The sequence below is a fragment of the Dromaius novaehollandiae genome, chromosome 7 (assembly GCF_036370855.1).
Source record: "Dromaius novaehollandiae isolate bDroNov1 chromosome 7, bDroNov1.hap1, whole genome shotgun sequence".
Taxonomy (NCBI): Eukaryota; Metazoa; Chordata; class Aves; order Casuariiformes; family Dromaiidae; genus Dromaius; species Dromaius novaehollandiae.
This window is the reverse complement of record NC_088104.1, coordinates 16,723,642-16,972,079: the sequence shown is the minus strand read 5'-3', so window position 1 is coordinate 16,972,079 and position 248,438 is coordinate 16,723,642. Positions and strand designations below refer to the sequence as shown.

The window sequence follows — 248,438 nt, the reverse complement described above, 5'->3', positions numbered from 1 at the left end:
ATGAGCAGTGCTTGAAGGTAAAACTCAGAAACCCAAAGGCTGCAAGAGACTATTGGAGAATCAGTTTGTAATCCCAGCCCTTTAAGAAACTAAATTGTCTTGTTCAAACACAAAACTCAGCACTGAATTTTGTTATGTGGATATTTGTGTTTGAAGCAGTACAGTACATAGCAAATGTAATATTTCACAGTGACCTGACGGTGCATAGCAGCTCTAATGGTCCGGTAGCCAGAATCCAAAGAATCTGGGCCCCAGCTCTCCTGGTGTGCAGTTGGTTTCTCACATGCTCTATCAGACACTCTTGCTGGCCAGTGCTTCTATTCTGTGAATTGATAACAAGATTACTTGCTACATAAACTGTAGTAACATGGTGAGGGCTGCATACTTGCCTGAAAAATGGAGCACACAGTGCAAATCTTCCTGTTTTCTGCCATTGTACTGCTGTGTACATAACTTTCTGAAATGCTGCACTGATTCCTCTGGGAGTGCTCTGGCACAACACTGGATGTTCACCAGCAGCAGCAGGAGTGTGTAATGCAGTTTATAGGTCTGGATGGCCTGCAAGTGAACAGTGATGGCTAGATGATTACCCAGAAGGGATTTGTGCTAAGACTCTAACTAAACTTGGGGACAAAATAAAATGGATTGGTATGGTAAAATTGTGTTTCAGACTGTGAAGGGACCACAGGGGCAAGTGAACTTTGGGGTAAGTACATCATTCCTTGAAAGTCTGTGGACAGAGGGGAATTGCAGATTTCTTGGATGTCATTCAGGTTTCCCAGCTGAAATAAAAGCTTTTACTCTCCTCTCTTGCCATTTCCCTAGTTAGGCTGAATCCCATACTGGGGAAACTTAATCTTGTTTCCTGAGGAATTCTCTTTTTTTTAATAGTTCCTTTTTCTGTTTCTGACAGGCTGCAACATTGAAAAGTGTATTTTTGTGTTCTTCATATGGCAAAACAGCACGTGTCTGTCTGTGATGGGATTAATGTTGAAGGATATTGTTGTTTTTCATTAAAATGGCCTTCAAGACTGAAAGGGAACAGTGACTTTGGCATGGCCATTTCCAGCAGCCTTACAGCTCTGTAAAGCACTAAACTACATGCATTTTCTGTTTCTCCATGTCTTCCTATGCCCTCATGGCTGTCACAGGTTTTTTTTAGTAGTGCCCTGCTTTGTTCCAGAGTGTTTAAAAACTTGGGACTTCAAGGTAACTAGTTCTCAGGATAACTTAATGTGGTACATGATAAGAAGCGTAGAAAGGATAAGGATCTAAAACTGCTACAAAACCCACAAGTAGCGCTCAATTCTCTATTTGTTGCAGCTGATGAATGTGGGTTAAGTACTAAATAGCAAGTCATGCAGAGTGCTATCAGTACCCTAGATTGGCTAGCTTGCTTTAATTTAAATACCTTCTTTTTGTACAATATTTGATTAGGGGTTTAATGCTTGTCATATGGTAGATGAAACCAAAGACTGAGAAAAGCCGTTTTAGTTCATGATTCTTTTAAACTAAAGTTGCTTTGATAGTAAGCTATCTGTAAGCTCTATTCTCACCTCATGCTCTACTAAAATTTGCCTCTCTTGCAACAAAAAGCATGGGAATTTGGAAACCATTCAGAATTCCACACAAGTGACTATGCAGCTTGAAAAGATCCTTCAGAAGATGGATTTGAGGACAATCAGGAAAGGCAAAAATCATGGCTAACCACATGGCTTTTTCAGTGAAGAGGTGTTTCAAATCAAATGGTGAATTTTTGCTGAATTTCTGCTATTCAACTGCTGTTTTCCAGCTGGTAAGATGATAATGTAACCACTGACTCTGAATAGCTCTGTTATTTAGGACACAAAGAAAGCTTCAACTGAACTTTGTCAGAGTTCATGCAAAGAGGAGGGCAAGTTTAAATTGGATTTAGAAATAACATACTGAAAGTAACAGTACAATTAATATGACCCCATTATCTAGACTGAGAGAACAGTATGACTGTGGATTTGAAGACAAATGATCATCCAAAAATAATATATAATCTAAACTCTCAATGGTCAAGTTAGCTTATACTACGATCTGGTTACATATCAAAAGTTAAATAAAATTGAACCATTTCTATGAAAAGGCAAGTGGTCCAACTTGTTTGAAATAACAAAAGTTCAAACTGACTAGTTACATAAAACAATTTTTCAAACTCAGCAGATTAACAGGCTAGGACAAATATCATTGTTTAAATTTAAAGAATTGTGATTGTGTTTTCAAGGCACCATTATGACTTCTGATTAATTCAAGTGCTGAAAGATTTTGCAAATAGGAGATGTTTATATGTCGTTACACACGTGTTTTGGTTGGCTAGTGCTGATGACATAAAGTTGCCCTTTATTATTTGGTGGGCTTACATGGACTGGAAGGAGCAGGTTTTAATGCCATGGTTGCTACACTCACCATTATTTCTGGGAACTCCAGAGCTCTCTGATACTTCTGGACTTCTGTCATTTGGTTCTGAAACAAATCCCTTCTCAGATCTGGAAGGAAAATGGGACCAGACAACACTGATCCATCCACCAGGTTAGGTTTTACCCTAAACCACAAAAAAGATGTGAAACCCTCGGCATTCCTCTCATATGTACATTGTTATCTTTCTTTTGCTCTTCCTTCTAGTCTCCTTTAGAAAAGTGATATTTCAGCTTCATCTATTTCTCATAGCATAAATTTTTGGTTTTACTAATAATGTGGATTATTTTACGTATTTAAATTTAACATGCTGCAGTTTGCAAGTTTGACCTCCATCTCAGATTCTGTAGTAGAAACTATTAGAGTAAGGATCCTAAGTGTGGCAATAAAGCAGCAATCTTAGTGGCGCATACCTTAGTAACTCTTGTAAATCAAGCAGAACCACACAGTTATGATCTGGCAAGGAAAAGAAGCAAATAGTTTAATTATACAGTCCATGTTGTGGTAGCCCACATGTATACATTCATATTCATACATACTCTTTTTTTATATTTGACTAACCACTACACAATTTGACTACTGTAGTTTGGATTGTTCTTTTTCCAGTTTACCTGAAAAAAAAAACAAAAAACCCTGCACTCATCTGTGATGGATTACCACAGCATTATTATAATAGTGTAGGTAAGCCTGTATCTTTTAGCCATCTCTGCATTTTTATTCCTTCATCTAACTAACCTCCTAGAAATATCTGTTGATTATAAATACGTTTGGAACACCGTATTGTGATAGGGTTAAACTATTCTGTGATGTTACAGTCATCTGTTACTCACAGCAAACTATATGGTATGGAGGCCTTTCAGGCACACTTGTGCTAAGCCTTCCCTAATATTTGTCATCAAACCTACTCGTTCAGCACCTGCATTACATAAAATGTATGTTCCTACGGATGTCAATCCCTTCATATCTCCTTTTGTGCAAGGAAGGTGGTCTTTATGCAGATTTGCAGAACTGCATCCTTATTCTTTTTCAAATCCCTCCTAACAACTCTTTTATGTTATATTTAAAAAGCTTGATTTTGCTACACTGCTACTTTGTGCTCTCTTCATTTATTTTTATTATACTCAGCTGTTGCCTCTTTAACCTACTTTGGAAACTCTTCAGGATGGAATTTTATTTTTTGGTAAGATCACTGATAGTACTTTCTAAGAAACAGAATACAAGATTCTAAGTAATTATGAAGGTGTTTTATAGGAGCTCCCTGATTAGGGTGCTTCTTTCCAATGGCACATAGATTCCTCTGTTTTTTTAAAAGCAGATCACCAGTAGGTATATATTTTTATTCAAGGTTATGTCATTTGATTTTTTTTCTGTAAGCTTTGTTTTTTATCTTCTGACAGTAATAAATCTTTGCATCTGAATAATAGGTGAAGCTTTTTCTTAGATTTTCCCACTGTTGAGTGCTATTAAAAAAAAAAAAAGTCTATTCAGATAGCAGAGAGACTTGAGTTCCCCAGCAGACTTAACAGTACAATGGATAGTTAAGAATTTTTTCAACATTGGCTTTATTGTGGTTGAATAAACTGTGAGTGTAAAGTTGTTAGCTGGCAATCATAGAATGTTTGAATAATATGAAAGGTTTACTGAGGACTGCCAGTAACGAGATCTAAAGGTCTGCCCGCTGCACCCACATAAGTGAGCTAATAAATAAGGATAATAGTTATATATGAATGTCTACAGGTAGCCCATACATCAGAGGACACATTACTGATAACTATCTAAGGATAAGAAGAACTTGGCAAGGTAGAAATTATATCATGAATAAACTTCCAGAAATGCTCTAAACCTGAAGGAGTACGGCTGCTTTGACTGCAGTGAAGGACTAGATGGCTCTGCTTTGTAATATTAAAATCACAATAAAGCACACACTGTGCCTTGTATTATTGCCTTGTACACTGTACGTAAGTTCTATGAATTAGTCTCCTTTCAAATGAATGGAATATTGATGACTAGTGCTGACTTCAGCTCCTTGTTTTACTCGCATTTTATTTTCTCTGAGTGTTTACATATCCATTTTAAATGGTATCTGTGTTTCTGATCATTTTAGTGCAAACAAGAAAAAAATTAACATGAGCTAAGCTGCCTGGAAGTCAAAGCAGAAGTGTGGACTTAACGCAGTTCCTATGCTGGGACTGCTGCCACCTCCTGAAATTCCTCAGAGGGACAACAGGTACTGTTCTCGTGAAGTTGTTGAAAGACAAAACGTTCAGGCCTGAAACATTTTTTCCAAATACTCGTCTAGAAACCCTCTTTCCTAGAATGATTTTGATGAAAAAGAGGTAATTCACTGTGAGCGAGTGGAGGGCAGGGGAAGTGATCATCCTTATATGGAATTTAGTGCAAAAGCTAGAAGAAGGAAAGTTGGTGCCACTAGCAAAACTGTAGCTTTACCATATAAAATGTCTCACTAGCATATCAATGAGAGCAGATGCATTCACCATATTCTGCTTCACACTATCTTAATGATATATGGGTCTAAAAACTACCATACTGATAAGCTGCGAGCAGCAGTTTTTAGGAAGGGTGCATTTATTTCCTCTCTCAATATAGAAATTATAATATGAAAACCACTTTTAAAACTGGGGGAGAACTACAGCGTAAATTTGAAAACAAATGACAGTTTGATCTGTGGCGCAGTAGTTTTAAATTTTTGTGGTAACTGTTCTTAGAATATACCAAATGTAAATTAGATATAGAAAGTCTTTGTTTGATGTAGGATTTGTCTCCATCTTTCCTACCTAATAAATAAATGTTGACATGGAATTGGCCTCTCATTTACTTACAAGGATATACTTGCACTGAATTTCACATTCATCAGCTGTTTTTAATTTCTTTCCAGAAATATTTATTTTGTTTATGAATAATTGTCTGTGAAGCATCTTGAGATAAATATTAAAGAAATAATGTAGCTACACCATGCAGAAATGTAGGAGGAAAGGGAAACTCCAGAAGTAATCTAGACTGTATTATACCCAAACCTTGCTTGACAGATATTTATCAAACCTGTTCTTAGAAGGTTTCAGTGACAGCAATTGCATAATCTCTTGAGATAGCTCGTTCTGATTATAGGCTATGTGAATATCTAACCAAGATCTCTCGTACCTGCAAACTTAAGCCTATTTTTTTTGTCTTCTCTCTCTAACCCACATCCTTTTTTTTTTTTTTTTTTTTTTTTTTACAAAATGTATACACTTGAAGGCTGTCATCACGACCCAACCAGTCTTCCTTCCTAGATGAAATAAATTCTCTCAATCTCCTCCACACATCATTTTTTAAAAACTTTTCATTTTTCTTGTTGATGCTCTCTGTACCCTTTCAGGTATGATGAAGCTTATTTTAAAGACATTGTTTTAGCTTAAACCAGTCAGTACTTTGTAGATACTAAAACTGATTTATTGTGTGTCTTTTATGACTGTAATATTTACTGCTGTATCTACAAAGACTGATGCATGTGCCTAGCTTTATTATTACAGGTAAATTTATTTCAGCTGAGTTATTCCCAGTGATCAAATTAAGCATGTGCACAAATCTTCATTGGATTTTGGCCCAAGAAAATATAAATGTAGAAAAATAAACAAAGGAGAAGGAAAAGAAAGACAAATAACTTTGCAGCTCACTAGATTGCTGGAAAAGTAAGTTCCGGAAATGTGGCTCCTGCTTGAGACTTCCCTCTGTCCTGAAGTTTTACATAAGCTTTTGATTCAGTTATAACTGAGGTGGTATCTGGCACGTAACTTCTGAAACTAATCAAGATTTTACGGATTATCACTAATACCTTCAGAAGTATCCAGAAATAAGTATGAAGACAGCAGGAAGGCTTTTAAAATATTGTACAGAGCAAACTGATAGGTAGATCGGAACTCAAATTCTCTGTGTATGATTATACATCTGTGCAGCCAAATTGAGAAAACCGGTGTGGTGGAACAATGTATGCAGCTAAGAGGCATTGCTTATTTTCTACAGAAGTTGCAATCTACTTAAGCATAGCATATCTAAAAGGTGAAACATTCTGCAGTACAAAGAACATCCCTGGATACTGTATTTTACAGTAACTGTTTTGTAATGTTACCCTGGAAAACCATTGCTATTTGTGTATGGATGCAAAAATGTTTTCCATGTATGTTACTGGATGATGAATGGTACTAAGAAAACTTCACACAGACGACATAATATTTTCTAACATATGGGAATGAATTAATGCTACAGAAAAAAAATAGCCCTAAACCCACCTTTTTAATGAAGGAGGAAGGATAATCCGTATGGGAGATTTTTGCCAAACCAATGGGGGAAAGGGGAGAACTAAACTTCGGCTGTATGCTTAATGGGTAAATTTATCTGATTTGAATTATACAAAATAATAGGTTCATTCTATTCAAGTCTCATCCCAGACCCACCCCCCTTTTCCAGCCCTAGGGGAGGGAGCGTTAAATAATGGTCTGTGTAAACTGATGCTCATGCAGCGAGAGTTTGGAGAAGTGCTGCTTGTACAAGTTAAAGCAGGCAGCGAAGAAAGAGCAACCAAATAAAAAGCAGCTGCAGGGACAAAGTGGACCTTTCTGAAATTAAAAAAACATGTCTTTCTTCACGAGGGTTTTGAGAATGAAATGCAAGCGGACACTTGAATCTGAGAGCAGGACTTACTTTCACCACGCGATTTTTGTCAGCAGGTTTCACCAGCTGCCCAAGCTTTCCGGCAGCCCGTCTCTGGAGGTGCAGAACAGCCCGCCAGGGAACAAAGAGGAGGTGATGGCAGACTCGGAGGGCGCAGGAGAGCTGCTGAACCCCCCCGCCCCCAGCCAGCTCCGCCGGGTGAAGAGCCTGCACGAAATGCCGGGACCCAACACGCTCTACAATCTGTACGAGTTCTTCTGGAAGGACGGCTTCGGCCGCATTCATGAGATCCAGGTACGGCTTAGCTGGCTGTTTAATAAGTTATTCACGCCACGATTAGTTAAGCCTTTCCTTTTCCCCCCCTCATAAAACGTTGCTTAATCACCGAGTGAGCAGCACCGCGGCGAGTCACCGCAGCGCCGTGTTCCTGCTGTTACGAAAGAGCGGGGATTAAGAGGATCCCCATTCAATCTCCACGTCCCTTAGCGCCGGGAGGGTTAGCATTTTTGTGTTTCGGGGAAGAGCCTACGAGTAAGTTGCTCCCGAGCCGTGCAGACACCCTCTTCCTAAAATGCGTCCTAACGGGAGCCACTTCCCTTGTTGGTGGGGTGACCGTCTCGCTGGCACCCCCTGGGCTGTCCCCCTTCTTTCCATGTTTATGCGCGTTTTGAACTTTTGGGTAGGTGCCTTATACTTGGAAAAGGGAGAAAATATCCCATCTTCTTGAACTTGTTTCACAAGGTTCCAAGGGACTTATTTTTGGCGGGTGAAGCTGGGAAATGCAGGCTCTCCTCCAATCTCGGAGCGAAACGCCCAGGCTCCCGCAGCCACCCTCAAGGTGAGGCCGTGCCGGCACCCAGCGCCGTGTTTACACGGAGGACGGCCTCGGTCGTGCCGCGGCTTGCGGCTGAGGCTCCGCTCGGAGGGGGATGTGCAGGCGTCGGCGGGGAGCGCTCCCCCACGCACCGCGCGGGGGGCAGCGGGGCTCCCTCCGCTTTCCTCCTTTCAGCTCGGCCCGAGCTGCTAGGGCCAGAGACCATTTTGTCTCTCCAGCGTGGACCCTCTCCCCTTTCAGTAAGTATCCTTCGCATATATATGTCCCCTGAGGGGGCGGTAGATGCGCCTGGCCCCGCTGCCGTCAGCGCCGGCCGGCCCGCGGCGGCGGCGGAGCTGTTTGCACGACCCTCCCCTCAGCGGGAGGCGGGCGGTTTGAACCCGTCCCGGGCGGGGGGGGGGGGGCGCGCGGAGCGAGGGGCGCGCGCCCGGACGGGGCCAACGGTCGCGGCTCGCGCTGCCACCCCCACGCTGCAGGCGAGGCGGGGGAGCCCCCTGGCCGCCGGCCTCCCGCCCCCTCCCCTGGCGCCCCCATTGGCTCGCGCGGAGGCGGCGCGGCGCGGGGGGAGGGGAGGCGGGAAGCGGGGCCTGGCGGCGGCGGGAGGCCCCGTGCGGGAGGCGAGGAGCCCCCCGGCTGCCCCTGGCGGCCTGGCCCCCAGATGCTGCATGAGCGGCTCGGCCGGGCCCCGCCAGGCCGCATCACCTGGGGTGTGACAGCTCTTCCTCTGCAGTACTCGATGCGGCGGGGCAGTGAAATAAATCTGGACCAGGGTGGGGCGCGCGGGGTTGAGGGCTGCCCTCTTCGCTTTTGGCATCTCAGCTTCTGTGGTGGTTGGTACGCCGCTGCGTGTCTCCTTGCTTAGTCGCAGCAGAAGGAGATGGGCGAAGCGCCGTTTTCCAGGCTTGCCATTGAAGAAGGAGTTGGGTGAACGGGGATCCTTATTTTGTACAGTGTTTCTTAGATAACTGGCATAGGCAACTCTTATCGTAAGGCTGCCTTATTCTGAAGAAGTTGGTTTTGGTTGCTTGGCCAAACACGTGGGTTTCATTCCTGTAGGGTCACATCGCATCTCCTGAGGTCCTTTGCCCATGCAGTCCAAGTGACCATAAAGTGAGCATTCGCACTTCCAGAGAGTAAAGCAATGGTTTTCACCCTTTTTTGGTTGTGGGTCCATGAGTTTTCAGCTGGAGGTGCAGATCTATTTGGAAATTACACGTGTGGCATTTATTAATTTTGTTTGTCTTAGTCACCTTTTTCAGACCGCTTAGACTCACAGACTGCCTCAAGAGGTCCATTGGCAGAAAACCACTGAAATAAACTGGAAGGAGGGATGAGAAGTAAAAAAAGGAAAGGAAAGGGAAAGGAAAGGAAGGGAAAGGGAAGGGAGACCAGACAGGACAGGACAGGACAGCTATAAAAAGCTTGATGATCAAAACTGAAAATTAGGGTTTTTATAGGGGATTAAAAACACTAGAAGGAGGCAGGAAACCGGGGGAACAAAAAATGGCTGGCTTTGTTGTAATTTTCATTTAGATTGCTACAAAGAAGTTAGGCTCTTCAGTCTGTGCTGAGTTTGATGACAGCCAAGCTAGATTTGTTATGGTGAACTGCTTAATTGCTTGCTAACCAAGACACATGCAGATGAAACTTTTGTTTATGTTAGCTAAAGCTTCTTGTAACATTATATTTCTTATTTTCTCTGTGTCTGTGGTGCGGGACAGAATTGGAGAGGTGCTCACAATATTGTCATCACACTAATAATATACATAGAATTCAAGTTTTCACTGGTCTAAGTATGAAATGAAGCTTTGAAAATTATTCAAAATATTAAAATGTGTTAGAAAAGATCCAAGTTGTACATCCTTTTCACAACCACTAGCTGATACAGACTTTTTCCTTTTTATTGAATGTTATTTATAGAAAGGAAAGCAGGAGGAAGGATAAGGAGGAGTTGAAATACGACACTATTTTTTTTCTGTTCAGAGTCTCAAAAAAACACAAATCATAGATGGCCTCTGCATATATGCTGGATGCAAACAGGCATTAAATGGATTAATAACAGTCTGTTAAATTTAACAATACAGTGAACATCAGGAATGAATTATTCTGAAACCATTTGGTAACCAGCACAGCTACTTAAATGATGTCCTCTGACACGCACGAATATTCATAGACTATATGCAGAAGGGGTGGAGAAGCTGAGCATTTTTTCACAAAGGAGGTTCTGTTCTCAGTAACATGATTCCAGTTAGTCCTGGCCAAAGCAGTAATGCCTACAGCCATTATGACAAAGGGAAAGTATTTTTAATTTGATGAAGTTAGATCTCTTGTGTTTCATCAGTACTATACAAGTATAAAAAAGAAGAGATGAAGAAGAAGGGCTTGGATGCTAACAGTCTGAATTTATGACATGTGAAGGAATGCATGGTGTGCGAGTGGTATGTGAGACAGTAAAGTGTAATATTTTTAAGGTCTGGAACAAGGGATAGAAAACCTGTGTTGTGACAGAAAACATCTCACAGAAATAATGGGCATTTCTTCAAACATGAGATTGATACACAGAACACCATTCTGCTGAAAGCAAAAGAAGTCAAAATACCTTGTCCTTGTCTGTTTCTGTTTTAAAATTAGTATTTCATTTATTTGATTGAATGGCTACATGTTTGATTTATTTTTTTGTTAAGTTACTTCTACCATGTAAACCTCATGATAACTGAAAAAAGCAAGCTGTTCCATGAATAGCAAAATTAGTTGAATCTGTTTTTCTATGATTTGTGACCTGGATCCCCTTCACCCCACTGCCTTTTCCTTACAGCATTTGTCTCCCAGCTCTTGCCTTCCTTAAAAGACTCTCATGCTCTCCCTCTTTTCCCTGTCCAGTTTCATATTGCCTAAGATATGTCTGGGGCAAGACATTTTTCAGGCTCTGGAAGTACTCATTCATTGATTGGTTTGCATATGGTAGTTGGTTAGCAGGGGACCAAACAGAAATGGTAACTGTTGAGTTCCTACTGTATCGTTTCCCTCACCAGAATGACAAATACACATCTCTCATTTGAATCCAGATGCTGATTTTTGAAAATAATGAGACTATAATTGTAGCAGGCCTTTATGTCTGTGTTAAGTTTGACTGAAAGTGGCCTCTGTATTCCAAAAGTAATTATGAGGAGACTGTCAGCACAATTGTACAACTCTGTTTTATTTGGAAATGAGGCAAAAACAGTTACTTGTCTGTAAGTGTTTGGTACCATATGCTGAACAATGGTCCATGTGTCTCAAATATACTGTTGACAATTAAACCTTACATCTCTGTAACCAAGACTAATTAAAACATCTCTCATAAATTAAACTTGGGTCAACACTAGACTTTTACTAGCGTAGTTATATCAGATGTTTGATTTATAATCAATGTGCTTCTGAAAGCAGATGTCTCTAGATCAAATGCAAGTAAAGTATCAAAGTTAAACTTGCCAGTTTAACTTATTTTGCTACTTTAAACTGAAACCCTTTCAAATTTAAAACTGACCTAAAACCACAGTCCTAACAATGTATTTTAAAAAACTCTTATGTCTGAACTATAGATTTTCTTCCTGCAATGTCGCTACTGTTAATTTTTTTTATTAATTAAGCCTCATTTTTTCCTGAAATGATTTTGTGGCTTTATTCCAAGTGAATTCCTGAAAGCCAAGTGTTTCATTTAATCACCAGCTCAGAATGAAATTTGTTTAAAATAATCAGTAAGATTTTATGGGACAACGATACAATTTTGTGAGAAAACTTTTTTGTTTCTTTTTTTACATCATTTAATGTTTTCCAGTCCTCTTTCTTAATTGCCTGTTGTTTGCCTCCAGCTCGAATCATACAACTTACAGATCAGCCACTAAATAAACCTCATTGCAGGAGTAAGACTTTAGTTTTTCCTTTTTTTTTCAGAATTAATGTATGTCTTTCTAAAATTCCATCCTGATGAATCCACCCCAAAACGTAGAGTTTATCACTAGACTGTTACGCTGTCATAGTCCTGGGTTAAGTTTAAGACTGTAAGTATTTTTTTTTTGTAAAGAATAAACTGATAGACTAAATGGTTTGTTTACAAAAGACCTTAAAAGTAAATTACTGTATCTCTGTATTACACTTTTGATTTCATCTTATTTACCTCCATGGTTTTCATTTTTTCAGGCATTCTTTCTCACTTACTTGATCTGGAGATACGTATTTTTCAGTTCTCCAGGTCCTTTCATCTTCTCAGTATTTGGTTTCACTAACCCTTCACGCCTTAGTTGTTTGGGTCTTTTCAGTCAGAGGTCCTGAACGGTGTGACCTCTCTGGTTTTCCAGTGACACTTCAAACCATTCCTTGATTGGAGAGGTGGGGATCAAGTTCGAAATGCAATATGTTGATTTACTGCATGACAAATTGTCAGTTTCCTTTTCTGTTAATCTTCTTTAATAATATTTTACTTCTGTTTCTCTTTGTTGGTGATACTGCAGCAAAAGCACACTCAGGAATATGGGAAGATCTTCAAGTCTCACTTTGGTCCCCAGTTCGTTGTATCCATTGCAGATCGAGATATGGTTGCTCAAGTCCTCCGGGCAGAAGGTAGAGCACCGCAAAGAGCTAACATGGAATCATGGCAGGAATACAGAGACTTAAGAGGAAGAGCTACCGGACTTATTTCTGCGTAAGTTGTTACTCCTTCATTTTCTAAGATTTGTTATAAAAGTATATTAATTTTCTGAAGGACTATACAGATCATCTGGGAGTTCAGTCTTGTCTGTGTGGGGAAATTTGTATGTTTAGCAAGGAGGAAGGAGGTTATGAATTTATGGTGAGTTGTTTACTCTGCTATAAATTTTCAAAGGGACCCTAATGATGCATAGTTTGAATGTGGAGTAAGCTACCTCATGCAAAAACATTCCTGGAAAATGTGTCTATCAGGTAGAGATGTCTGAGCTGCCTCAATTATCTGGAAGCAGTATCGCAGAGTAGAACTTAATAGCTTTGGCATAGCACTGCGCAAACATGGTTTTACTGCTTCAGATCTAAGCTGATAGGTCTGCTTGGCAGTGTGTTGTGTGGACTTACCAGCTCAAGCTGAGATTAGCTCTGTTGTTTGCCGAAGTGCCCACTCAGTAGAGTAATGCAGAGAAGTCACTGCATGGTAAATTCACACTGTAGTGCATTCCCATGCAGATATGTCTTTGTATGTGACCAATTCTAGAAGAGCTGTCTGTCTTTTAAAGCTTGCATAAACTCTCTGTGCGTGTGGGTGTGGTTAATTGCCGGTGGGAACTACTCACAGTGACCACTGACATAAGATGTTTTTTAGAGGGAAACTAATTTTCTGAGTCATGGCCAGTCTCTTTCTTTCACAGTGGCAAAAGGCTTTATGTATTAGACGTCAAACTGGAATCTTAAACTGCAGCCCAGACTAACAGTTCTTTGATATTTTGTGAAAGAAAGTCTTAGATCAAGAGATGCTCAGAAAATGTCTGTTAAGGGAATTGAATTCTGCTGTTGACCAGTAAGTTTCTAGACCTTGCAGCATCGTTATTTCAGCTGAAAGAATTTCACTGGAAATGAATTGCTTACATAGCAATTTAAAATAGCAACTGAAAGATATTCCTGTCAATCACTGTTCCGGACTACTCTGCTTATATGAGGCATGCACAGGCTACAACTCAGAATTTTAGCCTTTGACACAAAGATTTCAATACATAGCTCAGCAAAAGGAGAATCTAGCTGTAAATAGTTTCTCTATAGATACCAAGTTTGTTTGTTTTTGTGTCTGAATCTGAAAAACACTTCAACAAGCTCATTGCAGCTGGAAGTAGTAATATGCATAATGTAATACTGTGAATACAGTTGAAGTGTGTCTTTTTAGCTCCACAACTTGTCACTTCCACATTGTTTATGTAATTTTTAGTATATTGTCATCTGTATTGAAAACTGACTCTAGCCTCTCAGGAGTTGGAGTAAATGCCATTTGTCACAAAAAGTATATTATTTCATAGATTTAGCAATAGCATGCCTCAAAGTGATATATCAGTAACTTAGTTTACGGTACTAGCTCGAATCATTGATTTGTCAGATCTGGATGAGTGCCTTTGGCAATTATGCACCAATTCTAGTTAAAAACAAATTTGCAGAATAATCATTCAAATATTTAAATTAATTTTAATTAAAAAAATTGCAAATCCAAAGTTCTTGTGTCGGTACTGCTAGAGCACTCATATGGAGACACTTGTCAGATTCAGAATACTGAGTGGACAAGTTCGGTCACTGAAATCAGAGATTAGTTTATAGATGTACAGTTGTGACATTGTGAAATTAGTAAATTATGGAATAAAAACAGGCATGTAAAACCGAATACATGTTATCATTCCCCCCATTATTCTTATTTCACCACTTGATTTTTCGTCTCCTAATAAAAATGTAAACAGCTTTCATTGTGGAGCTCCTACCCAGCTAGTGATTGTGAAGGAGAATTGTGAATAGAGATTATTAATAATTTCTTCTAGGGAGGGGGAACAGTGGCTAAAAATGAGAAGCGTTCTGAGGCAAAAAATTCTGAAACCCAAAGATGTGGCTGTTTACTCTGGAGGAGTCAATGAAGTTATTATAGATTTAATTAAAAGAATCCACACCCTCAGAAGTCAAGAGGACGACAGGGAAACAGTGACCAATGTTAACAACCTTTTCTTCAAATATTCAATGGAAGGTGAGCCCAGACTGTATAATATCCGTATAGAAATTGGATGTAAAGCTGTGTGCTTATGGTTAGGCATTTTTATCATAAACAACTACTGCCTTATTGTGATTAATTTGAAGAGGGAAGCTTGATATTCTGCATTCAGGGATCTTCTTACCTAAGCAATGGATATCAGTAGAAATCCTTCATAGAGTCCAAGCAGGTGATACCTTTCAGTAAGGGATAATTCCTGCGGAAATGCTGATACAAATGCAAAATATAGAATCAGGGCCCTAACCAGTTTCAGTACTCTGTGTTTCTATATTAATTTCTCAAGAATAAGGGTGTTAACCTAGGAGTCTAACTTATCAGACATGTTAATACAACAGTCTGCTAACCAAATTGCAGGTCAGGGTGTCAGTATGGTGTGCCTAAATTCTGTTCATAGTTTCATATGGGAAAAGATACTGGTTTCAACTACCTACATATGTGCTTACTGTGGGATTGCTGTGCTTTCCTTTAAATTATCTGGCTGTCGCTACCATTAATGAGAGAATACTGTGCTAGATGGAACCTCAGTCTGAGCTAGTATGGCATTTCCTGTATTCTTATAGAAATTTAATGGTGATTCGCATTTCACGCATTCCTTTGACTTCATACAGCCTGTTCTTGTTGTATGTGTGTGCCTTTTAAAAACATTGACACTCTTTGATGAGAGACAGCTGAATAATTTGCAATTTGCAAACACTTCAGAATTGCTGACCTATACTGTATCAAATGGCTGTCTGTCTGGTAAACTAATCTGAGTCTGTTCTACATGAATAGTGTCTGAAAGTGGCACTCAGCTAAGAGTTACCAATTTTAAGGAATTTTAAACTCTGAGCTTACGGATTCAGTTTAACTGATGGGTTAGTTTAAATTCTTCACATTCTTTCAGCATTTATAACTTGTGCCTGGCACACACCTATTTCATGTATGAAATCCACTTTCAGTTAACTTTTCCTGTCAACTGCTCAGCAACCCCATGTGTAAGATGTCTTGAAAAGACTATCTAAAAGGTTTAAAAAAAAAAGGCATGAGAGCTGGCAGTTGTTTAAGGGGCACAACAGAAATTAAAGGTACAGAAAAATATTTCCACAAGGAGGAAAATTATGGAAGGCAGAGTGAATTGAAAATAGCTAGATTTTAACAACTCTTTGTAAGTAAAGAAGAAACATGCAGGCTTGAACAAGGAAAAAAAATTTAAAAAGTTAAATTAAAATTTAAAAAAATATTCTAGAGAATTTATGGAAAGTTTGAGGGAAGACTGGACAAGATCAAGGTTAAACATCATATCTATTGTACCTGTTTTTAATAGAAAAAGCAGAGAAAGAAAAAGAGAAAAAAGAGGCTAGAGAGTTAATAGACCAGTTATCCTAACTACAGTTTCTGAAAAGGTATGAACGAACTATTGATACAGACAAACCAGTAAACTTAAAAGCACAAAATTTATTTTAAAACATGCAATTTTATGGAAAGGTCTTGGAGAAATTATCTAACTGCCTCTTTAGATTGCCTGATTGCCCCACCCAATAAAAAGAATTACTAAATAAGATTATTTGGATTATAATAATGCTTTTTATGCTGCACAGCGTGGTATTTTCATTTAAAAATGGGAAATATGGTCTAGATTGTACAGTTAAAAGTTGGGAGCAAACGTGTCTAAAAATCTGTGCTCAGAAAGCAATTAAAAATGTTTTTTTGTCATACTGAGAGGGCACTTTGACTAAATCCAGTAGGTCAGTTTATGGTCCAGGTCTGTCTAGTATTTTCGTTAATAATTTGGGTACATTTATGAAACTGAACAGAAAGACTTCAGGCACACTAGAGGACAGGATTTCAGTTCAGAATTAACTTGATAATTTAAAGAAATGGTCCAGAGCTGGGAAGAAAAATTTATTAAAAATATATACAAAGTACAGTTTTTTGGAAAGAAAGGGATTCACAGTGGGGAACACTGCAGTGCTGCAGAAAATCATCTGAGGAAATCATAATAAGTCACAAAGAAGAGAAGAGTCAATTGTGGCATTTGCAACGGTGTCACACTTAGGTCCTTTTGCAAGGCCACGTGGACTTTATCATGTTCTGTGTGTCTAGAGCATGATGCATACTCATTATCCATTTACTGCTGGCTTACCCTGACATTGAAGGGTATAGCCACTGCTAGGAACTCCTGCATTATCACCAGCTGTCAGAAATACCTTTGGCCTTAAACTCTCTGTCCGCTGTCTCAAAGGCTACTATAAGAGGTTCAGGATTCGTAGTGCAATGCACGACATAGTAAACATGTTGGAGGGTTTCTGTACTTCTTTCGGAATTCCTGGGTATCGTCTCAAGCTGAATGTTACTGACATAGTACCCACTGCCTCTCTAAAATGTTTGGCTGGGATTTAAGTATGTGTTTTAAACTTCTATTTTATCTCCCCCAGTTACAATTATAATAACTAAACGTTTTTGAAAGGAGTTCTATAGCTTTATTATTTTAATTCCTTAAAGGACTAGTATATATATCTGTATGTGTACAGCAAATTCTTTGATCTCTCATGTGCAGGTGTGGCAACCATTCTTTATGAATGCCGGCTGGGCTGCCTGGAAAACAACGTCCCACAGCAGACTGTTGAATATATTGAGGCTCTAGAGTTGATGTTTAGTATGTTTAAGACCACTATGTATGCAGGTGCTATTCCCAGATGGCTTCGTCCACTTATTCCAAAACCCTGGAGAGAGTTCTGCAGATCCTGGGATGGACTCTTCAAATTTAGTAAGTTTTAGTAGTAGAAAAATTCAGCTGTTTTTCTGCAGATTGTGTGTGTGTGTTTGAACAGGACTTCCTGCGTTTCTCTTCTAGAATTATAAGAAGACATTGTGGCAGAAGAGGTGTCACAATAGTAGGATAAAATATTATGTGAAACATTAATTATTTAGAGTAATAAATCAGGAGAAGTTAGATGAGCATGTAGGCTATATATCAAAGTATGTCTTTTTTTTCCATTGGATCTGTGATAGAATGCAATAATAAAATTGTACTGACCAAGGGAACAGTTTTAAAAAATACTTTATTTTTAAACAGTTTTGCCAGCACAGTTTAAATATTCCCTTATTTTATACTCCTATTTCATTATTTGTCTTTCACTGCCTAGTGGTCCCTTGAAGTTCAGGTTCTATGCCAGGGCTTTATCTTCAGCCACTCAAATTTTAATGAGGGTGGTTTTGTTGACCTCGATGAGTTTTCAGTCAGGCACTGTGATAATCTCCCCTGCAGCTGACTAGGAAGTTAAAAAATGAGCTCTAGCATTTAATTAATAGAGCTCTTAGTGGAGTTTATATATACATACAAGCATATAAGTTGACAAAGAAATACACTGCTACACTGCAATATGTTTTTTTAAACAAAACATTCCAGGCTATTTTATGAATCAGTTTTCAGTCATCCAAGTAAAGAGGAGAAGTCTTGTTTGTAAGATTTTTATTTAAGATTCTGGACTGTATAAAAGAAAACTGAACTCTCCCTCTGTGATGTTAGGAAGCTGCATGCATCTCTGCATTTATTTTCTCTTGTCATCCTTGAATAGAGTCTTTAGTTTTATAATTTTTATCTGCCTCAGTATACTGAACTGTACCAACAGTAGACATTAGGGAATCTACTTAATGGTGGTAGTGGAGTGGTTTCTTTGTGACACGTTGTATTCTTTTTACATTGCCACTTTTAAATGATTTCCCATGATAAAGTGTTATTGTTCCCTTTTGTGGGTTAAAAACAATAGACCTCAGATTTATTTGAACAACAGCTGAAAAATGTTTTTTGAGGAATTTCTCCCTTTTGAAACTTTTTTTGTCACACTATTTCTTTGTTTAATCTCTTTGTGAAAAAAGGAATTAAATAGATTAAAATTACATGTTTTGACCAGGCCATCGCTGTGTATGGTGTGTGTGTCTGCGTGGACTTCATAAAGGAATATGTTGATTCTAGTTCTTTTTAAGTTCATTGTGTAAGGCACTAACCTTCAGAGAAGTTCTCATCTTTAAAGCACTTGTTTCACTGAAGATGCTGTTTGTAGTAACTAAAGGATGAAAGGGACCTGTGGGTGGAGTGATTCAAAAGAAGTATTATTTGCTGCAGCTTTCCAATTACTGTTATTACTTAATGCTCCTCATCTTTGTCTTCAACGTGATTCAGTTCAGTGGCATCCACCTCCCAGTTGCTGCCACCATCTTGTAGCAGCTGCTGCATGCTGACTTGCAGCATGCTCTGCAGAGTTCACCCCTTTTTGCAGAGTCATCAGAAAAAATAGCCAGCTGGGTGTAAAACTTGACCATGAGCTTCCTTCAGTCCCCATCGGAAACTACAGCACCTACTGTCCTCTCCCGAACCTCTGCTCTTTCATGCTGTGAGTGTCCCAAGGCTCTCGTCAGCTCAGTCCTTCCTTATCATGAATACCCAAGGACCTCCACCACCACTCTTTTACTTTTTTCCTGATAAAATTGTGTAGAATACCTTATTTTTTTTTATGGCTGTGTAGTGTTTCCTAAGGGAGAAGTGTCATTACGGAATGGAACCACCAGAGAAATAAAAATGGAGGCTTAAGCAATTGTTTTTAAATCCCAAAGGTCAAATCCATGTTGACAACAAATTAAAGGCTATTCAGTCTCAACTGGACCAGGGAAAAGAAGTGAATGGTGGGCTACTCACATACCTCCTAGTGAGTAAAGAACTTACTTTGGAAGAGATCTATGCCAATGTGACGGAAATGCTCCTGGCAGGAGTGGACACAGTAAGCTTATTACTGTCGTTTTTCTTGTGAACAGTTGTCTTTGTAATGCAGTACCATTTGCAACTATCTCCAGGGGAGTTTAAGTTGTTTTTAAGGACACAATTTCTGACACATTTGAATCATGGAATCTTTACAATAATCAAAAATACTTATCACACCGGGTAATCTCTCTACTGGAATGAAGTCAGTGGTGTTCTGTTCTAGCTGTGGTTTATGTATGAACTGCCTAAGGAGCAGCAGGAACCCATCACTTGGGAGTCTGTTCCACAGTTCATTAAATGAATGAAATAGCAATTGTCTTTACGTTCATCTTCAATTTTCATACGTTTTCTTCCTCCAGTTCGAATATCAGGTCAGTATTCATTGCTTTTTAGAAAGCACTGCTGAAAATTAATGTGAAAAAATTGATCAATAATCTCATATGCAGAATTTGGTAAATGATTTTAACTTATGGATTATTAATCAACTGATACACACATTATGGATCAGATGTTTGGTTTCTGCTGAAATCTATTAGAAGGGGGATGCTAGGTCAGCACTGACATGATGTAGGTAAGGCATGAGTTCACTTTACACCTCATGCTGGCAGCATGGAGTCCCATCTGAGGCAGAGAGCTTTCATCATGGAGCGCAGTGAGAATGAGGCTAGAATATGAGGCATGTAACACCTACAGAATCATTTTAAGGGGGCCAAGTTAGACCAACTAATGGACTGGTCATCCCTAGTGTTCGAAACAACATTAGGGTCATGTATATCTTTCCCTCCTCTCACTCCTTCTGTGTGAAATCAGTGTAGCTTAGTGTGATCTGTAGCATGACAATCAGAAGCATAAGAAAAGATAAAAATGAGTTGTTTTACTACATGTACAGTGTATACTGAGCTACTTAGAATGTCAATGAATGCTATTATTGTAAATGACTGTAATTGAACATTATTTTTGTGAAAAAGCTATGTAACTTAGATAAAGATAGCCAGTGCTATGTAAGATTGTGTTTACTAGCCTTAAAGTAAAAAAGATAAAAAGGTAAAAATGTAAAGTAGCCTTATAGTAAAAATGCTCTCCTGATAATTGAGTTTAGATTTTTTTGCTCTAAGAGAATTTTTGATCTAAGAGAAGCAATACTTTTTGACTTCCAGAATAAGGAGCATATGTTTATTTATATGCTGAAAGTTACTCCATTGGTTAAATATGCCAAAGGTTTATGAGTCTGGAGAGGTTTTTTTTGATGTTTTGGTCCTAAGTAAAGCACAATCATTCATCCCATTCATTTGCTAGTCTTTCGGACCCTTAATTTTCCATTTTTAGTGTGTAAGAGAGTTTTCATTGAACTACAAGGACAGTGTTCAAGTTCATGCCAATGGGAGTCTGTTTTTCCATTTGACTCAGCATCCTCAGCTGGTAACATTTTGTGAGAGGACTGTACTTGTGATTTCCTCATTCCCAAGTACAAGACAGAAACTGAGGGAGCCTTTTTTCCCTACTGCTGTCATTTCAGATCTCATTTCATCATAGAAACTGAAGGAGGTTTACAGGATTATAAAAGCTTTCAACAAAATTGTAAGGCTGTTTTGGGCTACAGAGCATTTTGGCTGTCCCTGGAACAGTGCTAATTTTTAAGAGGTTATGAAGGAGCTGGGAACCTGAGAAGAAACGGTGTTTATATCGCAGGAAGTTCTGTATGCAGTTGGCAGAATTGCCAGCTGCTCTGAGGAATAGTGCAGGGTTGTATTTTAGCAAGGGACAGCCACTCAGCATTATGAGAACAAGAAAAGAAGGCTTCTGAGAACGATACTTGTAGCATTGTACCTCAGTTTGAAGACAAGACATAAAAGGTCACTGTCATGTCAAATTTACTTTCTAATTTAATCTTAAATGTAAGCCCCAAATAAAACATTTCCAGAAGTTGTTGGGTGTTTTACCCATACATTGCTTGTGACCTTAAGCTTTTTTGTACCAATGAGTGAGAAGCTGAAAATGAAACTCTTTAGTGCTTAAAAAATGAGACTGGTAATCTATCTTCATTATACAGGTTAAAAAAATGCAATTAAAATTAATTAAATAAAGTTAGGTTAGAGATTACAATTTCATTCTCTTAAATGCTCTGAGATATTAAAAACAATATAGATAAGGAACAATATGTTTACAGTGTCATTTTCTCTGCCATACTTACTCAGGAACACTGAAAATACATTATTTATTATAAGCTTTCTGTCTTCAGTGATGATTGTGAGGGAAGCAGGCTCAGATAAGGCCCTTTGCTTGACCTTCATATCTGAATGCACCTGATAGTAGAAGCAGAAAGTTCTGAGTCCAGTATTTGGATGGAACAGTCCCTGAAATCCAGGTAGTATATACACAAGGAGTCATGATTGAATGAACAGTAAATATTGGATCACAAAAACTTAATGAGTTGAAAAATTCCATTTGGTTGCATGTTAGTGCAGATGGAGGGAATCCGTGCTCTCACAGTGTATTCTAGACCACAAATATGCATGGAAGTGCAGTTTTTCCAGCTGATGTGGAAAAGGATTAGATAGTGGGTTCCTTTAAATCATCTTGTGTTCAAAGTTGAACTGTCTTCTGCCTTGTATCCTACTTCTTCCTTTGTACAAAATTTTTAAAAAATTATTTTCCACAGAGTAACTCTTTTCTGCAGTCTTGATGATCATTAGAATCATGAATTATTTGAGAGGGGAGAGGGGATTATTTTACCTACTACCATTAGAATGCTACATTAGAAAAATTATGTATATGTGGTCATTTTAAATATATAAACTCATCTTTAAATTTTCTTAAGAAAACTTAAAGTCAAATGGCTTAATGGTGCCATTTCACTCAAGTGGGAATTTTAAGAGATAAAAGGTGCCTACTGTGATGTAGCATCACTTACCAAAGGATGAAATATAATCTTAGCAGTATTAATATCAATTCTGTTGTTGTGCGGATGCTGTGAAGAGACTGACATATACTTAAAATGGATTGGTAATGTTCTGAGTACCATTCTCTTATTTTTTTTCCTGTTAAATGTTTCTGTTGGGAGGAAAGATAAAGAATGTACTCAAAACTAATAGTTAATGTAATCCATTACTGTTTATGTTTCAGTATTACTTATGCAATTTTGTTTGCGTCTGTCCTTTCTGTTGCTTTTTGATATTTCACTGGGAAAATACCAACATGGATTGTTTTTGTATGGAGGAGATTTTTAGGTGGAAAAGGGCTGAAGTAGGGGATGGTGAAATCTGACAATATCCTGTTGACTCCAGATGTTAATCATTGCCAGTCTGTTTTATAACAGCACACACGTGAAACAGTTGAAAACTGATTGTTTTTCTCGGCTTGAAATTATTTTTAATCTACTTTTGTTGGACTTGATGATGATGGTAGTTGTTTCTTCCTTAGACTTCTTTTACTTTGTCCTGGGCAACATATTTGTTGGCAAAGCACCCTGAGGCTCAGCAATGTGTTTATGAGGAAATAGTCAATAAGCTGGGGAGGGACCAAGTTCCTGTTGCTGATGATGTCCCCAAGATGCCTTTGATTAGAGCTGTGCTCAAAGAAACCCTGAGGTAAGTAGCAGACAACTGCAAATCATTAGTTAAAATATTTAATTCCGTGTGTTTGTAATGACTTTTGAGTCAGAGCTAACATTTGTATGTAATTGTTGTTATTTGTTGCTTCTTCTTTTATTTATTGTAGCAATAATGTGTACAGGGATTCTCAAGCAATTAAATATGATAGTTTATATAATGTTTAATGTTTTTTAAGTATGGTAGAAATAATATCACATATTTATGACATGCCTAGTAAGGTAGGTAACTGAAAGCTTATTTTTGCCATTAAAGCATTAGTTTATGTGATGGACTGTAAACTCCCAGCGCCTTGCCAGTAGATCTGGAGTGCCAGAGTGCCAGCAAGAGTGGGGCTTGCTCCGGGAGGGAGATGAGATGGGAGCCAAGAGTGACCACAGCACAGGCAGGGCAGTGACCTCACCCACTGGCGTGCCCATCCCACAGGATCTAGGCACAGCTTGGCTGGTGGTCACTGCCTCTGTCTTCTGGAATGCAGTAGTCAAGGGTAGTCCTTGTGCTTGTGATGTTACTCTAGACACAGTTGTGATTGCTCTCTCAGGCAGGCATATTGTGTATGGTGGTCAGCAGCAGGCTCATATTCTTACTGTTTTTCCACAGATAAAGAGACTGAGTCAGATATAGACTAGTTAATCTGCTTGAGGCCATGTAAGAGATCCTTGTCAGAGCCTGAACTGAATCTTTTTCAAATGGTTTGTATGTCTGCATAGTAATACTGTGCATATGTGCAGTCACTCAAGCTGTAAACTTTTTAGTTCAAGAAGTTTTGATAAAATAATCTCAGATTTTTCTGTCCACATTTCTCTCACTGCTCTGCTTGCGCAAGTTGTGTCTAGTATAGGTAGGTGAAATGATCCATCACTCTCATTTTCCTTCAGCTCAGGGCTGGACCACAGTTTCTTTCTGTTTTGATGAGATCTTTCAATTGTGTCACCCTAGCTTTAACATGTCTTCCTAAGTTTCTCTTGGCTTTTTCCCTTGTCCTTTACTTGGAGAAGCAATTTTTATTTACTTCAGTGACTTTTGTGACAAATGTGTCTGGACTTAAGCCTTGTTTAACTTGTAAAAACTAAGTCTTTTTCTCTGGTGGATACGTTTATTGTCTTGGTTTAGCCAAGGACCACAATCTGTCTAAGCTTTGACCTCAGGGCAAGTAAAGCAGGTCAGAAGAAACTTAAAGCCACCTCCTTGGCAAATCTTTCTTCTGTCTCAAATCTTATTGTAGAGACTCCCCATCTGAATGTGCCTACCAAAGTGATGGTCTTGTGTCTTGCTGTAGATCCCCTCTCTTTACTGCTCATGCTTCCATTTTCTAAGACAGTGGAGACTGTGATAGACAGCAGTTCTGTGCCTTGCTAAGAATCTAACATAAGCTTCATACCCCTCCTGTACAACCAAAGAAATAGAGTTGTCTTTTACATCTGGGTACAGTGTCAAAAATCTTGGTGCCTGATTTTTTTTAAAGATCAGACATTAGAGTTCTTGTTCTCCAGCTGAGATCTCCAGCCTCCTCCTTTTCACAGATGATGATATCTCAGTCATGAAGTCTTTGACCGAAAAAGGGTCAGCAAAGGGGCAGTCAGAAAAGGGAAGAGACATTCTTATCTCCATAACCTTATCCCAGGGGAGGGAGCTCTGAGCCCCTTACTTTTCAGATGATCCTATAGGACCAGACCACCTGCAGTATGTTAGCTGTGTAACATTGACTCCGGGCTGTTTCATATGCTGTGGGGCTGTTCTGGACACTGCTGTACCTTACAACTTCAATGAAGAAAATGTGAAACCTTGCTCTGATGCCATCTTTTTAAACATCTACTTGTGTTTCAAATAATCAGTCTCCTTCCATCTTATCTCTACAGAATAATTTTCTTTACATCTGCCTCAGTGCTTTCTGGGAAGTCAACTTTCTTTTGTTCCTAAAGTATGTCCCATTGAGTACAGATTCCAGGTCAAGTTTCTCAGGAAGAAGTTTTAAGTCTAACCTGCTCAAGCCTGGATTGCTATCAGTGATGTTATTTGTTACAAGCTAGTATGCAGGCCCTTGCATCACATGCAGCTACCGCTCAGCATTACTGTCTGTCTTCTAGCAGGTGATTCAGAATTCTTTCTCCAACTTGTGCTGACCTCTTTGACTGCAAAAGCAATTGCTGAGCATAATTAAAAAAAAAAAAAAAAAGCATTCATTTCTCCCTGGCAAGGATTCCAGGCATAATGCACTAATGCCCCAAAAGTGTATTTCTCATATGAACCCTCAAAGTACATACGAATCACCAGACTTTACTACCCTGTTATTTTTATGTCATACTCTAGTTTCTAAGAAATTTCCTTTTTTTCCAGTAGAACAGGACTTCACAACTCTAATAACAGAAGATGTAAAATAATAACACTTCCTGTTGTTTTTCATATTCCTTTCTAACTTACTACTGTAAGCTGCTCTGAGTGCAGGAAACAAAACAGCAAGAACTGTTGTTTTGTCAGCTTTTTGTGTAAGAATCTCTGCATTTTCTTGAGAGGCAGATTGCTGCTGAAGAACTTATATTTGAGGGCAAAGATATCTTTCAGTTCCAAACTCATTAAATCAGAAGTTACACTGAAGTTCCTCAGAATTTGTGCTGTAATTCCAAGAAGATACTTTTCCATTTGGACTTCTCCCTATCTTCAAAATCCTTGGGTTCCACAAAGCTGAATAACTTCTCTGTGTTTATTCCCCTCAAGATCCCAAGAAAAGAAGCATCTTTGACTTTGTCTGTATTGCAGTCTCACTTGTCCAGATAACATAGCTGAACATTCTCCAAGAAACATGAATCTATAGTAGCACTACAGATCCCTCCCCCCACCATGTTTTTTTTGAGACAAGTTGTCCAGTTCCATTGGAAACTGCATTGCCCCAGAGTGGTGAGTGGTATATACTACCTTCAAACCTTACATCATTCAGTTTACTTCTTTGTAGTCCCTATCTTGCCCTCCTCCTTTTTTTTTTCCCAAGGTGACAAAGGCTTTCTTGGCAAAGAGTTACTCTTTTAGTCAAACAGTCATAGAGTAAGTACCTTTTCGCCCCAGAAGAAAGGGTTTTACAGAGCTATGTCTCAATGCCAAAGAAGAATGAAAGATGGCGGACAATCTTCCATTATTTGGAGATTGAAATGCATATTGGTGACATTAATTCTATTGCTTTTATGAGAAGATTATTGATGGTTATTGTTGTACATATATTTCCATGCATGTTTTTACAGCTCAAGTCTGCCATCTCTTCTAATGTATATTTGCTCTTTGCAGAGCAGTATAAGGCTAAAGTCCTACCCTTTATACTCTCTAGGGTCCCAGAGGCGTCATAAAATTCCTGGCAATGGTAGCAGAGTATTCTATCTTCATTCTTTCATCAGTGACTGGACATTCAGGGGAAGATGTCCAAATAAGTTTCAGGTTCTCAAAAGGAATGAAATAATCTAAAGATCCTTGCAGCTGACAGTGAATATACAAATTTAGTTTAACTCCTGTTCAAACGTAGACATTTATAGGAATTATCGTAGACTTGCTTAGTGGAAGGGCCTTTCACTATCCACAGGCTGGAAGCTTGCTCAACCACTGTTGTGAAGTCCTGGCTGGTGACTGTTTATATAAAACTCTTTATGCCAGATTTTGCATATAGGCTTGGCCTCGGACTCTCTTTTGTTAGATTCCTCAGTACAGTGATCGGTTTTAGATTCTCTTCAATGGTGGAAAGTTTATTTCCATGCATGACCTTTTATTTTCTGTCCCTGTTCAGGTCAGTGGTAACAGATGCTTAGCTAAGGAGCTTCCTCAAACAATCTCCATAAAATGATCCTTATAGAAAAATAATTATACATCAACATGCTGAAGCTGTTGGAAATGCAATCAAAGCATTCCTCCATCACCTTGGTAAAATTGACCCCTCTTGGAGATACTATTTTGTGTAGAAACATAGAGAAGATTTAAGCTGTAATGTGTCATCAGCCTCTTTCAGTCTTCTGGGACACAGTCAGTCTCCAAACCCATCCAGGGTTCTTCCCACTTGGCCTTGTTTTTGCTAGTTTTTTTCAAAAAAATATTGTGCTTCTTTTAGATTATGGGAGCTCACAGGCATTATGTTTCATTTAGACCAGACAGAACTTTTTCAGAAGGATGCTTCAGTTCTCTGTCTCTGAGGCAGCTAAATCTGTTTATGCAGTTACATTTATTTGAGTGCTATCAGGTTGTTTCACTGTGTTTTTCATCAGTTTGCTGTCATTTCTGATACGGGCACATCCAGCGTACAAGCAACCAGATAGCATCTCTAAAGAACAATCTTATCTCAGGATGTGCAGAATTCTATCCCCATCTTGGCCAACTTTTGTGCCAGTGTGGGCCCTACACCATGAAGCTGATGGCAGAGTGGTTCATCTAAGGACTCTAAGGTTAAGGGCATATTTCTGCAAGTTGGCCACATTGTAAATATGCATATAAGGAATCAATCTGAAGAAAGGTTATTTAGCTTTAATTGGAGGCTTTTCAAGATGTTTTGTGCACATGCTTATTCAAAATCTCTTTGCCCCTCTTTTACTTTGCAGTGCCGCTACGATCATTGTAAGCTTCTTGACTTACAAAAACTGAAGGCATGTGACATGCTTTTTTTTATATGTTTATGTCAAGTATTCGTGGTAAGGTAAGAGGATTTAAGAGAAGGCATCAGCAAGCCTTCTTCAGCTTCCTGTACTGCTAAAGAGCCTCCAGCTTGAGTGATTGATTGCACATTTGTATATGTATAAAGCAAATACATAAACAGACCAAATAGCTCAATCTCCAATTACTGGTAAATAATTTTTCTCAGATGTTAATCATATTCTCACAGATGCTTCATGGTCTTTTAATTTCCAAGATGATCTGTATTTCTAAAATCCTTTTTGCTGTGAATGTATATTAGAATGGAATCTAAACTTTTAAAGTTGTATTCGTTGTTACTGTTTAACTTCTCATAAATATTTGTCTCTAGATTATATCCGGTATTGCCAGGAAATGGAAGAGTGACCCAAAAAGACTTGATTGTTGGAGGATACTTGATACCTAAAGGGGTAGGTTCTATTGCAGTCCTCTAAAGAGAACAAAATTTAAATTTTTTTGTGTATGAGGTGTGATCTGTTACAACATACATACACTTGATTGATTTCAAAAAATGTCACCAAGCTAGAGCACTAAGAAGAAAGCATTATAATACCCATTTATATGACAAAAAAAGAATTTTATAATTAACTTCTTGCTGTTTTTTTTAATGTTATGTCTTGACAAAAATGCAAGACCTTCCTGCTTAATAGAAGCAGTATTTCTCACCCGCTAATCAAATTTACAGTCTTGGCTTGTTCTTAATATTCTTGATGTAGCACTCAGTTGATAATATCTCTGTGCAGTATTACTATTTGATTAAAAAAAGAAAAAGCATGATTCTTGTTATTTTTGTCAGTTTTCTAATTCTTGGCTGTTAATCTTTGTAGAAAGAGTTTAATTTCCTTTTTAAATTATGGATCTTTCCTTTATATTATTCAAAGATTACACACAGATCAGGACAGAGCTGTACAGCTCTATTTAAATTGACAGGTTCCCTTTTACTTTTGTCTTAGGGCAATGTAGCTTTAAAACAGTCAGGATTCTTAAATTCTTAATATGCATGTATATTTATTTGGAAGCATCATAATATCTATTATTGCTGCTTTTTTCCTGAGGTTTTTTTTACCTTCTCATCCTTCATTTTTTCACTTTTCCCTTGTTTTGTATATCTCTTCTCTCTTTCTCTCATAATACCTTTTTGAGACCATTCCCAATTCTTATGACTTTTGTTTCCATCTCCTTCCCCATTGCATCTTCTCTAATATGTCCAACAACATTTGAAGATTATTTCACTTGACCAGCTGAGAAAGTGATCTGTTTTTTTAGCTATAATTTTTTCTTCTAGAATTCATGAAAGATACTTATATTTTACAGGCTGTTTTATCACCTCATAGTATAGTAATTACAAATACTTTTTTTTTTAAACCTGTATTGGATTTAACTATATATAAATGTCATTTATTTCCTCAGACGCAGCTGGCACTCTGTCATTATACTACTTCATACAGTGAAGAAAATTTCCCAATGGCAGATGAGTTCCGACCTGAGCGCTGGCTGAGGAAAGATACTTTGGACAGAGTAGACAATTTTGGTTCAATCCCATTTGGTTATGGCATTCGAAGTTGTATAGGAAAAAGAATTGCAGAGCTGGAAATTCATCTTGCACTGATTCAGGTTAGAAATCTGTGACAGCATTACAAGAAGAAAAGTATATTGGTATGATTCTTTTCTCTGCATACCATTTCTGGATATCATATTGTGCACAAAATCTTTTTTTTTTTGGTGGGGGGGGAGTGTTGTCTAGCACACTCATCCTGGAAAGGCTTAAAAAATGAAAATAATCACGTTGAAATGTAGCATATTAGTTAAACTGCACTGCAGAAGAAAAGTCCTTTACAGTATGAGTGAAGTAAAACCAAAAATAAGATTGTTAAGAAAGTATTTAGACATTTAGTACAGAAGGTTTTTGTAAGCAAATTGCAAGTCTTCCTTAATATATATTAGCGTGGTTGCCTGCTCACTTAAGGATTCTTAGTTACAAACAATTCAGTACTTACAAAGAGGTAAAATTAGTTTTCATATCATTGTACTGACTGATAGTGTGATAAGCAGTTTTCGTATCCTCTTATCGACAACTGTATTAGGACAAGTATTAAAATGAAATGCTTGATTTTTAAATGTTCTTTGGTTATTCTGTCACTTATTATTCTTTCTTCTCTCTTTAACTATATTGTCATTTTATAAATACATAATGTATAGATATAAATAATTAGTATTTGTAGTACATATTAACACATACTGTTTTGCACTGCTTCATTAAGTAAGGAAGGCTCTCTCAACAGCTGTTACATTTTGTATTACTCCCTCTAGCTCAAACATTCAGATCAGATTGTGCCATCAAACCTCAAGATTTGGAAACTTTTTATAGTTAACTATAAAAATATTTAGACACATTATGCATATTCAGAGCAAAGCTTGATTAAATTTGCCCTAGAGTACTTACGGAATAAACAAATTACCACACAATCCATTTATAAACACCTAGATGATATTTAAGTGATTTAAAAATAGAAACCCATGAAACATGGAGTTGATCAATGCAAAGTTCTGTCAAACCTGCCTGATTTCCTTCTCTAACTTGATTACTGATCTAATGTGGTAGAAACAGAAGAAATCAACTCTTTTGTCTTTGAGAGGTATTTTCATGTGTTTCATGTGAACATGTTGTTCTCCTGATTAAATTAATAAAATCTATTTCAGATGGAAATACCTATAAAATGTGTAGTTGAAAAAGAAATATCCAGAGGCAGTAGCTATCAAATACTTGCTGTTGAACTGGGAAAGCATTTAAGTAAAATTCTACAGGAGTCTGTCCTGGGTTTGGTTTCAGTCGGAATTTTGATTAACAGTATTAATCAAAATGTTAACAACAGATTAGAGAACACTTTAGGGTTTGCACAGGATACCCAACTGACATGAACTAGCTTAAAATGTGAAAAAAGTATTATGAAAAAATGGAGAAATGGTCCAGAATCAACAGGAATTTGTTCACTAAGGACAGGTGCAAATTACTGCTGTTAAGAATAAATCAAATGCATAAATACAAGTTGCTAAAGAACTAGCTAGGTGACAGGACTGTAGAAATAGATCGGGGGATGTAGTAAAAATCAGTCAACAATATGATGATAATTCTGAAAAGGCACTGTCATTCTTAGCAAGTTCTTGGTATTAACAGGCAGGTCATATGTCAGAAAGAGAAGGTAATTTCTCTGTTTTAGCAAATAATGGTGAAGCCTCAGCTAGTCAATGGTGTACAACTGACTGCATTTTAAGGACGGTACAGTCAAATTGGAGGAAATTCAGGAGGAGATAACGAGAATTAGAGGTGTGGAAAAGAGAATGAGATGAAAATTTGATCAATCTTCTAATACTTAAAAGGTGCTTAGGTAGAGAAAAACAATGAATTATTCACCGTGCTCATTAGGAGAAGGCTAAGAGAAGATGGTCTAATTTATAGGAAGAAAAAGGTTTGAGACTAGATATTAAGAAAAGCTTTCTATTATAAATATGGGCAATTATCGGGGCTGAGGAGGTGCTGATATTTCCTTCTTGACAGTTTGAGAAGAGATGGCTGTGTTCAGTCTCAAAACAAAAGGGTGTGCTAAATCTCTTGGGTTTTGCTTTAGCCCATGACTTCTGTCTTATGTTTGCAACTGGTCTTCTCAGTTTTGCTAAAGTGTAAGTGTATGGAAATAGAAGTTTAATGTATGAAGAATTTGTGTGACTGAATTATAGTGATTTTGTTCTGGATAGCTTCTTATATTTGACTCCTCAAAGTATTATGATTGTTTCACTACAGCATTGGACAGTTGCTCTATCATGTTTGTTTTATTTTCCCCTGCCCAGGAAGAGAAATGTGCAATGGAATTTGGGCTTTTATTGCTTTGTTTTATTAAAGCACACATTGATTAATTATAAAGAAAATGAAGTCAAAGACATGCAGAGAAAAAACTCATGAGGTTTGAAAGAGAATTTCTTTGATAGTTCAGACCATTTAGGCTAGTCTTGGGGAAATTTGTCAGAAACAACAAGCTCCTTTTTTTAAAAAAAAAAATCCCCTTCAATCAAAGGGAGAAGATTTTTAACAATAATCTTCACCTTTCAGTAACTTTTTTTTTATGTGGGAATCACAGCAGTCAGACTCAGTGGAATTAACAACAGAATTGATGTTTGTGACAAACAGAGGCTGTTCTATTTTTTCATCAAACGTCTACTCTTCATCTGTAATTGTGCAAATTTTCTAATATTTGTCATATTTGTCTTTGCAGTTGCTACAGAATTTTGAGATCAAAATTTCTCCCAAAACTGAACCAGTTCGTGCCAAAACTCATGGACTTTTGACTCCTGGAAACTCCATCAATGTGAGATTTTCTGACAGAAAGTGAGACTCAAATGTTTTGGAAATACTTGTATAATTTTCATGGAAACAGACACATCTCATGGATGTTTGATCATATTTGTTCTCTGGTTTGTGGTTATATGGCAAAATGATCAAGTCTTACATTCTAGCAGTACAATAGAGAAGTTACCACTCTCATAAAAGATAATTACACATTTGGAACTATATCCTGAAGCAATTCCTTTTTGCACTGGGAATCTCCCTTTCTCTGGAAAGATTTCTAGCAGTAACAGCACATGCACTGAAAAGAGCAAGTGAAATTCAGAATTTTTGTATCATCCAGTGGTTTTGTTACACTGCTTAGCCATAAAAGTCAATTATTCATGTGAGTCTATTTGAGAATATGTAGAATTATTATATAATATATGCAAATTAGCTGCATGTATGAGTTGGTGTTTTCCTGTTTCTTGTCCTCCAGTGTGTTTTTTTAAAGTTTACACCTAACAGTGAAATTATGAGATCATTCTTCTCTTGTCTGTAAAAGCATTTACGCTACATGTTAAAAAAAAAGAATGCAGTAGTATGAAATGTAAAGATACAAAAAATACAAATTATATCTATTTGTTTAGACTCAAAATTAAGGACAATTAAAAAATATCCAAGCATAAGCCCCATAAAATGTTTCTATATCATTAGAAAATTTTAAAAAATTTAAATCTTAAAAATAAAAATTTAAACCTCACATTGCAGAATTACGAATCCCAGACAGTGTCCTCATTACCAAAGCATAAGCTGAGTGGAATAGCACAAGCCACTGTCATCGTTCTAACTAATGTGCCAAAACCAAGCATCAAGGTAAACAATAAAAATGAAGTAGCTGTTATATTTTGTCATTTACTTTAATTAAAATACTACTGCTACAACAATAATAAAATTATCTTTACAGTTCTTTAACAGTAAGAACTGGAAACTTCCAATCGTAATGTGCTGAACCATAGACAGGTGCATAGCTGCCTTCTGTAAGATGGAAATGTGACTACTAAGTGTTTTGAGATTTTTTTAGATCTAGTGGCTAACACAGAGTGTACACTTGAAAGTTTTTTTGTTGTTGTTTTCTTTTTCCTAGAACAACTAACAAGTAAGTCTCTCCTGCATGAGACTTTGATAACTTAATTTCACTGAGCGCTAACCTTACCTTCTCATTCTTGAGAGAAACCTTACAGCTTGGGACCATGTTATCCCTTGAGCAAAGAGCTCAAGTCTGTATATCCTAATACGAAATTAACTATGTAATAATGTATAGTTAACTGCAGAAGTGTCAAGTTTTGATTGCTGTTTGTGACGTAGTTTACGTACTGATAATCATAAACTTTCAGACATATGCACAGTTAGAAAAAAGTTGTGCAACTCAGTTTTTAAAATCACATTAATCTGCTTTGCTCATCTAGCTCTGAAAAGTCAAAGGTAGGTTATGAATTAAATAATATACTTCAGTTTTAATGATGAACAGGAAATTCTGCATAGCTGAGTTTTACAGACACATAGTATTTTGATTACTTTTTGTATAGTGCCTTTTGAAGGTCTCGACAAGAGAAAAAATGTTCCACTTTTCCTATGGATCTCCTATGTAAAATAATAACACTAAATAAAATGGATCTGATCTGTGAGAAGATTAAATGTTTACATATTGACTTTAAAATGTTAATCCTGTATTGAGCATATATATATACTATAAGAACTGAGGGTAGTCTGTGGAAGGATTTTTTTTTCTTGAATGAGCTTTCCTTCTTATATTGTTTTCTAAGATTTCACTTCATTCTCTTTTATTTTCTTTCCCATTGTTATTTCTAACGGTCCCATCTTAAGTAGACTGAACAGAGTTTTATTCACTAGAGCCAGCTGACGTCTTGAAGGAGATGTTTTGCAAAGGTCTATTTAAAAATCTGTGGATTGAGTGTTTGACTCCATAACTCTGTCGGTTTATGTGGACCTGGGGACCAAAGGGCAAACCCCTGAATCCAATTTGGATTCTTCATGGGGCCTCCTTTGGCATTGTCATAGCATCATTAGAAACACCAGCCATTGTTATGTTCAGTACCTTTGTTATGTTGTACCAATTCCAAACTAATACATCACTCTACAAGAATGAAGAGGCATTCTAAAAATGCTGTTTAAAGCATTTGAATCTTTTCATGAAAACAGGAAATCTGTGATTTTTTTTTAATAGAGCATCTATACATGTAATTTTTGTTTTATACATAATAAAGTATTTATACAGAATTTACAAGTCCTGTTTCTCATTGTAATTGTTATTTATAATTGCATTTTTCTTTAGTGTTTTAAAGTTTTTCACTTGTTGGATAGGACTGGAAGATTCACTACTACATGAGAAATTACTAGTTCAGCTAGAAAAGATGGGGATTAATACAAGAATGTAAGGTGCGTAATGACCTTCCTGAAGGAGAGATAATAATGTGTTATATTAAAAGAGAACTGTCTTTCTGGAGGAAAGTTACTAGCAAAGTTATTCAAGAAATAGCCTGGGACTGATTTTAATGTAATATTTTGATTAATGATAATTGCTTAGTATGTAAAAGAGTATTAATGATACTAAAATTGAAGGTATAGAATATAGAAACAACAGATCCAGAATGTGAGTGGTAGAGATGGGATGGAATTTAATAGCAGAAGACATGTATGTAGGGAATAAAAAGAATTTGTTTGAGGAGCTCACCAGCTGAAAATGACATGTGAGGAGGAAGACCTAGATAATCACAGATGACTATAAACTGCAACCTTGCAGTAATAATGAAAAATAATACAGTTGTGAACCTAGAATGTATCAGATGAAGCATTTCTGGTAGAGATCGGGAGAAAAATAGGTGAGACTGCATCTGAAGTACAGTTTGGTTATGTGTTCAAGAAAGACGGAGTCCAATTTGAACAGGTAAGGGGACTATTAAGATTATCAGGTTAAAAAAGAATGTTTCTGTGAGTAGAGACAGGGTTGTATCTACAGTGCTTTCTACTCTGCCTCCAAGTGGTGGAGACCACAAGCTTGCAGATCAAGATCTGGTGCCTCCGGAAGCTGTGTAGCCATGGGATTAGTAGAACTTGCTTCTTTGGATGCAAAAGCATGCTAGCCTGACTATGCACTTTCCAGATGGATTAGATAGCAGGTAGAGCAGACATGGATGTCTGCAAGAGACTAAACGTATCCTCAAAAATACTCATGTGGTTAGTCTAGAAAAGTGAATATTGAGAGAGGCAATAGTTGCTGTCTTTAAATACCTTCAAGTTAAGGTATTTATTCCTTAAGATAAAGGACAAAGCTTTGTCCAAAACAAATATCACTAGCTAGCCATGGATAAATTTAGGCAAGCGTAGAAAGTATCTAGCCAACAGGAGAGTGAGAATCTAGAATAAATTTCCAGTGATGAATGGATAGGACAAAAAAAAACCCTGCCCAGACATCAAAAAATAGTTAGAGTATGGTCAGTTACAAGAAGAATTATATAAACTTGTTGTTCAGACCTTTTGCTTGAATGATAATTGCAGTTGTTTGAGTTTTTTGAAATCAATGCAAGCAAGTATGACTAGTTTACAAAGCAGTAGCGACTACAGGTATTTCAAAGAACATAGCCTGCCTGAGGCTGCAGCATCTACCAACAGTCACAGAATTTGGAAACAAATCACCCCAAAGCATCCAGATTCAGAAATTGGTAGATTACCTTGCATTTGCTCAATGTTTACTATGGAATGTAAGAAGGAAAATACAGGCCTATTTAGCAAATGAGGAAGAGAAGTTTAAGGGGGAAGTTCATGAAAGCATTGCAATTGGATGTTTAGGAACATAGAATTACTCTTAGGTTTTATTTTTTCATGATAATTCATACATTCAAAACTAGAATCACTGTATTCAGTCAGTCTATTCTCTTTTTTTTCTTACTCTGTTGTAGGTATATAGGGCTGGAGGCCTGTGAGGCCAGTGTTGAAGTAATCACAACTCCAGGAAAATTGTTTGCCAGTGGTGAATAAAACTTATGAGCTCTGTAAGTACCCCTGTGATGATGGACTGTGAAGATACAGCATGCCTGACAGCTGTGAACATAAGAGAAGACGACACTGGGGGTGGGTAGATGAGTTGTGCTCTCATGTTTAGGATTGAGGATGACAAGTAGGAGAGCTACACAGGATGGAGGGAGTTAGGCTTTGGTGCTATACCAAATAGATAGTCTGTGGAAGTGTACGTGAGTTCTACATTAAGAAACTGGAGAGGTGAGCTGTTGGATGTGGGTGAGATGGAGGAGAAAGCAAGAAATGGGATGAGGTTAGAGAGCGGTTCAGGCATACTGGTGTGTGTGCTATTTGCACCATATGTCAAAAAAAATGGCACTACTGTACTTGATTATTGAGTTTGTTCCTTCCTGTGTCACGTTGTCACATCACATAAACCTAAAAAAGCTGTTACGTAACTATTAAAGGTTCACGTTCTAGGTAATGCCAACCTTATCCAGTGCATGGCCAGAGAAAGACTCCTAATGGATATAACAAACCATTAACTCCCAGGGTTTCAGAGCAACTTTGGTTTGCACTGGCAGGCTCCCATGGAGGCTGATAGGTTGCAGGGTTTTTCACTGCCTGAAGTGTCAATAGAGGATTTTCAGCGTCCTGTGAAAAGCAGATGCTAAGATGATGTAAAATGCTACCAAGTTATAGTCATAGTACTGTACAGCTGCTCAGAACAGATAAGCCAAATCAATCACTGTGGAAAGACAGTCCACCTGCTGTTAGATACGGGACCCTTCTGATTCCTGCAAATAAAAAGAAGGTATTTAAACGAGGAGGGAAGGAAGAAAGAAAGGAAGGAAGAAAAAAAATAGATTTTCTACCCACTGTGGTTAACATATCAATAAATTCTTGCATCTTTTTCCCTTTCAGGATGTATTCACTAAAAAAAACAAAAAAAGTAATATGTATGCCTAGAGATTGCAAGTGTATGATTGTTTCCCATGGTTTGTGCATTTTCATTCTGACTTAAAAATGAATAAATGTAGATGTCATGTGGGTATTTTAAAAAGAATTTCATCTGCAAATTTCCCTTATGGTCTCCAAAGTGTAATTTTCTTCACAGAAACCAAACCGACATTTTGGGTTTTTTTGTAAATCACTGAAAAATACTACTGTGGTTTTAGTACCACTAGATGGTGCTGCCTTGTAGTATTCCTTAGTACAAGTCAGATTATGTATCTAAGGAAAAAAAATGAAACAAATAGCTAAAAGCAATGTATTTACTAAAACTTCCTAAAGACATAGGAATGTTGTTATACTTGGTTGATGAAGACTCTCAGCCCCTGTATATTCGTGTGTGTGTGTCAGTGTGCTCAATTTGTATCTGTTTTTTGCATATGTTTACTTAAAGTAGGAATTTGCATGTAACAAATAGTATGATATGACCAAAGTTTCATGTAGGCCTGCTTAGACAAAATTCTGCCTTTGCAGTCCCGTATGCCTTCTGCTGAGGTATATCTTTAACAGAATCTGTTAATCATTAAGGTTCAACAGTGTACCTACTATCATGCAGAATTCAAAATAAAGACAATTCCTATCTGTAAAGATTACAGTCTAGTTGAGATAAGAGCAAAGACCAGAGGAAATAGTTTAGAGGGATATTTTGTTTGTTTCAGGCTCCATTGTTAATTATGATTCTGCATTGCAGTAAACAGCGGCTCTTCTGACACCAATTGAAAGGGTATTGTACTAGTCTTGGCAGTGTTTGTCTGAAATACGCTGCTTGCTGCCAAGTGATTATCTAGTTGGGAAACAGTGAAATGGGAGTGTTAACTCACTGAAGCAGACTGCTCTACTCAGATAAAAGGAAGGCTGCAGTCAGTGATTTTGGAAGAAAGTATCTAAGGCATAAGCAATTCCAAGAGAATACTGGGCATTGTTAAGTTTCAGGATAAGATCTACTTTTACCATTTTAATACTTAAAATCAGTGAATTACAGAACTGGGGTTTAAACCAGAAGCTGAAACGGGTAAACACCTTGTTCAGATTGTGTTATTTCTATACTTTTGAGGGAAAAGATGTAAAAAATTGAAAATATGAATGAAATGTTTTTCTTAAAGGCAAAAAAATTATTTGTGCTTTCCTGTGTAGAGAACATGAGCTATGAAACTGCCCGGCTTTGCTCAAATTTATCCTTATTTTTCCAAAAGCAAGTTGCTCAGTCCATGCTCTTGAAGAACCAGTAAGCAATAGTAGTTGTTTGGGATACATTTAATGTAGGATAAATTCCTTCATCCGCAAAATGCAGCTAAGGGTTTGCATTTAAGTTGCCACTTGTGAGCTGAACTGCAGAAACTTTATGATGGCTCTTAGCCCTTCCCAAATACAAAATAATGGAAGTGACCTGCAATAACGAATGTTTAAGCAAAATTGCATTGCTGTGAGCCAGGAGCATGCACATAGGCAGTTATCAAGCTGACCTGACTTGCCTTAACTTAATCATTAGTCTGAATATTAGTAGTTATAGGAGATTCGTACAGTTTAAAGTGTATGCTGGAACACAAATATATCAATGAAAAAGTATAACAATACAAGGAAAAAGTGATGCTCATTTCATATTCAGGACATGAAAACAAAACATACAAAAGCAAGTAACTATTACAATTGGTCTGAAAAATAGCATTATGTAGTATCTTTCGCAATAGCACAGGCTGGTGTTCTACTCCTTAAAATTAGAAAACATGCCAAAATATGACAGTCATTTTTTCATTTTTAAAAGTGTTTATGGGAAATATCACAGAGCTGTAGACAAAGAACATGCCCAACATGCTAAAGGAATTATTGACTGAGAAATGTGTAATACATCAACATTGGCACATCCACAACTGTGGCAATCTAGTCTTAAACAGAAAATTGGTTTGCTTTGGATGAAGAACTTGCAACATGGAAAACCTAGGATGCAATTAAGTATAACACCTACAATGTATGTTAGAGATGCTAATTTATGCTAGGAGAGAAATCTTTTGCCCAAGTTTAAGGAGAGCCAATAAGAAGGGATGTGTAAGTACTTTCCTCAACTGTGTTCTTAAGTAAAATCACAAGATTTCAGCCATGTTTACACTGGCAGCTAGATTCCTTTTCACAATTGTCATCAGCTGTTTTTCTAATTGAATTAGTGCTTACCTTGGTTTACAGCTGCAGGTGTAGACAAAGAGAAGACTGAAAACCATCATTTAAACAAGTCTCTTTTTCTTTCCTTAGCTCAACTTGTGACTGTCTTCCTGTCTCCTTTATGCAGACAGGAGTATTCACTTGAATTTGCATGAAGATTCCCAAATACTGCAAAAATAGTCTGGTCCCAGACTGAAAAAGGAAGCAATAATTCTCAATGGTTAGAGAACTAAAGAGGTATGTGGGGAATTATTTACACACATCTAGAAGGGCTTGGTTAAAATTACTCATATTGGATACCACTGAAAAGGCAATCAATATTTTACTATCACATTTACAGAGAGTTCTTTTATGTTATTGTCACAAATTCATAGCCACTAAAATACATGGTAATCATGGTAACACTATAAAACACCAGTTATTTTCAGATGAAGTGGTTTGAAATAACACCTTTTCTCATAGAATGTCAGCACCAAATTTGTCCAAAAAATAATCATTTACTAGTTGCTAGTCAGCTTAGTTTTGTGATATATATATATAGGTATCAGAGCGAGAAACTGTGGGCAGCCATTTGTCTAACTTCTACCCCACCCTGTGTTTTAAATATGATTACAAAAATCACAAAGGGTGCAGATTGCTGAGACACTAATCTCAGCTGGCACAGCTTTCTTATTCATATCATAATGCAGTCGATCATCAACTTCTCATCAGCTAAGACTGCGTGGAATGTCTGTTTGTCCATCCATTGGCTATGTGAGATTGATTTGAAACAGGAAAGATGTAATTCAGCCATGCTACTCCAAGAAAGCAAATGTCTCTAATTATGTTTGCAAGATTGTGGGATTTAGGCCTACAGTGAACAATTTCAGTATTTTGAATTCCACTTTCTGCATCTTTTGATGTTGTCTAATTTGGTATTACATACATTTATAATCATTTTCACATGTGGTTAACTCACATGGTGTTGGCATGTCACCACTGAAATTTATGCAGTTATTTGGCTAGGAAAAAATAAAAATAGCACACTATGCTCATTCTAGTGGCACAGAAAATAGTCATCTATTACTAAGTTTCTGCCAGAGAAGTGATAAAATGTCTGTTGCCAGAGTCAGGTAAAATAATACTGAATTGAAGTACAGAAAAATACATGGAAGGAATAATCTTATGGTGTTTCCCAGGTGACGGGTTAGATCAGGGTCTTAAGGCTTTTCCGCTGTATGGGCTACATCTCAATGGAAAAACTCTTCCCTAGGCCACTTCATCTCACTTTTATGACTAATATTTGCAACTGCATAGTGTTAGAAAAAAGTTAGAAGAAAAGGGTTAATTAATTTTTAGCTGTCTTTAAGATAATGCAAGAAGTGGAGTCATCATCCAGATCTCTACAGATTATTACCATGTGCTTTGCATCTAGAGTTATGAAGGCTAACATTGGACAAGTTGACTGAAAACTGCTTTTCCAGTCAAAGGACCAGAGAACATTAGAGAGTCCATTATTTATTTCTAAGTGGTCTGTGAAGGATAAAGACAAGGAAGCCTATTGTCTCATGCATTCATTTTGTTATGTAGTATTTTTTTAAGGTGGAGTCTCAGTAGTGACTGAGAGAAACAATATCTACCTGCGCTACCAGAGGTCTGGTTCAAAAGGTCTTGACTTTGGAAGGAGAAAAAAGGCTGGAAAAATAAGACTTTTATTCCCTGGAGAGGATCTTAGCATGATTGTAACCACTTGGCATACTCTGATTCTTGATCAGAGATGACTTCCTGTCTCCAGTTGTCCATTGCCATGTCTACTGCAGATGCAACACAGGTCCTTGTACAGCAGCTGCTGGCTATTGCAAATGGAAGTCTGGTGTGTTAAAGAAAAATAAAAATGGTTACAATTTACCTCAGCATACCAGGCTGCAAATTGCAATGGTTCTGTCATGATCAGCTGGGCATTCCTGCAGAAGGAGTAGGAATCCCCAGGACAACTGGGGACTGGTATTTGTTTTGTCCAAAGAACTCTGTCTATCCTTCCACATCAATGAACAGGAGCCTTTAAAACATTAAATGAGCATAGCTGTTCCAATTTAGCTTTATCAAAACATGTTTAGGGCAGTCCCATCCCATATGGTATATAGACAAAAATCATGTGTGTTTATTTATCTTTTTTATATTTATATAAGAAAACGAAGACTTGTTTGCTGTGAGTTTTGTGGAAAGGATAATTATCTCCTAGAAATTGCTGCATTAATGGCAAGGTCAAACCTTCCTGTTTTCCCCTATAAAAAGGCTTCCTATATAGGATAAGAGTATGTAATTTCAGTAGGAAAGAACTGTGTGACTTCTAGAATTATCACATCCCTATGAGGCTATGAATAGAGGAAGTATTGGTAGGATTTGCAGCTGACTCCTACCCATTTGTAGCTCTATCTAGGGAACGTAGGATTGGTTGCCTTGCTAAATGTTCAGCATGTAAGACTTGATAAATCTGGAGCGTATTGGCATGCTAGGAAGGGATGCCCAATTTGTATCTATGATCTCCAAAGACCTGTTAGCATATATGCGTCCAGAGGATAATGCTGTGCGAGATTATTCTTGTCCAGACAGTTTGCTTTTTCTTCCTGTGATGGAGCTCATGTAGGCCAAATATACCATTCTCTTATTATAGCTGCCTTTTGAATTTCTGTTTTGCTACCAATTTCTGGAAGTTGAATATAAGCAGCTACAGTATGCAGTGGCTTTTTTTTCCTCATATTTATTTGTGGGTATGAAGTCTACTGCTGCTAACAGTAAAGCAATGATATTGGAGGTAGAAACAAACGATCTACTGCTTCCCGTGAGGTAGATGTCATGTTTGCTACTGACTTCAGTGAAGCAGGAGCAGATGAGGAACATTCTCTTCCAAATCCCCAGAGCTGGAATATAGAAGAAATAAATCCTTTGGGTATGAAAAGAACATAACTGCGACTTTAGTTCCATTTTTTTGGAATAAAATTTTTGGAGCATAGTAACCCATGAAACTTTCTTCCTGTGTAGAGACTGGTCTTTGAGAAGCTCTGCAAACTTCCAACGGGTCAAACTTTCTCCTTTTGGCTAAAGCGTTGCAGGCTTTTGGCATAGATGCTTCCAGTTCAGAACATATATTCAGCCTATGGCTATGCAGAGGACAGTTTGATCTGTTTTATCAGAATCAGCCAGTAAAATCATTTTACCGTTAGTTTGGCAGCATGCACGTGTCTTGCACCACACAACCTCATTTCTGTGGAATATCTGCATAGGTGTGAAGACACAAGATGTCTCCTCGATTTTTGCTGCTCCTTTGTGGCGTTCCCATCACTGTGCCGTTTTGTGGCTAGTTTTTGCCAGAGATCAAGCAAGGTGATGCTGATTGTGACTGCACCCCCCTGTCACTCATAAGCAGGAAAGTTATAGTGATTCCCCTTTCCTTTTAAGGTGTCAAGGCTGTACCTGCTAGAGCTATAAGCAGCCTCTGTGAAGGGATATAAATGGGGGAGGGGGGGCAAAGCATTTCAGAATTTCATTTGGTGAAGGGACCAGTGGTTGACATGTGCAAGTGAGGGGAGAAGGTTACTGCTCCTGTTCAACATAGTGGGAGTGGTGAGGTGGTGGGAGGTTTTCTTGTTGTTTTCCAAGTCGTCCATTTTTGCAATGTAGAAACTAAATTTCTCTTTCTCTCCATAACCAAGAAAAAAAAACAGTCTCATGTCTTCCCTTAGCTTATGACTCAATGTCAGTATCACCGAAGTAACCAGGGACAGAACAAGCATGGGTGCCTTAAAATACAAATGGAAACATTCAAGTGATGGCTTGAGTTTCTGTCCTGCCCTCCACCCCGCCCCCTTTCTTTTTGAGTTCTAGGATTCAGACATCAAAGTTTTTCTTCCAGGCCAGAAAAATATTAATGAGATCCTGAAAGGTGGGGTTTTGAGAGAACGTCCTGTATTGCAAAACTCCTACTAAGGCTGTTCAGCTACCACAACATTTCCAGACTCAACCTTTGGCTTTCAGAGTAGAGAAGAAGAAATAGCATGCGCTCCTGTCACTTGTACAGTGACCTGTTAAAAAAAGCTTTAAAAAAAATAAAGACATTTAGTTGATTTATCTGATAGAGTTGCTTTGCTTCAGTTAAATAGAGTTTGGAACAGAAATTTAGCTTGACATTTATGTTTATTCCTTCTAGCATGCTGATGACCCTGATATCTGTATACACAAGCCTATGACTCATGAAACCATCAAGGATGCTTACTTAAGACTCACTAAATATTTTCTGTTAAATTTGGCAGGGACACTTCAAGATGTCAGAGCATTTAATGACATGTAGAAATTGTCAGATTATCTGTTTGTGAAGAGAATTATGTTGATCCTAACTAGGTGAATCTTAATTCTAAGTGTGCTTTGTGATTGCGTAAATATCTGTAGTACTCCTTTGTCAGTCATGGATCAAATATTTTTCTATGAGTAAAAGAAAACTGATAATTTACCAAAGTTGGAAACAGCTAAGTATCTGCAGCAATCAAGAACAGTAGTTAGAATTTAGGTTAGAACCACATTGGAACAACAAAGAGAAGTTCACATTGGAAACCATCTTGATGGAATCATGTTCTCTTTTCTTTCAGAATGGCCTCGACTTCACTTTTGTTTTTCTAAGCATGTAGTATCACAATGCACCAAAAGACTTGCATTATTTTTAAGATGGAATATTTAGGTGATGCAGCTTGTATCCTGATAATGTAAGTGATTCCAGTGCATATAGGCTTACATACAGTATCCATCTATTTCAGTTCTCTTGGGCTTGTCCTTTTCTTTCCACTACAAGTTAACCTTTAGGTTTGCACTGGTAACAATACAAAGAATGAAGGCACATGCACAGGTTGAAAAATTATTTGAAATCCCTATATTATCTAACAGCATTGGGTTTTTTCTATCAAATTGCTTTTGATTATAAAAATAAAGATTTGTATTGATTTGCCTTTAATAAAAAAAAGACTGAGCAGTGCTTGCTGTAAAATCGGACAATAAACTTTGAAATTACTTACTGTGGATCTTTGATTCTTTGGAGGTCTTCAGTGTATTTCCCTGAATCTTTATGAAAGTCTTTGACAGAGTTGGTAAAAGCCATCTGGTGGAAATGGCTGAGTTGTTACAGGTAAGAATCATTTCTTGCATCTGTCTGTCCTGTATTTTCTGCAGTTTGGTCCTGGTCCAGGACTATGGAAACACTATGGTAAGTTTCAGTAATTATTAATTAGAATAGAGTGTATAGTAATGAGGCATATTGAATATGTGTAGAAAACTGCATATGCCAAAATAGAAAGTTATCATACTCACTTTCTGAAAAATCAAATCACAAACACTAGAAGTAAAGAGTTGGGTAATTTTGAAAAAGGAACAAATCTGAAGTGACAGTGAGTTTACAGTGAATGAAGGTGAGATAGCTCTCATAAATAATTCGTAGTGAATGAGTCACTCGGTTTTGTTACCAAGGAAAAGAAATGCGGCTATCAGTAAAGAGAAGCAAGGAGGAAGAAATTGCAACTGGGCCAGCTGTTATCATTACATAACTCTACCTGGCATGGTCATCACCAGTGTGAAACCTTGCAGAGGTATGTTTTGTATAAAATATTTTCTGGATTTCACTGACATATTGTGCTGGCATTATGTTTGAAAAAACCCAAAAGGTTATTTGAGTCCTAATGTCAAGTCTGTCATCTTTAGATATTGATCTGGCTTCTGATCTCCTTTGTGTGATTCTGGTCTGGCTTCCACAAGCCCATGTATTCTCCCATAGCTAAAGACTGGGCCCCACTCATCAGAATGTATAATTAATTTCAATTTTTAAAATATTTTAATAAATAGTAGAAGGCTTCCAGAATTCTCACAGTAATTTCCAAAGCAAGTACAGGATTTGCTTACTTGCCCTCTTGTTGATGGATCATAATGAAAAACTAACAAAATTTATTTCATCTGTCCCAAAACCATTCTTTTGCTGCAAGATAGAGCACAGGGATTTTTTGTTAAGATTTTTAGAAGTATATTTGTGCAAAGCTTATGAATCATTCCTACTGTTCCAAAGATTCACCACTTTGTTAGTGAAGCATTCTAATCTGTCACAAATTCAGGCCTAAGCTGACTTTGTGGGGGCAAGTCCTCACAGACAGAAATTAGAAAATAGCTATGTGCAGCTGAATGAAGTATCCAAAATGGCAAACAGATGGAAGAGACATTTGGTCTGAATTTTGAAATTCAGTGAAAAATCTTTCAAATGTTTGAGGTCCCAGCAAGATATATCACGAACACCACATAATTCCCAAGAATTCAAGCAAGCTTGCCACCAAGGGATGGCCTTCAGTGAGATAGAGACAAAGCTTTACTGCTGTTTTTCTTTCTACTTCTCCCTCTTTCTGAGAGGAGAAGTCTTTCTGAGCTCAACTGGCAAAGCTGAGTAGAATTGAAGCCTTCCCCATGCTGTAGTAGTAGGTACTTAGTAGATACTTGTTTGTGTCTGGGAGGCAAAAAGAGTTACTCTTACATATCTTCTGTTTCTCATAAAACAGTGAAGAGATTCAACAGAAGTTGTAACTTGGAGAGATGTGAGAGAGAACAGCTTCTGGATGCTGTTTTTCAATTAAATTTGTTTCATCTCCTTTTTGTTTTAAAGGACAGAACACACAATCAGTGAGCTCTTATCTATTATTATTATGGCAGAAACTTCCCAATCCTTCCCAACACCCTTCTATGAGAGAACAAAGGGAGAATATAGTCAGTCAGAAAGGAATGTGAAAACAAACTAGATAATGGTGACAGATGTCTGACTTACCCTTAAAAATAATCTTGTCAAGTTAAATGGAAAGATAGAAGTCACCTTAGGCTCTTTCCAAATATTGTCCCAGAAGAATGCATGATCTGAAATTGAAAGAAAAAAGCAAACAGGCTGTTCAAGCAAGGTTGAGTCAGAGCTTCATTAGATTTTGGTACATAATACATTTTGTGTAATTTGTTGTTTTCAAGGTGTTAGACTTACTGTCTTAAACTGGCGTTTCTCAGGTGAGAGTACTAAAGGGAGTGATGCTGGCAATGAGTTAGGCCCACTGACTTTTAGTGTTATGGCTAAAGTTAGAGCAGAAACAAGACTGTGGCCCAAACAACCAAAGGCTTTAGGATTCTTTAAAATCTGAGCCTCAGCTTTGAATACAAACAAGAAACCATGATTCATCAGACTCATCTTCTGTTATATTAGTACTTGGGTAAGGGGGCTTCAGTGTTGTCTGAATAATTCATTGCAAATATCTATATGGCACTATCCATTATGAATATTTTAAGAATTCAATAATGATATGTTTACCATAAACATCTCCTTTATTTAACCCAGCTCTGCTGTTTTAAAAAGACAGTAATTATAAACTTAAAAACCAGAATTTTTTAATGAAAAGAAAAATTGGTGCTACTAGGTTTTAATCTTCCCTGTAACTGGAACAGAGAATATATACTTCCAGTTGCATGAATGTTAAAAACCACAGCCATTGTCATTTTAAAATTCTTCTATTTAAATGAAATGGAGTACACATTAAAGCTTTTGCCACCAGCAGGAGGGAAACAGTTATATTTTGATTATCACAGCATGTAGTTCTAAATGCACAAGCTACAATCGAAAGGTTCAAGTCAGAAAAGATAAAGATGTATTAATGGGCACATTGCTGAAATCACACTTTCAAAAATAAAGTTTTGTACCAATTTAAATTGGGAGTCATGAAAACAACATCCTGCTCACAGATGGACTAACTTGGCAAAAACAAGGGAGGGGGGAGATGTAGCAACAATTTGTGCAATGAAGGGAATAAATTGTATCTAAACTGCAAAATAATAGACTCCAACCCAGCAAAGCACTTAAGCGTATGCTTCACTGTAAACATGTGAGCAGTTTATCTGTCTTTAATGAGATGACTGAGAAGTAAAATGCTTTTATGGGGTTGAGACCTAAAGGAAGCATCATTGACTAGAATATTAATCAATTAAGAAAACAATAAAAAAGCAATGTTAGGTATGCAAATAAGTGCATTTGTGTTACGCTATTTCTTGTATTTGTTTCTTCCCTATGAACTTTGTAAATGAGTCAAACAGTCACCAGTGAGATTGACTACAGGTGGGTTTCATAACCCACCTGGGTTTCTTAACTTCAGCTATCTAAGCTATTCACCTAATCTCTCTTTGTAGCTAAGGAGGAGGGGAGATGTTTCCAGAAGCTGTTCTGTCTCTTGACTGATCCTTTGGAGGGACTGATTTCCTTCTTGACCATAGAAGGAGCCTAGGTGACCTCAATTTAGATTAGACTAGACACATTTAGCTGGTTACAGTTAGGAGAAATGAAGAGTGTCCTAGGATCCATTGTTAGAATAAATTTGACAAATATTCATATATTAAACCTAATGAATCTTATTCCAAGAATTGGATGTAAGTATCAAATTCTCTTCATTTTGATTCCATTTGTGCATAATCTGTCACTAAGGGTTTCTAAAAGGTTAAATAGCCCAGCCTTATACAAGGCATATATGAATATAAGGCATCCTTCACTTGCTAGCCTGTATGTTTATCTCTATTACTATGTGCAGTCCTGCTGACATGTGAAATGATTTACACCTGTGAAATTGTAAAAACAGAAGTAAATAAGATTAAGGTTAGAATGGTGATGGATAGGCCTGAACTGAAGCCTCTTCTGTTCACGTAGCAGGAGTCTTCAGCATATGTCAGCTGGCTAAAATGGCTTAAGTGAAGTTAATTCAAAAAAGTAGTATGTCATTGTATGTGATGTTCACTGGGTCTCATGCTAGGGTAAGAATACCTTTTGCTGCCACACCTGGAAGTCTGCAAGTGCTTTGTAGTTTTGATGCAGATCCAGTCAAGCACAGAAGTAACTGGGAAATGACTCATGCTGAGATGTGGATGGTTTTTGTTAATCCTAGCTTTTCAAGTGTACACAGTTTGTCATCATTTTTCATTGTGGTGAATGTTTGTGTCTGGCCATCTTTGTTTCACAACTGTCTGATGTTTGCCATGGACTCTCTTTTCAGCTCATGTGCTGCAGTCTCATTCTCTTTCCACTTCAAAGGACATAATCAGACAAAAATCTTTTCAAAACCAGTTTCACTGAAGAAGGCCCTAGGCAGGAGGAACAAGTATGTGAGGTAGGATGCAGGGGAATGTGTTCAGCCGCTGAAATGTCTGCTGTTTTATACTTGACATTGCAAATGTTTAATCACATGTGCATCTTTCACTCTTCAAAGCTCAGCTAAGAAGGAGATGGGGAGTAAGAAACAAAAAAAATGGCATGATAATTATGTTCACAGATGATACTAAATAGTGAGATGCTGCAAAATTATAGATGATACTGGACAAAGAGAAGTAATGGAAATACCTAATACAGTTCAAATCGTCGGTAAAATAAGATGAATTTAGGACAAATGCAGTTGCATAGCTACAGAAAAATATACTGAAATATGGATGCTAAATGCAAAGCCAAAAAGGAATTGAGTAAAATTGCATCTTAGTTTGCAATGCAGTGTTGCATCACAGGTATGCACATAAGCTTGAGTCTGAATATGTCTGATATCCCTGCATCATTGTTATATACATGGAAGAACATACCTAAGTATTTTATCAAACATGAATGATATGTCTACTAACATAATGCAAGTGTAGCTGGCTTTAAGCATGTTTCTGAATCAGGGCTTTTGTCATTTAAAAAGAAAGTCATTGTCATTATAGGAAACAAATGGAGAGGCACCCTCTCCTGAAGCCTCACAAGGAGGCGTTGACAGGTTCTCTGCTCACAGTTTCTAAGGGCTCTGTCAAAAGAACTTTTTTTATTTCAAGTTCTGAATGAAAGAAATAGTACTGAAGCAGAAAAATGAAACAATATATGAAATATAGGAGGAAAAATCTGGACTAGCTTTCCCAAGTAATCTCCTTCAACATTTTTCTGTTGCTTTAGATCGCAATAGTGGATGCTATGCTGTTCCCTATGTGTACGCAACTCCAGAGGTAATGGTGTTCATCTAGCAAAATAAAGGCTCTGGGGACACAGGTAGGTTTTGCTACCACCTTTCAATTAAAGTAGGTGTAAGAGATGCAAGTCTCCATCCTAAACAAAGGCAAATGCAAGTTTCTTAAGTGTGTAAATTCTCTGTGCACCATGGCTTTGGTTGATACTTTCCTGGGTAATGTGTGTGCACAGAGCAGATGCCAACTCAGACAAAGAAGTAGTCAGATAAACATGCAGAAGCAGAGAAGAAAGGAAGCTCCCCACCACCTGACTAAGCCCTCGTGTGTGGAACTGAACGAAGTTTTGGGGCTGAGCACTGGGTTTGAATGTCAGTGCTGAAGGGACTTCCTACATTCCAGGAAGAAAAACTTTGTCCCTTCTTGTAAAGGAACAGAATTTCATGAAAGGTGTGCTTGCTCTGTGGGTATGGCAGAGTGAGATGAAGCCCTGTGGGGATGAACGCTATGGCATAGGTGTAGTTTATGCAGTCAGCGGTCCACAGGCTCACTGAAGAGGGACAAGGACAGGCTACCGGCAGGATGCAACCTGCAGCATTGCAACCATATTGAAAAGCAGTTCAGTCGCCACCGAAGAGTAATTCCATGCAGGCTCAGGTACCGAGGAAGCAGGGTAAGTCAGGCCTATCCAGGATTCTGTGCTGTCATGGCTGGTTTTCTTCTGGTACTTGATGCAATTTTCGTGACATTTAAACGTCACTCAGTGCCCCTTTGCTACAATGTCTTCTGCAGTGGAGGCAGGCAAAGCACCTCACAGCACCCTCAGCGTTATGCTCCAACTGGAACAACCTTCAGCTGCAGCCATGCTGAATCCACAGGCAAACCCCAAAATGGGTAAAAAGCTGCTAGCATAACACATGCAGGGTTCGGTGCAAACAGTAACTAATCAGCCATGCTAATGCTCCTGTGAGGCAAGCTACTCATTTGATTATTGCCAATTTTCAGAGACAATACTGAGGTGAAGGCGCTTATCCGGGGTCCCGTAGTAAGTTGATACACGAGCCAGAATTAAAGGATGAAATCTTCTGAACTTCCAGCTCACTTCTAAAAACAGGCTGTTGATTCACTTATATTCTTGTGGGATTTTTTTGGTTTTATAAACTCTCAGTTTGTTAAAGGTCCAGAAATAATTTGAAAAGTATTTTTGCGGTATTTTTTATGAGTATTGACAACCAGTGATAGCAATTGGCAGTGCAAATCTCTTCAAACAAGTAAGTGGCATTTTGTTGCAACAGCAAAATCGTGTCAGCTACCTAATATTAATCATTTGCTACCATTTAGCATTCTAATTGCAGTGAGGACTAATATAGCCATCAGTCAGCATCTTCAAGTAAAATTCCTCATTTAGCCATTTTAAAATATTGGTGGCTCATGGGTCTGGTGTGGGAAGCACATCTCCTTTTCTGTGGGTGGCGGCAGCCGTAGCCGCCTTACTCCGGCAGACTTTAGACCATTTTGATAAGCAGGCAAGATACGCAACGAGGAGAGAAAGCTGCGGTTCGTCCTAGAATAAAACCTGCGGCTGACCCCTTTTTTTTTTTGTTCCCCCTCCCCAGCCCCCGGCCCTCCTCCTGCTCATCGGGGTGCAGCTATACCAGGGCAGGACTTTGCCGTGGCCGCTGCTCCTTAGCGCTGCCCGGGGCACCACGCGCGGCCCCAGCGCCCCCTCCGTCCGCCGCGGCCGCGGGGCCGTGCTGCTGCTGCCCCCTCCCGGGGCGGCGCGCGGCCCCTTTAAGGCGGCGCGGCGGCCGCGGCGCGCTGTCCCTTTAAAAGGCGGCGCCGGAGCGGCTCGCCGCGGGAGGCCGCGGCCATTGTGTGCCGGGTTTTGCCCCCCTTCCCGCCGGCCCGGCGCTCGCAGCCGCGCCGTTAAAAGAGCAGGCAAGATGGCTGAGCTGGGCGGCAAGGGGGTCACCGCGGGCAAGATCGCCAGCAACGTCCAGAAGAAGCTCACGCGGGCGCAGGAGAAGGTAGAGGCGGCGGCGGCTCCGCCGCGACCTGCGGGCAGCCCTGGGGCCGCCCGGCCTCCGCTCTCGGCTGCGGGGCGGCGTTGCCCGGGCCGGGGCGCCTGTGCGTGCGGGATCCCCGCAGCGCCCGGGGCGTTTGCCGGGGAGAGCCTGGGAACGCGAAACGCTGTGAGCGCCGCGGATTTACCGCCCGTCTGCGCGCTCTGGGGGAGGAGGATGAGCAGAAACAGCTTCAGATTCAGCCTGGAAGAGGGGAGGAGGACCGAGAACTGCCTATTGGCTTTAAATTTGTAGATATAGGTTGTTTTAGCAGAAGAGACCTTTTTATAATGCTTACGTTGCATTTCGTACAGCGATTTCAAGAGCTGCACTGCATATGTAGCTGTGCTGCATAGGTAACCTTAAAGACAGCGAGGAAAGAGAGATGGGCACCCCCTTCCTTGCTTATCTTGTAAAAACGTAGGATGGTGTTTGCAGCTTGTGTTACTGCCCTTGAGCTCCAGATTTCGAGCTGGCTGTAAGGCAGAAACCATAGCCTCCCTGAACGCTGCGCTGTTGCCTGGCGGGGGGAGGGATGGATTTTGAATCCTGGGGCCCCTCTCCCCGCTCTGCACCCTGTGCTGGAGAAAGGTGCCAGGAATAGGCAATGGATAGTTTTCACGTTCATCTCTCTGGCATGCTGCTTCTGGCGCCAGATGCCTGCCCTGTGTAGGGATTATTAGACGTTTTACGCAGGGACATTGATCAGCTGCTTTTATCTCCAGCACGCACATCTTGGTTTTCAGTGATTTGCTGTGGGATGACATTGACTCAATAAGGACTGGTGTAGCTTGGAGGGAGGGAGGGTGGAACAGATCGGCCCTATTGCTGCTGCTGTTTCCTGGGAGTTATCTTTAGCAGATTTAATCTGCAAGGTTTGGGACTGGATGCAGTGCTAGCCTGAGCCTTGTACCGATCATTGACACTGTTTGAAAATGCTGCTGGGTCAGAATGGGAATGCAAACCTATGGGGCCTAATTCTGTCCATACTGCTTCCACCAGCTTAAAGCTGGAGTGGGCTTTGAACTTGCTTTACTGGTCTGGAAGAAAACAAGTGAAGAGCAGATCCAGTGTAGAACTGGCTGCAGCAACAAATTCTTGGCCTCCCTTCTTACACTGCCCACTAACACCTGGTCTTTTATTTTAGAGGACCCTTTTCTGTGGTTGAACATGGCTAAATCTGTGCCTTTTTCCCTTATTGGAATCGCAGGTGACAGGACAGGAAATCTGTCTCCTGATATTGGATGCACCTTGAAGTCATCACAGATGCTAAATTGATTCTGCATTAGCCACCAGATGGCAATCATATTTTTAGCTAATATTAAGGTAGATGATAAGGGCTGAGTTGCTGGCCTACTGATGAAATTACTACATTTACTGGTGCAGCTTAGAGCCCAATGTAGCCTGCCAGGCCCTTCCCCTGCTTCTTATCTGAGCACCTGCATGTTCTTTTCCTAGGGAGAGATTTTCCCATAAAGTCATCATAACTAGATATCCTGTTCAGTTACTTATTCCCTGATGGTGACTGAGGATATGGTGATGTCTGGGGACAGGGATATAGGAGGAACAAGAATAATAATAATGGAGTGCTTAGCTGTGTATTTCAAGGAGTATATGTGATCTGAGATCCTTGTTTGTGTCTTTACATAGAAAAAGCGCAGCTAGTTTCCCTATAAGGAAGAAAAAAGCTCAAAGCACTTGCTCCTAAGTTAACACAAATCCTGGGCCCTTCAGCTGTTATAATTCTGATATAAACAAAACAACTCTGCTTTCTGGGCTTTAAAAAAGAAAAAAAAAAAAGCTTTGTGTGCTTTATTATCTGACTGGCTTCTACATACTATTTTAGCTTCCTCTTTACTGGTACCTCTGTTGTGGAGCGTTAGGGACTTAACCCTTGTCTCTGAAGGACGGGCTATTCACTGAGGCAGGCTTGTGTATGTGAACTTCCAGCTAGTGAGGAATAATACAGCTGAATATGTTGTGGACAGATGGCATCAGTGATTATGGTACTGTGCTGGTGTTAATCATGCTGTATATTCTTTCAAACTGTAGATATGTGTTAATGTGTGTTTAGCAGGAAGGATAAGCTACCAGTGTGTATGCTTGGAGATGAGAACCAGGTGTTTTTTTTTAAAAAAAAAAAAAAAAAAAAAAAGTAGTTAAGCAAAGGTGTGCAGAGGTAAATCTGAGTGCACAACAGCCCAAGTGCTTAAATGTATTAGAAGAATATCTGAAGGGATAGTGAATGGGGTTTAACTTTCCTTTTTGAGGCAAATGTATTTTGAGGCTTAAACAAGCTGACAGTGTTCCATTTACGTATCCTCTTTCAATTTGAATTTAGGATAAAAATTCTTCCCTTCAGTGTGATTCTCCTCCCTTCCCCCCCCCCCCAGCTTGAGCCCTGAGACTTTGACCTCAGCAATTCCCCTCATGGTGAATTTAAGCTTTGTGTTGAGCAAAGAATGATGTCTTGTTGTTCAGTGCAGAATTTGCACTGAAACACTGTACACATCCTTTTCTCCCTTCTGAGATGGCTATTATGTAAAATATGTAAGATATTCCTTCAGAAGTACTGTTTGTTTTGAGCCTTTCAGCAAAACTGTTGGCTATTTTTGGAAGATACTTTCTCAATTCAAGAGGAAATATAGGGCAGAATAGTTGACTATGCCTTTTGCAAATGGGCTATGCACCCTTTTAACCTCTCTCTCAATTAAAATGTAGCCTCAAGTACGATACTTTGCAATAATTTGCTCATTGTCCAGAGATCTGTGTTAAGTAAGTTCTTGCCTCTGTCAAGAGGAACCTACCTAGCAAAAAGGAACCATGCAACCAGTGCTAACTCATCATCCTTTGCAACTAGCGATTAGGAGATTCAGGCTGGAAGTCATGTGAATTAGTTATTTCTCCTTAATGCTGAGCTGTACCAGCAAGAGAGTTGTTCACTGTGATTGTTCATCCTGTAGAGAGCTGCAGGATTTTCAGGCTGAAACTTTAAGGTCTGAACCTTTCACAGGTTCTAAATTACTTCAAAGGGAGGGAAAGTTTGATGCCTCAAATGTATCTTGGAGAGAACATAGAGTCTGCATGCTCTTTAAGCTTCCTCAATGAACACTTGACAGGGTTGGGAGGCTTTTTCTTTGTATCTAATAAACCAGCCTCTGAACGAAAATATGCAACTATGTGGGCTATTTTTATGTTAAATTTTGGAAATTTTTCAAAAATATCCCAAACTTATGTGTTTGAAGAGTGTCCTTTTCCTGCTTCTACAAACCTTCCTATTTTGAACAAATTAAAATAGATTCTCAGTGACACGATGTAAACCTGGTGTCATGGTAACTACTCTGTGAGGTTCCAGGAGGGGCTGAATTCATGGAGCAATTAAAGTGTGGGTTTTTTTGGTGCTCAGATGGCAGTGAGAGGCCATCTCACAGGATCAACCTGTTTGCTTTCCTCCAGCATCCCCTTAGGGTTAGGAAGAGATTCAGAATGGAGAGAGAGAATTGGGTGTGAGCACGCTGATTGAGGATTTATGTTGTCTGGAGATTAAGAGACAGAGCTGGGGAGACAAATAGTGAGGTTGATATAGGAAGGAGAGATTTTTTTCCTCTGGAGCTTTTTTCTTGTGTTGAGAGGAGTAGAAATGAATGAACTTCTCTTTATGGACATAGTCTGAGCATGGGAAGTTCCTATCCTGATAGGAGCCAGAGGTCTCTTGCTCTGTTTTCGCTATTACAAAGCTGGGTCAAATTAGAAGTCTGAAACCTGGTCTCTGTGGGGCATGTTCTTCTGTGACATTAATAGACTATTGTTCTCTTTCATTCTTTAAATCTGACATACCAACAGACCTTTACCAATAAATCATGCCCTTTTCTCTTTCTCCCCTCCCTAGCCACAGGGGAAGGATTCATTCTAGGACCCAGGGAAGTTCAGTTTGGACAGCCCTTGTATTAGAGAGTGTGACTTAAGTTGTAGACTCTGCTACTGACTTGTTGTGTTGCTGTGAGATGTCATTTCTGCTTTCTGTGCTTGAGGTACTTCATTTATCCCACCAATATTTACCCATCTCCATCTTTGCAAGGTTTCCCTTATTAAACCTTCTGTTGGAGAAAAGTTCTGGTCACCTCTGGTTAAGCACTCCAAGGAGGTTGGGCCGCATTCCCCATCTCACAGGGCTCGTCTGACCTTAGCTGCTTGTAGCCAGGCTTGCTGACGGTTATTCCCCATCCACTGCAGTGCGAAAGGATTTGTATGCCAGTAAACCAAAGGCTTTTCTGAAGAATTTTCAACTCAGCCATGCAGAATAACCAAGGACATTGGCCTTGAGAAGGAGGGCAGAGGACTGCTCTTGGCAGGCCACTGTGGCCTGATGTCCCAATTCTTTTTCCAATTAACTTGTCTCATGTAACAATTGTAGTAGCATGAACCCTGTCAAGAAAGGATCTTTTCCATTTCCCAGAATCTTAGGTTTTGTTTCTTTCCCTTCCTTATCCCTTGCTGAACATGAGAAGGTTGTGATTTGTGTGGAGCAGGGTTTGCAAAAGGCACGGCCTGCATTTTGAAGTTGACCTGATAAGACTACTTTTTTTGTGTGTGTGTGTGTGTGTGTGTGTGCGTGCACACGCGTGTGTCTTTTAAACCACCTGTAGGTGGAACATGGCAGCTGAGAAACCTGGAATGCAGTCTCAGCCCCTGTTGAAGCAGGTGGGAGTCTATACCAAGGAAAAGCACCCAAAAAGCTTAAACCAAAATTAAATGCAGCCTTCTTCAGGATTCAGCTGTCAGAAGCTGCCTGATATGTAGAACCTCAGCAGATAGGGAAGGAGGCTTTAAATGAAACATAATAGATCCAAAGAGCTCTCTTGTTGAGAAGGAAACATCACATATATCTATGTGAGAGGAGGGAAATTCCATATTGATTTTGCTTCAGGATCCTTCTGTCTCTTCAAAGCCTGTATGTTTTTTGTTTGGCTTTGCATAGGGTAGGATGGTGTGGAGAGTAGTATGCCTTGTTCTGTCAGGGAGGCAGAAAAAATTGATAGAGCCGGAAGAGTTGTTCTCTTGCCAATCCAGCAAGAAACTGATTCTTTTTTTTTTTCCTGGAAAACTTCCCAGAAGATAAGGAAAGGGCTTCTTTATTTCTATTAGCTTGGTTTCTCAAGAAGGCAAGGCTTATTAGGTGACAGGAATAGAATCTCAAAGATACTATGGGTCTAAAGAGTGCTTGAAAGCAAGCACTGGGTAGAGGAGAGTAATCTGAATTAATGCTCCTAATGTACAGATGATCCCAATATGAGCTCAGACTATATTACTGGGTATCGGATAATCTGCACGGGAAGGGTAAGCAGGTGGGGGTGGGGGAATGAAATAGGAAACCAGGCTGTACGTGTTCCCCTCCCTGCCCATGGAACAGTTTGATTTGCAGGGCATTTATGGTGTCCTGGTGAAGGCACCTCTTCCTGTGGGGTTGGCAATGGACTTCTGAGAAGCAGAATCTCAGTAGAAAAGGCCCAGAGCTATTCCTGGTCACCCTTACCTGCGAGTTCTTGTCCTACAGCAAACTCTCTTCAGTGCTGTTCATGTGAGATCATGGACTTGCAGTGGTTCATTAAAGCAGCTGTCATTTAATAATGAAGAGTTTTAGTGAGACTCTAGGAAGGATGGGATTAGTGTTACAAAACTCATCAGTTGGAAGGTGACATCAAAACAGTCTGTCCTGTCCCCCCATTGTGCATGCTGATTGTTAAGCAAGGTTTTGTTTTTCTTGCCACAAATGTTATTTATTTCAGCATCACAAACGCTCCTGGCACATAGCTAGCAAATGACAGGACTAGCCAAACTGTCCAGGAAAGCAGTGTTGCAGCCTGAGGTGTTCAGCATCTTACAGGATTGGGCTCTTTGGGAAGAAGATAGTAATAACAAAAATGGAAGTTTTCTCTCCTTCCTGCCTCTTTGTACAGAGAAGCAAGATCCTCTTGCTTGTCTTAAATGTCTTAAACCTCTGGTTGTAGAAACTTTTTGAGTGATGAGATGGTAGCTTAGATTGACAGGTGTTAGAGTGCCTATTTTCACTGTCATGGTGACAGGATGTGTGAGCTGCAAATGGTGAGACTTTCTGACAGACTTTCTGACTGTCTACCTATAGATGCAGAGATCAAACCTTCTTCCCCCAAAGTGCTGTATGGGCAACCTGACGTTCCCATGACGATGCACCTGATTTTCCCAAGTAGAACAGACTTGCAGCCCTGTCTTCTTGTGGCCACAGCTGAGGGCTCAGCACGCAGGGCTCCCTAAGTGGGCTGGCAAAACCAGGGTGTGCAGACCAGCTGCTTCTGCTTTGGGATAAGACTGGATTACTGTGTGCTGGTTTTCACAAAAAAAACCTGTGCGTTCCCCACTCCAGACCAATGGGATGGGATCAAATAGTAAAATAAGAATAAGGCTTCCTAGGAGAGCTGCTGACATCTGTTGAATACCATTGAGGTCCCTTGTGACATTGTCAGCCTCTATTTTAGCCTATTCTTGAGGGACTAGATATTTGCTTTTCTCTAACACCTGTAATATTGAATGCATGAGTGCTGGCAAACCTGTATTGTTCTGGCATTTGTACTGCTAAGCCAAAAGGGAGCCTCTCTCAGGGAAAGGGATTGGAGGGAGGAGGAAGTCATCTACTGTGACCTGCAGGTTTAAATCTATTTTCCCTATGATATTAATTCACTATTTAATACTGTCAGGACATGAGTGGGGACCTCTTCGGAAACACGTGAACTTCTGGCATCAGGGCAAGGGATAAATAAATCTTGGCAGGTGTTTTTTCAGTAAGTGAATGTGAGTGACTGGATCTCAAAAGGTTCAGGTATCCCTTGGAATATCTCCTAACCTTGCTGTCCTCTGAAATTGCTTGATCTTTACATAACTGATAAGTATTGCAGGATGGGTCCAGCCCCTTGTTCCTAGAGAAAAACTGGAAGTATTATTATTAGCAGAAAATAGGATTTATGGGGTTTTTTTTGTTTTCATTTAGGTTACAGTTTTATTTTGCTGACTGGCTTGCTTAGTTTTGGTTCTTAGCTAGTACCCTGAAAGCACCTCTCTCTTGTTTGGTCCTTCTGTGGTCTGAAGGAACGGCCCTGGGAAATGGGACTAGAAATGGCGCACCCTGATAGGTGTATGTACAGGTTATATGCATATATCTTCATATACCGGTACAGGTTATATGGATATATATTCACTTGGTGAAGATCTAGTTGTTGACATGTTGATTGGTGTAAGTGTGGGTGTTATCACCTGCAGTCAGTTTAGAAACTAAGTTTTTTATATGGTGTTTAACTCTTTTTTTTCCTAAAGTTTCTGCTAAATTTATTGTGTTGGGAGCTTGTGTTCAGGAAAGGTTTGGTTGCTACGTACATGTTTGAGGAAAGACTTGGAAGCCAGAGTTCAGTGTGTTACACAGACCTCCGTGGAGAGAGAGGCCTTGCGGAATCAGTATGAAGCAGCTGTGGAAAGTCTTGATGAACTGAGGAAAATATAACGTGTTTGCACACACCTCTGCAAGTACACAGGTGTAACACGGATATTTCCACTACTTAAACTGTCTTGGGGTAAACTTTGGTTAGATCTGTGACTGGCAGATTAAAGTATTGGAGTAATTAAGCTCAGTAAGCATTTCCAGAGAGGCGCAGGAATTGAGAAACAGTTAGGAGAGACTGGGCATAAAAGCCAGACAGTGCTGACTTTCTTTTTGTCTCCTTCCTTAGAAGAAAGGAGAAGTCTGGGTGTCAGTATGTTCTTAATATAGGCTGCCAGGCAGGATGGAGAGTGCAAACTCTATCTGTTTTGGAGGAAAGCGGTACTTAAAAGCAACTAATCACTCTGTGAAAACCATTGGCCATTGTTAATCTCTTAACGATACACAGGTATCAAAGTCTGAAATACTGCCCTTTGCAAAGATTTGACATTAAGGTTCAGAAAGCTGGAAGCCTGTTTTGAAATGATTTATTTCTTGGTAATTCTTCATTGATCACAGTGTTTATTTTGTGTATTTTAAGTAGGTTTATGACTTCTTGTTAAAATTGCGTAAGAACCATGCTAGTTTCTCCGTTCGCTTGAAAGTTATCTTTCTAGCAGGGTGATTACAGATTGGACTAGCTAAATTACAAATGTTTTTCTCTGGGTGCTTGCTAACACTCCTGTTTGAATTAAACAGAACTGCAATGCTTGCTTGTTAGTAGGGATGGAAAGGGAACTTCAATGTTACAGAGACTGCAGTGTTTGAAAACAGCTAAAAGGTGTCTCCCCCCCCTTTTTTTCCTTTTTTTTACTTCATGCTGCTTGACTTGACTGAATGTTTTATGAGGCCAAAGACAATCATGTGTGATTTAACCAATCCAGAGATGAATTTGAAAGTATTTGCAAAATGAATAAGTGATTATATCCCATTGGACTTATCTGGAAAGGTGCCAGTGACAGTTGTGATTATATACAGAATTAGATATAAAGACTGAGACTTGAAGAAATGTAGATCTCTGCATGTTTTTCTGTATCAATGGTCCTGTAGCTCTCTAATATCCTTCTAGGTAATGTTGTGGCTTACTGTAAGTTACAGTAAGCCTTGTGATAGTATCAGCTCCAGGAGTCTGAGTGGAAGGACCAACCTTATCTCCTATCCTCCTCCTTTGGCCCTTACAGGGGAAAAAAGTGGAGCAAAAACTTGGAAAAGGAATAAAAACCTAGTATATTTGGGAGGAAAAAAAAAAAAAAAGGAATTATTTTCCTGTGACTTGAATGGAAAAGGGCCAAGCCTAGCTGTGCATGGATAAACTTGAGCCATTCAAATAATGCATTGACTCTGATAATGCTTCCTTCATCATGATATGTGGGCAGTATGATTATTTGTTAGTGACAGCAGTGTATTCATATTATGTACTGCTGAAAAAGGCCATTTCCTATCCTGAAGCAATTCCAATGTAAATGTTGGACAGTCTCAATTAAGCTACTACTGTTTTACTTAAGTAAAGTTCCATGTGCCAGAGTTTTTTGGATGGTTTTACAGAGGCTGAGGGAGGATGGTTTTATAGACAAAGGTGTGAGGCTGTTTTTGAATAGAGAAAAATTTCATAAGAATATGTAAGTTTAAGAAATTGGAAAAGAGACTAGCTTTCTTTGGAGACAAAGTGCAGCTCTGTGTGCAGGGTCTGCAGGGTGAGAGTTAGCAGACTGACCATGATGTGGTAGGAAGGGGGGAGGTCAGGGAAAGTCAAAGGAGTGACGTGATCTGTTGATCATAGAGTCCTGTACTGGTATGCTACATCTGGATTGCTCATAATCTAGTACTTGTCTGTAAATAGGTGATCAGAGTCGGTTGCTAGGCTAGAACTTTTTGCCAAGCTGGAGACCTGTGCTCTTTTTTTTCCTGTGACCCTTGGTGAACGTAAATAGTGTAGTGGGGAAGAGAAGTGTGCGTATCAAGGCTGGATGTCACTATGATATGGCTGTGGATATAGTGGGTGAAAAGAGCTATGCTGCTGTGCTGGTGATCATCTTAGGTCTGGAGTGGATTTAACTGGGTGTCTTCTCAGCTCTCAGTTCCAAATCTGCAGCTCAGATGTGAATTTTTGAGGAGGCTATTTGGGGACAGCATAGTGGTGCTTTCCCTATCCAAAGACAATATGGCCCAGACTCTTGGCAAGTAAATTGGCAAAAAGGCCAGTAGGTTTACTACCATTCATAGCAGGAGAACTTGGCCCAGCAAACAGTTCTCAAATTTGCTGTTACTTGTCTGTTAGCTCCTGCAGAGTCAGAGGTGGTCTTTTCCGGTGGAAAGAAAGGTCTGTTCAAAAGCTGCTTTCTTCTGACTTTGTTAATTTTTTTAAAGTCAGATCAACTGATTTAAGACTTTCACTAGAAGAACACAGTAGAGGAGAATCTTTAACTTGTTTGGGAAGACCCGACAAGAGCTGATCATCTGTGTTGCTCTGTATGTTCCCACTTCACTGGGACAAGCAACGCTCTGTAACCCAACTTGGCTGTAGAGAGCAGCGTTCCTAAATCTTCCCCCATCTCTGATCCCTTGCTTCTATCTACCTCTGGCTCTGGGAGTCTCAGCAGCTTAATCAAAGTCCATTGTGTTTCTACCCTTCACCCTCTCCTGTGCGTTACCTGTTCCAGATCTGTCCTGTATTTGAGAAACTCCCATCCTTGTTCAGCAAGGCAGTCGGGAACCCTTACAGGAGCTCTTCTAGCCTCTTAAGGGCTCTGCATCCAGTCTGTCGCTTCTGGAATCTCTTTCTCTCATGGTTCTGCCTCACAGGAGCTCCTCTGTCCCCTCCTTCCCAAAACACACCTGCTCCTTTATCTCTTTCTCCAGCTCAGGCATGGCCCCAAATGCCTTTTACGTTTTGTCCTGATTTGGTAGCTTCGTTTTGCATTGGTGTCTGCATAGAAATAAAAATACTTCTTGCAAATGTATCAGCATTTAAAATGAGTGTTGCAGGGGAGGAGGAGATGAGAAGGGGGATTTGTGCAAACAGCACTATTTATGCTATCTGTTCCTCTTACTAGTGTTACCATTAGCTATAGATAGGGTTTAATTAGGCTATGTTAAATGCCTACCCAAGTAACAGACATTGATGTTGTGAAGTCCTGTTGCCTGGAATGTCACATTGATGCCAGCTGAATTAAGTGATGCCATTTGGCCTTACTACAGTTACTGCATAGCTAATACCCAGCTCCATAGCTGTGTCCAATTTTTGTTGGTCTCTGATTTGATGGCTACTTAAGGCTGAGGCAGACAGAAGGTAGGGTGGAAACTTACCTGCTTTCCTGGAGACTTGCCTGCTTTTTTTATATTCAGAGTAATGATAGATAAATATTCTCTCCAATCTGTGGTGTGCTGAAAAGCTGGGATTCTGGGGAATTCAGTGTTTTACCTGCCTGGTTTGAGTAAGAACAAGCCAAACAGGAAAAAAAGAAATTGCCCAGAGAACTATGAGTTAGGTATACAACTGGATACGGCCAAGGTGGCTTTGTTGTGCAAGCGCATCTAACAGCTGTGCGTTCAGTGGTCAGTTTCTTGTTCAGTCTTCTGGCATGCCCCACATGCAACTTGTGCGTCCCACAGTCGATAACACAAAGCTGAATGCTTACGGTGATGTAGTAGAGCTTGTGTGTCTTCTGGTGAAATTTTGTGGTTTTTGCACTTCTGGAATCAGTTGCCTGCTTAGGCATCAAGGTCAATGCAGAGTTTGAAAATGCTGAAAGCTCTTTAAGTTCTTTATCTCACGCAGTTTTTGAATCAGGTGCCCCTTTCTATGTGCAGATTTGTTCTGACAGAAGAAGTTGCTGCCTTCAAATGGTTATCACTGTGTACATTTGCTGCTCGTGTACCTGCTTCTGGAGCACATCATGCAAGCCTTCATCAGCTCTCTCTCACCAGCAATTTGAACCAACCCAGCTAATCTAGCTGGGGCTGCCATTCCTCAGTACTCTTAAACCACATCCACCACTAAGATGAGTCATCCTTAGCTGCTGCTTTTCCCCTCCTTTCTCTGTGCTACTGCCCAAATACTGCCCCTTCAGTTGTGCTGCTTTACCTGTTTTTCTTTCAAGCTGGCCTCACAAATAAGTGCATTGGATAGTAAGTTGTGAGTGGGGAACTAGAGAGGCAGCAACAAACACAAGGGACAGAGGAAAGACTAGCGGTCCAGGGTGCTGAAGAAGAGATCTGCTGAGGTAAGGGTAAAGTGGAAGTAAGCCTTAGCTTAGCCTGATACAAGTGTGGCTGAATGAGCAGGGTTGTGGAAGCAGGACTACAGAGCACTGGATGCATGGGGTGATGAAAGGTAGGAGAGAGAGATGTTTGCTTTTCTTTCTAACTACTGAAATCTGTAAAACAGAAGAAAAAATAAAACAAAATGAAGCAATATGTTTTCCCAATAAATCTTCATAAGGCAAACTTGTGCATTTATAGAGGGGAAAAATCTGCTAATAAGAGTGAAAACTGTAGGGAAGATGATATATCAGTCATCTGTTTGGGAGGGGGTGTGTGTGTGTGAAGAGGTGGAGCTATAGGTATGGCTGATGGAGAAAGAGGCAAGAAATAATGCTTGTTTCAGTTTTTTGTACTGTTGGTCCTAGCCAAGGACAGTCCTTCATTCTTGAATTTATGCTAAGGTACAAGCTTAGGATAAGTGTTGTAGCTATTGTTCAGGGTAGGCATAATATAAAAGGCCCTAAGGAGATTAGAGAGAGATGCACAGAGGTAACATAACGAGACCAAAGCTGGGTTAATGCAACAAGAGCCCTTGCAGGAACCTGGAGTCGAAGGTGACTGAATGGCCTAGAAATAGACAGAGACAGATTTGCATGCAGGTACAGGAGTGCAGCACAACATGACTGCAAGGACCAAGCTAACATGTAATGCCAGGTAGAAGAGAAATGGCTTTTCCTATCTATCTGTCACAGCACCACTCCTGCTGTATTGTGACTTAATTTAGACTTGGATGATGCTAGAAGCAAATCTGCAAAACTACATGTGGTAGGGGTGGAGAAACAATGCTGGAAAAAAAGCTGAGGGGGCTAAAAGCATTATGTAAACATTTATTGGAACTGCAGGATTTGGATCTGGAGCACAGTGTGCTCCAGAAGCAGGTACATGGAACAGTGCTGTATGTGCACCAGGGACCCCAGTCAGTCCATCAGCTCAACACTTGTCTTTCTTCTGAAGTCTGTCTGGGAGGAGGAGATGGCTGATGTGAACCTGTGGTTGTGTGTGTAAGAGCATGTCTGCTTACCCAGTTGGTCTTGTGCAGAGGTAGTGAGAACTAATGCTTGTAAAACATCCTGAGAACTGATGATTTATTTGTGTGTGGTTTTTTTTGTAAACGTGCTTGGTGTAGAACTGCCTTGAGGAAAACAGCTCTTGCATCCTGGGGATGTGCTGTGTATTTTCCTAAACTGCCAGCATGGCTGTTTCCTTGTGGAAAACAAGAGTCCCTCTAAAGGCTGATATTAAAAGAGAAAAGGTGCATTAATTTTCTCTTGCAACAGCAAATACAGATTTTTAAATTAGTCTTTGGTTCTACTCATACTGCGGGCTTTTGACGACTAATACTGTCGTATCTATAGCTGGGTTTTTGTTGTTCTGCTTTCTGGCAAGGTCTTCTTCCACTTGCACTTGTATATTCTTGTGAGAGCAGTTTCAAAGAAGTTCTTGCGACATCATGGTCATTTCTGAAAGTCCCTTGTGGGATTTTATCATCTACAGTTAAACATATCCTTGATGTTAGTACTATGACTTTGTAGGTAAGACTCTCCCATCACGCCCATTTTTAGAGCAAATGTCAGCAAAAATCAGTTGTTACTGTCAGGTGACAAAATTTTGTTTTTTATTCTTGGCTGCCATATTCCTGGCTCAATTCGTAGTGAAGCTCAGGCTGGCAGAAATGGATGAAAAAGCTTCCCTCCACCCCCGTGCCCATTCATCACTGTAAGCTGACTGTGATTTACTGCACATAACAGGCTGTGTCTGCATAGATTTATGAAATCTAACTGATTCTTATTCTGGGACAAGAGAAAGAAAAATCATGTTGTAATTCCTTGCCACCTTAATTTCATGATATTTGATGTGTGCTAACAGCATATTTCCTTTTCTTCTGGTTCATGCCGTACCAATGCATTTTCTCCTGCAATGGGTACCAGAGACTGTCTCTAAGGCCTCTTCTTCAGTTCTCGTTAAAATGTGAGCGTTATCAGGGAGTGTTTAATGTTTGGACATGCAGCTGTTGTATGTGAATGTTAATGTAGTGCTGGTAAAGGGTCTTAACATCCTCCGAGTGGCTTCTGCTTCACTCTCCAGAAGTACTGATTTTTGACAACTACAGTACAGTTTGGATGCTGATGATATAAACATCTTACCAATGGGGGTGGGGGAGGAGGAATGATGCTACTAGCACTTCTCAAGATTTTTCCTTGCAGGGAGAGATGATCCATCCAAAGTCACTCTCAAATTAGGTGAGATGATGTACAGAGAGGATGGGGAGGGGAGGGAACACAATGCAGGACTGCAATAAGTTGTTATCCAGCCAGGTATCACTGAGTGTGCCAGGAACCTCTCTTAAAGCAGAAGTGTTCTTTCTGCTGTGCTCCTGTCCTGTCGTGGGAAGCTGATTCCATAAATGGACTACTTGGAGCGTAGTTTTTCCCGATTACATTACCTGCAGGGTCACCATGCCCTCTAACACAGCTTGCAGACAGAAAGTGGCTTTGCCCTGTTATAACTAAATGCTTAAAGAGCATTACTCTGATTATCCAGAAGGGTGGATTAATGGCAGCTGATGGATAGTTGGGGGAAGGAGGAGGTGCTTGTGAGGTGAATTTGAGTTGGCAGACTTGTTATGCAGGACAGTGCCGTCTGCTTATTAGAAAGTAAATCAAAGAGATGGGACAAGTAGGTATATCCTGCCTTGAAGAGCTTGAGGAGGCAGATGGCAAGGTGCATGGCAAGTTGGGTCATTAAAATTTTTCTGAGGGAGCGATGGTGCTGTTTGAGGTACTATGGGAAACTCTTCTGGAATAAAATGTGGATAAAATATAAGATTCTTCCATCCCTCTAGATCTTGGCAGCTAAATATGAGCTGCTCAAAAAGACCTACATTTCCTAGCTCCAGCCCTCTCCTGTCTTTTATGAGTAGAGGAGTCATGCAAAATGTGACACTGTGGAATCACAAATTGGCTAAGAAGTTGTACAGAAGTTTGATCTCTATACAAACTGCATGTGGGTAGGACTGATGAGGGAACTGCCAGTCTCCGTTATGGGCAGATGAAACTATGAGTGAAGGGGAATGAGGGAATGACCTAGCCGTAAGAAACATTTTGATATCCCAGAGGGAGAGAACAGCAACGTGCTGGGAGTTGTGCAGACTATCTGCTGAGGAACAAAATGGAAATGTTCTACCAGTTGCAGGAGAATATCTGATCATATTAAAGGATCAGACATGGTGTTTTACAGAGCTGGATGGAATCCAACTGTATTAAAGGTAATGAAGAAAGGGAGAGAGAGAGAGTTAGAATGGGGCTTCCAGAGGGGAAAAAGTGACACTGTCTAGAGTGGAAATGACGCTAGTACTAAGTAGTACTAAGTACTAGTGCTTACTGAAAGAGCTGCTTTAGAAGGACAAGAAAGAAAGGTGTTGCCAAAGTGATGATCTATCTTGTCTTTCTGTGGCATGAATTTGTGGGGACTGAGTGCAACCCTTGAAATGGCTCTTACACCACTGCTGACATTGGCAGGAGCTGTAAATGCAGTGCTAACTGTGTATGTCCTCAGAGCCCTCTGCAAGCACAAATACATGTGCCTCCTGGCCCAGCAAAGTAACAGTAACACAAGTTTATTTCCTGGGTGAATTGAAGTTCATCATCATGAATGGGCTGTGAATGACAACTAGGATGGGGCTATGGAGGGGGGCTGGACAGTGGCAGGCCCTGGAAGTAAAGTGTTTCTTTAGAGCCTTTAGTACCTGCCTGCCAACCTTTGCTGATGGACAGCGCAAGGCAAAGGGACAGCTGATGGCTATGTTGGGAGAGACACCTTGCAGCACATTCTTCAAGCCGGGGGGAGTGGCTGAGGTCCAGGGCCAATCATACTGCAGGCATGGAAGGATGTCAAAAGCCGTGACAGATATTTTTAGACAGAGTGAATAGGGACAAGGGATAAAGAAGCCTGAAAAAAACCTAGGGCTTCTTGTGTTTTCAGTCTCATGATTCAGGGAATGAGAGGTGGTCTTCAAAGAATGACTAATTCCTTGTTCCATGGAGTGTTAAGCAGATAGTAAAATGTTTTTTCCTCCTCATCAGATGAAACAAGTGCTTTTTGGAGATAAATCTGTCATCCTCATTATCTGCTGTCATCACAACTTCCTTCTCTGTTGCCCCATGAGCTGGCTCTGGATCTGTGGCATTGAGAAGGTCTTTTTAACCTAAACCTCAGACAGCTCCTTGGCACACTGTAAAAATCAAGGGCTTAACTCCAAATGTATCTTGCCCCTTAAAAAACAAAACAAGACAAAAAAGTTGGGGTGGGGGAGCCCTGTTCAGGAAGAGTGTATTGTTTAATTGCCCTGATTTGTTATTGTAGTATTGTAGAGTTGCTTATCAGAGCTGGGCTGTGAGTACTTTTTTGAGCCCTTCCTGTACATCTGTTCCCCTAGCTACCTCCCCCAAGCTATTTTCTGTGGTGAAGCAAAAATTCAAAAAATGAGAAGCTTGGACAAACTCATGTATGTTTACCTGGGCTAATGTATTTTGGGACTAAAACCTATGCATCCTGCATGCTTCAGTCCCGTGTCTCATAAGTAAAGTCTTACTTTGTCTGAGAGTTACTGTGTGGGGATGCTCTTTTGAACTCCTTGCACTGGCTTTCACTGTGCGGTTGGTGTTCTGGCTTTTTGGAAGGAAAAGACCCTATGCAAATGAGATTCAGCCTGTAAAAGAGTGACTGAAAGTTGGAAAAGTAAACTGTTTCTCATCCTGCCTTTTCCATCATGTGGCTCTTGGAAACTGAAAGAGCCAGGAGCATTACCAACATCTTCAACTGCTCCAGCAATAGTTGGGCCTGCCTCTGTGTCAGAAGTGTGTCTTATCTTGCAAGTGTGTACTGATAACATGATGGTCTTTGAAAGGTATGGAACATTGTTCAGGAGCTGTGAGCTCACGCACTTAATTTCTATCGCACCTCTTCAGGGGCTATGTGAAAATAATAGCCCCACTGTGATAGAAAGGAAAACGAATGCTATGGAGAGGCACCGTGATGCCCAAACTGCATATGTGACAAGGACAGTTTTCTAGCGCAGCTTTTCTCAGTTCTGAAGGGAACTGTGACAGATTCTCCATGCCTTCTGTAAGGAGGAAAGGGTTATGGTTAATGTTTAATACTGACCTACATATAATTTGGAGTTGCTTCTTGCCACTGTTGCAGACTCCCTGTATCACCATGGGCAAGTTACGTGTTCTCAAGATGTCTCATTCTAACACCTGCAAAAGAGAGGAAGTGATTTGGTGTTGAGGTGGAAGAATCTTTGAATATATGCATGCTGTCTAATGCAACAAGCCATCATGCATTGCTGTACTCCTCACATCACTATTTTAATGCAGATAGGACTGCCCTGCTCTCTGTAGTAGAAATTTATTAGGCCTGTGTTGTGATGGTGAAGACTGGATGAAAGACTGCCTGCCCTCAGCTAGCATCCCTGGTTTACTTGTTTCCCATCTCTGGAGTAAGGGATGAGAAAAAAGGTATTTTGTTCTGACGGTGCATGGTGGGGGTAATGCCAGTGCTGTTATGGGATGCGTTTGTTTCTTGTGATGTACGGAAGGAAATTCTGTGTCCTTTTTCGGAGAAGGATGTCCCTGTACCTCATGAACAGTGGCCGATGCGTGTGTGTGCAGCTGGATACTTGTGCTCCAAAAGATCTTGATGATCAGCTCTGATTCTCCTTACATTGCTCTCCCTTCATCTGCTTAGCTAACGCTGAAGCTTTTCTTGATAACATTAGCTGCTTTTAGGTAGCACATCATTAAAGTTCCTCCTTTCAATTTCCTCTTCCCTTCCATCTCCACACTGTAATCTTCAGTCATCACAGCACTTGGCAGGAAGCCAAGTGCTTAAAGGCCTGGATGTTCTCATCAGGCAACCACAAAGGAGGGCTTCCCCTCCCGGAGATATCCAGGGGAAGCCCTAGGAGCCTGTTATTGTTGCTGTGCACCTAACTCCTTTTTACTGTAGGAGAAAGTGTCCTTGCTTTGACCATTTTCTCCTGCTCTTAGAAAAAAAAAAAAAAAACTTCAGCTGTCACATCCAACATCTCACTCTTTGGGTTTTCTTTCCTCTGATTCTGGTCCTGACAAAACAAAGACAACCCTTCCTCTTCCAAGGTAATACTTCTTTCTCAGCATCCCTGTTGTTCCACAATAATGTTTATGTAGTCTTTGTTCTAGATTCTTCTTGCAGTAATTTTTCTTTCTCTTCCCTTTGTCTTCAACCTTTGCCTACAGCAGCTGTGCAACCAGACCAGAATCTAAATGAAGCTGCCTCTTTGATCCTAGCCTACATTTAGTAATAGGGCTCTGGTTATTACTGAGGAAATAACACACAGAAGTGCACTGGCTCTTCGCTCATCTAAAAGTTTAATCAAGGATCTGGGCAATATACAATAATCTCTGTGCACTGGAGTGGTTGTATGGAGTTAGGGATCTTGAATCCTCAGGTGTCTCAGCTGTTAAAATTCTTAGCACAGTGGGGCCAGACTGTCCTGGGAATTGATTTGAGTTGTTCCCCCTTGCCCTGTTCCTGCTCATTTGCCTGCTTCCATGTGGCTGTTCACTGGTAAAGCCAACAGAGAGCAAATGTCAAAATGTTCCTTGGTTCAGTGTCTGTATAGAAGGGGTTGGTATCTTTATAATACCTCAGTGGCCTAAATAAAATCTAGGAAGAAAATGCAGCAGTGGCAGCATGAATAAGTGTTTTGCATGTTTAAGATGGGTGGTGCAGTCCCATGTAATGGGATGGATCCTCTGCCCCTCTTGGTCTGTCCAAGAGCCATTGACTCTGTTGCAGGTTCCTGGACAGTCTTCCGTGGGCAAGATCCAGTTGTCATGTTGCCCTGGTTGTCAGGGTCTTTAGACGAGGCCTGTTCTTGTTAGGGCAGGGTCAGTGGAGGGTTTTAATTTTGAAGGATAAAATATGCTGAGTTCAAGTCTGGACTTGTGGTGCTGTCTATATACATGGACACATGTACTGATTTGGTGATTGGCTTGTTGGAAGTATTTTTTATGCATTTATAGCATTAGAAAATACCGATTCTCTTATAATGACAGTGAGTTGGAAGTCAAGACTTAGTATGAATACACTGAATCTTTCCATTGCAGTAAGATACAGATAGCAGCATTTTGTAAAGTCAGCTGAAGTGGAGGATAGTAACCCTTGTATGTCCTTCCTAGGGCCCATTTACCTGTTCTTCATGTTAGTCTTTGACTGGTCACCTTAACAAGAAGGACTTCAATTTCGATGCATGTAACCTATTTAGTCTCTGTTGTGGCTTATACTGTTTGTCCTGTTAACTCTTTTGTTGGTTTGCTTAAAAGTGAAGAGTCCTCATCTCCAACAGTAAGTGTTGTCCCCTACATTAGGTGACAGACATCTCTATAAGTTACGTGGGGTCTAATCCCTGAGGTGAGCTGAGGATTGGTAGGCTTGTCCCATGCTGTCTTCTCTTGCTGCCGAACTTGGTTAAGGAGTGCACTTCCTTTCCAGTAGTATTTGTTATTGCTGGTGCTTACTATGCCTAAATGAAAGGCATATGCTAGATATGGCACTGAATTCATAATGCCTGTAAACCTGAGTTTTGGCTACCCACAAATATCTTTTCCCTGGCAGCCTTTGATGCTTTTGGTAGACAACTTGCTCAGTTTTGTTTGCCCCTGAGTTGCATAGTGTTGCTGCAGAATGGACAGATGGAAGCTATGCACACAGGTCCAAGAAAGAAATGCTCTGGAGGATTGCCATTAAGGGTTTATCTCCATAATTTTGGGCCATACTGTAGGTGGCTTAGCACAGGAGTTTTCCACTTCTTTTTCTGCTTAAATCTTGCTGAAGCCTTGAAGCACTATAGAAAGGGTGAAGAAACTGAGGTTTGGAAAAGATCCTTGGTGAGTGAAGCTGAAGTTTTGAGTAATTAAGCTTTGGATTTGGGTGAATTTAGCTGAAACTGTTGCTGACTAATTTCTGTGTTTCACCTCAATAACTAAGAATTAAAAACAAAAACAAAAAAACAAACAAACAAAAAAACCCCCCAAAAAACTGAAAGACCAGGACTGGAATTTGCCAGCTCATCTTTGAATAGAAAAAGATTTGGCTGTGATTCTCCTTCTTTAGAAATGGGAGTGAATTTTTAGTTCTGATGAAATACACATTTGGCAACTCTAAATCTTGATGTTTTCCAGGGACTTCATGAACAGAGACAGGACGTGTTCTGTTCAAACTGTCCGGCCACTGAATCTAATCTTTTAGCCAAAGATCTGCCCTCATAGGCAGTGTGACTTAGTGAAAACAATGATCTAACACTTTGTAAGAAGGTGTAAGTAGATGCTGCTGCTGAGAAAATCTGTCCCAGCCCTTCTGAGCCAGGTTGGGAAATCAGAAACCATTGTTTACTTTTAACCCAGATCTACATTGCTACTTTAACTGAGTTTGTTTCCTCAATCCTGTTCACCACATGGCTGCTCAAATGCTTGGCTTAGCACAAGGGGCAGACAGTGATGCAGAGGCAGGAAGGAGAGTGGAAACAAGACTTTCTTTCAGCAGCCATGTGGGATGTGGAAGCTTTAAGTATTCATGAAACTGTGGCCTCTGCAGAAGCTCGCCTGTGCTTTGGACACTTCTCCAATCCAGGGCAAAATTTCCTTTGATCCCCTCAACAGAATAGTCCTGTTCTGGAAATGGATGTGAAGAAGAAGCTGTATCTATCTATGCTGGAGAAGGTACTTCAAGGGAAGGTCCTGTTGTTTCTTACAGGAGGTGAATTTAGAGCAGAGCTTTCAACTTGGAAACTGAGGCCAATCAGATTATTTCCGTAAGAGTGATTAGGTGGCAGTAGACTTGAATGCTTCCTGTAAATGAATGGTCTACAGAGAATGGTTTCCATATCTCCTTCCTAGTGTGTGTAGGATGCTACCCTTCTCAAGAGCTTGAGTCCCTTTGACATGCAGCCTCTGTCAATGCAAGCCAGAGGTGCACAGAAGTTAGAAGCAGCCCAGCTTATTCCCCCCTCCTGTCATCCTGTTTCCTAGTACTGCTGGAATCGATCCCTGTTGATTCTGGCGTGGCTGTGCTGAAAGGCACCCAAGGACAAAGGCTCCTTTTGTTGCGAGCTGCAGTCAGGCGCATGGACGTGCTTCTTGGCACTTGTCTCTTCCCAGGGTAGTGTGCTGTGATGGTACTGCCTCTTGGGATGCGTGTCCCTCAATTTAACATTGCTGCATTAGTCAGGGAGCATTTGATTGTCATATCCTGTGAGAGGGGGGAGAGGAAAGACTTCAATAAAGTGGCATTGGATGGTTGCAAGAGAGGAAGCTAAGTACTGGGTGGACGTGCCCCTCTGTAGCCAGATGCCAATAACAAACTTCACACAGTGAATCAACAGAGACTAACAGATCTTGCCCTCTTTCTCTTCTTTCTTCACTGTTAAAAATACTTTGTATTTCTACAGCTAAATCTCAGTATTGCTTGAATAAAGACAGGTTTAAACAAAAATGCTAACATTTAATACAGCTTTTAAAATTTTCCAAGTTCTGCAGGCTGCGCAACACTAATACTGAAGTGCAGCTGTTGCTGGAGTGGAGAGTTTGAGGAGGGAGTTGGGAGCAGAGGCACAAGCTGGGGAACACCCACCTGATGCAAGTTCTCCTCCCTTCTCAGTTTTCTGTTCCCCTCAGAGGGAGCACTCTAGTTCCTGTCCTTGCTTGGCAGTGGTGGTATGGCTGTTTAAGTAGGGAGAAGTGAAACCTGTGGTAGGATAGGGTGCAGGAGGAAGGTTGCCTTATGTGACCATGGCTGGTGGAGAAGGAGAGGTGGCAGAGCATGCCTTTTGCCAATGAGATCTCAAAAGCTTATGTTTAATCTGCAAACAACTAATGCCAAGCAGATCTCTGCAGCATCATTCAGTGTGGCTGAGGAACGAGGCAGCTGCTGTGTCAGCTATTGACGATAGCCTTGATGCCTACATCTTTTTCTCACAGGTGAAAGTAGAAGTATCTAGCTAATGGCATTTACCTCATAGGGAGGAAGGCATGGAGCAGCGTGCAGATGCCTTGTTTGTTTTCCTGAGCTATTAGTGTGGATAGCGGCAGCCATGGAACACTTGCCGGTTGCTGTCATGATTCATTTTTATTAAAATCATGCCAAGCCAAAATTAGTATGTGGAAGCTGCCCAGGAGGCTGATGTGACGGTACTGGAAAAGACAGCTGCGTGGGTTAGCATGCATCATGCTGACGCCCTCTGTACCGAGGAGGGAGCTGCGTCTTTGCCTGCTCACAGTGGTTTGCTGCAGCCACGTGTGCGTTGCTGAATGTGAAGGTTACTGGCCGGGTTAAGAGCATTACTGGATGTGTAACCTGGGATGTGCCGTGTCTGGACAGCCTTACTAGCAGCCCTAGAATGGCTCTGTTCTGGGGATGAAGAAGGGGATGTTGCTCAATTCCCCACCCCGTTCTGCCCAGGAACTGTAAGCAAATAGAACTTTACCAGGCTTTGGAAGGGAAACTTCTTACCACTTTTGGTTCTTTTACTTTCTCCCTCCCACTCTCTCCAGGTTGAAGTCACAATCTTTATTCATAATTTGAGTAGATTGTCTTCTGTTAGACTAATGCGGTGCTTGTTCTTTTGTCGGAAGTATCAGCTGCTGGCTGCTGTTGAAAGGGTTAGACCTGAGGGACTGAGTTGGATCTAGGGTGAAGTTTTTTCTCATCCCCTTAACTAGGTGTCCTGTAAATGTGTTGGTGGGATTGTAGGAGGCGCCCTTAAAACCCTGGTGAGGAATATGCCTCATGAAAAAGTGTCATCCCTGCTCTTAAGAGATGGACTAGAATGGGGTTTCAAACTTTTTATTGATTCATGGGTCTTAATTTCTTTTTCCAGAGGTTTGGCCCTCTCTGTAAAAGTCAGTCATACAGATTGCTTTCTATAGCTCTTTTTCATGGACCTTGAAGTCTGTAGACCACATGCTGAAAATCACACAATGTTCTCATACGTTTATTGCCAGATCTGTAATTTCAACCCACTATCTTCTTTCTGGCCTTCATTTCTGGGTAACTGCCTATGTTCTTTACACTTTGCGATTTTGAGCAAATAATTACATGTGGGCAGGCACCTATAGACCTTCCACATGAGTTGTCCTCGGTCTGTTTCTGTGAGGGGAAATTTTTCAACTTTCCTTTTCTAGAAGGGAATTTAATTTAAAAGCCCAAGTCTGTGCATTGGGCTCTGATTCTGTGCATCTTCATTTAAGTTCAATTCCCCCTAGTCCAGTCCTGGAACCCGTGATCAGCCCTTAAACACAGGCTGGCTGGTGAATACAAGCTTATCCTTCCCTTCACCCTGCTGCCACTCCTGCCTCTGTTTGAGGTAGTCCGTTACCTTGCGATTAGGGGCAGTAACCTACCTCCCTTCAGTTGCTGTTAGGGATAATTCTTTGAACATTACCAGACTGGGAGCTGTGGCTCTTGGTGGCTTCTGTAGCATGTATAGTACTGGTTACTCTGTATTATGCAAGGGGATCTGAAGGCCAGGTATCCTTCCCTTTAACTGCTGCTTCCACAACCTCCCTCCCCGTGATGTGCTTCTCCACTCCCTCCCCTTGGATTCCTTTCTTCTGGTTCAGCTAAAAGGAAGAATGGAGCAGTGAAAGTGTCGGATCCACTGTTCCCTTGTTATCAGGAAGTTTTGGGATGTAGAGCTGGTCATGGATTGGACTGTCAGCAAAAATAGCTCTGTGGAATAGCCTGCTCTCTGCACAAAGCCCTCTCTGGATTGGAGAAAGGAGCTGACAGGGCTTCTTTGGCTTGCAGTGTTATGTTGTCCTGATGGAGCCGCTGGTGCTGAGCTGGCCAGTGATCAGGGTGAAGGCAGGTATGGAGCAGGATGCGAAGACAGCATGTGCCTGTCCTGAGGATGGTGCATGGGGCTCTGCTTTTGGTCTCCTTCTCAAACTGCCTTTTACAATGGCCTGCTCGGTCCAAGGATTAAGCTTGTGGTGGTGTGTGTGCCCTACTGAAAGCAGGAATCAAAATGCTGTGTGGAGTTGTGTAAAGAGCAATTAGGATAGAGGTATAAGATATTTTCCTACTTATCTTTATTATTTCTCTTTGTTTTTGCTATAATGCTGTGGTCCAGAAGGGTTGCTGCTGAAGTATAGGATTTGGCTAATGCTATCCGTAGCTTGAGCTTTGTGCCATGAGATGTGCAGGGTGAGAAGCAGCCCTGTGTGGGGGGTGAGGCAGGATCAGTTGTGAAGTGATGACAGAATCTCTCTCTTGGAGGTTCTTGGGAGATCCCTGTTCAAGAAACACAAAATAAAACTGTGATTTCAGGAGAATCTGTCTGTCTTCTGTTCCCTACTCTCAGCTCTGCTCTTCACTGGTTTCTGAGGGGAAAGGATGGCCTGTTATTCCCCAGGCAGTTTAGTAATTCTTTGCCCAGTGTTGATGGGGTGAATGCTAAAGAAGTCCTCATGTTTTGAAAGTCTTTCCCTGTTGTGCTGGAGGAGTGTTCTCCTAGATTCCTCTATTTCTTCTATCCTGTCTTGGTACCGTAATGCTAATTCAGTGTCTGTGTGTTTTCCTCCCTTCTTCCTCTTACCCCCACGCAAAGCCATATGGAAAGGGAGTCCTGGTTTCCCAGACATGTGAAGAATGCAAACTAAGGCACTTGTGTTTGAGGGAATTATCCCTATGCATCAACTTAGTTCAGCCCTTACCTGCTAACTTTCTGGCATCATAGCAGACAAACCAAGGGATGGAAAGACTGCAGTTTGCAGTGGTCCTTGGTGTATAATAGATTATTTTTTTTAAAGGGTTTGTGAAATATCACTTGAGAACTTGTTTTTCTTTGCCAGACAAATACCTATTTATTGGAAACTTCTGGAGGATCTGTGCCTCCATGGGAAAATGTTTTTAGGGGGTTGCGGATTGAAAAACAGCTGAACCTCCACCCCAAACTTAGCACGACTCTGTTGCTGAGTGAGCCTGGGCCCTTATTTGGTTCTTCTCTAACACCCTCCATCTCCTGCAGCTGTTATCCTCTTGTCCCGGTGCTGAACCGCTGGAAGCACAGTATGTTGGTGAGGGTTTGTCACTATGCACATTCAAACCTGGGTGAAGCTGAACTGCCTGCTCAAATCTGGGTGCCAGTGTTGTGAATTGGAGGTTGGTTAGCTGATGCCTGTGGATTTCCTGGCTGTCTTAGCTCATCTTACCTCCTGATTGGTAACTACTTTCAGGGATAATCGGAGAAGCAGTAACTAATTTTTGCAGCAGCTCCCATGTGTCAGCTGTGACAACTTTCTGCTTCCTCCAATGCCAGATCATCTGTCACTGTTTATGCCTTATTTGATCTGCGTAGGTCTGAGCTCTGCTCTGTGTGATTCCTTCCCAGAAAACTAAATTACCAGAGAAGGTGAACAAAACCTTAAGTCACTCCAGTCATTGAAATCTTAGTTCCCTTCTTTCGCTGGTTCTGCCTCTTTCCTGACTTCAGCAGCAGCAAGAATAGGAACCGCATTGGGAACCACCAGGATAAGGCTGACTGTCAAAATAAAATGGAAAAGAGACCTCAAATTAACAATGGAGGAAATGCCTGCAAGGAACTCTGCAAGAGGAAAAGGCCACTGTTGAATTTATTTTGTGGGACAGAACAGGACAAACACTTGCATGTAATAACGTGGAATAATAAATGCTTAAAATGTTGACATTCTGTTGTAAAGATTCAAATATGATTCTCCCCATTGCAAAGGCAGAAGCTCTTCAAAAAGCTGTATAGGAGACTGATTATTACCCAAAGTTGTCCGTAACTGTCTGCAGGCAGTTAATGTTTAAATGAGGTTTGTTGTTAAAATTAACTGGGCAAGTTATCTATTTTAAAAAAGTGTTTAAATGCATCCTGCTGGATAGCACAAAAGCTTGTCTGTTCCTTTCTTGCCTTTTGGATTTCACATGAAGCTTTGTGCTGATCATGGCGCATGCCTCCCAAAGATACAATAGAGCTGTCTGAATGGGGTACTGGCATTTTAAACACTCCACCACTGAGTCTACCTCAAGGCCACAACTCTCTTTCTGGTGCTTTTGTCACTGCGGTGGTGAAGTGGCTTTTCTTTTGCAGTACAGAAGATGAGCTGGTCTGAGGGCACAGCCTGACTGGTTAGCTGATACTGTTGTAATATCACATCAAATACAAGATAAAAAGCATATTGCTCTCAATGTGCTCTTGTTCCGGTGTGCATAGTCATGTCCTTGTGTTTTCCATATGCTGAACAAAAAAGGAGTCTGGCTAACTTCCTAGGAGGGCTAGCTTGCTGCAGGGCATTGTGGGTGGCTGAAGCATTAGTGTCCATATTGCTGCGGAGTGATGTGTTAGCAGGTTCCTAGGTCTGACTTCTTAAGTAGATTTCATACTCAAATCCTTCTTGGTCATCCAGTCTAGTGCAAGGAGTCTGTCTTGTGTCACATTTAACATGTTTGATTTGAAGGAAATGTAAGAGCCTCTGAATGCTATGGAGTGGGCTTCTCTGGTTCGAGTGCCATTTTTGTGCTTGAGAGTTTTGGGTGATGTTTTATGGGGTCAGCTCCTGGAATCTGTGTTCTAGGCAGGATGCCTTCTCAAACCCTAGCTCTGGACTAGCCCGACAAGTTGGTTCATCTGCACTGGGTCAGCTTTGGAGCAGTCAATGGGACAGATGAAGTTGTACAGTGACCTGTTCGGCATGGCAAACTCTGAAGGTCTGTAGTCGTGAAAACATCCCGTCCTCTGCTAGTGCACAGCAAATGGGTTTTACAGCCTATATAGCCTGAGATAGTTGGGTGGAGGCACTCAGATCCACCTTGGGTCTCTTGTTTTGTTCTGGTATGCACATGTACAACTGAATCATGTGATTTAAGCTATGTGAGGTGGAATTTTGAGGCACTAGTTCTTGGTACTGCAAGGGAATCTTTTCTTTAAAAAAAAAAAAAAAAAAAAAGTGAAATGCTGAGACCTTGACATGGAAGACAGATTTAGCTACTGCAGACAGATATTCTGGTGGTGCTCTCACAGCCCATGTGTGGACTCAGTGCTTACAGGGACCTCCACACAGTTTTACAGATGGTGGTGGTATGACTGAGTGGGGAAAATAGCAAATGGATGTGACTTCGGTTAAGAGCCAATGGGGTGGTTAAAATGCCTTGTTGTAGTCTGGAGAGATGAGCTTGAGTTTTACTTGGACTCACTCTTGAGGCTGACTTCTGGTAACCTCCTGCAAACATGCCTTTAGGCAAGGGGGGGATAAAAGTAGCTAGATACAATTCCAGCCTTTGCTTTCCCGTAAGTGCTGCTGGCTATAGAAGCAAGCATGCTTTAATCACAGAAGGTCAGCAAGGCCTCTAGGCTCTGGATGGACTTTTTTTTTTTTTTTTTATTGTTAGCCTGTATAACTTAGCACCAAATGACTCACAGAACAAGACAGGTGTTCTTTAATCTTGTGTTAACTGGGTTTGTATGAAAACATTTTCATTAGCATGACAGAATGTGGCTGAAAACTTTGACAAAATCAGGTCTTCAGTGACATAAAAAAGTGTTTTCTGTAGGAACGCTCAACTTTAATTAAAACTGAACACTGAAAAGCTTAATCTTTCTTTTTTTTTTTTTTTAAAGAGATGAAAATTCTCATACAGAACCCATGAAAAAGATTTTGTTATTCAAATTTTTGGTTGGAGAGAAAGTGAGGCTTTCTGTTCAGCTCTGCAATGAATGCAGAGGTGGTTTGGTGATGCACTGTGGCCTGAGCCTCTGATACAAGGGGGCAGTGGATATTACAGTTGAAAGTCCAAGTTCTACCATGTTTTCTTCTGGAATTAGAGTTTCTTTTTGACTCCTTGGCTTCTTTCACTTGTGAGTGCTTGTAGGTTGCAAGCTGCTCAGGCTTGCTTCAGCATGAGGACTTAATGTTCACAGTATTAGTAAGTAGATGAATTCCTGTGATAAATGAAATCTGTGGTAAAAATGTATATATTGCAACACAGACATTCCCTCTTACCTTAATTGCCTGTGATGTGGGCTGGACTTTATGGCATAAGTGTGGGGTGCACAGCAGAGATTGTTCCCATTGTAGGAGTAGGCTAGGGTTAAGACTAGAATACTTTTATTTTGTCACTGCTTCAAGTTTCCTATAAATAATGCAACTGGCACATTCAAAGAAATAAAATCAGAGCCACCCTGGAAATATCAGTGCCTATGTCAGCTTGAAAATGTTCTGGAGTTTTCCCTATGTTGATGTGAAGCTAATCCCATTTTTGTTATTTAATGGGAAACAATCATCTGTGTGAATACCTTGAGTCACTCTGGCTTATCAAGTATCGTGATGAAATAGGAAAAGTGATTGTGTTTTAAAAGTGACGATTCTGGCTTTTTAATGAGAATGAGAGTGGGAGTTAATAATTTCTGGCAAGGTAACAGCTTTCTTGTAATTTTTATTTCTCCTCTGTTTAATATCTGGCCACAAGAAATTTATGGTTCTGCTTCATAACAGCTCAAGAGGCTTAAAAAGGACTTTGACTTGAACATCTAACTGCTGCAGGAGAGAACAAAGAAGCCCAAACTCTGATCCCTTGAACTTCCAAAAGGCCCTTTAAAACACTTCTGAAAACATGCTAAGAGCTGCTAGGACCAGTCAGCTGCATGGGAGAACCATGTGGTGAGAACTGTGTGCTTGACTCCTTTTGCAGGAGCTAGGACCACTTACAACCTGGCACTGTAGCTTTTTTTTTTTCCTCTGCCCCCATGCACCAGGTGTGTGTGTGTGTGTGTGTGTGTACATGTGGGTGTTGAATAGAGAGGTCTCAGAGGCAGGCTGAGAGAGGGTGTTGCACCTGGGTGGTGTCACTTGGAGCAAGTGGCTGTCTTGATCTATGTGATTCTGGCTGATATTTGTCTTGCTTGATGACAGAAGGATTAGAGGAATGACTGTGCTGATGACATGAGGGTGCTTTTCAGTGAATGATCTTCAAATACTGGAAAAACAAGATTATTAATAGGATGGGCAAGGAATGCTCAGGCACTGATGAGCTGCTGTAGTTTCAGTGATGCAAATATTTGGAGGCCAGGGTGTGGGATATGCCTCTTCTCAGCTGCTTTACAACTTTAGTCCATGGAGAAAGCCAAAATCAGAAAGTCTGGTTCTTGGTTACCCTGTTTTTTTCCCCTAGGCACCCTTTTTGCTTTACCATAGAAGGTCTGTATAGGAAATTTGAAGTCCACAATGTAAAACAAGACCTCCACTTTCCTGTACCCTTCTATCCCTGAAATGCAGACGAAGTGAGTAAGCCAGGCTTTGTCCCTAAGCACTGTCATAAACCTGGAATCATCCAGCCAAAGGCAATGGAGTTTATTTCCAAGTTGCTGAGAATCCATATGTTTCCCAAAGAATCATTTAGTCTCTGGGAGAGAGAATCTTGCAAGGTTACAGACTGCAGGTGCGAGGCTTCCTCTCTTCCACTTTGTAATAGGATGCAGTTGGGGTGGGGGCTTAAAAACAAACGTTAGTTCTTTGTGGCACACATCTGCGTGGGTGATGCAAGTGAGCTGAATTCAGGCTCAGTTCAGTCCCCTCTTGTGTAGTACTCTGCAGACCAAAGGCAGGTGCACTGACTCCCATATAAAATGTTTTCATTTTGCACAAGTGATGCAGGTCTGCTTTAAAATTAAAAGTCTTTCCAAGGGAGGCTGTAGCGTGAAGTGGTGGTGTGTGGAACAGGGTCTGGGGGAGCTGCAGGTTGCTGACAGTTCCTCTGGTTATTGATGGCCATAGCAGAGGCTCGCAGGTTCTGAGAATAGACTCTGCATTTGCTTTAAAGGAGACAGCTGACAATGGTGTTTGATATAGCAGTATGTCTCTGCCTGTCTTTTGATTGACAGTGACACAAACTCACTCTCCTCCCAGCCATGGCTTAAACCCAGTGACATTTACAGCAGACCTAACTTCTCCGGTCTAAGTTTAGATGATGATTTTTGTGTGCGTCTAAGATTAAAAAGCAGGAGAAGACATCTGCAAGTAAAAATGGAACAGGAATTCCAAACTGTGATCAGAATCTGAAAGAGGGAGGCATGCAAGGGTTTACATGCTCTGGTTGCTGTAGATCCTTGTTTAAGATATCCAGATGGTGAAGAATTATTACTCTTTTGATGCTTTTGTTTTCCTCTCTGGAAATATGGGGTAAATATCCATAACTTCAGGGCTGTCTGTTTGGGTTGTCTTTGAAAGCTGCACTTGGAGCTGGCTGGGAGCCTTAGCCCCACCTTTGCACAGCTGATGACACATTTGTGGGTGTATGTCCATAAGCCATCTGGAAATAGCATGTGATCTTAGCTGACTGCTGAGATTTCAGTTTCCATGCGTCCATGTTACTCTTTAAAAGGCTTATCCAGTTGGTGAAATCCCCCAGAGAGAGAACCCCCTCCCTCCCTCCCTCCTCTCCCACAGCAGCCAAGCCCAGCAGAACAGTGCTGGCGGTGCGATTCTCAGCCCTGCCTTAAAGAGTCAGCGCTGTTGGCCAGGTCAGCCCCATTTGGTCCCAAGCGTGTAGTACCAAAGCACTGTGTGAGTGAGAAAGCGGGTCCTTGCCCAGTGATGGCTGAGCAAGAGGTGTCCTGAGCCTTTGCATAGCTTTAGGCATTTGAATGGTGGTTGGGTGGAAATGGCTTTCAGTCACTATCACTTTGAAGCCTGTTTCAGATGAGCAACCTAAAAGGGAATGGTTTATTTTGTCTCCTGCTACGTTGTCGGGTCTGTAGAAGCATGACTTTCTTCTGATGCTGTCTTCGCCAGCACCTGATCTGGCAACTGGTCATATAACCCAGATAGAAATAACTGCTTTTTAGCCTTATCCCTCAGGGTTAGACACTCTATATCCTCTACTAGATGCATGAGGGATTTGCACCTGTGCTCTCCTGGCATAGTGATGAAAAATGGACCCTGAAAGCTGGCAGAGTTCAATCCCCCATGACCATCATGAGCGTATTAGCCCCATGTTTCAGGAGAGCTCACCTGTGACTTCAGACAGCACTCAGAGTTACTTAGGCAGAGAGATTTTATGGCATTTGATGCCATCAAATGGGATTTGATATCTGGAGAGGCCCTCTGCACAAGCCAGATAAACCTATTTCAGAATAGCTCTAGCGTTTAGAAAAGTGGTTTCAGCCATCCCTTGTAGGGAAGGAAGCTCCAGGTTTTGGCTCCTTTCACTTCCAAAATGAAGGGGCAAATGTATCGCCAGAGCGGAGGGACTTGATTGCGTCAGCTTCTTCAGGACCCTCTATTGTGTCAGCAGTCCATGTGTCCGTGTATCTACCTTAGCTCACTTCTGAGTTCCATGTCAGGAACAACTGAATACCTGCAGTGGGTGGGAAAAGATTGGCTGGAAAGCATTTTCTTTTTCCATTTTTTTTCCCTCTGTTTCTACTTCCCTCCTTCCCTTCAAGCTTGCAAAGCTACACTTACATAAGCAGTGGTAGGAATGTTTTAAACTGTCACTTGATATCTGTCAAGTGAGCTGCATCTTTTGTCTCCAGGAGACCTGGGGATTTTCGGTTCTGTGCGCTTTGCAACCCTTCTGCCCTTTGCTAAGCCAGACACATGGTCCAGATTCATTCTTGTTAGTATGATTATGTACTGCAGCAGTTCCTAAAGGCAAAACCCCAAAGTGAAGATCCCACTGTAATCAAGTGACTCTGGAACAAAAAAGACCTCTTGCCTTGAGGTTGCACGCAGTGAGCTGTGATGCAAGCAGGCTGGGCATGCAGCTGCAGTGATGCTGTAATCATGACTCCTGGCTGCCTGGAGTCTGGAGGCTGCTGGATTTGGGACTTTCTGGGCTGTGGTATACAGGTGTCCCATCTGATTGATGAGATTTTTCTGAGCCACGTCATAATGTGCCTCCCTATTGCTCTCCATGCAATATTCTACGGCACTGTTTTAAATGATTACCTCTATACTCTTTCCTAACCCTGTTTTTAATGCTGATGTATGGTGCATAGCAGGAGTAAAAGCAGGACTGAAGGTCTTTTAAGAGACCCCCTATTGAGTTACAGTGACAAAGTTTCCTCAGTATGCCTCTCCCTCTCCTTTAGGAATGACAGCTCATGTCCACTTGTCTGTAATATATTCAGCATCTGTCGCCACCCTTCCAGCCAGGAGCTGAGCAGAGAGCCTTCCTGTCCAAGCCTGGTAACTGAGCTCTGAGACTGCTGTCAAAAATAAAAGCTGCTGAGCTTGAATCAGATCTGGTTATCTGAGAACTGGGAACTGTGTGAAGGGCAGAAGCAACTGAGTTGATAAGTAGGAGCACTTAATGTTTTGCCTTGGTTGGGAGATCTTCATGTGAAGGTTTGGGAGGGGAGGACGACCATGAAAAACTACTGTCCTTGAATTGCTGTGGCTTGTACCTTGCTTCCCTGGGGTTGCTGAGAGATCCTATCATTAATGAGAAGTATTTTGGAAGGGTGTTCTAGGTTTGAGGACAGAGCAAACTTCATGCTGCGGCTCTAATGCGAAGAACCCTGTCTCCTGCTCCCTGTTCTGGAAAGAAGAAGGAGAGAGGGGAAAAAAAAAAAAAAAAGACAATTCTTCTTTCATTTGAAGCTTCTCTTTCATTCTCTGGTGTCGTGTGCTGGATTTGCAGCTACAAATGCTCAGCAAACTCTGCTGTCTGGTATAGGTATGAGAGTGCTTTGGCACAGCACTCTCTCTGCCCTGTAGTGATGATGTCAGCTGAGGGACCCCCCTGCCAAATAAGCTTTCCAAATTATCAATTTTAACACTGCTTGCAAGGATATTTTAGATTTTTCTTTTCCTAGGACAGCTAATAAAAAAAAATACTGGCCATCCTACTGTTTGGGGAGCAATTCTATCTGTGATTTTGTTCCACTTAAAATTAATTAAAAAAAAAAAAAAAAAAGTAATGTGTTTGTGGTTTAGTTCTTAAATATATCCCAGGGATATTTGGAAGGTCTGAGATATTTATTTTTTGATTTAAAACTTAAATGGATCCATTTAAAAGTGCTATGAACAACTTTTTTCCTTAAAGCACTCTCAGGCATAAAAGTGAGGGAGCGCATATAGAACATGCCAGTTTCCCCAAAGAGTTTGTTGTTCATGGGCTTTTTGCCAAAGCAGATGCCACGCAAAATTGGCTGAGCCTCTGGGTTTTACTTCCATTTGAATGTCATCTTTATCTCCTCCTTTAATGAGACTGTATGAGGCTGGAATTAGTGCAGATTAGCTGCACAGTACTTCCTGTGCCTTTTGGTTTCAGAACTCCGATATCATGCCTCGGAAAAAGGATGGTTCTCAGCTTTCCACAAAACGGCAACGTGAATCCATCAACCTTGCCGAGATGCAGTTGTTGTGGCCTAGTTTCATGAGAATTAGAGCACTGAGCCTTAGGAATGAAGTGAGTGACTATGAACTGTTTTTAAAGCATCTCTGTACTGGCTGGGTATCTGTACAATGCTCATGAAACTGTCTGGATGTCAGCATGCTGTGAGTCCTATGTAAGAGGCGGAATAAATCATTTGTTAATTCTGGTTCCTGATGATATCCTCTGGGAGCTTGGAGAAAGTACCAAAAAGAAGAGGTCTAAATCAGTAAATGACCTTTCCTCTTCAAGGCAAAAAATGGCAAACTCTCTACAGTCCTTTTGGATCGTATTTGCCGTAGTAAAGGCAAATTTCGGAAACCTCTGTGCATTCATTCACACTTCCACTGATCAGATGCTTCTCATGTAGAATGCAAAACTGTTCACAGAGTAGCTGTAGGAAGCTGCAGAAGTGTTAAAGGGAGTGTTTGGTGGAGGCAGGACAGGTAGCTGATAGGTTTAACCTTGGCTTCCTCCAATAGGTTTAACCTTGTCTCCCTCCCTATTCAAGTGGTGCTTGCCAAACAGCATTGAATATATGGGGCACTTACATGGTCAAAGGTGGGAGGATAAAAGGACTCTCTCATAGTAGCTTGAGAGATATTGCTTCTGTAACTGTAAGCATAAAGTTCAGAGAAAGAAGAGATGGAAGATGTTGGCTTATTATTCTCAGAGTGCTCCAGACAATATGGTAGATTGAAGAAACAAAGGAGTATTCAATGCCTAGGAGAGAAGAGGATGGACCATGGAAATCAGTGAGCAGACAGACACTTTGGAACCACCCTGCTTCTTGACCAAAAACCCAGTTCCCTAGTGGGTCCTAGATAAAATGCAAGTTGCAACCATATATTGTTTTATATTAATTAGATGTGCCAACTGACAGTGGAATCCTAGTGCTTAGACCTCTAGGCAAGTGTGCTTCCAGGCTTCCCATAGAAAGTATGCCCATAGTTAGATGCAAAGAGAGGAAAGCAACTTATTACTACCTTAGAGACTTGAGATTTTGGTCTTCTCAGTGGGTTTTTAGCTTACTGTTTTCAAGATGTGATTGCTTATTTCTAGATTATAAGGATTTGCCAAGTTCTGTGTCCTTTTGGAGGATTTGCCTTTCTGAAACCTGTGGACTGGCTGGCTAAAATAAATAAGTAAAAATATTTTCGCTGTTAAGTTGACATTATTTTGTATAACATTTCAGAATATTATAGCTTTAACTTCCATAACAGTTTGTATAATCTTTCATGGGTTGATCAGAGTGTTAAAATGCTGACAAGCCTTCTTCAATGTAGCAGGTATACTCTGGGAGCTTACTATATTCATGCGATAGTATCTGCATGAGCATGAGTGAGTTATAGTGGGTCTCTGAACTGTTTCTCCTTCAGGATCTTCTGTAAGCAGCCACCTGCAGTGGTTCAGATTGGTTAGGGCCCTAAAGTAGGGCCGAGAAGTATACATGTGTGCATATATTGAAAATGTGAGCAACATGAGCATCTTCACAATGACTGACTCTTGTAGCATAAAATTTTTCCTTTAAGACAGAGGTGGAGAGTATCTTCATCCAGGACCTTAGCTCTCACAATTGATGTTTGGAGCAGTCATGCTTTACCACCTGAGCAATGTGACTTGAGCCTGCAAAAAGGTGCTGCCTGTTCTATAGGTAACTTGTGTGTGAAAGGCTTTTCTTTTGGTGGTGGTGGAGAAATCTCCAACCTGGAAGGTATCCAAAACCAGGGTTTCTGGAACTACTGTCCTAGTTTTGAGGGGAGCATAGCAGCAATCGGAATGAAGCTAGCAAAATTACTTTCTCTACTCTCTAAGGTCCCCATACTTAACCTCTTTGAGCATGGAAATTTCAGCTTTGTTGGAAAACAAAGATGGAGATGGTGGAATTAAACAGGGCGTGTGTTCACCTTCATGCTTGGTCCTAAATGGACAGAAGCTTGTGCCAGCCAGATATGAAGCCCTTAGCCTATCCTGTTGTGCTGCCTCTTTTCCTTCCTTCCTACTCTTTCTTTAATTTATTTGTTGACAATACACTATAGTTAGACAGTGTTAGCAGATACTGGTAACCCAGGCTTCCCAGAGAGAGTGGTATTAAGGCAGGGAAATGTCATAGCCCAATTTAGAAAAGTGATTTGATCGCAGAGTGGAAATTGAAAGCAAAGCACTGAGCACCTCCCTCAAACACTGGAGTATTGTAATCAGGAAAGGAGTGGGACGGGGGGAACCTACAGCAGGAAAACCAGAAACAAAGGGGTCCTGTTTGTGCTGGTCTGCAGAGATGTCATGCTGAGATGAGGAATGGACTCAGCAGATGTTATTGCAGTTGCTGAGGGAGTAGTAGAGATGGAGGAAGAGGTAATCTTGGTGATGAAAATCATTCTGGCTCTTGTCCTAGTGCAGAAGATTGACTAGGGATTCTGATCCTGTGTACACAGTTCCAAGAGGGCTCTTTAGGTTGGGCATAGAGCTCTGCTCGCTGGCATAGAAATTTCAGCTCACAAAGCAGGACAACAATTCTCCTGGCATAGCATGTAAGCTAACCTCTTGGGGTCCAGGTGCAGGTATAGTCTGAGATCTGCTAGACTCTCAGAGTAGCTGTTGAGGGGAAGGAGAGTCTCTGGCTGGACCTTGTACATGCTTGGTAATTTTGCTACCCCTGTGTTGTGCCACAGCACCATCCTTTATCATTAGGCTGTGGGGTGGGCATGGGAGACCGATGTGGGGAGCTAAAGTGCCCAGATCTTCCTCCCTCCCCTTATTTGCTGTCTGGTACTTGGGCTGAACATGTCTGAGAGTAGGCCTGATTCTGTGGTCTTAGGATGCTGAATAATGATGTGAACAGCCCGTGCTATGAGTGATGTAAATCCCTTGGTCAACAGCCTGTAGCTTGAGAAAAGAGTCCCCAGAGTGATCCAAGCACTGGAAGAAGCCCCTTAAGAGTGAGAGATTTAAAGAATTTGCTTGAATTAGTTGTCTTCATAATGAAGATCGTGAAGTAATTTTAAGTACCTTCACAGAGTACAGATGAAAGTATGAAAGAACTTTTGTAATGCTGTTATTGTAAGAAAGCAGAATGATATCCTCCCTGCAGTGTTATTGATTTACATGTTTCTGACCTTAGTTTTGAGCATTTTGAGGTGTTTTAGTGTAGCAGCTAGCTCAGTCTTCACATCCATTTATAGTGGGTACTAGCTGCCTTGTCCCATAGGTAGAAACTGAGCATGGTAACTTTGATTTGCTTGAGGTCTTGAGTGAAGCACATGGTGTGGTTAGGAGTAGCTCATCCTCAGAGGACCCTGACTACATGCTTGTGCCTTGCAGTTGCTGAAGGAAAAGTCTCTGAGTTTGGACAGAGGATGGCGAATGCTGTACAGAAAGAATCTGCTGTAGCCAAATAATCTGCTTGTTATGCTTGAAAGTAAAAGGTCAATCTTTGTCAGTGCATACAAAGGAAAATACTCAAAGCAGGGCTTCTTAGACTAGCATAGTGCAATGTGCTACAAAAGTAGGACAAATCCTTTGGAGACCCCCTTCTGGGGTTATTACTCGCTTTTGACTTAACCTTGAGGACTGGCTGACCATCATTCCAAAGTTACCAGACTTGAAAGAAGTCCTGTACCTTCTGTGCTTATTTCTACATCTTTCTTGTTTTCCACCTGATGTGCAGAGATCAGAAAGAGGTATATTCATAAGAGATTAGCTTTCGCCTGGTGAAGCTTGTCACCTTGAAGTCCTTTTGAGGCTGTTATGGAGAAGGTTTCTCCACAGAATGATTCAGAACAGCAAAGTGGGGCTCCTGCTTTTTCCTACTGGCTACAAAGTGAGTGAGGAGGATGAATCTTGTAAAGTCAGCCAATATGACCATCCTTAGTCATATTAAACTCAAGAAGTGTGTCCTAAAGGTGCAGTTCATGGTGAGGCTGCTCTTTTGTAGCTGTCAGAGACAGTCATTTGAGATGAGCTTTCAAGCAATACACTATTACTCTTGCTGCTATAGATATTTTGCAGTATAGTGCCACTTAGGAAAGGTAGCAGTGACATGTATTTCTTTGATAAGCTGTACTTGCCATGATTACGTAGTCACACTTGGACATATGTTGTGCCAGTTTGATGGTGATGTGGAGGAAAGAATGAGGTCTTTTGGGGGAGGTTATTTGTTCAGGGGCCAGGAGATTGAGCTTCTGTTGCTGTCACCTTCAGGATATGGGAACACCAGCTTTAGAAGGGCCTTACAAAGATCAGTCCCATGTGAAGAGTGGAATCGGTCTTGCTTACATCACTCCTGAGATGCTTGTATAAATTCTGTCTGAAGTCGTTCAGTAGTGAAGGGTCTCTATGTAATCTATTCTAATGCTTTAAATTCTTCACTGTTACCATGTCTGTAGTTTTGTGGTATTGAAATCTCAGAACATCCAGTGTGGCCACAAATTTTTTTTTTTTTTTTTTTAGGTGTCGGGTTTCGTTTCTTAGTTAGATTTGGTTTTAGGATATGACCAAGCAGGCAAACTCTCATAGACTTTTCTCGGAGAAATACCTTTGAAAATCAGAAACAAGGTACCTTGAGCTGAGCACTGAAAAGAGAACAACGTGGTCATCTCATTTCTTAGTACCTCTGTTTCCCATTTGCCAGCTGGGAATGCCAGGGATAAATCTGTTCACTCTGACATGCTGAATCATAGCTGAATTGATATAACACTTGGACACAGATTCTCCAGGTCACACAGGAAGTCTCCAGCAAAACCCCGATTTCCCAACTCTTGGCCCGATGACTGAGGCAACGTCCTCTCTTTGCCGGCTTCATTGAACCTTGTTCAACAGATAAGTGAACAAGAAGTGCTCTGTCTACACTAGTGTGGAGCTGCCCTTTCCCCCTCTCTCAGTGATCCAAGGGTCTTGCTGATTGCTCAGCCCCAGAAATAATTTTCTCAATTTAAAATGCAGTGTTAAGACATTTGGAGTTTCTTCCTCTCTGCCCCCATCTGTCTTTGTCCACTTATTTCAAAGAAAGACTTAATTGTGCCACGCTTAGATGAGGAAAACCAGGCTGTCTTCCAAATGGACCTAGAGGCAGGAAAAAGGGCAGCAGAACATGCCCTATTCCTGGGGAGAGTTAAAGGGGAAGTAAGCCTGCCACTTTCATTCTTGTTTCTCTCCCTGAGTCTGAGTGGAAAAAACAAATTGTTTCATGAGCACAAATCTACTTCATTGAGCAAGTCACATTTCATTTGGGCAGAGAAGAAACCAGGCTTAAACAGCTTATGAAATTTCCTTTGTTTTTATTTTTTAAGTTGTGTTGCTTTGTGCTTTCCTTTTGACTTAGGTACTGTTCTCTTCTCCCCCTCTTCCCCGTGTAATGTTCTCCATGGAAGAATAAGTTGCAGTATGAGATCAAAGACTTGTTTGTTCTGTTCAGCTTGCTAGTTGACCCATTGGCATATGCCACTCTGGCAATTCAGAATTAGTCACAGCATTTACTGCCTCTTTGCCTAGTCAGTAGTTGGAGGCTTTGGAGAGAGCTGAAGATACTGCACTGGGGCTAGCAGATACAGCAGGAGTCAGAGGCATTTGTGAAAGGAGGAGAGGTGAGGAGGTGGAGAGATTTGGGAATATAGGGCCTATATCCATAGGGTGTGACTGCAGCTCCTCTAATGCAGTGGAGGAGAGTAAGCTGTGCACCCTCAGGGCTCGTTCTTTCTGACTGTAGGCTTAACAACTCCCAGTTCCTCAGGACTGGACCACCCTAAATTCAGGTGTTTTGGATCCAAATTTAGCTCCATTTGGGATCTGAAAGTCAGATTTCACTTCTTGCTCATCACTAGCATTTTCTAAATTGACCTATGGTGTGGATGACCTTCATGCCATGAAAACTGGAGTTTTATTAGGTTACTGGTTCATGTAACATGCCTGCGTGGGGCATACTGAGAATATTTGGGTTTTCAGGACTCTTATTGTGGGTTGCGTTAAGCAGTTGGAGTATAATTTTCTGTTAGAAAGCAATAAATATGAATCCCTTAAAGTTGCTTTTTAGAACAGAGCAGAACAGAATTTTAGTTTGTCTGATACTGCTGCTTGGCACTAGCTGTTAGTACGTTGTCAGAAAGTGTGTTCTTAATGGTGGTGGCTGTTGTGCGTCAGAGAGGTTGGTGGTCACAGAACTAATAACCTGTCAGTGAGCGTCAGGTGCACAAAACAGCACAGGAAACTGCACTATGCTAAGCAGTGCATGGGTTTGCCTCTTGGGAATGCTTTCTACTACGAGGAAAAAAGAGGTTAAACTGCAGACAGAGGAGATCATGCCCTTTGAATCCTCCTACAAAATCATGTTTTTCAGGTAACACCCAGTCATCTTGTGAATTGTAGCCTCTTGATTCTGGGGATTACCTGTAGCTCAGATTTCCTTAGGCAAATTTTCTGTGTTGCTGAGAAAACTTGTAGTTTTCAAAAGCTATTGCATGCCTTTACTTCTAGCAGAGTGCCAGACTTCTGTTAAAGAAGAATTTCCAGATTCCTCTGTCATTTTATCTGTGGTATCTCACTTCCCTGAACATATCAGTTCAAAGCTTATTGTAATTAGTCCTGCCTGCAACAACAGGATTACAAATACATTCCTCATGTGAAGGGAGTGTGGGTCCTTCTGGAGGTTGGTTTGTTTGTTTTGTTTTAATTATGTTTTGCCTGCTAGGATCTTCAAGCGCTTTTAACATTTCTGTCAAACTCTAAATCTCCTTGTTGCTTTTATTTAAACAAAGGGAAAACTGAATGGAGTTTTGGCTGTGTTTGGAGACGCTGGAGTGCTTGGTCATGTGCCTGTGGTCCTAGTTTGTCAGAAACACAGAGTACCTGTAGATCTGGCTGATAGTCAGGACAGACCTGGGTTCTGAGCAACACTGGAAACCAGTGCTTAAGTGCCTAAATATATGGTAGGTCCCTGAAGCCAGAAATGTTGGCCGGGGTGACATCCCCATCATGTCATAGTGAATCTTTGGGTGAGCCAAGATTAGAACCCACAGCAATGCTGGAGCCTCAAGCTGAAATCCATCCCGTAATGTGTTTTGTTAAACTGCCTCACTGGTACAAAGTATTCCTTCCTTCATCCTAGCTTGCACCTTCTGCTTTCTTGAAATGGTCATTTTATTTATGCAGGGCTAGGACTTCTCAGGTCAAGGGCAGACCAAAGAGCCTAGCCATGGCTGCTGCTTAATCCTCTAAATGCCAGATTCATACCCACTGCCTGGTGTGGTTTGCCTCCAGACAGCAGCTGACAGATCACACCCTCTCCAATCTGCTCTGAGATCTGGGAGCCATGGTGGGGTCCTGACTCCTACCCTGATAAATCTGCTCCATTAATAGCTATCAAAGAGCCTGAAGTTTCCATCTGAACTTTATCTGGCTTTGCAATGAGCTGGAGGATTAAAGACTGTCGCAGGGGGAAGGGAGGGAGCAGCCGTGGCTCACCCGGAATAGCCTGACCTATGACGGCACTTGCCCAGCCTGGGGAGAGGAGTTGTCCTGTGAGCTCACGGGTTATTAGCAGAGTGAAGGACATGCCTGCAGTCAACAGCACACCCAGGGCTATTTGCTCCATCCCTGTGTAGTTTTGGGGGTCTGGAGGGACCTGTTAGTACAACTTGCCTGTATGGGAGCAGGTTTGAGGACCAGCCTTGTGGAGCTGCGACTTTAAACTGCTCAAATGACTTTTGGATTAGACCTATGGGTTGGTCCCATGGGGCAGATCTGTGTTTTAGGGAGAGCAGTATGTGAAGGTAACCCTTGTCAAGCTGCAGTGCAGAGCTGTGGTCTCTCCACTGTGTCTCGGGAAGGAATGAGGGGGATCAGAGTGGGCTGTATGGCTGGGACTCGCATATAGGGCCTGCAGGGGGTGGGGAGGCGCAAGCTCTCTCATAGGAAATGAAGAAAAAAGGGGGAAGTCGGAGCATTTCTCATGGTCTTGCTCTCTTGTTATGTATTTGGTTTTCCTTGCTTTGTTTCTCTGCTAGCATCCCCTGGCTCTTCTGTTTTTCCTGCCCCATCTCTCTGCTGTGGGAAATGTGCAAGTTTTTCTTTATCAGTTCCTTCCCACCTCATTGAGCTCCTCAGCTGAGTAGGTGTTCCCGCAGAAGCTTTTTCCCTAGAGCTGGGCACTGAATTCCCCAAGCTCTTGGGAATGCCAGGTGTTTTGCAGGACTTGTGCAGAGCCCCTCAGGATAGTGGAGCAAGATCTTTCCAGCTGGCTGGATGATCCCAGACTTTGTCTGTTTGTCCCCATTAGAAGCTGTGGAACTGCAAATCAGCTTCCTGGCCACATGGGAAACAGGAGTGTGGGCCATCCCAGTGAGCAGAGTGTGGGTACTGATTACAGTGTGTTATACTCAGAAGCCCTGAGTCTGTTTGAAACCTTTGACCCCTAGCAACATACTCCAGATTCCTTTTGAGTTAAATGGTCTCCTTTCCTTCCCTCCAGGCCTCAAAGCATCATGTTGTCTCCTGATTAGCCAGACAGATGTATGACCCCATAAAAGCTCCTTTTTATCTGCAGCAATTCCATTGATCTTCATATTGAGAACTTCATTCCTCCCTGGAATTTGCAGCTTGCATACTTGCTGAGTATTGCTGATGGGCACTTCTGTTGTGTTGGTTGTCATCTTGTGCCTGACTTGTAGAGAAGCCATCCAGTAGGCGGGAAATCCTTGCTCTATAGGTCTGGTAGCCTTGGGGAGTACAGCTGAACATCTGACTTTCGAGCAACATCCTTTCTGGAAGTGGTTCACCATGCCACCTGAGAAGGACAAAGTTGGGCTGAATTCTTTTCACCTGAAACGTGTAGCCTCAGCAGCAAACAGACCTGTGGCAGGCACTTTGCTTCACTAGAGCAGAGGCACCACTGGCTGTTGTACAGGGCTTTGCCTGTCCAACCAATGTTGCTTTTCTTCTGCTCTCCAACAAGCTCCTGTGTGCCAGGAGTCGAAGAGAAAGAAGCAAATGTTCGTGCTGTATACATCCTGCTGGGTAGCCTGCCAACCAAGCACATGAGGGACTTGTAGCTACAGTGTTTATTGCTATCACTTGCACTGTAGAGAGCTGTGCTTCTAACTTTGGAGGTTTTTGGATCAGTCCTTGATTACGAGCAGGGCAGCATTCATCTGTGTGTGTCAGTTTTTTGCTCTCCCTTTTGCTGATCTTGAAAACCTCAAAGATTCCCAGAAGTGAAGGGGGGATGTTGAACAGAGGGAGAATGAAAATGAGTCATTCCATCCTAGATGCCTGATCCTAGCCTAAATCGTAAATGAGGGGATTCATGAGCCAGGTGCTAAACGTCTGCACTGATTTATCGTGCCTAGCTCTAGAGTAAGTTACTGCAGCCAGGAATGAGCTGGGGAACATGTTTGCTTATATGGGGGAGAGGAGAATTCAGTTTGGCCCCATAGGCATAGCACAAATATCCTTAGCCCTGATCATGTAGTAACATGAGAGTGGGGCAATAGATGAATGACATTGTGTTGCATGGACCTTCTCAATGCCCTTCTGGGAGCCAAAAACTGCGAAAACTGATTCTCACCCTGCAGGGGGAAGATCCTCCTTACATCTTCTGAAGAGAATGGGAGCAATGGGAGTTGGCAGAAGCTGCTTTGGGTGGCTGTTGTGGCTGCCTGGTAGTCCCTTGGAGTGGCTGCTCTGGGGACAGTTACTAGTGGCCTTCTTGTAGACCTGATGGTGATAACCTACACCAGCTTCTCCACCTTGGTAGTCTTCTCACTAAGCCCTCACTGAGCATGATGGTTGAGACATCCGTGGATAAAGGCCTGCTGCTGAAAACAACTTTTGTTTTGCAGTGCTATCTACCCCTCTGGCAGCTATGTGCTTCCTTTTCAAGGTCTTCCCTCAGCACCCTTTTTAGCCCCCTCTAGCTCTCCAGAATCTCTTGCAAGTGAGGACTGAGTGGGTTTTTCTATATTTTTACTGGCCCTGAGAGACGAGGCTTTATTTCGAGCATGGTCAGCTTTTATTTTTGCTTAACAAAGTTGTTGTTCATCAAGCATGAGCAGCTACAGTTTGCATCCTTGCGTCCCTGCTGCTAGAGTTGCTTGGGGCACAGCAAATAACTGCCATCCTCCTCTGCAGCTGTACTTTGCCACACTTTGTTATGATGGACCTGCCTTCCTGCCCAGAAAATGAAGGGCTTTGTTCAAAGTGCTCGAGCTGCCCACTTAGCTGTACAGAGAGATTATTAAAAGAGAGCTGTGATTAGGGAAGTAGCCTGATAAGGATTTTATGCAGGCTGTGGGGAACTGTGCTGTGCAGAGAGGCTGTGAGAGGAACAGGGCTGGCTGCTGTGACACTCTTAGATGTGACACTCAGAGTGGGGATAGACTCATGGTGTAAGATCTCAGTTTGCTTTCAACAGCCAGCTTGTACTAAGCCTGTGAATAATAGGAAAAGGAAGAAAGAAGGTGGAACTTTCCCTGCTTCAGCCACCTTCTCATTCTTAAGAAATCACTGTATGGCTTTCCATGTTTGAGGCTGCACAGCTGAGGTGTTCCAAGACCGGGGGCGGGGGGAACAATACTGTCTGGACCAGAGTCTAGTATTAAACCAGGAGGAGTGTAACCACACAACAAAAGGCATTAAGTATGTGGTTTCTTTCTTGTTAGTCTAGGAGATAAATGACTGGGTCACTATTGCCTTGCTTGCAGAAAGTGTTAGACCAATGAAGGGCAAATATAGGTCATGTTCTTCTGTACAGTGAAATATAACAGGTCTGAGTTCATCCTGACTCATCTTTGAGCCCTCTTTTCAAACTGTGACTGGGTGGAGAAATATTCCAGAAATTCTGAATAAAAGAATAAGGGAAACTTCTTAACCTTCCTTCTTTCTGCCTCATGAGCAAAAAGTTGCAACTTTTCATAATTTCATTTCTGCTTTGTAATATCTGTTTTTGAAGTCTCCTGTCTTTTTCCTCTCTTTCTGCAGGTCCTTCAGAAGCTTGGGAAAGCAGATGAAACAAAAGATGAACAGTTTGAACAGTGTGTGCAGAACTTCAACAAACAGTTGGTAAGATAATTGGAGATATGTAATTACACACTGTTTCAATATTAGTTCTCAGTTATTGGCTGTAATATGCAATTAAAACTCATTAAATTAAATGAGGCCATAGTCATATCGAAGCGACCTACTACCCTTAACTCACTTATGTTCACTTATAAGAGATCACACTGATGTCTCTTTCAGTGTCCCTCTCACAGAGTGAGTGGGAGTGTATGTTAGAAAATAACACTTGTTCTAGACCCAAGTTTAGGAAAAGAGGTATTTCAGCCAGAACACTTTCTTTGGTTAACAGCTGCTTTGTAGTGTGAATTCTTCCTGCTGGGCTGGAAGTGAAGACGGAAGAACAACATTGTGTCTCTGAAAGATGGATAGGAGAGGAAACTGAATAGAAATGGAAAATAAAATGGAGCAGGGCAGATTCACTTTCCTCAACACATTAAAATACAAAAGAGAAACAAACAAAGCAAATGATGAAAAGGGAGCATACTTCCAGGGCTGATCAAGCTCTAAAACTAACTTCCTCTTCCATCCTTGCATGACCACAGTGTCAAGTCTGAGTCATTATTCTTTTGCATGTGTGCTTCATCCCTGTATTTTGGCACACAGAAGTATTTTTACAGTGTAGACTGTATTTTTTTTTCCTCCCTTGCTTAGACAGGGGTAGGATTATGTCTTGAACTGGGTGTGTTCTGCACCTGGAACTTTCAGCCACTGATATGGGGGGAAAACATTACTTACTCCAGGGGATTTTCAGGGCTGGATGTGACTGCAGTGGTGCTTGATGTTAGGGGAAGTGTTGCTTGTCTGTTTCCTGGCAGGGAGTGCAGGCCACACCGAAACTCAGGTGGTGCTGGGAGTAGGAAAGGCAGGGAAAAGAAATCCTTCAGACCCTTTGTACCTTGACATATTTTGGGCCTTTTTTTGGAGCTGTTCATGGCAGCTGCTTCTCATCTGCTAAGACTCAGCAGATGTGGTTCTGCTGTGTCCCCAAACCAGCTGAGATTTACCACAGCTGAATGCAATGAAAACCTTTCAATCTAACTTTGAGATATGACTAACCAGAGCTAACTAGATTCTTGGAGACTAATGCTCATTCTTTTGGCAGCAGTAGTAGTAGCTGTTGTTTCAGGAGTGCATGCAACATCTCTACAGCATGTCTACCAATGATGTCCCCTTGTACATGGAGGAGTATGGTTTGGCTTCTTTCTGGAGACGTGACATTACCAGGCGTGTCTTTTCCATATCATTTTGCAGACTAAGTATCAGCAATCAGGAAATAGGCAGCCATTTTAAGAACAAAAACTGAAAAAACTCAAATCCAAACCTCTTGACCTGGCGGTCAGTGATTTTTTTTTTTTCCTTTCTTTCTTTCTTTTTTTTTTCCCCCCCACAATTTCAAAAGCCAGAAGTTCCACGGTGCACTGAGAAGCCTAGTAAAGAAGCACTGTCTCTGTACCACCCCCTACAGCTGAATTTCCATTCTTATCTTGCAGGGTAGTCCATGAAATAAAATCTGCAAATGGCTTATCAAAGGAACCAGAAGCTGCTATGCAATTGCTGCATGTGGTCTGTTGGTTTTGCTTTGGCCCTCAGTTTTCCCTATTACTAACATAAATTTAAACAATATCTATTACACAGGGAATGTCATAAGTGCGAGTTGGTTGGATTATTGAAATGTACAGGGCTGAGGAGTTGTTGTGTACGTGCTCTTTTATATATATTAAAAAATGTGTGTATGGTATATATGAGTTTTCTCTGGCCTTTCAATACCGAGTGTGCCCTGGTTGGAAACATAAGTCTGAAGGAAAGTTGATCTTTTGCTGTAGACTTAGAGTAATTGTTCTCTGGATTTGGCTGGGATGTGACCAGAGGGTTATTACAACAGAAGGAGAGCTTTGGAAAGTATCCCAGTGGCACTGGTCTTGTTTGCTCAGTCAATTAGGGTCTCCTCTGACTCTAATGACTGTGTTGGGCCACTTTGACAAATGTTCATGTGTGGGCTGCTGGCGAATGGAGGGCAGGCCTAAAAATGATTCATTCATCTTCAACCAAGGCATCTTGTGGTTCTCCCAAATGGTAGCTGAGTGGACATGAGGGAAGGCATTGCACTTTCCACATCTTCATTCATTCCGGTGGGTATGAGAGCACTAGTCTGAGGTTTCTGAATAGTAGGAGCATTTTAGCTCAGACAGATGGACTTACTACATGACACGTGAGCTCTGTAGCCATGCTTCTGCAGGGTTACAGGGCTCCCCCACATCTCCTGAAAGCTTGACAAGCAGCACAACTGGGGCCCATGTGCCCCTCCCTCATGACAAGCTATCTTTGGCTGTTAACCACCAAACAAGCTCTTTGGAAGGCTCCCCCTCTCCTTCCCTACCTGCTGTGTCACTTGCCTTCAGGCACCAGCGCAAGGGTCTGTCCTGGAAACCCTCCTTGCAGAACTGGAGGCAAGAGGCCTGCTGCAAAGGTGCGGGGTAGCCCCTGCCCAAGATGCACCAGGCTGCAGCTTCTTTTCCCTGGCATTTGAAATATACTTCACTTGGGAGAGAGTAGGAGGCTGGTGGCAGCCCTTACACCTGGCACCACTTTGTGTTTCTGCCTGACAGAGCTGCTGAGTTTTGATATGCTCAGGAGCTGTCACTCATGGAAGTCTGGGTTGGTTTATGTGGTTTCACACCAAGCATGTGAGAGACAAGCTGCTGCTGGCGCAGGCTGCATCCTCTGCGTATCTACCACACTGGTTGGCACAGCCTTGGCCTGCAGGGTAGGCAGCATAGCTCTGAATGCTCCTCCTGGGTTGTGGGTTTAATCTTTGTTCTTGGAGTGTATATTCGGACTGTTAAACTCAAAAGCTTGTTTATGGGCAAAGAGGAAACATGGATTATATGTAAATACGCCAAAAGTTTATTGTCAGTATAATGAAAATCTTAAGAGCCAAACCCCTGTTTGTCCAGATCTCGTTGTTACAGGGGAAAAAAAGGAATCACAATGCAGTTGAAATTCTTACACACCCACATTTCTTGGTTTCTTCCCTTTTTACTGGTGTTACACTCACCCTTCCACTGCTCCTCTGAGTTCCAGCTTTGGAGATTTCATTGTGCCTGGTGGGAGCGTTGCAGTGAGTTGTCAGCATCTGAAGTCCTCTGCTGGGAGGAATGTGATGTTCATGTTGGTGGTTTCTTCTTCTTTGCTCTTGCATCCACTGGGGGTCATTTTTACATGTTTGCTAGCACACTTTTACACCTTTTTTCATTGGTCTACAGTGCCACAAAACATCCAAATTTCCTATATATGGTGCCCTTTATGTATGTTACATATTGTTTCCTGTACTCTTTGCTGCCCCTAAAACCAGTTTTGTCTAGCTCCAGGACATTTTTAACTGACCACTAGTGAGTTGTTTGTAGCCATGGTGTTTCCAGCATCAAGTCCGTGCCCCATCTCTTAATCATCCCCCCTGTGTGCTGTGTCCTGTGTCTCCACTTCTCAAGGCCTCTTCTATCATACCAGGCTTGTATTTCTCTACGCTATGTCATTGCGTTAGTCATAAATATCTCATTCCACATAGAATAACTGTTTGTTACTGCTATCTGTATAAAACTATGGTTGTACCACACAGAGATTAACAAAAGTAAAACAAATTAGCCCTAGATGCCTAGTCAATTAGAGAAATTGCTATCACAGCTGAGGCAAGTAAAACAAAGCTACAGCTCAAGAAAAGTTCAGGCAGAGCAAACCTGACATGTGTCAGTCCTGAGGCCTTGCAAATTCAGTACAAAGTTTATTGTGCATTATTGGGAATAGCAATAGCATATGACAGGGCTAGAGGACCTACCCGATTACAGAATCTTCTGTGCAATGCCCAAAACTGCTAGTTTTGTGAAGAGAGGGGTCAAGACCAGGTTCTCTTGAGTATGGAAAGCTGTGACACTCGCATTTTGCCCTGTGGTAACAGGCCTTGTCAGTCTGTGGGGCCCTCTGCTCACCACCTAGTTCAAGAGAGTGAGTGGTGAAAAGTGCTATCTGCTGTTCTAAAAATACTTGGCTCTAAATCTGTGGATCTGACTTGCAGGTCTCTATTCTACCTCTCACTTAAGGGACTATGACCAGGAAGGCCTGGACTTTGGGGGTTCACTCAGAGCAGTTTTGTGTTTTTAAGAGTCCTCAGAAACAGCCCCTTAGTGGAGAGAGAATTTCTGTGCAGGCAAGACCCCTGCTCACCCAGCAGTTTCCAATCCAACCCTGGGAAGCAAAACAAATTTAACAGCCTGCCTAGTACCATGGGATGGGTGCTTCTCATCAGTAGTTCAGGCTTTGTGTCTTAACAGCTCTTGTTTGCTGGGTGGGGGCTAACCTGGAGCTGTTTCACTCCTTCCCCCCCCCCCCCCCAAAAGCCCACACCCTGCTCTTTCATCCCAACATTTGTCTAATCTGGAACAAGATATTCCCTGCATCTTTTAGGTGTGGAACATCCCTGCCGATTAAAAATACCTCTCATCCTAACTGCAGAACCAGCGAGGACATGTAAGGAAGGGGCTACAGTCTAATATTAGGGTGAAAGCAGATGAAAACCTTTCTTTTAAAGAAGGGTGGGGGAAGGTTATAGGAAACCTGTTGGCTACCAAGAAACCACTCTTTACTGGGAAGCACATGTTTACCTAGTGTTCAGTGTATTTACAGTACAAGGTATTGTAAATAATAGTACAAGGTATTGTAAATAATAGTACAAGGTATTGTAAATAATAGTACAAGGTATTGTAAATAATAATAGAAAAAATCAAAACAAGAAAATAAACAAATGAACCTCACATCTTTCTTTCCCAGCACTGTAAATAGTAGGTGATTCATTAGGACTTTGCAGAGAGAACTCTTCCAGCCTCCCAAGCATAGCACTTCTATTTTTAAATATGCATCTTCCTGCACGTACTGTCCTTCACATTATACCTGGTTGTGTTATAGGTTCACAGAGTCGGATTACACTGCAACTGCGAACAGGGCAATATCTGCTTAAACAGGATGACACTTGTATGTTGAAGCCTGTTGCACTTGCTGCAATGTAAACTTTTGTGATGATTACTCTCTGAGTAGAACAACTTATTGTGGTTGCTCCTACATCAAGAGACAATGTCATTGTCTCTGTGCTGAGGTTTTAAGTTAGTTCCTCAGATGGTGCAGGGGTGAGAAATGAATGAGGGATTCAGAATCAGCCCTGGGTCTCCTATTTTACTTTCCTTTTGTGGAGTTACGTTATTCTGGTATACACACCCGTTGTTTCTTTCTGTCTCTTTGTTTACATGTTTACAATTTAATAATTACTGTGCTGTGAGAGTTTCTTTCCAAACATCTTTAGGTTCAACCATACCTCTTTGATTCTTCTCTGCACTCCCTCAAACCTCCTGCTCTCTGATAACTAGGAAGAAGATTCATTTCCCAGATTTCAGTTTCACTATCTTCCCTTTCTTTTCATCTCTGAGTTTAGGAAGCATCTTCTAAATGTGTGCTCGAGTTGTGAGAGTTTCTGTTCTGTGTAGCACTTGACTGTGTCTGTCTCCTTCTTGAGAGGTGTTTGTGTAAAATCAAGGGTATACTTGACGGCTCCCTATAGACTGTAGAGAGTAAGTGCTACATGCGCAGAGAGAAAGCACGTCCCGAAGTTTTTTGGGAAAGCATTAATGCTGAAAATAATACCTTGCAGTAAGTGAAAAGGCTGCTCCACTGGTAGACAAGGAATAAAACAAAGGAAATGCTAAAGAGGGATGTGAACACCAGATACACACCACCCAGGTGCCTAGGAGAGCTGGGGGAACAGGGTTCATGGCCAAACTGAAAAGTGTGCCTCTCTTTGGAAATCTTTCTGCCTGCAGACCTCACAGGCTGCAAAGTCTGTTCAGCCTCCTAGGCAGGCCAGGTACTTTTAAAAGACTCGTGTAACCCTGTATGAGGTAACCAGTGTACGAGGGCACTTGGGGGTGGGGGGGTGCACTTCTAGCCTGCATGCTGTAGATAATATGCTGTTGGAAGTAAGGCCCATTGGACTATACATCTTTTGCAAGCGTAATTTTTGTTCAGCTTCTTCCAGTTCGGTTTAATAAGAACAAACTTCTTGTGTCCCTGTAATGACTTCTTGGTCAGTGCATTGTTTGGGCAGTTTGGAGGGGGATGAAGAAGTTTTTCTTTATTTAGAAATGCTTGACTCCTCCTTCTTATCCCCTCTTTGTATGGGCGAATAACTGATAGTTTTCTCCTTATCTTCACAGTCAGAAGGCACAAGGCTGCAGAAGGACCTCCGAACTTACTTGGCTTCCGTAAAAGGTAAGGTCTGTCTAAACAGAGCATTTTTCCCTCTAGTGCTTACACATGCAGTGAGGTTTGCTGTAAAACATGCGCTTCCTGGTGTTCCTGTCTCAGGGATGAGTTTTAGGAATGATCAGCTTCATCTTGGCAGGGGATCTCAGAATTCTTCGGTACCAGGTGGGATGGGGTTGTGCTTTTGTGCCAAAAGTGGTGGTGCCATCTTAGCAGAAAAACTCTTGTTTCCTCTGCTAGTGGAGGGTGAGCATGGACAGTTGGATGTGACTACATTTTTGAGTTCCTTTCTCCCTCTGGTTACCATCCATCTCTGTGTCTTCATCAGGCATTCAGCAGAGAACAGCTTAGTGTTTGTTGTAACCCATTCAGCATCTCTGAGTCCCCATCCCTCAGGATGAGGGATAAAATGGGAGGAACACACTAATTCTCAGTTTCTAAGGCAGTCCCCTGTTCTTTCCTAGCCATGCATGAGGCCTCCAAGAAGCTGACGGAGTGTTTGCAGGAAGTTTATGAGCCGGATTGGCCTGGGAGAGATGACACGAATAAAATAGCAGAGGTAAGACTGTGTCTGGGATTTGGGTTCCCTAGGCTTGGCCTGTCAGAGGAAATGAGCTTTGGAAGCTCTGAGAGCTGAATTCCTTCAGACACCTGGCTTTGCAATGAGAATCCTTCCAAGCTTAGTGTGGGGAGGAGGGGAAAGCTGAAGGGAGGTGGCCTGTGTTTTCATTCATATTTGTGAAGGCAAAAATGGGACATACTGTCTTACAGATAGATGCTTGAATGCTACAGAGAGCCCTGTGCTTATGCCCACAAGCAGTTTTGTTGCCCCAACAGTGGCTGAACAGAGACAGCAGATGCCAAAAAAGGGTTAAGAGGGTCAACTGACTGTACGGCTTACACTGTGTGCAAAAGAAAGTGCTGTGATAAGTCTGTGGGGGTCATGGTCCTTGAAGGAGGAGATGGTTCTGGCCTTGGGCTCTGTTATAGTCATAGGCAGTACCCGCTAATCTTCCCTGATTAGCTTCTGAAATGGATTTTGTAGACCTTGTTCCATGGACTCTTCCCAAGCCTTGAGAGAAGATCTGTCTCATTAAACCATCCTGCACTGCTTCAAGCCTTGGTCTGTCTTTGACCCCTCCAGATCTCCGTTTTCCCTTCTCCTGTGTCCCTCACTTCCTAATTGCCATGGTATTCCTACAGCATTGCAAGCCTCAGATTCCTTCTTGTATAACATGTCAAGCAGCTCTTTTTATATGCTTTTCTTGCTCTTTCATCAGTACATCAACACTACGTGCCTTCAGTTTCCAGAGGAAAGCTGTGTTGCTCTTTTTGAGAGCCAGCTTGTGCCATTACAGAGCTGTTACTGGGAGGATGGCAGCATTAATGTATTGTTCATGTGTTGTCACTGCTAGCTGTGTTCTTCGTTTTGTCTTAAGGCAATCCCTTGACAACATGCAATGCTGGAGATGTTTTCCTAAATCCCTCTAGCTCTTCGATGCTACTCTCTTTGGAGACTGTTCTGTGGGAGAGATACTAGCCTGAGCCTCTGGCACCCATTGGCATGCAATGCTGCTAGAGGTCTGTGAGCAGATTATCAATGAGGACTTGGAGATTTTTTACATATGGAGCAGGGAAGAACTCAGGCCTGGTTCTGGCAGGCTGCAGAGTCCAAGGCTGCCTGTGAGCTGTGCATTGCCATTGATGAATACAGAAAGCATTTCAGGTGCATTTATTTACATAAAGGTATAAATCTAGAACTGTGTGTCTTGTATCAGCACTTTGTCCTTTGTCTGTGTTGGTGCAAGCTATGCCAACAGCAAGGCAGATCTGCAGGTCTCCTTCCTGTAAATGAGAGGAGACAGCCTGTACTGTGTAGACCCTCACTGAGCCCATGGCTATTAAAGATCAGCCTCTCTGTCCACATGAGGGAAACGAAGCAGGGAACCTAAATCTCTGCCCAAAGCATCACCAGAGCAGCCATTGTGTAGCTGCAACAACGTCCCTCTCACAGTAGCGCCAGCAGCTGCTATATATTTGTTGCCACCTTGTTTGGTTGAGCCATGTGTCACCCCAACCTGCTGTTCTCCTCATCCCTTGGTGAGATGATGCCTGTCCAAATTGCCCAGCTGCTTTCTGTGGAGCTTGGGGCACAGCCTGTCATTTGACAGCTTGGTTCCTCCTTGACATGTGTGTGCTGGTCCAGCTGGAGTCAGCGACCCTCAGATCCCTGGCTGAGCTGGTCTGCTGAGCAGCAGCTGTGGTAGTTCAGCTCCACGACTCCATCTGCCTTGAGGCTGCAGGATGGGGCCACAGCAGTTGTAGTGCTGGAGCAGTGGGGAAGAATTAGGGAGGGAGGCAAGAGGAAGATTATTTGCTCCCCGCAGTTTCCCCTGCTGAAAACCTTACTTGAAGTAATGTTTGCATTTTTACCCAGGATAATACTGACTTCAGATAAAGGAAACAAAACCTGAACATTTCCAGGTCAATTTTTGCATTAATGTGGAAACTTTTCATTAGGAAGTGTTGCTGCAGTGAATAATGGAGTTGTAATTCAGCTGGTTTGGCTTTGCATTTTCTGTTGGCCTTGTTTCCTCCTAAGCCACTGAAGTGCTTCCTGGGAGACTGTACCTTCAGAGAATTTGAGTCAGAGAGGTCAAAGGGACCATGAGGCCTGAGAACTGACTCAAGCTGCCATGAGGGTCTGCAGACGTTTCTCCAGCCCCACTTCATCTTTTAATGCCTTTGTTTATTTATGTTTCTCTCGGGGAAAAGTAGGCAGGAAAAGAGTGCTATACCTGCCAAAATAATTTTTTTACACGTAAAGTGGGCATTTTTCTGTAATATTTTAACCAAAATTATTTGTTCAAGCAGAAAAAAACAGAAGGGAGGGCCAATTTCCACCTAATGGAAGCTGTTGATGGAAACTTAGCACGGCTAAGATGAGATCAAGGGTAAATTGTGCTCAGGTTGGGGTGCGAGCCTGGAATGTGACCTCCACAGGGCTCTTGAGACAGGTCATGTGAGGGCTGAAGACTGCTAGCATAGCTTTCTCTCATTGTTCGTTATCCTTCAGAAAGGTATGTTGTAGTCAAAAGCAGAAAATGCTGCTTAGTGGTGTAAAGTATCCTGTTCTCGTGGCTGCTGGAGGGAGGGGGACTGAGAGAAGGAGGTAAAGCACACCTAACTTTAATCTTTCCTTGGGTTGCATGGATTTGGGCTAACACTGTAGGGGAAAAGAAAGGTTCTTGAAGGTTTATGAAGGGTATTGTATCTTTGTAGAGGCTGCCTGAATTAGCTGCATCAAGCCTTCTCTGTTTCTACATTTCTGGCGTGAGCTATGTTTTCAAGTCACTTCTCTGTTCCTTAGTTTTTCTAAACAAAAAACTATTTTTCAAGAGCCCTGGGGAACGGAAATTGTTGATTGTAGCATTCATTTAGACAAACAAATGCAAAGCTCTGTGTTGTTCTCACCATTGGTTAGCTCACTGCTTTTGTATTTCAGAACAATGATCTGCTCTGGACAGATTTCCATCAGAAGCTGGTGGATCAGGCGCTTCTGACCATGGATACATACCTTGGCCAATTCCCAGACATTAAAGTAAGATTCTCTTTATACCTTTTGATCTAGGGTGTTACAGCAGATGAGACTTCTTAAGAAGCCATTTCTGGCATCTTCATTTTCTTTAGAAGGGTGTGTGTGGCGGGAAACACACTGTGATGTAAGAGATGTGCCTGTGGATTAACACTGGTCTGGGCTGGGGAGGTCATAGAGGTGATTCTGTGGACTCGTTTCCTCTTTAGCAGCCAGAAGGTAAGGAGCGGTGAAGCGTGGTAGAGCGGGAACCTCATCTTGTGCTCTTGAGAACTGGTTGTTTGGAACTGCCCTGCCATCACAGATGACTGCAGCTCAGGGTTGCCTTTTCTTGCTGGGGGGAGGGTCCCTGGGGAGTCATCCCTGCTCTGCTAGTTGGAGCTCCCTCCGTAGTTCTCACAGATGCAGTGTGTTTGGAATGGCAGTGGCATATGCAGAAACTTTGACATCACAAAAGGAGCAAATAGAAAGGAGCAGAGCTTCTGCGATGCACTGAAGCATGTGAGCAATCTTTGTCTAAGCCTTTCCAAAGCCAAAGAGCTTTGCCATAAGCAACCTGTTTGACTCTGCCCTGGAGCAGAGGAGGAGTGCCCCTGCAGTGTCTCTGCTGGTAATAGACAGCTGAGAGGTGATAGGATCTGTTTCCTATGGACTCTTGCATGTGACCTCCTAGCTTAGATGCAGAGCCTGAATGTGTGGGCCGATTAAGACACAGTTAACAGAAAGCCAGGAGGCTTTCTGGGCCAAAGCTGACGAGCTCGCCACACCCAAGTTCTACAGAGTCACTGTGAGCAGGACCACAAGCGTCATGGAGGCAGCATGTATGCATGTTGTATGGGAACTTGCAGCGACTGCCTGTCGTACGTCACTTGCACTGATTCTTGTGATCATGCTTAGCCTTGGATACAAATGGTGGCTTTGCTGCTGCAAACTCTCCTTTTCCAGAAGCCAAAATCTTTGTAGCTCTGGGTCCTATGAATACATGATGTTCCCCTTTGGGTTTGAAAATGACAGAGTGAAGAAGCCAGGGGAAAGATGCTAAAGAGAAAACATTACTGCAAAACAAGAGGCTGCATATTGCCAGTTCTTTGTTGGCGAGGGGGACAATGCTAGATAGGATTTTTGGGGGAATTCCTATGTTCACCAACCTGGGTCTGAATGATGTCCTGTGAAGTTCCCTTCCCCCACTATCATCTCCTCTCCATTCATTTTGAGAAGGTTATACAGGAACTGTCTTTGCCATATGGAAGCACTAGTAATGATATCAGCATATGGGAAGTATCAGCTTGGCTTCTTCCATGTAAAAACAACCCTCTCCCCACCACATGTTTCTTAAAACGTTTGTCAACATTTGTTGCTTCAGGAGGAGCATGCTGTACCAATATGGGGCAGGTCACAGGCTTGTAAAAACCACTGCTGAAGAGCAGTGTCCTTGCCTTCTGGGGCTCCTTGTTATGGCCTCAATTTCCAGCCTCTTTTGTCCTTGGAAATATGAAATGGGGAAGAAGGAAGAGATATGCTGCCACTTTCCATTAAAGCATTTCCATTAATTTCCATTAAAGCCATGAGGCTTTAATGCTGGTCAGACCCTATAGTGTGATTCAATGTGCCTCAGTCAGCAGTGCGGTGGCTCTTGCACTGCTTCCATAGCAGAAGGTTTTGTTTCAAACTTCCTGCAGACTCTGACTTCTGCACTGGTTCTGTCCAAATCACATTTTACCAGCCTTTTTGGCTGTGCCTTAGGTCACCTCAGCATGCCACATTTCTTTGATGTTTAGCATCTCTGGGATTTCTTAATTCTGCTGGGATACTGCTGAGATTTTTGATTGGGATTTTCAAAGGAAGATGAGAGTGGGACCACCCAAATCTCACCAAAAAACTCAAGGGGTCAGGCACCAAACTAACAAAGATCCTTCCTGACTTCCGGATGAGATGCTAAGGTGTTTATTACTGATGTCACTTTTTCCTAATCTTCAGATTTTGCTCAGGAAGTGGAAGTTAAAGCAGTTTTGTGCAGAATTTAAGCTTTTCTTTAAAGAGAACGCTAGTCAGTTTTGGCTCCGTTCTTCAGACAAGCGAGATATTACCTTTCCTTTGGTACCTACAATAAGACGTGGATACGCTTCACTGATTTGGCCATTTCTTTAAAGTGAACTTTCAGTGGTATGAATTTAAAAGGGTCAATATGTTTTTTTCTGGAAAAGTCCTGTTCTGCTGGTTGCATCATTACTGTTACCCCAGAGCACTGAGAAGTGGCTCAGATCAAGGTTGGTGTCTTTGACTGTTAAAAACTATTATAAGAACTGTTGTTGCAAGTTCATGCAATTTTACAAAAGTATAGTCTGGTTTCACGTAAGGAAGTAGAGTTCTTCAGGGTGACATGCGAAAGAGAAGTCGTTTATAACTTACAGAATATTTTGGGTTGTTTTCAGTTGTTGTCGTGGTAATAGTTTTCTGGTTTGTGTCTTCCACAAAAGCAAATTTTCTGCTTTTCCTGGAATTCTGGCATTACTATGGTGATGAAAGCTGATTTATGGAGAGGAGGTGATTTTAATTTAGTAAAGGCCTAGCTTTTGTTAACAGCCCAATAATTCAAATGTGTGATCAGTTAGATCATGCGTGCATTACTTATTTGTTAAATACTAAAGTAAAAGTATTCTAAATCTTTCTTCACTTGAGGGGCTGGAAAAATTCCCTTGAATTTTCTGGACTCCCAACAGGACTTACAGCAGAGCTGTGAAGATATGATACAGGTATTCCTTTAGCAAAGAATTTTTGTAAGTTAAAAGGAATCATTTTTAAAAGTTCGGAGGGGAAAAAAGAGAACAAAATCTCTCCCCTTCTCCATCTCAGAAGGAAAGAAAAGGAAAACAAATAATGCTTTATGCCTTCTTTATAGTCCAGTATCTATAGCTTCCTGGAGTAACACTGTTGCATTCTCTAATATTTTTGAGGGAGTTTTTGATTGGGGTTGCAGAGTATGCAAGGAGCACAGTTGTCCAAAAGCTGTAGTGAGCCCAGAAAGGAGGAACCATAATCCCAGCTCTGAATAGGTGTGGAATTTGGGGAATATCTCTCTCTCAGTGACACTGGTGGTCTGTTTCTGCTAAGTTTAAAAACCAAATATCAATAAGGGGGAAAAAATTTTAAATGCAGACTCGAATTAAGATGGGAAGGGTGTTTACTCCTTGTTACAAAGGAGTAAACACATCTGTTGGAATTTGTTTTACCATCAAATGCTGATGGCGTAACCGCAGCTATCCTAGAGTAGGACAAGGAAGCTACCTTGCAGGCTTCCAGGGCTAGGCTAAATCCTGTTTCTGCCATCACAGGCAATTGTGTGATCAGTGGTTACTCCAGAAGGACTCTCAGTATCTCCATGCCTTGCAACGCTTCTGTGCACTCTAGAACAAATGTGAGGCCTGTAGTTAGAAGATCAAAGACCCCAAGAATGGGGCAGCAGTGGCTGAAGATATTGTTGAGAGGCTGGTGGCATGGTATCAAACCTTTCGTGGGGTGGCAGGGGACCCTAGAAGTGGCCATTTGCCACATCACAGAGGTGGGCAAAACCCCTCTAAACCCAAGCTCTCTCTGCCAGTCTGACCTGAGGGAAAAATTCCTTCCCTTAGATCCCAAATCTGACTATGCATTTCATGTGGAGTGTATGGAAGATGCATTAACTGGCACCTCAGAGATTTTAATGCTGCTGGAAGTCCCCTCCTTCATCCTGTCTCTGTGTCCAGCTGGCAGTCTCTCCCAGGATGGCAAACTGCCACAATGGTCCACCCACTGTCAGGAGCCTGGAGGAGAATCTGATGTCGGGGAGGTGTTTTCTAGTGACCTCAACTGAGGAATGGTTCAGCTTCGTTGTGATTCCTCTCTTGAAATGGAAGGCTTTGAAATCAGTTTGGATGTATATTTGGCTGAGCTTCTGCAGATCTGCTGTGACTCGCACAGAGCTGCACCGACATTTGCTGAAAGTACAGAGCAGTGTGTGTGGGGGATGTGTAAACTGGTCCCAGCTGGTCTGGCAGAAAGATCAGCCCTGAATGTGGTTTGCAACTCGTCTGCAACAGCCTAGAGATGAGACCACAAGTCCCTGCTGAGTGCAGTGGGGGGATTTTGGTTTTGCAAGTAGATTTCGGCGCTGATTCTTCCTCCTGCACTTTTGATTTCTCTTGGTGGTGTGACTAAATTAAAAACTCTCCTGGCTTTTTGCTGTGGCTTCCCACACAACTGCTGCAGTCCGTCTCCAGCCCGCTGATCACTGTCACTGGACCAGGCTCTCTCCGAGCTGCAGTGATGCTAGGGTTAGACTGGGAAGACCTGAGCTCCAACCTAGAAAGCCTGGGGTGTTTGTACAGAGAGTGCAGAGGCAAGAGGTGTGAGGTGTTTGGTTCTTAAAACAAGGCAGCTAAATGGTCCTGAGCCTCGCAGAGGTGAAACTCAAATGGGAGAGAAAGCCGGAGGCACCTCTGATTAACAGAGGTATCTCGGAGTAACAGGCCACAGGCCTGACTCTTCCTCTGCTCTGGATCCTCAGTCATGGACTTGTCTGGGCTTTTGCCCTGCATGCGAGTCTGATGCACAATTGACTCCCTCCTTGTGCATGTCACAGCTTTGCTGTATCTTGTATATCTGTGGTACAGTGCTACAACTTTTCCCTCACACTTCTCTTGCGTAATAGCTAGTTATAATGGACCACTGGCTGTGGCTGTGGTCACAACGCCTGGTATGCACTTGTAACTACACTTCCTGTGGCAGGGTCTGAAATGCTGGCCCCTAGGCATATCCTGAGCATGTGGAAGGGGCTTGGGCTGTGCTGGCAGCATGAGGAATGCCTTCTCATGTTGACCTTCAAAAGATTTTTGAGCTACCAGATGAACTTGGTCTGAGAGCTGGTTAGCTAGAGGCTGGCTGCAGCCCTCGGGAGGCTCTGAAAATGAGGCAGGTGCCCACAGAACCCGGGCACCTGGGGAGACTTAGTAAGCTGTAGTTTGGAAAGTGTTCATGTCATCCAGAGGTGGGGCCTGTTGTTTGTTATATCCCTTTGGCCTCCCTGACTGAGTCTCCTCTCCTCCTAAAGAGCTGACTCCAGAGTAGTTGCTGGCCGCAGGCAATTCCCAGGCCTACCTCTCTGGGCAGCCTGTGTGGAGTATCTGGCAGTGCAACCTAGTGTTTTCTGGTGTGGATAGAGCATGGGGTGCTTTAGAAGCTGGCTGAGTTAAGTGGAGAAGGGTTTTCATGAGAGGGTTTGTGGTCCTGACTGGTGAGGAAGATTGTCATGACTCTTTTCTCCATCTCTCTTAGTCTCGTATAGCAAAGCGAGGAAGGAAGCTTGTGGATTATGACAGCGCCAGACACCATTTTGAAGCCCTGCAAACTGCAAAGAAGAAGGATGAAACCAAAATTGCAAAGGTAAAGCAAGCAGAAGGGTATGCAGCCATTTTTTTCATTTTGAGAGGTCTGCTTTTGCCTACTGAGCAGGTTTAAAGAGCACCTGTACCTCTTCACTGGGTGTGTTTTGTTCAACAGTGTGCAACACCTCTCTGAGGTTTGGCTAGGTACTTCCTTCTCATCTTTTTAATCCTCCCGAAGGCAGGATGCACTCTGGTGTCTTAGTTCAGACCCACCATCATCAGTGAGTGTTGCTTGGTGTCCGAGGCCTAGGTGTGCGTTTCCTCAGTGGCTGCAGGACCAGTAACCTCTGGTGGAAAAGCACATGTGCCTCTGGGAGACAAAGCCTTGCAGTGCCACAGCAAAATTTGCTGGTTTGTCTGCTGCTCTGGGCTTTCTGTTTCCCTGTGTTAGGGCAGTGGTGAGTAAGCGTGTGAGTGTTGCAAGCCTGAGATTAGTGGTGGTTGCAAAGTCCTCTGATGTCCTAGGATGGAGACTCTTAGTGTGTGAGTTGCAAGTTCATCAGTACAAATGCACCCTGTGCACCCGTGAAGCCTGTGTTCTGTCTTCTGTTGGCCAGAATTACTGGAAACTGAGTATACCCAAAAGCAGGAAGATAGTTTTCTCTCGTCAGGGCATCTGCTCGTTTCGTTCGTGCCTTCTTCCTGCAATAACTTAATCTCTGTTAGACTAAGACTTTAGGCATAAAGGTTAAGACCTTTGATGTGCCTAAAGGCCTACGTGTTCAAGTTGGTATTGCCTCTTACATATGATGAAGCTTGTCAGGAAGGCAGCTGATGTCTGGAGCTTTAAAAGATTATAGATGTCTAAACAATAATTTAGGGTGATTTAGATGCCTTAAGTCCAAAACAATGGTCCTAAACTCACCTCACTGACTGTCTGGCTCCAGATTACCTGATCTCGCAGGCAGTAGCACTCTTTAATCTGGAAATTCCCTTGAATATTTAGTTCTTTCTTGTATACCTGCCAGGACATCCCTGTCTGAGCAGGTACCCTCTGTGTCTCAGCCCCTTCTGGAAGATGGCAAAATACCACCAACATCCTATGAACAGCTTGATTCAGAGTTAGCCCCAAAGCATGCCTAGCATAGAGGTGCAGGATTTTATTTTTAATAAAAATTAATTTTAATACTTTTATTTTCTGTTTTAAATATAGCTAGAGAAAGGTGAGGGTGCCAGTCTTGTTCTACAGGGATCTCATGGTTAGAATACTTGCCCAGAAAATGGGCTGTGGTGTATTCCCTCAGCCTGAGGGGATTCAAACCCACATGCCCTGCTCCACAGGACAGGTCTTGACACAACAGTCTGGAGGTGGGAAGACACCTTTCATTTGAGTGTGGACCATGGCACATCAGGATTCTTCAGGCCAGAGGAGAGCAGGAAAATAAGAGCCTCGAGTCTGTATCTTGTAACCAGGCTGAAAGAGGGGTTCTCATTCTTTCCTTTACAGTTATTTCTGGTGTGGGGAGATATGAGTGATAGTGGTGTTTCTCCTATATGGAAGATGTAAAGCCAATTCTCTCCCACAGGCAAACGGACTACATTTAATGCTCAATTGACAGTACTTTAAGCTGCTGGTCATCAGTCATCCGCTCATCAGTGCATGCACTATGATTAACTTTGACAAACAAAGGGAAGAAAGATTGATGGCTCAGGTGTCATTGCATCATTTGCAGAGCAAAGAAATTGCTCGTTCTGTATTCAAGGCATGAGGACCAGCCAGTTGTGTCTTCTGTTGAAAGCAATACTTCAGCCCATTCAGGGATAAAAGTAGAATTTCCCTGGGGCATGGTATTATTCTTGGTATGTGTCTGTGGGACCTTTGCCATGCTGGCAACACTCCTTGTAGGAATTCATCTACTCAAATTGATACCTGGTGATCTGCACCTCCCTTGTCCTTGCTGCACTTGCTGGTATTGACCAAAATGCTCACATAATTTCTTTTTTTTCTTTTTTTTTTTTTTTTTAATGAGGGGTGGTCTGTTTTTCTTTCGAACTGTGAAGAACAGTACAGTTTGAAGATTGAAGTGTTGTGATTTAAGAGACAGTGCTCTGTTACTGATTGAGCCTGTGCAAATACCTTTTAGTACTTGATGGGACTCTTTTTATTAGCGAAAATGGGCAGTGAATCAGATGTTTCCCCTCTCTGTGCTTTAGACCACAAGCTCACGCACAGGATAATCTATGACAAGTCGTGCTGTCCTGATCCTGTAAAATTGTGAGCAGTGAGAGTCCCTCAAAGTGATGTATGCTCATCTCAAACAGGCCGGTTTCATGGCCCAGCATCTCAATTTCATACTTGCAGTCACACAGCCCTGTGGGGTTGTGGGCAGGAGCAAGGGCGCAGAGTGCACTAGGCAAACGTACGAAGTTCACCTCTCCATTCCTTTGACTGTAATTTTGCTGATCTGACCTGTGAAGCAGGGATGTTTCAGTGTAAAGTATTTTGAAATGTGATGACAGGCCCCTAGGAAAGAGAAATCTTGTGTATAACACAGCATACAAATGGGAAGCAACTTGAATGACGTCTCATGACGTTACAGTAACACGAACAGCAATGTGAATACTTTTGGGAGCTATGTGATCTCTTTTTCTCCCCTCCCCTAATATGTGGACATTCTTCTCCCACCCAGGACTCCTGCCACATATCACTAAACTCGCAACCTGCCATTAAAATCAAATACTGTGAACTTTCAGCTGTTGCATGCAGATAATGAGTGTTTAATCCTGACCTCTCTTTAAGGAGCTCCCCCTTCACAGCCGTGACTCAGAGTGGGGTTATCTGTGTGCTAGGTCACTAACAACTCGTCTGTTGCTCTTTGCAGCTGGCCGGCTGGTCAACAGTATCCCAGCCCACACTGGAGCATTAATTACCGCTAAACTTGGCATGCTTCAAAGGATTCTTAACTGATCGGCACCAGGATGTTTGTGTTTTCTCTCGCCTTGGTGATATTGGTTTGACCCAGCCTGTAAATACTCTCTGTGATTTTTTAATTTTTTTTTAATCCTAAAAAATGTTTGTCTCTTTCTTGTTCTCTGTTTACTTTTTTCTCTTTTCACTCAAACATGCTCCCTCCCCTCTCAGCCTGTTTCGCTGCTTGAGAAAGCTGCGCCTCAGTGGTGTCAAGGGAAGCTACAAGCTCACCTCGTTGCACAAACTAATCTGCTCCGAAATCAGGTGACTGCTGATCTACCTGGCTCTAACCCTGCATGTGCTATTTTGGGCTCTGGATTGTACTATGCAACTAATCTCTAGGCAACGTTCACTCTAGTCCCCTCTGTTAAATTTGTCCTTGATACTCCTGAGCCATAGTGGACACATGGAAGTTGTTGACCAGTGAATGAATCTGTTCTGAAATGAATAGCCAGGGCTGTTGATTTCTAACCAGGTGTGTTCATACCAGACTATTGTTTTCTCCCCATAATATGAAATGAGGATGAAAAAAAGGCTGTAGAAGAACACTAAGGGAGAGGGGAGTGTACTGTAGTTCCTCCAGTTATTCCTTTTTCCTTTTTTCTTCTACATGAGAAGCATTCAGTTTTTATTGTTGCTGTTTAAAAAGAAAAGATGGAACATGGACAAATTGATTTCTGCTTTCTGCTGTTTGGTAAAACTGGAAGCAAAACATTGCTTCATAAGCAATTTTTGTGGCTGCTGAGTTTGGTTGCAAAACTTACCCAGGGTAAAATCCAGGTTTCCAAAATAGACATTGCCTGGCTCTTGTGGTCTAAAAGAGCCATTTCCAGAGATACAGAAGTTCAGTCTGCAGAGGAGAAGATGTGGGCTCAGACCAGAGAATTTGCACCTCACATAAGAGATTTGAGTGCTTCCAAGTTGACATTGTGGTTGCTTAATGTGGCAAGACTTGGCTAAATATTTCAGTTATAGCATCTTGAAGGAAAAAAGAGCTCAGAGAAACTGCACTAAGAATTTCAATCCTACTTGCATAGGAGGAGCATGACTTCCTAATGAAATCTTCCTTGGTATTTATCTTGGAGCCCCTTAAGGGATAACAGTGAACTGACCAAAAAAAGAAAAAAAGAGGATGGTGTAGTCGGTGAGGGGAAGAAAAAAACACTTTTAACAGATGAGGGATAGTAAATCATTACGCAGACTGGGAGAGAGCCAGTTACCTACTCACATGTTCCTGGTGAGCTCATCCGTTCTCATTCAAATGCTCATACTTTTTCAGATTCCTCATCAGTGAATGAATTGCAGTTTAGAAACACCTATTTGCTCTCACCTTATGAAGCACCTAATTTTTTCATGGCCAGTTTATGACTTCAGACAGAGAAAATACTAGATTGCCATATAAATAAAGCCTGGGAACAGAACAGCTGTTAGCAGTCCTGCTTAAGATACATTGCAAAGTGAGGAAATATGCATTCATCTTTGACTGAAGGGAAAAAGAAATCTGGCAGGCTTCTGGAGGCTTTTCCTGTACCTCAGAAATACTGGGAATAATCTGTTTGGCTGGTGGTATCTTTGGAGAAAGCAGGTTTGGGAAGTTTCTCAAGCCACAGCTAAATAAATCAGTTTGTGGGTGTCCTTCCTCTTCTCGAGCTGGCTGGAATGATTGGGAGCAACTCTGTCCTCCACAGATTACCCAGAGAAACAGTACGTATCCTCCTTTACACTGCCATCTTAGATGGGCTACTGTGAGTTAATAATTTGACTGTACTGGGTGACTTTGCCCTCAAGTGGGTGACAAGGATTTATGTAATCCTTTCATTGCCTTGTTGCAGGGGTATCAACCTCCTGCTCAGTAATGTCAATATTTTCAGTCACCTCAGATTTTTTTCCAATCAATTTAAGTTCTCTTTAAAGTATTTCCTCTTTAATTCTTGAATTACGTAACAGTATTGTGCACCTCCACTTCGTGTTTCTAATTGTGTGGGCTTTTCACTCTTTTTTTACTTGTTTTGATTGGGACTAACCTAAAAGTCTCAAGAAGGAAAAAGAATAGTTTGTATTCTGAACCTGTAAGTTTTCCAGGTTTTCTCCACAACACAAGCAGACAGAGGTTTTTGTATTCACATGATTCCAAGACTGGAGGTGCTAATGACAACCCTAAATCTCATTAAACTCAAGATAGAAATGGGAGAATTGATGACACTGTATTTATCTAAGAGCTTCAGAATGTTAAAGCTAACAAAAAAAATCCATCTCCTTGCCAACAGCCATGTTGCTGTCTCTTCTTGTCTGATAAATCTCTTTACTGTACAGCCTTCAAGCAAAAATGGGGTCAGCAAGATCTGTTATTTCTACTGTAAAGCCAAGTGCCTCCCTCCAGGATTCAAACCACTAGCTTCTTAGGCCTTTAGCAGATACTAACAACAACAAAAACAAATTAGGTGTTTTGGCTCCGAGTAGGCTCCCAATAATGAATTTTGGTGACTCTGCTTTTTGGAACAGAGAAGGAAAGGGCTTAGACCAGCAAATTCTTGCGTTTTTCCTAATCTCCACTGAAATTCTGACTTCAGATTTAAAAGCGATACCCTTGGTGTTGTAGCAAAAGCAGAACAATGTCTCTGTCTATCTGTAGCAGAAAGCCTACGAGCACAGCCCTGGGCCTTGCTGCCCTCCCAGGGAGAGGCAGTTCAGGCTGGGACTGATGGGGACCTGGGCCTCGAATGGGGTTGTTTCCCAGCTGTCCTCCTTACCCCTGCTTCATGGATGTCTTAAACTATTTACTGAGCAACGCACAGCTTTACAGCATGGTGTCTTAAGAGAAATGGTCACCAATTTACCCAAAAGCACCAGGCTTGGTATTGCAGGACATTCATGAGAACTGAGATGTCCTGTGGTAGAAAACAATCTCACCATCCCAGCTGAACAGGCTCTGCTTGATGCTCAGTGCCTTGGCTAAGGTGCTGGTTAGGAGAATGTTTGTGGTGTTCAGCCCTTGCTCAGACCTGCCCGCTTTCAGGCAGAGAGAGAAAAGTAAGAGTTTTCTGAGGTTACGTTTCAGGGACCTGGGCCTTACCTCTTCTGCCTTCTCCATCAGGATAACAAAGATAAAAGTGCGAAGGTGTTCAGATACTATAGCAATGGTCTCTGTCCCTGAAACTGTACCTCTCCTCTTCTCCCCACAAGTCAGAGCTGGCTTTTCCTCTAGCAGGGCTCGTGACTAAGTTGATGTCTGTCTCCAACTCTGGCTGGAAGCAGTCTGTGCTATCCCATATGTCAGGACCACTGCATCTAAGCAAAATAATTTCAGTCGTAAGATTCCTGGGCTGGCAAAGGAGTAAAGAATTAATTCAGTGCTGCAAGTGAGAACGGTGCTGGCTGACCACAGGCACTTGATAGATTGCTGATCTCTACCGCTTTACTAGAGTGAACGTTGCCTGTGGCTGGTTTTGCTTTTGCCTGGGGATGTCACGATATTCACACGTTGCTTTCTAGGTTCTTTGACCTTCTGAACAGGTAAACAAGAGAGGGAAGGACTGTTTTTAAAATCTGATGTATCTGAAAAAATAACAGCATTTAATGATGTCTCATCTCCCAGCTATCCTATATCTTGGGCTGATTCCCAGCCTAGTGTGGAAATCAGAATAAGATAAAGCGAAGGTTGGACTGGGATTTTTTTCTCCCTTTAAAATGGTTGCATTAGAAACATTCATGGAGACAGTTTAAGGCAGAATTAGTCTTTGTGATCATCCTCGCTGACTCAGCATAAACTACTTATCCTGTTAAAAGGGATTTTTGTTTGTTTCGTGCAAACCTTCTGTAAATGTTGTGGGGATTTTTGGGTTTGTTTTGTTTTTTTTGTTTTTTTTTTTCAGTGAATATAGCAGCTAAATACAGGGGTTTTTGGGTGGAATCATCCCGATCCATTCTTCCCCTGCCTGTTTCTCACTGGGTCAGCTTAATTTTTGGATACCTGCAAGTTGTGGTGTCTTTTTCTGGGGGCATCACAGTCTCCTCTGATCTTGAGCTCAAAGTCTTAGTTCTGCCTTTAATGGTGATGGGTGACCCTCTGAAAGGTGGAGCTAGTTAGAAGGTAGGAGCTTCTGTTCCTTCTTTGTAAAAGTCAGGAGAGAGATGGAGAGTGTAAGGATCCTACGCAACAGTGTGAGGAACAGGACTCTAAATTGCACAGTATATTTTAAATCCTTTCTGCCATCAATCCTGTCTTTGTATATACCTTTCATTGAACAGTACTAAATGCATTTCTTTAATGAGGCTGGCATAAAGAAGATAAAATCTCATTTTGTAGAAGGGGCAAGAAGCTAAGTTTCCTGTGAGTGCAGGCATGCAGAGAGATCTGGTTTCCCCTGAGAGCGTAGTGGCTTGCTGGCTCTTTGAAGAGTCCTGTGGCATTGTGATACTCCTGCTGTTGTCGCATGTATGAGTAGGTGCTTGCGCTGACCTTCCCGTTCAGATGAGTTGCTGAGTTGCTCCCATGGGGATTTGCTGCATCCCACTGTACTGGGATGTGGGAGAATGCTGTGCTGTTGCAAATTGGTAAATGGAAACATTTTATTTAGAAAGCTCTGGATTTTAAGCCAGGACATTCAAAAGAGGAAGAGGCCATCCAGGACAAATGCGGGAAGGGGAACATGCTTGTTGCTGATGCTTGCTGTCAGCAATAGAAACCAGGATCATCCTTTGTGTCTGAAGTGTGTCAGAATTCATGCATCAGTGTGGGAGTCAGTGAATCAAATTTAAACTCTTGTTTGGGGAAAAAGAGGTCCTGTATGAGGCATATTTCCTCTCTGTATTAGTAGCCTACAGCCAACCAGGGATTGCTCTTACATTAGGTCCTTATCAATGTCTCTGGAGAGCATGCTAGGCTGCTGAAACGAATTTTTGCTGCTCAAGCACTCCAGCCTGGCCTCTTGTAGGGACAACTCATGCTTTCCACACCCTTCCTTGCTTTTACACTCCTTTGTAGGAGAACTGTATGAGCCACGGATACAGACCTGCTCCCTTTCTCAGAAAAGAGGGTGCTTTGGCATGACTTTACCTGAGCAGAGCAAGTCCCCACAAGGGAGAACTCTTCAGTGCCATTTGGGATGGGTTTTACCTCTTTTGAGACCTTAGCAAGGGGCCACTATATCTTCATCTTTACCCAAACTGGAGCCTGAGGTGGGTGACTAGCCCCATTCAGTCTTTGGAGTCAGGGGAACTTACAGTGCACAGGAGAATGGATGTCTGAATTTCCTTCTGAGTAGCCAAATGGGGAAATCCATTTAGAGAAACCTTGAGGGTAACACATGCAAGCTGGAAGGGTATCAGGTCACTTGTGGTGTAACCCTGGTTCTTGGGAGACTCATCTGAGATTGGGATTACCCCATGCCTGAATTTTGCCTGGTCCCTCAAGGAAGTGAAATGAGTCACAGTTGCCTCAGCCATGCAGGGTACTTGTCTGTGCTGGAACTGACACACTCCCATGTCTGTTAAGGCTGAAGAAGAGTTAGTAAAGGCTCAGAAGGTGTTTGAAGAGATGAATGTTGATCTCCAGGAGGAGCTGCCTTCGCTGTGGAATAGGTAAGTGCCAGAGGTTTGCCCAGAGGCTGGTTTGAATGAGGTGAAGTCCTAAATTCTTGTGTCACTGTACTCCTTTCCTTGGGCTGGGTTTCTGCTCTTGTTTTCTGGATCATCTCAGAGCCTGTCCTGAGCTTCCCCCAAGTCAGGTTGACCCTGGGTTTTCTGATTTTGTAACTCATAGTTTTACTATAAGCAGAAACTGTGTTTCTGTTCTTGGTCTGATTACTTCCTTTGTACCTCAGTCTTCCCAGAAACTCTACCAACTCTGCTGGGCATTGGCCCAGCTTCTACTGTAGACAGCAGATCAGAGAGCAGACAGGTAGGATGGCTTGAAAGCCAAGTGCTGATTTCTGCCCTTGCTCCCTTTTTGGGGGGAGCAACCTGGGTTATGATTCTTTGCACAAAAAAGGCCAGTGTGTAGGCCTGGCTGAGGATGTTACTGTAGGAGTTGGGAGGGATGCGGGCACCTGGGCGGTTACATGTGCAGAATGGTGATGCTGCCTGCCTTGGAGAGAGCCTCCCTCCTGCCATGGCTCCTCCAGTTGGGTACTGCTCTCTCTCTGTTGACAGCTGGCAGACTGGCTAGAGGAAGGAGGGAGGCAGGCAGGCAGCTGCTGGGTTTTTAAGGATGCCACAGCTAGTTCTGGTTATCCAGCTAACCATTTTGCTTTCCTGTTACTCTCTGTGCCCATCCTATGCTCTCTCACTCTTCCCTTGAAGCAAACAGTTCACGCTTATGTGCTTTTCCTTGGTGCTGAGGAGTGAATTAATTTCTGCCCTCCTTGCCGCCCAAATTTCTCCTGGGTCTCCCCACCTCCCGTCTGCATCACAGCTTCCATCCTTTTCCTTTCCATCACACCACCGCTGTCTGCATCTTTTTTTTTTCTTTTGTTTTCTTTGCACCTCCCTTTTCCCTTTGCCAGCAGAAATTCAGATTCTGCCATACCTGCCCTCACCTAGGAACTGTTTGTCCCAAATCTGGCCTTTGCTGCATCACCCCCTCCACCCTTCTCTGCCACCCTTCCATTCCAGCATGTACCAGACCTGACAGAGTTGAGTTCAAATGGCAATGGTGGGTGGGAGGTAACAGAAGAGGCAGAATTGAAAGCTCTTGGGAGAGCACTGTGTTCATTACATTTTTTTTTCTTGTGTTTTCACTTGGCAGTCGTGTTGGTTTCTACGTCAACACATTCCAGAGTATAGCGGGCCTAGAAGAGAACTTCCATAAAGAAATGAGCAAGGTACAGCAGCTGCCCATCCTGCTAGCCCTCACTGTTAATAAAAACTGATCACCAAAGTAACCAATACGGCTAGAGAAAACAGCATTTTCCCCACATCAGAGCAAAATGTAGGAGCAAAGTTGTCTGAGATGGTAGTGTAAAGGAATGGAGTACAGGGAACAGACCATGCTGCACTACGGAGTTTGTGTCACCTGGCAGGGCTTATTTGGATACAGGACCTTGTAGATTCATGGGGGGAGAAGTCAGTTCAGGCCTGTCTTGATGCGTGACATCTATTTGCTAGCTTTGCCTGTCAGTAGGTTGCTATGAACCCTTATCTAGCTCTGGGGGACAAAAACAGGGAACAAATTTGCCAGTCTACAACTGATAGATTGAGATGGGCCTTGCTTTGACCCCCATGAAGGCACTTGCCAGTAGTAACTTGCTGCTTTGGCTTCTTTCCTATCCTGTGACCCAAAAGAAAGTCTTAAGTGCTTGATATGGCCTTTACATGGGCTACCAGTTGGCCATGGATTGGAAATCACAGCAGTAAGCAGTGTTTTATTCTGGTAGCAGGCTGGATTCTGGTGCTGAATGCCAGCACCTAACAGAGATCTCAGCACTAGTCTATGGGAAATTCCCACATTAAAGCTTTAATTTACAAGTGTGTTTTTGTCATCATTTTGCTTAAAAGTCAGAGAAGTGTGAGTCCCTTAGGTCTGTACACTGCCCCTAAGAATTACATGCCCCACATACACGGTGCACTAATCTTGATGGGCAACTGGGAACCAAGCTGGAAAACTCCTGCATTCCCCGCCCCTGGCAACAAAACAGCTGTTAAGCAAAGAGCAACATTATAGTCATTTAATTCCCAGCAGTCAGGGGCCTGCTGCCTTGGTATAATGTATCAATTTTGAGCCTTGCTGACATTTCATGGGGACCTTTCCAATTAATAGCTTGCTCTTCTCCACTGAGGGACAGACTGATAAAAGGGCAGGGAGGATTATTGTAATTATCAGTTTATTGCTGTTAACTTACATTTACCAAAAAATAAAGGTGTCTGTTAGAGAAGAATTCTCTGCTTGTGTGCATCTTGGATTTCTGTTTCTCATTTTGTATAAGAGCAGGGCTTTTGCTTTGTTCTGTAAGAACCATCTGTTTCTTATTACTGCTGCAGCATCCAGTTAACTGCTGGTGTTGCCGGCAGGATGCCTCTGACAGTGACTGCATTGGATCCCTCCTCCTACTAATGATAAATCTGGCATCTCATCTTGTTGGTGACATGGCTGTTTCAGAATAGGAGTATCTGGAGTGGATGTTCCAACCTTCGGTGCCAGGGAGAGTTTAACCCCTAATCTAGCATTTCTGCAAAGAGATCCAGGTTCTGCCCATACCTAGATAGACCAGGCAGCCCATGAAGTCAAGGCTCGATGACTGAAACTACAGCTGCCTTTAATTCCACAGTCCAAATGGCCATATCCCAGCTTTACAAGCAGGTCTGAGGAGCAGCTTTGGCTGCGAATCCAGAGTCAGGCTTCAATTCCAGCATGTAGACCATCAGGAAAATTCTTTGCCTGCTTTGCAATGGTACCTGGTGGGGGCAGGTGATAGAGAATCAAAGAGGATGGTTCGTAAGTGAGACAGAGCGTTCCCAGGAGATGTCAGCAACTCTTCAACTATTTGAGTACAGCAGTGTGTGTTCCCCGCCCCACCCACCCCCACCCCCACCAAAGGAAGAGTGGGAACAGATGGGGGCTATCTTCTCTTGGGATAGTTGACTGTGTACACATGCTTGGGTGCAAGTCTGTGCTTGGCCAGCCTGTGCTGGCCAGCCCAGGCTTTCTTGTGGCACTCGAAGCTCTTTTCTCAATCTTTTTCTCTCTTGTTTTTGCATTTTGCAGTTGAACCAAAACCTCCATGATGTCCTGCTGGGTCTAGACAAGCAGTACTCAGGCAATGCCTTCCCTGTTAAAGCACAGCCCAGGTCAGTAACTGTGGGAGCAGTATCTTTCCTTGGCAGGGGAGGAGGGGCAGGCTGAGGCTGTGGTACAGGGAAGTCTCTTCTAGTTGCATTGAAACCACCATGTTGTTGTTTGGGAAGCAATTTGATTGCCTGCATGTAGTCAGCCAGTGCCCTTCTGAGATTCCGGAAGACATGTCCAAGGTTGCACCTGGGGCTGGCAGAGACAACACAAGATGACTTCCCTTTCTGTAATAGCAGCTGGAGGCCTAAACTTTCACTGCATACTGATGTTTAGGCAACTAACTCCTGCCCCTGCTGTTTTTAAAGCTGAATTCCATGCACCAACACTGTAATACTGAGCAGCCCTTCTTCCTTGGTCTAGTTGCCCTGCACTCTCACCCCATTCTTTCCTCTAAAGCTTCCCCCACAAACCCGCAACTTGCGATCTCTAGAGAGTCAAAACAATCCTGTTTACTTCCCCAGCCTCCTATTTTGCCCTCCAAACTTGGAGCCTCCTGTTTGCCAAAGTCTTATGCCTCCTGTGTATTGAAATGGGATGTGTTGCTTCCACGTGTGTTGTGCAGCCTCACTAGTATGAGGCCTTCTAATCTGAGAATGCCTCCGATCTGCCTGCGTGCAAGGAATGAGTGTCCTCCAGGCCTTTAGTTTTCTTTCCTTGGTTAGGTCCCATCCTTTTTGGTTAACTGCAGATCTGCACATTCTCTCTCACTGAGAGGGGAGGGAGAGGTCAGGCACTGGATGAGGTGGCGTCTGGCTCCTGTCCAAATGCGTGAGTGATGAAACAATGCAGGGCTCTGGCTTCCAGCTGCTGCTAATCCCACGTGCCGGGTGAGCAGGAATGCAGCCCGTGTCCTCAATTGGTATACTGATGGAGGGGGAGGTGAAGTCAGCATGAAGTAAGGACAAGCTGCAGTTCCAGCGTATGGATTTGGAGAGGCTGGATCAGCTGTTGAGAGCTCTGTGCTCCCTTGTCTTACCTGCCTGTTTAACCCCCTGTTACAGTCATGCATAGACGACTTGCGTGTCTTGTTCCAGTGTGGCTAACTTTAAAAGAGGACGCTCAAGTGAAATTTGGCCCATGAATTTTGGATTGCTAACATCAGATCTCCAAGATGCTAGTAGAAAGGCTTCTTGTGAAAATAATACCCTCTTCCAAAGTTAGCACAAGGTGCCTGTTAGTCATCACAGCCCAAAGACTGAAGACTTGCGAGGGGGCTGCCGGTGCATAGCCTTTTACTGCTGTGTGCCTTGCTGTTTCTGATAGCAGCATCCACCAGAAAAGGATGAGGTAACAGGAAGGGTGAAGGTTGTAGCCTTTGCTTTGTCCAGCTGCTTCCTCCTCCTTCCTTCCTCAAGGAAGTGATTGCAGGCTGTAGTGACAGCTTGGCCAAGACATGTTTATTATTGTTGTGGCCTGAAAGAGCTTCCAAGAAAATAAATTACCTGTTGTCATGATTCCTGCCCACACAAACTGCAAGCTTCACCTGGGGATATAATAGGTGACTTAGCTGCACCTCTGCTCTCTTTGGCTGCCTGGGAGGCCACAGGGCCGTAAAAACAAAACTGAGCACGCAGAAGAGCCTGCGCAGGTAGCAATTCAGCTGCTGCTGCTTCATCACTTCCTTCCCTGCTCAGGCGTCAGCTGAGATGCCAGACTTGCCCTAAAGCAGCTGTGCTGCCCTGAACGCAGTGGAGCAGAGGGTTGTAGGAGGATGCATCAGACGTTTGCTAGGACAGTAGATGTTTTAGACTGACCAGGAAATGTAGTGAGGTACTTCTGTCATCCACCACATCTGCGTGCCCCCTGTCCCCCTGCCCCCATCGTGGTGATGTTTTAAGGCTGTAGGGCTGGAGCAGCACCATGCAGGAGGAAATACCCGTTACCGTTCTGATTGCCCATTGTGGCATGCATTAAGAGCAGATGCTTCCCTAACCCTTCCCTACTGGGAAGGGGATTGGGGATGGATACAATAGCAGGAAATGAATTAAGAGGTGTGAGAAGAGAGGCATTTACCTTTTACATGACCACAGCATCCATGTGAGCGCCTACAGAAACCTTACTGTGGCTGACAAAATCAGCCTGGCTACATAGCACAAGTAGCACAGACTAGCTGATGTGTTTCTAGGGACCTCAGACATATATCTGAGATACGTTTTTGAAAGTCTTTGACCATTCAGGGCTGTCAGATTTCTGGAAGACCTAGGAGATCTGTACATTATCATAATATGATCAGACAAAATGAAAAAGACATATTAGGAAAACTCTTGTTTTGGTTCCATGTTCAGGACTCTGTGCACCAGCAGCATAAATGAAGGAGACTTGTTTCCTATATGCTAGTTAAATACAGGGGAGAGCAGAGAACTGATTATCTGTGAAAAAGGGCATTTCCAGTTCCCTGCTGGTCCACCCAGCTACCATTTTCAGCTTGTCCATATGTATCCTGGCCCCATGTTCCAAAGAGCGGGGAAAGCTCTTTAGTTTGTTCATATACATGCAAATCTTTGACAGGCACAAAGAACTTTCTTCCACCCTCTCTCCAAACCAGGACAAAGGTGTCTAGGAACTGCAAGGAAGTGTGTGTGTGTGTGTGTGTGTGTGTGTGTGCGTGTGCATGTGTGCACACATGTATGTGAGAGAAGAGCTTGTCATCTTGATAACAGGGAGTTTCGTGGCACGAAGTGAATTGGTGCTTGGAAGCTTAACTTTTCCTCCCTGGTTTGACTGTGCCATCCTGTAATGGAAATGATTTGCGTGCCATCTTCAACAGAAAGAAAACTAAACTGTTCGCCAGGCTGAGGAAAAAGATGAGCAGGTACCGGTACGAAGAGCAGCATTTCGATACGTGTTTGATTTGGTTTCTAAAACTGGAGGGGCTGTTGCAGGATTCTAACAGCCTGGCACATGTTAACTCTGCGATGGGAGAGGGGTCTGTTGCATGATACAATGTGTTCATGGCCTGCTGGGTCTGCTGAGATCTCTCTGTATCTGGATAATCCCATTAACTGCTTGTGTGCCTGGTTCAAGTCCTTGCTCCCTTTCCTGTCCAAGAAGGCAGTCTGAAAGCATGGGCATTGTGTCTGTCCTGCTGTTTCTGTGTGACTAAAAGTGTGGTAGTGTTTTTAACATGGGAATTAGGGGCAGCTTTGGTTATTAACAAGATCTTGTTTTACCTAGTGGGGCCTGCCCGCTTGAACAAGTCTGAAATGTTTCATTCTCATTCCCTGCCTGGCCAGGGAGGAGCAGTGGGCAGGTCAGTCTTACTGAAAAGGTCCTGTCCTAGCTACCTGTTGTACTAGGGGAATTATGAGCTGGGGGAAGGACACTTACAGCTTTGCTCCTTACTTGCTCTGTTCTTGGGGATCTTTGCTGCTTATTTGCTCCATTCTTGGGGATCCTCACAGTCTTGCTCTATCCATTTAAAAATTATGTAGAGCCAAAGGAAAGGGAAAGCCTTTTGTCTTGTGTAAAGTGAAGTATCAGAAACTTGCCTTTCAAGACAGTGATCGCATTGAATTACTTGGATAGCTCTAATGCCTAGAGTTACAATAGTCAAGGCCAAGGACTCCAAGTACATGCTCTGTAGCAAAGTGGGAATTGCTGCATAATGGTATAGAAACTTCCCCTGTCTCCTGGTTTCCTTCATCTTGGTGTTGATATTCCTTCAGTGAGGTCCTCACAGGAAGAAAAAAGTCGTTACAATTCTCAAGGTGATGTCCTGCCTGGCAATGAAAACAAGCGCTGGCGAACTGGAATCCTTGCTTTCTGATCCCAGCTTCCCACTGACTGGTGCAAGTCCCGCAACCCTTCTTTTTGTCTCTACTGTGCATCCTCTTTAGAATGGGGTGTTGAAGGGAGGGGAATGATAATTTTACAGGGAAGCTGTTAGGCAAAACTTGATTATATCCTAAAATAGAAAGTGATGAATGAATGTCATGTTTTGTTAACACTCTGAAGTTTTCTACTATACGAAAACAACTATTCACACAGATACCTCTCTGGATGTCTGTCTCTAAACTTGGTCAGACCAGACCAGGCACAGAGGTGTTGCATTTCCAGTCATTATTGCTAGCCCAGGTAGAGGCTACAGCAGAGGGAGAGCTAGTGAATCCTATCTGCATGAGCTCTAACCACAACTTCCTCTCAGTTCACCCAGAGAAAGTCCGACTGGCCCAGCAGTTAAGGTATCTGACCTGTGCTGTGCTGGGATCCCTGCTGGCAGAGCAGCTGCTGGGGTGACAGGGAAATGTGCAGCTCCTGACACAAGGAAGGAAGGTGCTAGGACTTAGTCACTGTTTGATCTGCAGCATGAATGTACGTTTGTGCCACTGTACATGTGGGTGTGTAGGTGCTATTTTATTATTTATAAATAAATAAATATTCAGTGCTCAGTCCACTTTGGTGCTAAAAAAATAAATTACTTCTGGCTAAAAGGCCCTGTCTGAGCGTCTAGATGAGGTGCCAATCCCCCCCCCCCCCCCTTCTTCTCCTTTTTAGCTTGGCAGGAGGTGACTAGTCTGTTTTACCTTGCTGGAAAGTAGGTTCCATCCTCTAAAGCAGGATTGTTACAAGCACATGGGAACCCCTCCTGCAGATGTTAGTCTGATCTTCCAGAACGGATGAAGCAGGCCAGGAAGGGGTCTGGAAACTCAGCACTAAAAGAGACTGTGGGATTTGGGCTTTTCCTTCAACTGCAGTAACTAGCTGCATTAGACCCTGTTCTTAGCTCTTGATTTGTAGAAGAAAGGTGACGCCTTTCTCCCTTCCCTGCCTGATATTCCTGGATTTGGCAGTGCTTGCCAGTCACTCAGGGGAAGGGAAAAAAGAGGGCAGTTATCTTGTTTTGGCTTTCCTTTTACTCATATTTGGTCTGTGAGGGGACAGTCATACACTTCTGCTTTCCCTGTGTGTCCCGGAGGAGGCAATCAGTTTGGAGACAGTTTTGCACTGTGCGGGGCAGTGTGTGCTCCCCTGGGAACTGTGAAGCCCACAGGATCCTAGTGACGGGCTCAGCTGGTGCTGGTCTGACTGGCTAAATGTGTGCAAAGCAACAAGTGCAGGGACGGAGGTGCCATTCTGGGGGCTGCAAAAGGCTCAGTCAAAATTAGCACTGGCATTTTCCTGGGGCGAGATCAGTCAACACATCAAACAAGCTGTAAATAGCAGTGACTTAATGAGGGCTTTAGTGTGGGGCCCTCTCAGCCCTTGTAGAATGAGTGAAAGAAACTGGGCTGCCTCTCATGTGGGAGCCTTTCACCATTATACCTCCAAGTAAAGTTGCTGCCAAGCACCAGAAAGAAGTCACCTAAAAGCTGTTTTTATGGAAATGAGTGTGAACTCCTCTCACCTGAGAAAATGATAGGTGGAGGTCTACTTTTGTGTTGATTGGTTAGCCTGACCACTTGATAGCTAATCCTCCCAGTGTTGTTTGGGCATTTGAGAAGTCCTGGCAAGCCAGCTGTAGGTCACCGTGTCCCCCATCTCTCCCAAAGTGCTTTCTGTTCTAGGGAGAGTGGTGTGTATTTTTTTTTTCCTGGTTCCAGCACCAAGGGACTCCCCCCCCCCCGCCATGTCTGTCCAAGCAAAATAGTTGGAACATCTTCCTCATCCCGTTCTGTTTTTTTCCTAGGTTAATGCCTTGGCTTTTCCCACATTTGAATCCTTGCACAATGCACTTGCCCCTACCTTGAGAAACCTCCCTGCCCTGATCATTTTTCTGTCATAGGCAATCCCAGATGATCTATCTCCATCCTTTGCATCCTTTTGTAGCAACCCTCAGCAGGGCAGGGTTCTGCTGTGGGGTCCACTCTGAGAATCCCAAAGGTGGTGCAGTGGGATTCAGACCTGCCTTCTATGAGCCTAGGCTCGGCAAGTTCATTGCATCAGCCTCAGACAATGCTGTAATGATGTTGTCATGGGAATGGTAGCAAGATATGCTTCTCCTGAAATCATTTCTGGGCTTGTGTACTGCAAATGAGTTGTTTGGAGCCTGCTATTTCATGATGACTCTGATTTAGAGCAGGATTTCCCTACCTTAACCCTCTGACCATCACTACTTTTAATCTGTAGCACAACCTTGGCATTGTCCCAGAACCCTTAACACAACCGATCGTGTTGAAGTGATTTCTGGGATCTCTGAGGAAGGGACCTCACAGGCATATCCAGTCGCACTGAAGAGCTACGGGGGTTGGCATTCAAGTTCGTCACTCCCCTTCCCTTTTCCCCTCCTTCATTGCCCCTTCTCTCCTCGGCCTATATGTCCCCTGGATGAGAACTGCTGCCATAGAATGTCATTGGGTTTGCTGCATTGTGTCGGTGTGCTGCTGGCATCAGCATCATCAGAAACATCTGACCTGCATGCGGACATGAGAGCAAGTGCTTTGTGGGGGAATCTGTGTGGTGTGTGTATATGGGGGGGAAATGGGTAAGAAGTGAATGAAGAGGGCACGGGGGAGCTTGAAGGCTGCAGTGCCAAGCAGGAGAAGACGCTTGCTTGGAAGGGGAGGTTTGTTGAATTGCCTTGCTGTCCCTTTCTCCTTTTGCTGCTCCCTACTCACGAGTGTTTAGGAATGAGGCCTTCATGCATGTTAGCCAATGACTGCCAGACCTCAGGCATCCTAGTATGGGTGGATGTACATCTTGGGAGCTCTGAGCTCTCTTGAGGCAGGGTGAAGAGGTAATCTTCTTGGCATCTTCTCACAGTCAGGTCTACAGTGCTCCAGTCTGGCTCCATGCCAGAATTTTTTGTCTCAAGTTGTAGAAAGATTCCGTTCCTTTCAGCCTTATCCCAAGGCCTTTAACCTTGCAAGAGCTGCAGCTTCATCTCTATGAGTGGAGGCAAACATCACTCCTGGTAGTTGAGGCTGCCCAGCCCTTTTGCAATATTCTGTAATATTCCATTTTCAGCTGTGTATACTTTTGCCAAACTGTAACCATTTATGCTGAAGTATCCCCTGCCAGTGTTTGTGCACTGCATGACTTGAGATAAGTTCATTAGTTGCTTTTTGGGGAGCTGAATTTCACCCAAAATGAATCAGGTATTCCTGAGAATAAGGCCAGAAAATGGCTTTACTTTTATCCCTTTTGAAATTCTCTGGTAACCAGCTTTTTACTAAATCTCTAATGTTGCCATACTTTGAAACACAGGCTTGACATTTGGCTGGGGCATGCCCTTAGGGTAAGGCATATGCCTCTTGCCATCCCTGTGAAAAATCTGTCCAAGTTATGAACCAACAAATGCCATTGGCACATGCTTCTTACATCTTAATTCCCTGAAAAATCCCTCCTGACTATGTGTCAGAAACAGTCCTGGGAGAATGACCAGCTGGGAAGGCAAGAGCAGAAGGGGTTCATCACTGGGAAAAACAGGCTGTGAGGAACTTTTCTGTACTAGAGAACTCTCTATTAGTAGCCAAAATCTCACTGTTTTTTTGCTCTCTGGAGTTATCTGTCAAAATTCTGGCTACTTTGCTCCTCTTCTAGTTTTGCCAGTTTCTACCGTTTAGAGGAATATGATGTTCTTCTATTACTGCCTTAGCGCTGCATGGTGGATCTATTGATCACAACCCATGTGGGTGGCAGCGCAACACCTTACAGACACATCTTTGGCTGTATGTTTTTTTAAAAAAATAAATGAGCCGTGCAAAATTCCTTTCCCCCTAGCTCTCCCAATATTAAAAGTCCATCATGTAACATCAAGCGCAAAAGTTAGGATGTACCAGAATTAAGGATGGCCTGGGTAATTTTCTGTATCTGAGGCAAGGTGTATCCATGCAGTTGGAGTTTAGTGGCCTAGCCTGCTGCACAGTAATCCTGCAGCAGGGTGTTGAGCTGCAAGTGACTCAGCAAAGATGCTTCTCAGAAGCTTATAGAGGCTTCAGATTTCTTGATCACACATCTGGGCAGTGAAGCAAAGAAATAACAGAGGCTACTGATCTGTGCTGGTTAGCACAACTCCTCACTTGAGGCCTGGCTCAAACTTTTTTTCTCTTCCCTTCAGTGATAGCACCCCAGGGAAAGCAAATAAAAGCCCCTCGCCTCCACCAGATGGATCACCCATCACCAGCCCTGAGACCAAGACTGTCAACCATGAGCTGGAGCCGTCCTCTTTGGAAGCACCTGGGGCAAGCATCCCAAAGTCACCATCTCAGGTAGTGTCCCCTTGACATTGACCGCACCTCTGCAGTATGATCACTGATGGCACAGGCTCCGTGAGTCAAACACTTCTATCCCTTGCTTGGTTTGACCTCTCTTGCTACTGAGCACAGAGAATATGAGATGACAGTTGTTCCCCATCAGTGGGGGCAAGCATGATGTTTCTGAGAATACAGGTTGCTCCTTGGTCTTCCCTATGTCATACAGGGAAGAACTAAGCTGTCTCTGAATTCCTCTGTAGGGGTTGGACTATGACATGGGAGACCCAGTAATAATACATTTTGCCATCTAGTAGGACAGGCTAGGAGGAGTTAGAGAGGATGAAGTTATACTAGGCTAGGAAATTTGTTCTTTACGTTTGAAGTAACTTGTGTAATTCAGTGGTCCAGGTTCTTCCTGAGAACATCCCTGATTCAGGAGGGTATGAATCAAAAAGAAGTTTAATATTGATATGGATAAGGAGAACAGCTGTATTTTACATGGTATTGTACTTTAATCCCAAGATAAAATATCACATAAAAGATAGTCATTCAGTCCTTATGCTATGAAGAAATTAAGTGAATACCTGGAAGCAGATTGTCCATTACTGGGTTCTGATACCTTCTATGTGACCTTTGTTAATCCTTTCCTTACGTTGGAGACACCCAGTAGCATGTTTAATATAGAAAATGTAGCTGCTGCTATTCAGCACATAACATTATATGTTTTACTTTGGGATTTAAGGAAAATAAGACATTTGCTTCCTTTTCCCATCCCCCTATTTCCCCAAGCAGGGGAAAACATAAGCAGGGACAAATAATAACTAGGCCAAATTCATGTCTGGTGCCAATCCTTGCATTTCAGTAAGTGGGACACCAGAGAGGAGTCTCCAGAAAGAACTGAAGCTGAGGGGTTCTGGCCAAACTGGTAAGAAAACACGTACTTCCAAAAAGTCATGGATGCAACCCAGAACTTCCTTGCTGTTGTCACAGGTAGCAGTGTGATTCCAAATCCAGGCCTGTGGTGTAGGCACTTTCCTTTTTCTGGGTAGTGTCTCATGATACTTTTTCTCAGCTGTATTTTTGATTTTTAGCAGGATTTGGTGACAAAAAGGGATGCTTGTCCATTGGCAAAAGCATCTTTCACAGCCCTGTGATATGTGTGAATGCTGGGCAGTGTCTTTCCAGGATTTTTCTAGGGTCTCTGCACTGCTCAGCATTGCACAGTGTGAAATAGCTTCCCCACAGCCCTGGCTAGGACCTTTGGAACAGGGTATGAAAGACGACAGCATGCACACTCATATCTTCCCAGGACTGCCTCCCTATTTTTTCAGACATCTCCACATCTTGATAGAAATTTGGAGCAAGAAGTTGTACAGATTTATTGAGCCTTTCACTGAAGACTTAACTCACCCTGTCTGTGGACTTGTCTTGCTGAGTTTGGCTTCTTCTCTTTCCTTTAAATAGCACATATTAGCCTTTTTTTTGGGGGGGGGCCAGGCTGCAAGTGTTTGCTTATTGACTTGCTGCCTTGCTGGCCACAGGAATGGGGGCTGGAGGCATCCCCTTGTTAAGCAAGCAGAATATTCAAGCAAAGCCCTATCTGTAACATTAGATGGGCCAAAGGCAAGACTTAAATGGTATTTGCAGCTAATGCTGCCACCGTCTGGCAGCTCTTTCCCAATCTATATTAATTAACTTTCCTAGGCCTTGCTACAGTGAAGAACAAGAGATCCCCTCCATATCTCACTAGGTGCTGAGAGATGGAGCTGGCTCCAGAGGGAGAGTTGGCAAGAGAAGGGTTTTGTATTCAAAGCTAAGCCTCGTGCCTATGTGAACCGAGTCTTGAAACTCGGCTCATGTCAGCTTACCAGCCAGCTGGAAAGCCCAAGGGCCTACTCTGTCAACAGTGCTCACCTTGAAAACAAAGCTTTACAGATAGCGTTACTTTTGAGCTGTGGGGAAGTGACTTGTTCTATGGTGGTGAGGATGGAGCAAAAAGCAACGAGCAAGTGCAGTTCTCTAGCTACTTCTTTTGTCTCATATACCAATGCAAATGCTAAGCAGAGGCTGTGGAGAGAAAGACAGCAAAACAAGAGACCAAATAAGTGTTAACTAGATTTTTAACTGTTCCATGTGCCAACTGTAGCTCTTACACTCCTGCTGTCTTTTAATTCTCAAAACCAGCTTATTTCTGTCTTTTGGAAGAAACAACTGTTCGCACTGAGTAACCTGATGATGACACAGGACTTCCTGGGTCTATGAAATTTCGAAGGTCAGACTTTTGCTCTCAGTTACACCACTGAAACACTCTGATGACACTTCTGAAATCAGTTTAACTGCGTTGAGTTTAGACTGATAAAGCTCTGTGGGATCCAAGAACAGCAGAAAGAGTTTAGGCAATTCATTTTATTCTAGGCAGCAAAATTGTTCTTGATGTTTGGTCTGTTTTTGGATGTAACCCAATGGCCAATATGCAGTCCTGTTATCTTTGAGAGGTGGTATTAGACTGTTGCTGGACACTATGGAAATGGTGGTCTGCAAGACACTAACGCATAGGAAAGCACAGAGGACTGAGAATTTTAGAGAAGTAAATAGCAGAAGAGTCGGGATCTTTTTGGCTTAAAGTTTGTAATTGGAGCCTCCTATTTCTGCATATGGTGGCTCTGTTCTGAGAACAGCTTTTTCCTAAAATTTCTGGTCCCTCCTGCAACTGACAGGCAGGGCATGTTTTGGGAAGGGATTGTTTTGGGGGAATATCGGCACACTACCTTCTGGAAACAGTAAAAAGCTGGAAGTGAAAACACTACTGTCATTATTTCCCCTAGCCAGCTATTCAGTGGAAAATGTGTGTTTGCATTCTCATTGTCACTCTCTGAAGTAGGTTAACCCATTAGAAAACTGGGTATATTTGTAGCAATCTAAAATAAATGCCTTGTAGAGGTCAGTTACATGCTGGAGGAATGTAAACACAGGACTAGGAGTCAGGGACTGCTATGCTGGAATTCGGCCTGATGCTGAGGTACTGGGTGTCCCTTGTCAGGTCACTACGTCTTTCTGATTGGGGATCCCAGGTACGATTAGATGATCAAGTACCTGTAAAAAAAAAAAATAAATAAATAAACATTGCAAATTGAAAGCTTTATCACTCCTGAGTGCTGCTATGGTCCCGTAACTTTTATGGCTGTTTTGTTCCAACACAGTAGCAGCTTCTTGAAGGTTGGTTTGATCTGGAAATGAGTGATGAGCCTTGCACACAGGAAAACATGAAGAGGGTGTGGATGGATTGGCCTGACCTTTGGGGGGATCTACCACAGCTTCCCATGGTGGGTGGATGCAATGTCAGACTGAGTCCTTTCAGCATGATGAGTATTAGGATGGATTAGAGCCAAGTGGTCAGACTTTCCTATTCTTTTTCTGGGCTCTCCATTTGGGAAACCCTTGTGACTTCATTAGTGTCAGTGCTGTCCCTTGTTGGTGAAATTCAGAGCAGAGCTGGGCCCACAGCAGCCATGGCTTCTCAGGAGTTTGAATTGTTCTTACCCAAAGCAAAGATGGGATAAGGCTCCATGAGGAGCTCCTTCTCACCTTTCTTACAGTACATTGATACCTGGAAACCAGCACTGGGCAGATCAGAATCTGGCCACGTGGGCATCTATCAATAATAGGACAAATTAAGTCTTGTCTCTCATTCTCTTGGATCTGGTAAGTATGGCAAAGGAAGGCAGTGCTGGTCTGGGCTATTGAATTGCATTCCCGGTAACTGATGTGCTCCCTTCCTGGTGTTTCTCTGGAAGGTTGCACATGCTCTAATTATGTATGCATGTCCTGTCAATGCATATTAATTTTGTTATGCTTCTACTCTGCAGAGAGAGACTTGCCCACAGTTGAAGTGTAACTAATGATGCCAAACCTTCTCTGGAGGCGTGTGGTTGTTTTTGTTTTGTTTTGTTCTGCCCTTCACCCTCCCTCCTTTCTCCAGATGGAGTTGAGTGGACCCTTCTCTGTCTCTGTTTGTGATTTCCCCCACCTTCAGTTTTTGTGGCTAACCTGGTTCCTGTCTTTGGTTTTTTTGGGTGTCACCATCTGTGCTGTGGCCATGTGCTCGCTTGCATGCAGCTGAGGAAAGGGCCTCCGGTGCCTCCGCCTCCAAAAGTCACCCCCTCCAAGGAGATCAAGCAGGAGAACATCATCAGTCTGTTTGATGACAATTTTGTCCCTGAGATAAGTGTGACAACCCCCTCGCAGGTTAGCTGCTATGCCCTGCCTTACACTTGTCTGCCTCTGAACTTCTTCCTTTCACCTTTCTTCTCTTTGGAGGTGTCATGCCATGAAACCTGGTCAAGCAAGGGGGGAAGGAAGGTCAATATTGGGCCTCAGATGACAGAGGGATAGGAAGCCATCTTAGAAGGGAAGGTGACTAGAAAGCAGCTTCAACCAGCATGCTGCCACTTGAGAGCTTTCATGTGTAGAAGAAACAGGAGGAATGCAACTGGTGAAGAAGCCACCAAATTATCACTGCCTTTGTTCAGCAAGCAGGTTAAAGAGTACAAAGTTTATGGCTCCCCTCGTATCCCTTATCTCCAGCCTTTCTGATCCTGGGTGCAGATGAAGGATATGTTTTCTGCTTTTGTACATCCGCAAGTGCTGATATAGCATCTCTCCCAGTTCTGGGAGAAGGCAGCTCTGCACTCTCAATGTATTTACACATGGGCTTTTTGGCAACTTGTAAAGCCCAAATCTGTGCAGGAAAGGCCAACAGGAAATGTATGAATTTCTCTTTGCAGAAAATAAGTGGCCCCAGCTTAGGGAGGCAGGGCTGCACTTGTAAATTCAGCACTCCTGACATCTCAGTCTGTTGCTCTTTGTCAACCAACAGTTCCCATCAGAATGTTTCTTTCCAGTGATGTGGTACGTTTTGAAGCTCTGAAAATGGAATAACAATTTCAAGTAATGAGTTTTCCTCTTCTCTTTCCTTTTGATTTATATCACTGCAGGGGAGGGTATCCAGGTGGGGAATTCTGTGTTGGATCCATTAGAATGACAGTCCTTATGTATACAGGAGCCTGACCAGTTTTCTGGCTGCATCATGAGATACCTGCATCTTTTTAATTTTTTTTTAATATATACATACGTACATATATACATATATTTCTGAAATGCTTAAAGCATAAGTAATGCCTCTAGCAGTGCTTATCTGTGACTTATTCCATAACTTTTTCCATGCGTCATGCAGTTCCATTGCCTCTGGTTTGCCACCTTCCATCCAGCTGCTGAGGAACAGAGACAGAGTGGGGAAGGAAGGAAGGAAGTCTGTGTCAAGGTCTGCATGGCAGTAAACAAAGCTGGCAGAGCAGACAGATGATTTAACAGCAGTGTTGGAAGAGGGGGAAACCACAGGCAGTGGAGCAACTCTACTCTTCTCCTATACTTCTTTCTGCTGTACCATAGCAGATGGCTCTGTCTGCCCTATGGTTTGTATCGTGTGTTTCCATGTGAATGCCTGCCCTTAGCCAGATATCCTCTTCTGCATCTGATCAGTGCCCTGACCCCGGATGGGATCTGCTATGACATTCAAAGAGATGAGATTTCTGAGGGAGAACTATGCTTGCCAGAACAACCTTTACTGGAGCACCCAACAACCTTTAGCATTCAGTGCATTGGTCAGGGCCATTTCTGTCGGATGTTTTCACTCCCAACAAGCTATCTTGTGGGAGAGCTGGGTAAAACTAAGGTGCTAGCCCTTGCATGTAAGTCTTAAATGGCAGGTAAGAGTCTTCCATGACTAGAAGCTATGGTGTCCTACCACCAAGAAATGTAAGGATTGGGATTGAACCTCTCTGGAGGCCGGGATGGAGGAGTGTACTGGAATACCAGTGGGTTTTAGATTACTGGTCAGGGTTTATTACTCTGAGATGGAAGAGCTTGGTTCCTTGTCTTCATGCCTGTGGATATCAAAAAGAGCAGAAGATATTGATAAGGGAGGGAAAATCTTATCAAGAGAATCAGAATAAGAGGAAGTTAGAGGAGGTGAAGATGATAGTGGTGTGGATCGTATGCAGAAGAGTTTCTCTTAAATTGAATCTCTTGGTACATTCCAGGAATTTTTCCATGGTGGGACTGTGAAATAACTGCAGGAACGAATCTGACAGACTTGGTGTGTTGTTGGAAAGATGGTTGAAGCAGTAGGGCCAGCAAGCTTGGAAGGTTAGTGGAAAGGGGCAAATCTGCTTGGACTTCCTGGGCTGAACAGCTTCCTCTGAAGCTGAGTAGAAAGGAGTGTCTCACAGTGATTAGGTTAAATCTAAAAATGAGAAGTGATAGTTCAGTTTTGAATATTGATGATTCATTCACTTGTGACTGTTCTGCTAATGGTAGTCAGCAAATGTGCCATCAGTGTCTGTCTAGTGTGCTATTCAGAGTCAAAAGAACTTATTCTGCTGAATTTGAAGAGAGTAGCAAATCCTCTCAAATTTATGCTGTGTTAGACTAGCATGTGAGGAGTTCTTGAATGTCCTGAAATGGAGGAGCATTGGAAAAAGCATTTCTGGATTGGAGAGTGATTTGAATTCCTTAGGGTAGCAGTGAGTTGTCATATTCTGTGTCTCTGGGTGTTAGAGGGAGGTCGGAGCTTTGAGGGTTAGCTCTGAGGTCTCTCAGACTTGCGTTTCAGAAACCTGAATGTTTTTTTTGCCTGGATCTGTGTTCCTGGGACAAGTAGTGTGGGTGGTGGTTCTTCAGTAAGTGACTGGGGGAGTCCATCCTGAGCTGTAAATACTTAGGTAGCTGCATGAACTATGGAGCATAGCTGTAAATAGAGACCTTTCTGATCTGGCAGTGGCAGTGATTCTTTTGACTGTAGCAGGTTAGGTGCTTACACCCTGTAAGCTCATTTGGGCAGGTGAGAAATTGAATGAGGGTTGAGTCCCAAGGAAAAGACAAGTTTGGTTTGCAGTGGTTCCCATGCTATACTGCCTATGACTACAGGTACTAAGCAGTCAGGAGTCACATCAGGTTTTTGCATTCTCACCATGTCTTCTGTGCTTGCAGCCTTGGCTCCTGGATGTCACATACCCGCTCTCTCCTGTGTGTGTGTGTGTCTAATGCTCGTACTGCTTTTCTTCCTCACTGCTGCCAAGTTTGATGCCCCTGGGCCCTTCCAGGAGGGAGCCAGCCTGTTGGATCTGGATTTTGATCCCATTAAACCAGATGCCACTGTGGGGAAGACCCCCACGCCTGCCTCCCAGGTTGGTTCATATCACTGTTCCTTCTCACTTCATAACTGACTTGTTGCCAAATGTGGCAGGACATGCACCCATGTGAGTGTTAATGTGGACCTGAGCTGCTGAGTGGCTGGGCTGGATGCCCAGACCTGCGCTCTGCAGATTAGCACCTTTTGGCCATCTCTGCTGGATGTGTAAGTCCAATGAGGATCAGGTGGCTATGAGCCAGGTCATAGTCTAGCAGTGGGTATGTGTAGGATGCTTGTGCTTTCAACTGATGATCTGTCAATTGATAATTTAACTTAATGTACATCCATCCCTAGATTAGCATCCTCTGTATGCTATGTGGATTTAAACACCCTTCCTCTGTGGATGGGGATTCAGCCTCTGCTCTGTGCTCCTGCCATAAATTACTCTCAAAGAGATTTTTAAGAAACAAAGTCTTTGATAAAACTGCAGTTACTTAAGTTGGATAAATCTGTAGAGAGATATCCAAGTGATATGAAGCCCTTCTTTTTCTGGGTATAACATAGCCTCAGTTTGTAGTTAAGAAGTGTTTTTTTCCCTGAGCACGTTGCTGCATGGTCCAGTATCACATCTGTCCTGTGCCTAGTCCTGCCCACTGTCAGAGGCAGATGGATCTACGAGGACTCTGCTTCATTTTCCTGTCTAAATGGGTGGACGCTTTGAAATGCATCCTGAATTTAGCTATTGTCCTTCACCCAGACTTTCCATTTCATACTCAAATTTGAGTATTTTTTTTGCTAATTTGAACCTGTGGTTGCCATTAGAGTTCGTAATAAGCATAACTGAGGTATTAACAGTATTTCTTCAGTGTCATAATGTCAAGTAGGCCTGCAGACATCAGTAGTAGACAGAATTTTGTAGCAGTAGAAAACTGTCTCTATTAGGTGTACGATTATTCTAAATAAAAGTATTATATTTTCAAAATGCTAGTTCTCAATACAGATCAATACAAACTAACTAACACTTTGCCAAACTAACGCTTTTTGGAACTTTAAATGAGCAGATGGGCACTTTTTGTCTGTTCGCCTGATAGAATGAGTTACATGCCAGAAAATGCCCCCCCCCCCCCCCCCCCCCCGATACTGGGAACTGGGATCTTCTTTCATCTGAATCACCAGTTATAACTTGGACAATGAGTATATTGGTATTGGACAAGTATAAATCTGCCTTAAAATGAAACAATTTGTTACCCTTTCAGCAAGGAACAAATATTACCTTGAGTGGGGTTTTCAAAACTGCTCAGCAGTAGCTGATTTTTGGTACTAATGTATTCACTATTTGGTACAGTCTTTGGTACTATTCACTATTAGTTTAAGAAATCACTAAAAAGAGTCTGAAATGAATGCTTTCTAGTAACAAGCACAGCTATACACCTATCACAAACCACCCAGTTTTCAAAGGAGTCAAACTTGCTTTGTATGGTGCCCTATGGGAGAGAGGTCAAGACATCTCACTGCTGAGCCAAAGTTACAAGTTGAAGTCTTGTTCTGAAATCATGCCAAATCTGTGGGCTATGGAGGCATGGGAGCATATTTAACCTTGACAGACCACAAACTCATGATTTTTTTGTGTGTGGTCTACCACTAATAACTGAATGTGGCCTGGCTGTTTCCCTTCCATACCAGAGGTAGGAATTTTCCTTACTCAGATGCCTGCATGCTTGAATTTGGCTATGCCATGGGAAGGTGTATATAAATTCAAGTACTAAAAAAAATTTAAAAATACTACAGAAGTAAACGCTGTTGAATGTGTACATCTGCCTCAGTCTGATCAGCATGTGTAATGTTTGTACTCACTGAAATAATCACATATAAATATGTTTTTATTTTTGTTGCTTTTTGACACGCTTAGTCTTTACCTTGGGATTTATGGGAGGTAAGAACTTCATATGGCTTTCTTCTCTCACTATATACTGTGAATGTGCCAGCACCATCTCTGTGTGCATCATCTGTTTTCCTTTCCCTCTCTGTTCTTCCTCTCTGCAACTCAACCTAGATTTGCTCCACGTGCTGCTGAACCCATTTTTGCATCTTCCATGAAGCCCTAGGACTGACTTGTTTGTAAGTCAGGTCTGGCACTCTCCCTCCACCAGCAAATAACCCCATTGCCTTTCCCTACTGGCTTGCTTGTCTTTCCCTTGGCATGATGCTGTGAGCTTCTCCTCAAACCTAATCCCACTGTGGCATCATGTTCTCTTGCCCCTGCCCTACTGGATCCTAAACGCTGTACATCCTGTTGGTCTCGATTGCATGTAATGCATATATCTCTCAACTGCCCCTATATTCTGCCTCTGGTTCTTAGTGCCTGTACCATTGTACATACACATTTGGGGTTATTTGCAGTGCTTGCTGCTTATTGACTGTCATTGCCAGAAAGGCTGTGTGAAGTTGCTCAGCCTGTGTCTCCACTGTAAGCTGAGTGCAGGCCCAAGACTTACCTGGCATTGCCTCAACCCCAGCTTTGGAGCTTGCTGAGAAGAGAGAGCCTGCACATACTCTGCATGTGTGTGTGCCCAAACCAGACACTCATTTACATGCTCTAAATGGATTAAGCCTGGGAAGGTCTTAGAGTGCTGCGGACTACCCCATTGGGAGATATTTCAAGCATGGCTACTTTGAGCCCATCTGGACAAACAGCCAGCAGTGTGGACGGAAAGTGCTTGGTCTGGGTCTCCAGCCTGATTTTGCGCTGCCTGTATCCCATGGTGTACATGTAAGCACATGACCTTGGCTTGTGCTGGGGAATTGAATCTCTACCAATGTTTCCATTCTCAAGGACCAGATCATCACCTGCAGTCAATATTTGGGAGGCCACAACTTTACCCTTGCTGAGAGTCTGGCCCAAAGACTCACTGTGGCCAATGCTCCTTCACATGGGCCTGGGGGTTGCTGAGAAAGATGTTTCTCTTGTGCACTTTATCAGCCATCAGTGTTTAACATCTGTCATTTCCATTTGTGTCTACTGTCAGTCTGCCTTAAAAAGAAAGGAAAAAGTCTGTTTTTGCAAGGAAATATCTCGTGCCTTACAAGTGGAGGGGCAGGGCTGAGGTATGGCTATATCCTGCTAGTGGGGCAGTGCAGCAGAGTGGGCCCTGGAGAAGTGTTGGATTATGGACATTTAGAGGGTTTCTCCAGCACTCAAATCACAAGCCAGGAAGCAAGCTGTAGTCTTTCTGTCTTTACTAGCTCTGAGTATACCTGTGGTGGCAGGAGGAAGCACTGATGTGTCCTTAAGGAACACAAAATGACAGCTTTTCTCTTTTGCTCCTCAAAGGCAAGGAAAGATTAGGAGAAAATCAAATAGTCCAACTCAGTTCTGGCTATTAGACAGAATGTGACTGGAGAGAAGCTGTTTGAACAAAATAAGGATCTACTCAAACCTGCTGCTTTCTGTCTGTCACTTGTGGGAGGCAGAGGGAGTTTTAGTTATTAAATAAAACCAGCTTTTTTTCCTAATTGCTACCTTTGCACTCCTGCTTAATACTGGAAGCAAGGAGGCTTGAAATACCTAAGAGCATTGGTGTCTCTGGCCAGACTGTGAGCAGGAGTTCCTGATGATGTCGTGTGCATGAGACCACCAGGGAACCTCAAGTGGAGGTCTCAGTGTGATGGTCCTAGGTGGTATGCATGGGTAAATATAAGCACACCTAGCAGATATATTCAGAGACACCTAACTCCTCTAGTTGTTAACAGAATTCAGATACCTGGCAGTTACTTGTCCTAGAGAGCTTGAAGCCTTGGTTACGTGGCAGATCTTGGATGAGACCCTGTATCCATGAAGTTTTCTGAACAGTTTTGCAGATTCTAGAGTTTGGGGATTATGTCACTGGAAACTAAATGGTAGGAAACAGATCCTTGGATCTGACTAAGCTATGCTTAATCTACAATCTAGGGAGTAAAAGATTTTTTGAGCTATTTTTTACCCTTCTTCTTATATAGGAAACTGATTTGACCCAAAGGACGATTTTATCAACAGAGGAAAGCTACTAGACAAGATGCCCTCACTATGCCAATTTTCATCTTGACAATACTGTATATTGTTTGAAAAGCAGAGCTCCCAGTGCCTGGGGAATCCTTCTCTTGCTCTCCAGAAAAACCCTCTGGAGTGCTTGCTCTAGCCGTTGATGAGAGCAGAAGTGTTGCGTGGTTACATAGTCCCACGTGCCATGAGCTTAACCAATTGCATAGAACCTTGGATGCAGGAGAACTTAGTTCTGCAGACTAGTAAACTTGTACCTGGTGTGTATGATGATGTTCTTGGAGTAAACAAAGCTTTCAAAGCTAGGAACAGCAGTGAGCAGTTCTCCCTCTGTTATTTTCCCATGACTATAAATGCTGGTATAGGCCTTGAGATGCCTGCAGGTACCTAAAATAGAAAAATAAGTAGTTGACGTGAAAATGCCCTTTACTGAAATCCAGTGAATTAATTTGGATTCCATTCCTCTGGTTATTAAATGCTGTTTTTGCAAATTTGCTGCCTTTAAAAATCTGTAGCTCGATGTGAGCTGCTTTTCACTAGTCCAAATAAAAAACCATGCTGGGCCAGATAGACTTGGGCTGGCACCTGTCCCAGTTCCAGTCTCACTGAATCTAAATACAAAGCAACCTGGGAGTGAATCTAATTAAACAGGAGAAGCCTTTGTAGCATTTCATGTGCATGCATTTACATTACCACTACCAAGGCTTCTACAGGTATCATCTACAGGATGATCTACTATTTATAATATCCCCGGCAGTATAGGCCTGTGGACATCGTGATGGGGAGACATGAGGAAGGAGGTGATAAGAGAGAAAAAAATGTGTGTTAAATGGCACCACTGGGGCAACTGAAGGTTAAGTAAAGGGTTTTTGTTAAACCAAGGTGTTTATTTCTTGCTTATTGCTGCTGTTATTAGACACCTACTTAGAACATTGTGCTAATGTGTTGCTAGCAGCCAGATGGGTATTGATTTATGGGATACCATGGTTGTTGCCTTACACAATGCTGGGCCTCCTCTGGCCAGGCTCACAATTGATGTTGTGTTGAAGTTCGCTGGCCTGACTGGTGCTTTGAGTCTGCTCAGGCACAGGTGCAAACTCGTATCTTGGCTTGGGGTCAGCCCAGATGTGATGGAAGAAGATGGGAAGAAGGAAGGAAACGCTAATGCAGAGTCTGATTTTCAACACGGTCGATTCATGTGTTGTCTTGCCAGAGAGCATTCTCATGGGAGTGAGGGTAAGCGGCTGGAGGAGAGGTTTGGGATCAGTCCAGAGACTGTATGCCTGGGCTCCGGTCACCCCATGGGGCTGGCTAGGAGTATCTGCAGAACTCAGGTTCAAAAAAGCATCTAGGTTTATAGTAAAATTGGTGAAAGGCAAAGGTTTCACTGGTCAGTTGAACCTGGGTGAAAATGCTTTGTAGGATCAGGACTATGAAAATTACATCATTAAGAAATCTGGACAGTGCCTGATTTTGAACGTGGCTGTACTCGGGGGCGTGTGTGTGCACCAAACGTGTAAGGTAGGCAGGCATGCCAAGACTTGTGTATTTACTGTCATTAAAAATGGGAAATCTAGATACAGCAGCAGATATTTTGCAGGTGTAAAGTAGATCTCTGATTAGTTTACAAAGAGGCTCGCACACTATATAGTATAGAAAACAAATGACTATGGACTGGCCGTGAAGATATTCAGGTCACACATTAGAAGGTGGTCCCCAGTACAAGAGAGAGATGGAGCTGCTGGAGCGAGTCCAGCAAAGGACTACTAAGATGGTTAAGGGACTAGAGCATATCTCATTATGAGGAAAGGCTGAGAGACCTGGGACTATTAAGCCTGGAGAAGAGAGGACTGAAGGGGGAATCTTACCAATGCATTAAAATATTATGCATTAAAAGGTGATTTAAAGAAGATGGGGCTAGACTTTTCAGTGGTACCCAGTGATAGGATGAGAGGCAATAAGCACAAACTGAAACACGAGAAGTTCTGTCTGAACATAAGGAAAAACTTCTTTACTGTGAGGGTGACTGAGCACTGGAACGAGTTGCCCAGAGAGGTGATGGAGTCTCCATCCTTAGAGATATTCAGAAGCCGTCTGGACAGGGTCCTGGGCAACGTGCTCTAGCTGACCCTGCTTGAGCAGGGGGGTTGGACTAGGTGATCTTCAGAGGTTCCTTTCAACCTCAACTGTTCTGTGATTCTGTGAACTAGACCCCTGAGGTTCTTTTTGGGAGTCTTCCCAGGTGCTGCCTGGTGAATCTCCGAAGGGGCCAATCAGCAGCATTAGTGCTACCAGATATAACTTAAGTTTTTGCATCTGCCATTTCTGTTAGTAGATGGGAAGAGATTAAAGAGAACTGGAGAGATTAAAACTGTTCAGAGGAGGAACCTTAGCTATGCCCATCGAATCATCTCTTACCAAGCGACTGCTTTCCCTACTGTTGTAGGGGACAGCCAATAGGATCCTTATTTCAGCTATTCACCACAGAGAAAGAGTCTAGAAATAGTGTAGAAGTGGAGATGTGGTGGGAGGTGATTCCATCATATGATTCAGTGTGAGCTGGTTTAACATGTTTGAGAACTTACTGCTCTTCAGTTGAGCCCCGTTGAATGCAACATCTCTGAATAGCTTTAGTTCACAGCACTTCTGTTGTTTAGTGTCTTCTGGGAGGTTAAGGAAGGGGCAAGTGAACCTGTTTAATTTTGTGTTGGAACAGAGTTAACACAACCTCAGTTGAGAGAGAATAAAACCTCGAACAGCCGGAAGTATATCACAGGTGTTTGTCTGGTTTGTCCTTTGTTACACATAGAAACCGTAATCATCAGGGTTCCTAGAACAACTTCTGCCCCGCAGTACTTTTTAGGTGATGCTGAATATTTCTTCATGGTCATGGTAACTTTTGCATGTTAGAATCTCCTCACCTACACAAATGCATGCATGTGTGTACAACACTGTGCAGAATACTCCTAGCAAATTCTTATGAACAGAATATTAAGAGCAGAATCCAAATTCATGACTCTGTGGACCTATCCCAAATCAAGTTGGGGGAAAATTAACACACTTTTCAATTTAGTCTGAATCAGTGCTGATGTCATGAGGATGCTGGGTCCAGAGAATGTTCCATACCTGGACATGTCATTATCAGGCTCTTTTGTTTGCAAGAGTGTATGAAGGCTTAAATATTCCTTGATTATTGATCCTTGCAACTAGCCTATTAGAGACGTTTGTTCCTTGGCATGTAAGTAGGCTTGTGTATTCACATATTTTATAAGTGGGAAATCTAGATGTGGTATTAGATACTGTACATCTATAAAGTAGGTCTGTAAGTTAGTTTCTACAAAGAGGCATGCAGGATTTTTGAGGTAGCAGTGATTTTTCTCTGGAGTGTTGTCTGCTGCGGGGCTGGAGTGAGGGAATGTGGGCTTTACTGTTTCACTAGGTTACAGAGAAACAGGGTGGAGGGGCCTAACAAGAACCTGAAGTTCCTTGCCTATTTGTCAGCAGATGGCAGCAGTCAACAGCATACAACTCTTGAGCAGAATACCTGCAGTTTACGCATACACAGCTGTAATGAGCATAACTCTACCTGGATGGCTTTTGTATTGCAGCCTGCAGAAGCAGCTCATGCAGGTGCTGAAGCAGCTGGATCAGAAGTGGCAGCTGGAGCCGAAGCATCTAAAACCGAAGCTGATTCAGGATCTGCCTCAGTAAGCACCATGAAGGAGTGCAGTCCCTTCTTTCTTATCACATCGCTTTGTGGTACAGCAGACATGCAGGAGACTGGGCTGGAAAGAGAGATGTGCGAGTGCTTGGAAAAACACATCGCTGCCACTGCAGCAGTTACAATCCTTTTATTCAGAGGCCAGACTCTGCCCTGGTGTTTTATTGTGCACATTGAAGGCAGGATCTGTTTGATGCTTAGGGGGAAGCTCTGCAGGAAGATCTAATAAGGAAACTGTCCCTTCACCCCTATCCTAAAGCCAGCCCATAGGTGCTGTGTTAGGCTTATGCTGTCTGCTGGGTTCCTCTTTGCCTGCCACTTTATCTGCCCTGTCCTCTGGGCTCTGCTGGTACGCTCTGAATCTCCAGGCTTCTTTGCTGTTTCTGAGACTGCCACCCTTTTAGAGGGACTGGAATAAGTCTCATCTTGTTGCTGCTTGGTTTCTGCAGGCTGTCACATGTGACTTGTCTGTTCTACAGAGGCTCTACAAGAACTGCGTGGTGACGGCTGTGAATGGGAAATGCTGGGTAGTACGGTCCCAGGAAACCCCTTAAAATCCTCTCTGCTCTACTGCAGCTTAAAGCAAAGGAAGACACCAGTCACTAATTCTGCCTTTTCTCACTACCACCTCTGCTGTGATTTGGGGTGTTTTTGTCACTGACTAGTGTGCTGGGAAAACCCACTGACACCTAGAATGGGCTTGGGGTCCAGAATAGTCTTTAGTGCGGATCCTTCAGAGTGGGAGTAGGAGGTGCCATTTTGGAGTCTCCTTTCTCAGCTGTGCTTTTTTCCTTCCCTGGCTCCTGCCCAATACCAGAGCTCTCTGCCTGCTGTTGTTGTGGAAACTTTCCCTGCTACTGTCAATGGCACCGTGGAAGGAGGCGCTTCCTCTGAAAGAGCTGACATGCCCCCGGGGTTTCTTTTCAAGGTGAGTGTGTGCTGGCAGGGCTCGTGATCCTTCCCTGTAACAAATTAATTATTTTTGCTCAGCATGGTCATGGGGGCCACACTGAAGGGACAAAAGAAAGTTGAAGGAGAAGTGTACCATCCTCTCCAGCAACATGCCCCTAGCTTTATTCAGTTCCAGATGTTTCAAAAGACACTGTAAAAGCATTGTAATACAGATATGTGGCTGTGATGTAAAACACAACCCCTCCTTCTCTCTTCTGCAGCTATTTCTGATCTCCAGAGTGCTGGTATCAGTCACAGACTCTGGGTGGTAGATGGGAATTTGGGCTCCAAACTGGAAAGGTTAAGCTCTTTGAGGCAAGTAGCAAATGAAACTTTGCCAGCAGGAATAAATGATGAGTTGGAAACACCATAAGGACAGGATTTCATGTTGTGTGGGATTAGAAAGTCAGGATGAAAAGGGAAAAATATAAGATTAAACAGGGAAGCGTGGTGGGGATTCTGAATATGCAGTAGACCACTTGCAACTTGTTTCGAAGATGTGGAGGAAGAAGTGATGCTGAGTGACGGTAAGCCACAAATTTAACATGAGTTATGAAATATGGCAGCAAGATAATAGAGAGTCATTGTGTCCTGAAAGTGGGAGATGACAGTCTCATTTTCTGTTTGTTTAAACTGCTGTAGGAATGCTTTTATTCTGTTTCAGTTATATCCACACATTGCTTTTTCAGGGATATGCTAACAAAAAAAAAAAGAGTAGCAAAACTGTGGGGAACAGTAGGAGGCTCAGCACACTCAGATTGGTTACAGGCAGTGTTATAGACTGTAGGTCTTAAAGTGGAGAGCTGTGGTTTGAAGTAGAGAAGCTGTAATACAGATGTTGATATAAATTAGGCTCAATACCAAAGAGAAAACATGGCAGGATATGATCACTTGAGGATTCTTCCCCCAGGAGATTCCTCTGATGTGAGACCTTTGAATCAAGACTGCAGAGAACAGTCTTTTCCAAACTGATACTCTTACTTATGTTTCATCTTCCCGCTTGCTGTGACTGGGCTGGGAGGCTATAATCCCTAATACTCTTGCAGTCCAGCTGCAAAAACAATACAGGACAGCTTTCAGGTAAATACAGGCTTTCCACCCCATGAGGTTTTACACCCATAGCAGGGGAACTCTACCCTTCTAAGGAAGGATCTGGAGGATGGATAAGAAGTTGAGTGAGAGAGTCGCCAGGATGCCCTGTTGGCAAAGGCCAATCGCACACTGGGCTGTATTAACAAGCATGTTAATACTAATTTGAGGGAAGTGATTATTCCCCTAAAAGATGGCATTTGTGATCTAAGCTTGCCCTGGCTTGAGCAGCAGGTTGGATCAGAGGGCCTCCAAGGTGCCTTCCAACCTGAATTGTCCTGTGAATCAAGTAAGTGCAGAGCTGTGTTATGCATTACAGACCTGGCCTCACGAGAGCGCTCCTCTCTTTTTCTCCTAGGTCCAGGCCATGCATGATTACACAGCCACTGACAGTGATGAGCTGCAGCTGAAGGCTGGGGATGTTGTGCTTGTGATTCCATTTGAGAACCCTGAGGACCAGGTGAGTGGGGGACACCTGGGCTGGGGTGAGCTCAGGTGGGGATTTCCAGAGCTGCTTCTTTCTCCACTAACAGTCTGCTGGCTGGGTGCAGAGCCATCAGTTTGTGGCTGGGAGCTGGCTGGAGAGGCGGGTTGTCCTTGAGCTTGGGGTTGGCTTCCTGCAACAGTGGAGCACTCTGCTTGTGATTGGAAAGTGGAGACGTTATCTCATGTGAAGCATTGAAATAGCCAGGGCTTCCTGTCCTTATCAGGGCATTTGGGCCAAGTTAATGGCTTCATTGATCAGGAAGCCCAGCAGAGTCCTTACACAGCCTCCTTGGCGTTCCTAAACTTGATGAACATCCTCTGCAACCACTGCAGCGTGGACTGTCGCATTGGTAGGAGTGACCCACCGCATATGGCGATGTTTTCTCCTCTGAGGAACGCTGGAGCTCTAAGAAAGCAGCTTGCTGTGGGCGTTGTCACTTGGTGTAGCAGTGCCTATTTCCAAAAGAGAGTGTTTGGCCGGGAGATGGCAGCAGAACCAAAGGCTGGAGGAGGATGCTCAGCTCCAAAGAACCATCTCCCTTTCCAGCTCTAACCTGAATTTAGCTGGCAATGATTTTCTTTAATCTGAGCTGTTTGTAAAAGCCTTGAGTAAATCCTCCCTGCTTGCTGTGTTTGAGGGCTTCCAACTGATAGATGCTGCAGCAGTTTCATTGTTTTGGCTGAGGGAGGTGTAGTTTTGTAAAAATTCAGGCTTAAGTCTCCAGGCTTTTGTTTGGAAAAGGAAAGAAATTCTCCAAATTGACTCAGAAGACACTAGATCTGTGGGTTTGGCTGAGCCCAGACAAGATCTGGTTTCTACACGGGGTAAAAGGAAGGTGATGTAGGTCACTGTCCACAGAAGATGTGGGTCTTCTTTGTGGCTTAGCTGTTGACTTTATGAATTATGTTAGTGCTGCTTGTGAAATGGGAGCTGTTAATGTCCTGGCTACTCCCTTGGAGCTAGATGCTCTAGGGGGAAGGGTTGTATGGGGTAGAAGCAGTGATTCCTTCTGGATACAGGACTCTTCACTGAGTGGGACTCTGAAATGAGACTCAATTCTGGTCAAGGATTTGTGAGCACTTCCTTCACAGAAATCTTCCTGGATGGGAAATGACTGGGAGCTCTCCTAGTTTCAGTGGTAGGAGATGGCATTTATTGAGCAGAGTTTTTTTTCAATGCCCTATGTTTGCACTCTAGCTGGATGTGGGTGCAACAGCCATGAACTCGAGACTCTCCAAGCTGCAGAGGGTGAGCTCTGAGTGTTGCTAACACAATGCTGTAGCTGCACAGAAGCCCTCTAACCCTCCAACAGTGTATCCTGTGCTCCAGCTCCTTTCCCTAACCCTGACCATATTCAGCTGGAAAATGTTGGCTGTTAACAGGTGCATGAACTGTGCACGTGAGTGGAGGAAGCTCGGAGTAATAGACTGTGACCATGTCTCCATCTTGCAGCTTAGGTACCAGTTTGTGGGTGCATCAGCCAGGCCTAGATTCATCTCTCTTGTTGGGAGGGGTTGAGGGCAGCGATGCTTCTAATGACGCTTCAAGTGAGGCCGTTCAAGATTGGCAAGGGTGAATCTGGGTCCTGGTCTCTGATCCCTAGAGCTGAGGTGGACCTTTGTAGCAGAATGTGGTGGGAGGGGATTGCATGCTCTATCACACAGATTCTACATGTAGATAGATGATCTTCTGCACTTGCTGTGCTGTGAGCTGGAAGCTGCCTTCCAGACACTTGGGCCCAGTGTCTTCCACCCAGTTGTTTGTCTTCCTGATTGATGGTGTGTCAGTCCTACCACAGCCCCTGCAGCTGCCTGCTGCAGATGGGCTCCCGTCTCACACCATTCCCATGATGTCCCTTGAATGCTCAAATCTCAGGCAGCACCAAGAGCTAACTCAGCCTGCAGGCACCCAGCACTGCCTGCAAGGAGCAGGGAACTCAGACTGCAGTGGCTGGTCTGAGCTGCTGCCACATCAAATGCGCAGAAGACAGGACAAGAGGGCAGAAGCTGTAAAATGGGAATGAGAAGCCATACATGCCTCATGGATTATCCCCTAATGAGGCCTGCATTGCTCCTGATGCTGTGCAGGCATGTTTTTAAAGGACATGTTTGAAGTGAGGCATTCGTTGGGCTTGGGCAAATTCACAGGTAACTCCTGCCAGCTCCAGGAAAGGAGAAGTGTCAGAGCAATTGTGTGAATTGCACACATGCATGTCCCATTTCCCACAGCTTAGAGCATCTGGTTGTCTGAGCATTTCTGTCCTGGCAAGTTATGTAGCTGAATGTGATGACATATCTCTAAATGAGCCTAATGCATGCTTTGCCCAGAGGGATGGATGCAGAGCAAGCTGCAATGTTTGGAGGCAGTGATCCTCCATGTAGCTCTGTCACCTTATGTTGCAATGTTAACCCATAGGTTGCCCCACTACAAATGACTCACATGAGTGGGCACTTTTGCATGCTAATGGGATGCTTCCTTGGTGGCAGCTCCAAGGTATGCAGAGAATAGAGCAGATGCACACCTGAGCTACAAACAGTGCAGCCTTCCCACCTTGAGTATCTTTTGTCCCTCATGTGCTTCAGATGGAGCAGAAATGTCAGTGCTGGACAAACTGCAGAGAACAGGGAGAGTGTGGGAAGTCTGATTTTCCTCTTAGGCAGGTTCTACCAGGCAGGACTCTATTTGCTTCAGTGAAAATTCATCCTGATTTATAGATCCACAGATTTGGTGGCTAGGGAGGATCTTATGAGAGACCTTGAGTCTGACGTTGTGTGTAACACAGACTGGCAGACTGTAGTTTGCCAGCTACATACTGCATCAAACTGAACAGTGTACAGGGTTTTGGGGAGATGGGTTGGGCTCCTCAGCTCCCCATTCTCATAGGCATGTTTTTAGCATTGCAAGCAAGACTCATTTTTGCCTCTTTCAGCTGTCTAAAATGCTAGTCATCCAGATGCCCTGACAGGAGCAGGGAATGAGCACTTCCAGGAGATGATTCACCCGTTTCAAAGACCCATGCTCAAGATGAGAGAGATGAATTGCACTGTGGAAGTGCCTATCTGTTTTCTGACAATGGAGAATGCTAGACCCTGATGGTTCAGTTAGTGGTAGGTAGGGTAGGTGATTCCCCTGCCAGAGCTCCAGGGACTTTCCTTAGCAGAATTTCTCCTGCTTCAGCAGGTATAAATTTTGACATGTGTCTTGCTAATTATTTGCAATATCTTACTGTCCCCAGACACTCTGCATCAGATAGAAGTTTTGGTACTGACTCCTGTGGGATTTAGCCTTCTCCCTGTTTAAAAGCAAAAGGAAATCTTTCCCAGAGGGTTCCCCCCACCCCCAATCCTTCCTGGGTCATTTCCAAGCCAACTATGAGCATGGCTTTGATATGTCTTGACATCTCCTTGGCCTGCACTCCCTAAGAAAAATCCCTGCTCTCATCTGTCCCTCGGTATCTGATCTCTGTCTTCTCCCAGGATGAAGGATGGCTGATGGGCGTGAAGGAGTCTGACTGGATCCAGCATAAGGAACTTGACCAATGCCGAGGGGTTTTCCCAGAGAATTTCACAGAGCGGGTGCAGTGAAAGCCTGAGCCCACCAGCCACATTTTCTGCTGGAAGAGAGCAAGTTTTCTGGTGGATGTTTGAAAAAGAACAGCAAAATGAAAAGAAGAGAATTTTAAAGGAACAGAAGCCTATAAAAGTGTCAACTTAAAGGGTGTGTTCTCAAAGGGCAAGGTTTTAGAAGTAAATTGAAATTCAAAGCATTATTAAAATGTATACATATTAATAATAATACGGCAAGTCAAATACCCTCTTCCACCTTTGATTTAACAGCATTTGAATTCAGAGGACTGATACAGAAGCAACTCAGTGTGGTTCTGTAAATACTGCATTGCCTAAATTGGTGAGATGTCAGTGTGATCCCTGGAAAGGCAATATTTGTCTAATGACTTGAGAGTAGAAGCTCCGTTTGCTCTTGGGTGGGCTCATCCATTTTGTCTTGAAGGTGGCTTGCATGGCAACCATAAAAATTCAGCCTTCCCCACGTGTTCAATTTACAGTAGGCCAAAATATCTGTTATGCTGTTGAAAAGAAATATTTAGTGTATAGTGTTCACCAATACAATGTACGTGTGTGTGTGGGTGCGTGTGTATTTTATTTTCTTTCTTTAAAACAATGTTACACAAACTGTGATTTTATACATTTAAAGATAAAAGAAGCTATGTGGGAAGGGCATGGAGGAGATGAAATGCGTGAAGCTGTGCTAAGTCCAGAGTTTTTCCAAGTGCAGAAATTGAAATTTTCAAGCTAGTGTTTGCCTGTGAAATGCTAAGAGGAACTGAAAAATTGAAGAGGAGAAACAAGACAAAACAAGCAGATGCTGAAACTTTAGATAGTTCTGAAATTTAGAAGAGAGAATCCCCTGTCCCCCAAACCCTATAAACAGATTCAGAAAAGCTTAGATTCATGTAGACGGAGGATAGTTATCAAATCTGGCTGGTTCAACAGTGTGCTTTTAAGGAAAGAGATAATGGAAGAAAATTTTTTTTCTGAAAGGCTATGTAAGAAAAAACACTGAGAAAAAACAATCTGCTTTCTGTATTTTTAATTGGAATTGTTATTTGTGGAATTGTATTTCTTATTTTCCTTTGAAGAATTCTTTAAGCAAAGTATCATTAGATCAGATTTCTCCAGTGTTGTGCTGGTGATCAAGTTAACCTCCAAGAAAACTGGACTCTTAAAATAATCATTTGAAATGGCTGTATGACTTCATAGTATTTTAATGCATTAGAAGTGGAAGGCAAGAATATCAAAGTGTCAGTGTCAAGAAGACACTCTGCAGTCTAATACTGATGCTGAGAATTTTCCTAGACCTTTCCTTTGCTCTTGTTTGTTTTTGAGGGTTTTTTTTTCCTTTAAACAAGCAGATATTTCAAAGTGCATATTACACTTGTTAAAATAAGCCGGTTCTGACCCTCCAAGACTCCCACAAAGGTACTTTAAACTTTACTTGAATACTGATGCAGATGACAAGCAGGTCAGGCTATTACCATTTTTTATGGCTTTTTTTATCCCCACGATCTTTTTGCCTTGAAGGGATTTTTAACAGTGAGGTTACCTCCTGCTGCAGAGGGACAGGATCACTCTATGAAATAATCTTCCTAACTGTTAGGAGCTGGCTTTTGTCAAAGATGCAGAGAATGCTGACACACACTACTGAAAATCCCACCTTTTCTGATCTCTTTTCATTACTTCTAGGACAACAGAAAAAAACATTGTAGGGCAATAGTAGACTACTTTTTTTTTTTTTTTTTCCATTTTGGTTCAAAGGGAAGTGTCAGATTTTGATCCAAAGCTATATTCTCGTAAATGCAAGGATTGCTGGAGTTCCTCTTGCTTTCAACTTGGGAAATTATCTGTACTTGGTATTTACAGCAATATAACAGGTATCAAAATCTGTCCAGTATGCCCAAATCCCCCCCCCCCCTATTTTTTTAAAATAGACTTGCAGGAATTTGGAACAGTGGTGTAAAATACAAAGCCAGATAGTATTTAGGAGTAATTGCTCACAATACAGAAGGACTGGACTCCCCAAGTTATAGTATGGTGAGCTATTGCTTTCGAATACTGCCCTGTTTAGTGTTTTTTGGGGTTTTTTTGTTTTTTTTGCCAAGGTTGTCTTTATTATTACTCTTTCTTTCCAAAATATCTATTTTTATGCATTTGTGACCCCAATTACTCCTTTAAAGAATAATCTTAGAAAAAATATACATTTAAATATACATAGAAATATATATATATTAAAAAGCAGGTTGATCCAATTAACATAATGCTCTCGGCTTAAAATGTTTATTTTTATGCAAAACCTGTGGATTATTGTTTTTTAAAAAAAGACAAGATTCTAAGTACGAGAGCTGTGATTTTTGTCTTGCAAGTAATTGTTCTAGAGCATTTAGAAAGCTGTGCTGATTTCTAATTTATTGTGGGTTTTTTGTTCTTGTTGTTGTTGTCTTCTGCTGTGTTTCAACCAGATAACTATCCTAAAAGAAATCCTTATAAGGCCTTTTCATTTTATTGAGCTTGTAAAGCAACTATCCAGTACTGTATTGTCCCTGCAGATGTGGTAACACTCTGCACAAAAGGGATGCTGTTTTCAGGTCACATGAATGATGCTCAAATATTACTAGTGTGAAGGATATTGCACCTCTCCACATTTGCTCATGCCCAACCTGCAGAAAACCTTGCTTGGAGCAGGTAGGGTGGGTTACCTAGATCTTGCATTGCTTGCAAATAAGTGGTTGCAAGTGTATTTCAGATTCTGAAAGTGCAGGATTGGACTCTGAGTTTATAAATTGCCTTATATGAGAGTAAGATTGCTTAGCCGGAAGCTTGTAGGTGGTGATTTTTATTTAGAGCCAGGAGATCTGTCATCTCCTGGGTCATGTTCAGCCCATTGTAAACAGGCACAGCTCCTCTGATTTTCAGTATTTTTACATCAGCTAAATACCTCAACTCTGGTTGATACTACCTGGTGAAAGAGACTTCCCATTTACTTTGGCTTAGGATTGATTCATGTAGACAGAGGGACAGTAAACTTTCAAGTAGGCTGTGCCCCCAGTGGTTTTTCAGTTTGCGGGCTAAACTGAAAAATCTGGAGGAAAAAAAGTTGTAATGGTGACCTGAAATTGTAAGGGTGACCTGAAACAATTTTTTTCATTTTTTAAGGGAAATGAAAAAGGGAAAAATCAAAACATAAAAAAATAGTTTCAATCAAAAATGAAACATTTCATTTTTAGAGTTGCTTTTTCACTTTTTTAAAAACATTATGACTTTAAGCATACTTGGGCTATGAAAAGTTGTTTTGAAGGAAAAATGTGAAACCTTTTGTTTTGAAAATGCTGAAAGAAAAAGTTTTAATTTTAATAGTGGTTTTGCTCCCCCCCCCCCCAATCTGACAAATAGTTTCGGTTAACCCAAAACTGCATCTTTTTGGTGAATACATTATATATGCAAGAGAACCTAAAGAAGCTTGTTGCCCAGTTGTGCTCCACTGACTGTTACACTGCACGTTTCAAGGATTGCAGGGTATCTGGCCCAGCAAATCTGGCATTTGTCCATCTAATAATCCTCCTGTTTGATTGTTTTCCTGGGTGAACTGTAAAAGCATTTGTCAGCCTTTGCCCTTGACTGGTTTTGTAGCCTGGCTTAGAAAGACATTCTTGCTCTGTCAGTCTCAGTTTGGTCACAGATTTATGAGCATAAATTTATGACACTTCTCCAGTTTGAGCCTAACCCTGTTGTTCAGTGGGAATTATCATTTACCCAATTGATCAGAAGGAAATAAGGCATTGTTCTTTCTCCCTTTTTCTCTCTATCTTAACAATATCAGTAATACATCTTTATTACATAGAATTAGGGGAAGAGGTCCCAGGTTAAAGATGAATGCATCGTTCCAGGTGGGACTCCTGCTTGCTCTGTGTTGCTTTGTATGGGCATTCTTCAGCCATCTGCTTTTACGACCTTTGCTCTCGGCTGTGAAGGTCATGTAGCAAAAAGGATTGTTCAGGCTTCATTCCAGGTGCTCGGATTGTGGCAAACAGATCACAAAGTTGGACTAGCTCCTTGAAGCCACCGGCTCCAGTTTTCCAGTTCACAAATGCAGTACCCTTTCCTGTCCTCCTCCCCAGAGAGTGTAGCCAAGGCAAAGACCCCCAAGTCACAGGGATTCTCTCTTTTATGACCTGGAGCAGCTTGTCAGGGCTCCATACACCTGAAATCAGGGTATCTACTTTTTTAGTTTCACAGCAGCTTCTTGAAAGGGAAAGGCCCAAGTTTAAGTAGATGCTGTGGGAGGATGGAAGGATGGTAAATTACCTTTTTCATTTTAGGATGATACTTTGATTGCCCCATCTCTTGGTTCAAGGGAGATCCAGAACCTCTCTATTTAGGACTGAAAATAAAATATGAGCAATCAAGATGTACATGGCCGATAATGTAGGCATCCCTGTCCTGTGTAAAACATCTTTCCTGCTCTGTGCCAGAGGGATTGAGTGCTCTTGGCCTCTATCATGGATGTTTTGGGCACTGTGCAGTCTGTTCCCCCAAACGATGAATGTCCTCTGATGCTAGAGGAAGCAGAAGCATCTCAGCCCTTTCTAGGAAAAGTTAACCATCCCCCAGAGGCAAGGGCCTGTGTGCTTCTAGAGCAGCGCCCTTTCTCTAGGACCTAGTTTGTCACAGCCCTCTCCTGTCAGACTGCAGCTTCCCTGATCTCTTCTGAGCAGATCCTTGGGCCATTCTGCGCTATCCTGTACAGTGTGGTGAGGACTGGATCCAGTGTGTATGTCCATAGCAAGGGCAGGTCTTCAGCATCACTTTGGTTCCTGTTATTTTAGCTGCAGTTGTGCAATATAAAGAAGCAGGTGCTCTAAGTGCCATACAAGTCAGTGAGGCTTTTGCACATGTACTTTCTTGAATGGTGCCTGCTGGCCATAACAAGCATTGGCCCCTCCTTTATCACTATTTTTGTTGAATCTGGAAGAATTTTATCCACTGGAAGGTCACTCCTTTTGTGTGCTACAAATGGCCCATCTTCAGAAGTGACCAGACATTGGAAAATGTGAGTGGATAAAAGATAGGAAGCTGCTTTAAGGCCTTTAGATCATAGGGTAGGAACTGAGCTGAGTCAAAAGCTCCAAAGCTGGGACGATCCCTGCTAGTGTAGAAGAGCAAATGGTCAGGCTGTTACATCCCTTAAGCCCCATCTGTGCAGGGAAGTAAATACAATATTGCTTAGCTGAGGCAAGAAAGAACAGTATGACACTGAGGCCTTGTGCCCACGAGGGGCTAGAGATTGTATTTCAGTGTAGTGCCTAGTTTTTCATCCATTCCCTGGATGGTCTGGGTCAGTAGTGGCCCCAGTGCTGCATTCCCTTAACTTCCTTTGTTGCTCCACTGTTTGGCTCCTGTGGCATTTGTGGCCTGCTTTGGGGATGCAGGAGCAGGCTCCTATATCTCTTGCCCTGTGCTCTCTATCTTGAGCTGAGAGGAGCTAAGATCTTCCAGTTAGGCTCACAGGAGCATCTTCTACTCCCTTTATGTGGCTGTTGACCCCACTCAGTCTGACCTTGAGGTGCAGTTGGCAGAGGACGCCCTGAATCTGATGCCATAAAATATGAGAGCAAAATCCCTATAGATATTAGGGTGCCTAAAGTCTTCTTGATTTCAGTAGCCTCCAGGCCTTTCTGAATCTGGGTCTGCTCTCCAGCTCCTCCTGCTTCCCAGGTGCTCCATGCTCTCTGAGGATGATGGTGATGTAGCACACTTCCCACCAGCCTGAAGTGTGAAACTAGAAGATGCACAAACCTGTGTTGAACAACAAATAATGTGCATTGCAGCTTGATAATGCTGATGTCAGCAAAATAAGCAAAAGCTTCTCCTCTTTGGGCTGCCAAAGGGAGGCTGTTTCTTGCCACACAGATACCTCAGTGCATTCACACCTGGGGCTGGTGCAACGACACCTCACTGTTTGCATCATTTCATTTAGGCATTTCTGAGCAGCAAACTCCTGCCAAAGGGGGGTGTCCTCCCATGGGGCCCAGGGTGGATTGTGCCCATCAGCCCTTGTGAAGGTTGGGGTCTGTAGCTGGTGCAGGGGCTGGCACATGGAGGCTGAAAATTGGAGGTTTTCTCCTTATTCAAAGGTCATCTCAGAAACTTTATTTGTGAAACTAAATGGAGAAACTACATCTGTTAAGACTGGTCTGTATGAGCTTATATTTTGATGTGTCTTACGGCTATAATTCCTTCCCTGTTTTTACAGTGTATTCTGCTACCCTTGTTCCCTGGTCTATGTTGCACATTGAGGGTCACTATGTGAAACTTGCCAGATGCAGTCCTGGGCTTATTGCTTCTCTTTAACTGAATCAAATTGAGATGATTTTGGCAATGTATTGGCAATCTCTTTTCCTTCTGTTAGTTCAGTCTCTGAGTTTAATGACAATGACCTGAGAAATGTTTGCTTTTTGGGTGTTTTTAATTTTAATTTTTGTTTTGTTTAAACAAAGCTGAACAATTCCCACTGTATTCAGAGCTGTGATGCCCAGTTCCAGTGACAAGCACTAGATGGATTTGTCCCATTTTGTTTCTTGGCAATGTTCAGAAATATAATTTGTGTCATCCTGAGTCCTGTGTTGGTGTCTCTCTCTCTCTCTCTCTCTCTCTCTCTCTCTCTCTCTCTCTCCCTTTTTTTTCCCCTGCCCTTCCCTCTTTTATTTTAGGAAGCTGAAACAATTCAAGACTTCTCTCTCCTCAAAGAGTTGAGTAGAGAGGTTTGGTTTGTTGAGATGCCATTAAAGCTGGGAGTTAATACAACAGATGGGATGGAAAGGGCAATGCTGGATCTCTTGGCCTTTCCCTTAATGAGTACCATGTCAAAATAAAATTCTTTTTACAGCTCTCTCTGGGCCTGCCTGTTGTAAGGACCTGGCAACAAATGAGTGCAATGTATTGATGGAATCGAGACCTTTGCTTTTTAATAGCTACTGATCCTAGGGTGATGTGATCTTCATGATTTAAGGTAAGTTTGTTGATGGGAGTATGACACCAAATTGGTTGCCTTACCCCATCTGCCAGGACATCTGCCAGGACATCTCCCAGCTCTCTTCTGCCTTGCTATACTGAAGTGAGCTCTTGCCTGGAAGTCTTAGGTGGAAAGCCCCAGGTTTTGCTGCCATGTTGTCTTCGTGGGTGATGGCTCTAGTTTCTGGGTTGGCTTTGGGGTCTGCCTTTTAATCAGGCAGTTTCCTCACTTGTAGAAAGGGTGTTTCTGCCCCTCAACCAGTGTTCGGGATCCTGAGATAGAAGGGATTAGAGGGATTCATAGCAGACCATCCTTGGGGCATTCCCTCGGAAGCCTGATTCCAAATGAGCTCACGCAGGAGCATGCAGAACACAATGCGTAAAGAGAAAATTCCGGCCAAAGTTTGGAATATGATCAAATAAGTGCCAATTAGCAATGATGAATAGACTGTCAGACTGCGCTTTAACATGCATGTGTGCAAGCCTCGGCGCCAGAGCAGAGAGCTGGCCAGACCATGTTTGCATGGTTCCTTCATTTCCAGATGGTGTGGAGGATTTAGTGCCTTTTAGCCTTTCACCTCTGTGGCACTTGGATAGACTTTAATCAAATCCTGCAGCGGTTGGAGTGGAAGAGGCAGGCTGTGCCCCAAAACAACTGCTGCAGTTGCTGATTTGGGCTCTGCTTTAGCTTGACCTGATGGCTCATACCAGGCTGAGCCAGGCCTGCTCTGCAGGGGCTGGGAGCTTAGCTTGTAGGGCAGGAGAGAAACCCTGAGGCAGGGGAGCTCTGTGCATGCCTTGAGTTTGCCCTGCCTCATGAAGACTTGCTCCACTCACCCACAAGTGTAAAGAAAATGGGAGGGGAGAAGGCAGCTGAGGGGGAGCACAGTGCATAATTCATTGTCAGCCACCTCTGCTCAGCTGTATAATTCATTCTCAGTGATGCTCGCTCTCTCCAAATGAGCAGCACCTGAGCTCGCTGGCAATGTGCAGATTGTGGCAAGGTGAGGCCTGGCAGTGCATGCTCGGAGCAGGAACAGGCTTGTGGGCCCCCAGGGCCAGCCTTGAGGAGCCTTGGTCATGCTGATGGGAGAGCTGGGCCTCACCTTGGGAACACGCTGGATGGAGAAGGAAGCCTCTACGGATGGAAGAGGCACAGGGCTAGGCTGGGGAGCCTGGAGGCTGACAAGGCTGAGGCCACAGCATTGTATGCCGAGGACATTAAATGCCCAGGTGGACTGGCATTGCTAGTTGTTTGCTTGGTAATGGCCAGTGCCTGTGCATCAGGGACAACCTCAGAATAACCTGTGCCTGGGCACAAGTGGGCAAATGTCTCTGCAGTGGCATGGCTGAAATGATTGTGCCGCATCCTGCCAAGGTGCTACTCCAAACTCGCAGTGCCCAGCTGCTCCAGTGTCCCTGCACGAAGGGAGGAGAACGTCCCACCAGGGCAATCCTTCAGCTTGGTGACGCCTTGCGCTCCACAGGGAAAACTTGGGTGTTAGGGGGTGTAACGTCCTGGGCAGGCATAGCCCATGGGCCAGATGTGCCACCACAGCTGTGGGCCTGGCAGGCACGTGCAGCAGGATGCAAACATGAGCCTCGGCTCTGTTTTTCTGGGCCCGGCATTACCGCCTGTGAGTGCTTGGGGGATTTATCTGAAGTGAGGAAATCAGCCCCTGCAAAGGTCCCTGTTGAGTTACAGAAGCACCTGGAGGCTGTGCTTTAATATCAAAGCAGCCAGGGCAATTTTTGCTGCCTTATGCAGCTACTGGGGTTTGCGTGTGTGAGAGAGATGCATATATATAGAGAGAGAGAGAGGGAGAGGGAGAGGGAGGATATATGCCCCAGGATGTGGCAGAGGGTAAACGGATGAGTAGGTTTAGCCTTGAATGCCTGGTGGGAGATGCTGAGTCTCCTACAGCATGCCTAGCTCTATTTGTGAGGGCCCAAAGTGGCGACCTTCAAAAGGGGTTTTTCCCTTTTCATGGGATGTTAGTTTACCTGCCCTGCTCTGGAGAGAGAAGATACCACAGGATGCAGTCAAAATGTTACGCTTCAGTTTGATGCCACTGGTACAATGAGAATCTAAACTTGTGAATAGAATTTGAGGTTTTAAAGTGTTTGTTGCCAAAATGGTTGCAGTGGTCTACAATATCAACTCTGAAAGTCAAAACAGAAGAAGAATCTAAGATCTAAAACATCTGACTTATTTTTGCTAAAATCTTTTTGTTTGGTTTTTTGTCTGCTGCCTCTTGAGTTTTGAAGCCTGGGGGTTGGTGACCCAGCGGTACACATGCAAAACTGCAGATGTGATTTCACCCTGCTGGAATTTTAATAGCATCTCCTGAGGAGTGAAATAGTGGAGGCAAGGTCAGCCAGAGTGATAAATACATGGCTTGTCAGAGTTGGGAGAGAGCTGTCCCTTAACTGTCTTGTTAATAAGCAACAAATCCTGGCCCAGGTTGGTTGAATGCATGTCGGAGATGTGCGCCAAGCTAGGATTTTGCTCAGGATGGAGGGGATTGTATTAACCCTTGCTTTCGCTGTCTGCTCGTGTGTATCTAGATGAGCGCAGACTTGCAGGCAGGTAACGGGTGCCTTTAGCCTTGTCTCCCCACTGTGAGATGAGGCTGTGCTAGTCCTTGGGGATGGGGTCACATAGGCACCAGAGCAGACTTGGTCACCTGAAGCAGGATTTAGGCACTACAGCCAGATCCCTAGTATCTGCTCTTTGACTTGGAGTTTCCCTCCAGTACCTTTGCACATGCCTAGACCACCCCAGTGCTGACAAGGCCATGCAGCTCAGCACCAAAAGCCACTGGGATCAAGGCAGTGAGGTGCTGGACTCTCTAGAGAGGCCCTTGTTACTGGAGTAATGCTGCTTCTCCTCTCCTGTGCTAACTCTCTTCTGGCTGGGCGATGCAGGTGGGGCAGCCGCTGTCTCCCACCCGCTGCACGGCCCAATCCACAGAGCCATTAATAACGGCACAGGAGCAGGAATTCAGCAAGTGCCCATGATTAATTAGCTCATCACTGGCAGTTAATGGCCAGCCTGCTCTCCTTGGCCTAGCAGTGCAAGTAATGGAGTAGGCATCACTTATCACTGGGTTGGGAGGCAACGAGCTGTGTGCAAGGCACAGCTGTCGGCCAGAAGCAGTGGACAGAATTTGCAAGCTGTTTTGATATGCTGCTCATAGCTATTTGGTGAGATTTTTCTCAAATGCTAAGGGGCTAGATCTGTAAGGGGACTTGGTAGCTATAGGATCTAACTCTCTTTGGCTCTCTGTGGCTTTCTTTCCCTGGAAGTGGCTTTATCCCATGTCTGCCTGCATTTGGAAACACAGCCTGTTACTGAGAATGAGCAACTTATTCATATGTACTCTGCTTGCCTGGGTGCTTTCTCATGAATTAATTTACAGAAATTCAGGTACCGGCTAGGCTACATCAGACACATGGGAGTGGCAGAGGCGTGCGATAACAAGGACATTCAAATGAAGCTAGTTTTTGAAATCTAAGCAGAATAAATCAAACCACTCTACAGGTGACACTGCCAGGCAGGGGATCTGAGCTCTCTCACAGAGCTGTTCAGATCAGAAGGGAAGTCATTTCATGCCTGTGTCCTGCCAGCAGAATTTGCCTGTTGCTGTTTTTAATCCTTGGCCTGTTCAGGCCGTTCGGCATTGCTGGGACCAACTGCAGGTTATTGCGTCGGTCCCAGTTGCTTTGCAGTAAGACAGGAGCAGAGCTCCAGCAGGAATGCAAGATATTAAAATTAAACTGCACCCACTCATGCCCTTTGATCAGCATGACACAGTCCAAGGTTTGCAAAATGATTGCAACGTGAGCAGTGCTACTTCTGTGCCAATAAAAGGAGCAGTGCAACCCTGTTGGCCTTGGAAGGCTTTGATCCTGTGTCCTGGGCTGGAAAATCCTGTTCCTCTTTAGGGCACCTTCTGTGACTGCCATGATGCCTGCTATTACAATGGAGCCTGCATATATGTGGCAGCTACACGATGTTCAGAAATCCCTGTGCCCGAGACTGTCGTTTCTGCTGTCTCCAACAAGAGGTGTGCATGCCCCTGAGATCAAATAGGGCTGTTTACTTGCAGGCTGCCTGGAGTGACCTGCCCTCTCATATCCAGGATTACCACCATACATTTCTATTAGAGGCAGTCAGGAAAGACCTGACTGTTGATTTTGCAGAAGACATTGTATTTGCTGTTGAGGGCAATGATGTGGTTAGGTAAAGCTGCAAGTGCCTCACCTCAGTGCAAAACATCCCAAATGTTTGATGAACACCTTACATCAATCTCACCAACCAACATCTCTCCTTGGGAGAACAGGTATATCAGAGCACCAAACGTGCTAGAAGGAAGAGATCTTTTTCTTCATGGATATATAATTCCCATTATATGAACTGCAAGGTTTCAGGCTCCTCTTGAGAAATCTTATGAAAGCCCCTGTACAGTGTCTGTGAGGGGAGCAGCCAGGGTGTTTTGGGGGCCAGGCAGTGGCTTTGCTCTTGCTGATCACATAAGGAATCACATTCTCCAGGTATACCTTCAGCCCCTGACGACTTTTCCCCATAACCCATACTGGAGATTGGCTTTGCCCCTCTGCAACAAGTAGCTGTCTTCCTGGCACCTTAGCAAGTCACTCCTGGAGCCACCTCAGGTAGTTGGGTACAACATCCTGTACCTCTCTGCTGTGGGCAGGCGCATCAGGAAAGGCTGTATGCTCTGCTCAGGAGAGGAAGCAATGTGCCAGATCACAAGGACAAGTATTTCATTTTGTGTGTCTCCTGTTTGGTAGCTCCCGGCATTGCTGACTGCATCTCTTGGGCTTTGCTGGGTTCTCTTAGGCTTTCTGCATTCAGCTGAGACCCAACACTGTTGTTCTTTCACGTATGATACAGACACTGGTTTTTTTGCAAGGGTGTAAATTACTCCCATCTAGTGACTCTCTTATGAAACACTTTCCTCCGCACAGGGAAGAAAAATGCAACTAAAGTTGGCAATTAAATGTTAGTACTTTATATACTATAGATCATTCCATCCATTAAACAAACAATTTAACTCCCCTTAACAGCATTATTGTCTGTTATTAGGATAATCAGCGTTCACATCCTATAACTCTACATTTCTATCTAATTAGCCTTTCTTTCTTACTACTTATTCCTATTTAATTAAGCTCAGCATCAAAGGAGAATTCTCTGTATTCAGCACTAGGAGAGGATTTGACCCTTTCAATACACAGGAGGGCTGAGGGGCTCAAGTTTCAAGCAATTGTCTTGGATATCTGCTAAGATTTCCTCCTGAGTCATTTTTTTAACTCCAGAGAAATTTGTGTCTGGGTAAGAATCTGTAGCTTTGACACCCTCCTGATTATCTCAGATTATCAAAGGGTTCCTCTATGTGTGGTGGCTACAGCTGGTATAATGACACTGATGTGGCTGTGTAGAGCATCTAACCACAGCTCCAGCAGCGCGAGGCCACGGTGGGGCCTAGAGCAGCTAGGACAGCCCATATATATAAATAATATGTGTATATGTGTGTGTGTATATATATATACATACATGTGCATATACATATATTCTTATTTAGCAACATATCTTCATGTCCCAAGAAAGGTACAAGATCTAATTTGAGTGCACATTAAATCTGGATCCAGTACTGCTCTGGTCTCAGTTGCTCAGTTGTCCAGATCAGCTGTTATGTGCAATGAGGGAGGGGGCTGGGTTGCTGTGGGGTCTCCATGAGGCAGTGGCACCATGTTCATGATGTGGTGGCTGCCACCGTGATTATTATCAAGGGGGGGATGAGATTGCTGCTCTAGCCCTTGTCCCCAAAGCCTTTCTGGCCCCAGGGACATGCTGCAAATATCACCAGCAAACCTGGCGTCATACACATGCCTCTGCATGGCATCCCTGGGAAAGACACCAGAGTTAGCAGTGCTGGGAATCTCACAAATGCCCATTGAGCGCTTTCCTGTCCTGACGCTGAACCAGTTGAACCTGCTTCTTGTGCTTTCCTACTATACATGTTGGCATTTGGGTGAAATCTTTGCATCTAAAGCAAGAGAGAAAGTCAAGACAGCGCAGGTGATTGAGCCAGTGTTGCCTTGGAAGAAGACCCCACCCTGAACAGGCTCACGTTACAACTTAGAGCAACACTGTGGGAGAAGGTTTTGACAATACCATTTTTTCCCTCAAGAAGAAAAGTTTATCCACCAAAAAAAGAAGAAAAACTCAAAATAAGTCAAAAGAAAGTCCACAGATTTTTAAATCCAGATCATCTCATCTCTCTAGGAATTTTATTCAGGTACCTCTGGGGTAAGGCGTTTATCTTCCTCCTGGGTAGAAAGGCAAGGAGTTTGGGTTGTGAAGGGCTCATTCTTTGTTCTAGATCTTGGGATATGGACCAAAAGCTGGGAATAGCTGGTTGTGTCATATCTAACCACGGCAAAAGAATGGATGCAGGTCCTCTTTTGCTTGCTTCCAGCCTCTAGCTGTGGCTGAGACCTTGAGCTATCTGAGGTAGCCTTACACTAGCCTGCTAGCTGGGTTTTGTCAATGAACATCAGTTTTGTGTGCAACTCCGCAGGCTTAGCTTGACAAACCTTTGTAGAGTTGCTTAGGCTTAGATCTTCTGACAGACATACTTTTAACTCAGGTTGTTGGCTAGTTAGCTAATGAGACTGACCTGTGAAATGGATGGGTACAGAACAGATCATGCGAAAGATTCTTCAGCTGTTAATGTCCACAATGCTATATACAAACCTGAATGAGGTTAGCCTGTGTTTTGAGCGCTGCTGTGACACTGAAGCTAGTATCAAGCCTGCTAATAGTGCGCTCTTGACATAAATGTATGTCCTGTTCTCTCAAACCCCGAGCCATGGGGTTTGCTGCAGAAGGCTGCCAATTTTTATATCTTCTCCTCAAACATTTACTGGGGATACCTAAGATACCCAACACAATAGCATCCCTGGAAAGCAGATTAAATAGCAGGCAGGGAACACCTTGGTTGTCACCACTTAGCATCCAAATTGTAATGGCTTTGAGGAATTGTCTGAGCCCCTTCAGAGTCCCTGAGCAGCTCTTACAGCTAGTACAGAGTCCAGAACAATCAGCGAATTGAGTTCTTTTTATTAACTTTAAAAGAAGACATCAGCCTCAGCCAGGAGAATAAAACCAATTTATGAGGCAATTAGCTCTGTGAAAACATTTCATTCTCCCTAGAGCAACCATCTGAGGAGCATCTTACTCCATCTGCACGGCCTCTTCCGGCCTCGGGTTTACAGCACACTTCATTTACCATAAATAATAATAATGTATAAACAAATAGCTTCCTGATGTGCATGTGGGACAGCTGGGAAGGTCTTCTTTGCCTGCAACTAGACTGAGCTGTTGGATTCCTCCCTGGACATACATTTACAAAAATGGTCTGATCACTTGATAGTGATTCATGTTGATGCTCAAGCTCTTTATAAGTGTTATCTTACATGGGCATTTCATAGGGTCTGCAAGGGGGGGGGTCAGTTGCAAGTGAAAGAGCCTGAGCTACAGGAAGCAGCCATAGGAGCAGACTCAGAGCTGTGTGTGCATTTTCCAAGTCCCTTTGCAAGAACTGCAGCTTTCTCAATTCATAGGAATTATCTGTTAAGGCTGCAAATCTGGAGAAAAGCTGAAATGGGGGGTCTTCCACTGTTGTTATTGTTCTGACCAAAAATCCCTTCTGAATGAAGAAGCAGATGCAGGGATGACTGTGGACCGCAGCTGACAGAAAAGCTTCATTTTTCTACTTGTGGGCTAGTTTAAAACTTCCAAATTTGGCTTAAAAGCAAATTGAGATGAAAAATCAAAGTTCAGCTTCAATGAACTGATTCAGAATATCATTCTGCCAAACTCCTATTTTATTTTCCTGTTTCAACATTTCCATTTTATTATAAACACCTGTTTTCTGAAATTAACTACATGATGTTATTTTGTAAGTAAAAACTGTATTGTCAAAACCCCCAAAACTCACCAGAACATTTTTACTATAAAAATTCTGAGTGAGGTTAGTGAAATTCCACAAAACTTTATGATTCTGTTAAATCAACATTTTTTGACATAAGGTTACCCAGCTGGAGAAATGCTGACCAGCTTTGCCTGGCTTATAAAAGGAGCACTGCCTGGGAGTTACTCCCAGGCTTACACTATTTTTACTTCCATCAGCAGGAGGGAATCTGGTAGGACTGAGTGAGAGTTAAGAAACCCAAGGGGAGAGAAAGTGCAATTGTCTGCTCAATTAGATGTGGTTGTATTAAAATAGCCAGGAAAAAAAGAACCAATTGCAGAATTCTTTAATATCAGTCAGGATGCCTGAAAGACAAAGATTTTGTTTCCTACAGAAATTTTCCAGGTGTTAAAATTGGGGCTTGAATCTCAAGAAGGATGTACCCAGGCCTCAAATACAATAGTCTTTGTATTTACTAGGCTATATTCACTGGGCTAAATAGATGAAAGGGCAGGGAAAAACTGATGAAAGCCCATGTTCAGAGTCGCAACTAGCACCAGTCCTGTTGATCCCTAGGATCTTGGAGCCAGTGGTGGATACAGTGTAGGAAATATGAATCCCAGCTAGACCTTCTCATCCTTGAATGTCCACTGCTGCCTTTGGTCCTTGGATTAAAGAAGAGATTCAAATCAGATTAATTTGGTTCTAGCTCGTTTTGGGTTAAGCCTGTTTGTAGTTTTAAATGCTGCAGTAATTTGAACTTGATTTTCTTGTTAAGAGCCAAACACAAAAAGATAGTGTATTATTTTTAACACTGTATTATCCTGATCTGCAGATACATAGTCGGGACATAGAAACTTCCAGTTAGCAGGGGTTTGGTTGGAGACATGCTTTTCCTCTGAAAAAAGCCCAACTTTTTAATGAAAGATAGGGCTAGAACCAAGGGTTAACTTATAAACAAACACTAACAAGACACACAGGGACTGAGTAGCCAAGTGTTGAAAGAACTGCATAGGAGATGTTGGAGAAGAAAGGAAGAGATGTTTGGTGGGAAGAAAATATATGTTCATCTTAATTAACAGGCCTTTGCAGATGTGACAATCTCACCTATCAAAGTGTAGCTGAAGATACTCCTGTGGCTTGTGTGCACATCCCTGCTGAGGCACCATCTATAGGTAGGCCATCACCCTTTGGGAATCAGGGCACCATATCATGCATTGCTCTTATCCCCTCTGAGATGGGGCACACCAGCTGTTGTGCAATGCTGCAAAACAATTTAATGTGGGAAACGCAGAAAAATTGTGGAAAATTGCATCTTCCCAAAATTGGAGGAGAAATGTGGGTAGACATACAGTGACCAGAGTGGAAGGAGGCCAGATCATTGGGACCTGCCTCCTACAAGGAGAGATCCTTGACAGTCAGCTTCCTCCTTTATGGAGTCACTCAGTGGCTTTTAACCTTTTCTAGCTTGAATTTATGGGACCCTCAAAATGTTCCAGTGCCAGGATAGAGCCCTGCAGGTCAAACTGCAGCTTGCTAGTCATAAGCTTGGTTTTACTAGTTACTTTTTGCAGATGCCTCAGCCTTCATCCATAGAGGACTGGTGAAACTTCATTCACTCAGCTCCTTGTAAACCTTTAACAGAGCACATACAGTCTCAGGAAGGCATGTATTGTCCTTTCCCACCCAAATGCATATCCAAACCTTGACAGATCTTGCAGGACCACAACCTCTGGCCCTGTGGCTGCAAGCCCTACAGAAGCAAGCTGCTCAGAAGGGGACAGTCTGTGTGAGTGACCCAGCTTTTTCAAGTTTTTCAGAAAAATGTCCCATGCAATTTCCAGTTGCACATTTTCCTAGTAATCCACACTGCAGGTTAAGTGCAGAATTCACAGTGACTCAGAAGTACTGTTATCAATAACTCAACCAGTCCAAGTCTATCAATGACTTCCAAGAGATTTTTTTTTTTAATCTTCTCCTGCCCCACTTCTTCCTCCATTATTGAGTTAAAGGTCTGGTTAACATCTCCTTTGAAATAATTCTGCCTTTAAATTTTGATGACTCAATGTGTCTAGCCAAGGCTCTGTAAAAGCTTTTAATTCTAAGCTTTGTGGGGTTTACAGTTGGTTAAACCTGTAATGCCTTTTTTCTTTCCTGCTTGAACTTTCTACTGTTTTGGCACTCTTCAGCTCCTGCAAGGCCTAATTTAGGCTCCATCAAAGCACTTGAACAAGAGGAGGAATAATTCCTCCCCTTACCCCATCTACTAATGCATGTGTAAATGACACTGTCAGTAAAGGGATTGATTATAGCTTGAGAAGGATACAGCCCTCTAAGATATCAGCTGTTATGGCAGCATCATTCTCTAGGGAGGCTGTAGCAATTGAAATGCATCCTGCGTGTGTGTGTGTTCAATGCACCATGCACATCTGACACTAAAGTTATTTCTGCCTGTGTCGTTCCCAGCCCTGTGCATAGAACTGTTAATTTTATATCTAAGCAACTTTGATGTCTTGGTCCATATGACCAGGGACATAGATGTTTAAACAAGTCAGACAAGCATTGCTAACCTGTGGCCTTAGAGGGAGGATGTGGACTTAGCCTAGTTTTTAAAGCTGAGGGGTTGTTTTATGGCCAGAGCTGCTGCCCACCATCATACTTGCCCAACAAAAGGATCTTGAGCTGAACAAGATAAAATCACTCTCTCCGTGGCTAAAGGTGAATGATTACATTGGCACAGGGATAGTAGCAAAGATACCAGCTTTTCAGCAGCCCTTGATGCTGCCCTGGTCTGCGGGACAGTCAGCCAGGGGAAGCCTTTGCAATGTGACCCTGCTGCGTGGGGCCATGCTGTGTTTCGTAGCAATGACAGTTCTAGAGTGCTTCTGCTTTGCCAGCCTTCAGGTGTAAGATAAGCTCTAATCAGTTGCTTGGAGGGGAGAGGAAGAGGGGGAAAAAAAAGAAAAAGAAAGAAAAAAGAAAAAAGGGTGAACGGATACACTGTGTCATACCTGGAAACCATCTTTTGCTATCTGTGGTGTTACATGTATTGGCTTTGACAGGCTGCTTAGTTGTCTTCTGGCCAAATATTCCTGTGCTGATGTACAAAAGCTGTCCCACTTTGATACTTACTCATACAAATGTTAGCACTGTTATATTGGAAGCAGCTGTCAGCTGGATAATTGCACAGAGGCTGCTAGGTTTTTGTGCCGATCAAGAAATGATTCAGACATCCTGGTGGGAGGCTACGGCGTAATGTTTGGGCTGGATTTTCAAAGGTGTTTAGGTGCTGGAAGATTCAGATAAGTGCCTGGGGGGATTGATAGTGTCTAATGCTTACTGGAGTCGATGGGCGTTTTGGTGCCTGAGCTGCCTCGATCCTTTTGCAACTCCCATTTGCAAGATGTTGGTAATTCACCCTGCGTCACGGAGAGCTGGCAACTACAAAAATTCCTGATGCCGAGGTACAGCAAACACAATAAATCTACAATCTGATGGGTCTGCTGTCATTGAAAAATTTGGATCAGAGGTCTTTGAAATCTCAGATATCATCTGTGAGGAAGGAGTGGATAGGGAAAGACAGTTCAGCTAGATGGGGCTTCAGAAGAGCTGACTTCAGTCTTTACCCTCACCCAGACTTGCTGTGGGATCTCAGGAGGTCATGAAAGCCCCAGCCCTTGAGAAGGTAAAAGTTACAGCTGGTTTAGAGGTCTCTTGCCTCAAGTCCTATTTAATCCCTAAACAGGTTTTGATTGCCACTATGCGCAATTTCCATCAAGAGCTACTAACACATTGCTCCTCTTTAGATATTTGGATAAAACATGTTTTTCTGTGTATAGAAGATTTTATATCCCTCCTGCTCCCCCAGTCTGCAGGGAGAAGCCCAACCCTATGCCTGGGCTCAGCTTGAATGGCAGGCAGTATTCTTTGGAGGCATTTTGCACATGCAAAACTTTTCCTCCAAGGCCTCATACCTGCATAATGGTCCCTTATGGGAAATCATCACTTGTGGCATTTCTCACCTGCACAGTTTTGCATCAAAGTGGATGGAGGGGGTTATCTGTTCTGGCACCCTTCTGCCAAGAGCACCTGTTGCAGGCTGGGGTCATGGTTACCCCCTCCTTGCTGGCTGGCATTGGGTGGTAACCAGGGGCTTCCTGTGGGATTAGCTGGGCTCCTTCTTATCTCCTTAAGTGATACTGTCCACATTGTCTCAGCAGGGAATCTGTCACAGAAAACTCAGTACCATCCTAGGCTGACGTGTGTCTCCTGCTTGTTCATCTTCCTCTCAGGACAAGCTGTAAAAACCATCTCTCTCTTATAAATACCATAAAAAACCCACCTTTCTTATAAATGCCATTCCAGAAGGGATAAAATGTCTTTCACCAATACCAGAGGCAGCATTATAAGACTTTACTCCTTCAGATACCAGGAAGGATAGGGCAGCAGGCCATCTTCAACTGTTGGACACACAGAACCAAGGGCATCCTCCTCTTTGGGCACCATCAAACTTGATGCTTTCTTACAACATTCAGATCTTGCTCACCTCTTGGTACAACCTTGGATGCAACCGGTTTTGGAGCTGGGCTTAGACAAAGGTAAGCTCTTGCTTACAAGCAGTTCCTTCACAGATCACATAGGACCTAGCACTATTGCATGGAGGGCTTTTGCTGTGGTCCTTCTACTGCTGTCATGTCATGGTTGCTTTCCTTCAACACAGGTGTCCTGTGCAGCTCTTATCTCTTCAATGTGTCTCAGCCCAGGTTTGGGGGAAAAATCAGAGCAAAGAGAAGGCCAGGGAGCCCACTAAAAAGGCATGCTCCCCACATTTAGCTTCCTATTGGGGCTTGAAATTGGCCTACAGGTGATGTTGGTCAGCGTGATGGGATGGAGGAAAGCTAATGGGCCTTATCTCAGCTGGGGAAACAGGCTCTGTAATTAGGATAAAGCCCTGGAGCTGTCAGCTTTGTAATTTCTTTTCTGCTTTACTTAGTATTTGGAAGCAAGTTGTGTTGCCTGTTCCTCAGAGGATAAAAGCTGTGCTATCTGAGGCTGGGTCAGGCCCAGGTGTGTGGTCCATCCATCAAATGGAAAAAGGTAGAGGATAATGACCACTGGGCTGGCTTTTCAGCAAAAAAAAAGAAGATGAGGCTACCCCCTCCAATGAAAAGGAGGAAGATGAGAAGCTGGGGAGAGTGTGTGTTACAGTCATTAGCACAGCGTTTAAAAGAACTAGCAGTGGCCTGTATTTTAAAGTCCTGTCGGTAGCACTTAATAGCCTTGGCTTCCCACAGAATTCCCTTAGCCTGTTTGCAATTCCTTCTGGCAGTTAGACTGCTAGATTTATATGATTTTACAGGGGTATGAAAGAGTTGCTTTGCTGCACAGCACCATTTCCCTGTAATGGATTCTGTGACAAAACAAATTTCAGCGGTGTAAAAGTGCCCAGGCTGCAGGTCCAAAATAGTCCATTTGCAACACTCCATGGTGAGTGAAAACTACAGAAGTGGTTATACCCACACTGTAAAAGATAGCAAAAGAAATAGGATCAAGCCAGGCGCTTATAAAGGGACAGATTTATGGCAGTGACCCATGCATTATAAGGAGTATGATTCTTTTTGCTCCTGAACTCAGCCCAATGTTAAAGAGCCAGTGCATTGAACACTTCATGGGCTTGGCAGACAAGATATTTTTGGTGGCTTCCTGGACCACCTTTGGGGGAACCTGTATGTCTTACTGACATGCTTGTGCAAGGGCATATTTCTTCTTTCCAAATGGGTTGGCCCATGTGGGTCAGCATGCAAAATGGTCCTGGAGAGGTGGCCAGCTGCCCCGGGAGCAGCATGACACAGAAGCCTCTCTCCATGTTAGGGTCTGCCAGGCAGCTGCAGGAGGCAGCTGTGAGCGGGGAAGGATGCGTGAAGGGTGGCCTTGGAGGAAAGGGAGCAGCACATTGCAGGGAGGGAGAAAGGGTCTTACAGTTAAGGCTGAGACAGAGCTGCAGCTTGTGGTTAAAAGTCCAAAGGGCATTCATATAGGGGAACAAGCAAAGACTCTTTCCCTTAAACATTTGACATCGCATCTGTTTTGAAATCACAGATTTTCATTCCTTGAGGAAGGTTGGGAGGTTCAGCAACAGCAGATACGACATGAGATGACCTCACAGTGTTGTGTCCATCACTGCATGATAGCTTCAAATATCAGGGCAAGACCAAATCTATGGTTACTGCTGGGCAGCACACACAGGATGCAGCTGATCCATGTGTGCAGCCATTTTGTGTTTAAAGAACTACTAGGAAGTCTGCAAAGCTGGTGCTTCTCCTGACTGAATGGCCACTGACTGAAGGGCCTACATCTGTGAGAATGGCTGGAGAATATATCTATCTACTGCCCTTGAAAAAATGCCTCTTTATTCTGCTGCTGTCTTGTTGTGGGTGAGAAGCTCTTTCTAGCAGGGTCCCAATCCACCCCTGCCTCCATAAAAGCTTCTAAAATTGGGTCCCAATTGTGTAGAAGCAAGCATGAATATTGTTTGAGTAGATGGATTGTCTGTCCATACCTCATTCAGTCGTGAGACAATGACAGTCCCTCTGCCAATGGTGCAGGTTTCCTTCATCACAGCTGGAGTTAAGGCAAATTTCAAATTAAGTTAGTCAAATTTCCAATTCTTCTTCACCTTCTGCCTATGCAGAACAACCAGGGAATCTGGATTGACAGACTGGTGTTAGAGCTGCCCCCGACAGGCTTTTATCTAGACAGTGCAGATAGATAGTGTTGATGTTTTACCTGGACTTTAGGAATAGCATACATCTAAGTTACCATAAATACTTACAGTAGAAGATGTCTACAGCTAAGCTAGCAGTTCAGTGCCCAGATGAAGTTGTCTCTATTGGCTGTAGAGTAAATTGAGACTGTTAGCTCAGATACGGATAGAGCTAGAAAGAGCTCTATGTGGGCTGGAGTAGATGCATGAGCTAAATTTCACCATGCCTCGACAGAAACAGCTTGAGTTGGCCCGTGAGCCTGAAGGATTGGAGTTTGCCATGTTCGTACCCTGCTGACAAGTACATGCATTCACATAGAGCAGAGAAGTAGTCATGCTACCTTTTTGGACACATGACTTCAAGTGGAAATTAGGCTTGCCAGGTCTGTCCTGTTTTCTAAGCCAATTTTAGCCCTGTTCCTCTCCAGCCCTGTGGGTATCACTGGAGAAAGGTGACTTTTAATAGTCCACATTACATTCCAGTTCAACCACCTGATGTAAGACCCAGACAGTCAATATTCAGCCCAAATCTCAAGTAAGTTCCTATGTGTGACTGACCAATCATATGCATGTACTCTCACAGAGCAGAACATCACCCCTGTGAGTGCTGAATGTGTGGGGCTAGGGTAACTTTGAATGATGGGATATATGCAGAGGGACATGCTTCCTGGTCAGGCCTCCAAAACAAGCCAATCTGCAGATGCAGCTCTCTGTGAGTCTGCAGATTATGAGTGGCTGGCCTGGGAGCACTGAGTACATTCTCACTGCTGTAAGCTCATGGTGAATGGAGTATTGTTCCTGGGGTCACGCACCATCTGTGGCTTCTTTGGTGCAAACCCAAAGGTGTGCAGGGATGAAAGTGTCTTCCTGAAGCCAGAAGAAGTTTGAGAGCTTTCTTCATGGCTACAGAACTGCTGCCTCAACCAGGAAACACCAAAGATCCTCTTGCCTTATGCTGCTAAATCTCTTGTTCTCAGCATGGCAGTTCTGTCTTGCTAGTCTGCAGAAGAGCTCAGGGTGGCAGTGCTGCTATGTGGTTTGAACCATTCCCTGGGTTGATTTCTTTTTCTTGCTGATGCGCAGGGAGTTGTATCCCCACAGGGAGCATCAGGGGTTTCACATGAAAAAGACACAGGCTAAAACTGCAGAAAGCAGTGCCTTGCCATGCTGGATTTAATTAAGGGCATGCTGAAAAAGTCCCTGTTTTGTTACACCTCTTTGCAGACAAACTGTTGGAATTCAATTGGTCTTACAGCAAGGCTGTGTTCAGGCTCACATCTGGCAGTATTAAATCACTGCCTTGTAGGAAGAGATGGTTGTTTCCATTTTCTGCATTTGTGTGGCTGTATGTGTCAAACACAGTTTCTGCTACAACAGATAGAAAAAATATGAAACTCTTGTAGGAAACATTGGAAAGGAGCAGTCTAAAAGGCTAAAATCTAAAAAGCCATTAATTGTTAGCACTGCCCAATCCAAAGGAAACTACGGCTTGAGAATGACAGCACTCTGTCTCCCCATCAAGGCTGTCAGTGGACCTTTGCTGTGGCTGGGAGATGGTGGTAGCACATCTATCTGATACGGACACAGTCCTGTGGTGCACAGATTGCTGTTTCACTTGTGTTCTCAGCGCTGACCCATCTCCTGGGGATGACTGCCAGTGCTTCACGCATCTAAGAAGCTTCAAGCAACTGATACACAGAAGCAAAATCTGCCTACTATGTTTGATTTATTTTCCTGTGTAATTTGTAATCTATGAAATCTATTTATCTACATAATCTAATCTACCCACCTAATTAGATATATCTGTATAAATAGAGATGAAGGCAATGATGCCTCATGTTTTTTTCTAGGCACGTCTTCTTTAACCACCCAAAAACATTGTCCACATTGATTTTAAGGGTTTCCCATGTTTCTTTCAGATTTCCAGTATAGTCTGAGCTAAGGTACCTATGCTGCATAGTTACTGTTTCCCTGAGCAGCAGATCTGCTGTGTGGATGCTCTGTGCAGTTGATGTGGAACCTGTGGCCTGTGTGCTTACAAGCATGTATGTTTGTCCAGGGACTCCTGGATGGAAATAAGGCGGCCGTCAAGACACGTAAATAGATATAGAAATATATCTATGTGTATCTATTTAATGAAAGCAAACACCCATATACAGTGGCTGAAACGGAGCTGTTGGTGTTACAGTGGTGAATTTCAGGAGTCCTGGTAGGAATGTGTCCCTTATGTGTTGTGTAACGTGGCATGTAAGCAAGTATGTATGTAAGTAAGCTGTGAGTTTCCTCTCTGTAATATGTCACTCAGGGTAATTCCAGCTCTAGAAGTAGAATTGTACATAGTCTATTCTGGAATAGTGACAGATTTAAGGCCTGAAATATCCTTGAAGCTATGTTGATTTGGGAAGAAAAGCATCTCCATTTGTTCTTGGTTGAATCAGGGCTTCCCCTGAGCTTTGGCAAAGCCCAAGACAGTTGGCTTTTGTATGCTGACTTCTGTTCCTGCCCAGCCAGAGGCTTCCCTTGCCAGCTCCTTTCTCCTTGCTGTGCTCTGGCTCTCCTGTTCGTGCTGTAGGGTAATAACCCTAAGCCATAAGGGAGATTAATTATTGTGCTTATATAGCACAGTGTCAGCAGTGCTTTAGGTAGAGCTGATCATGGTGGCGGGTGACCATTTGCACTCCTTTCCACCTGCTACTGTGTGGAGTCAAACTCAATGTTGCCAAAGGGGAAATGTCTCCATCAGCGAAAGGGCATTCACTTTCTATTCCTGTGCTCCCTTTCCCAGGCATAAGCCAGCAGGGGTATTTTGCCAAGGCTTTGGAGACTCTTGGGCTTGAAAAGAAAAAGGGCAAAGCACAAGGAATAAGGAAAAGTAACAATTTGTAAAATGGAGCCAAATGCAGTTTTCTGCGATTTGCAAACCCTACAAAATCCAGGCAGGGTGTTTTATTCCTTGGAGCAGGGAAAGCACTTGCTTTTTTGGAGGATGAGGGATTCTGCCGACTTTCTGCAGCACAAGGCTCCTCTGCTGTGCTGTTTCTGCTGCCAAGAGAGAGGAGGCATGAAGGCTCCTGCTTAGCTGGATGGCCAAGAATGTCTCCAAAGCATCAGATTTCAAATCAACAGTTTCAATCTTTTCTATCTGCCTGAGTTGCTTTTCCTTCATGTTCCTTTTGCTGTTTTTCTCCTTCTAAATCCTCCCCTCCTTTTCCCTGATCAAACCCTTTCTCTCATGGCAAACATCATTACTACAGCAGGCAAAGTGAAATACACCTCAGTCCCAGGGAAGACAGAAACCCGAGAGGGAAGGGCAAAGAACAGCAAACAAAGAGGTTTGCAGAATGCCAAGACAGCAATGGCAGTAAGAAATACAAGACAGAGCTGTTAACCACACAAGGAAATAAATGCTCCTGTGGGAAAAATCATACACTAATGCCTATTAGCTTAATAGCCCTGTGGTTTAGGCAGAGGGCTAAGAGATAGGGGATCTGGGCTCCACATGCTGCTCTGCTGCAGACAGGCTGTCGCTTGGGATGCTTGCTATGCCCTTGAATGTCTTTGATTTCAGTCCTGCCACCCTCCAGTGTAAAATGGAAATCTTTTTCTTTCGGGTCTGCCAGGTGCAGGCAGAGGCTAGTGAAGTCAGGGTGGAGCCCACGCTGTTATCAGGTGTAAAAGTTCACCGTGTGAGTGTGTGGAGTCTGATCTCTCCCCAGATGCCCGTATTGTGGCTTCTCCCCTCCCGTATTACTGTCTGGAAGTTGGAGCTGAATGAAGAACTGCAGGACTTCTTTTCAGAAAGACATTGCACACAGTGTGCCCACTTAAAAGCCAAAGTACTGCACAGTTATTTGTTGGTTGCTGGGAGTGCTGGGACTGAATCTTGGAGCAAAAAGGCCATAGCAAAAAAAGAATGAAAGGGAAGCAAATGATAAAAACAGTCCAATGGAGACCTTCAACAGTACCAATATACCAGTAAGTTTTATGAAGGAAGAAAAGGAAAGATTCCCCTGGAGAAAGGATAAAGAAGCAGGTTATGACATACTTTGCTTTGTAACATTTCCTGAAAAAGAGCCAAGGGCATTGTTTTCTGCTTTAATATTTCACGTTAAACATTAAACAGATGAAGGCAAGAAGGCTGACTAGCCATGAGTTAATCCTAAAAGCAGCGATTTTTAGGATGAGGAGTAGAGGGACTTTACTTGTTATTATTAGATTTTTCTGCTCACAACAGACATGTTAATATATTTTTCTGTTGGCTGCTGCTGTTTTCTTCTTCGACTGTTAAAACCCCTCTTTCGATAGAAATACCCTACTTGGGACAGAGTCTGCTCATATTTAGCAAATGGCCTGAAGATGCTGAAGATTGAGTCACTCGGTCTGCAGCAGGCAAGTAACTCTAAGCACTGCAGAGGCTAGATTTGGAGAGGTGCAGGGTTAGTTGGAGGTAAGTCCCCTGCTTAGCTACTAACACCGGGCTTTCAGGGCAGGAATGTATCAGCTCCAGGCATCATTTTGTTGTGGAAAGAGTGAGACCTTAGGGAGGAGAAGTAGCAGCGATGAAATTCTGTATTATGGGTTATGAACTGAGCAAGAAAATTTTAAAGGAGAGTGGTTGACTTGAGGACCAACTTGTAGCCCTAGGTATGGGACCTTTCTCCAGTTCAGATTTAGCCTTCTACCTGTGCCAAGGCTTAACACAAAGGTAATTGTTAGCAAATAGGTAGATGGTGATGAGATGAACAGGCTTAAGCACCATAGTGGAAAGACCTGTCTGTAATATTCACGGTGTTGCCAAACACTGCAAATGCTTCATTGGGCTGAATATTAATTAAACCGCTGTTCACCAGTGCTTTTTACATTGCTTAAAAAGGAAGGGCAAGGTTCTCTACACCTGGATATTTCTGCAAGCATTAGGGTGAATTTTGAACAGACATTAAAAAAGAGTGAAGTTTAATATTTTTCCTCTTATGACTGTGTCATATCAGATTTACTGCCTTGTAGTGGCTGGTGAGAAACTTATTAGGAAATAATACTTGTACCTCAGAGCTGGGGTATTAATTTTTAATCAGTTACTTATCTGAGATGATGATGGAAGTGGAATATCAAAGATGGGCAAATAGTGTCCCATATTTTCTTTCTTCAGGCTTCATTTCTTTTCCAACTTGCCAAAATAACCCTGGGACAGCCTTCTGCATCCTGATAGTGTGCGAACATCTCCCATCTCTAATGCATTCATTATCGCAGTGTCACTATAAGGTTACAGATGAGGAGGTGAAGGCAGAAAAGAGACTTAAATCCTTTGATTTCAGTGGGAATTAATTACCAAAAGAAGGTTTATGGAGTTTAATATACATAAACAGAAGACAGAGGCAGAGAAAGGGAGCTCTATCTTGATCTAAAAAGGGCAACCAAAGCAATTGTGCAGCCACATCACAGGACACCCAGGGTATATTGGTATGTGCGGTATGTGACTACTTCCAGAGAGGCACGTGCATGCAGCCCTGGTTCCTGGGAGTGTCTTGGCCTTACTGCTGTGCTGAGTATCCTTACTACAGCCCAATGCTATTCACTTGTGTGTTACACCTGGATTCAGCTGTGCCATGTGGGTCTCTCTGGGCTTTCCCACGAGGTGGCTACCTGTGGCTCTCACCTGTCCTGAATGCTCCCATCAAGCTCTGGAGAAGGAGCTGCTGCTTTTCCCCTGGCTACCCTTTCTACTTGGCCGAGCATATTCTTCCCCCCTGAAGTGAAGCATTTGTTGCCTACACATGGTAAGACTGAAAAGTCAGCATCTGAGGATAAAAAGTGAAGAGAAAAACTTGCTCCAGTTGCAGCTATAGGCAGGGAACAACATACCCAGCTAGGCTGAGAGCTGGTCAGAGGAACACCGATCCTCAGGTCCTGACTGCATGAAGTCTCTGGCAAACTGACATTACCACAAATGGCCAAATGATCTTGCTTTTTAATATCTCATCTGAGGAAATGGCCTCTCCACCCTCCCTCCCCCATCCCCAAGCTGAAGTAATGTTGCCACTGCTGTGAATCACAAATGCCATTTTTCTGCAGCAAGTCAAGCTTCTCCTTGAAAACTTCCCACACAGTTATGAAGCAGCAAACATTGGCTTTCAGAGAGCAGGTAAGATGAGAGCCTTTGGTGGTAGGACTTTGAAGGAAGACATTCATATGTATACATATATGAACAGATGTTACATACATGTTCACTCTTGCTGAGTGCTCCACGAGCACTATCCATTTTAGGTACTGAATGAGACTGGGCTCCGGTGGAGAAAAGACCTTTATTTGATCCTGGAATTAGAATGTGTGTCCTTGTTCCCACTGTGAAGCTGAACTAGGGTTTGTTTTCAAAAAAGGCTTAATGCTTCATTTGGCTTTGTAATCTTTCTCTCTCCCTCTTCTTTTTTTTTTTAATGTAGCTTTCTATTGTGACATACTCACAAAAAAGTTTTGAGTCACCCTTATTCTGAATCTCTGTATCTCAGCTACATTGCTGTGTTTACTGTTGTGTGGGCTGGGGGAACATAGTCCCCAGCTTTCTCCAAAAAATGCATAACAAAAGAGCCCGCTGCAGTTGATGAGTGAAACTTTTTATGCGTGTGTCTGTGCCTATGTGCACTTTATCCTCAGAAAATACAGATCGGCAGCCTACTGTTTGATGAAAGAACTTTGGAGCTCGAATAGCAAAGCAAGCAAACAACAATGGGAAGTGTAAAATAGACTTTTTCTCTTTTCCTTTTTGGCCTTCCTGATTTGTAAAGACATTCTCCCGCCAGTCAATACTGGTGCAGTTGTATAAATGTAAGCTGTCAGGTGACTAAGAAGAGAAAAGTGGAAGTAAAAAGTAAAGCAGTGAGTCTGAAGGTTGTTTCATTCATAATGATTATTTGCAATATACTGGATTATAAGAACACAGGGTGTTTTCACAGGAGGTCACTCTGTGGCCATTGCCCCTTGAGGGCAAGTCTCGGAGCTCAAAGAAATCACAAAGCCAACTTCATTTCCTGCTCCCTCCTTGCAGATGTGCTTTTCGTGGTCATGGGTGGAGGGAAGACTCTGTGTGTGATGTAAAGGCCTATAGGGGTTAGAGGTAAGTGTACTTTCATTCTGTCCTTCTGCAATGCTCATAGCTAGCACAAACCAAGGTTGCCGGTCCCTCCCTGTTATGCAAAGCAAGTATTAGTGCATCTCAAAGTAAGTTTTATGCACAGACTTCAGCTTGTGACTTAGCACAAGCAGAAGGCCAGAGCTGGCGAATGCAAGGTGACAGTCCTCTGGAAAAGGGCTGTGAGATTTTTTTCCACCTGAAAAGAGACTTTCTGAGAGGAAAAGGTGCCTTGTTGTTTTCTGTTTCAAAGAAGTTTAAATGGGGAGACAGAAAACACTTCCTAGTTCTCACCAGTCCGACCTCCTTGTGCGACTACTTGGACACTTTTTGTGGAGCTGAAACCAGTGATTTGACCACTCTGCGTTACTCAAGTTAGCATTTGTCTCCTAGAAACTAGCCAAGGGGGTCTTCTGTTACAGTCACATTCAGGTTTGGGTGGATGAGTGTTGCCGCCTCTAATTGGAGAGGCTTAAAGAAAGAAAATCGAGCTTTGAAATTCTCAGAGTCTGTTGAAGATGCTTTACAGACCAGGGGACTTCCTAGTCTGTTTAAGTAAGATCCAGATGTCTGAAGCAACATTGCTACTTGTTGCTGTGTCCCATTACTTACACAGGCCATAGGGATGAAGCTGTCACCAGTCCATCTGGCCTGGAAGAGAAGGGAGAAATCTTCCCTGATTTCAGAAGGACAAATGTCTATTGGCTGAACTGTAGGTGTGCTGGGCTCCTCAAAAAGTGGTCTCTCTTTAACAGTTCACCTTTCTCTGAAAGATCAAAAGAGATTCAAGAAACATGGAAAAGTAGGAAAATAAAGCCAGGATTTATAAGCAAAAAGCTTATTGCATATCAGGTCTGAACCCATCCTCTGGTTTACATTTCACTGCTCGTCTTTGGAGAAAATTCAGTCCTTAAGTTTGCTTTCTCTTTTGCACTGAACACAGCAATTTTGTTCATCTTATTCAGATTCCAGACTCAATTTTTCATTCTAAGGCCTGTGCTGTTATTTTCCATCCAGCCAATTTTATAGTTAGAAAAGGTATATTTGAGAGGCTGACCTGATTTGCTCTTTCCCTCTTGGGAATAATGTGTGTGATGGTTTTTAGAAAAATGAAAAGAAAAAAAGCTTTTCCGTATACCAATGGGCAGGGGGAGAAAACATGGGTTTTTTTTAAAAGAACACACATCCTAAATGCTGTAATCTGGTGCTGACAAAGAATATTCACAGACTAATTTTCTTCTGTTTCAGCCTTCCTTTAGCCAGTACAAAAATTATTCATGACTCTCCTCTTCCCAGCAAGTTTGACAAGCATTGTCTCAAGCTGTGCACTTTCCTCACTACTAATATGTACCATTTATGGAAGTTTTGACTTTTTTTTGAATATTCTAACACAAAAGATTTTTCCAAACAACCATAACTTTTTTGTCTGTTTCAGGCCCATCTGATACCCCCTTGTAGGTCTCCATGAAAGGCGAATAGACATACATGGAGCATAAAGAGGAGACCAGGCAATTTTACACATCCCCCCCGCCCAAAGCCTGCCTCAGTAATCTGTCAATAAAATTGGATTTTTGGTATCTCTTTAACACTCCAAAAAGTAAACCCATTTCATAACATGTATCATTTTCTAAGGTAATTTAAAGAGAATACCTTTCACTTTTAAATTGCCCTTCGGCACATTTGAAACTGCTGTTGTTTTCTGAAAGCTCTTGGCATTTAAAACTGCTTTATATGAAGGAGGAGGGGGAATTAAAAAAAAAAAAAAGGCTCACAATCTTGTCTACTTCACTTCTGCCCAGAGGTTTTCAAGTGAGTGGGAACACGCAGACAAATGCATTCTGAAGAAAATCTCATTTCAACCCTAAATGGTGCTTCACAATTTCCAATTCATGCTGTTGCCATTTTTACAGGAATTGATGGCTGCCATTGTTATCAAAGCTGACAGGCCTCTAGTAGGTTGCACAATCAGCGCAACCTGCTTGAGCCTTTCATTATTCCCGAGTGGCAGATTCTCATGATATCTCTCTTTTATAGGCATTGCTCAATTTTATTTCGCATTTGACATGGCTCCTCCACTTTCTCACTGCTGGGGTGCTGAGATAAAACGACTCCTCTAAAGTTAAAGGAACAACAGCTCCAATTCATGCTGAATGTGGTTGGTGGCTTCTGTGCAATTTGTGCATTTTAAATCAAATGCTGGTCAGTTTATCAAAATTAACAGTTGGGTAATTGCCCAACATGTGGATTCATTCTTCCCAGCCTTGTCTTTCAGACAGTGTTTTCTGGCTGGGCAACATGAAGGAGAATATAGCGTTCTCTATCACAGAAATGCAAGTGAACTCTGAAAGCAAATCCAAATCAAAGGTTTGGGGACTTTTGTTCTTGTGCTTGAAAAAATAAAGAGGACAGTGTTTCTGCTGGGTCAGTTTTGTCTAAAGATCTCTGTCTTGTCTCAGCTGGCAGGACCCAAAAGGGTGCTGAAGAATTCAGGAATGACCAAACTAGTGATCAGATTAAAAAAATAAGATGAGTAGAAGTGGGATGAATGGGGAGTGCCAGCAGCCCAACTCTGCAGGAACTCAAAGGAGCTGAATAGAAGATAAAACTCCCTGCAGTGGCGAAGTATTAACCTGCTCTGAGTACAGTTTAGGCAATCTGAAAAAAAAATTTTTTTTCCTCTAAATTTTCATCACAAAAACTCCATCCAGAAGGCTCTCCTCTGGCCTGAATAGGAACTATGAATGTCCCAATGAGTTCGTTGTATGACATAGATGGCACTAAGGGGTGAAAGAGGAAGGCCTTTGACTACTCCTTCATAAACCTTCTTTCCCACTATTCTACTGTACAAGATTTGGCTAATGTCAAATGGGAGATTCCTGGCAGATTTGGGAAGAGATATGCCAAATCCTCTGATGTCATCCCAAAGACCTTGTATCTGGGATCACTGGATTCCCACACGATTCTCACTTTGCTTTTGCCTTCAGCCGCAACTGTACTTTCAGCATAATTGCTCTTTCATCTAATCTGATATTGCTTTTAAGTGCTTTTTTGTTTGTTTGTTTGTTTGTTTTTAATATGAAGAGAGCTTCTCTATAAGGAAGTGGCAGGTGACCAGTATTATAGGCTGTGTCTGTCCTTTTGCTCAGTGGTTGAACTGCAATGCGAGTCTTCCAGCCATTGGACTTGGGGACAACTTTCTGAAGGTATCAAAGCCTAAAGGCATCAACTGGGACATGAGCCCAGCTGTGTAAATGCAGTTTGGTAGCTATTAGGTTCTTACACACGTGGGGTGGGGGGGAATCTGGGTTTCTCCACCAAACCTGGCTTTTCTTAATTTAGTTCAAGTGTAACCAGTTTCTGCTGAATGCTGCAAGTTCAAATCCCACTCAGCTGGGACTGAATCCATTGGTATGTGTGTACCCCTTTTGGCTGCAATGTCTCCAGTGCACTATCCTCAGTTTTCAGCGTGGAGCCTCAGGAACCACAAGTAGCTCCCAGATCTTGGCAGTGATCCCACCACTCAGGGGTCAAAGAAGAGAAGAGCCACTGAAACCATTGCCAGGCTGTGATGCCATGAGGGCTACACGAACACTGAGGAAGGTGGATTTCCCATAGGGGAGTGCCCACTGGATGATATGGGTGAGTGTAGCAGTTAATGAATGCCAGTCAAACAGGGATGCAAGAGAAAGCAGGGCACAAGAACCCAAGAACTAACATACTCGAACTGTCAAGGGAGATGTCTCCCCCAGCTTCCTGTCTTGCTTTGCGAGGGCATCCAAAAACCAGGCCTTGCACGGCGTGAGCCTTCCTTCCTGCTTCTGGTGCTTGGGATCATGGCCATAAGGGAAGATCTATTGCTTAATAGAAGTAAAGAAGGGGAGCAACAACCTGCAGGTAAATTAAGAAAAATATTGTGAATAAATAAATTAGTGAGGAGATATTGACAAATAAGTAACTCTGCAGCCCCTAGTAGCACGATTGCCATAAATACTCAAGACAAGATTGGCAGGGAGGGATAATAACTTTTATTGTTAGATCCAGGGCTATACTTAGGGGAAAAAAAAGAAAAAACAAGCTCGTGGGCATAACAGCCTTTCTTTGGGTCTGAAACAGAAGTAGCAAACTCCTAGGTAAATAAACATTAGGGACAATTGCCCTAGTTTTATTCAATTACATAATCAGTTAAACAATTAGAGAGGAAGTTGTTGGTAAAATCTCAGAAGCAGGTGGGAACCATTCAGGTCTGATTTCCCAAGACATGTTTTCATGATGATAGTGAGTCAGGTATTCAACCCCCACCTTTCCCCTTGCTGTTTATTTCTGGTCTTATTGTAGCTATAGTGATGCTGTTGCTTGTGCAAAGGTGCTGTGACCAAGGCTAGGGAAATGAGTGGGTTCAAAAATAACTTGTGAAAAAATTCTCTTTTAAGCTTTTTCCTCTAAGTCACAGCACAACAGTGGGAGTAGTAAGAGAGGGAAGTCACTTCTGAAAATTTCACCTCATTACCCTGTTGCTTCTAGGAGAACTAGTTCTATGAAAAGCTGATGCCCTTTCTGCTCGGCTGGACCTGGTATCACTAGAAATCAGCAGAGAGAGAAAGGGCAGGCTGGCCATTTTTGTGCCATGTAGGACAAGTGGTGTTGTATCAAGGGCCTGCTGTCCAAAGACTGTCTGTATCACATAAGGTGGAGCCAAAGATGTGACACAGAAAGACCCTAAAGGCAGGAAGATGTTTTGTGATGGACATAGAGAAATAGGTACATGAAAAGATGTATATTCAAGAGGCCCAGAGCTCAGGGGAGTGCTTTTTTCTGAGTACAGAATTTGAGATGGACTGTTATTATTTGCTTTGTTTTTCTGGGAGAGGTTTTATAATAATAATGGGTGAGCAAATCAATCATTTAGATCCAGCAATAGAGTCTGAGCATGTATATTTACTGCATAAGGATCATCATAACTGTATGAATCTATATTTAAAAAAAAAAAGCATTAGATTTGAAGAATGATGGCCTTAGGATGACCATCAGGGGGGTGAACAAATGCAGCTTCTGTTCTCAGGGCTGCTACAGATTTCCTGCATCTCAGATAAGTCACCTCAATTCTCTGTATCTGGTTCTCCCACAAAATGAAATCAATGAGGTCTTGCAAGTAATGGTGTGAGACTTGATTTCCTGAAATGGCTTTGATGTCACTGGAGGCCAGATGCTCTGCAAGGAGAACGTTTTCGTACCGTTATGGTGCCTTGCAGGTTTGATAAACCAGACCTTGCTGTCTTGACAGAACTCAGGCGAAAACACGTTCCTGACCAAAGAAGACATTGAGCACTTTCCCTTGCTAAGCACAGGTGAAAGGCCCGGCACGAAAGATGTTAGTCATTACTTCCTACCTGATAGGATGGCACTTAGACACTGCTAACAAACGAAGAACGTACGAATATACTAGGTGAGCAAATGACCCTATGCGTGTACCCTCTGCCTGTGTCTTACATATGGCAAATCTTGCCTGTAAGTCTCTAAGGAAATGTTGGAGCCTGACAGAAAGCCAGCGGAGGACCCTGGTTTGCGGACTCCCGCTACCCAGGGCCTCCTGCTCCTGCAGTTCCTGCTGGGAGGCATCACAGGAGAATTTCACACCGTTCACCATCACAGAGAAAAGTGGCAGCTTCTTATTTGATGTATAAATTATCCTCTTTCATTATGTTTGATGTTTAAATGTGCTATTTTAGGATGCATTCTTTGTAATAAGATATGAGAGGTCCGGCTATTTTTAATGTGGCAGAGGAGCTCGCTTAGAGGATGAATCCCTAGCAGCGCACACTTGCCTGGGAACAAGGCTGAAAATGCTTTTTTGTGTTTAGTTATCTAAAAGTGAGGCCCCAAAGGCTTAGGGTGCAAATCCAACAAGTGGTTCCAGTCTGCGCAATGCAAACAAAACACAACAGCTGGAAATCTACTGATTTCATGGACATCTTACAACAGCGGCAGCGGTCACACAGGTGTTATTTACCACATAGGTTTTGGGGGAAGAACAACCCACCTGCTGCTGGGGGTTACAGAGTGCCTGGGCGGATTGTGGTGGGGCCAGGTGGTGGCATAGGATTGGCTGGGAGCAGTGGCTCTTTTGTGGGATTGGTCAGGAGCCCACAGCTGGCACTGTGTGATTGGCTGGGAGCACAGTGCTGGGCAGGGGGTGGTTTGGCCCTGTGGTGCCTGTTCTGGTGGTTTCCAGTGAGGTCTGGCACTGGTGATGGGAGAAGGCTGTGTTAAAATAACTCATTTTTTCATGTGGTTTCTCCTTTCCTGTGTTAGAGGAAGAAATCCACCATCTGTGCTAATGATGCCAGTGAAACACCCTTACCTGGAAGGGAGAGAAAATCCCTGGTAATGGTCCTTAGCACAGCCTGACTGAAAATGACCTGAGTTTCATCTTTAATCCATTTTGCCATGCTGCTTAAATGGAGAAAATCTTTAAAATTAGAGCTTAGTTCTTCCTCTCTACTGAACTATAGTGTACTGATGCCTCCTGCATAATGGGAAGCATTATTTAGCTTAGCAACCAAGAGCTGGTTCAACAGCAGGAGTTCACCAGGTGTTCAAGGTAAGACTGCAGCAAGCTGGTGCTGGGTAGTCCTGCTCCCCTGTTTCTGATTTTTGCCTCAGTCTCTGAAATACATTGTCATTTATTCCTTGTCTTTTCTACTTACTTTTTCACCTGTTAACATGAATGTTGGACCATCTATGGAACCTGTTATCTCTTCCTGGAGACCTCGTGGTTTAGGTGATGTAACATCCAGGTTGAAATTGCCATTAGGTGGCTTTTGAGGGAGGGCAGTTCATGGATGGATGAAGTGTGTGCTATGCCCAGCTGTCTGCCGTGTTCCTGCTCCAGGGAACAGCTGCTGAACCAAAATGATTGCTGATTTACCCTCAAATATCAGGCTCTCAATGGCATCTGTTGGAAAGAGACTTTTAAAAGTATGGGATGAAGCAGACAGTGCTGGAAGGTAACCTCACCTACCTTCTCATTGTGTGTTGGTCCCATGAGTCTGAATCTTTCTGAGACCAAACTTGAATCCATTTGAATCCTTTCCAATTTGACTCCATGATGTCACTTCCCTTGTGGTGATTTACAGCTCTCTGGGATTTTACCTTTCTGATCTCCCAGAATGGAAAGCTCCCTCTGCTGATTTTAGCTAAACAAGTCCTGCCAAGACATGTTCAGGTCTGATTGCAGATCTTATTGTGATAATACTAAATTCTTATGACATCTTGCTTTTAAGATTAGAAGGAACTTTTTTTTTTTTTTTTTTTTTTTTAACAGTGTTTCCTGTCATTAACAATAAAAAAAATAAAATGGTAAAATAAAACATCCATCCATTTCCTCAGCACCCTTTAACATTCAGCTGATGCCTACAGGGCCATAAACCTCCATAAGTCTGGGGAAGACACGTTAATATTTTTGGCCTTGCATGCAGCCCTTAAAGCTATATCCCTTTGATCTTGCTGCCAGTCATACTGAGAAGAGGGTTGTACTTCACTTTGTATGTGGAATCAAAGATGGGACATGTGAACTTGTGCGAGTCTGCACCCTGCCTGATTCATTTTTTCGGCTCTAAATGGGAGAGTTTTTAAGCTTTCTTCAGATACTTTTGGACAAACTCAGGAGATGTTTTTGGAAGATGCCAAATAGCATATTTTAGCAGTACTACTGTGTCTGCAGATTACAAATATTAGCCCTTTGTAGTTGCTGCCTTCAAAGTGACAAAAAAAGAGCCACATCGGTGCATCTACAAGCTATTTGCATTTTGTGTTATTTTCGTACAATTATGTGTTTGAAGAGAGAATGCATTTTTCTTTTCTTTTTTTCCCCCCCCCTCTAAAGCTCCCTTAATTACTTTCAGTTCAGGTTGACTTACCGTCTTATTCTAGGTAATGAAAGTCAGATGGGAAATAGTGAAACTTAGTCTGAAGTCAATCAGTCTGTTAAGTTGCATACAAAAAGCACTCGTGGTTCATTCACTCCTGGTAGGGAAACAGACATGCAGATGATTCCCACTGAACACGGAGAGAAGAAATGAAAGAAGATCATTAAAGCAAATATTAATGCTGCAGATAGGAGTGGGAGTGAACACAATGCGCACTCTGTCTCTGAAGTGCTGCTGTGTTACAAAAGCACAGGAAGTAGTTCACATGAATTTCAGAAGTTTTTGTCTTCTCTTTCTTTGCTGCCTCTCTCCCCAAAAGCTTCATCAGCCCAGGTTATGGATGATGGAGTGACACAAAGGAACTGTAGTGTTACAGTATTTTACATGTTCATTGTGGGCCAGACTGAAATGAAGTCCCAACAAGTTAATATTTCCAGAGCTGGCTGGGGAACACCTTGGGAAGGGAAATGGCTCTGGAAGGTAATGAACTTTATCCCTTCTAGTTCAGAGGTTGGTGCAGAACTGGGAAAGGCTGTTACCTTATGGGCTGTTGCAAATAACCTGTGTACTGTTATGCTTTCAGGGTCTCTTCCCTACCCAGAAAGCTGTAGTTGATCAATAAAGGTCTTGAGCAGAGGTCGGCAGCTGTAGTAAGACTTCAGAAGCTTGTCAGGCTGTTCTCATCACTAGCACGTGCCTGCTCTTGGCAGCCAGATTCCTTTCTCTTAGCTTCCTGCAGGGGCAGTGTGGTCTAGTGGGGGTGTGCACTCTGCCCATTTGCTCCAAGCCTGATCAGGTCAATGCTTGTGCATGTGCCCTTCTTCAAGCAGGCACTTAAAAGATCCCACTTCTAGTGCCATCATCCCTTTCCTTCCGTGCCTCGCTTTCCCTGGCTGCAAAATGAGGGAAGAGATTCCAACCGCCATCAGTCAGGTGCTTCAGGAGCATCTTATGCACTGCGCTGTAGAGAGGTTAACTGGACACTGGCTCCTCTAGTCTCATTGCTTACTTAGGTGGGAAGACCTATCTGAGCAGAGAGAATTTACTTCTAGTGCACATTCTTGTATGTTAAAGCTCCAGCAAAATTTCCAGTGTGGAGTGGGATATGTGAAGTATTGTAACTACTGATTCTTCCCTGGCTTGCAGGTATTGGGTTTGTTTTAGGCTTACTGCCATTAGTTAGAATGAATTTTAATGACTTCATGTGGCTTAGATGGGAGGCAGTTATAATTAATTCCATGTATACATGCCAGATACATATGTATGAGAAATCTCCTTGATCAAAGAATTGTTTTGGGGCAGGAACAAAAGCTAACAGTGCCAGCAGCTACCCAGCATCAAACTATACTATCCAGCCAAAAATGCCAACTCCAGATAAACCTCCAGGTATTCCTAATTGCTGAGGAGAGACAATAGCTAAGGCTCCCTCACCATGATATGCCTCAGTTTCCCCTCTCTGCAAGTAGGTCAGGTTTAGGGATCAGCTTTGTAGGAGGTTTTGAGGTCATCTGACAGAACACACAAAATGATCAAAACCAGCCATGTAGCCAAGCTGACTGGAAATCACTCCAGAGAAAGGATGGCAGCTTAGTGCTTCATTATTATCATTTAGTTGGCATCCATGTTACAAATGGATCCTCAGCCAAGAGGCTCCTTGGACTTACAGACCCAGAGGCATACAGAAACGTTAGAAAGGAAGTGACAGTGCGGTTTATGTGCTCTGAGAGGTCTCTGGGAGGAAAAGCATTACGAAAGTAAGGATAACTGTCTGATGGTAAAGCCAGTGAAGCACACTGGAATGGACTAAATAAGGTGACTCACTCAATATCTCTTAAAGAAAGGAGGCTTCCTTTAGAGCCTTGATCAGAGTATCCTTTTGTCATACCATAGGAGAGTGGGAGGAAAATGGTCCTGTGTTAGTTTTGTCAGGCTTCCCTTGTCCTTTCCCAGTGTTTGATTTTTCCCTTTCAGATATAGGGCTCTGTGCTAATGAAGATTAAGGACAATATGTCTGTCTGGACTTTCTCAGACAGACTTAGGCATAGAGCAATCCCTTTAGTGTCAGTACATCACTGGCTTTTCTCTCCCCTTGCTCAGGTGGCCCACAGTCTCCCAGGGAAGAAGGTGGGTGGCTGGCAGAAATGACCCATTTGTTTCAAAAGGCAGAAGCTGTGTGAATGACTCCTGGATGGCTACAGCACACACTTAGGAGCTTAGAGTTAAATGTCCCTTTTAGTAAGGATGAGACACTTACATTTGCATAAGTGTCAGCCTTAATGGGACTTTAAAATGGATAAAACGGCATAGGGACCACTCCTGTACAACTGGAGAGGTTGGCAAGATTGGCCTGAGAGGAATAGTGCGTGTCTTCCTGGCATGGAGGTTAATGCATGTGATCCTCCCCAGTACCCACAAAAGGTGCTGTCAAAAAACTTAATAAACTGTGCTCCATAAGAGACCACAGAGGAGCCCTAAGCTACGCAGCCTAACATCAGAAATAGCCTCCAGCATGCATATCTAAAAAGATACTATGAAATGTGGGCCATAGACAATTTTTCAAATTAAAGCAGCTTAGTCTCTTATTGGGAGGTAGCTGGGCAGTGGTGACTGCCCCTGTTTGCAGTGTTTTTAATCTATGACAAGTGCAGCATGATATAACTTCCTTTCTTTTTGCTGAGGAAAAGCCATGCTGATTATCTGGGATGTTATCACGGGCTAAGAATGAGCGTGTGGACAGTTACTGTGACACAGCTGCTGTGTTGTAATGTGGTGATCAGCAACTTGATGATCTGCTCCGATCTGATTTCGAGTCTGAGCTTTGAGTGTGATTTGGAAATGTCCCTTGGGTGTGTTCACAGCTTGCTGTGTATTAGTTAAGCCTATGGAGGACTTTCCAAGTAGTGTCTTTCTCCTTGCTGCTCTGAATCTTTGCTGTTCTTTTTCGAATTGGAGGATGTGAGAGCCTGCAGCAGAGCCAGAGTAAGTCTGACATAATGAGCCAAAACAGGTGTCTGCGGGGGCACTGTAGCAGAACAGAGTTTTGGTCCTGTGGAAACCCAGTATAGAAGCTTCTTTTAGAAGATGAGAAAGTGAATATCCACTGCTGGCCAAGACGAAAAGATCTTAATTCAGCTAAAAAAGCCCTGCTTTGTAACTTTTTACTTCTAATTGCAATTGACAGCATCCTTGAACAGGAACTCAATCAGCCTTAGAGGCATGACATCTTTACCTAGCTGCCTTTTTTTTTTTTTTTTTTTTTTAGGAAAAGGATCCCACAGAGCAGCCATAATAGCTCTGACAGGACACTGGCAGAAACCTGCCATTTTATCCCCATGGCTACTGCTGCCCTGACCTACTCCTACCCTAATTTTGGGATCTCAGCAGGGCTTGGTAACTGTGGCACATCTCTGCTAAAGCACACACAGAATTTCTAAAAGCCACTGGTAAATCCAGAGGGTGGCTAGGGGGCTTTCATCTATCCCTGTTGTCAGTGTAGACACAGCAAGTAATACACTGACTGAACTTGTCTGTGTCTCCTTGCAGGGATCAGATCCTGGTTCCTGCTTCACAGCAACTAAGGCTGCTCTGACAGGAGTGATTGATGCCTTTAGATCCAGGAGTCACAGTTCAGTTCGCGTGCATGACCCAGCCAATGGACTGTAGCATGGTTTTTCAGAAATCCATTTCTTTGCAGTCTAGATTTGGTTTCAGGCTATGCTACGTGGGAATGCTAGTGCCTCAGAAAGGTTATTTTGCAGTTGCCTTTATTTCAGTCAGAACAACTCTATTTTATAATTGGAGCTGCTCTGTCACAGCTATGATTATAAATCATTTTTGATATAACTCTCTGATGGTTTAAAATTCCATTCATCTGGCCCCTTGTTTAGAAAGGGCTGATCCCACAACACCCCTTACCGTTTTTCTTGATGTCAGCAGCAGCTCCATTAGGTCTGGCGTCTGAAGAGGTAATCGGCAAAACCAAAATTAGTGAGAACTTCAGTTCCCTGGTGCAAGTTGGGAATACACCATGCTAGTGATGCAAACAAACCAGTGGGACCTCAGAAAAGAAAGCTGGGTATCAACAAGACAAATTACTCATCAGCCTAGTACCCCCACCTTACTTAAGAATTAAATTTCTTGGTTCTTAAATACACTGTTTCATTCTGCAGCCTGCTCGGGTGCTACATACAGTCAAATCCTGTCAAGCCCAAGATCCAGTGGCCTGCACACAACTTGGTCTAGCAAACAAGCTTATTTCTCCTGCAAACTCATGAGAAACATGATGTCAATACCTAGTGGGAGAATGAGTCCAGAGTTGAGCCAGCAGAAATGATTTGAATGAGAATATCCTGAAAAAGACTGCCAAATAGTATAGCTGCGCCCTTGTTCAAAGTAATTGCTTGAGCCAGGGATTCTAACGTGTGAACAGACTCCTGACAGAAGAAATTCAGGAGAATCAAGATAAACATAATACCCACAGCATCTGAGGCCAGGTGAGGCCTCAGACAGGTCTTGGAAGGGCTGTCCATTCCAGGACTGCAGATATTCACTCCGCTCACTTAACCCTAGGCATTGTTCTGGAGTGTTTTTGCAACAGCATGTGTAGTTGTGGTAGTTCGAAGATGTATGGTTTAGGAGCCAAACCACCATACTTTTTCAGATAGGTTTCCAAAGAGTCGATAGCAGCCAGTCTTGACACACAATATACTTGAACCTGTGACCTTGAAAGCAAAGTGTCTTCTAAGTCACTGTTTCTCCAGTGACAAATAACAGTATGGTAAGATGCTACATGGTAAGATGCTACACTGGGATTTGGCCTGAGTTAGTGCAGAGAAACTGCAGCCTTTCCCTAAGGAACAGTGAGGCTTTGAGAGTGCTGGTGGTGGGGGAGACACTGCCTTTGTCCTTTGTGCAGGGAAACTTTGATCAGAAGTGGAAACACATATGGCTTTTTAAAGGAGAGTTTGTAGGGTGGAAAAAAGGTCTTTTTTTAAGAAGGGAAAAATAGCTTTCCCAGCCCGGTGGGGAATGTTTGAAACAGTTTTGGAAGGCATTGTGAGGAGCTGGACTTCTCTCTAACTATTTCCTGCAGCTAAATAAAAGAACAAAAATGAAACAACAACGAAGAGGTATAGAAACCTCTCACAAAGTTTTCTTCTAAAAGACAAGCTTTCCCTGTGACCTAAGAGGGTAGCTGCTGACCAGGAAAGCCTTCCAACCATTTGAGCAAAAGATAAGCAAAATAAGCAAGCAGGATGGGGGGGCTTCTTTGGCTCTCTGAGAAGGCAGTGAAGGAGTTAATGTCTTCAGCGGTCTCTCCACCCTGCTTGCTTTGAAAAATCCCGCCTGGTTGCATATTTCCTTCCTGTCAATGGATTAGAATTCATAGTTCCTAATGAATCCAGCAGGTGGTGAGGGAAGCATTTTATACAGATGCATACATATGCCTTTTCCCTTGCATCAGAGCCTATGTGGCCAGGCCCTGTATTTCTGTACCCAGCCAGCTCATAGCCAGAAGAAAAGAAATAAAGGATTTTGTGTGTATGAAAGATTTTTGCTTTTCCCTGGATAACTGAAAATAAATGGTGATTAGATTAAAACAAGCAATGATGTGCTCCTACATCCCGCTACTGAGATCAGACTTGAGAAATGGAAGAGATTGCTGGTATGGGGCTGTAGTAATCATAGCTGGGAGTGATGGAGCACCCTTCAGGCTGAGGAAATAGACCCCCAGCTTGCTTTGTGTTTTATTGGTCTGATCCTGTGGAGTTGTGTTGATTTACCTCAGCAGAAAAACAGTGTTGGTAGTCATGTGTTTGTGAAATCAATTCACCCACTCCTAAATACAGGCTTGTGGAGCCTCGCAGGTATTCTGTGCCAGTGACAACAGATGAGCATTTAGGACAGGAAGTGAAGGATAAAGAGCCAAACAGCATGCCGGCAGTGGGGCTCAGGATGTAACTAAGCACAGCTGAAACTGCTGCAGTGATTCAGAGTGACAACCACTGCCCCTGGCACCTGCCCCATGCATGTACCTCTATCCATGGGATCACTGCAGACACCACAGATGGGAACTTTCCAAGCATGAGTTGCTGAGATGTCAAGGAGGCAGCGCTCACCACAGTACCACTGGATTTGGGGTGTGAAGTGATTTATGCACACCTGGATCTACTTTATCCCACCATATCAAAGGGTTAAATGAATTCATGATTTCCATGATTTCAATCTGTGAAATCTTTGATTTCCAGGTGCCTCTTCCAGGCTGGGGTGCTGGGTGGTATGGGCTTCCTACTGAAGGGGGGGCTTGAAGTTTGATGATTTTTCAGGCCTGGTTTCTTCTAGGACACAGTGTTAAAATCCTCCAGACTGCTCACCTAGCTGTGGTTAGGGACACAGTTCAAGGTGTTGTTGGTAAGACAGGTGGTTCTTTACATTTGCTCACGCTCTTCAGCCCCTGTTGAAAATTGAGAGCAGCCTTCTACGTGGCCATTTGTGTCCCTTGTTCAGCAGCCTGCCATGACAGACTTCCTGGGGAGCTTAATACAGCCTTGTAGACACAGCCTTTGTGGATCCTAATGTTGTAATGACAGTTCCTCATTAGTGAACTCATTCAGAGACACTTGATTTTAATGGCCTCAGTTCGTCTCTCACAAAGGAGTGGCAGAAAAGGCATCAGAAAGCAGGCTGATCAGTGGAAGCTGGAGGTGGAAAATATGAATAAAAAAAGCAATTCTCTGAGCAGTGGGTTGACTGAAATGCTCTCCATCATCTCTTCTCCCCCAGCCTTGTAACATCTGCAGCCTGGGTAGTATTTCAAATATCTCCTTCAACACAACAGTGCAATGGAGTAAGGAAAAACTTAGCATATCACTAGAAGCCTTAGCAAGAATGGAGAGAAAGGTTTCCTGAGTTGGGGGCAGTGGAGTTTGCAAATTAGCTGAAAGCTCAAAGAAAATGCACCACTTATAAATATATAAATAATTCCATACATTATTCTATAGCACATCAAAACACAGAGCCAGCCTTACACGCTTCAGCAGTCTCTGCTTCTGAGTGTTTTAAATGAACTTGAAACCCTCTCAGATGCTTTCCTTCATAGGTGAATGCCTATCCAATGTACCAAAAGCAAAAATGTAATTAAACTTTAAACCCTTAAAATGGCAAGTACTGCTGGGATAGCACATGGGTAAAACACGGTAATTGTTTGTATTTACTCTATGTCTAGTTAGCACTGCTTTTCAGGTGCCTGCTGCAAATGCTAGCTTGTGAAAGGCAAAAACTGTAAGAATTGGGCTGTCTGTGTGAATTCAGGGCTTCCAGGTGTTAATTGACTTTTGATGTGGTGTTAGCTCATTATCTGCATGCTGTGGAAAGTGCTCTACTGGATGCTAGTGATGCAGTGGGGACACTTATGGTGTCCCTTCCATATATTTCAAAGCCTTCCTCATAAACACAGTTTTTTATCTCAAGCTGTGGTAGCAGGCATCCCATCTCAGGGGAGCTCACCATGCCACATATGAGGACTTGATTTCTCTGGGCTGAGCCTTTAAAATGAAAGAAGTTCCTCCGATGCCTTTCTTTCAGGTCCGTTCCTCATCTCCTTCCTGGCCGTAGGGCTTGTGTTTGTGTGCTGTGCTGTGATGTCTTCTTAGTAGGAAATAGGGCAGAGTCATGTCCTGCCCCAGGAAGAATAAGGACAGCAGAAAGGGTGTCTAAATTGCCATAGAAAGACTATATCCAGAAAATTTTTTGCTGCCAGGTCATATAGCAAATCATGTTAAACCTGTTATATGTCAGAGTGAGGCACTGTGTCTCAATCATGCTGATACATATGCATGTGCAACAACTAAATAATCCCACTAAAAATAAAGGGATTTTTCAAATATATTTGCAGACTTTGATAGTGTTCTCAGATCTCTGCTCTGGCTGAAAAGAAACGTTTGGTTCCGTGTTCTATTTCCTTCTGATTTTAACACGGTTAAGAGTAAAATAGGCTCTGGGAAGGAAAAGCAGTATGAACTGAACCCCATCTTTCTTGAGTGTTTCAGATGATTCATAAGAGAATCATCTGAACCTGTTCTTTGATCTTTGAAGGGATTCCTGTCTCTGTAACTGGAAGGGGCTGGCTGTGCAGGGACTCTGAGGTTAGTAAACACCACAGTTTTGCTTTGTTTTGCTTTTTTCTTTTTACAGTTCCTGCCTTTTGCAAAATGGACATTCCACAAAATGTTTTCCACTACAGATAAACCGTGGTTTCCAAGAAGAGGTGTTATGCACAGGATGCCTTTTTGACTTGACCCCAGCTTGCTTTTTTGCAGATGCAAGTGAGTCCAATTTTCATACTAACGGGTATGCTGAGTTTGTAAAAATATTTGAAAGAAAACTGTGATAAAGTGTCTTAGTAACATTTGTGAATTTGTGTTTTGCCAGCGTGCTCCAGGTTACTGATGGTTCAGATGGTTCCATGAGTTCCAGAAAGGAGCATTTTCTTTTGCTAATGCTCAGATATATTGCGCTGAGTATATTGTGAACTATTACAGGATTGTATCTTTTGTTTGGGCCACTGAGATGGTCATATACCAATTCACTCTGAAGATTAGACTTCCAGTTAACATCTGCTGCAGGAGGGATCTAGGATCTGCATTGTAGACAAGATCTCTGGAGTGGTTAAAAAAAATGGAAAAAGCTTTTGAAAAGTTTCTAAACCTCTGGGGAGGTTTGATTAGTTCTCAAAACAGAAGATTTTCTTCTGCTTCTAGACACTCCCTCCCCTTGATATTTACACCATTTCATCTCAAACAGCTTGTCACCTAGGTAAGGCAATTAAAGCCTTAAAGCAACAAGAGAAAATAACCTTTCTCCACCTCTCCCCCCGTTTCAAAATGGCGTGTTGTAAAGCCTTGCAGTAATGACCAGTGGTATCAAAATTATAATAGTAATAAGGGATGAGGTCCCAAACTGGTAAATTTTTTTGCATTTTGCAGTCTCTAGAATTAATCTGGCCAATTTAGTCACCTGCAATGCAGGCCTCTCCATCAGAACTAGCTGTCTGGACTCCCTTAATGTACTGGGGGAGAGAGAGGTGTGTCTAAGGTTTGATTTGTGCTACAGGGAGTGCTTCCTGCTGTGTGGGATTCAAACAGCCTCAGCAGCTTCTGTAGGAAATGATCACAAGACCAGGGGTTTCCAGCTGTATGGTCTGGGGACCTTAGTTTCAAGCTGCATTAAAATGCCATCTGATAGCTCCTGAAGCCTGTCTCAAAAGTAGGGCAATTTAGCTCTAAACTGAATCTACACATACTGTAGAGCCTGAAGAATGGGAATTACTAAGGGAAATGCCTTTACTTGATCATAACAAACTTGTGGCAGTTACTCCCTTCTGGTACAATCTCAGGCTATCCATGGGAGATACGAATGGGTTAAAGCAAACCAATCCCTTAGACCCCTTAGCTGAATGCTATGGCCCAGTCTTTCACTTCCACCTTGACTAGATAACTGATAAAAGGCTCAGATGCAAGAGCAGTTTTGTCCATTTCCTTTAGCACCATGGTCCAATGTAGCAGAGAAGCTGATTGAAAACCAACCTTCAGAAAGGAGGTCAGACAAGCCAGAGGGAACTATCCTTTCAGCATCAGGGAGTCTGCAGGCTCCCCGTCCGCTGCCTTTTGTTACTAACAGCCAAGCAACAAGGCAGAAGGAGTCTCTGCTCTCTTGCCAGGCTGGGAGGTGTTAATGGATGGGTGTGAAAGGCTGCTGTCAGGATGGAAGTGAAAGACAAGCAATCTGAACATGTCTATCAGGCTTATTCCTGTCAGCTGCTCTGAGCCAAGTAGAGTGACATAATCAAAAGGCAAACCAAGCAGATTCAAGGAGCAGTAGGTTTAGTAGTTATCTCTATGCATATCTTACAACTAGGGCTGTGGGATTTGGCCCGTATGGCCAGAGAAGGTGCCTGTCCAAGTCAGAGGTCTCTACCACCTTTTCCCTGGGAAAAAGGTTCCTTCTGTTCTGCCTCAGAGAAAATAAGTGTGGAAAAGGTGTCAAATCAAGCATTTGACTTTCTCTTTAGGATTATAGATGAGGCAAAGGAGGAACCTTCTGTCAGAAGCTGGAACCAGAGATGAACAAGGCTGTGACTGCCTTGGTGTGTGTCAATTCAGCAAAGTTCCCAAAGGATCACATCTTCTGGATTTTAATATCTCTTCATTTCTCTTTCTTTGCACATATATCTGGGTTTTTTTTTCAGCTTTTCTTTGCCTTTCTACTGGGATTTGGTTTCCTTCTAACTCAAATTTCTCAATCCTGCTTCTTCTCTTCCTTGCCCCATATTTACTCTCTCAGGTGATCTCTAATGAATCTCTCCATTACAATCAGTCTTGTCCATTTTTTTGAACACGTGCCCTCCCCCAACTCTTCTCTGTTCTTCTCTGTCTTCAGTCAGCCTTTCTCAACTCCTCCCTCTGCTCCCCACATGGTGGTTACCCGTGTGCCCTCTATATTCTGCTTTCTCCACTTCTCAGATGATGATTCCTCTCCTTATTCCTCTTCAGTTTCTGGATTTCCTGCCTACACCTCTTTTTGATTTGATCATATCCTGTATTCACCTCTCCCTTGTTGCTTCATTGCAGGGAGGATTTGCAGGCACTATATTGATCGCCTAAGCCTTTTCTTCTCAGCTGCTCTTTGGCAGGGACTGAGGATATTCTACAGGTAGTGCAGGCTGGGCTTTCTATTCCAAGGCCACTAAACCATCAAAGAGTCTCCGTAAAGGTATATGCCATTACAGTGTTCGGACATTATGCCCTTACAACATAATCATGTTACCCAGTAAAAAAGCTGGAAAAATGTAAGATTACACTTCTTCCTATTAGGTGGTGAATTGCAATTAGAGAACCCAACGGAAAAATTGGGCTGCTTCATTTATTTCTGTTCTCAATTCATCAGCATGAGAGTTAATCTCTTGCCTGCAGCCACAGCAGACTGAAATAGCACCATTTGTTCTAGCAAGTGGGCAGAGAGGACATGGATAACCTGCTGATTTTCTCTCTGCTGACTGGATGCTATTTGGGGATGTGGGCTGAAGTGAAGATCTGCTTGTGTGTGGTTTGGATCTAATTAGTTTTGCTGACCTTCTGATTCTTTTTGTTGTATATCAGATGTAAAATTGGAAGCAATGTGCTATTTTAATCCTCAGACAAAGAGGGCTACTTAGGTCCCACTTGTATCTTTGTGTGTCCAGGAGTATTGCTTGGTGCTTTATTTTCCTGAGAGGCTCACAAAATTAGCTGAACAGGGGTTCTAAAAACTTTAAAAAAGCCTCAAAGCAGAAGGCATAGTATTTGGATTTTTAATTACTTAAGATGTTTTTGTGAGGTTTCTATAATGCTAGGCAGGATGGATAGTCCCTTTCATGAGGCGAAAAGGAGTGTGTCTCATTTTCACTGTTTCTCCAACAACCTCAGATTTAATGAAAATTATTTTGGTTTCTTTCAGTGCTGTATAGTCTCTTATTGAAAGAGCTAGTAGGGTTATTGTCTGGATTCTAAGAATCACCTTGGATACATCAGCATCCCATCAAACAACAAATATTAAAAGATGGTATTTGGAATACCCAAAGTCTCAATAGCTCTTGTGCTTTTTGTCATGCTTGAAAGGCTTTTAATGGTTACATCATTAACTTTAATGGATGAGATTCTAATTCCTGAGGACCTGGGTTGTGTCACTCTTTAACTGGCATGCGCTCTCTCTCGCTTGCTTACTGTAAGTTCTGAGTGAAGTAACTTTGGAATAGTGCTATGGCATATTTTTAAAAATTCAGTCCTTTAAATCTATGACAAAATTTCTATTGGGTTAAGTGAAAAAGGTTCAGACCCTGTAACTGCTCCATGTTTATGCCTGTCTCTAGTCTTTCTGGTCGAAGTCCTGTTTCTAGGTTCCTCTTTCCATCATAGATTAATGGGAAATACCCCAAGCGGACTGTTACTCCATGTTTTAAAAACTATTACTAGTAAGAGACTATGATATGCTATGTCCAATTCCCATGAAGTACGTTTGAGGGATGAATAAAGAACTTAGCACTACCAATTGAAGAAATACAAATGTTCCCATACAAACAAATATTTAAATGCAAATATGTGCAAGTACCTATACAAAGGCACATATATGTAAAATGATATTTCCTACCTTCTATTCCTAATGGCTCTGTTATAAAGGACACTGTTTCTATCACATGGTTGAAAGTACAGTGGTTATTTCTACAGTTCTTTTCCCACTCTTGAATATTCTTTTCCTTGTTTCCTAATTGGTCTGCATACTTCAAGTTCATTTTTTGTTAACAGTCAGTTTCACTTTCTGTTAGCACAGCCCCTCCTATTTTTCCAACACTGCAGCATGAGATAATAAAACAATAACTATTCCCACTTGGGAGTTAATTTCCTGCAGTGTTGTGGACAGAATGGTAATTAAACACCACTCGTTGGTTCAGGAAATGGAACACAAAGTATTGTTATTTGTGTAAGTCTCTAGACAGTTGGTCAAGGCAATATCTGAACACTTCATATCATTAAGGTGTTCATCTTCAAGATGACTTCCACCAGGAGGTGGGAATAATAATGTGGTTACATCATTAACTTTAATGGATGTTTTGCTGCTGATAAACCGATGCACAGAACTATTAATTGACTTCCTAAGATCATGTAGGAGGTCATTGGAAGAGTCACAAGTCAAATCTAGGTCTTTTGATTGCTGAATTTTTACTGTAAGACCAAATTTCTTTCTGTAACTCATGCATGGTATGTTTGGATTTAACAGATCCTCTGTCTTTCTGTTAGTGAGTCCATCTGATACCACTGGCTATAATTTTTTTTTTTTTTTTTTTGGTAATAGTAAGTAGGAGGAAACGTAACTTCTGAGGGTCCTGCCTGGTTGGGAACTTTGGTGTTTGGCATTACAGAAATAGGAATCAGTTGCTTCTACCCAGTCACTTTTACCCAACAAATACAAATCATTTCTTGCATGTCAAAGGGATTAGGTCCATGTGTTGTGTTAATTTGTTCAACTGGAATGTGTTTAGAGGCTAATGATGCTGCTTTCATATTGGGTGATGAGAAAATATTGAGAAGATGACTGTAAGGCTAGCTGTTCAGACATTGAAGGTTTTGATAAGATATAAATAGTCCCTGTAGCCATAAAAGATTTGAGGAAAATATTCAAAACAATATTGTGACCTTAATGATACTAAGAAGTGTAGAAATGCTGTTAATGTAAATTAATTCTTAATGAGTGGATGAAGAACCCTCACATACATATAATGAAATAGAGGTATATGAAAACTAGGTAGTCCAACTATAAAAGAGCATGTGTGAGAAGTGGTTCCTTGGGGCTTTCTCTAGTATCAGACTTTTTAACCAACTGGCCTTCTTGTTACACTAGTCTAGGATTTCTGTGAGTTTGATGAGAATAACAAACTACTTGCAAGTATTTCATGTTGTAAGACTATTTTAAAAATTTTAATAATAAAGATTGTTAACTTGGCTCCACTCAGTTTGTGTTTCACTATGTCTGGGACTTTCTGCAATGAGCTGGCAGAATCAAACCTAGCCAAAGTAACAAGTGTTAATTAAGTTCTGCCTAATGTCAGTGTAATGTGACTGTAAATGCCCTGTTGTACTCTTTCCTCATCCATCTACTCATCCAACCCCAGCTGCGGCATTTGAGCATATTAAACTCTTCTTCATAAGCCCCACCTAAGCTCAGACCATGAGCTCATCTCTATTTTACTGGGGAAATTTAGGCACAGAGGAGCTAAGTGATTTACCAGAGATCTCAGAAGCAGAGTGGAGAAGTGAACAGTTCTGGCTATGAATATCAAACCCCAAGCCGGATATAAAAACATGAATATTTTGATGTTGCTTCTTTATTTCTTTAAATTTTGAGCTGTCTCCCAACTGTCCCTTATCTAAACTCTGTGGTGAACTGACAGTCCGGAGCACTTCCTTCTCTTTTTGCTTGGTTGTATTACAGATTAGTAGCTCTCAGCTGATGCTGAGTTTTCTGATATCAGTTTTCTGGAAGGACCTGTCTCCGTTTTGTAGTGTCCTAATTTCTTCTACCAATTTTGTAAGGAAGGGGCAGTTCACAAGAGGGGATTTGTCTGGGTTTTTTTGGTAACACAGTGCTGAATTGCAGCTTAGACTAATAAAGGATGAGCGACAGCTGGGAGATTACAGCCCTGAATCCTTTTGGTACTCAATGAATGAAACAGCTCAAAATTTAAAGAAATAAAGAAGCAACATCAAAATATTCTTCATGTATGGAGCGCTGTGACTCCATGTTGTTCTGTCCTTTTGTGTCTGTGGCAACATTTTGTGTGAACGGTGGCCCAGACACACTCAGTATTTCAGCCAGTCGCTTCTGTGAGTGATAATTAGTGGACAGCATAGGGATAGAACAATACTGAAGGAGACATCAGGAAAATGATAGATAAATGGACTCTGGCAGTGGTTGTGTGTGGAGGGCCTTTGTATTCATGCCAACCTGCTCATTTGCAAGGAGCACAGAAAATCAATCAAAATCAAATGTGAACAAATGATAAATTAATCAATAAAGCCATGGGCTAATCACATGGTACGCTCCTCACTTACTTGAATAAAAAAGCATAGTTGCTGGCTATGGCTTCCGGTCTATAGCGGCAGTCTTTGCAGTCAAATGGTGATTCAGATGCTAGTTAATTAAGTCAAGTGAGTTGTATGCTACAGGCTTCCACGTTGGGTTTTTTGGGATAATGAGGTAACTAGATTGAATTTCCCAGTTTCACACTCCTCCCCCAAAGGCTGTAAAGGTAAGCCATATACATGGTTAATATTTGCATATAGCCTCATAGATATATTTTGTAAAAGCAGAACTGCAGGACTTAGAGGAGCTCTTCAGTTGCTACAGAAACCTATGATCTTTCACCATGTCATATAATCACCCTATCATATAATCAAGCTCCAGCTTCAAAGCCACTAATCTCTATTCTTATTGTTCTAGAAACCTTCTCCAGTTACTAGAAATCATTTCCTGGCTTCCAGATTAAGTATGTCTAAAGTGCTTTGTATTTATTCTTTCAAAAACTGAGCATCCAGGGTTGGGTTATCTTCCCTTTTGTCTGCTGATTACTTAGGTAGGCAAAGGTGGGTATTTGTATCGTGGAGAGAATCCACTTTGTTTTTCAGAGAGCAGACTCTGATTGCTTTCTGGACTAAATCTTTCTGAATTTGCACCTGTGATACTCAGAAAAACACAACACTGTTCAGTTGTCAGTGTATATTCCCCTGTGAATTGTTTGTCTTCTCATACAAAAGCAAGGGAAGATGTTGTTGTGCTTATTTCAGTTGATTTGGGGTGGGAGGGGGAGAGTTGTATAAGGAAGATCCTTTCAGCTATGCAATGGTTGACCTTACAAAGGTAGTCATCACCAGTGGGTGCCACACACTTACGAAGGTTGTAGTCTTGCCAGAATAATAGTACCATGTCTCTGGTACTGGAGTATATAAACCATTGATGAAAAATCTGCACGTTAATGAAGGCTCTTTCTACCTCTCCGCAGTACTTGACTAATTGGAAGTGCTTTCTATTGTTTGCCCTCATGCAGGAGCAGTCCAGGCCCGGGAAACCAACAGCAACATTTGCACAGAAGACAGCTGTTTCCCATCTTGTGCAGAAACTTTGCTCCCAGAAACTTTTCCCTGAGTATTTCGGTCTTAAAAAAAATTTCTCTGTGAGAGTGAACCTTATGGCAAGATAATGAGCTTCATGCATTCAAATCAGAGCTTGAGTGTTAATTAGGTCACTCTTTCTGGAATGATTTATTGACCTATATTCACTATTAGTGGTCCTAAGCCTTCCTCCATGGAGAGTCAGTGAAAATCACCTTCATCAATCTTCAAGACATTGATAATCTTTTTTTTTTCTCTATTTTAGCTTTTCAGAGCAGATTAATAAATAATCTACTCTGAGCCTGATCAAGTAGTTCTTCAAGATGTTGAAAAGCCTCAAAAGAAAAGATTGTGATTTTAGATTTTCAAAGCAGATTAATAAATATGAGGTTTTGGGGCCTGATTAACTATTCTGAGCTGAACTGGAGGGCTTTCATTGATTCCAGTGGTCACTGGACAATACTCCTATTTAACATATCACACACAGAGAAGATGCCCCAGCTGATTTATGTAGGAAGAGGGCTCTTGTAAGTCTCCAAAGCCAGAATTGAGTATCTGATGTTTTAAAATGTGCTGCTTAGCTTGTAGAACGACAGGGTGTTCAGACTGAGAACTTTTATTCCCTTCCTTGCTTCTGGGTCTCAGAAGTTTTTCAGAGCTCTTGATATGTCTGGCTTTCCAGGCAAACCAAGGCCTAGTAACCTGCAGATTAGTGGGTACCTGAACTTCTAACACACCCTATCCAGGCTGGTCTGTCCTGAGTGCCCTGGGATGAGGCACATTCTGGCTCTGACTGGGTTGCCGTGGATTACTTTAAATTTTTTTTTTTTCCCTAATCTAATGAAGTACAGCTCCATGTCTCTTTCAGTGCAGGGGCATGAAACGCATGGTGCAGGCTTAAAGCAAACAAAAGGAAGTTATCTTCACAAAACATAGTTAAGCTGAGGAACTCCTTACTGTAGAATGCTGTAGATACTAAAAGTTCACATGGATTTAAAATATGCATGGACAAATTCACAGAAAAAATATCCTTTGAGGTGTATCAAATACAAAGACATGCTCTTTGTTTTGGAAAACCTCAAACAGGATGTCCTGGAGGCCAGAGAAATACTTGAAGAAGTATCATTAGATGCTTGCTCTGTTCTAATACTTTTCCTAAAGTATCTGGCATTGATCAGCATTGGAGAAAAGATTCTGAATCAGACAGTCCTACTGTAGACCTGTTGATAGGTCATTAGGCTGATCTGGGAAGGCTGCTCTTAATCCTGTGGGAGTTACTGGTTTGTACCTTCTTTTTCTCCTAGTGATCAAGCAACATCTGTCTATCACAAGCCTAACTATATAGCTTGACCTTTTAAGAAGTGCTGTAAGGGTTCATTTTTAACAGGTTTAATACCCATGAGATTGTGTCTGCTGTGCAATCACTCACACATCTCAGTAACCCCGCTGGAATAGGGAGGACTTTTCCAAGGAAAAAAGTGTGAGAAAGCCATTCATAAAGTCAAGGTCTAAAGCATCTCAGAGTGCCTCCCCTCTGGCTGATGGCTCAAAACACCTCTGTCTTGTTTGTCCAAGTGATAAGCCTCTTTCAACGAGCAGTGATTCCTCCAGAGCCTGTTATACCTGTGGTACTTGGTTGTTTTTATCCTGCTTTTGTGTGATCTTGCCTTGTGTGACCATGCTTCCTGTGCGTGCTTAGGCATGTGTGTCCATCTTCCGTCTACATGATTTGAATAATCACTAAATTTGGCAGAGGGGCATAAATCTCAAATATAGCATGTTCCTACACATTTTGTAAAAAGAAGTGTCCTGAAAAAGGACAGGGAGGCCTCATCTGTATTCTTACTGCATGATCACAGCTTTTACTAGACAGTAGAGAATCCACATAAGAGCGTGCTGTTATTAAGATCCAGGCTTGGGAAGGCTTCAGAGCTCTCACTTTATTGGACATCAGAAAACCCAGCCAAAAACATAGTCAACCAAACAACTCATTTCAATTACTTTTCATCTCAACATTTTCTTTGCAGAATCAGACCTGTGGAAATTTCCCTGGAAGAAAATCATCATCTTTTTCTTTAGGCCTGATTCTATGCAATGAAAATGGACTTCTGGGAGAAAAAAGGCCCTCCCTCCTCCTCATGGATTCAAGGATCATTAACATTCTTAGAAATGATCCAAGATCAGTCTCTGCAGAGCCTCCATGCCATGATTTTTATATATTTTAGTTTTTTTATTTAGGTCTATAGGAAAGTCTTGCAGCAAACAGTCAAGCCTTGAAGTCCTTGCATTACAATACTTGAATCAATAGGAAGAAAGAAAGTCTTGTTCCAGCCTGTGGGTAGGAATTATAAAAACACACAAGACCATATTCTGCATCCTTTACTTCTTTGGAGTTAGCATGTCGCTCTGGCCAGAGTCCTGCTGAGTGCAGTGAAAGAAGTTGGTGCTTGAGAAGGAGGGGCAGAAGCAGTCCCCAAATGAACTGGCTATAAGGAGGCAAATTGGCTCCTGTGCTAGGACTGAAATAGTGGCTTGATGGTGTTTCTGACCATTAGCAAACCCAGGCTGGGAGGATATTCCAAGCCAACAGCTCCTCCTGGAATTTGGGCTGCTGGATTAATACAGCACTCTGCGTTAGCAGGAGTTTAAAGGCCACACAGGATTTCCCAGGTGGGAACAGAAACTTGGCAATGTACATATGTTTCCTGGTTCCCCCCCACCCCAAAAGAAAAGAAAACATCAAACCAACCCCTGCCAGCCCTCCCTTATTTCCCTTCCCTTTCTATTCCCCTGGTTTCTGTTAAGATCAAAAGGGCATCTAAGAGTAATAAAAAGATTTTTCTTCTCCCCTAGTGAGCTTTCTACCCCAGCATTTGAGGCTCCTGATAACTGACCCTGCCTTCATGTTTATTTGTGACAGTGATTCTACCCTACAAATCCATTAGGCTGATAGCAAGCAGATCAGTCTGGAGACATGACCAGACAGGAACAACTAATTTGTACACAAGGTTATGAGAACATTTACAGTGGAAACTCTTCTCGGGAGAGCACTGGAAATAGTGAGAAATGTCTCCTGCTTGACATCTCTGTATATGCAAGTGTGCCTCAGAGAGCTTCAGTGACCATCCATCTGTGATCAGAAATGCTCCACTGCACATGGTGCTTGTGAAACAGGATGGTTCAGGCTTTTCACATGGGCCTTTTTCATTTCTGGGGTTTTATGTGATTCTCAAAGGAACCTTGTCAAGCTTGGCAGGCTTCAAATGTCTGGTTTTTTGTGTGGATGGTTTGACTGCAAAATGAAGCAGGTAACCCAGCACTAGATGTCCCACCTCCCTGGACAAGCAGCTGAAATAAGGGCAGGTCTTGTTTCTCACATGCTGTCCTTTGACCCCTCAGCTGAATCTCCAGCTCTTATTTAGCAGTGGATTAACCAGTGCGTTGATGCAAGTCCAAGGCAAGGCTTGCATTCTTGCCTGGGAGAGGATAGTGAGACTCTGACCAGCTTTCCCTGGGCAAAGACATGAATGCTTTGGTTTCTTTTGCAGATCCCAGCCACTGAGTAACAAACCAGTATCCAAAGCCCAGGATTCACTCGAGGTCTGAGAAGAGTTACAACTACTTGAGTTTAATCCAGGTTTGTTTTGCATTCTGAACTCGAGGTCTGAGAAGAGTTACAACTACTTGAGTTTAATCCAGGTTTGTTTTGCATTCTGAACTTCTTCCCTTGCCTTTGCTCAGTCTGTAACTCTTTAGTACAAATGCTGCTGTAAAAATATGCCATGGTGATTAGACTCAGAAGTCCCTTTTATGTTAGGCATAGTGCAAATGCTGTTTCAGCTCTGCAGAATAGACTGGATGTGCAAATGTGAAAATGCTTTTAGGTGCACATAGACTGGCATTCAGGCAAATGGGAAAAAGGAATAGAGTACTTTACTTGGCTCTTTCAACATTGGTGTAGATTAGTACTAGCTAGTTAGCATCAGGTAACACTGAATTTGAGCTGCATGGCCTACATGTATTTAGTTATTATTAAGCATCCCCCTAAAATGATACCAGTAACATGGCATCCACCACAGCTTAGCACACCAAAAAAGCAAAGCTATAGTACTACCTATGGACTTATTTTTCAAGAGCTGCTGATGAGAAAGTACTCTGAGGACTAAGAACCAAGCAAGCAGTGATTTTCCTGAGACCGCACAGTGTCCCCACTGTCTTATCACAGTGTCTGATAGATCTGTGGAACTCACTGCAGAAGGGCACAGTGAATGCCAAAAGTTACGTGAGTTCAAGGTGAGCCTGGACAAGTTCTTGGAAGAGAAGTCAAGTGAGGGTTACTAAACACAAAGAAAATGATTATGGCTCTATGGATCAAAGGAATGCTTGGAGGAATTACTGTATATGCTTGCTTGTGCTTCGCTGAGCATTGCTTATGTGCTGTGGACAGGATACTTGGCTAGACACTTGATCAGACCCAGACTGGCCATTCTTAAGTTCTCTTACAATATAGTAACTAATAACTTACTTTGACTAGAAAATCCATTTGCCTCTCATTTATTTGGGTAGCAAAGAACGGGGAAGAATGAGATGGACTGTAAAATGTGTATAAATAAACAGCAACATGTGGGAGAGTTCTTCTGGCTCTGTGTCAGAATTAGAGCTGGAGTTCCTTGATTTTTTTGATGTATCTCTAGCTTTCTGGCCTTTAAAAAAGTTTCTAATAAAAATCAAATCCCAGAAAGAGAGAAGCAATTTCTCAGCAGTGGAAAATAATATCATAGTAGAAATGATTTTTAGAGCTGGCATTTCTGGGATGTTTAATGATAAGTCAGACTTGCCAGAGCAGAGAAAAGCTGAGCTAATGCACAACGATCAGAGATTTTTCTCTTGATTACCACATCTAATACTAACAACAGGCATGCATATTCCCTACAAAGAACAGATGGGAAAGCATCAGCTAATGACCATATGTACAAGCTTGGTCAAGCTTTGCCTTTGCAAAAAGCAAGATACCCCAGATATAAGTTTCTGTTTATATTTGTATATATCTATATATCTATTTATTAAGAATTGTTAAATGAAGATGAAATTCATTGGGCAGAATCCTTGTAAAGCCTCTCCTATTAACCGCCTAGAGTTATTTCACTGCTGTTGGAGGAAAACTTCCCTCCTTTTCAATCTGGAAGTACTCAAACATATAAGGCAAGACAGATACAAAATTTAGTGGTGCTATTGGTCATCAGTAATGCCTTCCCCAGGAGGAAAAGATATGAAGGAAGAGATGTGGGGTTACCTGGGAAAGGTCTGGTTTGCTGATGGATGGCAGAGAACTCGCTGCTGGACCTGGTAGTGCTTATACTCTGCAGACCAACTAGGAATCTCACTGAGCACTCAGGTGCATTAGCAGATGAGAGAAAGATACATGGTTAAAGCCCTGCAGATCCCTTTTTTGCTGCTTACATGTTTCCCTTTTTACAGGAGTTTTTTTGCTGCTTACATGTTTCCCTTTTTACAGGAGTGAGCAGCCAGTAGTGTTTATCGCCTGACTGAGTTTAAATGAGGTGCTGAATGAGAAGCAGCACAGCAAGAAAGAGGGAAGTGTGAACAGAAGGAGGTATAGAAGGACTGCACTGAACACAGATTTTTAACCTGGTCAGGAGCTGGTCCTGGTAGCTGGGAGAGATGTCTGATTCAGAGGCCTCGCTACCAAAGTGGGAAGGCTTGTGCCCAGAGACAATTTACTGTTAGTTATGACATTTTCAGCCAAAGACTAGCTGACACCCACCCCCTGGACCCCTTTACAAAAGTTCATTCCCACTCCTCCCACGTATGTTCTCTCCACAGAGATTTAATAACATAAAATCTTTTAATAGAGAAACCTATCCATTGAAAGTTTTTACTTACAGTACAAGAATAAGGTAAGGCCACTTATAAAAACTACCTTTAAGGACAGACTTGAGGAAGGCAACAATTATTTTTGATCTTGCCACAAACAGTGGTTTTAAGATTTCCTGTCACTATTGGGATATGGTATATATTAAATTAGCAAGTGCTTGTGGTTTGTGTGGAGCACATACTGTTGGGTTAAGAAGCTAATTAGAGATATTTGCTGAAGTCACATTTATTCCCAGAATCAATACTCATAATATACTAATTAGATCAGCTGTTTAGGACAGTGGCATGCTGTAGCAGGAGTCTGTTCCCATTATGACACGTGCAATACAGCATTTAGCTCCCATTATTATTAATAAACACTGCAGGCTTAATTCCTGGTGAGAGTCTCCAAACAGGCATGCACAGTCTCATCCTCCTGAACGTTTTAAGCGGTGCCTTTTCCAGCACTCAGGATGCATTAACCCTTCCAGTGCCTCTGCTTTGGGGTTGTATGTGGGCTTCAGCAGCAGCTCCAAAACTATTGAAGGGCTCCTAAGTAGCTCAGTGGACTTCAGCAGAGGGCCCAGAGACCTTTACAGGGAAATCAAAGGAATGATTTGGATATGACACACCTGTGGAACTGCACAGAAGAGTGAGAGAATCCAGATTTCCCTCCATTCCTGGAGTCTGAATCATTTCAAGAGGGAACTAGCAGTGCTGGCTATAGGTCGTATTTTGCCCGTAAGTAGAAATAATAATAATTTTAATAATTTCCTGTTCTCAGGATTCTTTATTGTATCACAAAATTTTATGACTTGAATTTCTTGTACTAGGGTACAAGGGTACAATTCCCCTGCCCTGGAATTTGGCTGCTGAGCTCAGTCTTTTCTCAAGGCTACCATGGACTCTCTCTGTCAGAAGAAGAAATACTCTGGTAATCTGCAAGTCACAGCTTCTAGCTGCAGCTTCCTCTCTAAGAAGTGGATTTCTGCAACTGGCAGAAACTGTCTGACTGGCAGCTACAAGGACCAGGTTCAATTATTAGACATTATTAAATCATCTGCTCCAGTTGCCCCCTTGCAGAAGTCCAGGCAAAATGCCTAGATCCTCAGTGAGCTAATTGCTCACAAATGGTGGACCAAACTGGTTTCCCAGTAAAGTTTTCCTTACTGAAAGGGAAATGGGGAAAATAAACACCATCATATACAATAACCAGCTGCTTCTTTCCCCAGGTTTAACCATAAAACCCTCAAGTCCCCTGCTTTATAGGCAGGGATGGGGTGTGCAGCGATGCAGCCATTGAGCTGGTTCTCCGCTCCCATTGCAACTCCCTGATCCCTGTTTGCACTTGTCAAGCCCTCAAACCCATCCCTGGGCCAGGGGGACAATCCTGGACAGCAAGGCCTCCTCTGAGTTGTAGTGGACCCTACAGCTGTCCTTGGACATGTCTTTGCTTGCCGCTGCTCATCTTCCTCAGTGGTTTTTCTCCATAGTGGGAGTATCATGGCATGGAGGTCACATGCAGTTCTTCTGCCCAGGAGAGTGCAGAATCTCTCCTGCCTTCTCTGAGTTTTGCATTTCATGGCTGCAAAGCATTGCAGCAGGGGTGAGCAGCCCCTTGCTCCAGGACATGTGGCTGCCCAAGGCTTTCATTTGTTTTATAGTAAGATAAATTCCTCTGTGTGACTAGGTTTTATCCTACACTGGGGCATTTCTGTTATAAAAGAAAAGGTATGTGGTGGGCATTTGGCCCACTAGTCCCTTTCTTGCAGTTCTCTTTGTTTCTCCCACATGCTGGGACAACCTTTGGGGGTTTCCCTTGCTCTGGGACTTTCTGGAAATGGCTGTTCATCTCTGAGGCTCTGTGTGTGTCTGGCATATACTTTCTTTTGGGCTTAAGAGACACCATATAGTGCTGCAGATGCCTTTGCGCAGGCAGAGATTCTGAGCTGAACAACCAAGAAAAGGCACCTATGCAGTTGCAACAGCTCTGAGAAATACTGACCAGCTGTGTCGAGCATGTGGGGCCTCAGCAGGAGGGGAAGGTGGTAGTGCTGCACTGCATGGGAGATGGGAAATGGTGGGACTGGCTGGAGGTGATGTATGGCTTGCGGGGTCTGTGCAATGGTGGGTTTCCACTTACATGAAGCGTGATGCAGGTGAGGTTATCCCAGGCACACAGTTCCTTTGCTGAGGGACCAGAGTACTCCAGAAATGGATTAGTTTTGACATGGAAGCTACCATGCAGTTGTGGGCAGTGTGGAACTGATTGGTAACAAGATAATCAAGACAAATATAGGTCAAATTAGGGTCCCAGTTAGCCCAATTTAAATCTAGAGTAACTTTCAGGGCCCTAGTACAGGCTCCTGGCCTATCAATGGCAAAATCCACTACTTTTCCATGATGGGCCAAAAAGGCAAATTGAGAGCTAGGATTTCTGATCCTGTCTTTGTGCAGATTGCTAGAAAGACTGCTCAGGTAGAAGGGATATAAATACTGCAGCTTTAGCTGTTTTGGATAGTGCAGTGTCGTTGTAATGTGTGTGTGTGTGCGCGCGCGTGCGTGCACTCACACATGCTGAGGTTGCGTAGGCAATGCAAAACACAATAAGCTACCAAATCCATAGCATGTAAACCCAAAATCTTGTTCCCGGCAGAATTTGGTCACTGTCCTGATCACACCTGCACGACCATCTCTCATGAAGCCTGTGAAGGAGCTGAGGAGCCTCATCATGCCGCAGTCTTGCTTGCTTCTCAGTCAAACTGGGATTTCCATGAAGTTTATCTTGAACATCCCGTTTGACTATGCCTTACAGAAGCAATGGGTGTAGTTTAGTCATTTATTTACCTCATTTCACCCATTGCTTTTTCTTATTCTACCCTATTTTCCCTCCCCCTTTCCTTTCAGGTAATTCTTAATATTAAACAAAAAAAACCCTCTGTCTGATGCAATTTGAGACATGACAGGCACATTTTATTAAGGGCTGCAAAACACTTAGTGGCACGAGGGTTTTCATGTGTAATCAGATGCAGCAATTGGCTTGATTGCAATTGCTTCTGGGTCCGTTGCGCACAAGCACCTGATTAGATTTTAGCAGCGATGCCAATTCCGGAGGAGTTTTCAGCTTCGCGACGTGAACGGGCCTCGGGGAAATCATATACCTTGTTCTTAGTGGTGTCACCTGGAGAAGCGAGAAACGGGACAGGCAAATGAGTTAGCCAGGATTCTCCCTCTAAAGAAACTGTTGTCTGAGGAGGAAAAGTAGATGAATTCCCAGTTCCTCTGCCTCCCAGTGATGGCTATGTTGCAGCTTGGCATTGCGGCATGCTTTCTTATTCTTCCTTTAATTCCCCAGTGGTATAGGACCCACTTATACCAGACACCCATCTCCCAGACCACAGGGCTCTGTGGACTGTCTGTGGAGCAGCTCTTCTGTCCCAACCACATTTTGGGGAGGGGGTGAACATTGCCAGACAGGGAAGGACTCTTTTCCTGGCCCTCTGCCTTCACATGGACAGGTAGCAGTACTCACCTCGATGGAGCTGAAGGGAGCTGAGGCTGCGGCACAGTGGGGTCAGACATCAGACAAGGCTGATTCCACAGTGACATCTGCTCCTAATCATCCTGGGCCTGTTAGCCTCACGGTACCAGTTCGACTTGTACCCATCACCAGGGCTGTGCTGTCTATTCTGTCTACTTATAGGCCTCCTCTGAAATGCAATGGATGTTGCACATCCCTCCCTCTGCCTGCTCAAAGCAAGTCTTGCACAGCTCTCAGTAGGTCTGGCTCTTCAGCTCAAATGAGGGGGATTTGCACTTGGGAGGCTGGGGGGATATTTCCAGGCATGGTGGAGCTGGATGCTGACACAGCTATGTTGTGCGAGAGTCAAGGAGTGGGATTGTGGCGGGTTCTCAGCCACCCAGGCTGTTCCGAGTACTCCTCAGGCCCATCACTGCTGGCGGCTGCAGACATTTCAAAAGGGACTGGCAGAGCTTTTTGAAAAGGGGATTTTCATACTGTGGGGAAAACTGAGGCTCTACTGAATGCTTTTTGCTCTGGAAAATCTCAGTTCTGAAGCATCAGATTGACAAATGGTGACATGTTTGATCTAAACAAATGCTGATGTTCTTGGCATTTTTGAAATGTCAGTGCAAAGCTAAAATCCTTTTATTTGAATTTTCTCTGCTAAAAAAATAGAGTTCATCAAACTGAAATAAAGTTTCCCTGTGAAAAATATCATTTGTAATTAAAAGAAAAACCCGTACTCTTCTCTTTTATCAACGAAATGTTTTGTCAAAAAAACCCTGAACCCACTGCAGGGTGGCATTTTAATAAGTATTTTTCATATCAGCCACCACCCCAAGTGGGGTGCAAAGAGGGAGCACAATTTCAGTATCAGACTTTCCATTGCTCTGGTTGAAGTACCTTAAGGAGACCAGACTTTCAGAGGTGAAATGCTCTGAAAATCACCCACCTTCCAGCTGTTTCAAGTTTGATGTTCAGAAATGCCCTGCAGCTCTGGAAATTCTTGATGATTTTCAGCCACTCAGTCCTGCTCTGGGAACTCATGTGTGCCCCTGTCAGTGAAACTGATGAGAATTTTGCCTGAAGAAGGTTTGCAGAATTGGGCTCTACTCCAATTTGTTTTTCATCATGTATAACAAACTGCTTATTTACTCTTTTGCACTTTGCCCAGCTTGGACAATTAAACCCCTGGGTCATTTTGCTTTTATTTCAAATCAGTTGCATTCCCTGGTTCACTGACTTGCCTGGAGTTTTATAATGCTCAGATCCCAGAAGGGAAAAATGACATTAAACCCCCTGAAGATGTTAAAATTCATATGTTTGGATTTACAGTGCTTCAGGGGCTATCCATTACTTTGATGAATTTCTTGATTTTTCTGTATGTATATGTGTGTGTTTTTATTAATTTTTTTAGCAGCACTGAGATATGTTAATAGCCATTCACCTTTTGAGAATAGAGCTCTACAATGTGGCAGAGTGAGAAGATGGTCTCAACTCAGGGGACATCTGTGAAGACCCTGCAGCTGGGCAATATGGACAGTCCCAAGCCTGGGACAGCAGGTGAGCCATAGGGCAGCCCTGACTGAGATGTATTGGCAGAGCTGTATTTGGGAAATAGTTGTCCATATCTAGTGCTGGAGATTTGTTTCAAGCAGATGATATATGCATCTCACTCTCATTAACAGAAATAAGTGAGCCCAAATTAAAGCTTCTGTTGGCTGGGAGTGCTTTCCTGGAAGGGGTTTAGCACCTGATGATAAACATGGCAAAGCTTTGTGCTTTTCCCTGCTGAGCTGGCTGCATCTGGGGAGGGCTTCAGCATTGCCTCTTTAGTCCCTTGGCTGACAACGCTTTCAGAACAGTTTGGTTTTGTTACACCCAATCAGTAAGATTTGGGAACTTTTAACCTCAGAAGAGTTTGCCAAAAACATGCACACAGATGGATGCTGGAATACGAGGATGGATTAGGTGCTTGCAGCTTTATAAATCAAAAACATTTCCAAACAGTTGCAATTTGTTGGCTCCTAAACACTTCCCATGGAGATGAAGAGACCCTCTGAAATTCTGCATCTGTGGATTACTGTACAGCATATATGATCTTCCTTTGCTTAGTCTCCTTTCACAGACGCTTAAGGAATAGTTAGTGGACCTTGGGAGTGACCATGATTAGCTTTTCCTTTTCATAGGTGGAGATAAGACTTAAAAATGGGCTCTTCCCAGTGAGGAAGAGAAATCGATGAAATTCCTCAATCTTCATATATTTAATTTTGAAATCTCATATGTTTGATGGCTTTGCTTACTCTGTTTGCATGCCTGGATCTGACAGTGCTGTCTGAGGCAGGGCCATTTCAACCTTTGCTTTAGAAAGTGGAGACAGCTGTGATAGCAATGTTAGCTAGCTTTTGTCTTCTAAAGAGATGAGGTGTTAATATAAATTTATTATCACATTTTGCTCTCTGGAGCATCTCTCCCCTGGAGGGCCAGTATTGGCTTTGTTTCTATTTAGATTAATTAGTTATGTCTTTAAAGGCATATTCTGATTCAGGCGATGCAATGCTCTGGGCCCAGATGTCGTACAAACCCTGAACTTGCATAGATGACACAATCAATGGCAAACAGACATGGATAGGCAGAGACACACAAGAACCCCATGAGCCAGCACTGGTTGTGATAACAGGCAGCAGTCATGACTTAGCAGAGGTTTATTCATTCATACACACATTTCCCTTGTCTCTTAAGAAAAAAAAAAAAACCCACACCACTGTATATACATGATTATTATTGACTTTTTGGCAAATGCCAAAGAGCCAAGTCTTGGACAAAGGCCTTGCTGTGCTACGTCAGGGACAAACAAAACAAATGTTTGGTGGCTCAGAGACCCTGCACATAACATCTGAAGCCTAGGCGATAGAGTTATCACCAGCTAACTGGAGTCATTTGTTGCCCACTGACTACCTAGGTTACAAAAGAGTGGATAGTTCTTCATTATTTTGATTTTAGAGGGCTTTGGTTCAAATTCCTTGCTGTGAACACAGCATTGTAAGTGTCTTGGTGAAAGCTGGGCTTAGAAACTAAGAAACTACTCTTTTCTCAGTGTGAGACACTTCATTAACTTCAGGGAAAAGACATGAATGGTGCAGTACAGATGAAGGACAGGACTGTTTCAGTGGATGAGATTGTAATTAGCAGTTTCAACTATATGAATGAAGAAAACTTGGCAAGTCAGGGTGTTTTCAGGGCCTAGCATTAAGAGAAAAAAAGCAAAAGAGAAAGAAGAAGAAAAGGGAGAAGTCCAGGTTATAAATATAATAGGAGAGAACATGAAGTCCACATTTCCTGTCTCGTTGTTTTATGAGTCTTTTTCTGTGTCTGACAGATACCTGCTTCACAGCAGAAGTGACCCATATTATTTCTTCATTGCTTAAACAAAGAAAGTTGCCAATTAAAATGACTAGAGTTTATTTCAGCACGTCATGCTCTGGGAGCCTCATCAATTGGAAGGGAAGGCGCAGGTTTGTCTGCTATGATGTGAAGCAATAGTCTTTTCAAGTACATCCTCCTCATCCAGCTTTGTCAGAAAGTGTATCAAATCATGGATATCAGAGGTATGGAGGAGACTCAAGAGATTATCTAACCCATCTCTCTACCCCAGAGACTGTTCCAGGGAGCTGTCTGTCTATGCTCTTAATAAAACTGCTTAGTCAGTGATGGAACCACCACACTTTCTTGGGCTACATAGTCCCTAATTCTCCTGATGTCTTATCTAAATCTCCTTTGCTGCAGTTAAGTGTTTACACTCATTGTTTCTGTTCTATCCCTAATGAACACAGGGAGATGCATTACCCCAGAATCGTGCAAATGCTGGATGAATGGGACTTCTGGGTGTCTTGAGTTCAGCCTTCTGTTCAAAGCAGGGCTAACTTCAAAGTCACGTGGCTTCCTTTCTTTCTCTGACAGCTGTTAACTTATTTGAATACCTTTACCAGATCTTCTCTCCTCTCCTCTAAGCAACTTGGCATGAATTCTTTTCTTTGTAGATCACGTTTACTAGACCATGTTTATTAGTCACTGCAGTATGTCTGATGGATCCTGTCATACATACATGTGTGCACGCATGCGCAGACACATGTATACACAGATTTTGATGACTAGAGCAACAGGAGCAGAAGCCTTTCCTTAGCAAAATGATTCTTTAAAGTGAACTTAATTCCACATGCTGGGAGTAACAGACCGAGCTGTGCAATATGAAGGGCAATGAAACATTAAATGGCAATATGCTATCTGGCCACTAGATGCGTTTACATCCTATAGCATGATAGATGTATCATGGTCATTGGTATGGCAACAGGGCATATGCTTGGCTTCAACTGTTTGAGCAGTTCCTGCTTAAGGCAATAGTCTTTCAGATCTCTTTTCAGAATATATTGACCTACATGTCTGGCTGGCATTGCTGTAGCTTTGACCATCAGCATGATATAAATCTGCTATCTCAGCCAGCTCTCCAGTATACCTATACTCATTAATAATGTGATTTTGAAGGAATGGACTGTAGGCAGGAGCGGGTGCCATTTGCAGGCTCACTGATAGGGTTGTGTTCTGTAGCCTGGCCCATGAGTAACAGGACTCAATTCTGTATGTTGGTTGGCATGGCAGTGTGGGTAAATTCACACCATGGACTGGAGAACTGGCCCATAGTAATCTGGCTGAACAGCGCTCTGAAAACCCACAGAGTAATGAAGCAGCCAAACTGCAGTGCTAGTTTGTTTAACTGGGAGCCACCTTATCTGTAAGAGCATGCTTGCACTAGCTTGGCCCAGGAGCCATACTGCCGTGCAACACTTCTAAGAGACAATTTGCTATTTACTATTTACATATTTATAGTGTTGAGGAAATTCAGATATGGATAGGACTGTTGTGTCAGGTGGTGTATGGATACAGAGCAAAGAAATCAATGCTCACGACCTAAGCCTAAAATAAAGGCAGATACAGAAGGAGTGAGTACAACGAGGATATGTATCTCGCAAAACACTGACAACTGCTTAATGTTTGCCTAGATTTCAGGAGGTGCTGGGGCACAGGGTTGTTGTAAGAGGGACTCAAGGAAGGAAAATGAATTAGCTTTCATAAATTAAGCCAATTCATTAGGTAAACTCTTCAAAAGCAGAACAGTCCTTAGCAGGAAGGGAGATCCCTCTTTTGTTCTGCCTATATGTTGGCCTCTGCCCTGTAAGGAACATATCTGTCCTTGTTAAAGCTTGTATTTTAAACAAGCTCAGACACAACTGATTACAACTGAGTTACTATGCTGATGATATGAGGCTGGTGTTGGCATGCTTTTAAGGGATAGGGCTTTCTCTTTATATCTTATTTGTTATGTTATTATTATAAAGTCTGGATCAGGACAGTGATTTTGTACCTGGGGCCAGTCTTGGGTTTGTGAGTACTTCTAAGAGATCCCTGAAAAGAGACTTAAGAAAGTTTATTGCCAGTTGGTTCAGATCTCTGTAGAGGGATCACATGCTCCCACTGTTAGACCCCTTAGACCCCTGCAAATTGAAAAATGATGGAAAAGTACTAGTGTAGAATGAATAAACAGGAAGGGGATGAACTTCTTATTTTCATTTTCCTCAGCAGATGTTCAGCTGTTGAGGCACTAGAGTCACTGAATGTTGGAAGAGGCATTTATTAATGACCTGGTATTCCTTATCATTGCCTCTGCGGGTGCCATCAAGATGGGCTGGAGGGTGCAGCAGCTGGTACGTCTCAGTGGGAACCTGGGAGTAATGACTGTCTTTTGCTGGATGGGTGGAAATCATGGTGGTCTTCCGCACAGTCACCACCTGGTCTCTGTCATATGCCACTGAGACTGGTATAAATCAAAACCTCTCTCTGTCGGAGGCCTCAAGAAAACAAATAGGTGTTTTAAAGCACAAGAAAAGAAGTGTCAATGACGCATCTGTAACAGTCTTCCAGTGAGCGGGAAGGTGGTCATGCTGCTCAGGGAGACACTGGCTGAATGCTGAAGGGAGTCATCAGCAAGTGAAGTAATCTCTGGGAGTGTGACTGAAAGTGTAAAGTACAAGTCAAAGGCAAGGGCAAGGTGGAGGACATGTCTTCTGATGTAAAAGTAGAGTGTCAATATGGATAGTGGCAGGGAGCTCTGAGCCGAAATAACAGACGGGGAGGAATGTACTCTGCCTCTGAAGAGGTGCAGGTCAGATAACACCTAAGAAACTAGCACATGGGGAACAACCATTTACAGGCATCCAGGAGATACGAGACCTTTGAGCTCAGAGGTCCCATATCATGTCTCATTTCAAATTGGTAAACCTTGACAAGCAGGGGGTCAAATGATATCTTCTTCCTCTCTGCCCATGGCCTAGATTTGCTTTTTCCCTTGTTTGCTAAGAACCAGGCCCCAAATGTGTCTGCATTTGGAAGGTTAGTCTCTTGGAGGCGGCCTAAGCAGTGGGAGAGCAGAGAGCCATCAGAGATTGGCACTAAGATGGATGGTTGCACACCTTGGCCAGGACGGGGCAGATGGCGGGTCTTCTTGTGCTCAGTATCAATCAGATAATCTAGAAGTCCTGTCTTTACCTAAAAATAAAGCTGCTGTGGAAACATATTGTATGGAGTGCATTTTCCAGGACTGTTGTTTTACTGTGTGACACCTGGTAGCTGGAGACAAGATGGAAAGATTGTTTGATCCCATCCCTGGAAGGAAGTTAGCCAGAGTAGTCAGTAACTCTGTTTAGGACTTTTTCTGCAGCCACTAATGAAAGGGAAGGGTACAGATGATTCAGCAGTGACTAGGTCTACATTCCTTCCTATCCCCTCTACAAAAAATCAAAAGGAAGTGGGAAAAAGAAGTAATATCTATCTTGATCGATCTGGATCATTCAAACTCCCTGATGTAAATCATTCATGGAGCATTTATTTTTATGCCAGTGAGAGAAAATTAAGTGGCCTAATCACATTACATGTTCAGCATTACAGGATCTGCAGAGCTTTTCCTGTATTTGGTTGGAGGCTATTCCATTCAGCTGGACTCTTTTGATACTGCTTTGCCTATATATGCAATTAAAAGACTTTTTTTTTATTAACCAGTTTTTACATTACACTCAATGGCCCCGTCACACAACTAAATGACCCGTTTAACAAGCATGATAAAATCCTCATTAGGGCCTATTATAGGATTTAGTGGAATCTTCCTGCTTCACTACAGCACAGGCCTAATCTAATTAACTCTGCCACTTAATTCTCTCCCTCCCCCTTCTTGCTGTTTATTGGGCTTTTTGTGGAAAACATATCCAAGGAACACAATTAACATAATTTATCCTGGAAAATCCCCAAACATTAGCAAGCTACAAATGTAATTGGAAAAGGCCTTACAGAGTTCAAGCATAGTAGGCAATTACTCCAGAACTGCAGCACTGCATATTATCGTGTTACTTCTTATAATACTTTCCCAAGATGAACAAGGAGGTAATTCTAACCAAGTGCATCTAAAGCAATAATTAAGGGTCATCTTTGTGTTTGAACAGCTTTCATATTTAATTGAGGAAAAACGTGTGCTTTCAAGAATGAAGTGGTTTTCTAGGGTGTGCAATATAGAAAGGAATTGAATGTTATGTTCTTGGGCTCATAGGTGTAAACCTAGAACAATTCCCAGTGACAAAGTCTTGTGTACTGCCTTGGAGCCAGACTTACACCAGTCACCAGAAAGCAGGATTCAGCCACAAGAGGTAACTGGTCTGTGTGCTCTTTTCATGTCAACAAGGTGCAGAATGTGTAAAACACAACATATGCTGCAATAAGGGCAGTTGGCCACCAAACCTAGAGAGGATACTGGGAAGTCAACAGCATGCTATCCTGCTCTTTCAACAGGCTGCAACCTTGAATTGCAGTATTGCATAGTCCTTTTCCTAAAGGTGGTGAACTCCTATATGATCCTAAAATGTCCCAACCTAGTCATGCAATGCCTGAGACAACCAGCTTGTCCCAGAAATGTCTTCAGGAATTAGGGGCTGACCTTGGTATTCTGAATTGAAGATCTAGCCACTGGCTGAATTAGCTTGCAGTGTGATACCCACAAAGTGAGGCTGCTGTCTGGTTGGAAGACTGCTGAAACTTCTCAGCATTACCGTCACCTAGTAGTTAAGATAGGTGTAAAAGGTGACTAAGCTCCTATCAGAATTGAGAATAACCTCCACCCAGTGCAGGAACATAGCACAAGGTGAGTGTGGGAGTGCTCCAGAGATGGGTGGTGATGCAGAGAGGTGCAAGTCTTTTTTAGCTCTTCATTTTAGCAGGTGTGTGTGTCTGTGCGCACATGTGCATGAGAATGAGAAAGAAGGCAAGGAAACACCTTACAAATGGACAAGAGGAAAATAAGATGTGACACACAGGCCCAGAATTCAGTGACATGAAAGCTGAGAGGCTGAATGAACACCTTGGAGCCAAAAGTGGCTAAAAGAAGCTTAGAGACAGGCATAAATGATTGTCCAAGTCATCCTGCTTTCAGGAAGAGTTAACTCTATGCATATTTGGAAAGAAACTGTGATCTCTGCAGACCTTGACTTCCTCCTCCTGGAAGAAATTAGCCAAATGCTAAACTGGAAAGCAACTAAGAAGGACAAGCAAATAACTGATGCACAGGCTGAAGCAAAGTTCACTCCACATCTCCTGCTCTTCTCTGAAATGACATAGGAGGATCCTTTAACCTTGTATGAATTTGGCTTCTTTTGAAGTTTTCAAATCAAGGCAGGCTGCCACCAAGTACAAGATAGAATTATCTCACTTGAATTATGCAGCGAATTGGACAAGGTGACACAACATTCCCTTGGGGTCTGCAGCGTTTGAGGCTATTAATCTTACTAACTTGGGGGCAGGGTTTTGGGAGCTTGACTTCCAGGGAAGTTCAAACCTGATTTCCATGAATGTGGCAAGCTTTTGAAAATCTAACACAGTCTGCTGCTGCTGTTCCTTTTGAGAGCCCAAGCTTTGGTCCATCTTCCACAGCCCAGCTCCCTCTGTGGCCAAGAAATGAAGGATGCAACTCAGGAACAATCAGGCAGATGTTGAAACTTTAGAGGAAGGGACAAGAAGCCAAGGGTGAGCTGTATGAAAGCCTCCTTACCCAGGAGCAATGGAGCTATTGTTTCTGAGCCTGATCCATTCATGAATCAATGCATTTGGAATAATAATAATTAGGAAAATAACATTTTTGGTTGTCAGTGTAGAGAAGGAAACCCTTAATTAGTTTGCAGTGAATCTGAGTGGCATGGTAAATCCACCCACAGCTGTTCTGGCAGGTGTGGCTGAGCTCAACAAGAATCTCTCAGGCGTTTCTTTGATTCCTCAGGGGAGCTAGTGTCTAAAAAATGCAATTAGCAGCAGGATAGAAGCTCTGCACATTGCCCAGCTTTGTGGAGGCCTTGCTGAGATGGAAGAGGGTTGTTTCCAACTGGTTCTCACAAACTGTCTCACCAAGATAACCAAGGTTTTACAGGCTGGTAGAGATGAGGTTGGCATACTGAGGCAGCTTATAGATGCTTTTTATTGCCTAGAGCTCCGTCCTCTCCACTAATCCTCCTGGGCAGGGAGCATTGAATTTGCCCTGGCCTGCTATTGTGTAGGTGTGCACCAGAATCGGAGCAGGCATATTTGGGCCAAAAAAATCCACAGCTTATGTGCTTTAGCGTTGGTAATAGCCTGGCTTCCAGCAGCAGGTAGGACTAGGTGACCTCGACAGGTCCCTTCCCACCAACATTACTATGATTCTGTGTCTGGATTGTTTTGCTAAGTAGGCATGATAGCAATAAACTTTGTTATGTGCCAATTTACTGTGGTTGGAATGGATTTAAATAAGTTGAAAGAAAATTTGCTTTGATATTTAGAATAGCTAATGCATTCCAAGACGCTATCTTTTTTGACTTCCAACTATTTGTTTTGTGTGTAAGGTTAAGCGAGATAGTGGTTTGCTTTAATGTTACCATGAGGTAAATGCAAACAGAATTGTGGTAAACCAGTAGAATGTGATACCCTGAGATTTTTGTGGGGACATACGTGCCATATTTAGCTAATTAATTATTATGTAAATTAGCCTATTTGAAGACAAAAATAATAGCTTTTTGGAGTGGTTTCTTAAGATAGCGTTGGAGGAGCTGCAGTTCGTCTTATTTCTGCTGTACTGGGGCTGTATAAAGCTCATCTGTTGTTACTGCAAACTTTGGTTTTAGCAATAAAGACAGTTGGCTCATATTTTGTTTGTTTTTTCATGCAAACACAACTCGCTATGATAACTTAGTGTGAGACTAACAAACAAACAGCTTAATAAAGAAAAATAATTAGAAGTGTCCCTCGACAGTGAAATGGATCTGTCTTCACAACCACTATGGGATGGGGCATCATGGAGGAAAAACACCACAAAGGATGTGCAAGAAATAAACTTATGGCAGCTTAATGCTTACATTATGGTGCTGTTTGTTACCAGCAAGCAGGTGTGCTCACAATGTGACAATAACCTGGCTGATGCTAGGCCAAAAACATCACAGTAATTCTTGTTGGAGTGTCATCTTTGGAGTGAGAATGGAGCATGTTCTGTAATGGATACGACTGTAGAAGAGAGTCCCAAACAACACTGTCTCCGCAGCTGGACCCAGCAGGGGTGGGCTTTGCTGCGCTATTCTCTCTCTCTCCTAAGTGTGTCGTGTCTGTGATAATTATAACTCAGGTTATGAGTTGGAGGGGCATGTCTCCAAGATAATGTGTTCCTAATGGTTGGGCAGGGAAGCTTCCCGGCTTGGAATAAAACTACCACACCAAATCAGTAAGAGAAAATGTGGAAGCTACAAGTAAAATGGACTTCTTATCCACTGCTCATTGAGAAAAATCATCTAGCCACCCCAAGCAAGCCCCCACCATGCTGCAGGTATTGCAATAGGCACCAAATATGTTGTTATCAATAATGGTATCAGAAGGATTAATCTTCAGAAGGGGCAGCCTCTGGACTTTCTGAGATCTCATCTGGAGTCAGCTTCAGACTCTCCCAGAGCAATCAGAACAGGAAGTCTCTGAAATGACTCTAAAAGATGAACGAGGCAGCAAGCTCACAGACAGCTCCCATCAATGATAATCTGCTTTCAGGTAAGAAAAGCCACAAAGCCATTGACACAGCAGATGATAATGCCCTGGGCAGAATTCCATGTTTTCCTCCAAACTTTCTTCTTTGCACTGGGTACACCAAGGCATTTGGGTTTCAAATATGCGCTGAGTGTATTTGCTGCAAACCGACTTGGCATTTGCTCCTAGATGCACCCACACAATGGGGTCTACCCCTGATGGGAACATCTTGTCAAACATCCGTTTTGGAGTGAGTGCTCTGGCTCCAGGCTAAGCTGGCCTGCAGTTTGCAGATCTAGTTGAGTCCAGTTTGGATAGGTTTGGTATTAACGGGCACATGGAAACTATGTCTGCACAGGGAGTAACATTGCCTTCGGCTTGGAAAACCAAACAGACAGAAACACTTGGAGCTAATGTTGTCAGAGCATGTGCACTCAGTTTTTTATGCCTTTTAGTCTTGCATTCTGGTTGTTTCTTAACTCAGAAGGTCAAAAAATACCACTGTGGCTGCCTGGCCTGATACCTTCTGTTCCACGGACCAGACCACTTCCCTGCATTAACTCTTGTTTCATCAACGGCTTGACTAGAAAAACTGCCCAGCCTTTTTTCCAAATTTCCCAGTGATACAAAATCATCACAAGCACAGGCGGTTCTAGTTCTTAACTACCAGAACTGTAAAATGTTTCCTTCTTGCCATCTCACTTCCGTGTCTGTTTTTGGGATCATTTTCCTACCAGTCTACTGGTTCAAAGAGCCACTTAGCCAAGTATTGTTCCCCCCATAAGCACCGAAAGGCAGAGAGCAGCTCTTGCCTCGATCATCTCAGCTCTGAAGTCTGACAGCTTGGCTCTCAGGTGGGAAGTTGGAGGGAGAGCAGTTTAGCTGCATGGATGAAACTAAAGAAAGAACTGGAAACAAATCTGTTAAAATCATGCCTGCCCTTGGAAGGCAGGAACCTGTGGTCAGGTTGTAATTTTTGCAAATGTGCTGACAGCCATTTGATGAAAATGGGTCATGATTTGTCAGTGTGACTGGAGGCTAAATAAGCATGCTCTTGTTCATGCACACTAAATTCTGCCACACCGACTTGTCTTAGTCTGCAGGTCTGCTTGTGTCTGTGGGGTAGCTGTGGCTTGGCAGGCTTTGTAGACTGCACTGCTCTGTAGGGCTCAGTGAAAATATATGAGGGAGGGCAACTCTCTGTGGAGGCACTTGAAGTAAACTTTTTCTCTGTGAAAAAAATCAGGAGCGGTCTCTGATAACCTGTTTGATGAGAGCACAGCGCTTTCTTGCCATTGCAGACTCAATACAGTAAGAAATTCCTACATCATGGAATCTCTTTGTTCTTTTTCTATTTCATTTTATAAAAAGAAAACTGAAGTAATAAGGAATTCCATTTTAACTCCTCACCCTTACTTTGGGTTGACTAACGTTGATTCAAGCCCTGAGACTGTTTGTCTTTTCCTGATGGCTTTTTGGTTTGTTATTTGCCAGTGTTATGCTGGGAAATGACTCATATTCTTAGCACTGTGAAGGATAGGAAGGAGGAAGTGCATAAGGTTTTGTCCCCATCAGCTTACTGTGGAACATGCAGTAATTTGAAGATCTGTCTCCCAGGGCAAGAACGGACTCAGGCTCTAGAAAATTATGGCCAGTCAAGCTTTTTGCTGAAAAATTAGGTTTTAAAAAATAAATGTACCAGTTTTCTAGGGAAAAAATAGTTTTTGATAAAAATGTTAATACTGTGAAGACTAATTCCTTTTCTAAGTCAGCAATACCTCTGTGGCACCTCATGGCAGCTCTGCTTCATAACCTGTTTTCTTCTAGGAGGGAAGAGTTCCCATGATACATGCTGGTGGAACAGCAAGGGCTCTGAAAAAACTTGCAAAGAAGTGCTTTGCTTGCCTTTTTTGAAGAGTTTGATCTCCATTACTCGGTTTTCCTATATGCCAAAATAGCTTTAGCCTCTATGCCACTGGGGCATACAACATGATGAACTAAAGCTTGTAGATCGCTTCGGAGCTGAGAAATGCTGTTTCCTGATCAGTGGTAAGGACCATCTGTGAGGCACTTCAGACTCTTCAGGTTCAAGTTTCTTTATCACAGTAATCAGTGGCTTATTTTATTTTTCTTTGACAACTGCCCTTGTAATACCCCAAATATCCTATTAGCTGCCTAAGATGCACTATTTTTGAAAGCCAAACTGTGACTTTAGTGCAAGGAGGGACACCTCTGTTGATTTTAAGCAAGCTACCTGGAGTATCAGTGATGCTGTGGCAGCATGAACTTGCTCCAATCATTTGCTCCTTCTCAGCACGGTGGATAGAACTGACCAATGCTGGAAGGTGACTCCTTGCATGAGCTGTTTCTAACATGCAGGAGGCCATCCAGGACAGGATATGGGAGTGCTGAGGCCATGGCTGCCTGGTGGGGAGGCGGCGGCTCGGTGCTGTTGCTCCTCAGGAGCGTGTTGCCCGAGGGACTTGCTCTTTGGGGCAGTCCAGAAGCATGGCTGCTGCATCTCTTCATCACCTCAGGATGCAATTTTCCTCCTCTCAGTTTGCTGTCCTGGCAGCCACTAACTTTGCTTTGCTAATGCTCCGGTCAACCCTTCCTAGGATTCAGCCTGGGCTCCAAAAAGCTAAGCACCTGAGAGCATTGCAGATATTAGATGGGCATTCAGACTGACCAGAAAAATGCCACCCACCCTTCCCTCTACAACCCTGCAATAGAGATGTATCCTTAGTGAGCCTGCAAATCAAATTGCATTTCCTTCTCTCCTTCAAGTAATAAGGAGATTTTGTTGTTAACTGGCAGGTGCCACTTTGAATTTCAGTGGTGAAACTCAAAATGGTTTGTATGTAGGTCAGGCATGGATTATTCCACTCACAAATGTGATTTGGAAGAATCTCTTCTCAGAAAGTTTTTCTGCATTTTTAGGTATATGTAGGCACTGCCAAGAGCTAAAAGGAACAGAAATGCTGCCAGAAGCAGCGTGAATGAGGTCTCTAGTCCCTGTTTCATAACTGCAAATAGTTTTTAGATTAAAAAGAAGAAAGAGGCTTAAATGTCTCCCTGCTGCTTATATTCTTCTGCAATCCCTGTAAAGCTTCTTCAGTATAGTGGGCCTCTGCGAATTTTAACTCCCTCAGAAAGAAAAGAGCAGCAACTTTTTAATCTATCCATGCATGAGAAAAACATATGGAAGACAGTGGCCATTTTAGATGAAGGAGCATCATTTACTGAGCGTTGTTACGGAGACAGCTCTTGGAATGGGAAGGTGATGAGAGAGGGGAAAAACTGTGATTTCACTTCACATAAAGGGTGAATGTGTTCATAAAAGAAGGGGTTTTTAGAAGCACCCAAGAGATTTAGGTGTCTGAATCTCACTGGTGTCCCATTGGAGTTAGGTGCTGAAGTTGCATTTTTTGAAGATCTAAGCACAGATGGTGAATAACAACACAAAAGGATCTGAGGGGCTTTGTATGCATGAATGCTTGCCTGTTTTTTCAGCTTTATCAGTTGATCAAATAATCCGTATATGGATCTGGTCTTCCTGAAAACTGTTCCTTACCGAGGTATAGCATCATGTTACTAAAACTATTGCCAACATTTCAAGTATATCCTATATGCTAGCTTCTTGTCCTGGAATGGGTACTACCATCTTACTTGAAGCACATATGAATACTGGGATGGGTCATGTGGGAAGGCTGTAGGATCTTGGACCCAATAATGTTTAGGAAACAGTGAGAAAAACCTCTCACAGGAGGTGAACTATGTCCACTTGGACTACTTAGTTTAGGGGGTAAAGTAAATCCTATTGAGCTCCTTTCAGCCATGAATTTCTTGGATCCTACCTGAATGCTCTTCAGTTGTGTGTGAAATGCTGTAACATCTGCTTTGTGTGGTTCACTCTTTCCTTCTCCTTTTTGCTATAGGAAAGGGTGGTATGAGAAGGGACATGCTTCTTTTTAAGGAGTTTTGCCTTGCTTTTAACACTTCTATCACCCTGTGCCCCTTTGGGGGAAGGCAGGCTGAAAACACATACCTGGCACTCTGCAAAAAAACTTTCCAACTGTTCTTGGTCTTGTGGGAGTCAGTTTTAGCACTTGCATGCCAGAGATAATCCCAGTTTGTAGTACAGACCAGGTTTACAGGAGAGACATAAAAGACTGTGGCAGGGGAAAACTGCTGAGACCTTTCCTCTCAGCTGAGTGTATATTCTTTAGATGGGATGCTGTTCAGGGCTTTTTGTGCTTAGTATCTTGAGGACCAACTGAAAGAATGGCAACCACGCTCTGTGGCATTTATGAAGAAGTGTGAGATTTGTGAAGCTAACACTGGGTGGGACAAGTCCCACTCTAAAACAATAGGTTTGATTTTCTGAGTGCACAAGATATGCAGTATTAGGATCCCATGCCTCACAGAAAATTTGAGAAACTGGGGTCCAGTTATTGTTTCACTTTTATATTAGTATTAAGCAACTTTACAATAAGCCTTACTAATGTTTGTTTATTGTTCTGGAAAAAAGTGATTTTTTTTCCCATTTTTAAATAGCTGCCTAATAGCATCAAAGATTTATTAGACTAGAGTGGATCACTGCTGTCATTCACTCAGATTTCCCATACACCAGAATCAAAGTACTGTAGCCAGTTTGCCTCTTTTGAATTCCAGATGTGAAACATACTGAGAAACACAGCCAATTTTCAAAGCTCTTCTGCCCATGGTAGAGCTGTAGTTTCACTGCCAATGTATCAGTGGCAATAAACAAAAATGCTTATCTTCAATTTGAAGAACTCGGTCTCGTATCAGATTAGTCAGAAGCTCTGGATTTTACTTGTTAAGGCAGTGAAGGAAAGATAACATCAGAGAAGCAGATGTGAACTCTTGCAAAACCAGACCATAAAAACAAGCAGTTGTGAATTGCAAGAGGCCTCTGACAAAACTCATTAAGTAAGAAAGGTTTTTTGTGTCTGTGTGTGGGGAAAGTAACTTGAAACTCAGGAGTTTCGATTCAGCCATAATGCAGTAGGCTGGAATCCAATGTCTTCTTTCAGTATTTGATGACGCAGAGCAGAGCAGAGTAAGGGGTATAATTAAAAAGGAATCATGGCAATTAAAATGAAGGAAGAGCTCCCTCTGTGTTTGCAGAGACAATGGCAAATGAAGGTGATTAGGATGTTTTTAAGGCTCTTTTTTGGATAAGCAAAGGGAGATTTGTTCTTGAGAAAGCCTTGCTGTGATTTCTAATTTTTAGCAGTTCTTCTAATTTGTTTCACTCTGTCTTTTGTCGTTGTCATCATGAAAAAGGCTTTGATTAGAGGATAGGAAAAGAGATGGGAATAGATGTGGAAGCCAGCAGGCCATGTTTAAATCTCCTCTGTTATCTAAAAAAAAAAAAAAAAAAAAAAAAAAAAAGTACCTCTAATTAAGATGATTAACCCTCTCCAAATTAAAATATAGATATCTAAAGGTCTAGTTCCTGCTGAGCTTGCAGGTGAATACCGATGGAGAAAGGTCCAAATTCTATAATAAGAAACATTTTCCAAAACATCTACTTGTTCTACATCTCTTTCCATGAGAAGAACTTAAAGTGCTTTTTTTTTTTTAAAAAAAAAATCAGTTTCATTAGTTCCATTTTACAGGTGGACAGAAGTGTGAAATGACTTGACCAAGGTAATTCAGCAAGAAGCGAATCCACATTTCAAGGGCTTTATGCAAATACACAAACCATCAGAATCTTTTGCAGTTCTACTGCACTGAGTAAGAGGCATTGATTCTCAGTGTATCCAACTGTAGTGTTGGTTCAGCAAATAAGGATGGGGGATTTTTCCCAGGACAACGACGCTGCCTGAGAAGTTTGATGAGATAGGCTGAAATGTAACAGCAGTAGCCCAGTGCTGGAATGAAAGGAACAACCAAGTTGCAATCTGTCACATCCAATCCCAGTTTCACTTTAGATATTATACATTGACTGGGACAATAGCAACAAGTTTAGAAATAGTCTTACAATAAAGCTTAGGAAATTAGAGGTTTTCCATGTGGGCTAAATAATAGACAGATGGATTTTTAAGTCCACTAGATCATTCTTTCCAGCATTCTGTTCAACTCAGGCTACAGAACTTTACCTCTTTGCTCCCCAACCATGCTAACATAAATCAAAGCTTTTTGAGGCCTACAGCACTAGAACATGCAAAAAAATTCCCTGTTCAAATGTGATCTCAAATATAAAATGTTCCTGTGAGATATGGGGAACTGCCAAAGTGATAGACAGGAAAAAAACCCAGCCATCCTGGAGAACAAAAACCTATGAAGGATTCTTGCCGCTTCCCACCAACAAAGAGATCTGGAGATATCCCCCTGCAGTTGCTCATTTTCACCTGAATCAAAAGGGAATGACATAGCTGGAACCAGCTATGCATAGCAATGGCCAGACATGCACATAAAGGAGTTACATGAAATCAAAGGATAGGAAGATAGGAGGTTACCCAGAAGATATCTTCAGAAGAATCAGTAAGAAACAGAATAGGTAGGAACAGCAGTAAATAACTGTCAGAAGTAGAAGAGTCTAGTCTCTGCCCTGGAAACGTATATCAAGGAAAGAAAAAAATGAAGTGAATCAAATAATTCTCTTTGACCAAGTCACATCTTCCAGAAAGAAATGCCTCTAGTTCTGGTTTGAAGACAGAAAGAGATGGAGAATCCATCACCTCCTTTGATTTGTTAGTGCTTCGTTGGTCATAAAAAATAGTTTAAAGTGTACACTTCGTATCTAGTTGGAATTTGCCTGTCTTCAAGTTCCTCGCACTGGTCCTTGTTATCCCTTTGTCTGAAGTTACTGGTATAAGATACTTGAGTTACTACTCAATCTTTGCAGTAAAAACAGACTGTGTGTCACTGGGCAGTTTTCAGTATAGACTCATGGGCCATGGGCAGACACACCTGAGTCTGTTTCTCAGCCATGTAATAAAATATTGATAAAATGACTTTGTTCCTTAAAAGAGTCAATGGGACAGACATTACAACAGGGAGAGTTAAAGAGCAGCAGTTACTGTTTTTTTCAGCCCTTGTCACTCTGAGACAGTTACACCCTCTTTTTTCCACAAGGAGTCTGATTTTTGACTTAATCAAATGCAAGGTGATCTGCGTATGACAGTGATGAATGGATATGGCAGGTTGTTGGGGGTGAGTGGGAAGGAGACTGTCTGTGAATATAACTTCTGTAAAACGTTGGGATGTAAATCACTTGGATGGAGTTGGCCTAGATATAAGATCGCATTGCCTTAAGTAGAGGCTTCTTCAGTTTGCTTCAGAAGGAAATAATAGTTTCTTGACACCATCTGTAAATCAATGCAGAGCTGGCTGTCAGAATTTTAATATACACAGATGTAATATTTATTAGCAGTAATTACTTACCTTCGTTGGCACAGTTATTTTAACTAATTTGCTAATTACCTGTGGAATGGTAATTAATTGCCTACTGAAATCCCAGAGTATCTATGGAGATACCATATGCAAAATTTGGATGGGTATTTATTTTTCACTGTTATTCCATGCACTGCTTTAAGCATTTATAAATTATCACTGGGTTATGTTTCTGTTATTGTCATCATGGCTTGCCAGCTGCATTTCACATGCGTATCTAGCATTGCAGTGAGGCTCCAGGAAAGTACCTGGATTTGTTAAGGTCTCCCCATAGAAAGAAGAAGCAGCGGCGTCCCTGGAGCTGCTTGCCATTCACTGCAGAGAGGCTCTTATGTGAATACTGTCCATGCCTTTTGTACTGTAGAGCCCAACAGGAAGAAGAATCTCTATGTGGAAAGAAAGAAGGTCCCTTGAACTTTTGTTGTTGGACTGGTTTTGCCTTTCTCTGCTGCATGAAGCATAAGTTGATTGTCTGATAGGAAATGTCTTGTTTTTTGTGAGGTGTGTAGAGGAGATATTGTATGAAATGTTCTGGACTAGATCCCTACTCCATGGTTGTCTGTAGTTTGGGGAGACTGGTCTCTTTCAGTACCATATTCCTCTTTTCTAATGATTTGTCCAGATAATTTTAAATATTTTGATATGAGATTTAAATTATCCTCCACTATTTAGTGGGCTTTGCACATAGAAAGTATTTCCCCAAATGGCCCAAAACTAAGAATCCCACCCATTCTGCTCCATTGCAAACTTAAGCTGACCAAACTGAGCCAGGAGTCAGACAAGCTATGAATAAATGATTGCCCATGCATTTCCTGTCACAGCCTGTAAAATCCAAAGCCCAAGAAAAAGAGACAGAACTGAATTGAATGGAAAATTCACATCAGAGGCAAGCAGTGACACCAAACCTTTTTGCAATGCCATGCCAGCGTCAGAAGAGTGGAAAGAAATCTCAAAGTTACACAGGGCTCACAAACACATATGGGAAAAATACCTGAATACAGGAAGAATCATTGCCTCTCAAATAGGGCAGGCTGGGTCATGAGAGCAAAACTTCAGGGGATGCATTATAATCATCAGCTGATATGAGAAGCTGTGCATCAACCACTACTGAGAGTAAAGGCAAATGAGGCAATAAAGATCAAACTGGCAGGGGAAGTTGTGGGGGGTGCAAGAAGGTCTCCAAGCCTGCAAGGCAGAACTGTGGGTGGCAAGGCTTGGGGCTGCTGGGGACATTGAAACAGGTACGTTGAGTTGTGGGAAAGGGAAATGGAGGCCAATCATGCTGTCTTCCTAACAACAAGCCAGCAAATGTAGCAGATGCTTCACAGAGCACATATAGACAGATATGAGATGTACATTTAGGTGTTTGTACCAAAGGGGAAAGAGGAATGATTCACAAAAACACTCAGCTGTGCAGAGCTGCCTTCAGCTGCTTTGACATGGAAAGCTTCAGGGACTGAGAACTCAGGAAACTAATTAGGAAGTTCTGAAGTCTGAAGGTCTAAGAAGGTGCCGGTACTCCTGATCTCGCCTTGACCAAGCAGTCCGTGCTGAGCAGATTCTATCCTGGTCTTCAAATTGCAACAGTTTATATAATTCCTGCTGCTCTGATGGAGATGTTTTGATGTCTGTTCTGAAGCCAGTCTGGTATCTCTGTACTATAATTTGCAGTGACATTTAGATAAGTTGTTTGGCACCGGACTCTGAAACAGCCCAGGAGTTATAGAGGGAGCCCACAGCAATTGCACTTGGGTACCTTCACACACTAATTTGGGTACCTTCAGTAAATGTCCAAAGTTAGATGTAACTGAGTCTAGGCCTTTATATCCCACCTGGAGTACAACTATGCCTTCTTTGGAAAAAGTCTTCCTTTTCAGCTATGCAACATTTCTCTGAATCTGTTTCATTTCCAGGCCGCTTCCTGACTGTGCGTTGTCTCTTAACACCTCTGGAGTGTTTACCAAAGACTGGTGTGCATTGACACATTTTTACCTGCTTGTTTGTTCTTTCTGGACAGCCCCTATTAAATTAAACCATATATTCATTCATATAGACAACATCCCAGCAACCAGGTCAATACACACTAGTCATAAATTATTACAGAACAGTTCCAAATCCATCACTGAGGCATCCATTGATTATCCATACAGCTACTCTCTGTAAGTGAACACTTTGTATGCAAGGTCACTGTAGAATTCAGCTATTTTTAAAAGGCCATTAATAGCAACACGGAAGCAGGCTTTGATTGAACTGGAAGTGTAATTTTCAATTAAGAGCCTTCACTCAGTCTTCCTTCCATTAGGGTCTAATTAGATTTCAGGAAGACACGAAGTTTCAGAGGCTTCAGCCCTACAGCCTCTCCATTAGTTGACACCATATGCTTCACGGTTTCCATTGTGAAGTCCTGATTAATTTGCTAAAATTAATTTTAACTCTAGCTGAGATGCTTCACCAGGGACCTGATTAATGGACTAGCTATAACCAGCCCTTCCCTGCTTCCTTCTGCCATCAGTTATATAGTAACAAGGTTAGTGAACATCAAACTGCTGTGTTTTTTTTCCCTACTATGCTGGGAAATACATATATTTCATTTGGACCATGTAAGCAAAGGAACAGTCCCTCCAGTCTGTCACTTGAATTATCTTGCTAAGATACAGACCCTCTCTGCCTACCTACATTTTGCTGCATTACTTCTTCTCTCTGTGATACCTATAATATACATACAAATCATGGTAATGTAAAGACCCTTGGAGAGTCATTTTTTTCATAGATTTTCCTTCCTTCTGTTCCACCCTCTTCCATGCACCAAATCCTTTGCTTAAACCAGAGCCTGAAGGCTTGATAGAGCACATCTAGTATGGAGCAACTAGCTATACTTCAGACTTTGTTATACACTTTCAACAGAAGCAAAAGTTTCTGGGACTGTAGTCACTGATATGAATTGAGCAAGTTCCTGTGGGTACTCCCAACAAATGTAGTTAATTTAACTAAAAGTTAATTTAGCTAAAGGTGGTAAGAAATGAACAACAGTGGCCCAAGATGCATCAGCTGGAGACCCATCTGATGTAAGCGGTGAGAGATGCTAGACTGGAGTTCACTGGAAGGGTCTGCAGCACAGAGAAAATACTGCAGCATCAGAAGTCAGTCTTGAGTGAGGACCAAATGCATTGCTTGCACATGAGGAGGTAGGAAGGCTCATCCTATTTATATGTCTACAAGAAAATGTCACCTAAAGGAAGGATGGTGCATTATGCCCGTGCTCAGATAACAGGAGTGAGAGGTCCTAGAAAGATAGTGAAATCTCTGTGTATGAAGATCTTGTGGTGGTGCATAGCTGAAGCAGTTAAGATTTTAATTTGCTGGGTTTACACCAAATGTCACAAATTAGATCTTTGGGTGACAAGGGTTGTCACAATTGCCAAGCTGTATGGATTTACACTGGTTGAAGGCTGCTCTGTATTTAGTAGACGTTCAGATACATTAAGACATGGATGAAGAGTGTGACATAGACAGATAGGTAATGGGATACCTGCCAAAAAGGTAATGACATCCCGTTGGACAGATTTTGTAGGAAGTCGCCTTCTGTACTTCAGCTGTAGAGTATGTGTAACACTTTTCTTGTAGCTCTGCTTGCCCTTTGTCTGGACTGCAGCCCACTGAGCACTAGGTATACACAGGTTAGCCTCTTCGGCATAGGTCTCAATGGTCTGCAGTAAATGCAGGATCAAGTTAGGTCATTTCTGGCTTTGAAATAATTGATTCTATCACTGAAGAATAATCTAGTCCAGTGATTTTCAGTCTAGTCTTCTCTATGGCTCTATTTAGAGGAGCTGCAGCAAAGTGCTAGCTGGGAGGGACGATTGCACTTTCCTGGCTGGTGCTGCTGTGAAAAACCATAAGACCATCTATGTTCCGCATCAAGTTCATCTTGAGGCATTCAGTACAGCTCAGATGCTGAATGGCTGCCTTGGACACACTTGATGGATAAACACAGAACTTCTGTATTTAGGGGATTCCTCCCAGTCCCCTTCTTATTTTTATGTGCAGCTGTTACTGCCAGGTTTTCTTTTAAAATGGGCCACTACAATAATACCTTATTGACATGGTTTTATAGGAAAAGAAAGAGTTATAATAACTTCTTATTGATATTGCTCTTCCAGAAAGACTTAGAGATAAATCACCAGCTTGCAGAAATCAGGATGCCCTTGTGTGTTCTGGGTACACAGTCTCTGGGTTTCTCACACCAGTAGGAGCTACCCAGCTCACGTGATTACATCAGGGAAACCTGCGGCTGTTTCTGTGGTGGGACATGCTAAGCAGGCCTGAGAGCAGATACAAGGAGTCCAAGACCATGTCCATCCTGCTCGGGGTTAAGTGTTGTTTTGGGGGCTCAAATGGTGATACTCAGGTCAAGGTCAAGACACTTGTGTTTAGGTGTCTACATATGTGCTAGATGTCCAAGCTGGAGAACTAGTCAATATAGCCAGTGGAGCTTAGAGAGATAGTCAGTTGACCAAACACAGGTATGTACGGTCAGCTCACCTTATCACCTAGGGGCCTGATACAGTTGCCCACACAGGTGCTTCATGCATTTGAGATGCTCTAGGATATTGTTTGGCCTTCAGTGCAGCACCAGAAGGAAATGGGTCTCCTCAAGGTCCAGGGTCAGATATGGCAGTGGCTTTACACATAGAAAATGAACTGGGATCTTCAGAGGAATTGGGTTTAGCGTTTGCATTTTAAGCTTGTCTCTTCAAGAGCCAGGGCCAGAGCTAGGAACAGGACAGAGTCTTCAGGCTCTAATGGTGGGAGCTCTAACAACGGACCTGGATTGATGATAATGGAGCCCTCAGGCATTTAGCAGGATGTGGAAGTCATATCAAGTATTGTCCGAGTTTGACATGACTAAAAGTGAGGTCTGGGAATAATCAGGGAATGCTGCTTTCACCACAGACACTGTTACTGCAGTATGTGACATCAGATGAAGCATCATGACAAAGGTTCGTGCCAAACAGGAACTGATGTGCAACAGGTCTCCCATTTGACACCTGGGATGGTGGCTAAATAGATGCCAGGAGGTGCCTTGGAGAATTTCCTTTCCCAGCAGAAGAGCTGAATGAGAAGCTAAATGTGGAAAGTTTGGCAGTGTCTGCAGATCCTGCTACTGAGTCCCTCAGAGGGCTTTCTGTTTCTTCTGTGTTGCACATGTCAAAACCTGTATGATCCCTCAGCCCAGCATGAAGCTGGAGGTAATGCTGATCTCTGCTATGTTGCCACAGGGTGAGGTGCTGGCTTCACAGCCTGCAAAGGCAAAGCCCAGCAGGCAGAACTTACATAACTAGTGCTCTGCGTGTGACATTGATGTATTGAGACTCCGAGACTGATGTTGTCAGCATGCATTTGGAATTAAAATGACTTCCTCCATCATTTGGGCCCATTTAGGACACCCTCGTATAATGCCACCCACTCTGTTTCTCCTGCACTGAATGGACACAAAGTGTCTTAGTACATCAATGTAGGCAAGCATGATAAATGTGGATTCCCTCATGTCTAATAAAGGTATGAGCTCATTTTGCAGTCCACAGCTCCTTGGGAACACTTAAAGGCTTTCTCTTTCTGTTTCTGGCTCCTGCTGTCACAAAACTAATCTATGAATGTGGTTGAAAGGAGTCAAAGGGAAGGAAAGTTACTGGGATTGTGGATGCCAATGGGACAGACCAATAGTGCTTGGGAATCCAGGCTAAACATATACTGCAACCAAGAAGCTAAGAAAGGGTTAACTTCAGCACTTTGCTGCAATGAGGTATCTCATACAGATAACCCAAATCCAATGCAAAACTTCATCAATGTTTTTTTACAGTTCATCTTAGCCCTTTGGAATGTGAATCCTGAAGGAGTAAAAGAGTTGAGGGAGGGAAGAGCAGTTTATATCTTTTGGGTATAAATCAGATAAAGAGAATGATTAAGAAAGTGTAGGTTTTTGCTACAGTTTTTTAAGAACTCTGCCAGTAACCTCCCTCCTCCCTTTTCCAGTCTAGATGCAAAGGCCTAAAATTAGATAGCTGATTCAGGAAAGCTGCAGGGTGATCTAAATACATCAATCTTGCCTGTAAGGAGGAACATGGCTACATTTCTGCAGTGATGGTGAACCTCAGGGCTAGGGGTGGCTGGATATGGAATGTTCTCTGTATTGAACCTTCCATGCAGCTGCTACTTTTCAGCATTTCAAAATGCCTGAATCTGATTAGATGAGCTCTCTGGGAAAGGAAAGAATTGGGGACTGGACTGGGCAAGTGTTTCCCAGGGTCAAAGAGGCTGAGCAGCTTTCTAGGCTCTTTAATTTGTTTGCCAGTGAAAACTCAGGAGTTTTGTTTTAAATTGCCTCATGCCCATTTCCCTTTCTACCCCTGCCAAGAAATTTGTAGCAAAACCACACTGAAAGGTCTGGCTTGCCCTAATAAAGCCTTAACTAGAGTCTTTTACACTTAAAGGCACATCTTTTCTCCCCCCCCCCCTTTTTTTTTTAAAAAAAAGCTAATGGTCCATTTCATATGTTAAATGAAGACCTTTTATTAGGCAAGGGAATAAGGCTGTGTCCTGCATGGGAGGAGCAGAAATCCACCAGAGAAAAAGCCGAAACCTCCCACAACAGCAAGAGAAAATAAAGTTCTAAAGAATTTGAGGTTTATTTTATAAGATTATTGCATACCCTAGACAAACTAAACCTCTTTTTTGGTCTCTATGTGAGCTCTAGAACTGCCCTTTCTCCTCATGCTGACCAAGGCTCTTTTTACACCCTTAAGTGAGTTCAGTCACATCTGGCACCTCACTTTAGGAAAGGCCTCTCAGCTAGGACTCTCCAGGGATTTAGGTACCTAAAGGATATTGAGGGGACAGCTAAGCATCAAATGCAGAGTTGCAATATGTAGAAGCATCCACATGCCACTCTACAGACACTTTTGCTTAGAGGTTACAGTCCCTGAGAGAGCTATCATGCCCCAAACTGCTGCAGTTCTGAACTGAGCGCTCCATTCTCACAGAAGCATAACAGAAGCCAGAAAATCAACCTTCATCTGCCCATGTTCCTGGGTGTGACGGGTAGCCTTTCCAAAACATATAGCTGATGGATAAAAAGGCCTGTGATAGCCTGAGTGATGATTAAGGAGGCAGCTATAGGATTCTGCCACCTGTGTGCTCAGCCTAAACTAACTCTGCTCCCAGAATTAGACCCAAAGTGTCTATCTTGCCTACTGTAACTTCTGCTTTTTCATGGAAGAACTGTTCCAACAGCAACAGCACAGGGCTAGAGCAAAAGCATCTCAGAAACTTTTCTGAGGGCTGAGGACACTGTGAAGACTGAAAAGACTTCCAAAAAGGGCAAGGCATGGCCTTTTTGGAGGGGTTGCTGCTAATCGGTTGCTGAACTTTTCCACTGTGCTTGTGGCCTGCAGGAGGGAAAGCAAAGAGAGAGCTTCTCTTGATCACGAGGCTGACACATCCAAACACCACATCTCAGTCAGCAGACTGAAAAAGAGAAGGTAGCAGAGAACATCTGGGCTGAGAAACATCCTCTTTCTGCTACTGGCCCTTGCCATCTCTTGGCGGATGCTCATGGTCACCTCAAATACATCATTCAAAACCATTTAAAACTCCCTCCTAGAGGAATGTCACTTATTTGCTGATGGAATGAGCAGTGCTTTCAGACTCTAGATGGCAGGAACATATTTCCCCTTTTCTCTTGCTTCCTGGCACACCAGACTCTTCTAGTTTAATCAGTATTTAATCAGGAGGAAATGGGGAGAAGTTCTGTGAACTTAAAGGGCTCTGAAAAGAGTAGCATGAAAAAAAAGACAAGAAAAGAAAAATACTGCTTCTGTTTAGCAGCTAGTGAGTTCTGTCCTTTGCATGCTGCTGCTACCAAAGGGAAGAGAAGGAAAAAAAGAGAAAGTCAGAAAAGAAGAAAGCCCACAGGTCCTTCAGTTCAGACTTTTAAAGCCTTAAGAAGGAATTTATTATTCTGCACAGTTGTTTCCTGCTTATTTCTTCTTGCTGCGGTTGCTTCTCCACTTCCTAATTCATCTTAATTATAGAATATTTGGACAGCTCAGAGCAAAGTTCTTTGTTGACGGTGCTTTAACAGGAGAAGGTACTCAGGCTCATGAATAGGCTCTGTGCTGAGAAAGTCTAATTGGCGTGTTATGGCCAAAAATGGTACAGATCACACAAGCAAGGCTGGTATTGTGCCTGTATTTTGCATGGGGTTCCTCAATTTTTCTGTTCTCTCTCCTACTCTCCTAGCCTTCTTGCCCCCCTGCATCTTGCCTTCCCCCAAGATGCGAAGTAGCAGGCTGGGGAAAAAAGGAGGAGTTTCAAGTATGTGGGGGGTTTCAGTGGGATATTTAGAAACCCACAGAGAGTCTCTTGTCTCTGAGCAAATGCAGTGCTGCTTGATCCTGGAAGCAGAGTTTAACAGTATTAGTGGCTTCACAGCAGCTGAAATGTGGTCCCAAGTAAGGTGAATTTAATGATTGGATAATTAACTGATTTTCACCTTGGAGCCATGGAAAATGCTGGAGGGCCAAACAGGGGTCAATCTGCAATCACTGCAGGGCAGAACTAGCTGATACAAGACCAAGAAGCAATGCACACCAACTCCAGGTGAATGTGAGGGAGAGCCCTATGTGGTTTCTCTACGTTTTGGTGAGTTTGTGCCCCCTTGCTGGTGAAGCTCCTCTCTGCACAGAGTAGAGATGCCCTGTGCTCTAGGCTTGCCCCTTTTCCTTGGAGTCATGCAGTTACCCTACAGAGGAGTGTAAAATACTTTATTTTAAGGAGGTTATTATCTCCCAGGACAACTGAAGGGAAATTGCCACTCTCCTTAGAAATAAGCAGTGCTGCCTGAATACCAGGCTATTCTAATGCATCTGTGTCCTGCTGGGAGTGACCTTCTAGAAACTTCTTTTCACTGCAAGAAATCTCACCCCCAGAGCCATCCCATTTCTGCTGCCTATCTGTGTAGACCAGGAAGGAGGCTTTATTTAGGTAGCTCTTCTACTTCCACTTAAAGCCAATTACTTTTTTGTACAGAGAGCATAGGGTGGTCTATTTCAGTGTAGGAGGATGTATCTGGATGGTTTTGAATGCTAGAAAACATGACACAGTTTACTAAAGAGGAGACAATTTCAGGGATAAGTGGTCTAAAACAAAGCCTGCTGCTTTATATGGTAATGTTGAAAAGTTTGTATTGTATTCTGCATACCTTCTGCTACTCTTCGACCCTTTCCCAGGACATCTTCTGCTTGTGATGAGTTAAAAAGTTTGCATTTTTTGGTCATGCTAAAGCGTGGAGTCAGCCACGTAGCAAAGTCCTCTCTTTTGAGTGTTTAAGTCTGTTGCTTCCCCTGTTTCTGCAGTGGTTTACATGGCTGCAAACCAATTAATTTGGAAAACTGCAATGTGCAGTATATTATCCTTGTTATTTTGGTGATAGCCAATTTAAAGCCCAAATCTGTCAAACAATATCATAAGCCCTTCCAAGTCAGAGTTAGCTGGCTCTGCTGGGTGAACAGAGAGCAGCTCACCTAGGGTTCTGCTCCTTTGATAAAATAGTTTTAGGAAACACAAAACCAGTAACAGTCAAAGCTCCAAACCTCACAGAAAGCCTAAGGAAGCTGAGCAACTTTAGGATCCCCTGGAAAAACTCAGTCTATGAAAGGGGGAAGCATCGCTATAAAATTGGCCAGCCTCATTTAGCACAACCAAAGACTAATGTTTTTTCTGGAGTCCAGTCCTTGCCGTGCAGAGAGAGCTTGGCCATGAATTTCACTGGAAGCAGAAGCCCTGGTAGGGAGATGAACTGGAAAATACTTCAAGCTACGCGGAACAGTGTTTTAGGTTAGGCCTGGTGTTACCCACAATCAGCAGGGAAGGAGTATATTGCAAAAGGCTGAAAGTTTTGAGAAGTGGTCTTAACACTGAACATTTTCTTAGGCTTTTAATGTGTGCAAAACAATTTCTTTATGAATAGTTTTTAAGTGATGCCAAGGAGTGCTGAAGGAGAACTGACATATCAAGGATACGAACCTGAAACATCTTTGTGTGCTGTTGTCTTATTCAGCAATGCTCACCTCTCAAGAGAGCCGAGGAGAGCTGAAATACTCCATTTCTTCCTCAGTCTTTTCTGTAGCATCACTACACAAGTGGGAGTGAAAGCTGCTCCCCCAGGTGTGAGATGTGTGTCCTGTATGAACGTGGCTGGAAACGCATGCATCTAGGAGATAACTTCCTCCAAAGGGTGCTTCCTTTTGTAGTAAGAAATACAGGAGGAGGAGACAGTGACAAGCCACCTCACCCAGCTCCTTCCCTGAGGCAGAACCAGCTCTACCCGTACTGTTCCTGACAGATGTTGGTCTTTCTAATCTGCCTTTAACCACCAAAGTTTCCACGCATCTTCCCCCAGCAATATATTCCAGAGCCTTGTCAGCCTTTACCTAATGTCTCACTTAAATTCTTCCTGCTTGCTTTTAATCCAGTACCTTCTTTTATCCACAGTGGACACGCATTTATATATTTATGACTCACTCTGCAGCCATATTTGGTGTATTTGAAATCTGCTATTCTCCTCTGGTTTTTAATCTTTAGACTTAAACCAGTCTATTTCTTTCAGTCTTTCCATATTAAGTCAGGCTCTCTAGATACCTGATCATTCTTCATGTTCCCCTGCAAATTACTTTTAAATTGGTTTACATCCTTCTCCAAGAACAGTTGCCAAACCTGGGTGCAGCACTGCAGCCGAGCAGAGAAGGACCATTTCACAGATCTGTCCTACAGCAATCCTGCCAATGCTCCCAGAATGCTGTTTGCTTTTTCTATAACAATACAACAGGATCCTAAGGCTCTGCAGAATTCTTTAAAATGTTGGGAACTGGGGATATACACAAGGTGTGGTATTTTGTTCATATTTAATTGTATCAGTAGTTTTCACTGTCTTTTTTAAATCTCAGAGTGAACAAAAGGAAGGCATACCTACTTAGTTTGTAATGCTCATATTCCCATAGGAGACTGTGCGAGAGACAAATTTTCACCTCTGGTGCAAACATATTCTTAACTCTAGACCCAGCAATAGTCCCACAGAAGTCAATGAGGCTTCTAAAGACTAAGCATGTGTCTAAACGCTTTGCTGAACTGTGGCTTTCATGCACAGGATACAAAGCGATGACTAATACATTTTAGCTGATGGCATCTCAACAGAAAATTTTGTAGTAGGGATTTGTATGTGTGTGTGTGCGCATGTGCATGTACAATGCAAAGGAGGTTTAAGAGAACAATATTGTACAAAATAAGAATGGTATAGATTATTAAGCATCAAGATAATACCTAACAAGATTTGAATACTTGTATATATTATTATGAGCTGTAAATGGACATTACCTTGTAGAAGACCTTGAACTTTCTCTTGTGCACCCCTTTCCATGCTCAGCCCAAGTTGCCACGTGCCTGTGTCTGCAAGCTCAAGGGTAGCTGGCAACATCCTCCCATCAAATGCAAGGCACACAAATCCATGGGATCTCTGTAGCATGCTCAAGGGTTAGTAAAAGAAATATATATATACACACACCCATCTGTGAAATATTCTTATATGTAGTAACAAGTTTCCATAGATTTTTCTTCTCACTAATGTTTAAACATGCTACAAAGCAGCAATGGGGCTGCATATAAAAAGGTGTGAGTAGGAGAGTTACAAGGTCCTTACAAGGTAATGGTCATTTTTTCTGTTTTCCATTGTATAATAACTAAATATGCTTGCCCTGTTAGTGTATAAGTGATACTGTTTTTATGATACTATTTTTTAAATTCTGGTTGCATGATACCACAGCTGCAGGTCACTATTAGGGCAGACCAGCAAAGAAAGATTTTAGTGAGGCTTATAACGTTCTGGTGGGACTCAGGGATTCCCGAGGTAAGCGTCACCCTTGAGTTTACAACAATTTTGACCAGGCTGAGATACACAGATGAACAGAGGTAAGGAGGGGAAATATCCACAAGAGAAAATATATATTATCAGGTTTTGCTGAGACAGGTGGGGAGCCCAATAAGGACAGTGTTATTTGAACCAAGTTGGTGTATGGGAGACTGGGGGAAAAGAGACGAAAAAAGTGACCTTTGGAAAAAATTTGATGAATGTAGCAGCTCAGTAGAGGCTCCCTTTCACCAGATTGCCTCAAGAACATTTTTCTAACCTGCCTTTTCTTTTCTTTGAAGCGAGGCACTGTCAGGATCGCTTGTACTTTTTTGTTTTCAGCTGTCACCTAGTCCTGCTGCAGCCAGAATTGCATTTATCAGCCCTGTCGTGGAGGTGCAGCAACTGAAATAACTGCAAATAGAAAAGGCTTTGAGTGCCGAGGCAAACAGCTACTGGCCAGCTGGGTCCTCCCAAGGAATAGCATTCAGCTAACAACCAGAAGGAATTATAAAGCTACAGAGCAGGATGAGCGAAACCTCCCTAATCTCAGAAAAATACATCCTCTTTTTTTTTTTTTTTTTTTTTTTTTTTTTTTTTTTTGGTTTGGTTTGCGGGGGGAATGGCATGTGAAAGGGTGCTTTTGAAGGAAGCCAACGGATATGGTCTGCAGACAGACTGACTAGTTCCACAGGGATCAGGGACAGGGTTTGCTGACGCTGAGCCTGCCCTGCCTGGGTGCTACCATGAGACGTGGCTCAGGCAGCTGCCGCTCTTGTGGGTGGCTGCCCGCTGCAACAGCTATGCCACCACTGCATGTCACTGGGACAGGCCACACCAGGCAGTGGTCACCTCTTAGACCCCTGGGAAAATGTGCCTCCAAGTCCACTAGAAGGACTAGAAGGAGTGTTCAGGCCCTGTGGCCTGCTTGTTCCAGGGTCTCACTGGGGAAATTTCTACAAAAGACGCCCACTTAGGTTAAGATGTAATAAAATCTCCTAGTAACTTATTATGAGTAAATTAGGGTGGATGGAGATTTCAGCATGCTAGTAACTCTTTGCTGACAGGTTTGGGGCATGTTGTCACGCTGCAGCGAATGTGGGGTAGCTGACACTTCTAGGAAACATGCCTCTGGCTGGCTCAGAAGGCCTCTAGCTGTTCTTTCCTGCCCTAATTTTTTCGCTGCAAAATTTTCAGAAGTGCTGAGCGCTCAGGCTGGGGTCATGACTGATTATCCTGCTGCCTTCCTACAGCAATGTGGTTTCTCTTACTGCCCAGGGAGATGAGACCCCAGTTATTGGGCAGGATGTGAGGGACAGGGTGAGGAGCAGAATGATGACCACTCCAGAAATACCAACAAGAAACATTTAATTCTCCACTAGGGAGATAATGTTTCAGCCTCAAGGACATGTTCAATACCAGAAGCCAGACCCCCTGGCCAGGCTTTCAAGGGAGATGGACTCAATAGCTGAAGAAGCCTTCTCCACCTCAAGCTTCCCTATTACATATGATGAGTGTTAATTTTTTTTCTTTGGTTTGACTTTAGCTCTGGCATTTCTGGAGGCTGGAAGCTCAGCAGAAACCTAGCAACTGGCCCTTCCTCTTTGGAAACTCCCACAGGGTGAAATGGCAGTCCTGACAATGCTCAGCAGGAGAGCAAAGTGCAGGGAGAAAGACAGTCCCGTGCTTCCCTTTGGTTTGTGCTTCCACATCAATACTTAGTAACGCTGCCATTTATCGGCAGCAAAGCTTGGGGAGGTATTTATTAAAGCTTTTTGTGGAGGAATGGCAAAGTTGTTCTGAATGTCACTGCTGGAGGTGAAGGAATGGGAGCGTGAGGCAAAACAACCCTCAGATATATTTACGACATGGCTTGGCTGAGAAAGAGCATCCCCCTCTTTATAGCTCTTGGAGGAGCAACAGGCAGCTGTGGCTGGCTGGGGGGGGGGGGGGGGGGTGCCACCTTCTTGCAGGGACCCAGCCAGCTATCTTTTCTAAGTCATTTCTATCAGCAACTTGCTCTGAAACAGGGGCTCTGATGGCTCCTGTGACCTGGGGGATTTCTCCTGAAGGGCACCTGCTTAAACCTGCAGGTAAAGGAGCAGTAACATAAAGGATGTAAAGGAAAAGTGCTCAGGCAGGTCTCTGTGAAGGAGAGGGTACTCTTCCTCGTCTTTTGCCATCACTCCTTCAGTGCCTTGCATCTGGGGCTCAGGAAGTGCTTTACAAAATACAAATAAGTAGCTCTGAGTTCAGCCATTCCTTAAATGCTTTCCTGCATCAGGGTTTTAACCTTAAGATTTTGGGAGATGAGACTATCCTTTGTGATAGGTAGGCACAGGTACAGCACTGGTTAAACCTTCTGCATGCGCAGGGATGGTTCTGGTTACCTCCTCCTAAAGTAATTTAACAAGATGCAAAAAAATTTAATAATGTGGTGTGTGTGCGCGTGCGTACACGCGTGTGTGTATTGTGTGTGAAAGAGGGAGAGGAAAAAAAGAGAAGTTTTCCAGGACCTATTTGATAAAAGCAGGGCACTTGAACTGTATCTCACAGATTATAAACCTATTTTACATTCACTGTGTTCCCCTTGGAATGAGCACAGCTCTGTGAACCACACACTGTGCTGAGTGTCCCATTATGAACTGTGTGAAACCAGCAAAACAAAAGCATCTCCAAGTCTTTTTTTAATTTTTTATACCTTTCTGAATCTTGTTAGCCATGAAATGCCTCACATTTGCTGCATACTGTGGCAATAAATAGAAAATGAAGTGAAAGAGGATGCGGATTATTAAACTGCACTCCTTAATAGATTTGATTGCATCTAATGTCTAAATCATGCAGCATCGCTGAGACACAAACAGCACTTCTTGATACAGCAGAGCCCTTTAAATTGAAGGCCTGATGAAGGAAAAGTCCCTCTATGGGAATACATATTCAATGTATGATAGCATAATGTCCTATTATAATGGTAGGACACACGTCTTCTTTCCCACTATGGAACCATGATTACCATCTTGGACTGAACTATAGTGGACTTCATAATTTGGACATCACTTGTTCCTGCTGGGTTTTTCTGCTTTTAGATTGGAGGCATTTGTTGCAAATCTCTTCTATTCTTGCTGTCAAAATCTTCACATCAGAAGAGTGGCTAATTGACGATAGATCTGGTCTAAAAAATAAAAATAAAAGTCATTGAGGAAGTGCTGTTTAGATACAAAATATTAATGGTATTTAAAAAAGATGGCTTGTATTTGAGTTGACTTCCTAAACATTTTGATGAATTCTTTCTGATTTGAATCTACAGGGTTGTGAGTAACTAGACGAATAATTGTCTTTTGAACTAACACAGGTGGTGTCCTAGTACTCTAGGGTGAAACTAAGATGGAGAAGGAGTGTCAGGGCTATGGGTCATATGCCTGAGTTGTTAGCTCCAAAGAGTGTCCTGGTGAGTCAGGCAGCTTGTATGCAAGGGACACAGATGTGATGGGACAGCAAGCTGTCTGTAAGCCCTGGAGAATTTCTCCTTGCAGCTCCCATCCTGAGCAGAGAAGGAGCAACTCCAGACTGCACTAGCCCAGAATGAGGTGCAGCACCCGGTCTAATGACTGTGCACAATGCCAGCTCCGTCATTTTATTGAGTCCTGCTTACTTCCCCCATCTCAGAGCAAACAGCCAGGTGGCCTCTGACCTGATGCCACATCAAGCTCTTTCATGGCTACCTCTTCCCTCTCCTTCAAGGCAGACTTGTGCTTCATTGCTGCATCCTTCCTCCCCTTCTCATCCTGCTTTAGCTGCACCCACCTTGTGCCATGGCCACCCTTCCTGGGGCAACGGATCACTGAGCTGGCTGCTGTTACACTCATATGCTCTAGCGCAACTTCATGTTAGCATGGTGCTGTGGTCAATCTGACAGGCCTGGCTGCTCGCTGCCCTAGCTCCAGGTTCTGTCTGGGTTGTACCCCATGCTGTGGTGCAAACTTGCCCTCAAGATAACAAGAGAGAGTCTTGGGTTTCTGGTTGTAAACCCCATGTGATCACTGAATGCTTCATTTTTATTTACTCATCTTCCTCTCTCACATTGACATTTTTATGGCTATTTATATATTTTCTGGAGCAAAAAGAATTTATATATTTTCTGGAGCAAAAAGAGGAAACTCAATAATATATTTTTCCTATACTTTTTTTATTAGGCCACTATTGAATTAAGCTATATTATTTTTATTAACAGTTATTTTCACTGTTCTTTTCCAGAACACAAGAGACACCAGTAACTAAAACCATAAATCA

General features: G+C 42.7%; 2 protein-coding genes and 1 long non-coding RNA gene across 13 annotated transcripts; all 3 read left to right on the top strand.

Moving 5' to 3' along the window:
• The first annotated feature begins 6,941 nt into the window (after positions 1-6,941).
• On the top strand, positions 6,942-34,314 carry LOC112980579 (cytochrome P450 27C1). Of its 5 annotated transcripts, none has more exons than XM_026095536.2 (9): positions 6,942-7,404; positions 12,436-12,626; positions 14,467-14,666; positions 17,227-17,436; positions 19,284-19,447; positions 22,849-23,015; positions 28,027-28,105; positions 29,106-29,309; positions 31,964-34,314. In XM_026095536.2, the coding sequence occupies exons 1-9, from the start codon at positions 7,072-7,074 to the stop codon at positions 32,078-32,080; spliced, it is 1,665 nt and encodes a 554-aa protein (XP_025951321.1). In that variant the 5' UTR covers positions 6,942-7,071; the 3' UTR covers positions 32,081-34,314. The 5 variants fall into 5 exon arrangements, with proteins under 5 accessions (XP_025951321.1, XP_025951329.1, XP_064370816.1 ...); XM_026095544.2 differs by having other exon boundaries at positions 29,106-29,351; positions 31,964-32,079; XM_064514746.1 differs by lacking the exon at positions 6,942-7,404 and adding an exon at positions 7,515-7,641.
• A 4,609-nt stretch (positions 34,315-38,923) lies between these two features.
• On the top strand, positions 38,924-44,254 carry LOC112997398 (uncharacterized). The gene is made up of 2 exons (XR_003262688.2): positions 38,924-39,453; positions 43,403-44,254. It is a non-coding gene; the product is annotated as an uncharacterized LOC112997398 (long non-coding RNA).
• A 6,784-nt stretch (positions 44,255-51,038) lies between these two features.
• Positions 51,039-158,335, top strand: BIN1 (bridging integrator 1). 7 transcript variants are annotated; one of them, XM_026095573.2, is made up of 18 exons: positions 51,039-51,242; positions 95,452-95,532; positions 101,784-101,838; positions 102,297-102,391; positions 105,338-105,433; positions 110,738-110,845; positions 113,930-114,022; positions 119,253-119,338; positions 120,504-120,579; positions 122,460-122,542; positions 130,540-130,690; positions 134,792-134,920; positions 137,812-137,919; positions 139,774-139,797; positions 145,509-145,607; positions 146,439-146,549; positions 148,020-148,121; positions 151,625-158,335. In XM_026095573.2, exons 1-18 carry the CDS (start codon positions 51,159-51,161, stop codon positions 151,730-151,732), a joined length of 1,689 nt encoding a protein of 562 aa, XP_025951358.1. In that variant the 5' UTR covers positions 51,039-51,158; the 3' UTR covers positions 151,733-158,335. The 7 variants fall into 7 exon arrangements, with proteins under 7 accessions (XP_025951358.1, XP_025951372.1, XP_025951363.1 ...); XM_026095587.2 differs by lacking the exon at positions 113,930-114,022; XM_026095578.2 differs by lacking the exon at positions 139,774-139,797.
• Positions 158,336-248,438: the final 90,103 nt, after the last annotated feature.

Excerpts from the sequence above, each read along its gene's own strand:
- LOC112980579 (XM_026095536.2), top strand. The coding sequence starts at position 7,072 with ATGTCTTTCTTCACGAGGGTTTTGAGAATGAAATGCAAGCGGACACTT. Across the intron at positions 12,627-14,466 it reads GCTACCGGACTTATTTCTGC|GGAGGGGGAACAGTGGCTAA; the intron begins GTAAGTTGTTAC and ends AATTTCTTCTAG. Across the intron at positions 14,667-17,226 it reads CTTCAAATATTCAATGGAAG|GTGTGGCAACCATTCTTTAT; the intron begins GTGAGCCCAGAC and ends TCTCATGTGCAG.
- BIN1 (XM_026095573.2), top strand. The coding sequence starts at position 51,159 with ATGGCTGAGCTGGGCGGCAAGGGGGTCACCGCGGGCAAGATCGCCAGC. Across the intron at positions 51,243-95,451 it reads TCACGCGGGCGCAGGAGAAG|GTCCTTCAGAAGCTTGGGAA; the intron begins GTAGAGGCGGCG and ends CTCTTTCTGCAG. Across the intron at positions 134,921-137,811 it reads GTGTGACAACCCCCTCGCAG|TTTGATGCCCCTGGGCCCTT; the intron begins GTTAGCTGCTAT and ends ACTGCTGCCAAG.